This window comes from Channa argus, chromosome 5, assembly GCF_033026475.1.
Source record: "Channa argus isolate prfri chromosome 5, Channa argus male v1.0, whole genome shotgun sequence".
In the NCBI taxonomy this organism is placed as follows: Eukaryota; Metazoa; Chordata; class Actinopteri; order Anabantiformes; family Channidae; genus Channa; species Channa argus.
The window spans coordinates 20,650,437-20,938,794 of NC_090201.1; the positions used below are offsets into that span (position 1 = coordinate 20,650,437).

Here is a 288,358-nt window from a genome sequence, read left to right on the forward strand (position 1 = left end):
TTATGGTTCCATTGACATAAATGTGGGATAAATTGTGTATGTTTTGCTCTTTACATTTTCAGCTTTTAATAAAATTTAAGCTGTGGCTACAATAGAGAAAACTGTCACGACGAGATCATTCGAACTGACTCTCCCCTCCTCATCAAGTTTATCAGATTTGACATATTGTCCCTTTACTAACCTGCTCGATGCACTGTAGCTAATACAGGCTGTGATGCCAGTGCAGGTACCTCCGGTTTCTTTATGCACCCACCAGATGGCACTGTGCCCCTACCAAATAAATGTCTGTACCTCTGTGGACCCACAGTGTCTGTTGTGTTGGACACAGATCCCTGCAGGAAAGGAACTGTGAACTCTTACTGAGCAGAAAAAATCTTATATAAGACTGAGCTGACATCCAGAGAGACTGCTGCCACCTGGACAGAGAGTGGTGGTCCCGAGAGGCAGCAGGACGTTCTGCTCTAGCTTCACAGACGATGTTCTACTACTGTAGCTAACAAGAAGCATGCTTTAAACCGTGTTTCTCATCTACATACATTGTTTGTCTTGCTGTGCAAATATGAATCATATACATGTCTGGAAAGGCCATGTAGTTTACTGGATTGTGAGGCCATCTGGCCCCTTTTAATGATTAAAGAAAAAAATCTACTATCCATTGCCTCATTGATTATGTGGGTCTGGGAGGGAACAGATAGCGTGCCGATTGATGTTATGTTTTCTGAAATCATTCAATGCTTTTGACCATTTACTCTCAATAACCACCTTGTGTAAGCTCGGGGTTCATGTAGCCTTAAGGAAGACAGCTAGAGTGATTGCTTTTTAGTCACTTTCCAAAATAATGGCAGTCTGGGATCCAGCATTCTTCCCGGACAAAATAAATTGGCCCTCTTTATCACCGTGGCCAACAGACGGCGTACATTTGTAGATGGTTTGGACCTGTTGGCATTTAGGATGTTTAATTAGGCCATGACAAAAAGACAGGAAAGATTACCTTAATGAGTTAAGAGTTAGAATTGGAATAAAAGTTAGCTTTGTCATTTAGCTGGAGAGTGAGAAAAAACAAGGCTGAAAATACCCAAAGAGTAGATATAATTTATGTGGTTATGTTGGCTTTTGAAGATTGATGCTAATAGCAGTGAGGCTCTGTTAATGGCTATGTCTGCTGGTCAGTCAGTCCATCACTCAAGCTCACACTGAAATATTTTAAATGTTGGATGAGCTGCCCTGAAACGTTTTAGACATATTTATTTTCTTCCCTGCTGAATTGTAATAATGTTAATGGTAACCTAACTTTTCATCTCAGGCCAAAACATTGTGGTCTGTGCAAAACTATTGACACTGGAAATGAGTCTGAACACAAAGTAAACCTAATACACATTATACCTGCAAAACAACATTTGCATATTGGCGTGTTAGGTTAATGTTGGCATTACTGCTGTGCCTAAGAGCTACTTCAATGAGTTAGGTGCCTGGCCTTGTTATATAAAGTAGCTGATGCTTTCTGCTGGTAATGAAATTGACTATTTTCTATGAATAATTTACGGAAAGGTTTTTCTAAGAAATTTGAAGACCTCCACTTACTTGCCAATTACTGCAGGTAATCAACCAGGACATTTTCCAACAAAATGCCAGCTTCCCACCCTGGATGATTTAATCTGCTGCTTTGGAGGTGTGTACTGTCATTCAGCAGAGGTTTTTGAGAGACATAATCTTTGTGGGAATTTGTGGGCAAACCTGTGGAGATCCAAAGCTAAGCCTACTGTATTGTACCGGTATCACAATAAAGACATTTATGAGAGGACGTTTGACAATATTCAAAGTAACGTACCCCTCACAGTGTGTTAAATTGAGAGATGAACATTTTAATCACAAGAATATGATTAATCAGGGAGCAAAATGATGAATGGATTGTAATTAGTCCTACAAGTCAACTGTTTCTTATTAGAGTAGCGAACCAAGACATATTACGGATGCGCTGACCTTTAGATTTATTTCTACCAGCTGAGAAGGTAGTTAGAAATGTTGGTACCTATTTCGCGCTGATTAATTCATGTAATAACCAGTAATTTGTTTCACAGTCCTGACTGGATATCTCAAAATAATGTGCTGAGATGATTAAATGTTTGAAAATCTTTTGAAGGTTTACACATCTCTGACAACGGTTTTTTTAGACATTAGTTTTAAGACATGGTGTAGGCGGCTTAACTTGACTTATCAATATTTAAAATACAATGTAATTGTTGTGTTATTGCAGCTAAATACCAATCACTATTTTCTCTCTGAGCATTTCAATGCAATTTTGTGAAACAAAGCTTAGATTTTGCTCGATTATTATTAATTATTACTCAAACAGCTGTTTTGAGCAAACTACCTGCCCACTATCTTAAAACATTTTTTTTACTTATTCTCATCTTGTTACCCTGTTATTCCCCCTAATTTGCTTATTGTTATCAAGTAACAACAAATATGTATCCATAGGTTCTATGGACCTTCACCATGCGGTGGAATGATGGACCCTAAGACTATATTCACTCTCAGTCAGTATTTTTTTCTTTTTTTTTGTTTTATATACTGACTAGACACAAATAATTTGGAATGCTGTAGAATTTATGCATGCTTCATTGTAAGGCAGTGTAAAAACCTGTGCAGTGTTAAACTACTGGTTCACTACTAGCTGTTCTTTTCCCTACAGCCCAGATGTTTTCAATCTCACACTTATCTACCAGTCAAGGCTATAATTAGGCTTTCACAGGTCTTGAAAGTTTTTGTTTGTTTTTTCTTTTGACAAGTGTTTTACCATGTTTGACATCTATTTCCTACAGTTACCAGTGTGGTGAAATGTTTTTATAACTTCCAATGAACTAAAAAAATCACATTATTTGTAGCCCACTGATTTATGATCATTGATTACACATAAAGTACTGTAGTCTACGTCTAAGGCCACCATTAGATTTATCATTTTAGCAATGCTATGTTACCATATGTATTTATTTCACAATCTGTTGACTATAATACAACTAGAAAATATATGGAATATGTGCACAGTGTTAAAAGCACAAAAACAGCTTATATAGGCTAAACAAGTATTTAACAAGTATACAATGTGACCTTCCTTTAGTATGTTCTGAACTCTCTTGGTTCAGAAATAGAAGCTGGAGACCTAGAAGATTTCTTGGAGATTACTTCTGTGTGAGGCTGAAAGACATCCACAAAAGACGTGACTCGGCATCTGGCGCCTTCATCTGGACACCAAGTTGATCCTTCCACAGTCTGCAGAAGCTTGATCAGGTATGGCCTTTGTGGGACAGCAACCTAAAAATCACATTTTTAGAAGAGAAACAGGGTAAAACGATTGGAGTGAAGATCTGTGGAAAAGAGTATTACTGAGAGATCAATTATTGTTTGAAATGTTCAATCGCAATTTCAAATGTAGATGGAAGAGTGTTGCACCCTTTGGTGAAACACAATGGTCATGGTCTGTACAGACATGTTTTTAAAGAATTATGATATCATACCACTCTAGAAAGTGTTTGATTGGGAACAGTTCTATTTTTCATTATGGCAATCATCCCAAGCACAAACATTTAATAAAACACTGAAAGTCATGGAGCGCCTCCATACAGTCCAAAATTGAATACCATAGAGGCAGTATGGGAGCACCTGGACAGATAAAGACATTAAAGACAGCCTAAGTCTAAAGAAGAATTGTCAGTGCTGGAGGAAGCCAGAAGATTACTTTACAGAAGATGACCAAAAGAGAACTTCAAGAGACGCTCCTCAAAAGAATTCAAGATGTGCTGAAAGCAAAGGAAGGTCATAGAAATGAAAACGTTTTCCTGTAGAATGTGTTTTTTGGTTTATTTAGTATTCTGTTGGACTTCCTGTATTTCCTGGTTATATCTTAATGAATAGAGAATGAAAAATAAACATCAATTGTCATTGCCACCCTGCAAAAAAGGCCAAAGCTGACAGTGGCCTAAGACTTTTACACATAGGATAGTATTTGAGATATGCTGAGTTCTACAAATCGTCTGTTGGTATGTTTTTATGAGTTTTCCGAGGGCATTTTGAGTGTAACAAGAGAAGAGTTTCGTTTTCTGTGATCCTAGATAAGAGCATACAGATTGTAGAGCATAAAGAAAGAATGAGTAAAAAACACTTCAAGGAAAGTTAAGCATCTAACACCACAAATATTGTGCATTTTTGCAGGCAGTCAGCATTGGCCCAAAATGTCACAGAGAAAAGTGCAGTAATTAAATTCCAGTGTGACTTGTTTAAACCTAATAATTGTATGAGGGGTGTGGACCTGCTGAAACCTAACTTTATTATTAATGAACATATTTGTACAGTTATAGTGATATGGGACATTTTAAGGATATATAATTATTAAACTGATTTTGTTATGTGTGATTATGTTGTGATTCTATGATTTATTGCTAACACAGAATCATCAGACTTTTATTCTACTCCCTGGATTGTATTTTGACTCAATTTCAATCTTTTTTCCACATTGTAAAACATTTTTTAAATGTTAAATGCTAATGTACTCTGCTTAACGATTTTACACTCTTATTTTACCTTGAAAAACATTTGTCCCAGTGTAATCACATTTTTGCAAAACGGGCACTGCTTCACTGTAAGCTATATATACTAGTTCCTATTTGTGACAGTGTGTCAGTTTTGTAATGAGTTTACACAACTCCAGCTTCTTCAGCTGTTCTAAATCTGTTGTCTTATGATAAAATACAACGCAGAAAAATGAAGTGAGGCAAATGCACATTACAGAACTTTTTATTTTGATTTAGCTGCAACTGAGATGATCCAGAGCTGTCTCTCGTCTCCATGGAGATCAACCTTCTCAACCCATGATCTGGCAAAGCAAAGCGTCATTATGTGATTATCTCTGAGAATCTGAACAAAATACTGCAAAAATAGATGTAGCTAATGATGAGTCAATGCATACAGCTTGACTGATAAAGAAATCCTAAAAGTAATGAAAACTCATTCTGTAATTAAAATGATACAACAGCAACACTGATGAATTTTATCATGTGTGAATGTCTTTCAAACCACTCATACACTGATTCATATGGGTTAGAGGTAAATACTGACGCTGTTTAACCAGCTGATGTAGGCAGAGACACGGGTGAAGACGGTGGGCTTCCTGTAAGCGTTGCAGCCAGACGAAGACACAAAGCTGGTCACACCGTGGACAACCCACTGGCCGTTGACATTGCAGTTCAGGGGTCCGCCGGAGTCACCCTACATTCAGACAAAACACATCACAGACAAACCCCAGAGCCCTAAATTCATGACTGATGAACTTGTTTGCACATCTGAAATTTCCAGCAACTTCCTTCACATTTTTTATTTAAATTTATTATTTTTTTTGTCCTTTCGGCTTATCCCGTGAGTTCAATGTCGCCACAGCGGATCATTGTCCGCATGTTGATTTGGCAGTTTTCACACACTGGATGCCCTTCCTGACGCAACCCTCCCCAATTTCCACCGGGCTTGGACCGGCACTGTCCAGCTGGGGATGAGAAAGGGCTGTTGGGGGTTCAGTGTCTTGCCCAGAGACACTTTGACATTTAGCCAGGTCTGGGGATTGAACCACTGAGCCTGTGGTCCGTGACAACTGCCTTACAAACTGAGCTACAGCCGCCCCCTCAACTGATCTACAGCCGCCCCACCCGGCAACTTCCTTCACATGTCCCCTTATATTCTAAGACAACCCTTAAGCGAGACTGTGCAGAGCATGAGTTTGCAAGTCTCTGACACGTTGTGCAGTTTAAGCACTAGCCTGGATCACTGTATCTGACCTATGCCCCTGCTGATGCAGCAAGTAAACCTGCTTGTGTCCTTCAAAATATCTTGGTGAAAGGAAGGGGTCAGGCCTATGCTCAGTGGGAGACATTCAATTTCACTTAGTCACAGTGGAGTGGGGCTGAATTTTGACAAGTTCCCTTGAAGTGTTTCCCTCGTTGGTTTTACCCTAATTTCATACTTGTTATCTTAATAACAGAGGGACCTGTGTTTTTGGAGACAACTGGTCTCAACTGCCTTGAACAATCTCAGTTTCCTGCTCTCCTTAGATGCCATAGAGGCTCTTTACTGACCACCAGTTGTGATTAATAAGAAGACATTTTGAGTTGCCAGACAAAGTTGTTAAGAGAATGATTAGAGAGAGCATTGTCCCAACAATTATATGGTCTCAGGTTTGAGTAAAAAAACCACAGATAAAGTTTATTATAATGGCCATCTTTAAGAGTAGCGTATTGTTTGCTTCAAAGGGTTTGTATGTTGTAACTAATGCCTTTGTAAATGTTTTATAATTAAGTAGATAATGAAGAGTTGTTTGAATATAGCATTAACAACACAATAATTTGCTTTATATGTTCTAAAAATCACTTGTCTTTCTCTTTAGGTAATAATGCAAACACATTTATAATTGTTTAATATTTTGATGATAGGGCAAAACGGTGGTGCAATGGTTAGCCCTGCCACCTCACACCCTGCCTCTCACCCAGTGACAGCTGGGAAAAGCTCCAGGCCATGACCCTGAACAGGATAAATAGATAGATAATGTATGGATAGAAGTTGTTGTTGAGTTCTTTTCAATAAAGTAATTGGCCACAAAGTCTAATATGTCAAAAGGGTTTGTGGCTTATAATGGATCTATAATGCATTAGTAAATATTTTATTAACTAAAAATTAGCTTTTTTAAAAAGCAATATCCTATATACCCAGATCTCGTGAACCAGTACTAAAACTCCAGAGATGCTGTCTAAATGCTGGGAGATACTGGAAATAATTAGGAAGGCAGTTGGGTGCACTAATGCATATTGCATTGATGAAAATAGTTTATAAAGTGTGACTCAGCTGAAAATAAAAGAAATCTGGAGACATGAAGTTAGGGGATTTAAAAAGAGTGGATGTGAGTTGGACAGTGTTGGTTGTGCAATGGTGGAGACAAAATACTGAAGATGAGGGTAACTAAGACCTCACACACTCACCTGGCAGCCAGATTCATTGCCGCCACCACCACAGACCATGGTGTTCTTTACAGTACTGCCCCACCATCCAGCGCTGGAGCAGGTCTTGTAGTCAACAAGAGGCAGGTAGGCCTGCTTCAGCTGAGCCGACAGCTGACCTCCAGCTGGGAACAGCAGGAAATAGCTCAGGTAAAGCTTTTGTCAGCAGGCCCACCCACTGCTGTGATGTTGCTTACAGACAGTGTTACTGATACAGTTCACATTCAGCACATTCAGCTACTGCAAATGTTCTTTAATCAAGAGTTGATATTTAATTCATTTATTAAGAGGGGTGCAATGTCTTGCAGCAATCTTATTTTTATTATTTTGCAGTAACTTCTTTATACTTGACCAGTTTTGTTACTTGATGAAAGAATATTTGTTTACATCCCCTTAATCACAAACCTAACATACTGTAATCGTAGTGCACATTCAGCTGCTACAAATGTTCTTTTTCATTTTAAAATAAGGGGATGCACCCAACTGTATATATACTGTAAATACTGTTGTGAATGTGCAAATGAATCATTATGTCAGACTTACTCTGGGTGCGTCCCCATCCAGTGATGTAGCAGGGGTTGTTGTTGGGCAGGACCTGATTACCAGGAGGGATGGCACCGAGCTGGACGTAGGTGTTAAGAGAGGCATCGGAGGACAGACGCAGAAGAGCAATGTCATATCTGAGGGTCAGAAGACCATGACTTCAAGTTACAGACCACTAAGTCACTTTTCCTGTACTCATGAAAGCTTCTTGAAATGGAATTTATGGGTAAACTGTTTGTCATCCAGTGGAAGTTATTAATGGCTGTCACTAGCAATTATTCCATTAATAATTAATCTGCTGTTTATTTCCTCAATCTTTACCTCACTCCGAAAGTAAAAACAATGTTTTAGAGTGCAACAAAACGGCACATTTTCACAGTTGAATTGGTGGGTTTGCTGTTTGTAATATAACATGCAAAGTGAAATTGAAGAATAATAATGTTAATGATAATAAAGTTTTCATATTAAGAAATATATTCCAAAACCTGCCTTTTGTACTTTTTACCTTCTTTTAACTAGTTTACAAAAACTAAATACATTCATTCATACATTGATATGTGATATACATATATCAGTATTTGATGTTTTTTGTTCAGAAGTGGGTCAGATAAGGCCCAGTCGTCACTAACCCTGCAGCAACGTTGTTGCTGTTCCAGTTGGGGTGGACGTAGACTCGGCTCACACTCATGTACTGCTCCGTGCCCTCCTGGGTGTTGATGTTATGATCTCCAAGAACCACACGCCAAGTCCTGGGGCTGTGGATGTACAAAACATTTTTTTCCACGCATACTTGTTTTGTTTGGCAGTTAGCAATATCTGTAGCATAAGAATATTTGCTAAAAAAGTAATATATTATACTGCTGTTGCTTTCAGTTGATAATTAGTGGAAGGAGACAGCTGGAATGCGTTAAAACGTGAACCTGAGCTGTTTTAGCTACGAAGGATGACGTGATGAAGTGGAGTGTGGGACACTCCCTAATGCAGGATATCTAATCTGAAATGCATCGTTTCTTTTAACAAAAGTTAACCAAAGGACTGTGGTCAAATTATGGGGCCTTGTGTGATTGCAACCATAGGATTTGGACTGGGACTCTCTTTAAGGTAGAGCCTGGTGTGACGTTCAGTGAGATCAGTGACATTGAAGATTTACAATACTTGTTAAGGTTAGATATATAGTCATGAGCGAAAGCTACTATTATTATTCTTTTTTAGATACACTCCTTCACCATTTTTGTTACTTTTGGTGATAAAAGAACATTTGTACTAGCTGAATGTGCAATGTTAGTTTTTTGGGGGGAAAGTTCACATCTCCTCATATATTCAAGGAATGTATATAAAAAAGTTATAGTAAAATATTAAACATTTGAAAAGTGCAAGTTTGGATCTCCCTTCATAAATTAAATAAAAATAATGAAAATTAGTTTCTGATAAGGAAATGTGTGTAATAGCAAATTTTGCATTAAATATGATATTGATGAAAAAAATGGTCTGTTTGCTGTGTCTCAATAAGGGGATATTAATTTTTGCAAATGACTGGACATCATAATGAATCCACGTTACCAATTGGGCTAATGATGCATCATATGCATGTTATACATATTATGATGCATTAAAAATATGATGTTATATGGTGACAATATATTTTAAAAACAGAAGAAATATTGTTATATTGTAACTACTAAATTACTAAAGGTTATTAATTTTGACCTTGAGTGTTATTAACCCCAAATGTTTTCAAAGGATGAATTAAGATCATTTTGGGAATTTAGGTTTTTGGCGGCCTGATGAGTGTCCCACATAACAGCATGAATAGAAAGTTTAAAATTTTTTACACTTGTCATTTCTCCTCTGACATTATTAGAGAACAACTTTTTCAGAAATATATTTTGTGCCAAGTGCTGAACTGTATTTATATCCTAATAAATGAATGAAATTACATTTTCAAGAAGTTCCACATAACACTTAGTCACCCTACTTAAACAGCTAGGCAAATATAATGAAATACATTCATGTAAATGTTTAGCTGTCAGATTACACACAGGTTCTTGCTACTTCATTTGTATCTCTGTTAGTTTGAGGTTCAGCAGCTATTCTGTGATGCATGAAACTCCCACCTGTCCACACAGTGAGCAGCAGTCATGACCCATCCTCTCCTGATCAGGGTTCCTCCACAGGTGTGATAGTAGCTGTTGCCAGATTTGTACTGAAGAGAGATCTGATGAAATGACAATAAAGATCATTAAAACAGCAAAACACTGAAGCATTTACAAATTTGCTGAACGTGCAGTAAAGGCACATAGGGGTTTGGTGACAGCTCATATACAGTAGATACAATCAGCAAATACATTCTCTAGGCATACACTAAAGGGCTCTGTGAGGATTCCACTAAAGTAAACATTTAAATCCACACTGACCAAAAAAAAAGGTAAATATCACAAAGATTGATGCACAAAATGAATTTTGCTGAAAACAAAAATCATGGATGTATATTATATGCACACAAAACTCTATGTAAATATGTGTACCAATGATTTAGGGTCTAGTGTCTCTTTAATGCAACTTAATAGTATTTGCCACATTGTAGGTGGGTATATAAGAGGTTGTGACAATCTTGCCAGTCACATTCAGTTTCACAATCAGATTCAGATCCACTGCCTTGAAATTGCTATAAAAAAGGTCACCTGAGTATAGAAAGGCCTTCAGAACTTCAGACTGTCAGGAATTACCATGCACAGCCATTCACCTAGATACCAAACCAGCACAGGTGAGGAAGTAGACTCACTGCACTTTTGAGTTTTAGTTAAGGAGATTCATACTACAACAACCACTGCTGAGCACACTGTACCTGCCAGGGCCAGGAGTTTGGTCTGGCCACCTCACCTCCCACAACCTTTTCTCCAAAGGTGTCAGCCTCAAGGTACCTGGGCTCGGGCTCCAGGTCAGCCAGCACTAAGCAAAACAAAGGCACATGAAGCGTCACAGTCAGACATCAGGCAGTAAAGTGTACCAATAGTCATGTGTGTGCAGAATTTCATGTCAGGAGAGGGAGAATCTGACAGCTCTTACCCAGGGCTGCAAGAGAGGTCAACAAAAGATAATTGAGCATGTTTGCAATCTCCAGAAAGTTTCTGCACTGGAGACTTCTGTCCAAAGTTGTTTTATACCCTCAGGCCTCCATGTGCTGCTGATTGTGTGTGTATGTGTGCATGCATGTGTGTGTGACTTGTTCAATGTCAGCACATGTCCATCTGTGTCTTTCTCACGGTGGAGTCATTTGGGATATAGCTGACTCAGCTACTGAATCCATATTTTCCACTCTTATTGGCTTTACTGTCAGGTGTGCGTGTCTTACTGTCCTTCTACTGTTTTGTACAATTTGTTTTTCCTTTACAAGTTTTGACTGTAGATAATGTGACACATAAGCAACACATATGTGCCACATCCATTTTACTTTAAAGCTTTAGCTTTAAGTCTTGTACCACATCTAGACGTTCATATTTTGCCCTCATCAATTCAAATAAAATTTTAATTGCATAGCCGACTGTCATAAATCACGCATTTGCCTCAAGGGACTTTACAATCTGTACAGCATATGTCCCTCTCTTTCCTTGTACTCTCAAGTCATTGTTCACAGCACACTTACCTCCTGCCAAAGTTAGAGCACACAGACACACTCTGGCATTTTCTCCAAGTGCACCCCTGCTGTTAAAACCCATCTTCAGATGCATTTTCGTCTGCAGCGTGAGTGTGGATGACTTTGTTCTCTTTTTGGTCACCTGGAGCCAACTGGAGACAATCAACTACTGGGACAGGTTCCAGAAAGATCCATTTTATACCTACACAATAATGTAAGGCTCCATAGGGACTAGGCATATTTTCACTCAGTCGCTCGGTGTGATCAAGTACTTTGCATAGAACATATGCCACAAGCAACTTTCACTATACAGTACATTGGTTCAAAAGATTTATGTTTGATTAGAAAGCTCTTTTCATACAAGCGGGAGAGTCTGGCAACATAACCTTGGTGTAGTGAAGTAGTTTCACACAGTCACAGAGGTGACCATGTAGAGAAAAACCTGTATGTTACATGTTGTTTATTTGTCTTCAATAAAGGTCGCTGTTTAAAGCCTGAGAAGCCACAGGCTGCAGTGCAAAACTCCCCTTTTAGCCTTTGATACATGTTACCAAGGCCCTGTGTAAGTAATAATGCAATTATCTCTTCTGTAGAAATCGCTGTTGCAGACCTGTTTCAACAGAGACGGGTCATAGATGACGGATAATCTTGAATCTCTTGATTTAGATTTTACTCATAAACACACATGGGAAATTCTAGGATTCTCCAAAGTTTGGGATCTTTGTGTTACCCAACAGAGGCTCCCGGAACAAGGCTCAACCATTATCTCTACTGCTCTACTCTGAAGACCACAAATCCCACCTAGTGTCGAGGAGCTGCGGAGCGACACTTACAGAAAGCTCATATACTGTACGACATGCTGTGTGACCTGAGCTGTGTTATCTGCCCTTCTCTAACAGGACTACAGCAGGTGAGGATTATTTGTGATCTCATACTGTTGCCTCACAGTATAAAAATACAGTGTTTATCCATCTTCATCTTTAAAACACTATCATTTAAAAATTCTAAAATATCATTCAGCTGCAACCAGCAGCCAGTTCAGCGTGACAGGAAACTGGAGGAAACAGCCACAACAAAAACTATCTTATAATTAAAAAAACTGAAACTAAAAATGTGATAATGAGCTAATCTATTTAGTATGTGGAGAACAGAATTCTTTATTTCAACTTTAAAGATCCTGGTTCAAAATATCGACTTCAGCAATCTTGTAAAAAAGTAAAAGCATACTGTTGCTGGGGGCCATGCACAGTAGATATTACCCAATAAATCCAGCACAATTAAATGATACTTATAGCCTCTACGCAGGCCCTGCTTTTCATTTATTAATGGAAAATACTCTCTTCAGTAAAACAACCTTGCAATGTTAGCAAACATTTAAATTAGATAAACAGCATATGCCACTGTACATTTGTCCAGCCAAAGCAGTCTGTCTGTACTATGGTTAAAGTTAATTCCATTCTGAACGCTGCGACATTTCTGTAATTCCCACTATAGGCAGACTGTGCTGTATCCTCCATCAGAGCCTCAGTGCTCCCTGCAGCCTTTTCCATCTGAAGTGTCACAAAGCCCGCAGAGAGGCAACAGACAGGGTTACAAACATTATTTTTGTAAAGCACCTATCAGACCAATAATATCTATAACTGTAATGGGTTGAATTAAAAAACAAAAGTAATGTAAAAGGATGAGGCTATTTAAGGACAAACTATTATGAATGTTAGCATTTACACAGAACTGCTCAAAGAAATAGTATAATCATGTCCTTGGTACAGCCCTTAGTGCACTGTCTGTGTAGTATATTTGTCCTGTTTATGTCACAGTGTCACAGAATTGAACTTGGAGAGTACTGATAATGCTTAAAATGGGAAATGCAGAATATTAGATCATAGGATTGTTGAAGATACAGTGTTTTTGTGTGCGGGTGAGGTTTACATCATATGTCACACGATATGTGTGACAAATATTATGTAAAATGCAATGAGTGAGGGAATATTTAGGGAAAGCTTCAGATTTTCTCAGCATTGTGGACAAAAGTTTGACATGGAGACAAAATTGTCTAACACAGATTATGATTTTGAAAATGTTTAATAGTAAAAGATTTGAACAGGGTCATTCAATGTAGATGGAGAACAAGCTCACGTTAGAGTAGCAGCCTCTGCAGCAAAATCATCGGTTTTATGGACTGTTCATGACCTGGAAGATGAAATGTCCACATATTCAGTAAGTATTAATGTCCATCTTAATTTCAGTTTTTTTATTTTCAATATAGACAATTACAACTTTTAATGAATTCCATTAAACGAGTACAAGTAGCAGAAGATATGAGGAGTTTTTATAGGTTATTATGAGGTTAATTAAATGTTACATATAACTCTCATACTGACCGAGTTCATCCACTCGATGTAGGCAGAAACACGAGTGAAGACAGTGGGCTTCTGGGGAGTGTTGCATCCCATACCAGACACAAAGCTGGCAATGCCATGGACGTACCAACTGTTGTTGACCTTGCAACTAAGAGGACCACCAAAGTCACCCTGGAGTGAAAACAAGAAATGGTTGTATTGTGCAGAGATTAGCAAAGGTTTTATTAAATTAGGGATGAAACAGGTTCGTTGTCACCACTATGCATTAAATGATATACAGCATGCGTAACAGGTATACTTCATTTCTAATATTCTCAGACTTATAACATCAGCACACTCACGTTGCATCCTGACTGAGCACCTCCTCCCGCGCAGATCATTGTGGTCTTTACGGTGCTGCCCCACCAGCCCGAGCTCGTGCACGTTTGGTGGTCAACAATAGGAAGGGAGGCCTGCTTCATTCTGGAAGACATGCTTCCACCGGCTGAGGGTAGAGAGCCGAGAGATAAACTTGGGCCACTGCATGCGTGAGATACCGAGTCTCTTCACAGCGTAAGGGCCAGAAACATGAAACATGAAGATGTCATCAGACTTACTGGAGATGCGTCCGTATCCAGTGATGTAGCAGGGGTTGTTGTGGGGCAGGATCTCTCCAAAACGAGGAAGAGAGGCCAGCTTCACATAGGAGGTCAGGGACACCTCAGAAGACAGCCGCAACAGAGCGATGTCATTACTATTAGTCAAATGATGGGGATGCTTGAAACTTAGTAGACACTTAATCACAACACAACATGGTCCTATTGGAATGACATCACAACATACATGCTGATCAAATACATTAGATTAGCTTTTGTATTTGATATAAACAGAGAACAGTGCACAGTTAGAGTATATTCTATTCGAGGGCAGTGAAACCTATAAGACCTATTGAAATTAAAAAGACCAAGGACCCACCCAGAGGAGATGCTGTTACTGTTCCACTCCGGATGGACAACAAAACGGCTGACACTCTTGAATTGTTCAGTTCCGTGGCTGGAGTGCAGGACAAGGTCGCCGAGGACCACGCGGAACGAGCTGTAACTGTTTTAGCTGAAATTAGTTTGCTTCTATGTAAAACAGTAAAACACAACTACAAAAACAAATAGAACAAGGCTGTTCTGCAAAGTGGTGCTTTGTTATTGTTTTTGCTGTTTACCACTTTAGCTTATTTTATCATCCCAGTAGAGGCCAACTGGCAATAAAAGTACATCTCAGGATGATGGGTCAGGAAATGGTAATTCATCATAAACAAATGTACATTTTTATCGACAAGTTAAAGGATCAGCAACATTACAGTGCAACAGTTTTTCCTGGTGGTCTGTATTAAATTTGATGACATGTCAAAAAGTCAGTCTGATCAGAATCAGGATCAGCAGCATAAATAACTTTAGCTAATTCCGTGACAATCCATCCAATATATTCCAGTTTGGACCAAAATGGTGGACCAGCCAACAGACCACAATAACATTTGCGGATTAGCTTTATCAGATCAGGATAATGTGAGATGTAATAACAGTAACTGTGTGATACCTGTGTACGCATTGAGCAGCGGTCATAACCCATGCTTTTCTGATCAGTGTTCCTCCACAGAAGTGGTGATAGGACCCCCCTGAGTGGTGCTGGAGAGAGACCTGGAGCAGGACTCACAACATTTTATCAAGTCACACAAATCATTCAAGTCCACTCAAGGCCAGTGTTGACCTCTGTCTACCACATTATAACCACCGGACAGATTTATTGTTGTGGGTGATCTGTGTGTGTCATTACGATGTCCAATTCAAAAACCAAACAATTAAAAGATAAGATGCTTAACGTCTCTACAGTGCTGGCTGTTTTCTTCTACTCTTTGTGCTGAGCTTAGGGGCTGCTGGATGTGGCTTCATATTTAAAGATTGTCATATTAATTTGGTATCAGCGTTAACTCATGACATGTCAAAATGTTAAACTTTAAACTAAAAGACCAGCTTTGTTTGTCACTAATGTGAGTAAAGCAGGTCTGAGCTCCAACTTAGACATCTGCTCCCCATACTAAGTAGAAAAATCAATATCCTGAACTTACACAATTTTTTCATGATTTGTCTGGTCACGTTATACTGTACCTGCCAAGGCCAGGAGGTGTGATTCGGCACATCTTGACCTCCTACAACTCTTCCGGCAGGGCTGAGTTCTGTGTAGTTTGACTGAAGCTCCAACTCAGCCAGCACTGTAGCGCAGGCGAAGGCTCATCAAAACACTACTGAACACACTTTCATCTTGCCTTAATTGTGTCTATTTTTATCATAAGCAAGATAGTATTTTTCATCAGCAGAGTATTTACCGTACAGCCTTGGCATTTCTTACCCGTTGCTGTGAGAGCGGTGAACAGCAGGAACGGAAGCATGTTTGCAGCAACTTTTCACATTTCTAAAAGCATGTCTGGCTTTATACACTGAGCTGACCTTCACTTCTTGTGGACCATCTGCTGAGCTTAGCAGTGGTCAGAAATACACCTGTTGGCCATCTCACACATTATCGTCTTTGTGATAAGTGTGTGACAACATGTTGACACATCAAACTGAATTTACTGACACACGAAAAGCGTTTCCATATATGTTTAGACCTAAAGTGCTGAACATTTGTTTTCGCAACCTGTGGCTACACTTTGAATACGTGAAGTAAATTCATTTTTATGGATCCTTTGTGAATTATTTGTTGCAGATAGTTGGATGCTTAAACCAGTGCAAATGTTCCCCTGATGGCATTTAAATCGGTGGGTATGCATACATTTTCTGATGACAAATGAGTCTTGATGCCAAAAACAATTATCAAGTTTATTTTTGCAGAATGAGACCAACAAGTGAACGAGCACAGCAGATGGAACAGTGGTCAAATTTGGCAGATTCTTTGTGTCTCTTAACTGCTCATGATCTGGAAAAGAAAAGGAGCAAATAATGATTATTATGATGATCCCATTGTTGTATTCACTAAGTTATTCACACATTATAGATACACATGTAGTAACCTCCTACTGACCATGTCCAACCAGTCGATGTAGGCGGACACACGAGTGAAGACAGTGGGTTTCTTGGGAGTGTTGCATCCCATGCCAGACACGAAGCTGGCAATGCCATGGACGTAGTATTTGCCATTAACCAGGCAGTTCAGAGGTCCACCAGAGTCACCCTGAGAGGCAGTAGATCAAAGAGAGAATGTTCAGTACAAAAGAAAAATACCGCAAAGGCAGCAGCACTCCAATAAATGAGAAGCGATTAAGATGATGTGTGGACTGTTTTTTACAGGAATAATTTCTCTGCTTTGTGTTTTTATTTGTTAATATTTATTCACGTGCGAGTTAAATGAAGATGTAATAATTGATTTTTAGTAATAGCCTTGTTTTCTTTAGTACGGAGAAGGAGACTCACATTGCAACCAGCTTCAGCACCGCCGCCACCACACACCATGGTTGTCTTGACAGTGCTGCCCCACCAGTCAGGGCTGGAGCAGGTCTTGTGGTCAACCAGAGGAAGGTAGGCCTGCATGAGCTGTGAGGGCAGGGGACCACCAGCTGGAAAATGTTGACAAAGGAAAAGTAAGACGTTAAGTTTTACGAAAAGGCTACAACAACAGCTTTTAGAGCGGCAGGGGCCCTGCAGTAGCGTGCAGTCAACTCACTGGAGGTGCGTCCCCATCCGGTGATGTAGCAGGGGTTGTTGTTGGGCAAAATCTCGTTAGGGTTAGGCAGGGAGCCCAACTGCACATAGGAGTTCAGTGTGGCAGGAGTGGACAGACGCAGCAGGGCAACATCAAACCTGAGACAGAAGTCCGTGGGTCAAACAGAAGCAACCAAAAAAAGGATCATGGAAAAGGGTCAGAATGACACACCTACAGTACTGATACATTTACCCTGTGAAAGCTTACAGTATACGGATTTGTTCAAAAATACTTGAGAATTTAGAGAAATGGATTTCCTTTGAAAGAGAGGAGAAAATGTTTTTAAATCAACAAAACCATCGCAGATGAAAGATCATTCAAATTTATGAATCTCAGAAATCCTCACCCATTAGACACCCGATATGAGTCCCACTTGGGGTGGATGTAAACATTGCTGACTTCCTTAATCTGCTCTGTGCCACCGTTAACCTTCAGGTCATGGTCCCCGAGAATGACGCGCCATATCCTGTTGCTGTAATGATTTTATTAAAAAAGAAAAGATATTAATAATCACTGATCAGATATAGTTTGTAAAAAAAACAAAAACTTTTGAATTCTTTTGGATTTTGTTGATGTTTTAACTTCATTGTTTAGAGACTTCTCTTTCTTTCTAATCAAATAAACGAATCTCCTTTGGTTTGTGACAGTTATAAATGAGGCTATGAGAAGTGTCCTCATGCTGGTGACATTTAAAAACACTGAAATAAATCATAGCATGGGTCTCAAGATAAGAGTAAACAATGAATTGAACAAAGATTACTATTATTTTCTATTTAAGTCAAAATAATCAAAAGCCGTGCACAGATGCAGCTGAAACACAGCTAGTTAATCATCATGATACCTGTCCACACAGTGAGCAGCAGTCATGACCCAGCCTCTCTCAATCAGGGTTCCTCCACATGTGTGGTAGTAGCTGCTCCCAGATTTGTACTGAAGAGAGATCTAGGACAGAAGAATAGACCTGATATTAAAAATGAAAATAGGACCATCATACTTCAAATGGAATTCATGAATCTGATGACTTTTGTGTTGGCACGGTCTCTAAACATCAGTTTATTTTGCAGCTGAAACAATGCACGCATGAAATATGCATGGAAGTACTGACTCTGTGTTACAATAGGTTACCTGCCAGGGCCAGGAGTTGGGTTTGGCCACCTCACCACCTACCACCCTCCCGAAGATCTGCTCTATGTACCTGGGCTGGGGCTCAGCCAGCACTGGTTAAAAACACAGGAATCATGTTATACATCCTTTCCCAGAACACCTCAAACATAAATTGCTGAAATATAATTTCCTATAGAAACAGGAAATGCGATTTAAGTAGAGTGTATTGTTGTGCCAGATTATCTTGAGCTCCTGTGTGTTGACTAAACTAAAAATGACTGACTCGCTGGATGACGGAGAGGGTGACTGATATACAGACTGACTGATGACAGAGTGAGTGACTGAGTGATGTGCTGACTGACTGATAACAGATAGTAAGAGAGTGTATGAGACAGAATAAAATGAATAATGAATGGTTATACAGCGCAGTGTGTGCTGTCATTTTCTTACCCAAGGCTGCGAGAGTTGTCAACACCAGAAACCTAAGCATGTCTGCAGTGTGTCAGAATGTTTCTGCAAGGTACAAACGCTCCTGTCCTTCTTTTATACCTTAACTTGACCTTCAGCTGCTGCACAAGAGTGTGGCTGTTCTTTCCCCTGTGACAAAAGCCAGGTATGCACCTGTGGTCTGTCTCACACAGTGTTATCACAGTTGGTTACACCTCCTGCACGGACCAGTAGAAAGAAGTTCAGAATCAAAAATGACACGTAGACTGTCAAGGATATGTGTTTGACATGAGTCACAGTGATTCAAAGGTCTTATAAGATTTTCGTGATTTTTTGTTGGCTGATAAAGTCCACTAGATGTAATGATAATTTTCTGACCTTATGATTGTTGGAAACAATACATTAGACATGGATTTTTACATGTTAACAAGAGGTTTGACAGAAAGGTACAGTATATGTTAAAATGGAAAATCAATCCACCCTTTTCCTTCACTGAGCCTGTTTTTTGTGTGACTGTACAGTGGACATTATTCTGTTATTGCAGCATTTTTCAAGCATCTAAATTCTCCTCTGACTATCTAAGCCAAAAATAAAAAATAAAAACAGTACATAAATATGTAAAAACAGGAAACTGTGATTAGACCTAATCATGAAAATTCAAATATAAATACAAAAATTTCTGTGTGTTTGCTTTAGCAACTACTAGGCTATTAACGTTCTGAGAAAAGTAAAATACTGGACTAATAAAAATGGGAGCTGTGGTATTTGCAGCTGTGGAATTCAGTCTTAGTTAAGAAAGAAGTCTACATGAGTCTACTGAGTAGGTGACATTACTTGCCTTTTCTTTAAGTGATTATTTTAACTGGTGTATTTTCATTTAGCAAAGCAATTCTCTGCAAAATCCTCTCATATCGTAGTAAATTGAGCTAAAAGAACATGTGATAATTTCCCAGATCACAGGATCCATATCTCTTGTGTGTGTTGACAGAGGTGAACAGGCTCCTGTGGCCTGGAATGACCTGCAGGGGGAAATTGGGTTAAACGAAGTAATTTACAGATTGAATTTAAGAATTTAGGTAAAATATATGATTAAAACCTGAAGTAGGTGTATTTTATTTCTACAATACAGGCATTATTCTGCCTGTATTCTGTGCCTGTATGTGTTCAGAATTAAAAATAATTCTGAACACATATTCTGAGTCAGAGCAGTGATGGCAAACAGAACAGGATCACAGCCCAACACTAGAGGGGGCTAAAGTCTTACAAACGCAAAATCTCCCCTGATCACACATAGACACGTGCTGTAAACACATTTCAGATTTATTTAATATGAGACAGATGATGGACATAGGGCGGGTAGCCCTGGGAATTTCTTTTTTAACTTCTAAATCTTCATGCAAGTTCATTTTGTGTTTCAGATTTTGATGTTGTACTAAAATGAAGACAAAGTGAAACTCTATATTCTTTGCTTGCAAGATTTAAATCCAGTGTGAGAACTGAGTAAAAGAAGATTTCTCTCCTCTACTTCACTCAAACCTCTTTGACATTGAGCTGTAGAATAATTTGCTTGATGCTTTAAGCACGCAAAGTGAGTAAATTATTGTTATTAATAGTTTTTTAAAAGGCATTTAGTAGTTCTTAACTGGTCATGCTGATATTTCCAACAATAGTTTTCTGGACAATGGGAAGGTCTCTTGTGTGTCCTCCTTTTATAAAACAATTCTTAATTAGACAGGAAGTCATTAAAACTGTATGGATTTTGGATTATTGCCTTATCACACTATTAAAGAGATAGCGCTGACTGGTAATTGAGCAGGCCCCTTGACACACAGGGGAAAAGGTCCTGGTGCTGCAAGATTTCCTGATCAGCAGGGGTTCCACCATTTAGCTTTTTTCTCATACAGCATCTTCGTCCCCTCCGAACTCCTCGCATACCTCTCCGCCGCCCCAACCTTTTCTTGCAGAGGCATAAATCAAATAAGGAGATCAAAGACAGGAAGTGGGGATGTGTTAATTAAAGATGTTTGTTCTTGATACAGCTTCCCCTCGTTAATGAACAGTCGATTTGGTTCCCATAAAGATGTCTCTCACACACACACATAGAGGAAACTGAGGCTCCAGAAAAAATTAATGGGATGCACTGATTGGGTCTTTGATAGAAAGTCTGTGGTTATCACAGGCTAACTGTTGATTATGCCAATGTGACACTATTTGAAAATTTCTAACTGCATCCAGAGAAAGATTCAAACTCTACTGAAAGAAGTGAGTGCTGCCATTAGTGCACAGTCATTAATTTCAGTATGTTCTGCAATTAGTGCTGGCATGAAATGCTGTTTCCAACACAAATCCTGATTGAAATTCTCACAAATCCATAAGGCAACACTAAGATATGTATTAGTGAGAAAGGTCTTCTGATTTTCACCACACTGGCGGCAACCAGTAACTGATTTAAAGCTTCAGTGTGTAGCTTATTTCAATGATTTTTTTTACTAGAGATGTTCTCCTTATCTTAATGTGAAGGGCTGTCACAACAGAACAGCAATGACAGCAGTGCAGAAATCTTCCCTTATAATGTTTTTTGAGAGAGGCCTGGCCTTCTAACCAGGTTTAACCCTGCGCATCACATGCTGACATGCAAAGATACTCTGCTCAAATCCAAGGGACACTTTGACACAGCATAAATATGTGATGCCTGGATGGACTTAAGACAGCTTGATTCCCAAAAGTTGCATGTCGCACTGTAGTTTCTGTCTTTATTTTTAACCAGGTAAAAAACTGTTCTCCAAGGGTGACCTGACGACATCGTGGTCTGGATTACTGCTGGACATCATCTAGCACACAAAATAAATATATATTTGGGCAAAATGGGTTAATTAGAAAGTGAAAATAAGCTAAAAATAGATATTTTGCAAATTAATAATTTACCAGAGGTTTTATGATAGCCTTGATTTCAGTCTGGGATACCTACTTCTTTCATGTAATTTCTCTCTGAAAAACATTTTCAAGTAGCTGGAGCAGAGCACATAAAACCTTTTTCTCATCTCAGTCTTTACACTAGGGACAGACAGCAGATATGTGTCCTGTGATCTAAGATTATATTCTAAAATTAACTCTGTGAAATAAGTTTGCAAATGCATGAGGGATGATTTTCTATAATGGCGTTATAAATAAAAATGTACCAGTGATTGTGACAGCTCACGCAGAACTCTTTCATGGAGCCAGCTGTTTCTCATAAGACCCCATGTTATGTTGCAAACCTACAATGTAGCCTTTTCCTTTCCTCTGTTTTTTTGTGAGCCAACACCAAAAGTTTGCAAATGCATGAGGGAGGATTTTCTATAATGGCGTTATAAATAGAATTAAACCAGTGATTGTGACATCTCACGCAGAACTCTTTCATGGAGCCAGCTGTTTCTCATAAGACGCCATGTTATGTTGCAAACCTACAATGTAGCCTTTTCTTTTCCTCTCTTTTTTCATGAGCCAACACCAAAAGAATCCTATAGCTTAAAAATAAAGAAAGATATCTGGGAACTTCAACAAGAGACTCTTTTTTTATGTGTATTTGATCCCATATCAGGATCCCATATCAGGAAGTCAGTATTCATCTCACCTAAAAGTATAACAACTACTTACTGTTTGTACTGTTAGTTGTCATTGTGTTCATTGTTTTCAGTAAGATGCATTGTGTTTCCTGACGACTGCCAATCATAGCAGGATTATGAATTTTTCCCAAGCTTACCCCTATCCACCACACCATTAAAAGCCACCTGATGGTTTTAAAGTTTTTGAGGAGCTGAAGCACTAAATGCTGCGCACCGTGGCACTAATCTACACACACTCCACAGGGACTAACAGTGTATTAGCACGATTCCCTGCTGGCCAAAAAAATGTGAATGGATGCATCAAGGCTGTCATGCGTCCTGCTGGGTGACAGCAGAGAAACTGATCCACTGGGCTGTTCGCAAGTGTTAATTGCAATTATAGCACAGTAAAAACAATCGATACATCCTTATACAACCCCTAACCTCTCCCTCTCTCTGTCTCTCTCTCTCTCTCTCTCACTCTCTCTGAGGAAGTTAGCTCATGTTCCCTCTAATGAATCCTTCCTCTCTGTTTTTTTCCATCTGCCTCCTTCTTTATATGTCTGGCAAAAAGGTGCTGTATACAATAGGTGGTGAGGTGATGTGGTTTATGGGGGGCAATGATGAAGGCAGTGGTGGTAACGTGCTGCTCGAGAAAGATGATCCACTGTGGCTTCGAGTGCCTGATTGATCTTGTGGAGTACTGTTCATCCATCTCCATCCTCTCTACTTCCTTGACTGTTCCCTCTCCCCTGTTCCCAATCTACCATGGTCTCAGCTGCAGCCCTGCTGCTGGGTCCTGGCCCGCGGTTGCAGCAGTGATAGTGTCTAGTGGAGTGGAAAAGGAGGCTGCTGCTCTAAGCTTCCCTAAATGAGTGATAGAGGAAAGACGAGATGTGATTAAAAGCAGGTCTAGCATGTTGCTTCTTCCTTGTTGCTATGCGTGCCAGGAGTTGGGTCATTAAACAGGCTTTAATATGTTATACCCACACTTTAACTGAAAATGGTCATTAAAATTTCCAACAAAAAACTGATGAAGTATTACCTAATAGTACATAATAAAGATAACATAAGCTTTAGCATGAATTTTGCTCTTAAAAAGTTAGTACAGTATCGAGCAGCATGTACTGTGATATCAATGTGATATCCTAAATCTAATTAAAACAACCACATCCAACTCAAGGGAGCTTGTGCAGCTGTTTTGTAAAGCATGTTTTTGTTGCACTGCACATTCATACAGTACCTGTCACTGGCTGTCAAAATAATTATTCCTCAGGGAAAAAGGAAAAATGACTATATGTCAATTAGCACATATTAACAAAGGGAGCGTCAGTCAGTTTGAATAAGTGTGCTGTGATAACAGTGACTTCTTAATTTGCAGACTAATGTGTCACGGCATGAATTTTTGAGTTCTTTCTTACTATGAACACGTTTTTTTTCCACGACAGTTTGATAAACCATCAAAAGGCGGCAGACGTATCTGATCAGTTTTAGCAAGTGTTGTAATGTGGTGTTACAGTGTAATGTGGTGAAACTGGGCAGTTTGAGGTCTGAAGATAATGCAAGTTTAACAATACAGTTCTGATATTAAGCCAACGTCAGATTTTCTTAATCTCTTGTGTATTCTGTCAATCACATTTTACCACTGACAATAGGAAGTACAAAGAGACAGTGAACGCAATCTCAGAGCTTCACTGGCCTGTGCAATATTACTTTCATGCATGACTACTGTCTACATTATGAGCCAGAGTTAGAAATAAGAAAATTAACTTGGACCTGAGTAACTCTGAATAGTCAAAGGAAATAAATTTAGAATGGCAATGGTGTGGAATTGTCGAGTTGTCCATTTAATGTCTAAAAAACTCACCATTGTGATCAAAAGTGAATCTTGTCTCATTTCCAGACATTTGCATTTTAAAATACACAGATATTTCGAGCAGGATAAAAAGCCAGCTACCATTTAGTGGAAAGAATAAGGATGTAATGACATGTGTGTGGTGGTGTTTACCTGTTGCAATTCTACAAACTACATCCAAATCTAAATGGGCCGTAGTCACTGAAATTGCGCATAATGTTTTTAGGGGAATTATACAGTTGGCTTTCCTCTCCTGCTCTTCTTGACTGGTACACTCACATTACACTTACATATTTTACCTGGTTTCATTGAAAATAGATGCTCTATTCTTAAGAGTAGTGGAGGGCTTTACTCAGCCCCTGTCTCTGTATTTTATTCTGCCCTACAGAGCTAACAATTTGAGGTAAAGCTACTGAGTAGAGCCCATGTGGCCAACCAACTGCCTGGTCAATCATAAAAAGATAATCTCAGATTGTCTCAGGAATATTCCCCATGTCTCTATCCGAATTGTCTGTTCTCTTCAATGAAAATGAATTCCTTTCATGTCATGGTGCAATTATTAGTTGCCCATTTTGTTAAGCCCATATCTCGTACGTGCAGTAGCACAATATAATTTACTTTTGCCTTTTTCTCATGTGCAGCAGACTACTGTACAGCAGACCACCAATGAAATAAGAGACACAGACAAAAGAGGGGTGTGGGAGGATGGAGGGAGGCCTGCATGTGAATATTTAATTTGTTGTTAATGAATAGAAGTCATTAGGATTATTTCCTCCTTAAGGCTAATTTAAATGTCCTTTTGCATTCATCGTGAGAGTTGAAGTCTGTATGGAAGAGGCTGAGGTGGAGTTCTCATGCTGTCCCATAAAGGCGCTTAAGCTGTGGACAATAACCAATCACTTAAAACTGTGAGGCACTAACGAGCTCACAAGTCATCACGCAATTAGCAGTGATGAGTTGAGCAGCTTGTTTAAAAAATAAAAAATAAAAATAAATAGTTTTTTCCCTTTCAGCTTATCCTGTGAGTTCAGGGTCACCACAGCAGATCCTGACGCAACAGTCCCCAATTTCTACCGGGCTTGGACCGGAAATGCACAGCTGGGGATGGGAGAGGGCTGTTTGGGGTTCAGTGTCTTGCCCAGAGACACGTCAACATAAAGCCGGGACCAGGATCAAGCAACTGACCCTGTGGTCTGTGGACGACTGCCTTACCAACTGAGCAACAGCCACCCCCCAAAAATAAAAATAAAGAGTAATACGATTATTTGCTTACCTTTTAGAATATTAAATACAATCGTAGCTGTTTTTTGTGCACGTCAATGGTGAAAGAGAATCTGCCCCCGAGCAAAAATATTCACAACAGCACATTAACTGCAACATTTCACAGGGGTTGTCTGGTGCCTTGATTTGTTAAAATGTCAACAGAGTGAGTGTAAAATAAGCATAAAGGTCTCGCATTACCAGCTCTCCAAATATATCATGACACTGATCTTGGATCTGGCCTAAGGCTGCAAGCACACAAAGTTTGTGGATGATGATTCTCAAACTTCTCGTCCAAAGGCAGACAATTAATCTTACAGCAAAGAGACCTGGCGCTGTGTTGAACTAAAGACACAGATGAATAGCCCACGTTCAGACACAATCGACCACTCAAAGAGGTGCAGAAATAGCAGTAGTCAGACGACACTATGTCCTCATCCACAAATTGCATTCCACCATGTCTTTCACCTGTGCAAACCATGCATTGGTATCAAAGTGGCCAGAGATAAAATGGCTAGGCCTTTTAGCAGTAGCTCCAAATACCTACCATAGAATAAGTCCTTGAACAGGCGCGTGTCTAACTTGAGGATCAAAGTAAGAATAGCTATTTTCCACCTTCGTAACTACTGCTCTGTTATTTGGTGTGTGTGTTATTTTTGCAGGCAATTCCCCCAAGAGCCTGGAGGGGTTGTAAACACGCTGCTGAGCATTAGCCTGGAACAATTTGCTCCCGAATCACCTAACAAGAACATAATAACAGGTCAGGGAAGTAGGGAAGTATTAGCCTTTCAAAGTTGCACATGCCTAAGGATAACATCACTTGAGGGAGAAGACGTCTTGTTAAGCACCCTAACTGAAAGCTCAATTGGGGGTATCGAAGCTTTCTGTTGATGGATTCCCCTGCTGTCGATAACGGCGTCCTTGACTGATAATGATCATTGCACACTAGAGTAGGACACATTTGTCTGGACTGAAACCTGCAGCTACTCATTATTAGATCTACTGACCATCTGTCTATAAGGACCTTGTCTGTCACCCTTTGATGATGTCATCATCAGGACCAGTGCCAAGACATAATTTGCTTGGAAGCAGGTTCTGGGTGTGGGCGGGAAAAGGACCAAAAGATCATCAGGGTCAAGAGCCTCTTGCTCTCTCTTTTTTGTGTTTGCCCAATGATAACTGAAGAGACTTGTCAATGGGACCCCAGAGTGTATTCACATTCCCTGCCAGCTCCCTCTGAGATCATTGGCACATAATGTAGCCTTGGCCAAAGTAAAAGCCAGTCTGCATGGAGTGAGCTGAAAGGAAAGCTGGACACGAGGGGAAAGGAGAGGAGAGGATATTGGACAATGCTCACATGTGTAAACCTCTTCTATTCATTAGTGAAATCCAAATGATCTAATAAAGCCAACACAACCTTATAACATGTCAGTGGCGAACCTTGTTTCCCATGTGCCTACATGAACCAGGTCTCCTTACAAATGCATTAGTCTACCACATTTATAGTGTTCAACAATTCAGTATATGTAATATGCAAGGGAAGCATAATTTGGCACAATTATTTATTTATGTAAATTCGTATTTAACCCTTTGCTTAGCCCCATCTTTTATAGTTACTCTTGCTACAGCTAAGCTCAATCAGTGCACTTATGTTTATATTGATATCTTTGGCAAATTTAAAACTCAGCTTTGTTTAAAACACTTAGTTTTTCATTTTAGCAGGAAGGCTTTTAATCTGAAATGAGAATGGTCCTTAGCAGATAGTAAACTGCAATGAGAGACTCATTAGGAGGCTATAAATCCTATGATTAACAACCTAAATCACATTAGTTCTTAAACTGAACGTAATTAATACAATTAAAACATTAGGGATTATAATACGGTGCATCTCCATGTCATTTCGTATCACATAATACAAAGTCTGGTAGGCCTAGGTCAGCCAATATCACAAACAAATTGACAATAGTTTGTCTACAAAATAAATGTTTAAATAATTTATTATACATGAAAATGATAAAAATGTTTTACAAATCAAGAATATTACATTATGAAAAAGAAGTACTGTAGAATCCAACAAGGAGCAACATGTAGCCTTAAAATAGAATTTAATGGAACAACTTAAAAACATGTTAATTACATTACCTGACACACAAACACAAAATAAAATTCGCTTTCTGCCTAAACATAAAGTATTACAACAATAAGAACACTGGACCCAATTGCAAAATTGACTGAAATAAAACTATGAAAATATATAACATGTCACTATATCATTGCATATTTTGACAAATGCATTATGTCTTTAACAATCACACTACATTTTTGTCACTGAGGTCGAACAGATGGGGCGTTTGGAACATATAAATCAAAACTGAATGAGATTGAGAAACCCAAATAAGGTCAGTGCTTTACGGTTTTCTTGTTGATCATTTTGTGTAACATATTTAATAAAGCACTGCTATATTTACCATAAACTCTTTCCCACAGTACAGTGTATGCCCATTAAACAGGGATGTTTTACAGTCACTTTTGTTATTTCACAAAATACTGTTTTAGATTAGGTATGTAGTAACCTAGTTAACCAGGAACACTAAAATGGGAGGCTGCATTAGCACTTATCAGTATGCATATTTTTAAAGAACTGAGCACTTATACCAGAGTCTGCAGACATCATTGTTTGTTGGACATCAGACAAAATGGGGGAGAGAAGCAAATTAACACAGCAAAAACAAAAAAGAAGAGTATTTTATGGGAGGGCAGCGACTAAAAACTTCTTAAGTGTATGCTTTTTATGTTCATGTGTACGTGTAGAAGCATACAAACAAGGGCTTGCTGTCATTAATGCATTTTGTTCCCTCCTATTCCCTGTGCCTCTCAGTGCTTAGAGAAAACAACCCCATTCCTTTCTATTACCTAACTTGCATTTATAGGACCAGTCAGTGTGTGTTTCTGTTTTACAATAATTAGTTGCAAGTGTATTCACATTTAAAGAGCTTGAGTTAGAGTGGGAAAAAAAGCATTTTGTCTCTTTCACAACTGACGAAAAAGAGTTTTAACTCAGACTCTGTTATTAGTCTTACAACATCTTATTGTCAAACATCGTTTGATTACAGATTCTGATTCTGGATTTCAGTTTCTGTGGCGCTGATCATGTACCCATTGTACAAGTAAATAATGTCAAAAACAAAACAAATCTCATAGCTGTGATAAAATACTTTATAAACCGCAAAGACAAGTGATGAAATGCTAAAATACAGTAACTGCTTTACAGAGTAATTGGGCATGAGTAGTGGCTGCAATTTTACACCACCTCTTACTTCATAATCTGCGAGTATAATCAAGTCATTCACATTTCATGGAGCACCAGTAGTGCTATGTCTAACATTTCTTTTCAACTCCTGGGCTTTCAAAATGTCCTTTGTAAAATAAAAACCCACTTTCATGGTGCCAATAGAAATATTCATAAGTAGGTCTGGACAGCAGGAAAATCTATCCGGAATTGAACTAAAGAGCAGCCACCAAAGAAAGTTGCACTGAAAAATGACTTTGTGGAGAAAGGCTTATTCATTCGGGTATCTCTGAGGAGCATTTTACTATCATATTCTTGAGTGTAATGTAAAGGGACAGGAGGTATGCTCTCAGTAAGCTACTCCACCATCGCTGTGGCACAGACAACCATGATACAGCTAAATTTGTCCATTAAAGTGTCCAACCCAACGCCTGCAATCATGATGCACCTTGGTAATTTAATATATATACGGTGATATCAAACCCACATATGTCACTGCTGCACAGTGTTTAGCAAGAATCCACGTCTCCTTACTGGAAGAGAGCATGGCTCATCTTTCCAGCACTGTTGATCAATATAGGGCGCAGACTTTATAGATGACTGCCACATTGTCAAAGTCAATACTATGGCAAATGGCAATTATGGACGCATTATGAACAATTTCATGGGTGAGCTCCTCTCGCCTCATGGCAATACGGTTTCTATGACAGATTTGGCACTGGCAGTCTTGCGACACATCTGCCTTATTGCCTGTGTTTGGCTTACTCACTCACTCTGACATATTTGGATGTTACATTCAGTCAACTACAGAGAATTGGTCAGGGGAGAAAATAGATTTCTTCAGGGATTCGTGTTATCCTGTGTACAAACTGTGTCTATATCTATATGAAACACAGTATACAGTGAATTCATGTATACACACATGATTGCTTACGTTTATGCATGTGCATGTGAGTATACGACATGAGTGCAGTTGTGTGCATGTATCTGTGTTTTGTTTTTACTTACAAAATAAATGTATGCTTAAACCCACACACTCATGTTTATATTATAAGTGCACTTCTGCAGAAATGTGTGTCAGTAGCAGGTATGGATGGTTGTTTGGCAGCTAATGAATCCAAACCAGTAAAAGCTTGTAAACACTCATTTGGTTTTATGTCAAGTGAATTTAGTATACATAAAAAAAAAAAAAAAACACTTACAGGGCTTTAATACAATGTTTCAATTATCTTTTTCTGTAGCCTAATGCGAGAGTTTCTCTTCAAGTTGACCGAGTGGTTCCCTCAGGAGTCCCTGTATGGTTAGCTGAGGAACTATGGTGTTAGGACTAAAATGAAAATAACTCTTTATAGTGGATAATACCCCATTAATTTTCACTCCTGCCCCTTTGAGAATTATCTTGCTACCGTGCTGACTTTACTCTTTAGAATTCAGCCCTAGAGAGTGTGGTGTGTTGAGCTATCAGATGTATCTGGAAACCACATTTGCACTTGAAACTTGCATAGGAACACGCTCATAACTGTGTTCCCTGCTTCACCACCAGCACTTAAGACAAATTAATAAAATAAAATGTAATGTGCTAAGCCCAGAAACACACACACATAGACACGTAAACAATTATTCTAAACCAGGTCTTCTGATTAGCAAAACAAATACTAAAGGATTTATCTCTTGCTTTAGACAAGTGCTTTAAAATAACAAATAAAATTAAAGAATGCTGGGACGCTAAGTCACTCATAAAAGCAAAAGCAGCTTTGTCAATTAAATGTAAAAACATACATTATATCATACAGATGTAACATGTAAAAATAGTCTTGCCTAAAAATTCTGAAACAAGTGAAGGTAACGTGAGAAAGAAAGCATTGACCTGGGGTGAGCTCCCATGAACAGAAACTAAAGACAGAGGCCCAAAAACTCCTTTGTTTTGCCCTTCAGGGCCTCCATACCTTAGCCAACTTTTGGGACGTCCCTAGCCTTTAAGTTGCGTCTTAGCTAATGGTTGGAATTAGGAGCAAATTACCCCCAAATCCAACTTAATACTGTTTACTGATTTTAAAAGTTAAGGTTTTGCCACCAGGTCGCTTTATAAAAGGAAATAAACTTTTACCAGTATAAAGTAAAGGTTAATGGTAGCTACTTTGGTCATTAGTTAAGCTAGCATTAGCCTTAGCTCATAAGACCGAGCGGGGATAAGATTCAATGAAAATTGGGGGTCCTGCTTATTGTAGGATCACTACTTTAGCTCGCTCCGGGGTAAAGTATAGGTATTGCTTTAGTGTCACCGACGTTGGACTTCGTCACCCGGTGTAAAACACATGCCGTCCTATCCTCGCTCTCTCCTGTTTGGGGCGAATTTAATTGATCCGGGCAAACCGCGACCGCCTCCGAGTTGGCTTTCCTTTGGATTCACAGCGCTGAAAATTTCGGGCAGGAATTGTTTTGTTTTTTCTTCTTCTTTGGTTTTTTTTTTTTTTTTTTTTTTGGATAGGTGCATATTTTATCTCGCAGACCCTGCTATTCAAGGATAAACTAGTGAGAATCCAAATAGCACCAGTGTAAGTATCCCTGCATTGTTGTGGATGCAGCTCGGAGGAGGGAATGGATACGAGAGAGCAGAGGCGCACCGAGGCAGCTATATGACGGAGCAAGCTCCTCAGTGATGCAGCTGTTTATCCCGGTTGGGAAAAACCTTGGACATCCCAACGACTGCTTTTGAAAACGCTAACAGGCGAGAATTCGGTGGATTCGGATCGATCAGCACGTGTTGGGATTGCATATGAAGAGCCGGGAAATCCATGTAGTCAGTCCACTCTCTGCTTTTCACACTGAGAAAACACAGCACCGCTTAGATTTTCGAAATCAGATTTCCTTGTGTTTCTCGCCGAGGCGATTCGACAGTTTTCTCCTTCAAAGCCCCATTTTTGCAGTCCTCTCGTGTGTGTGCACATTTTTTATTTTTTACGAGCGTGGAAGCCGAACATCAACTCGGTAACATTACAGAAGTGAGGGCAGCGTTGGCATCTGTCCATGCGCGCTCCACACTGGGCTATTTATTATGGAACTGTGAACACAGCTGAGGTACAACGCGCGCTTTGCCTAGCTGCACTTTCTCCATGTGTTCGTGTAAGGACGAGGTATTCCGAGAATATCTTGGCTAAAATGCTGTGAATGTCTGGCTATTTTGCCGGCTGACGTCGACGCAACATCTCTCACTAGCTGCATGAGAAACACATGCGTAGAAGGGCGTGAACTTGCAGACACCAATCTCCCTCCCATTAATAAACCATCTCTACTCCTCTCTAAAGTCACTTTGCTTCTTTTGCAATCCGCTATCCTTCATTCATCAGAACTTATCCCGGGGACATAATGGATCTCAAAGCAGACTCGGAGGACATGGAGTACAAGCCGGCTCCTATTGAAGTTTTTGCCACCAGATCCACGCTGCATGGCATTTCGCACATGTTCACTTATGAGCGCATGTATATCAGGCGCAGCCTGTGGATTTTGTTCTTCCTGGGCTCCGTAAGTGTGCTGGTGATGGTGTGTGTCGACCGGGTGCAGCTGTACTTCCAGTACCCACATGTCACCAAGCTGGACGAGGTAGCGGCTTCTATGATGGCGTTCCCTGCAGTCACCTTCTGCAACCTGAACTCCTTCCGCTTCAGCCAGGTGACGCGCAACGACCTGTACCATGCTGGGGAGCTTCTTGCCTTGCTCAACGGCAGGTGTGTATGTGTCTGTGTGCCCCGTATCTATATACTTTACCTGTGCCTTTACCTGTAGGTTTAGGACTACAACAGGTCTACGTGTTGTATGCATAAGGTGAGAGGCAAGTCTGCCAAAAGTACTTTTATTGCAGAAATCTCTTTGATTTCCTCCCAGTCAGCAACCCACATCACCTACTACAATCATTTTTTTCTATCATGTAGGTTAAAACAAACCAGTATTCAGCACAGGGCCTCCAACTGGCTGCTTAGATGATGCGATTTGCCTCAGGGAAATCCATCTATGAGGATTTAGTATATGGTGATTCAGGCTTTGAGTGTGTCCACTGCACAGTATGAGATATGGTTGATGATTGAATCATTTGGCTGAAGCAGTATATTGTTTACTTTGACACTGTACTGGAGCTATCCAATCAAACAAATCAAGGACTATTAAATCACTAAATCCGTAAGCACATTGACTAAATCACATCTTCTGTTTCCATTCGAGTTTACATGTAGATGGTACTTGTGAACTTTTGGGAAATAGACACACACCCACACCCACACACACATATATACACTCACAGACACTCACACATTCTCTCTCTTTCTCTTTCTCTCTCTCTCTCTCTCTCTCTCTCTCCATATATATATATATATATATATATATATATATATATATATATATATAGTGGAAGTAGAACCTTAGTCTGAGACTTTAATAGCTGAATTGTTTCAGGTGAAATCATATGTCATATGGATGTGTGAAGCAGTGCTTTTCACCTGCCTCCTCGGAAAGCCACTGGACAATGTGCAACATGGATAGAACATACAGAGCCTTTGTGAATATGAACTTGGACTGACTTTAGCCTGAGGAAAAATATTTAAGGTATCTTTTGTGAAAGCAGGGAAAAGGCTTAGTGTTGTACTTGGTATTAAATAATCTAGTGACATTACAGAACACGTCAGCTGAAATCCACACTGCAAGATGCTGTATGTATGAAACCCTGTGTGACAACATGAATTACGTTCACATAATCAATTTGTTAAAACATGCTTATCCGGTGCTTGATTGAAACATTTAATGCAACTTTTTTTAAATCTCAAATCGGGATTTAACATTAACAGATAATGGATGGGCTGTTCCTAAGTGGTCAATATCAAATGATAAAGGAGAAAATTCTGCAGGTGGAGTTTTTTTTCTCTTATCATTTTACAGTTCATGTGATATGAATATCAGCATTGGATAAGTAAATGAGAAGATCTTTAAATCCCCTGCTGAGGAAGTGTGGGGAGAACTGTGTGTGTGATTCACAGCTGCCATTCCCTGTACACTTGTTGCTTTCTGCTCTGCTTTGATCATTCAGTCTTTCTGCAGCCATGACAGGCTCACTTTTCAATGTTAAAACTTTTGAATTTAGATTTCTTCATTTTCCTTCTCACTATTTGGCTTAATCTCATCACATTTACCTGTACAATACAGATGATCATCCTCTACTTTGTAACATGCACTTATGCAAATAGACAATGGCTGGGCTTACCTCTGCAATATTAAAGTCTCTTCTAAACATATCTAAATACCATCTTGCACACATTTGGTTACTCAGTCTATTTTTAGCATATTGATCCACACAGATCTGCAGCCCAAGTAACATTTGCAGAATCCTTTGTGGTACATGCTAGAATCACATAAATCCAATTTCTAGTGAATATTGTTGCCTTGTAACCTCTGTATATGATTCTATATTACAGGCTGTAATCTTACAGGAAGTTAATACATTCTGTGGTTCGATGCAGCTGTACTAGTGCTATGTATGTTATAGATTTCAACCAGTGTGCCTGTGTCTTACGTGGATTAGTTTCTCTGTGTTTCTACCATCAGCCATAATGGGAAACTATTACAATATCAATATAGGGTTCCACTTTGTTGATTTTCTTAGCACAGGTTCAGCACGATTTCATGGAAGCAGTGAGATGCATCTGGATAATAAGGGCAAAAGCACAGAGTAAATGAACAAGTAAGCTGAAAAATGAAAGCAGTGGCACTTGCTCCAAGTGACTTTGTAACTAGTTGACTTTAGATGGAAGGAGGGAACTACAAGCACAGGCAATTAACTTGTGTCTCGTAAGCTGTGTGATGAACAAGTCTTTATCCCTGTGTAATTAGTGCTGTTTGTTAAGCTACAGAGTTGTTCCGCTGATTAACACACTCTCATCTCTCTCAAACGTGTTTTCTTGTCCCCTCTATTCCATTTGGCCTTGGGGGAAACATCCCCTTGCTTTTAGCCCACTCAGAGTTTGGTACAGTAAGTGATGTTTTCATAAAGATGACAAGGACAGTTTTGTTAGGAGGTATTGCTCTCTGACAGTCTCACAGGGGTGGGAAAGGTAGTGTGTGATAAGGACTTAAGAGGATAAACAAAACCATTGAGAACAGGTTGACTCTAACTTTTAGATAAAAAGTTCTAAGGGTTTCCTCCAGACATTCCTGTTAAATTAAACATTGATTGGGTGGAAAACATTTTGGATGGTAAACTTCTTGATATCAAGCGACATGCTGTGGGTTTTGTTAGAAAACGGCAGAGGAAAAACAAAGTGTCATGTTGCTATGAGTCTGTGTCCATCACTGTCTCAGGAGGAAGCACCAGGCAATATCTATTCCTGAGGTGATGCCAGGCTGTCGTAGATGCTGTGAAGATTATAGCAGAACTACCCCAACTTACTTCACTCTGGCAAAAAGGAAAAAAAGAAAAATCAATCAAATTCTCATTGTGTTTATGCAGGTTGAAGTCACACTTGGTTGTGCAGAAGCTTATAAACAAATCGCTCTGTTTTATTTGTATTATTTCACAGAAGCAATTATATGATAATTAGCAAATGAAAGGTCATTTTAGAAAAGCTGTTGCTAATGTGCTGTGCTGTCACAAAATGTTGGATCAGCTCATAAAAGTCAGAGAAGCAAGACTTCTGCATGTTTCCCGAGCTTGGAAACATGCTCTAAATTCACCACAAAGTCTAATGCCTGACTCTCTGAACACATTATCAGTCTCTGCAAGATCACAGGACCTAATCAGGATTTGACTGGTGTAAAAAGTGCTTTGGAGAGGACATGTGGGGGCCAGATCATCATGTGAAAATTACAAAATCAAGGAGATGCGACTGAAGCTGATTTTTAAAATGTGAGTTCATTTGCATTTATATTGTGATTGTTCACTAGAGAGATTATTACTGCTGGAGAGAGACATAAGTAGACAATTTGGTGTTTAGGTGAGGTTTTTAAGATATCAAATGTGAGCCATTATAGCCAGGTGTTAAATTTCATTTTTGCTTCTTCACTTTGTTTCTGTTTTGTCCTCTGTACAATAGAGATGTATGTTTCGTTCACGTTACCTCTGTCCCTTATTTGATTTTAGAGCATGATCAAGACTTGCCAAAACTGTTATCAGGAGCCATTCCAACACCATTTTCCTATTCAGTGATAATTTTCAAGGACACTTTACAAACAATGTGATCCTCATTAGTGTTTGAGTTCTATTAGCACTAATTAGATAATTACCTGAGATTATATTGAGATGTGCTCATTGTTGCGTGACACAGCCTGAGGTAATAACATCAGCTTAATACAATGGGAGTATTAACTGCTGGATGAAGATTATTATTATTATTATTAATTATTTATAACTGTTGGCGTGACCTGAGAGCATACAGTTTTGTGACCAAAGTCAAAGTTCACAGCGGTGAAATAAACAGCGGTTGCTTATATTTACTCACTCCTCTTGAGGTGGCGAAGTGATGCAGATGCTTGATTCATTTTAGTCCCCACAAGAAAATTAAAGTGCTCGTGGCCCATAATCCAATTTAGGCTCCCCCGCCCCAACGCAGTGAGTTTGTTGTGATTGCTTTAGGGAGCAGTGGCAGGGCAATATTAAAGATCTAACCATATTATTGTGATTGTATGCGCTTCAACTAAAGCCTCTTGACTTGTGGATCGGAGCACAGCGTCTTAAGTGCTCTCCTGGCAGCTTTGTGTTGCTTATAAGACACTGGCTCAGGATACAATTCAATTAAGTTCAGAATATACCACAACAGGCTGTATTTTCTTATTAGAATAAAGCATGACAGTGAACTGATCTAGTCCCCACATTGGTGAAAGAACTGAAGCATTTTTGACCTGTGATAATTTTTTTCAAAGTTACAACTTTTATAGCCAGTAATTGGCCGATGTAATTTGACCTGTGTTTTTCAGGGTCCTACACATTATCTTTCTTATTAAATTATGCTCAACTCCCTGTATATTTGATGCGCTTAGTCAATTTAAATAGAAGTTGGTGAAACAGGAAAAACAACATTAGTAACAATATGTAAAAAATGTTGCTGTTATTATTATTGTTATATTAAAAACAATATGGGAATAGCCCAATAGTTATATCGTTTGAAGCTACAGTATTCAGCTTAAGCAAAAACCAGGATAGGGCTCAAGGTCAATCCACATTCCTCCACCCAGCCCTTCCTTTTCAGGGAGATTCATTTAAACATTGCTACAACTAAGCAAGTAATGCAGTGTATATAGTGCATATAGCATAAAGATAATTTGCTTCCCTGATTAGGATTTTACATGTAAACAAATAACAAAATAACAGAAAAGATAAAAAGAATTTTAAAATTCAGAACTGTTCGTTGTGGATCAGCTGCATGTGACCCTATTCGCTGTCATTCTGCTGTGACACGAACACACACACAAAAAAGAAAAGTAAGAAGGAAGCATTTTTTTTTTTGTCACTATACAGTTAAAATCTGTGAACAGGCTTCCAATGTCAGTCTGAGGTGGAGGAGAAACCAGATTACTTATTATATGTGGAATTTCCCTGGCCAGGTTTCTTACGTGTATTTAAACAACCTAGAAAGTAAGTAGTTAGCTATCCCACCTCATAGTTAGAAGTGCCAGCCAGCTGGGGTTTTTCTGAGTGGAGTTTGTGCTTGTATGGGTTTTTCTCTCCATGCTCCAATTTCCTACTAATTTCAAGTTTATTTCTTTTAATTCAAATGTATTTATATGGCACCAAATCACAAGAGTCATCTCAACACACTTTACAATGTAAGGTCAAAACCTTACAGAATTTTAGAGAAACCCAATAAATCCCCTTAGGCATGAAATAGGTGACAGTGAAGAAGAAAACCTCCCCCTTAATGGAGGAAACCTCTAAAAAAAAAAAAAAACATGATGGCTGTCTGCCTCTACCAGTTAGGGTGAATGAGATGTGCAGAGAGAGAAAAGAAAAGAAGAACAACAGGAAGTAATAAACAAAACTATAATCAGTGAGGTGATAAGCAACTCTCAGGTGCCATCCCCAGATATTGCCTGTAACACACAAACTCCTCTCCATCATACCTAAAAAGGACACAGAGCAAGTGTGTGGAAAGGAAAACAGCCTGGATGCTCATTTGCTTAGAAGAAGAAAATCTAACAGTTAAAAGAATCAGTGATTTTCAGTTACATATAGTAAACTTGTCTCATTCTTACCAGTTAATTAAATGCTGAACCCAAAACCAACACACCAGCTAGAAAATGGTAGCAGGTAAAACATCTGCAAGTACAGCACTAATTTCAGCCTAAGGCATATAAATGAGTTTAAAGTTTGGATTTGAAAGCCTCTATTGAGTCAGACTGCCTGAGGAGCAGGAAAGAGCCTTGTAGCCAGCTGACTTCTTTTTAAACCTGGGGACAGACAGGAGACCTGCACAGTGAGTGAAGGGCATGACATAGAATAAGGTTTAAGGAGATCAGACAAGTATGAAGGAGCACTTCCATTTGAGATTTTGTGCCGTTAAAAGAGAAAGTAGGATCAAATGTAATAATGTAACCCTACATAACCCTAATTTGCCCTGATATTTTTTCAACAATAGCCAGATGTGTTGAGGACAAAGTAGCAAATTATGAATAATCTTTCTTAGGTTATATATAATATATAATTTATGAACAAAGTGGTCCTCTGCATTGTAGAGTTTGTTGGCACGAGTCTGTTGTGCCATTTCAATGCTGCCTATGCAACATGACTTTTTTTTTTTTTTTTGCATTTTTTTAAATTGAAGACACTGTAAATAAAAAGACAGCTGCTGCTATTGCTAATGAAAATTGAAATTACAGCATCATGATTTGAAATGTTTGCCTTGTATTTGTGGAGAAACACAGTGGCACATATGTTACACACTACTACAATACAGCTGTTTCCCAGGTACATTGTCATAGTAATGGACTGGTGGATTATATTCTGTAAGCACATAGGTGCAACTTGATCTTGTTGTTCCAGTGTTCAATTAGATAGCAATGTTGTGTGTCAGTATATTCAACTTTTGGTCATAACTATAGTCCCAGACTTCTCTGTCACAGCACCATTAACTTCATTCAACATGAAGCATGAGGGATTCTCATCTCTTTTTAGTGTTATGAGCACAGTAGAGGGAAACAGCCCTCATTTCAAATTACAGCACATAGTGTCTCAGACGGTGAATATTTTATTTCATTCTGTTTGTAGCAGCTTAACAACACTGTAGCTTCAGTGGAACATTTTATATTTTGTGTAATTTGGTTGGAAAATTGAATTTTAAGAAAGTTCTCCCAAAAGAAATAATCAAATTCTTGATTTTTTTTAAATTCATAGATCATCTTCCGTTATCCCCATTACCAAGGGACATTGTGTTCATGAGCACAGACAAAACCTGACCTTGTGGAATTAAGAATATCCATAAAGTGTTACCTTCAATTACAGTTTAAAATACTTCCCATATTTATGATAAATAACACTGCTGTCAGTATCCACAAAGCCACTTACAGATTTTCCTGTCTGGTTCTTATGGTTTTCATATTCTGCTTTCTCCAACTCCATCCTGAAATAACACAATACATGAAGCCTGTTATAAGATGGCTAATGCTCTCTCACAGTAAACACAAATTCAGGACTTCGGATCAAAATGTGGATCTTCCTATTTTGCACCGCTTTAAATTGCAAGAAATGGCAGGAAACAGTGTCTTGTTTTTTAAGGCAATTCTACAAAACATTACACAGTCCTCTATAGTGCTATTCTCTCTGATAGGCTCTGTGTGTCCTATTCCTGTAAGTAGTGCTTAATCTTAGCACTCCATAATTTGGATGCTTGTACCACTGGTGGCCCATCACTCAGCAGGGGTCGTTGATGGGCTGTCCTTTCTCTGAGCAGGGTCACAATAGTTAATTGAGGTTAATTTATATCTGTAAATGACTGTGAGCAGGTGCTGAAGGCTGGTACTTGTTGTCAAGCATAGACACGGGATAAATTATTTTATGTCCATTGTAGTTGAGTTTAAGTTTTGTGCGTGTTAATACACACAGATTAATCATACTTTCATACTTTGTTTTTTTTGTGCTGTGTGGGAAAAAAACAAGGGAACCTTTTGGCTTTTCAACATGATACACCTGATTATGTTTTGTAAAAATTGCTGCAGATGCTATGTGAAGTGTTCTGCTCTGATTTAAATGCTAAATAGTCTGTGCACTGTATTATAAACATTGTTATGCTTACTATGTGAAAATGCTCAGCTACCACAGTTAATCCTTATTATCTGGCAGAATGATTAACATGATTGTGTGAAAAAGAAATACTTCCATCTTTTAAATAATGAGCCATTTTGTCCCACTCAGCGCTATTTGTGGCGGCTGGCAAGCTATAGCTAGGCTGCCAGTTGCAGACAACATGTGGATAACATTGTGAGGGCTTGACAACTGCAGAGCTTGGAAAGCTCATGTGCACATACTTACATTTCATTCAGTTAGAGTGAATGTGCCAATTTTTCTGATTCTTTGTTAATTATTTACATGTAAATCCCTATTGTCTTGCCAAAAATGTGTTTTTGCCTGCCAAACTCTTTTAATGCACATTTGAATATGAAACTGAGGTGAGGCTAAGGTTATGCCTTGCTCTGCTGTCTATGGAAATTCTTTGAACACATGTCAATGATTTGCTCTTTCATGGGTAGTTTCACATTTTGTGTTTCGAAAATGACTATGTTCGAAAAGGACCTTTAGGAACTCAGTTAAAATTTGTGTGACTTTTTGATGTCTACTCTGTTTGTTGTTCATATCTGACCAATAATTCATTCATGATTCATACTGGAAGAAAAGTTTGAAAAGATGTTTTGTGATCTTTTTTTTTCAGAAAACATATAATAGAACCACTATTACAAAAAAACATGATCTTTGTGATCATATAATTAGGGTTGTTATGTTTGGTTAATTAGGAAGATAAAGGGATAAGACAAGGAGGGGTTTTAAAGGATAATTTCCATCATTTTCAAAATTAATCCTATTCTCCCTACTCGGCAGACAAGAGCTAAAACCAGCATTGAATCTTCTCTATTCATATTCAGTTAATTGTCAGCCAGCAGCTTGTTTTAGCTTGTTTATCTTTGCCATAGACCTCCATTGTTAACCAGATCTATTAAAATACAAATCAGCCAGACCCTTGGCTCCACTAGGAGCAATATTTCTTCACTCAGAAAACCAAGACCCTTAGAAATTTTGTCCTCACTGAAAGGTGTCTTCGTAATTCCAACCTTAAATTTTAACCAGCCGCAGTACAAGGAGATGCTATATCTGAGCATGTGGGGTGGTGTTTGTTAAAAATAAAAAGTTCATTACTTTCAGAATGCACTAAGAGAAATGTTTTTATGTTGCTCTTAGTGTCTGTCTGATGACGAAAAAAACATTTGAAAGCACATTGTTCTATAAATGTGCTTCATCATGTTTGTGATAAGCTAAGTCCAGAACCTTTCTTTTCAGGTATGAGATCCGAGACCCACATCTGGTAGAGGAAAATGTCCTGCAGATCCTGAAGGAGAAGGCAGACTTTGACAAGTATAAACCTCGCCCATTCAACATGCGTGAGTTCTACGAACGAACAGGCCATGACCTCAAGGAAATGCTGCTTTCCTGCTCCTACCGAGGCACGGAATGCAGCTCTGAGAATTTCAAAGTGGTAAGTTAAGCATTTCAATAGTTAAATGCCCTCTACGTGGCCAGCTGACACCTACCAAGACCAGGGTCAGATGAGCATGTTTGCAGTACGGGGTCTATTATCTCAAATAGTAATAATCAAATAATTACAGACATCCAGTTATTGCCTGGAAGCCGTGTGACCTTTGCAACTGTTGTACAGTATACAGATTCATCAGATAAAGCTGCACTGATCTGACTTACAGTGTAGTTGTGGTTGTCATTAGTTTCTCTACATTGTCATGACATTCTAATGAAAGTCAAAATACCAGTTATACATAGATAGACAGATACTTTTGGGAAGGGACATTTTAGTGTTGCAGTAGCTGTAAAAATAATAACACTATTAATACACTGTACATTTAGCAATTTAGAGAGGTGGATCATCCTAAAAAGCCTTAGATATGTTCCTTTATTGTTCATGCCTTGGTGCATGCTGTTTTACTGCTGTTTTATACTAAAAGTGCATATATAGATACAGTGGATGTATGTTACAGTTGCAGTGTAATTATGTTGTTGCTATGAAGTGTGGAAGATCTGTCTATAGTCCTGAAACTGACTGCATGGTTGGCCTTATTCTGTAGGTGATAAACTCAATTAGATTACGTAATGGGATCATTAAAAACAATTTCAATATGCTACATTTACTTTGGTACCAGATCCTGATTCCATGGTCTCCTCTCTGATGTGATTCACTGCTGAACAGGTCCCACTGGCAGAGCGAGGGACTGGTGAGAGTGGGGAAGCTGGTATCTCTGAGTCCGCTAGAATGCGTTCCGTTTTAAGATATGATGTGTGAACGTGCAGCTTGTGTTCTTACGAGATGTGTTCGTGTTCTTTTATTGCTCTAGCTTATACTGCATGTACAGAGAACAGCATCACTGTTGTCTACCTGGGCATCTACATCAGCTTGGCTCCGTCTGTCCTCCTCCTGGTGTGTGTGTGTGTGTGTGTGTGTGTGTGTGTGTGTGTGTGTGTGTGTGTGAATGTATGAGTGCGCATTTGTGTGTGTGTGTGTGTGTGTGTGTGTGTTTGTTTGTTTGTTTGTTTGTTTGTTTGGGAAAACTAAGTCCCACCCTCAGCCACACAGGCACAGAGAGCAAAGACAAAGGGGACAGACTTTATCATTAGGATTAAGTTCCAAATTAAAGTAATGCCAATTCCCGGTTACCCCTAACAAAAACTGAACTTTGGTTCTGCTAATGCCTTTCAAACCTCTGCAAGCACGTACACATCTGTCGTCCAGGAGGACCTGTTGACTTAACAAGCAGCATGTTCATTTTATTAGATAGAAGTTAGCAAGTTGGATAATGTTACAGCCTACACCATGGTGTGGCAGCAATACACAGTCAAAAGTCTGGCTTCACTTTAGAAAGAGAATGCGGAGACGGAACGCAGGACTCCATAAGAATCATAATAGAAAATTCAAATGATAGGGCTTTGTGATATTTTTATATTTAACACATCAAGTTCAAATCTCTAACTTTTGCCTACAGAGTGGTCAGCTTAACTTAGTGTACCTAAACTCCCTCATCCAGATCTACATTCCCTCCTGCCAACTGCGCTCCACCAAGGAAAGAAGTCTGGTCTCCCTTCAATACACAGTGAAAGATCTCAAGCAAAACTCTTTAGGTCATTGGTCCCACAATGGTGGAACAAACTACAAAACTGAACTCTGAGCAACCTCACTCCTAGTATTCAAAAAACTGTTGATGAGAGAAATCTTCTGCAGCTTCCTATGCACTTAAATCCTAAAAGCTTTAAGATATCAATCCTATCTTGCACTTGCATCTCACTAAACGTTTCATCTCATAAAACTTTGCTTTAAAGTCTTCTCTTTGACTTAGATTTTTTTTCTTCTCTCTTCCACATGACGCAGATGTCACAGTGTATCAAAACAAACATTCACAGAGGAGAGTGAAGGTGACTGAATGCAAGTCCTTTGTGTTTTGAAAGACACTTTACTTACTTGTGCAAAACAAATGACGCAGCATTAAAAATCCTTCTGATGAAAAGTTGCAATGCAGGGATTATGCTCATCAACAGAGAAACTGTGTTGCTAACTACAAGCAACTTTTAAGTTGGAATGTTTTCTTACTCGTTGTTCAATGCATGAGTTCACATTCTGAATCAGTCAACCCGCCTTAAATTTAGAATTTTGTACAACTTTCATCATACGTTTCCATTGCTTCGCTTCCATTACGTTTTTCTGACGAATACATTTTCAAGCACTTTCAAAGATGTAAATGAATTTCAACTGGAAATTAGAATCTTTCTCATTTTGATCTCATTTGTACTATAGAGAACATCTATTGTGTAAGCAAAAGTCAATCATAAGATACACCATAAAAGAACGAGACACGGAAAGGACAAAGTGTGTTACATTGCAACTGATGGGGAGAGGGAGCTAATCCAGTGAGAGCACCTATCCAGAGCAGGTGATGAGTGATGATTGCACTGCATTGATAGGCTACATGTTTCTTGAGAATTATATCATAATTGTGATTATAATGCAGTTATACAAATTTCTCATAATAAGTCTATTTGTCGTGTACTGTATCACTGAATATCTCCATCTTTGGTACATTAATTAGTAGACGCTGTTTTGCTTTTAAATTAGCTCAGTGCGGCTCCACTTCATGCCATTTTGTGATGTGCTTCTTTTGTTGTTGCTGTCACCTCTAAAGTAAGCAAAGAGATTCTTATAAAGGTTCAGAAATTATTGACTTAAGTCAAAGAAATTTGTATTTATTTTGGGTTCGTTTCAGCAGAGAAGTAACTATAGCATTATAGTACTAATATAAATGTATGTATTTTGAAATGTAAATTAAACTACAAAAAAACCCCCACCTCCCACCTTTATTTATATCAGCATACAATGTAGAAATATGCATATGAAGGAAGGAAGAATTACATTGCCAGACTGCATCAGCTGAAACTACTCTTCCAGACCAGTGCAATAGTTTACTAAATAACTTTTCTTAAAGCAGAGGATGTGTTTAAAAAAGGCAAAACAAGGCTTGTAACCCAGCCATCCCCCACATCCATGTCCCACTCCTACTGCCTGTGTCCTTCGGTGGTCCTTTAAGGTAGAATATTTCATGCTCTGAGGGGTTTTCTCCCTGTATCCTGTAAAACCATGTAGTACAGCAGTGGGATGCAACACAGCCCACATGGTGTGGCTCCTGTAATGTGCTGATGTGTCCACATTTACTGTATTTAGTTGTGCTTTGGCAGATGGTACTGCACAGGGCACTACTGTATTAGTACAATTGTGAACCTTGAAGGAACAACTCAGCAAAGAACACTAATGGTGTGGAAAGAATCTTCAGTCTATTTTTTTTTTTAAATGCTGTTTTAAAGTTTAAATTTAAAAAGTACATTGAACACCCCACCTTCCTCTGTCCCCAAATGTCACTATGTGGAAGCAGTAAAAATGACATTAACAGTGTGATCGGCTTTGCTTGTTTACCCCTGGCTGTGGCGGCTTGGCTTGCTAGCAGCTCCCTGGCTTTAGAAGATATCCAGAAACAAATTATTTTACCTACTTGTAGCATCAGGGTGTCCCATTTGCATGAAATCATTTTATCAGTGCTCTGATAATGATGGGAAATAAAACAGTCAGACTGCAGCGATAACACTTAATGCAGGTTGTCTCAGATGAGACAGGAGGATTCAGTCATGTAATACTATCTAATCTCCTGACAGATGAATGCTCTTGGAAACCTTTTACCATGTAATTTCACACTGTTTTCAGGTTCAAACTCATCCATTTTAAAATTAGACGTACGGTATGTCCATGACAGAGTCCAGTATTGTCATCAATTAATGGTCACCCAGTGGGACACAGTGTCATGTAACCAATTTTCAGTCATTACTGCTGGAAGTATTACTGATCAGAATCTCTATCCCCAACCCCCTCAGATCCACTGATGTTGTCCCTGCCTCCTCTTTCTCCTTGGAAAGACTTTTGCTAATTAGGAATACAGACGGTTTGGTTGACGCCTTTTAGCTCAGTTGATATTAAAGAACAGCAGGAAAAAAAATTACCCTCAATTAATATTAATAGGTGGCCTACAGCTCATGAGCCATATCTGTTGGAGATAATAGTAAAACACAAAAAGATTGAAATACAAAGACCATAATTTGAATTTTTTTACTGCCTTCTGTTTAATTAAAGCTACCTATATGTCGACACACTGTGTGTGTGTGTGTGTGTGTATGTATATATATATATATATATGTGTGTGTGTGTATATGTATATATGTATATATATATATATATATATATATATATATATATATATACACACACACACACACACACACACTCAGTAAAAAAGATTATTGCGAACATATTCTGTCTTACTGCATCTGTAAGGAACAATCCAAAGATGATGATGAAGATGTTAGACGATGTTTGTCACAACGTCTGAGACCATGGATGACCATTTTAGGTCATGTCTGACTTCAATCACCATGAAAAACTCTTTCTGTGCAAGACTTAAGACTGATGCTCAGGGGGTTGGTAGAGACCATAAGAAAGATGGCACGAGAGAGAGGAAAAAACGAGCAGAAGAGAAAGTGGGACAGGCAGAAAGACTGACACCCCGGTAACAAAATCTTTGGCATGAACCTGAACATAATGCTCAAGTGCTGTAGAAAGGCAGAAGGACACAAAACAGAACCTGCCAAAGCAGTAGCCGCAATAGGAGGACTATCAGTAGACACCCAGGTTTGTGCTCATTTATGCCCCCAGAGCTTGCAGAGCTGCACGGTATCTCCCTTTCCCAGCTGCCCAATTGTTTGCCAAACACAGTGAAAAAGGGCAGCTCAACAGTTCTCTCCTTTCTACTCATATAGCTAATAACAAAAGGCCAGCTTTATCCGAATACTTTGCAAGAAATATTTTATGTAGATTATAGTAGTATTCGAACAGGCTGCCATTGTTAGTGTTCACCTTGTCCCTGATCTGAAATTTCACTTCACAACATTAAATTACTTTGAACACATACTGAAATTATTACAATACTTTAATTTCTCTCTTTATGTCAGTGATCTATAGCAATCTACACAATAGCTAGAAACAATAAAAGACAAAGGCTCGTTTAAACTACTTTCAACTCTTAACAGCCTCTACTTGTAATATGACAGCTCTTAATGTTAACCTGTCTTACATATAAGTTTTGCACACAGTTTGAAATATTTTACACAGAAATATTTTTGATCTTTAATACTGTTTATTACTGGCTTTTGTTTAGATTTATAGTAAAACATATTTTACTTCAATTTTTGTAGTTTGTATTAGTCTATTTAGCCTCCTTGACAGGCCATTCACAACTACTCTCTACTTGGGTTCAACCCAATTACCACAATCATTCTATTGAGCTATTGGATCCCTCTCAGCTGTCCAGTGACCCTAAGAGTCCAACCTTGGTGGTACTGAAAAGTATCACTAATGCAATGTGATCAATCAAGGAAGCCTTTTCAAGACCTCCTCCCCATGGATCACATGCCCCTTCAATCAATAACTTAGTTCAAAAGATGTCTTATTTTTTTCTCCACATTTGATAATTAAAGACTTTTTGGTCAATGTAAACATTTCCCTTCTACATGTAGAGCGTTTATCTGACAAATAAGGTGGGTGTTGTCCTTCTGCTTAGTCTGAGATTACTGGGACTATATGTTATTGGTTACACATGGAGGAAACATACTGGTAGTCAAGTGTAAGGTTTGAGTTGTGGCAACCAGCCCCTGATATAATTTAAATTAACTTTATTGACTTCTGGGGTTCAATGACTCTTTTGAGGCATCTGCCATTTGTAATAAAAGAAGTTTTAATCTTCCATTACTCATAATCTATTTTGACACATCTCACCTTTATTCCACTCTTTAATTTATTTATATTCTGGTCCTATCCATCAGCTCAAAGCCAATGATTCTGCTGTTCTTTTGGCTGGACAATTCCCACCACTTTCCCTCTTGAGGATAAGTAAATCAATTTGCTATTACTGTAGAAGTCAAAGACATGGATCAGTTAGGTTGTTGCTGAGTAATGGATGCATCTTTAATGAAAAAAAAACACATTCCCTTTGAATGTAAGAAGGCCAGTGGCTTTCCCTGACAGTGTTATATTTTTCTCACAAATTAAATGGCAAGTCAAATTGTAATTTTACAAGCATTCATATTGGGCTATTCAAAATATTTTCCAAGCAAAGATGCTAAATCAAATATGTGCCAATAAACCCACACAGGGGATAAGAATAGAAAAGGCTCTGGTTCCCGAACCACAGTCCTGTCAGATCACGACCCCCTCACGACCCCCTATCATACATCGATACCATATTCCTTTTTAGTTCTTTTTGAATAGAATTTTAACTGCAATACTGTTACCATTACTAGTCCAAAAGTGGAACATTTTTTTACTTACTTCTTATGTTTTATTGTTTTTATTTTGTACTTTTAGTTTTCAAGTTTTTGCTTTTTGGTCTCTTGCTAGCTAGTTTTCCCACCCAAATCCCACCCCACCATATGTGGCCCTGCCCTGCCTCCAACGGTGACCTTGGTGCTGGTTCCAGTCCAGATAACAAATTGGGAGGGTTGCGGGAAGGTCATCTGGTGTAAAATCACATGCTAAATCAGCATGTGCATGACACGAGCTGCTGTCTCAACCCCAAAGGGACAAGCCAAAAACTGTTGATTTTTGTACTGCACATTAAAAGATGTTCTACTACAGTACAATACATTGCCACAAGGACTCCATATCACATTAACAGACTTGTGTAATAAGTGAAGCCAGCTGATACCCATGTTGTGCAATATGTTTTTTTTTTTTTTTTTAAATGGTACTATTATGGTATTGTTATTATTTTGTTAATAAATTAAGTGGCAGAATGATTTTGCTCTAATTTGATTTACTGCCTCATTTTCTGTTAGCTTTCTCGGATGGGGGTTACATTACATTTTTGGTCACGCACTTTTTGAAAAATCCAAACTTTGTCATGACTGTTCCTTGTCCTGCCACACTGACCTAAACAGACCTGCGACTTTTACCTGCCCTCTTTGTTGTATTTTTAATTTGAAATTTGGAGAAGATAGTTTCCTGATGTGTAAGGTGCAGCATGGACAAAAGGCGAAAAGAGGAGGGAAAATCTAGTGAAGGAATATTCAAAGCAGAGAGAGATCTGAGAATCCACTTATTCCATGCAATCCTGTTACTGCTTCTGACCTAACAAAACGGAATTTTAATAATGAATTGGTTGGGGGAGATACTGTATGTAATATGGGAAGGTGAGAGAAAGAGGAGAGAACATATCCCTTAATGAATCGCTGATAAAAACTTTGGTTGAGATCAGAGGCTGTGCAGGCCTTTGTAGTGAGAGAAACAGAAAGGAAGAGAAAGTGGAAGGGGCAGGAAACTGTCCTGAAAGAAGAATGTTGGTGTGTGCAGTGGGGAGTCTCTGTTTGGCTCTGGGTTAGTGGTGCCAAGCAGCTAGTGGGAAAATAACAAAAGAGGAAAGAAGTAGGGATTGATAGACACTGAGGAAAACCAGCAAGGCCAGCAGTGCACATGCTGAATGAGAAACAGGGTATTCTGAGCCTTCTGTGCTGAGGACCTCACTGCATGCATACTGTGTGTGTAAAGCTCTCAGCAACTCCACTCCACTGCACAAACAGCGGATGCATGGTTCAGCTTCTTTAGACAGTCTAAGCGATAATTCACATGGCACTAGCAGGTGGCACACTGCTGCGTTAGTCAACTAATTACCATCCAGAGTAATTTTTTTTTCTTTCTCTCTTTTTTCTGTTTCCATCATTTTAGTAATTGAGCAATATTGTATGGGATACCTGTTACATTTGCTTTGGTACATTACATTTTGTGTATTTTGTTCTTTCCTCTAGTTCATTAACACCTTTGAATTCATTAAAGAAATGTGACTGGTAAACAAGATTAATGGTTTTGGCATTTAAAGTTGACTCTGTTAATTATAGCAGCTGATTTATGGCTGTAAGTATGCACATGTGCTGTTTCCTGTGATTGCCTGTTATAGATTTTGTCTTAACTGTATTATTAAATGGGACAATTGGGAAGGTGAGCAACAGACAGGATAAAAATATAATTCTTTACTAGACAGACAAAAGTGTACAAATGCTGTCAGTTTGTGTTTCAGCATATGGGGATAGATTGGATGACAAAAGCAGTTGGAGGATTTTTTAATTTAGTTGGAAAGCTAATCAATCAGTTGTGTACCTGTTACACGTTTTTATTGTTAATATACGGCTGTCATTTTCTAATCAGGTGGATCCCATAACAGCAGGGTGGTGGAGTGGTTAGTGCTGCCGCTTCACAGGTAGAAGGTTGTGCATTCGTGTGGGATAAGGCCGATGATAAGAGCAGCCATACTCAAAGTCCCTGAATAGCAGAAATAAACATAAGGTTTGAGTTTGTCACACCACAGGGAAATCTGTTATTAATCTTCCAGTCAGGTTTCAAAGATTAAAAAAGTCACCAAGTATATAAAAATAGGTTTGAAAGCAATAATCTCTGCTCTGAGACACTGGGGGTATGTTGGGTGAAGTGAGAGTGGGTACTCAAGTCACTGTAACATATTGTCCACATCCTTAAAATTCACAAACACAACATTCAGGTCTCTCTGGCCTGCAGATATTCCAAATATGCCTGAACTTACTGCAACCCAGATTGGGTCTCTCACTGAGAGAGACAGGTTTTTAAATATTGTCATCGCAGCAGTTCCGAATTAAAACAGACACACAGCTGGCCTGCCTTCCTGTGTTTTGTTAGATATACATGGTGAAAGCTCCAATAGGAAACTGGTGTGACTGTTGCCTGCCCTCTCACCTATTGTCCTGCACTGGCTAAGATGAACCTCAGACAGGACTACCAGCAGGAAGGCAGGACTGGGGAAGATGTGTTAAGGTTTTCACCTCAGGTGACTAGAAAGAGTATGCATTTTGACAGTGCTCTGGGCCAAGGAACCTGGTTTGTGAGTCTATGCCAGAGGATACCAGTGCCTTGAAAAGGTATTCATACCCCTTGATATTTTCCACATCTTCCATGTTACAAACACAAATGTAAATGTATTGTATTGGGATTTTATGTAATAGACCAACACAAAGTGGTACATAATTATGAAGTGAAAGAAAAATGACAAATGGTTTTCAAATGTTTTACAAAAAAATATCTGAAAAGTGTGGCGTGCATTTGTGATTAGCCCCCTTTACTTTGACACCGCTAACTAAAATCCAGTGGAACCAATTGCCTTCAGAAGTCACTTAATTAGTAAACAGAGTCCAACCGAGTATAATTTAATCTTAGTATAAATACAGCATCAGTGTTTGTAACATGACAAAATGTGTAAAATTCGGAACAAAGTTGCAATTTTGATATATTTAGTTGAATATACTTGGACTTCCTAATATGATGTGGTTTTGATTTGATTGCAACACCTGCACTTAGCTGACCTAGTTTGTCCTCCAGTGAGTGAATTCATCCGTTAGTCAATAGTTGTCAACTAAAATAATAAAATATGCCTTGGATTCCTTCCTGATGGAAATAGAGATTTGTTGCTAAATGTTAAAGCAACCGTTGCTTTTCCTTGTTATCATCTGTTCACCCACCAAGGGCTGAGGGTAACTGCTTATTCAGTGTTTTTTGCATTTGTTTTGAGTTTTATTGTCGCAACCTTGTGAAAGTAGGGCTTTGGGAATGTCAGTCTCATTCATCTGTCAGTAACTGAGGGCAAAGGCAAGTATCAAAAATAGACTAAATTGAGAAATTCTCCAAAACTAGTACAAAGATGGTTTTGAATTTCCCAAACATTACGTTTAAATAACATGAATATTTTTGTTTGTAGATCTTCAGAGCAGGTTTTTGTGTTGCCTCTTTATGGCAGCTCTTTTCTTTGGTATTAAAAGTCTTTTTATCTGCTGTGCCCTGTCTGGGTTGACCTAGACTAAATAAACACTGATCTAATTAAGATTTGTGCCAAAAATTATTTGTTATGTCAAAATATGTCATTCAGTAAGTTAGCACATACACAATACTTGTTTAACTTTGCTGAATTCACCAGAGCAAACCTGCATAACTTCCAGTAGTGTTTTGATACCAATGTCTTCCTGCGAGACTTCAAGCAGTGCTGTCCTTTAACTTGTTTGGTGTTGCAGCATTTAGTTTTCCTTCCTCACCTTTTTCGTTGTACCTGAGAAGAACTGTCAGTCATTATATTTTCATGTCAAGTTTCCTAAACTCGGAGTCTCTTCATCTCACTATTCCCTTGTGATGTTTTTTTTTTTTTATCTTTTTATAACCACCAGTGGGGGTTGGTGAGGGAATTTAAAAGCATCAGAAATCACTTACAGATTGCTGAGTATACAGTTCACACCAGCCCAGTTCAATGTGTACAGGCAGCATATTCATGCAGTACATTTAATTTATAGCTCCATTCAGAATTAAATATATAAGTGAGAGAGAGAGGGAGAGAGAGAGAGAGAGAGAGAGAGAGAGAGAGATCACACTGAGTAAAAGCCTCAAATTAAGTGTCCAGGTTCAAGAGCTTTACCTATATAGTAAGATGCTGACCTGCAACTTTATTGGTTAAATCTCCCAAAAGCAACATTTTTATCTGTCTTGGCTGTACAGTTACCGAAAGCTTGCCATTTTTTTCAACTTTGCAATTTGCTTTTCTGGCTTTCCTGCTGGTTCCCAAGTGAGAGAGTGTGTGTGTGTAAGTAAGTCATTCTGTGTTTGTGAAGTTGTGTTTGATGTTTAACACTGCACACAGTATTAGCAAGCATTACGCATTTCAACATTTGTATTTGTTACTGTATACAAGCAAAGAAAGGACATTTATGTAATGCTGCAATTGGGCCACTGCAGCATTTCTCTTATTATAGAAAAGTAATTTTTCCCTAATGCAAGACTGACATTTACAATGAATGTGCCAAGTCTAGGTTGCAAATCAGTAGATGAGAGGTGACAGCAGAGTGGACGCAGATGAAACACTGCAGCTGCACCCTTACTTTGTCCCTGAGTTCATGCTTCCGCTTGCACACGGAGCAAACAGCTGGGCACATAAGTACTTCAATTAATGTTTTATGGAAGAGGAATGAAACTACATACATCACCTAAACATCATAAACTGGATCCAACAAGTGGCTTACTCCACTAAGTGGAGTGGCTCACAAACTTGAATTCTTTTTATCTTTGTTCAGGGTTTTTAAAAGGCACGCGAGCGTTCAGCCACTGTCCAACAGCATAGTTTTTGCAGTGTGTCCCGTACCATCAGTGCTAGCTGGAACACCGGCTGTGGCTTTTTAACCACTTTGACATGTTAAATTAGAATCTGCCCATTGGTGAAAGATGTCAGCCTGATTTGTTGTTGCCAGCACAATTTGTAACTTCCTTTAGAAACTCCTCCTCTTTATCTTCCTCTTACGCAGACTATGTAGCACTGCATGCTCATTGGCTGTCGTCTTTGCAGTGCTTTCTAGTACCACTTGTTGCCTTGACAAGCCAACATGAGCCAACACAACATTTGGTCTTCGTTAGTATTAGTACTTTGACATTGGTTTGCTGTGTCACGGCCCTTAGTCATGTTTGCTGTCGCCAAGTTGTCTGACCTTGTGCTCTCTCCTCTTCATTCCACCTCCATAGATAGTTGTTTGTTTGACTGAGAAAGGTCTTGTACTTTGGTTAAACTGGGTTAAAGAGCAGGAAGTGTTTTGATTTACTAAGCTGACAAAAAATGTGTGCCTGTTTAGCTCTTTATCTTACTTGTTTAACTGTTTCCGGTGTTTGGAGCCGAAGATTGAATTTCAGTGTGATTGGGCCACTGATGCCACTTGAATGAAAGGTTAAAACTTGCAGTTTGAAAAGGCCTTATTACTTCTTTTGTTTAATGCTAAGAAAAACTAGAATACAAATTATGCACTTCATTACTGCATATCCCAAATGGTAGGGCTATGGCTTCAAACCCTTTCAGTAAACTCCCTGGACAGAATTCTAGTCTATTAGATTTTGATCTGTTAACAAATAATGTTATAAATTATGAATTCATGTGGTTCTACTAATACAGAGATCAGTTTAGTTTTGGCACCAATACCAATGCGAAATATTGGCTTAGTATTACTTCTAAACTTACAATGGAGTAATTGTGTTTTGAAGAAAATACGATTCCTTTCAGTTGTAGTAGGCTATTGTTTGACAGCATGTGTCGTGTCGGATTAATGCATGTCCTTTCTTGATTGGTACGCGTTTTGTAAAGCCTAATTCATGATTGATACTCGGTTTATTAAAACCTATTGTGTGCTACTGAGTGTTACTATGATTCAAACTATGTGTGTCAAGGGGTAAACTGTGTGATAGAATAGAATAAACTTATTGGATTCAATATCTGTGCAACCTAAACCTAAAAATAATAGGTTAAGTCACTTGGAAGATTTAATTAGATCACTGTAAAGGGGCAAATAAATTTGCTGGTCATTTTGTCCATGCTAAACGACTGGCAGGTTTCCTAGATGGTTTATTTTTTTTTATAGTCAGGTTTTTGTCGTGTCTGGGTCTTTGAGACACAAAATGCAGACAGCCTTTGTTTTATGGTTCAAAGCCTAGTAGAGTTGAGGAGCAGAGCGTCACTTCACATGTCAAAAAAAAAAAAGGCCTCCGTTTAACGCTGTTTTGCGTGACTTAATTCTATAGATTTGTTCAACCGACTGGAGGGGGAAGGCAAGGGTTGGTTTGTCAAAGCAAATGGTGGGTGATGCATGTGAGTGTGTGTTGACTCTGGATAAATTCACAACTACATAAATATGTCTAGAAGCAGTTGTGTAATATATTGTCAATTCTGAAAGTCAGTGGTGAAACTGCTATCCAAAAAACCTAAACATACCTGATGCAATAAAATCTACTACAAACTACTGTTTGTAATAACACTGTTTTTACAAAGTGGTTTGACCTTAAAGGTCTCTGTTATTGATTCCTTGTATGGCCTTTTTATTTATCACCAACTATAGAGCTAGATTTTAAATAGTAGAAATAGTGTGGCACAAATAGTTTAAATTAGTTTAAATAACCTTTTAAATCAGAATGAAAAAAGGAGCCCGACACATGGGTGTGATTCTTATGCCACATAGCCCGCCTACATGCTTGAGTAGCTCTCAAAGTGAGTGTATAATGTGTATATTGTGTGACCTCATATGTAGAATCACATGTATGCATATACCAAAAGGTCTCCGTAGAGCCACAGGTCAGTGACTCTAACCTGAATTTTCTAGAAGAGACAAGACCTCGCACATTTATCAGGACCGAAGAAAGCTGCGGTAAACAGCTATTAGTATGCATCATCACAGTCTGGACTCACACAATTACTGCCTGTCTTTTGGTCCAAGTGGATCTGCTTGCCCATTAGTGTCATATATTAAATGTAGGATACCAAAAAGGCATAATTTTTTTGCTGTTAAATGGGTCTTAATGAACCGCTTGTGTAATGAGCCATGAGGCAGACAGGAACAATGGAAAACATGGCAATTGGCACCGCCTGGTGAGTTCGCTATGTCATCAACCTGCCCTTGAATGTCACTGGGAATAGGCCTTATTTACTGGCAATATTGTAGATATTATTCCCTTCCTCTGTTCTTGCACATCAATATTAAATAGGGTCACAACAAGCATGATACGTGCATGTCAGAGTGCAGGCCTGAGAACTGTTCTCCGCAGGGTCAGCTGATGCCTGCCAAGAATAGAGTCAGACAAGCATGTTTGTGATACAATATCAGTGTAGTTCATTATAGTATCTGTACGACCTCGATTGTGAAATTGTCACTGCAGTTTGCTCTTTGGAAATGGCATGGGAGGCTATCAGTTAAATATGTGTGAATTGTAAGGACTGATTTTGATCATCAGTCCAAACCCCTTTGTTCACACTAACGACTGGACTGGACCTTACTGTAACTGACTCACAGGCCAGTGGCCTCTGCAGTCACGTCCAAGATAAACACCATGTACAAGTCTACTGCTGGAACTTGCAAACAGGCCTGATAGTGTTTGTTTTGAAAGGTTGAGCAATGCTCTTATTAAAGAGGTGAAACGTGTTTTTTGCTGAACCTTGGTTCAATTCAACACTTGCTTTATAAATAAGATGTTAAAAATGCTCTAAGAGGCTTTGTGGGAATGTTTGCTTTGCTCATGTATTGCATCATTACAGACATCCAATAATTACCAGGAACCCATGTGACCTTTGCATCTGCTGTACATTATGCAGATTCATTTTATACATGTGCATTTTAAAAACAAATGTGTCTTTGTTACATGGAGATAACCTAGACTGGTAGTGCAGCAGTGGTTGTCAATCAGTTAATCGACTTTTTTTGTCATGTCAAAAATGTGAAAATAAAATGTTACACATTGCAGTGTGAAAAAGAGCTAATCCAGACAGATCCCCCTATCCAGCAGATAGCAGGTGGTGAGTGATGATATCTCTTAAGAATCCTATGGAAATTATGATGTAATGCGCATATACAATGATAGTGATAATGACTGTAGTTGCCGTATACAGTTTTGCTGGATATTATTTTTCTGAGAAAGTGATCTGTTTTGCTTTAACTTGAAGCTCCTCTTCATGCCATTTTGTGATGTGTTTGCTCTGTTGTTGCTGTGATTTCTAAACTAAACTATCCTCAACACAAAGAGATAAACTGGTTCTAAATGTTCACCAATTATTGACTGAAGTCATAGATATTAGTATTTAGTTTGGTGTGGTTCTCGGTGTATGTTCTTCTTTTGAGCAGAGCAGTAACCTTGTAATAATAATATTTTCTGAAACTTGAATTGCATAGCAAACTACAAAAATAATATCTGCCACATTTATTCATCTCTGCATACAAAGTAGAAAGATTTACTGCACATATGAATAAAAAAAAGAAAGTCATTTTAATGACTGATGAATCATTACTGAAAGGGGTACTACTCTTCTAGACCAGCTCCACATTTTAATCAATAAATAGTTTTTCTGTAATCAGAGAATGTGTTTAAAACAAGGCAAGAAAAGGTTTAAATATGGCCCTCTGTCCCAGTCTTACTGCTTGTGTCCTTCAGTAGTCCTTTGAGGTAGAATATCTCATGCTCGAAGGGTTTTTTCCCCCCCTTGAATCCTGTAAAACGATGTAATACAGCAGTGGGCTGCAACATGTCCACATGGTGCAGCTACTCTAATGTGCTGATGTGTCCACATTTAGTGTAGTGAGTTGTGCTCTTGGCCAGTGGAGGATGAAGTACTCAGAACTGTGCTAAACTAAAAGGACTAAGACACAAAGTAAAATTAGAACAATCTGACAATTTTATTGAAATTAAAGTAAATACATGATTAATAATTCTAATTATAAATTATATCATTAAGGAGCGACTCCACCGATTTTCAACTTGCTTTGTGTTGCTTTAGGTTAGGGTGTAAATGTACGTGAATGCTTTTAAACTTCCCTCTGACTTATATAAATCAAAATATATCAAAATATTTGTCTGCTTCTAGATGAAAAAACTCCTCCAGATGAGATCGCCCATATAGGAGTCTTTCATCATTAGGAGTTCAGATGATGTCATCTGGAGGAGCTCTGGTTAACTATAATTACAAACTACATAGTCTGAGCAACATAATCTCAACTGAAGTTTCCTTCAAGTGATGAAGTAAAGAGATCTTTTAATATAGGGAAGTCAAAGGGAAATTTATTGGCAGTTATTTACATAAACTGCCCCAACTAGAACCAAAAGAAGACGTCCTTTAAAGAATTAAAAGTAAAAGTACTTGATATTTTCTTCCTTTCTCTTTCCGTACACTAGCGCTGTTTAAATCATTGTGCTATTTTAAAGATTATATTCATTCTACTAAAAACCATTGACTATTTAACATTAACAATTTAAAGCCATTGTATCCCCTACTGTGTTATTCCCATGTGTGTTTCATACTTTTGATTAGTGTCAGCCTGATTTTTTTTAAAGTTATATTCAAAATGAAACACCCTGATAATACCCAACCAATAAAGATGACCAATTAGACCTCACACTGAGAATAGAAAATAACTGAGTGTTAAGATAAATTAATTATTACAATATTAAACTTGCCCGGGCACTCATGTTAGTGGCTATATTGGTTTAGGGCATTAGGCAAGTGCAACCAAATGATGGCATTATCTACCATAATAAGATTGATACATTTTTCATGGGCACCCATCAGTTTGCCGAGCAGTATGAGCCAGTCTCAGTTGGCATGTTTAGCTGATGGAAACGGAAGCTTTATCATATCACGAATACCACTGTGGAATGTATAAACCATGCTACTCGATTCCTGTTTTATCTCTGTGAAGCATTTACTAGAAATGGATTGAAAAATTAGCGAAGTTGGCCAGCAAACAGAAAACAGGCAACTTAATGAATGAGATGATGAAAATGTTTTATCATTGTATTATGAATGTCATCAGTGATGGCAGGATGTCATCACCTCAAGGCTGTTTTAAAGTGCATATTTTTCGTTTAAATAAGGGCTCACGTGGATTTTTTTCCTTTTTCTAGTATATGTTTTATCTATGTTTTTTTTTTTTTTTTTAATGTGGTTGTCGACATTTGGTTGTTGTGATGGGTCTGTTTCCTGCTAACTGCATGAACACCATGACCAACACTTGGTAAACAGTTATTTAAGTACTTTTTTTTTCTACGGGACATTTAAGAAAAACACTGAGTTTTGGAGTTTAATTTCTTTTTTTGCTCTTTTTTTCAGTTGGAACTGTAGTGACTTACCACCCGACAGGCTCTGGATTCAAATCCCAAGTGTCGCAATTTAATAGCAATCACTTTGCATCTTTTTTCAAATTATGTGCTTGTTTTTCTTTACATTATTAAGCCAATTTTACATTGGCTTTAAATTTACATTTCCTAAACAAATGCCCTCTCCTAGGTTTCCAGAAGCTCCCTAGCACCTTTTTCAACATTTAATGTGCCAGACATTTCAAACTATTATATTGCTTTGTTTTGTATTAGCAGTCAAATGATAATTATGACTATATAATAAATGCCAGGTGTTAACTATCAGAGTAATACACACTGAATCTGGGGAATAGATGTCAGGACTTTTCACTTTGCATCTCCATAAAAATGCATGAACTGGTCTATTTTAAGAATTTGAAAATACCTTTCAACAGTAAAGTTACTATGCCCTGTAGTCACTTACTGCGTCATGGAAGATTTTACACATTGTTCAGTGCTTCATCCTAAACAGCTCCCCCCGCCAAAAATGCTATTTTATTAGATGAGAAATATCAGTATTGTCAGGTCAACTTTGATCTGATGCCAAAGAGGGAGTATAAGGAAAACAGATCAACAATGGCAGAGCTGCATGATACTTTTCTTTGGAAGAGATGACACTTGTCTGACAGGACACAGCAGAAATTCAGTTGGGAGCAGCCAAAAAGCTCTGATGTAAGAAGAGGGGCTGAGAATAAAGGAAAGGAGAGGGTGATTGAAAAGAGATTGTGCTGCCAAAGGAGTGCAGAAGTCCAGAGCCAGATGCATATAACTATCACTTCACTTTATCAAGTTAAAACTGTGAGTAAATCTGCCTTATGTGAATTTGGATTGGCAGTGTGTGCTGTGGTGGAGACATTGTTGCTGTCTGGATAATATTTACTGACAATGTTTTGTGTCAGTGTACGAAATGTGAGTCTTATATCTAAAAGAAAATCATAGATAGGATTTAGAGCACTTCATTTAGAGAACTTCATGGGGGCAGCACAGTGGTGGAGGGGTAGCACTGCTGCCTCATACATAGCTAAAAGGTCCCCAGCTCCACCCTACCAGATGGCTGCGGCCTTTCTTTTTGCAGTGTGCATGTTGTACTCTGGTGTCCTCCCTCCGGCGGGATACATATATTGGTAATGTTAAACCGTCTTCCCACACTTGCTCTTATTTCTTTTGAACCAGGTGACACGAAAAATAAACAACAGCATTTAAGCTTCAATGTTCTGCAGACCACAGACAGTTGCTGATTGTTGAATATATATTCACAAGGTACGTAAAAGGCATCATTGCACCTTTGCTGCACCAAGACAGCAAAGACCACATGGACGGACCTGTGTCCTGACTGAAGAACCCATGTGTCAGACACTGTGGTGCATAATGGTACCATTAATACCCTAGTGTGTGCGGAAACTATTGAGCGTCAGGCAATGAAAATGTGATCCAGCACTCTCACACCCAGTGCCCACATCAATAGTACTTCCCCCAATACACTTGGGGGAAATACAAGTACCCCCTTCTCTACAAAGACGCCATAATAGGCAATTAAACAGCTCATCCGGTAAAAACAAAATAAGGTTGTTTAAAAGGATAGAGCATTTAGAGGTTGACTAATTAACACTAGATCTGGAATGGCGCCAACGTCATGTTTCTCTTTCTTGTGTATTGAACTCTGGCAACTGATGAGTGGGTATAAGAATGGCAAATTATAACTCTGACAAAGTGGCTTGTATTACATTTCACTGAACCATCTTCCACTATGGTTGTTAATCGTGTTGTGTTTGAGCAGGTAATGAAGTTTCTACGGATGAAGAGTGCAGTCATCCATCCTAATAATGGCGTTCTTGGTGTGCTTTACATGTTATTGTCTCTCACTTAGCCGAGGGAAATAAGTTTCCCAATAGGTCAGTAGAAACAGTGTTATGGGCAAACACTGTGTGTATGTGTGCGTGTGTCTCTGTGTATTTGGAAAGGCTGGGGGCATATGACAGCGTGATCAGTGTGATTATATTTAATAATAATAACACTTAACCCACGTGTTGCCATAACAAAAGAACGGAGCTCCTGAAATGAGTTGCACATCTTCAAAAACATGACCATAAACATGCTTTAACCCACAACACCACAAATAAATATTGCATATCCAACACAAAATAAAGCCTGAAACAAAATCCTGCACTAAAGTGGTGATTCATCAGGCTTTGTGTGCCCTCAAACATGCACATGAAAAGAACTATGGCTAACCCATCCAGCCTCCCTCCAGGGTTACCTGTTCCTGAGCTGATCTGAGCCAAGAGCCTTACACTATTTGAAACCCTGCTCCAGGTTTATACCTCAATCCTGTAATTAGAATCTTGCTTCTGCATGTGAAATACAACCAGGAGCTCAGTCTATTTGGATATTTAATGGATTTACAGCTGCATCTCCTACGTGCTCTCATAGAGTACTTAAGGGCAGACTTTCTGATGTGAATCACTAAGGCCTTTTTTTCGTTTCCCACATGAGGTGAACAAAGATGGCACAAAATACAAGAGACAGTCCTCCATTGTAAATCGGCCTGTTGACATGAGTTATGTAGAAAAAGTATATCTGTTGCAAGTTGTCTTATTGGTGCATGGAGTCCTAGTGTTTGGCAGATGATGAGATATACTTCATCCCCTCAAAGCCAGTGCATTTTGACCCTCTGGAGTTTTGATTTGCTGCAGTGTTACAATAGTCTCAAAATTGATGTGGCAAGAGGTGATGCAGGTTGGGTTGTACATTATGTAGCATTATGAGCACCACTTCCTAGACCAGACATTAAAGAAAGGTACTCAGCCTCTTGTTTCTATTTATTTATAAATTAGCCAATGCATATGTGAATGCTCAAATTCCACTAGGTAGTATTTTCTACTTATTTCAACACGGTCTGGAGCTGTTTTGAACTCCGGACAGTTTATGGGGAAACAGGTCGAGATTCTGCCCAACTCACATAGGTACCATACAATAGAAAATACTACCTACTACGTAATCAGAGCATTTATAAAACGAACATTGGTCTAGAGGAAATAATAATGTTTGGGTTAGGCAGGGTGTTGTACCTGGGGAAAACGTGCAATAGGTAGGATATGATCCAAAAAATATACCATAGAAATTGTAGTGTTTATGACCTGCTCTAATCACACATGGGCTCTTGGGGACATTACAGAGACTTTGTACTAGGGAGCTGGCAGGGCATAGGTTTACTATCTGGTCCAACTAATTGCTTTCTCACATACAGTTACTTTGAGTAATGTCTAGATAAGGTCAGGGTTCCATTGAATAGCTGAAAACAGATAAAGAGAGGGATGGCCAAACCCACATGAGTATGTTTTCAACTCAGTCCTCAATTAAATTGAATCTGCTTGAAAATATATTATATATACACGGCTTACTCAGAGTGGATCATTGCATTATGTTTTTTGTTACATTTTCAGTGACTATACCATTAATTTTTAGCACCATTAGGGTAGCAAAAATATTATATATTTGCTTACTAATTTGCTGTCATGTTATTTTGTGCTGGAAGAAGGGAACTTATACAAATGTGGGGTTTTTTTTTGTGTGACAAAATTTTGTGGTGCATCAAATGTGTAGCAAACGCGAAAGTAATATTTGTTTGCACATTTACCATTGCATGGGGAAACTGAAAGGAACAACATCGCAGATAAAAATCATAATCCCTCCCCCCAAAAAAGTATTATAATTTTCCTTGGACAGTTGGATTTTGCATTGTTTTCTACATTATAGTTAATACACTATTTTGCAAATGAACAATCAATAAACATAGGTCAAACAATAGGCCTATTGTGAGAATGTGTTAATTCTGTACTCTGCCCCAAGGACAGAATTGTATGCCACATCATCTCACATACAGTACAATTTATTTTCCATGTTTTCAGCATTTATCATCCAACAACACTGAGGCCTTTGCATTCCAATTAGATGATTACATCACTATATAGCCACAGTGGATGGATTAGAAAGAGAGCGAGGGAGATGATTGGTGTGTATACTGCGTGTAACACAGTGGGCTGCAACTGTTCTATATAGATGGCAATACAAAAATACAAATGTGTGTCAAAAAAGCAAACTAAAAAACAAAGTTTTTTACTCGCAGTGGGATATACAAATACTATTATTTATTATATCTATCTATCTATCTATCCATCTATTAAAATGCATACACACACACACACAAACACAGTGGTTTATTATAATGCAGTTGGTCTGCCTGTAGCCTTGGCAGGGATGATGATGATGAGGTGCAAATCTAAAAGCCATTACACCTCCCTATGAGTTCTATTATCACTGCTGACTGATAATTGCATTGGGCTGTGGTGCTACGAGAGCGACAGCCTGGTGCTGGCGCCTTTCTTTATGGTGCGGCCCGATATGATCTTTGAGCGCACTGGTGCGAACACTCTGGACTTTTTATGGTGTCCTTTTGTGTCACACAGGCCAGACGGAGCCGGCACTATGAGATAGGAATAGGAAGAAAAAGGAGAACAACTCAATGTTAATTAACAGAGAAGAATAAATGAGAAGAGAGTAAAATCAAATCTCATTTATGAGAATATTTACTGGTTCTCTGCTCTCATTTTTATTCCTCCTTTTCTTTCAGAGAGGATAATTATGAGGCTGGTTTTACTATTAAAAGGGTGATGGTTCATGCAAGGACAGCTGAGTGGACAAAGGTGAAATGTAACGACATCTCTCTCACGCCATCACTAATTTAATGCTATTATTACTGGTGTAAGTGGATTTTCATCTTTATGTGCATTCTAATATTCAGTCATTGATATTTAACTTCAGATGAGCTTGGCTAAAAGGCTCCCCAAGGAGAAGTCTGTTGGTTTCAATGGGGATTTGTATTCTCGAACAAAAATAATGAGGCAGCAGCAGCTAAGAGGTGAAGATAATAACTTTGTGGTCACTGTTGAGATGGTCTGGCTGAGAAACTCCTAGCTGGAGAGTTAGAGAGAACACGCCATTTACTGATCAACTACCACTGTGATGCCTTAGAGCAAGACAGCAAACCTAATTAATCCAACAGAGTTGCCCAACAGCATAAGGTTCTTGTTTTTGTATTAGCAAGCTCCTGTGTATGTGTGTTATGATGGAGCATTTAAAAAAACAAGGGAGTGTACTAAGCTTTTCTTGTTAATGAATACAGAAAAAAAGCAATTGAAACGGGGGCAGCCAGGGCATACTTAGATCCATCACTATTGGATCATGGCAGTCAGTGCAGTTGAGTAATTTACTGCTAAAGAGACATCACACACTGATCATGCAATAGATCAGACATTTATTTGCATGTGCACTTTCTCAGTAGTATTATCTTTCACATTAACATGTATTGGGTGAAACAGTCAGAAGGTTGCTCATCGCCCTCTCCCTTGATCTTTGAAAAAGCATACATCTGCAATTATTTTCCCTCTCTTCTGCCTCATCATTACCTCAGAGATCTCTCTCTACGTCTCCTCCTCTTTTCGTCCTACTTGTCCATCAAGAGCTGTGCTTTGATATTCATGTAGCAGCATGATTGAGATGCAAAAGAGATAGTTTTGAGGTCCTAGGTCATCATCTTCTCCTCCTGTGTTTTCTTCTCACCTTTTGCAAGATTTTATCCTCCCCTCCTTCCCTCTCCTTCCTTGCCCTGGTTTTATGCTGTCTGCCTCATCTTTGATACTAAGTTTGTGCCCATATAACATGTTTTCTTTTAAGTGATCCGCACAATTATCAATTTTTAACCACAGCGTACACCTTGACATGGCATCAGGTCAGCTTGAACTTAGCGCAGGAAGAAAAGAAAGGGCATGTTATTATTTTATTTTTACACACATTGCATGTAAAGTGTGACCTAGAGACACAATCTTGCTCTCTGGTTAGTTTTTTGAAGAGTTAATTCAAAGCCCCACTGTCACATAAGGAAAACATTCTGCCTGTTAGCCTGTAGCCACTGCTGGTCGTGTGGAAAGAGGTAATTTTGCCTTAAGGTTGAATTAAACCTGCTTCTAATTCTTAAACTTGTTTAAGGCTAAAAGAAAGTTTTGACCCTCTGAGAAAAGAACACATTTGAGAAAGAATTCAGGCAGAGCCACTTGATCTGGCTTTGCTGTGGATTTGTGATTTCTTCCTGCAGACTAAACTGAACCTTTACCCTTTTGCCTCCTAGTGTCTCTGAAGGAGTTCTGTCATACACCTTTTGTTCACTTTGTCACATAGTTGTACCTCTTTAGTATAACATTGGCATACGACTGGGATCATGCATCTAAAAAGTAGGTCCTGTTAGTTTTTACCCTCACCGTGAGGATTACATCTGAGACACATGTGCCACTTCATCTATTCACACACATTAAAACAGATAGTCGCATCATGCAGTGTTACTAAGCTGTGATGCAGCCACGGCCTTTTGATCCTGAGGTCTTCAGAGTTGTAGGGGGGGGACAAGCTGTGCAGACCTCTGAAACGTGTTAGCCCCCCACCCCCCAGCCACAGCATTTGCACCACTGACCTTTTCAAACAGGGAAGCTTGTGCTCAGCCCAGGCTATGTCTGTAAAGCCGAAGCCAATATCCAGTGATTTATTTTATTTGGCTGCCCGAGTACATCCTCCCGGCTGAATCGCTCTGCCTTAGGCTAAGATAAAGCTGCAGCCCGAACCCTAGGGGGATGCTGTGGATGTCCCCCCTCGTCAGCTCTCAGCTGCTGTCACATCCCCACCCTGCACACAGAAACACCACAAATACAACAGCACAGGACAGGGATACGCATTAAGATGTTACTTGTGGCTTGTGCCCTTTCTACACTTCATATTAGGGATCTGGAGTACAGCCAAACACATTGACTAAGCCACTTAAAAAGGTAAATCGGGCAATAACTGAAGCTACATAGTGGTCAGTAGGCTGTTGTTTGACAACCAGGCTGTATCCTGGGGGCTAAAATCCTCCTGTCTTTGTGTAACAGTGAAACAGACTGGCAGGGGAAAAGGAAGAAGGGGATAGAGGAGGCTGGTAATAGGGTTTACAGGATGTGGACCTATACAGGCTTGCCTGCAGCAAGAGCATTTGATATTCACCCTTTGAGGGTTGTCTCAGCAACCTCTTAGAGGTCAGCGCAAGAAAACACATCCCTCCTACACACTCCTACTCATTGAGATTGGATAAATATCACTACATTTTTCAAAGGAAGGGCTTTGGTGCGTCATCTTATAAGCATGTTAAATGTCATCTTCTGTTCTCAGTTCTGAGGCTTGTTCACTACACATTTGTATTTAATTTTTATACATTGAGTTTAATGTGAGACAGACAGAAGGAGTTAGATTACAGTTCATGCTTACACATAAATGTTTATGGCTATACATAAACAGTGATGAGTGATTATATCTCAGTTTCAGTAGCCGTACTTGCAAAGAGAACCTTAATTCATGTTTTACTATATCCAAATATTAAAATAAGTTTGTTACTGTTAACTCCCTGTCTGCTTCCCACCTGCTCACTAAATTGCCCAAAGAAATTTTAATGCATTTACTGTTTTGCCTCTCAAAACAAAAGGAAGAATCTATGGTCAGTTAAAAGTCTGAGCTTTCCTTTGAAAGAATGTCTCAAACACATAAAATGATAGATAAAGAGATGGAGAGATAGATACTTTATTGTGCCTGTGGAGAAATTTGATTCCTGCATAGTTACGATGCAGTGTCACATTTAAAAAGTTACAGTGGACATTTAAAGAGAAAAAAAATTGAATGGCTTAAAAAAATGAATGGCTTGTAAGAAAAATAAAAATTATGATCTATTTTCAAGAAATCAAGCTGAGCAATATCATCACCTAGATAGCAGCAAGTGGGTGTCCATCATCTCCCCCCCCCAACACTAGTTCTGTTAGCCCTAGATAAAATTCTTTCTCAATAGATGCCTTTCACTCTTGGCTTGTGGTACCTAACAGTACATAACTAGCTGTTGTTACAGTTTTTCTGAATCATTTTCTGTGCCTCAGTGGTATTACCAAACCAGCAAACAATACAACATAACAAAGCACTTTCAATAACAGCACAGCAAAATATGTGGACATTTTGTTTGTCACATTAAATGACAATAGATGCTTTAAGAACTGTAAAAGTCAGTGTGTGAGCCAATAAGTTAAGTTTTATTTGCTCCCCATTTATGAGGGTAGTTAGTCAGAACTGGGTAACTGCTTTTTGGACTCAATGGACATTTTTATTTATTTATTTATTGGTGTTTTAGAAACTATGTCTTTTCGTACAAGTTTCAAAAGAAATTAAGTGCTGGCAGTTGCTCTTCCTCCCTTTTATATAAAAAGACTGATTAACACAGTATCACATGCTCACTAAGGTTCCTGTGAGATGTTAGTCTCCTCCTCCTCCTCCAAAAACTTGGTAGTTAGGTGGTAGGCAGTGCTTCCATTAGCTGGTTTTACACAAACATTTGTTCAATCAGTAATGTAAAAAAAAAAAAAACAGTGTTATCTGTTTCATATTTCTGCATCATGTTAAAAAAGGAACTCACCTTGATAGATGGCTTTTGGCTACCTTTTATTCAAGAGAAAGTAGCAAACTTCCTCTTCTAGTTGGGTGCTAGAGACATTTCCATTCTTACTTTTACATAAGGCCCTAAGGCAGCAGATATGACACTAGAGAAATGCCAGGGAGCTGCTACCATGCTACTCTTCTGTTCCCCACTCTGCTGCTCTCACACTGTTGTCATCATTCATAGTTTTTCTCCAGCCTGATATTTAATCAGTTTTTTTTTCCTCTTTTTCTTCAAATCAAATCTTACGTGCTTTTACATCTTTTTTTTTCATGGATTGCTAGTCCACTAAAACTAAAAGAGGTCGCCAAAGACCGGATATTACTAAAGCAACATTTTGACTTTTCCATTTTTCCAATAGCACCATGTCTGTGAAAATTAAATGGTATTTGGACGCTCCAACAAATGGTTGCACAATATCTCAACATCTCAGTTCATTGTCACAGTAAAGATTCAAAAGATTCATATAGATAGGAGATGTGGTTACATCAAACTACACTTTGAAAGCTTTTAAATAAAACCTGCTAAAGGACAAATGACCTACACTCTCTGTAGTGTCCCTGACCTCCTCTTATGCAGCTGCTGCCACGAGGCAGCTAACACTACACAATGTTAATTCAATTTAAAGGCCACACACAGAGGCAAGTGATATTTTAATTTCGACAATCTGAGGACAAATGTTCACCCAAACTACCATCCCTAGTTGCTAATACAGAGAAAAATCTCGGGTTGGGATTAGGCCATCTGTTGTAGTGGGGTTTTAATTGGTCGTACCAGAAGACTATTAGCCAAGTGCCAGAGTTTTAACATGAACCAGCATAACTGAGAACATAACTTTACACTGGTAGATCTTTACAACTAAACATCTACAGCTAGTTTACAGACTGTGTTTAGTTAAATTTCTACATTTTTGATTGGCAGCATGGTGGAAGAGTGGTTAGGATCCTTGCCTCTCAGCAGGAGATCCTGGTTTCAATTCCTGGACCAGGTGGACAGGGACCTTTCTGTGTCGAGTTTGCATGTTCTCCCTGTGCTTGCGTAGATTTCCTCTGCTTAACACTAAAAACGTGTATTAGGGACCAGGTCATGTTGGCGTGCTCAGTTGCAGCGACTCAGGACCAAACCTCCATCTGATGAAATTTGACGCCTTATACCTTATTTGTCCTCCACAATTTGAATTATTTTAGAAGCCTGGCTCACAGATTTTCACCATGTATTGAGAGAAAATGCTTCTTTTTTATTAAATGGTTTTTTTTGGGTTGTTATCAAATTGCACTAGAGTGACAGTGTACGGGGAGAGAAAAAGAGAGACACACAGCTGATCCACAGTGTTAGTTAAATTTTCTGTCATCACCCCATTAATGATATCTCCTTATTCTGTCTTAAACTCAGCTGTTGGTTTCTGTCTGCAGCCTTTTGTTTTGCACATTACTATTGGAGAAAGCGGATTCGAAACCTGGCTATGCCCGTACATGACAGTGGAATTGGTGTCAGGTTTCTCTAATCCCCTGCGCCCACTTTTAAAAACCAGCTTTCGCCTTTTGGGTTAGGGTTATGGTCAAAGACCTGGTAAATGGAGCTGATAAATAGGACTGGGCAGTATGTTTGCATCAATTAATTGGATTAATCTGTTCTGTTAATCACATCTGTTGGTGGGAGAGTGTTGAAATAAAACATTTTATTCACATGGTACCGACAGCCCCATCATTAGTTGCATTTGATGCTGTAGGAGCCAAAGTCTAAATAAAAGAGATCATTAATGGAGTAATGCCACCTCATTTTTTTAATCAATCCACATAATGTCAGAGTGAAAATGAAATTAACACACAGTGTCCAGTAGCAGGCTAAATACGTCCCTTCTAGCTTGTGCTGTGTCTCTCTCCTCCCTTCTCTGTCCTTACCACAGCTGTCACTCTACAGCAACATAAACCCAGAATAAAAGACAGAAAGCAGCGTTTTTTGTCACTATACAGTTAGAATTGGTGAGCCGAGCTTCCGACATTGAGTAATGAGTTAAATAGGTTATATTAAGAAATATTTATTGGTCAGTTGCTCGGTCCTCACCAACTCGGTGAATGAGACAGAGAAAGAGAGTGTAGTTGAGTGGGGTAGAGAATAAATAAAGAGACGGAGGGTGGTAATAAGAACAAAGCAGGAAATCTGAGAAATTAAACAGATTTTCTGCTGGTTTCCATACACAATTTTTAAAACTTTGAATCTTAAAGGCCACTTGGCTAGTTTCAGTTTTATTCAGATGTGGGCAGACTTTGACTTAAAAACAAAAAGGCATCACTCCATGGCGATTGTGGCTCTGGTCATCCGGCCACTCATTGCACTCTTGCAAAAAGCTGATCGGTTTCTTTATAACAAAGTCTACACACAGTTGTCACAATCTCAGCTGTGGACTCTTTTATTTTTTGCCCCTTGACCACCTCTGTCTCCTGATCAATTTGTACACAAACCCAGCCCTCAGGCAGTAAGCATACATACACTCCTTACCTGTTTCCTGTCTGGCCCCTCTCTCTTGTCCACTCCTTTTGTTCTTTCTCTCCCTCTCTGTTTCTCCATCTCGTTCTCGCTCTCTCACAGCTTTTGTTCTTGTTTGTTCTCTTGCTCTGGTTTTGCTCTCTTTCTATTACCTGACGATTGCATCCAGGTGCTCCTACCTACCTGATTAGGACCCGACACACTCACACACACACACACACACACTTTCATTTAGCTCCACCTACCCTAACCTGAAATAATTTCTGTTAATCAGTCACTCCAATATCAACCCACACTCAACACTCACTCCTCGCTGGTTCGTTGCTCATTATCCTCAGATACTCCACTCGTCTGGCTCAGCTTTCCACATCACCTGTATCCCAGCCCGTTTCTCATTTGTCTGCCTGCTGTTCTGCTTACTACTCACTGTGTCATTCACTCGCCTGAGTCTTGCCAGTTCCTGGATGCTGTCCCTCTATCACTTGCTGGCTCACTTACCAGCCTTTGCCTCACCACTTCCCACATCCTGTATCCTGTCCCTGGAGTCTTAGCTCACTTCTGTCCTATTTTCCTGAATCACGCCCTCCTTCTAACTAATTTGCCCCGTCTTCTTAAACTGTTGTTACCCAGCGGTTTTTATAGACTACTTTTTTTCCCTTAACACTGTATGAATTTATTTTGGTTTTTTCACTGTGTTAATTTACACATCGTGACATCTTAATCAATTTTATAAATCTGGTTAAACTGATCACATCTTCTAAATCTAAATGGGGACTTTTTTGCACAAGACGTATAAAAAAACTTAACAAAGGAGCAGTCCTGAAAATCTAACAAGCCATTGGCGAGCTATAGGCCTGTGGTTGCAACTAGACGAGCAGAGGAGAACTAATCATATAAATAATGAAAAAATGATCACTATTTATAATTTAGTAGCAAAAAACTTCACAACTTCAAAGTTTGAAGTTGAGGCCACCACCACTCTACTACTGTGATACACCTCTGTATATAATTTTAGGTAAATACATTGCTTCATTCGTTTCAAAAACAAGTGTCAGTCTGCTGCAATGCAATACATCAAATGTTCCCTGCAAACTGATTTTACCTTTTCAGTTTAGTTGCTTAGGAACCTTTTAGGAGATGGTGACAGAACATGTGTGAAAAAGTAATGTAATCTCGGCCCACGTTAGAGAGACAGAGACACAGAGGAAATCTCATCTCATAATGTCAACGTAAATATAAGGTTATGACAGGAGCTGTGTAATACATCGGATTTACAGTAAAACAAGTGTTCACGAAGAAGCTGTTAATGCATTTCCAGTGGGCAGGATTCATTAATGTGGACTTGGAATGAGGACGCAACTTTGCAACACCTGGTGGCTGAAACTAGAACTGCAGGTCAACACTGACCCTGATCCAACGCCACGAGTACTGCAAACACACCGCACTGAAAAGGACAACACTTTACAAGCCTAAATCTGTACATATTACAATAAAAATCACAGCACTCAAGCACTGCAGCCTCAGTGTATAAGCCAGGTCCTTGAGAAAAGTTTTAAAGATCATCCCAAGCTCTGCTTGATCTGCTTTCCCTAAGGCCCTTGTTTCAGTAATACCTTTAGTGAATGACGTCTCAGTAGTTCAAAACACATTCATAATACACAGTTTGTTGTGATCTGACTACAGGGGTGTGACTCTCAATCTGAACTGCTGTTGTGCTACTACTGCTCTCATTGCACGGAATTTAAAGCAGGGGCGCTCTCTGGCAGACCCTCTGGAGAGTGTTAAAAGGCAAACAATTTACTTCTATTTCAGTAACTAAATGGATGAAGAGTAAAACAAGAAAAGTTATTTTCAAGAGTTCAATTATATTGTTTTTATCTGTGAAAGAGGCAATGTTGGTACACTGCTACATTGTCTTTTTATTTATCCCCCAATGGAAGACAAGTTCCCAATTCTCATAGACTAAGTAACGATTAGAAGGTCATAACAGTTGGTGCCTAAAAGTGCTTTGACAGATGTATGGTTACACGTGCAAGCAATGTGAATTAGATTAAATAAATGTCAGAGCTTAAAGGGCCTTTACATTTATTTGACATTAAGTGGTACACACTGAATGTATCCTTTGATTAAGTGCTGAAGATCTGAAGAAATTGAAAAGAGCTGAGCCCCAAATAGTCTGTCAAGGTTTAAAGGATCTAGGTAATTATCCCATATAATTTTTTTCTGAGCACATTCATCTTGAAAATGTGTTCATAAATTCAATAATTCTTTTCCGTCAGCTCATTCATTGCTTCATTTATTTACAGCCATAGGTCATCAGTTGAATTTTAGTAACCGAAAGGACTACTTCCTCCAGCGCTATTAGTATTTATGAACATTTTATGATAATCAGTACAGAATTTAAGTTTTTTTTGTTTTTTTTTTACCAATGCTGGTGAAAACTTACAAAGTCCAGATAGAAAAAGTAGAAGAAAGGGATGTAGTTGATTTGTACTACAGTAGTACAACAGTAGTTGAGTATGTGATACTTTAACAAAGTGCAAGTTACTACACTGAAGTGATACATTTTTTAAATTCTTTATACAGTAAAAAGGCGTTGAGCAACAACAATGACTAGTGTAGAGGGACACTGCATAGGTGATGCAGTGGACCTTATGCATATTCTGCATATGTTTTTTTCTTACAGAAAGTACAGCTGCAGCCATTCATGTCACTAAAGTTGTGATTAACTACCTGTCTCTGTTTGTGTTCAACTCGGAGAGCGAGTTCACCTTTAAAGACGTACTGTGTTTGATCACACAAAAGAATTTTTAACAAGTTGCCTCTCTTTCATGTCTGTACAGTTGAAATGTTTCAAAGGCATCAGGCTCTCTCAATTCATCCGCCAGTGGAGCTATTCCCTTATTATGTGTGTCTCTGTCGCAGACAGCCCATGATCGCCTTAGGGTACGCGACCACAGTGTGTTCACAGATTGGACTTCATTAAAGCGCAGAAGATTGCACCAGACAGGGATCACTGAACCCCTCTCTGTATCCCCTCTTTCTTTCTCTTCCTCACTCTGTCTCACACGACAGACCGGACTAGTGTCCCGATGGCAGAGATTAAATATAAAATAAAAAAATAAATAAATGATGTGAGTGGGGAAAATGGTGAAAGTTATCTTAATAAAACTTGAAAGCAGGATGCAAAAGAGGGGGAGGTGCTGAACAGCTGAGATGGGGGATGTATCCAGCTGAACTTCCACTTGGCCAGATGGCCACTAAGTATGAGAGGGTTTGTGTGTGTGTACAGTAGGTATGTGGTGGAGGTTATCATAAGCCTGGGGTTTCATGTATTTGTGTCAAATCATCTCTGCAAGCTGAGTTGTGAAACAACCTGTATCCTATTCTACCCACACTCCAACTTCAGTTATAGTGACTTTCAAACTGTGAACAATTTCCGCATTACTGCTCAGTTATGACATTTCACACCTTCTATGTGCCATTAGAAGTGCAAGGTGAATTCCTCTTCTTCATAAAGTGATTGGTCTTTTGTAAGAGCTGACATTGTACTCCTTTTTTTTCTTGGTCAGATGACAATATTTTGGTGAAAGTAGTAAAAACTTATTCACGAGAACTAAAAGGGCTTATTTCCAACAGCAAGTTCCATTCTGGGTCTGAGTCCAAGTTAGTAAAATGTTTGTAATTCATATTTAGGGATTTGCTGCCAATACTGTACGTCCCTTATTGAGTTTTTCATTAATGTTTTGTGTTTAGTTAATCTCTGAGGGTCTCTCTGAGACTACAGTAGGGGTTTACAATATTGCGAAAAACTGACACAGCAATATTTGTCATTCTGCACTTTTGGGGAAAAAACCATCTCTTCATCAGATGAATTTGATAGTGTTGTTTTATCAGAATGAGGAATTCCGGTACGGTAAATTTGTTAGATCCTCTATCTAGAGAGTTTGTCGATCTGCTGTAACTAATTTGTCATGTTAGAAGTAAAGGCAGAGTCTTAAAAACAGTAAGAAATACTTTTATGCTAACTTATTATTTGCCAAAGAGGTAGCATGTAAAAAAAAAAAAAAAGATCAGACCCAAGACAGAGCTCTGGGGGACACCACCAGACAAAGTTTGAGTTGAAGAAACATAGTTTTGAAATGCCACTGTAAAACATCTGAGATGTAAGATAAGAACCCTTCAGGGCCAGACCAGAGTTGCCAACCCTCTGTCTGAGTCTGTGAAATTCTGCCTGCTTTATTTATATATTTATTTATACGTTGACCTGACTGCTCAAAGTTATCAGTAGCACTTGTTCACTTTACTTTCCCCTTGACTAGTAATAGACTGACAGACTACACAGCACCGGGCTTAACCTCTAGTATAATAAGTGGGTGCTTATAAAAATGAAGAACATCTTCCTACCAAATGTAATTGTAGTCCCGTTCTGACAAAAAGGATGAACGGCGGATTTAGTTTGTGTGAGAGTGAGTAAACCCTGGCCCACTACATTTTACTGCAAGGAGTTTAATTTCAATTTGTGCTTAGTGTGTAAAACCACCTTCTCCATCCAGAGAGTTGTCTTTCCAGCAACCCTATACATAATGGATTAGTTATTTGAAATCCTGAATGTCCCAGTTAAGTTTGTGTCAGTTTTATTCATGAATAATTTTCTGCCTTGTTTTCCTTGGGCTTGTTACCCCTTCTCTCCCCACAGATCCTCTTTCCTTCCTCTTTGCTTGAATCTCGCCTCCTCAGGCATTGTCTGTTCTTGAAAAAATGATACACCTTCTCAAGCGCTCTCTTTAACTCTGCTCCAAACAAAGTTTTTCCTGTTTAGCTTTTGGCTGAATCTCAGTCCTTCTTTGTGTCAGTAATAGCCTCCAGATGTTGCCTTTGCAAAAGACTGTTTTGAAGCCTCTCCCAGTGACCCAAAGACCATAACTTAGATGTTGAAACAGATTTCACCTGATATGACACATAGAGAAGAGGATAGGTGAAGATAAAACGTAAAAAGATTTGGAGAAAACAATTTGGAGACATTGCCTCTGTCACAGCATGCCCTTCAGAAGTGACTCATTTGTTTGTGACCGTTTCTGGTGAGCACCATAGTGTCTTTTCAGCACTCTGTCCTGAGTCCAGTGTTAACTCTTGTTCTCAATACTGATGGTTATGAGCTTTTCAGCAGGTTTGGTCAGCCTGTCACACAGACAGGATTAAAAAGTGGTAACAGTAACTACAGGTGGTCAATCCTTAATTTACTTCACCTTCTTGCTCCTCACGACTCTACTCTTTCTCTGTTGTTTAGTTCCAGTTTAGTGTTAATCTTAGCTCAGCTGTCACTGGCCTATTAAATCTGGCCCTTTTTCAGACTTGGTGGGCTGAACATCAAGTTTTGGGGGAGGGAGACTGCGAATCTGGAGGAAAATACAGTATCAGGAACACTGAGTAGTTTAAAGTCAGTGTGCCATTGGCTTAGCATGTTTGGTCATGTAGAAGTCATACCACAAGCAACTGTCAGACATGCACTGGAATTCTCCGGACTTTTTTCAGGAGGGGGTGTATGTGTGAACGCAAATGTCAGAGGGAAACGCTCCCGTCTTTATCCAGACTTCATTCTTCAGCTTTATCCTGATGGAAATTGAGCAGATTTTCACACATGAAGACACTTCTTACTCGGGCATCCTCCCACTGTGCCTTACGTGTCTGAAACGGCACTTCGAGGCTGAATTCTCCTAACATTGTTAGGAGTTCATATGTGAAACAGGCTTCTATTACACTTTGACACAAAACTGGTCTATGTGTCAGTGATGTTTTGTGAGGGACCCAGTAAAAACACAGGAAGCAACTGAATGGAAATGCAGTTTATTATGTAGGGTATGTGGTGGAGATGGCGAGGGCAGCAGGTGGAAACTCTTTGGGGACTCTCGGAATTGGGGAATGACCGGGAAGTCTGGGGAGGACAAAAGAGGTGAGCTATGGAGAAAACACACAGAAAGAAACTAATAGAACTGGCTAGGATCTTCCTGTGAGGAAGTGGAGATGGGAGACTGATGGGTATCGAAGACCAGAAGGAAGAAACTGAGGGGAGAAAATGGGAAAACTAAAGGCGGCTAAAACTATCAGGTTAGGCAACACAAAAAACAAAGTAACAAATGAACAGAAAGTAGCAACTAAAAGTGTCCGTAATGAGAAACGTCCACATGATAATTAACTTGAAGTTCCATAAACACACAAAGAAACAAATTAACTGAATGCAATATGCAAGAGTTTGAGAGCAGAAAACATCCAGGTAGCGTTTAACTGGAGACTTGCATAAAAACTAGTCAGTAGAATTCATAACAGAGAGATCAATCTGAGATAATAGTCCAAATAAAAGTCACTTACTGCCTGTAAAGCAGATTCTTCTGTGGGAGCGTTCAGGATCCAGAGGCCAGAGAATAAAACAAAAGAAAAGGCTCCAGGGGTAAGCTGGGAACAAAATAACCAGGCAGGCGAAGACTCAGGAGGGGTAAATGAGACAGGAGGATAAGCACAACACAGGGACAAACAGATAGCGAGATTCTCGATAGACGATCTGGTAGAGAGAAGTCGGTGAGAGTGGCATATAAAGGGAGCGGGACAGGTGAGGCGAGTGATAGAGAAGGTTACCAGGGCAACACAGATTCGCGTCAGTGTCAGGACACTGTGTGCTCCTGTGTACATCTGGCTTTATGTTCATGGAAATGGGCAAATATGTGGGGGTACTCGGAAGGTTGTGGTTAGGTTTGCCAAGCTTTCTTTCAAACTCTCTTCTTTCCGTTCCCCTCTTTTCATCTCCTTCTACTCAAATGTTCCTTTTTTCTTTTTCCTTCATTGTCTCCTTCTTACTGTTTCTCCCTGAGGACCTAAGGCCATCCTGCATCAATGGACACTACAATGATTCTGCCACTTAGGAGGCTCCAGCTGTGGAAATTGGAGCCATGCATCACCCTTGTGTAGAATGACAATAGAAAAATTCCATTACATTCTGTCGGATGTCTCTGGAAGTGATGTCCAAAAAGAGGAGAGAGGGAAGCTGGAGTGTGTTTGTGGGAATGTATAAAGAAAGATAGAGAACAAGGGAGTACTTTGATAAAGAATGTCCAGCTTAGGGACAGCGAGGATAAAAGCGTAATGGCTGGAAAGTATCACCATTACAATGTATCACTGTCATAACAGTGGAACCAGAGCAGCAGTGAAACCACTTGAACCTCTTCAGCTCTGCTGTCCAAGGAGCTGTGACAATGGGACTGTAAGTCACACCTAGAGATAGATTTCATACATTTGTTTGGGATAATTTCACAGTAAACAGAATCATGTAGATTTTGAGTGACTTCAGTTATGATGTCATTGGGAAACAGGGCCTAGTCAGACGCAATGATCTATATTGTTTTTTTCTACTTTGAATTACACAAATTACAAGGCTAATCAAACACTCAGATAGTGACAACTGAAAAATGTAATTGACATGTTCCTACAAGAGAGTTGGAGATGTTCTGATGCGAATTCAGTTTCCAGAACTGTGGTGAGCTGATAAGATTTTACTGACACTACCATCAACAAGCTGCCCCCCATCTCTCATTCACTGCCACAGAAATACTGAGGTGAAAGACAGCTGAGAAAGATGGAAGGAAAGAAAGAGAAAACAGATGAGATTAGGTGGACAGGGAAAGAGATGATGATGAAATGGAATGACAGTGGATGGATGGAAGAAATAGTAAAGAGAAGAAAAGACTGAGAGACGGAACTGTGACATAAAGGGAGCTGACAAAGAAGAGAATGCAACATCAATGTGAAGAAGAAAGAGGGGGTTCAGTGGAAGGTGATCATTCTTCAAAGCTTTTTCCTCAGAATGAAAACCTAAGCTGTTTTTCTAGTGCTGAGAGATATTGATTGTAAATATCAACTTTCCTTGTAGTGCGGTGTTTCTTGTAGAAATTAATTATGTTTGTAACAAAGAGGTTCAGGTTTAAATTATTTATATGAATTGTCCTACATGTAGCATCATTCCCATATTCATCCATGTATAGGCAAAAATGTAAAGAACATTTAAAAACACCTGTAATAATAAGATTTATTAAAAGAAAATACAAATTAAAAGAGAGAATTAAATTCAAATTCAGAGTTACAATTAAGAATGCAGGTATGCATGATGTGTCTTTAAGGTCGATTATATAAAATCTTGAAAATAAAGTGATGGAACATTTCTGCATGAAAATTTAAGATAGGAAAAAAATCACTGTCTCATAATATTTTTCACATTGTTGTGGAGAAAAACAAGCACCATCCATGCATTATCCTAACCGCCTATCCTATTCAGGGTCACTGGGAGCTTGAGCCTATCCTCGTTGTCATTGGGCGAGAGGCGGGCTACACCGTGGACAGGTCCAGTTTATCTCACGGCCAACACAAAGAGACATACACAGACAACCATTCATACTTACATTCACACCTACGGGCAATATAGAGTCACTAAGTAACCGAACATGCATTTCTTTGGACTGTGGAAGGAAACCAGAGTACTTGGAGGAAACCCATGCAAGCACAGGGAGATAATGCCAACTCCACACAGTAAGACCCCAGCCGTCTCGAAATTCGAAGTAGAGACCTTTTAGCTTTGAGGCAGCAGTGTTAACAACTCTACCACCGTGCCCAAGTTGCCCAGTCCTTTTAGTCTGCTCACTCGTCGGTCGGCAGGTGTGCACCGTTCAAGACTGTCTGTTACAGTTGGTGCAAACAATTTTGAGGTGCAAAGAGTCACAGTTTTTAGGTTTGTCCCTGAATTACATTTTATTTTGCTTAACAAGAACTGTGAACAGCTTATTCTTGTAATCTTTCATTCACTGTATTTTAATGACGACTAAATTCAGCAACATTTTCCACTTTTCGAGAAGACAAAGAATAGTTGTTATATTTCACTCAAACCTCTACAAACATCTTCTAGGTTAGCTTTCACCCAAGGTAACTTATACTATCATACTCATTTCAAGTCAACACGAACTCTTAAAATCGGCCACAAAAAACAAATATACTTTGTGTGTGTGTATATATGTGTATGTGTGCGTTTGTGTGTGTGTGTTTATATATATATATATGTATATGTGTATATATAAAACTGTTGTCTTACTGTTGTGTTACTGTTGTCTGCTGATAAGCCAATTACCAACATATAAAGTAATACACAGAGACATGAAACTTTATTTGATTTGATTCAATTATTTCTCTCTCATCAGGCCAAAAATTATGTGTGACATTGCATGTCACCTGTCCAAAGCAATAGCATATTTATTAGTAGTATTAACCACTGGATGCTTTTTGCAAACAATCATAAGTTAGAATATATGTTTCACTTCCAAGCAGTTGATTATCCTCCCCAAAAATCATAACCAGTGCTATCATTTTCAAAACTCTGTTGCCTGTGGCTCCCCTGTGACATCCGCTATGCCTCTGTCTCTTGTTATCAGTTTGTGTGTTTTAGGCAGGCAACAGTTTCCTGCTTTGTTGTTTCAAATAAAGTATTATAGACCGTTTATCAGGCAGCCAACAGTCAGACTGGAACAATCCGGGTTTGAAGCGCTGATAACAATAACAACTGAATATGACTTTGGAAGCATATACACGTTTACAGGCACCAATAAAGCCAGCAGGCTTGTTTGATAGTAGTTTCAGAGCCTTTGATGTGACTGTGTGTGTAGGAGAAAAAGATGTCACCTTACTCCCAAATTGTGTGTTTGTGTGTGTCTTTCAGCACTGAAGGGGTTTTTAGTGTGATGATGTGGCAGATTACTTTCAAACAAGAGAACATGTTGGACGACTAATGACCTTATACGCAACTGGGGCCAGTGTGTGAACAAAACTGACTGGAGACAGAAATGACAGGTATTTAGCCAAGAAGCCAAGAGGAGAGACAGACAGAGGAGAAAGAAAGTAATGTCGGTGGGCTGGAGAAGAAACAAATAATGACTGCAGAGAAAATGGGTGGGAGGCAGGAACGGTGGCAGACAGAGAAGAGATGGGCCAAATAAACACATGTACAGCAAGGAAGACACACAGTTACTCAATCTGTTGTCCTAGGATCTTTTATGTTGCATCTCCATTTAAGGTCACCATTTGAATAAATGGGTTTAATCTTCTTGTTTGTTTCTAAATTTGCAGTACCATGTGTTCTAAATATATCTCGGTCCCAAGTGAATTGGGATCATGTCAGCTGTCGAATACAGTACAACAATGGGGCTCTTTTTCTCCCAGATATCTTCTGTGTGCAGAGGGCTCACATGTAAGCATGCAGACAGGCACAAAGACAGATTTAGATGTGACAGAAAATGTGGGGGGGAGATCAGGAGAGGGAATGATACAGATGGGTTGAAAGAAATCAGACAAGAAAGTAGGAAGACAGACATGGGGGCAGAGAGGAAATCAGATGGGCTGGGACCAGACAGGATGCTGCAGAGGGACTGGTTGGCAGACACAGGGAGGCGTTCCACCTGCTGTGGTCCTACGTGAAGGACATCTCCTCTGTGTGTGTATACGTGTGTTTGTGCGTGCGAATTGGTATTGATGTACTGTGTCTTCTTTGGATGTGGCCCCCGTCGTGTTTGCATTCTGATGTTTGTTTATCTGTGCTTGTGGGTGTCTCACGATGTCTCTCTGTGTGAGAGTGTGAGCGTCTGAGTGTGTGTGTGTACTGGCTTATCTTTGCAGCGTGAACTGATTTTGTGTACACCAGATGCAGAACATGCTGTTAGTTACACTAAGAGAATAAACAATGAAAGGTACTTATGGCTACATCTGTTACTGTTATCCATTGCAGTCACCTGAGCAATACTTTATTTTTTCCCCATTTCTGCAACCTTTTCCTTTTCCATCTCAAAATATTGTGAGCACATTTTCTGTTTTTATATGATAATGAAAGATAGTAATATAATCACACATATGGTACTGTAATGGAATAAGATAAGTGGGTTGACATTTAAAAAAAAGTTAAACAATATGTAGTATATATAATATATAGTTTATAGTATATACATTTACTAATGTGTTATATACTTGCACATCTTCTTGCACTTGGATTTGCACATGCATGAGAAGTACCTTCAGTGAATTAAGCTTTTTTGATCACTGATGTCATTCTGTGGTGGTTCCTTACTGGGGGGTTTGAGTCGCTGCAGCAACAATATAAAAATTGCTGCAACAGAGCCATTATTATTGTTATTAGTTCCACCTGTGCTTTTCCAGCTATGACAAGTCAAAATGTCTGCAGTGAAAAAGGTCTATGAATCTGATTCCTAATAAAAGTTAAAGAAACATTTGTGCTCTGATGTGTGAGTGCTCATACAAGGCTATCAACATAGGGTTAGCCGGATTTATTCAGAAAGGAATATGACATGACAGTGACTGGGATGGAAAGACCTGTGATGGGAATAAAAGAACAACTAGTGATGCTCATCCAGATACATATAAAATCTAACATGATATACTCAAATATAAAAACATTATTTCATGAGTTTAGTGCATAAGAGTCTTGTGTCTTCTTTCTATAAGGCAGATTCTTCAAAGGAAAATTTAATTATTGTCTTAATTTGCCCGGTAATATACCCAAAGTTCCATATTTATGTCCATCTTATTTTTCTCCATTGCCCCTCTGCATCCATTTGCATTTATTGCACACCGACTCGTATTTATCCTCTTAATACTGGATTTGATCCAGAAACTTAGATGATATCGAAGGCCACTTTTTCATGGCTCCAATCATTCATCTGTGTCAGGTATGAGGCATGAGATTATAATTAAACAACACTTTTTAAATATGAGTAAAGATGTTCATACACTTTACAAATCTAAATCCTATTGGTTTTAGAGGGTTTGTCAGTTTTGTCAGTCCAGCTTCACAATATAACAACTTTAAGGCAAAACACATGTTTTCAGTGTGAACTGGTCACAGAAGAATACCCAGTGTCTTCTGCAGGGTCTGTATTGGCAGACAATGCAATCCAGGATCCCAATTAATGCATCACTGGATGTGTTTTTTATTGTGACAGTGTTTAACCACTATCCTGAAGATACCACTTTTACTCAGCCGCTGCTTACCTACATGTTAGGAAGTGGCTTTTTTAGTCCCATGAGGTAGAAAAGGGAAACACCCAACAAGAAATTGCACTTCTACAATAAAAAGTCACTTCCCTGTTACTCTGCTGTAAGTCTATCAACAATACACTTTTAGGTTATTGTGAAGCACCAATCTTGTCCCCAGTTGCTTTTAGTGGTAGAGTAATATGTCAGGAAGATGGTGGCTCTGCCTGAACAGACCTCCAAGGAAGGTCTTTATTGACTCACCACGAAGTCCAGCAAATTTGGACTTTTAAAGGCCCAGCTCTCCTACGCACCTTAGGAGTTATTTGGGCTGATTAGACCTCTGGTGGAAGTTGGATGGATTTATACTAGGAACTAGTCTAACTTTTATATTATTGTCTTGATGGATGTCTCAGCTAACCTCGGAAGAAAGACATTTCCTGAGATCATATGTTCTAGTTGTTACTAGACCTAGTAGAAGTGTACATGATAGATTAGCATAGGTCTAATATTTGGCAAAACTAGAGTTTTCACGATGTTCTAAAATGCACAAAAGTTCTCACGTTCATTGTAGAGGCTCCAGTGCATGACTGCATTTATCCAAGTAGGCCAAGTATTAGGAGAATCAGTTTGTGGATTGGGTCAGTTTTCCAGAAATGGGATTTGTACAGCCATGTTATGTTTTAGCTAAATAAGTAGAAATTATCTACACACTTTAGGATACAGTGTGCAACATTTCTATCAGTAGAAATAAGCTCGAGCATTTATCTTAACGTAGAGAGGTGCAGTGGAAGCTTCTGCTGACACAGACCTGTTAAACAGCACTGTCAACGGTGTAGACATATTTGCTTCAAAAAGCGTTTTGAGTGAGGCTCGCTCTACTGATCAATAAAGAGAAAACAACAATTTTGTATCGATTAGTAAGTTTTGCAGTTTATTATTTATTGTTTGATAACTGAAATTACCTGAAGTGCTTCTGTGGAGCGTAGCAGAGTGGAGAGGGCCGAGATGACTGATTTAGAGTCTGACTTAGCGCTAGCTCACTACCTTCTTGGCCTTTCAGGCAGTTATTCATATATGTCAGATCTCCTTGTGTGCACACATTTGCTGTGCATCACAACAATTTCTGATGTTCTGTAGAGCAGGCTTTTTCCTGTCTATCAAAGCTAAATTGTGCTTATACATCAAAAGAAAACCGGTTCCATTATGCTGTAAAAATGAAAGCAGGGCAAAATGTTAGATTTAATGCAAACTAAACAAAGAAAAAACTGTAAAATCTTTTAGAACTTAGATGTTGTTGTTTAGTTTGTATAAAAGCTTTCCATTCACATCACTAATGTGTTCCGACCAATAGCTGAGAAAGAGACTGGACATTAAGCCTAATAATAACCATTAGCTTGTTTCTGCGTTGTCCGCTTTTCCGGTTATTTACTCTAATACCAATTTGTCTCACCACTATTTCTGTGAAAGATTGGCATTAACATCACATAAAGTCTAATGGCGCCATTCATCGGAAGCCTGAAGCTAGGAAGCCTACCCGCCTCCAGCCACGGTGTATCGTCTGCACATTGGCCTACTGCTGGGTATTAACTTCCATCACTGCCATATGCCTCCGTGTGGGGCTGTCTCTGGGCTGTGTGTCTGCTTTTCCCTTTACTCTATGTCCTCCCGATTTCTCCCTACATATATCTTCCCCTTGTCTCTCTTTGTCCCCGTCTTAGACTCTCTCTCTATCTCGGTCTCACACACACATACAAACAAGGCCCAGTGACAGCACACTCAGCAGTTATCTGTCTCTCTCCTTCTTTCATTCTCTGTTTTACACTTTCACACACAGGGTAACAACACACAGCACAGTGGTCCCCCCCAAACATCATCCCTCATGATTGTGAAAATCTGTTACCAACCTGGGGCCTGTTTAGGGGAATGATTTGAAAACTGGTGCTGGAACTATTGTGAATTTTTCAAAACAATGTCTTAGGGACGACAAAAATTTTGGATGAACATTATCACAAAACACCCAGTTAAAAGATATGGGTGTGGATATTTTTTTTATTATTGGCAAATCATCTAAAAAAGGCCGAAACCAATATTACATTTCTCCTGGAAATTGTTTCTGCATAGCCAAAGCCTATAGCATTAACACAAATGGTGCAGGCAGCTCTTGCGAGGTGGGAAGTTCCACATGCAGTGACCTATATGCATCCCTGACTGCTAAAATAACATGCAGATAATTTGACACAGAAAGCGGTGGGAAACAGTGTTTTGTTTACAGCACAAAGCCGCGCATTTTAAAAAGAAAGAATGACTAATATAAATGTTGTCAACACGCCCATTGGCTCACTTTAAATCATCCTGTAGACTATAGGCAATTTGGCACAGACCAGCGGGCTCCACGCATGGGCTCATGGATGTTATCCTTATTTTGTACTAGGGGGGTCACAGGATGAACTGTGGGAATCTCACTTGGAAGTTTGCACTCACACATACACCGTCTCTGGGCAAAGTGCTGAGAAGATCAGGATTCCAGCTCATATGTTAAAAAAGTTATATAATCAAAACCTGCATTCTGTTCTCTGGTGCCACAGTTCTGCATTTTTTGCATTCATGTAGTGACTCACTGAGAGACAGTGTTGCATTTGAACAATACCCAGACAGCAATTACATTTCAGCAAAGAGAGGCCACTAGAATTTGTATCGGAATATAAATTTGGTGACCACAAAAAAGAACTTTGGCAATTAGACCTCAATTAAGAGCGCAGCCATTGAAGACAGGAAATATGATGAAGCTCCCAGAGTGGTGGAATCAGACAGGAGAGGAAGATGGATCTGGAATGGCCTTTGGGAAAAGGTGGCAAAAAGGAGGAGAAGGGTTGTGTAAACGCACATGCCAAAGGGAAAGTAACAGAAACAAAGTGATATTTAAATGGTCTCAGCTAACTGATTGGCTCCAGGTGGTGAGAATAGAATTTAATGAAAAGACATTCTGACAGCTTGGAAAATCAAATGTGATGGAGTAGTTTTTGCAGGGAATCCCAACATAGAGTGAAAGGTAAATGATCTTTGTTGTTGCAGTTTGGCCAAAGGTTCATTTGTTTTTTGCTATAACTGGGAAAACCATTTAATAATAGTATGTTATAAAAACATGTACACAGTCACTGGACAGTTTATAAATAATTTGCAGACTTTTAAATGCATTCACAAGCAGTAAGATGGAGTTTGTATAGTATCTCACAGTATACCTCTTTGTATCTTGTATTTGCCTGCTAAGTCCCGCTATACCCATGTGTACTGCAGTTGATGTTTGGACAGTCAGTCCTCTTCTTAGAAACCAACTAGGAGACATGAGCAAATATGCCCGAGATATAGTGCCTCAGTCTTTGTGGGTGTCTGTGAGTATGTGTCCGTGTGTGAGTGTGTGTCTGTGTTTCTATGACCATGTCACAGATGGTGATGATTGATATGCTACCTGGTTGTCCTGATAGATTATGATGTCACGACACATACCCCAACAGAATACATAAATGCATGCACATGGATGATGTAGGTGTTTACTCCACAACTGCAAACACATGTGGTACATAAACAGCCCACGATTTGGTTGTTATGAATTCAAAAATATATGCTTTTACTGGCCACTTAATTAGATGTATCTTTACAATCTAATACAATCCAACAGTTCAGCCAAAAAACTTGACTTTTACAAGGTTATAATTTCTTAGTTCTTAAGTCGAAACTGTCAGAAAGTGATAATTCTAGCATGTGTTTAATACACGTCAGGTCATAGTGGGTGGTGAGCTGTAGGGAAGTCTATTATATTAAGAGGTTGTTCTAATATTTCGGGCCGCCCAGTTAAAATGAACGAGAGGGCCAAAACATTAAAACTGAGAAATTATAACCCTGTAAAATTAGAGTTCTTGGCAGAGCTGCTGTATTGGTAAATATTAAATCGCCACTTATATAGCGCTTTTGTCCAAAGCGCTTTACAATGTTGCTTCTCATTCATTTTCACAGACACTCACACACTAATGGCAGTGGCTGCCATGCATGGTGCTCACCTGATCCACACTTCAACACATAGCCAGGAGGAACCGGGAATTGAACCACTGACCCTGCGGTCCGAGGAAAACTGCCTTAACAACTGAGCAAAACTGCCCCCCCCCCCGTATTGCATTTTTTTATTTCTACCCCCCCTCCAATATGTATTTTTAGCAGCCTACCATACAATATAATCCATATGCAAATAAATATACAATGTGAAGTACAATTTATATTTATTGATCAAAAATTACAAATATTAAACTTTACGTTTGTACAGCAATAAAGAGCTGCCACTTTTGACTCAGTTTGTTGGTTTGCTTCCCTCCAGCTCTTCTTCTCATCCCCTGCACTGGCAACACAGCTATCGTAAGTGAAAAATAGGCTTCAATTAAGGCCCTGCTTTGTAGACCGCAATGTGTCATCTGTGCCTAGGTCGCCCTAACATTTATTCAATAAGGATTCAGCAGTAAGCAAGAGAGAGGGAGAAAAGACAAATGTATCCCAGAGATTCCAGGTCATGTTCATCTGCTGTGTGCGAAAGAGCTCCCTGATGATTATTGCATTGGCGTCACCACTGTGCTTTAGCATTAGTGTTGTATTCATCAAAACAGACTTGACGGCAGCTCAGTGTGATGAAGTAACTAATCACTATTATTTTTTATGAAGGTAGAGTCACTATGTGTCTGGGTTTAGTCGGTAAACAACCTCGGGTTAGTTCCAGTTTGGGAGTTTTGGTGCTTTTCCTGTCGGCCTCCTATGAACAGGAAGAAGACAATTGCATGTTGTATGAATTGAGATTTGGTGTATGAATTTCCATATTCATTGGGTTTTATATTATTTTACACTGTGCATCAGCTTTACAGTATGTATTAGGTAGGAGCCAAGAGAAATGTTTACAAGTAAAGAGACTGCTAAAGGGAAACCGCCAGAGCAAAGCATAATTGAAGCTAGATCTAATCAGGGACCTAAACCTAGTGTAAGTTACGTTTAAGTTAATATCTATAGGCCTGGGAATGGAGCATACAAATTTAAATACATACCAGCATTGATTGAGAGCTTATAAAGTGTTGATGATTCCTTTACATTTAAAATTCTACTAAATAGACCAAAGGTATTTCCATTGTTCCTTGTCGAACTGGGTTTGTCTATGATGAAGCCAGGTCTGACTGGATCCAAAGAAAGGCCCTGAAATGAAATCCTCCTTGTCCTGACTTTGTTGCAATCTTTAGTTCTGCATTTGAAGACATTCCCGATTCCAATGCCTGTGTTCGTTAACACACCTCAGAGTGTACACCTTAATTAGGGATTTAGGGAAGATTGCTTTGTTTCTTTTGGTCATGCTCAGAAGAATGTTGTTGTTGTTGATGGATACAGAGCCGAAGAGAAGAACGGGGGTTTACCTGTCTCTGCTTTACCTCTAAAATGCTCATTACTGTGACTTGGTGCAAAGCAACGCAGGTCACCTTGGAGAGAATTGCTTTTCTGTAACATTTGATTAAGAAGCCACTATGTCTTGTGCCATTTTGAATACCATGAAACTCTGTATCAACCAAGCCCAAACTGACATTTCAGGAAAAAAAAGCGCTGTCATACATCTATGGTCTTGTAAATATTAAGAGAGAGAGATGGAGGAGGACATTTGGGGAAGGAGGCAATAACTATTTCTTAAGTTTTATGAGAGACTTCATGAGGCTGGTTATCAGCAGTGTTCACAATCTGCCTTCATAACAGTGAAATGGTCTGATGTTTTAATTGGAAGAAGCCAAGTGCGTTGGGACCATCTTTTTTAATCAGGAGAAATGTGATTTAATGAGCTAATTCCAGCTGATTTTTTGGCATGCATGCAAACTTGAATGTGTGTCTGTAGGTATGAAAGTGTGTATGCAAGTGACTATCCCACCGATAGATTCATTACATGAGGGGCCTTGGTAAATTGTTTCCTGCCAAGGTAATGAATGATTTGTTTTCTGTAGAGAACGTCAGAGGCAAAAAGGTAGAGAAGGATTAGTAGGAACAGAAGAAAGTTACTGAGTAGGTTGTGAATTTTAAGGAGAGGGGATGGAAAAGGGATTAGAGAGAACAGTTGGTGAGAGTGAACCAACTGAGGTTCTTGGTCAGAGAAAACTTTGATTGGCTAATTTTGCATCTTACTTGATTTTTGTCAGTACTCCTTGTTCCCAGAAGTTGGGAGAAATTAGCTTTGAGTTCTGAAACATTTATATGGATGGTTATTGATATGACTCGAATTGAAAGCACTGTGACTGTATGTATTTGTGTGTGTGCATTGACGCACACTTTTTGAAATATTATGCAGCCTCCCTGTTCTCCCTGCCCATCTGTTCTCAGCGTGTTCCACTTGCATCTCAGCTTGGCTTGTTTTTGGTTTCGTGTCCCCCCTGCAGGCAGTCATTTAAAGACATGCATCCATGTGTCTCTGGCTCACCTCTGCTGGTTCTGCTCAGGGTGGTTCAGCTCTGTAAGTGAATTGACCTATGAGCTCCCTCTGTGTGGGCGGATTTCCCAATATGATAGGTTTGGAGGCAGTGTTCACTGGGCGCCTCATTATGTTGGAAGAGGGGACTCGAGGGAGGAAGACAGGTTTTGGGAGCAACATCCCTTCTGGCTGTGCTTCATAGAAATTTCTTGGCAGATAAATTTGTGTTTTTCATAGTGTTTGTTTTTCTTTCCTCTCACTCTCGATTGCATTGTTCCATTACAATGAATGAAGTCACTGTGCTGAATACAAATGTAGAATTTAATAGAGGCTTGTGCCTCTAAGGTACGTTTCTCCCAGTTTTAACTGGTTTGTTAGGCAACCCTGAGGTCTGTGCTCAGTGTTAATTATCTGAAGTTCAACAAACAATTAAATGCATGCATGTCTGGTGTTGAATGTGTTGAAAAGGGCAAAGTGAGGACAAGGCTTGAAAACAATGTACCATGTTGGTGAGCCTTTGTAAAGCACCATACAGTCGGATTAGAAAATCGGAACAATTTCAGTCCTGATAATTAGAAAATGTGATTGATGTTTTAGTAGCTAGAGAAGCCCATAACTGTCATTTCTGGTGCATTTTAAGCATTAAGCACAAGTTTATAGGTATCTTGCCTATGGTTGTGTTTATAGGAAAATAAATGGATTAATGGCTTGTTTGAATGCTTATCTTACTTATGATAGTACCGTGTAATCATGGGGCATCTTAAAACACAATCTGTCATTGCCAGGAGACAATGCACATACATAAGAGACAAAAGAGATTCCATTTCATAGATGCTGCAGTTTTGCTATTTAATTAGATTCAACTGGTTTACTCTATTCAGCTCCACTCCCAGAACTGCAGAAGTTCCAGTTTGACACTGTTTACAGGTTCTACAGACCATCCGGTTTGGCCCACGCCTCAGTTCAAAATTTTGCAGTTTATAGAAAGCACGAGGCACTATGCGGTATTGAGAATGAAGACAACCTGTTGACAGTGCTTCACAGCTTCTTATTTGCCACCTGTTATCACTGTGCTTCTTTTTTTCCTGCAAATTGTCAGAATTGAATCAATTTGTTTTCATGGCGCCTTTTTTCATGCTCTTAGGATGTTAGCTCAGAGGCTTTTTCTTCTGCTAGAGAGAAGGTTACATCTCAATAATATGAAGGAGAGACACGGCATCAAATAAAAAGTACCTTGAAGATACTAATAGTACACATAGCAACCCATAGAAAGTAGAGAATGCGCTGCCAAAGGTGATAGATGGTTTATTGTTTCTTCATACAGTTATTGCCATTGGCCAGTGTGATGAACAGTCAGTGTTAGAGGCCAGGGAGACCCATCCAGCTGAGACCATGATTCATCACAACTTTTACAGTCACTCCCAGTTCTGATATTGAGCAAGTGGCAGGCTGCTTTCGTATTTGCCAATAGTAGGTGTCTGGCCGTGTTTGGCACATGTGGCCCTGAGATACAAATCAAAGGTAAGAAATGTCACCTTAAATGGCAGCACACTACACTAAGGCACTTTCTACAGAGGTGTTGCTTTTTGATACTGTCTAGACAATGTGATAGTGTGTAAAATGTCTCTGCACAATTATTACCAACTACAGATAGTAGTACAGATATGTGTGATATCATGGTTCATTACAGGTGTTTTTTGTGTGTTTGGATGCTCTAGTGAGTGTGGTATTGTGCTGCTGCTACAGACATATTCCTCTTATATTTCCTGGTTGCATTTGTGACCTTTTGAAACTCAAACCTATCCAGCAGCCAGTCATGACCTCAGAAACATGATATACCAATGAGTACACCTACTGAGCTGTTGTTTGGATACACAAGATCTGATAATGCTGGTGTAAATGCCTACAGCAGCAATGTCAGCGATTACTCATACATAACGGTTCTGTCGGGCTATTGATTGCATATATTCTTTGAGAAGAAGGTGCTAACATAGGTTTCTTTGTGTCTCTTATTTCAAATTCTTACTTTCTAAATGTGTTTGGTTTTTGAATGCGGTAGCTGAATCAAATTTGTTGTGTTTTTGTTTAGTGAGTTCGGATAGCACACAACAAACTTTTTTGTAAAAAAAAAAAAACTCAACCACAAACGTAGTAGAACAGACAGCCTTCTATGGCAATTTTAGGGGCACTGATTATGTAATGATAAATATCATTGGCGTGCAGCTCCTCATCAACAAATGTCACTAATCAGTCTATGAATATGATTTAGGTTCATATGAGCAAGACTGTAAACATTTAAACCAGGCCACAATTATTCCCCAATGTTAGCCATGCATTTAATGCCTAAACATTACCATACAAATATGTAACAATTTGTTTTAAAGAGTCTATTGGAAGGTAGTTTGGAAATTGTAAGAAATCAGGTTCCCGTACAGATCGTGACCTCCCCATCCCACAATACATTTGTGATTAAAAAGGTTTGATCGACTCGGTTGTTTTTCCAGCCTTCTTCCAGCACAACAGCAGATTGAAGCAGGCAACACCAGAATCACTGAAAAGCTCAAGATGTGAGCTGCAATTCAAAAGGTATGCAACCAGGGTAGACTGTGATTGCACACTACCTGGAAAAAACATGCTCACTTTAAGTGTAGATTGCAGTTGTCAGTCAGTGACCTGTGAATGAAAGTAACAAGTTTCAACACTCCCACGAGATATGGGAACCATTTTTAGCTTCGTTGTGAACATTGTCAGTGTCTCATCAGCTTTTAGCAGCTTGTAGCATCGGTGCTATGGCAACAGCACAGAGTTTAGGACGCAGGCATGCCAAATAAACAGCATGCAGAGATTTATGTGAGTAACACTGAAATACAGGTGACAGATAGATAGAGGCTTGTGGTTGAGATTATGGTGTTTAGCCTTATTTAACGACTAGGTTTTAGACCCAGTTTCTGAACTTGTGTAGTTACCCAGTCACTGCCAAGTTCAATAAAACCTTCAGAAAGTACTTTGGTGCTTAACACCAATATTCAGTGTAGTTATGTAGCTGGAAATATACCATAGCATATTTTCTTTTATCTTCAACTTTTGTTTATATATTATAATATTCATATTATTAAAATATGTATAAAAATTGTGGATGAATAAATTTGTGTTGATTTGTTTATTTATTCTACCATATCACTCTCACGGATCCAGAGATAGCGATATTAGCTATTTAAAAAATACAGGTAAATTGGCGCCAAATGTATGCAGTCATTCATGGGGGGCATAGTTTGCTGTGAAATTTAGTCATGGACCCCTGAGAATAAATGGAAATGCCTTTTGGTGTTTGCAAATTTGCTAATAGGCTAAACTAAGATGGTGAACATAGTTAATATTATACCTGCTAAACATCAGCATATTAACATATTGACACTCTGCACGGACCATAAGTAAAACCTCATTCTTGTGTTATTTCAGTAGTACTTAAAGAATGACACTCATACCAGTCAACGTAAATAGATCCTGGATGCTGCTAATCCCTTTGTGAATGCAAAGAACGAGTCACTTTTAGTTTGCTTAAAATACAAAACAAATCTACAACCCCAATTCCCAAAAAGTTGGGAAGATTTGCAAAACGTAAATAAAAACAGAATGCAATGATTTGCAAATTTAATCAACCATTATTTTATTCACAATAGAATATAAACAACATATCAGATGTTGAAAGTGAGAAATTTTAACATTTCATGGAAAATATTAGTAAATTTTAATTTTTATTTCAGAAAAAACATCTAAAAAAAAAAGTGGGAACAGGGTGATGTTCACCATTGTGTAGCATCCCCTCTTCTCTTAACAACTGTCTGTAAATGTCGGGGAGGTGAGGAGGCCCGGTTGCTGGAGTTTTAGGAGAGTAATGTTGTCCCATTCTTGTATGATTCTAGGATTCTTGCTGCTCAACAATCCTGGGCCTTTGTTGCCGTTTTTTTTGTTTTATGATGCACCAAATGTTTTCTGTTGCTGAAAGATCTGGACTGCAGGCAGACCAGTTCAGCACCTGGACTCTTGTGAAGCCACACTGTTGTGGTGGATACAGTATGTGGTTTAGCATTGTCTTGTTGAAATATGCAAGGCCTTTCCTGTAAGAAATGTTTTCTGGATGGGACCAGATGCTCCTCTGAAACCTGCTGTGCAGCTGGCCAACACTCACTGAGAGCAACTAAGTTGGGGTTAAGTCCACAGGACACCTCCACCTCCTACGCCAAGGTCACCCTTCCAGAAACACTTCCAGAAATCACTTTCTCCGATCACAGTTTGCTGTGCAATCCACAAATGTTAGTTAAGGCAGTATCATGCAAAGAAGAAGCCATACGTGAACACGATCCAGAAACGCCACATTCTCTGGGCCAAAGCTCATTTGAAATGGTCTAAACCAAATCAAAATGTGAAATTTTACATTGAGGAACATTTTTCAGAAATTGTTCCACACTTTGTAGATACAGTCTATCACAGATTGGTGAACCTCTGCCCAACTTTACATTTGAGGGGCTCTGTCTCTCTAAAATGCACCTTTTATACCCATTTATGTTACCCAGTCACTACTGACCTGCTACCAATTAACCTAATTAGTTGTCATAGGCTTGGATGGTTTCATCCTTTAAACAGTTCAAAGTGGTTAACTTCCCCTTTTGTGTTTAGTTATGGTCAATCTATATGTGTATTTCTATCCAGATCTTTTTTGGGCATTCTGGGATGGATGTCAATAAAATTCTACATCGCATTTAATGGAAACAGTTTCACTGTCCTTTCATCAAAGAAAATAAACATTTTTTTTACCACTTTTTTTACCCTCTTGCAAGCTCTTGATGGTGGAACTCCGGACTCAGCAAAGCTGTCAAATGTGTTCACCTGGGCTGATCGCCGTACTTGTTTCTGATGCTTCTGTTGAATAAAAAAACCTCAGGGGAGAAGGTCTTATATCTTAAGGTACATAGTGGGTGTAAATACACGTGAGCGTATATGTACTTTACATACAGTAAATTAGCTACAGAAATAGGTGAACTATTTAGTTTTCCAGTTGAAAACACTCCAAAATCTCTCACTCCCACGTTCTGTAAGGCTGAACATCACTTTAGGCCATCAAGCTGTATTTATGATTATATTTATTAGTCTCTCTATTCATGTTATACTACTCATTCCCTCATCCACCTTCACTGATTGCACTTATTTTAATTGAAATGCCATCATCAGTAATGCCAAATGGCTGTGGTAGAGGGACGTTTGGCTCACCTTGCATATGAATGTCCTCAAATGAATGAGTGGCAGCTGTGTGGATCAGATGGTTATTTATAGAGGACATTGGCAAGTATCTTCAAAAAAGCATTTCCCATGAAAAAGGCAACAGCTTTGGAAGAAGGGGGCTGAGACATGTTTGGAGTAGCAATGACTATCTAAGTGATAGAGGAGGAGGGGAGGGGATAGTGCTACTGGATAGCTCCCACTCCAGACTGCCTCCTCAACACAATTTATTTCTAAGTTTGATTCAATCTAGCAGGATCCAGGCAGGCCATTTTGCTGGAGCCTGGTGCACATTCCCTTACCCTTTAGTCAGCCCATTAATCTAGATTTCTCTGTAATTTATTTGTTGGTTTCCCAGTGTTTAGAGACCACTTGTTAGCAAGACATTTTCTCGTCTTTCTATGGTGGAAAACAGCATTTGCCGGGCAGCAAGGCTTTCTCGTGTAGGGAAATGAGAAAAACATGCCCAGCTTTATCTTACAAACGCAGAGCCATGCAGACTCTTATCACAGAGAATAACACTTTGGCACATGGTTACAGATCAGCCCAGCTTATCTATTTTTTTTTTCCATTCTCTGATTTCATCTATAAAGCTATGCAGTCAGGCACTACAGCCAGCCACCAGAGGGCCACTTTGCCAAGTATTATAGGGCAATAAAGTAAATCAGGTTAGTTAAACAGTCAGCCTGTCAGCTATCCAGTAATCCTACGCACAATGCACCAATTCTGCTTTCTGATTTACTGAGTTGTACAATTTAGTTTTTCAAAAAGTCAGTCAAGTTTGTACACATGAAGGCAAATAGGTTCAAATGAATCAGTTCTAGTTGAGTAGGCTAAAATACTCTCTTGTTGTCATGGTATTCTTACAGCTAGCAGCAAAAGCCTCACATGTAACCAGAATTTTTCCACCATTAGTGTTGAGTATTTCTCATATTGATTTTGGCTATACCGATCATACCAAAGTCCTCTCTGGTTTTTATTATAAATCAAGTTTTTATTTTGTTTTCCCATTTCTGAACAGCAATTTGAATTAGACTAAACATGACACATTTTGGATTTTACGGATAAATTTTAAATACAGTCAGACAATATGATGTAACAGTATACTGTGGAATACTACATACGCTTTTTACTGGTTTGCATTAAGTGCCTAGACTTAAGACTATTGTCATTTTTAAATCAGCAGTGTAAGCTATAAATTCATACCTTTCTCATGATTCTTATGGCAAAAACATTTGATTACAATTTGGCAAATTGGAGAAGAGTTATGCAACATATTTTGATTTTGGTGTAATGTCAAGACAAATACTCCCCAGCCCAATGGCATTGGCTTTCTAAATATATAGATGTTAATATGATTATGTTTCTGATGATTGACTAATTTATTGACTAATCAACAAAGTTCTTGGTATAGACTATTGTGAACAGTGTAAAAAATGGCAGAATTCAAGAATACACATGTATATATTAATGTATCAATATTTTAATATGCTTAATGACTTTTCCCCCCATAACGCCCACAGTACTTATAGTGAAGGGAGTTATACATTTTGGCAGTGGAGAATGACAGCTATTGTTATAGGTAGATAAATGAAAGGAAATAAATATTGAGGCGACGCTTCCTCTGGATCTGTTATCCATTATGACATTCATGCAGATTCGGCCACACTCACACAAGCATGGACAATGGACCCCACCATTAGACACACACAAAAATGTGTATACACACATCCAAGCCTTCATTAGCTGTCCTCACATCATTGTTTACCCTATGCAAAAGCCTGGGATGCTCCATTGCTTTTCACATCAATCTGCCACAGCAGTAGCATCACACACCCTGCCTCTTCTCCCACTCCCGCCTCCTCTCACTCTCCCTCCTCCTCTCTTCCTTTTATAAACACACACACACACTTTAAACACTGCATGTTGCATCATCTAAGTTCCCTCTCCAGCACCAGCAGGAAAGCACATACAGTGCATAAATACAAACAAGTTATTGAATTCACACTTTACACCAGTCTCATTACTCACTGCAGAGGTGGTCTTTCATACCAACACACACCAACACAGCAGCGGTGGGATTTCACACTCACACACCCGCGCGGACACACACACACACACACACACACACAAATGCTGCCCAGATGATGGTGGACCTACAGCTTTTGGCACCACTCTGAACTTGCTGGGAGGTAGAAACCAGATAAATGAGCAGGTGAACCTGCGTGGAGAGAAAAACTGTTTATGAAATGGAATTTAAATGGATACACACACAACAGAAGCCCTCAATCTAGAATAACACAACTGAAGCTGAAGTTAAGTGTCCTCATGAAAGTAAAGCATTTAAGAGAAGTTAACAATAAAAAAGAAACTCTGATCTGTTTACAGATTTTAATTTACTTAATTGTATATCTCTTTTTTTAATTACTTTTTTAAGGACAAAAAGGATTATTTTTTGAAAAGCAATTCATCAAACATGATATTACCTGATAGCATACAGTCATGACTTATTAAGCTAATCTCCACTGTACACCTTTTGTCCTCCATACTCATTATCCTTTTATATACATTTTTAGTTTTTTTTTTCACTTTCCATGTTTGAACATTAGATGCATTTGCCAAAGATGCAAATCTCTGTTAGGGTTCCTCCATTCTTTCAGTGTTTCTGTGCCTGTCTCTCATCTACCCCCCTGTACCTCTCATGAACCCTTGAATCGTGTTATATATAAAAGTCAGAAAGTCAGTCTGGCTCAGAGATCTTAATGGTTTTCATGAAAACAAATTAAAGTTTATTAGGAAAGTTTTAAAATGCCCACACTGCTATTCCTAAATTTAGTTTATTTTTTATTTTTTTGTTGAACTGTATAATGGGCCTGTTTTCTCCAATGAAAGCTGTGGTGCACAATTAGCATAACCCACTGTAAGCATTAAGACCCACGTTGAAAACTAATGCGATTAATAATATTTATGTTGCTATTTATTACTTGTAACAGCTTTGCAACATTTTGATGTTTTAGACTTATCACATCTGCACTACTAACAGTAAAATCTGTGTCTCATAATGAGACAATCTGACACAGGAAATTAAGACAAAAAGACGACTATACAGTATGTATGAGCTTTATACTGCAGACTGTTTGAGTAATAATAAATTATCTTTGTTAATTATCATGCAGACATGTTGGACATCTTGATGACATTTGTTTCTGTGTAGTAAGGAATCATGAAAAAATGTGCTGGTAGATTATTTGCATTTGCTTAAATGTCCTGAACTAGCACTGGCATTAAAACTCAAAATCTAATTAAATTTTGCAGTAAGTGCAGAAACAAGCATTTATCATCATTTGGTTCTTTGTTTTAATGTATTTCATCTTGAACAGCCCAAATTCATTTGGTGTTTTGATATAGTAAAGTACGCCGTGCTGTTAAGGGAAACTACTTACTTTGAATTCAGGGAGTATTAATATGGAATGGCACACACCATAGGTAAGCCCAGGTTGACCTTATGAAATGGAGTTGTCACTGGGGACAGATGATCTTTATTTGTTTATGAAAAGGCCACCTTGAGAGCAGCAATGATAGCTCTCCTGTTGATTCAATAATGACAAAACAACACATCTGTAAAAAGTCAAGCTGCTGTGTTCTTCCAGATGAACAGTTACCAAGCCCATGAACCATGAAGAGCATGCTGCTTTCATTTTCACATACGTATGAATTTGTTTACTACTGTAATTAATATGCAATGTTTTGACACCACCCACGCGTACACTCAAATCATATTTATAAACCACCTTCTCATTTAGTCAGAATAGGAAAGATAATTCTGCACTTGTCAGTGCAGCTGAGGGTTCAAGTAGCCTGTTTAAAAAATTGGACTGTAAGGGAATATGAGCTGGAAATATAAATGACTTGTGCTCCCTAGCAATAAGTGCCGTATACAAGGCAGTTGGATGAAGATTTTTTAAGTGGAAATATTTACAAGCCAACAACAGGATGATTGCAGTTGATAATGTATAGTATATGTGAATGTGACATTTCTAAACTCCTAGATAAACCTTATGTAAAATAGAAAACACATTTTTTTAAAACAGTAACTAATAGTAAACTTTTATTCTACTCATGACATTCAGGCAACTCCAAATATGTCATTTTGTCTCTGCTAAATTAAGAAATAAATATATATCCTGAGTTACTGTCTCTAACTGCTGTACTCAATTTACCAACCAACTCTGTACATTAACTTGCAACATTTAATACATTAAAGGATTCAAGAAGATGATAGATCATAGCACAGATTCGGCATTTTGCCTTAGTTATAAGAAGCTTTTGTGTTTTTTTGGTTTTTTTTTTTTTATTTATAACATTGTCAATTCTATTTCTTTTATAGTGGACATTTAAAAAAAATAACCATTAACAAAACAATAATTTATAAAATTAAATAATTAAAATGTGTGCTAGCCACACTATGTCATAACATCTGCACCTGTCAAAAGCTGCAGGGCCTGCTGTGTCTTGCAACAAAGGTGCCTTCAGGGACACTACAAAACGTAGTTCATCTGTTTTTCATCAGAAAACGGCTCAGTGTGAGGCATTCAGGGCGATCGGGGACAGTGCAGACTGTAGAATGTGATTTAAAAGGGGAAAAAAGAAGCAGAGGGACCCGGCACTGAAGGGTACATTGTTCCACAGCCTGGGAGAAGCAATGGAAAAGCTTCCATTAACTTGATATTTAGACTGTAAGTGTTGAAACCCAGAGTAACTGATCCGAGTTTCTGAGTGGTCTAGGTGTACTGTAGGACTTCAGATAATGCCAGCTAATGCCAAGTCATGCAGTGACTTAAAATCAAATGAGAGAATCTTTGAATGAGAATGACTATATTTACCTGGAAGCCAGTGGCCAGCACAAGAAAAGTAAAAGGTCTCTCTGCTGCATTTTGAATTAGCTGCAGGTCAGCCAGGGATGACTGATTTGATCTTCCATAAAGAAAGTTGCAATATTGCTGTTGCAGCTCAGATAAATTGTTTAGCTATTGTTATACACCTAATGATGTTACGTTTTCCAAAATCAGACTGTATTGGTAAAACAGTGAGAAGAGTACTTGGGTCTATGATTCACCCTTGTGCTACACTCCATTGGAGTATAATATAGTCTATTTTAAACGATACCGATGTATGTTTCAGATAAGATGTAAACCCGTCAATGGCCTTGCCCTGGGTGCAGCAACATCTTTGAGAGTATGGGACGTTCACCGTTATCAAATGCAGAGGAACGTTCATGGAACAGGATTATCATGGCATAGTGTCCAGGGTTCAATGACAGCAGTGCAGGTAGTTATTTGCTACCTTAACACGAGCCAAAACTTTAATGTGGTGCATCCAGAAACCTGATTGGTATTCATCCAGGATATGTTGTTTTAAGAAAGGGGCATGTTATGAGAGGACTACAGTGTCTACACCACGCGGTCTCATTAAAGAAATGACACAACATATGGTACAATCACTCTTGCATTCTTTCCTCTCTCCTGGCATGGTGTCGTTTTGCATCAAAGTGCAAATAGCAGGCCTTGATTTATAGGCAACCATTTTAAGCAATAAGTGCAAATAATTTTTAGCTTTGAGGGCATATAAAAAATTAAAGAATGTTATGAATACATATGTGGTAAAAAAATAAATAAATGCATTGATTAATTGATTAGTGGGGATTCATCCATTTACTTTTATGATTTACTAAGAAGATTTGTATTGTAAACAATCCAATTGTCAGTGTCATTCCCCACGCCACTCCCCGATGCAGTCATTATGATCTTTATATCGGTGCGTAGTACAGTGGGTGCTGTCCGGCAGGCAATCAGTCCTTGGGCCCTGCTGTTATAGCTGTGTTTTGATGTATTATTCTGTGACCCCTCCACTCTGGCTGGCTCTGCTTAGCCTTCATATATCACTGATACTGCACTAATACTGCTGGACATGGGGACTTGGCAGTACATCACGCTGGGTTCAGACACTGCACTGACTGACAGTGAATGACTAAATGGCTCAAAGGAATGACCTGGGTCTGTGGTTAACAGCTGCTAGAAGCAACACAAGTGCAGGGAAAGCTACAAGACACACAAGGTTGTCGAGCAGGTTGTTGGCCCAGTGGAACTTTATTGCTTTAAATATGTACACATTGTTTATCACAGATTACATGTGCTTACATTCGTGATGACACTGACCTGACAGTTGCGTTGACTTTTTAGGAGGCAAGTTGACAGATGTGACCATATATTGCATTGGATTTGTGTGAGAGACTGTACACATTGAAGCTGGTTGTTTGCAACATGAACTTGCATCTATTTAAATTTTTACTTTGGCAGATTAAGTCAAACTTTCTTTTTGCCCAGTACTTGCAAAGTGTATAACATTAATACTTCTTGTATCTAGTGTTAACATTGTCACCGCGAGCTTGTTTGCATTCTGATCAAAGCATTTAGTTGAAAGCACTCGCTTTGCCTTTCAGAGCTGCAAGCAGTGCCATATTCTTAGTCTAGTTAATACCACAGTCTTAGACTGTAATAAAGACTATAATTAGGTACGATTTTAATAAACGGCCATAGAGTAAACCAAAGCTAATGATCAAACTTACATTTAGTTGAAGCACCAGCTGGATGTCTTTGAACAATCGTCTTCTGTTCCACAAGGTATTCTTGACCTTTCTGTTACATATAGTATGAGCATAAGAAAACTATACCTTAATACACGCTATAAATATGAGTATTGCAAAACTCTGAATATTAACTCAATGAAAAGGCTCCTTCTTTAACAGGGTGCATGGTATATGAACTATATGTAGTGGTAAAATTCTCTGTATTACAGTTGGCCTCCCATAACAGCAGCTTGAATCCCCTCTGGAAAGATGCCTCGAACTCCTACTCTCTAATGGCAGGATGCTGGGTGTTTCCTTATGTAATTCCTTAGAAAATGTTTTTAGATTTGAGGTGTGTAATGCCCCTTTTGGTATCTCTCTCTCTCTCTTATTCGTTTACTGCAGCTACAGACAGACAGTCGGTCGCCAACCCCCTTTTGAAAATGTCCTCAACACTTAGAGATTTTAGTAAGTGTGTACTTTGAGTGTCGGTGTTGTGGCCATGATTGACAACATAGCACATCACAGCTTTGAACTAAAACAATCTTTGTCACACACCTTGAAGTTGCAGCAGTCAGACAGACACCAGATTACTTACTACACTGGCAGTCACAGTCTGTCAACTCAGCTTAAAGTAAAATATAATGTCTCAACACAAGGTCTTTTCCCTACTGGCTGTTTTCTTGATGACTTTTGTTCCAGTGCTTTTACTCAAGTTTCTTGTTTTTTTATACTAGAAATTTGGAGGTATTGGTTATTTCACAGGCCTACTGCACTTATGCATATGTGCTATACTGTAGGTCATTTTTTGGCAGCTGAAAGAACTTGTTAAAGTGAAGGTTTGCAAAATGCAACTTAGGAATGGTATTACATTTGGATGACATTTTTATATCACTATTGACAATGTCAGTCTGTTGGTCTGTATCTCACTTTAGTGTAGAGCAGCCACAGAATTCCATTAAGTTTTGTCCTGAGCATTAATGCCAGTGGTTTTGTGGTACTTTGTTTTTACAGATAAGCTGAAATTGCCTGTGACTGCAAACAACTTTACAGAGCCACGAGTGCAGATGTGCACTTTTTCTTTTAGTTGTTAGTGGGTTTCTCATTTCGACAAGAATATTGTGACATTGATAGAAGCTTAATGGATGGCACTGTGGGGCAATCAGACTGAAGCTTTGGTCCACACTGAAATGTCACATGAACCACAAAACTGCGAGGCTGAATGCTACAAACTTTTTTTCTGGCACCACCTGTAGTGTTTAGTTATTCAGTTAATATCTCACACAATTGCTGTGTTTAATGGCAATGATTCTGCACAGACATTCATGCAGATGATAAATCCTACAGTAACCTTTGTCAACCTACTCTTTGTTTTTAATAAAATCACATAAACATCATATTTCCTGGACATTGGTTTGTGTTGAATGCTGTCTGTACTGAAACCAGTGTGACTTGTCTTTACAACAGAAAGGTCACTGTTAGATCGCTGCAGTGATTTACAGTTCAATCAAATGACAAAACTGATTAGATGAATTTTAATTTGTCAAATAAAGCCTCCAAACTGCTCACTGAAAAGCAGGTCTCTCATTCCTCACAAAGCTGGGATACGATTAATATTGTCACTTTAGTGATGAATGAGACATTCTGTTTTTAAAGATGATTGAAAATTGAAGAGAGGCAGTGAGATGCAGCACTGTATACACAGGTGGTGATAACATGCATGAGTAAGATTTAGTGCAAAACTTAATTTTAATTTAATAGCCAGTGAGTACTGCTGTTTAATTTGTTGCACCAGCTTACCTTAGGATAAGTGAAATTAATTTTGCAAGACAGTCTGTTGCGAAGGTTTTTGGTTTACCTCAATTTGTAAGTGTTTTTACTATTGTGAAACTATTTAGTGCTTTACTGCCCTCAGTAATGGACTCATGTTGCAATATAACTGTACATATATCGCTGAGTGTGTTGTGAACACAAGCATACATTTTTGAAGGACATGTAAAGTATCATGTACTGAGCTAATGGATATGTTATCTCCATGGTGGTCATTTAATTTCAGCTTTCAGTGTTTGTACATTTTGTACATCCTTTGCTTTTAAAAGCCTGTCTTCAGTGTTGTAAAAGTCCCACAAGTACTTTAAATGAAGGACATGAAACATGTTTACTACAGCAGTGCTGTAAACATGGCTGTAGCACAGTCATTTTTTCAAAGTTTCAAAATAACAGGTTTTAGGTGTAGCTGATATCGGTACTATTATTCCCTGTAGCATTCAGAGGAATTATTTTCAAGAAAATGGGTTTTGTCTACAGTATACTTGATCACTTAACCTCCACTCCCTTCACTCTGGTAACTGTTTCCAGTGAATAAGTAACAACACTTCTACTGTTTGTTTACCTGTTTGTTGGTTTAGACAGAAATCTGTGAAACGCCAAAGCTGCATTTATATCTGTCTTTGAATAATCAGTTTTATGTGATCAATTAAATCTTCCTTTGAATTTACACTGGAGGCATCATTTTATTCCCTCATACAGTAATTAGCATATATTTACACTGATATATGTGAGTAAATCATTAACATTAGAGAAAACTATCAAGCTGATGGTGGTTTATTGGTACAGTACTTTAATTATCATAATACTAGAGATATTAATAGCCAAAACCATGGATGATGGTTGTGTTGTTGCAAGACATTGTGATGTAACACAGTCTGTGAAATTACACTTCCTATTTGCATTTCTTTTCACTGACAGGTTTGGTGAAGCAGACACAAATATTCCGTGTAAACAGCACTGTTTCTGCGTGTCCATCCAGTTTAGCAATTAACGAGAAATGTACATAATACTAAAGTGTGTTTCTTTGTTAAAGTTAGAGTCTTAGGCATAACGCCAAAAACAAAAAGCTATATAAAAAAATGCTAAAAATTTACACAGCAGTGCATCTAAATTCTATTAATTTTAAGTTGAGCTTAAACAGGCTTGATTGTAATAACTGCCCTGATTGACTCAAAAGAAGTCCTAGTTATTTCACTGGTATCAGTGTAGACAACTGACCACAGCTGAAGCTCAGGAGCTGTGCTGCTGACAGGACAGCTGGTTTTGACATCTGTAGTGTACAGAGTCGCTGTGCATTGGTCGGATGGATGCTTCCATACACTTACGCCCCACTGATGTGTCCCTTCTGGTATAAATTTCATGTGAGATTTATAACACACTATATTTGAAACAGCATTAACTTCATTGTTAGTATGGAAGAAAAAGCTATGTAAAATCAGAAATGGGCGTATAATATCTTTTTTCCATTTGTAAAGGGGTAAACGTTTACTGTGGATTGTGTCACAGTAAATAATGAATATTAGAGGGCTCAAACACTGTCCTGTCTTCTAGTGTAATTATGTCTCTCTTGCTCATCTCATTATCTAAGGAGTTGTCATTATTGAAAAAATTCCCTACACTGCCTGGTATGAGATAAAAGCAATATTTGTCCTGATTTCCATTAGGAGCAGTTGAGCTCCAACACAGTGTAATTAATGACAGAGGGGAAAACACACAAATACTGTAGAGTGATGGTCTGTCGGGAAAGTGATGATGTTTTGTTATTATCTCTTCTATATTTAGGCCCTGTGTATAATGCACACATTTATAAATCTAGCCAGTAGATAGCTGTTGTTTCCCTCAACTCAAGATCCAAACTAAAAGTTCCCACTGTGTGCAAAATGACAAGAATCTAAATGTCAAATAGAAATGAGGCAAAGAGAAATCAAAAGAAATGTGGTAAAAAAAGAAAGAAAGAAAGGTGAATAAAATCCTGGAGTTGCTAGTCACTGCTGGCTTGAAGTTGCTAGAGAGTGCATGATCGGATCTGGAGTGTGCGGCCCAGTGACCTGCCATGAAGAAGTAGGGGCTGAGGAAACTTGCCAGTAAGTACTTTGAAACCTTCAGCATTTGTGAGTGAGCATGTGTATTTGTGCGTGATAATGTGCTCTGTTAGCTCAGTGTTTTTAATGTGTGTTACACTATCAATTTGTTAGACAGTTTTATTTTTTCATTGGCAAACCATGTGCTTCCTCTGACCTAACTCCGAGTACAAGCTCCCAAGCTGACATCCGTCCACCGGAGCGTGAAAAAGCTGTGGCAGCTAGTGACTTAACCCAAGGTGTAAAAACACGCGCACCATCACAGCCTCTTCAGAAAGCAAATTCACTGTACTCTCGTTCCTTGTGCATTGAATTCTCCTTGAAACCACTCTCACCTAGTGGGGCGACTGTGGCGCAGGAAGATAGAACGGTTGTCCACCAATCTAGCAGTTGTCGTCTCAATCCCTGGCTCCTCCGTTCACATGTCAGTGTCCTTGAGCAAGACACTGATCCCCAACTTAGTTGCGGTGAGCATTGGCCAGCTGCATAGCAGCATTGTGTGTGTGAATGGGTGAATGAGAAGCAGTGTAAAGCGCTTTGAGTGGCAACAGGTAGAAAAGCGATATATAAGTGCAGACCATTTACCTATATAAAATACAAAAACGTTTTTATTGTAAAATATTTAGAATTAAATGAATTAAAAAACAACACAAGGACAAAATGACAAACACACCAGATAGGTTAGATCAAGCCCTAGTGTGTGGGGTGGGGGTGGGGGTCTTCAGACACATGTAACTGAGCAAAAAACGCTCATCTAAACAAATGTGACTCAAAGGGTGGTCCAATCAATAGGGAGACAGAGGACCAAAGGGCAAGGACTCCTCTTCCCACTCTAATCACCGACTTAACCTTCAGCATATTTGCAGGCCTGACAGGCTCACCTGGATACCTGACAGGCTGCTAACTCCATCTCATAAGCTTGTTGTGGTGCTCCACGCAGGCTCTCGCCGAGATGTTAAAACAGTACCAAAACTGTAAATAAACACATAGCTTACTGAAAAATGGGCACAAATCCGTAGAGAGAGGGAGTCTATACAGTAGAATGTTATTTCCATTTTTGGTACTGGATATAAAAATGCTTTCATGCAATGTATTATACAGACAAAGTGGGAAGCTGGAGCTGTAGATTTTGCTGCCTCTTCGATCAGATTGCAGAATCAGTGCATGGCCCCATAGTTTTCAGGTGTAACCGACTACTGGAAGTGAATGTATAGGGACACAGTGTCACCCACACTTGTGGTCACACTGATTCATATCTTTGAGTAACACACAATAACACATTTTTTCTTGGGTCTTTTCCTTCCTACGGTACCTCTTTTTCTTCCTTTGCTTTTCAGAGTAAAGAAATTGCATCCACGCTTTTCTTCCGTCTTTGTGTGTCTGCTCCACACTCTCCATTTATCTTCGTCACTCTGTTGTTGTTTTGTCTGCTTCCTTTACCATCCTTCCTCTTCCCAGAAAATACTAGCGCCACTGGGTTTCTCTCGGTTCATATTGTCCTCCTCCTCAGAAAAGTCGGTCTGTTTTTAATGAGCTCTGCGTCTGTGGCTCTCAGCCCGAGGCTGTCCACCAATGACCTGTTGGCATTTGCTTCTCTCTGCCTTCTCCTGGCTCTCTCCTCCTCCTCCTCCTCCTCTCAAATCCCTTTTTCTCTTTCTCCCTATAACGCTCTTTTTTCTCTTATATTAAAAATTAAATGATGGAGATGCTTTGGTGTTCATTCCACCTAACCATCTTCTGCTGGGCACTTTAACTGAAAGCTATTACTTACCAACCATCTTGGTAGCAGCTTCTGGGAGTATAGACTTACAAGCAGCAACTTTCTACCCACAAACAGTTTAGTTCAGACACACCAACACATCTCCCTTCAGCTGAACTGAACTCAGTCATTTCATACAATACATAGACGCTTTCATTGCGTGATTGAATAACAGCAAACCCCAACCAATCTTGGCACCTTTCAAATAGCAATTTGAACACACTTCGAACAGTGGGGCTGAGGAGGTTTGAACAGTCGGCCTAACAGCTAGACATTTGATCTTTAGGCTTCTCTCCATCAAACTGGGAGACAGTGGGAAGTTGATGAGTACAATGACCTTTAGCAGCATATCTGCCACAGCAGCCTTCAATCACAACTTGCTGGGAGACAGGACTCAGTCACCAGCCAGGCTGGAGGTGGTGTACTGCTACATGACTGGATGCAACTGCTCATTTCACTGATCTCAACAGCAGTCTGCAATTACAGAGACATGTTGTATTTGTACCCAAGACAGACTTCACACAAACACACACACCTTTGCACAGCAACGTGTGAACGTAATTAGGGCTGAGCAATAGCTGTAGTCTACCATAATATTTAAACAGTTGTTTTAACAGTGTGCCATCTGACATTATCAAGAATGCCAGTCACTTTGCAGCACCTTTGAGTAATGCTCTTGTAGCTTGGTAGAATAGACAGTTGCATGTGAAGCCTTGGGAGAGCATGTTGCGTGTCACTGCAGCACAAGTTAAGCTTGCATAGCTGCACCAATGCCTCAAGTTAAAGTGGGTGAACAATCAGTGACAGATGACAAAATGTAGACGACACCATCTTCACAATCTACATTGTTATTTTATATTGCTGGACGTGTATCACACTCACTCAATGGAAGGTGAATGGCTTTGCAAAGATGACCATCTGCAAGCTATGTCAGAAATTGGTTGCTGTTAAAAAAAAAAAAAGCTACTACGACAACTAATTATTATTTTTTTTTTTTTGCCATCTGCGAACCAACACGTGGAAAAAGAGGAGTATAAGAAAAAGTTGTGAGTCAGTTCTTTACTGCGGGTTAAAACACCTGAAGCAGCAGCACAAAAACACACACAATTTCAACAAAATCATTCTGCCAAAAATCCTTACGATACAAAATCAACAGATGGACAGACAAAACAAACACTATCTAAGTACATCGCAAACGACATGGTGCCAATTCAAGCAGTTGGAAAAGATGGTTTCAATCTGCTTTTAAATAAAGTCACTTTGGACCCAAGATGCACATTACCTGGTTAAAAATATGCCTTTTTCTCCATCACACAAACACACATTGTTGTACTTAGCGACTTCTTAGCCTTAAAGAGTACATTTTGACCTTAAAGCTTAGCCCCTTTTTCGTTTTACACTGCTCTCTGCTAGACATTAGAGAAAGGAATGTGATTTTACTTTTTCTTTGCACAAACTACACTACAAGTGTGTATCGCTTTGAACTGAAACTTGATAAATAGACAGACCGAGCACCGATGGCATCACGGATATCATTGATTTGCAATATCCCTCCCTTTAGTTTTCCTAAAGTTGATCTGCTCTGAAAGCTCTTTGAACTGGCACAAAAAAGTCCTAAGTGTTTATTATTGAATGTATGTGTTTTATTGACATCACATTGTGACTGAGTGATGGATCAGCATATGCTGCAGCTGGTGTTTGTCGCCTCCTCTGTATGTCTATGCAACACGAGCCGCCCACAGATCCACCGGCATCTCTGCTCCTCCTCGTTTCATATGTCGGCTCCCTTTTATCCCACGTCACACCAGCTCCCACTCCCTGGCTGCTACAGATGCTTTGAAAAGAGCGACACACAAACAAAAATACCAATGCACATTTACACAGACTGATATGTGTACAGATACACACAGACATGCCATAAACATAACGATCCCATGTGTATAAAGATAAGAGGGAATGATTCTGGTCCCTCTAAATGTCTGTTGAAACTATGTAATTTAGATATGATCATTTTTTAAATATATAATTCTATAACATGGGGCAGCACTATGGTATAGTGGTTAGTGCTTCCACCTAACAAAACATTTTCTTGCTTGTTTGAAATGTTTTACTACCGGTAGCTTCTTCATTCACCCTGTAGGATAAATTTGGTGACTCCTATTAACTTTCGTCAGCCTGAAAGAGCCCCTGTAATGAGCAGTGAAACTGTTTGGTTGTCCATGATTTCTAGAAAAACACAAAAAGGTGTTATACTAAGGTAAGACAATTGTTGGCTTGTTTTAAAAGGAATAAATTGTTAAGGTTAGGGGACCTCAGAAGCAAACATACTAAGGTCAAAAAAGACATGAACAATGCAGCATAAATTCACACATTTTTGTGACTGCTGCACGGGAGAAAGAAAAAAACAAGCCTAATTGCTAAATTCACAAATTGAGAACCAAAGCACTTCAGTTCTGTGATGCTTTACCAGATGAGCCCCAGGTTTTGTTCTCTATTTATTACAATGGTTCAAATACTAAAAGTTTACTAAATATTTAATATAGTTAAAATGTCTGTTATATTTCTATGAAAGATATAGCCAAAGCAGAAACAGACCAGATGTTTGACTTAACTTTATTTATTTTGGTCTCTTTTTACACAGCTTGAATCTGAGCTCTGGGCTTAGGTACAGTATCTTCATAAAAAATGGAAATCTATGTAATCTTATCTAGACACATTTTAATCTTATCTAAGTTTATTTATTTTATTTGTTTATGTATTGTTCCAGTTATCAAAATTTTCACTTTATGTTTCTGTCCACTAAGAACAGAATGCAGGTGTTGATGCTGATGTTCCTAGACAATACATGTGTAAATAGTTATAAAAGGCAGAGTTCACCAATTTTTAACTGTATTTCTATGGCTTTAGTTTAGAGTGTAAATGAACATTATGCTTTCAAATTTTGCTGTGACTTCCCTATTTTACAATATTTCTCTGCTTCTAGCTGAAAAACGCCTACAGGTGACATCACCCAAAGGAGCTTTTCTTTATTAAGAGTTCAGATGATGTCACCTGGAGGCATTTTTCAGCTAGAAGTACAGGGATATTTTTCTAGTGTAGTAAGTAACTAAGATGTTTCTGCAGGTCCATCACTGGTCCTGTGTGAGGTTTTCTTTTTAATTTAAATCACAACATATCCTCACCATTGTGCTTTTAAATTGAGTTGTGAAGTTGCTCTGAAGAGACACAGTGGTCAAGGTAATGAATTTCCACTCACCGTGTTTAGAGAGATAATGCCGTGCTGTGGTTTGCATAACCTACAAGCCTGACAGGACTCTAAGCCACTTTCACGCATAGACTGCAGCTGCCCAAATAGGAGGTTTAAGGCTTTGGTGAAGCTTATAGAAGCAAAAGGGATTGAGACTTAGTCCTGCTCACAGGAATACTCCTTAGCTTGTATATTTGTCTGCAGACATACACAGGAAATGAGTTATGCTTCCCCAGTTAAATGTGACTGTTGATCACAGTGAAAATGGTGTAAGAAGAATACAAATTACAACATGATGAACTACACAGTGATATTTATTGTGTTTCTCTCTGGCCTCTTTTTGCCTTACTCTCTCTTGATCTCCTTCTCGCAATCAGATGCTATCTGTCTAGGAGATTTGGTTACCAAGGACATATGCAGGATCAGCATTTTTCCCTTTTTTTTTTTTTACATTAATAGTCTCTGGCATGCTGAGGTAGTCAGTGGTGGCTCTAGTCAATGAGGACATACAGAGGTTGTTGTTCTTTGGTGTTTGCTTCGCCGTCAGAACAGAAAAGCTGCGTTTAAAATTCAGAAAGCAGTTCTATGGAAATGTTTTTGTGACAACACGTGATATAGATATACAGCTATTAACTGTCTCACAACGTCTTGTAATTTCTGATTTGAGAAAAGTGCTTAAGGCCAGTTTGCGTCTGAAAAGGTGGATTTTTGTGGCCACGGGCTGTCCTGCTATAAAGCATGCATGAATTATTTTTGTATTATGTATGTGCATTATCCTTCTCCCTCATGAAGGACATAAAGAAGCCATAAATGCAAAAAGCTTATCAGATAGGTTACACTGTGCTCAGCAACCCAAGAAAGACATAGATACCCCCTCCCTTGCTCTCTTTCTGTGTGCCAGCTGCAATAAAACACGGGCAAACCTGTTTGTGATATCACACATCAAAGGCTGAGTGAGTAAAGTAGCACAGGGGCTCATTTCCATACCCTTCTAAAGCAATCTGGAGAATCTATCCTGCTAATGTAACAGCCGTCATTACAGCATTGCAAAGGTGGGAACAAGTCAGAGGTTTTTTTCAGGGGTGGTGCTCTGGAGCCTCATTAAGAAGCTGATTTTTAATTCCTTTGCTGCATAATGAGGTTAATGCACGTCAAACTAGGAACTCAATAGGGAAATCCCAGAAATTAATAAAACATTATTTGTACCTCTAAAATGTATTACACTTTGGTGACAATGGGAGACCTATAAGAGAAGTGCTGATCATTGCTAACTGACAGCAAATGATCCATTTAAGCATGACTCAGATTTCAAAATAACAGTGCAGTGAGTCACACACCTGTGTCATGTATTGAAAGATGTTATTGGCATGACCACAGAGGCCTGGAAGTATTTGTTTGTGTGCTGTGTTGGCGAGGGGGGGATCGTAACGGCAAATGAAAAACTTTTACGACTCATTACATCATATTGTATAATAGAGTGCAAATTGCCTGCAGCTTGTCACCTAATGGTTTATTTAATGTCTACTTTCATCAATTCTGACAAAAGGAAAGATGCTCTGGAATGTTTTATTTTGTATTTTGAAAAATCTATCAATTTGCCAAGACAAATAAAAGAATAGGGTTAGTTATTTTCATAATTTCATTCATTATCAATTTCATTCATCATTAATGTTTTTGAGCTGCACCTAAATAAAAAGAACAAACACATCTTGGAGACACTGAAACAAGTTCAGTGTTTCTGCTCAAACATTAGTTAAAAAAATTCAGATTTAGAATAAACAAGATTGTGCATGTTAGTAGAAATTTTGCATTTTGTGAAACCTCTGTACATTTGAATAAGCTGTTTCCAGTTTAACTTAATCCACTGGGGTTTTTGTTAGCTAGTAGCTTTTCATAGTACACCAATGAAAATGAGGTGAAGTAACTAAACATCTCTGGATACTTCATGATCTTTGCTGCTGTATAGTCTGAACACGTGGTTTCTTCAAATCTTCTTCAATGAACTGTACTAAACTATACACTAGTTTTATAAAACTTTTAGGGCTTGATTATAAAAATGTTCAACAACTTCATGATCGACTGAACTGTTCTCTGAGGATACCTTTATTTAATTCAGGCTGTCAGATAAAGACTGTAGAGAGCTGTGAACTGGCTTCATACCTATTTTGTATTATGTGCTTTTCTTAATTGCAACAATCAAGTAGAGGATTTTATAGCTCACCATTGCTAGATGAGTCTCAGTTAAAAACACTGTCAACCATACACTCAGTTCAGCTGAAATCAGTTATTTTGGTCATGGAGCTTTTTTTTGACTTGTCGATCACGTTGGGTACAGTGTTAACATGGATTAAGTTTATCTTGTTTTCAGGTGAGCCATAAGTTATTCTGCTAAAAGTGCATCTGCACATTCTGATTACTATCCTGCTCATGTCACTATCTTGCAACAATGCTGTAAGGGTGTCTAGATTTGTTTGGTTGTGCTCGCTGGAAAAGCTGCAGTTCAATCATGCTTAGAATGTCAACTTCATATATTAACTTTTGGGGGGTTTTTGGGATGCATCACGACTTTATGTATGAACTGTTGTGGATTTGTATATCTGTTATGGATTGTATATACATATGCAAGCTAGCACAAGTGCACAAAATATAGTTGTGTTCCAGTACCTGTGGTCAGTGAGGTGAGACAAAGCAATCAGTTAGCTGTAAGGCTTGCAGGCAGGGAGAGGACTAAATGGAGACATATTGGTGGAGGTACAGTTGTGCTGCACTACTCCACAGGACAGCTAATGAGGAAGTGTAGCCAAAGGGGTCTTTCTATTAAAAACAACAACTACAAGAGATGGAAGAAAAAACAATCACAATCTCTGCTAGAAAAAAACTGTAGCGAATGTCCAGTTCTCAATCAAGTTGGACAGCTGTGTCCCTGGGACGTGGCTCCAAACAGAGATAGGAGTGTATAGGACATCAGAGGAAAGAGTAGGTGGAGGTAGAAGAAACAGCTGTGAAGTCTGGAAGTATAGCTGTGTTAGGAAGAAGATGTGCTGTAGAAAAGTGCAGAAACAGGGAAAAAGCCAATGAGCAAATGCGTAAATAAGGGAGTGAGAAAACAATTTGGAGCAAAATGAAAGAAAATACACAGGAGAGTGATAATGAAAGAATAAGACATTTCCTCCTGGAGAATTTTCTTTAAAAGATTTCCTGAAGGAAGAGCTGCACTCTGGCTGAAATTATTGACGGCTTGGTAGAAAAATATACTTACTGCTCAACCCTGATTTGCTGTCAGGTCCAATACATCAAGGCCATATAAAATTATGGTGTCAGTGTTGTGAATAACAGTCATGCTTTTTTACTGTAGTGTCTACAATGTTTTACTTCAGCTTGCTGTCTATCCAGTTGCAGGGAAATGAATTTCGTTCATAAAAGCAGAATCAGTCAACTCGATTCTTCTGAGACCAAAGCCAAAGCAGTGGGCTAATTTTGAGAAAACGTTGCCATGACGCTTAGAGGAATCTGGCACCCAGACAAGTGAAAAAACTATGAACAAATGCATATGGTCTACTAATAATTGTTTTTGATATTTTGTGGCACATTAGTAGTACTGGCCTCCGGCAGATGTATGAGACTCAGCAGGAAATTGAATTAGGTGGGTGTCTGAGATAAAAACAAGCATTAACTGTTGCCTGAAAGATTAAAATCAAGGTCAAGATATAAAAGACGATATAAACAGCTACTCTGAAATTATTTCTACATATGTGCTGTGGAACGATAGTTAAGGTGTAAATATTTAAAGAGTTTGAAATCCTTGCCTTTACATATCTATTTAATACTTGGTGATGCTTAGGGTTGTAACGATAGAGCCAGCTCACAATTTGGTTTGATACACAATGCGGAACTCACAGTTCAATGTGTTCACAATGAAGTTAAGAAGTTACGAATAAAATTAAATAGGTTTAAATTGCAATACCTTCTTTCTTAGGTATGTAAAATGTTTTTGTGGCTTACGTATAATATACGTATATAAATTATAAAAATCCACGTCCATATTTTCAGGCACATTAGAAAAGAAGCAGCTGTAAACCTGCCAACTATATAATAAAATAAGAACAGTAAATATCAATGGGGTCCATTGGAAGAAAAGCACAGTGAGCTGGTTTCCTAGAATATGTGTGGGTCACCATGTTTGAAAGTGACAGCCTAATACTGTACATTTATGAATGACAGCTGACAAAGCTAAAACTGTATATCTAATGCACACTTCGCAATATGGCCGTCTATTTAAGCCTGTTCTGATTATTTGCAAACTGTCTGTCTGTGTCATTGCTGTAACAAAGCCCTGCTTTCACAGTCCTGTTTTGTCAGCCACTTGTCACATCAGTTGTCCAACTCAAATGAGTCCTTCAAGCCAGAAGCAGTTTTTTTTTTTTTTCTGTCTTGCTGGTGGCATTTTTCATCATCCGTGGAGGCTCTTTTTTAAAGTTAAAGTTTTTTTTTTTTTTTTTTACTTTTTAAAGTTTTAAAACACCACTGAGATGCCTTATATCACTGCTTTGCTTCTCTTAGCTACAAAGTTGTTGCTTGTGGTAACATATAATAAGTTTCTGAAAGCCTAAGTTGACTGTAGAGAGCAACCTGAATAAAGATCCTTGTCTGTGATAGTATTAAACCAGTGGTTCACTAAAAACCTTTGCCTTTTTGACACCTGAGGTACCGTGTAAGACTGTTGGTGTGTGTGTCCTTGTTTTCTCATGTGGATCAAGACAAAGTCAAACTGGTCATTAACTCCATTGATCTTTTTTTAAGCTAGGTAATCATGATTGATTTACTGCTGGTCTGCTGATTGGCTCCATTGACTTCAGTAGGTGTGAACTGTCCAACTGGTCTTTCCTATTTGATAATGACATGCAAGGTTGGCCACAGGACTCTTAAATGGTTTGACTCCTATTGAATCTTCTTGGGTGTGTCCTGCACTGGCCTCACTGCACCTGTAAAAAAAAAAAAAAGTATTTTTTCAGAACCCTCTTTATGTCCAACATTTGGACTGGAGTCAGCCAGTTGATGGCCACTAGTTGAGTTTCTGCTCGTACTGTAGCATGCCCAGGGATTAATAATATCATGCATCAAGCGTTGATTATCGAGCCATGAGTGGTGACGTAACACTCTGCACCACAGTGTTGTTTGAGCCTGCGAGTTCCCCTCATTTCCTCACTTCTTCCCCTTTCCTTCATGCCTCATGTGCTCCCTTCAACCTTCACCCTCGTAGCAGTGCCTGATTCATTTTCCCAGTAACAGCCTCAGTTCCCTGTGATTTATATGTTTATGGTCATTACTGACGTTGAGTAATACATTTCCGTTTTTCCCCTCTTCTCCGTCTTCCTCCATCTCTCTTTTGGCAGAGCCCTGGGCTCCTGCGAGGAATATCAATTACTTTGTTCCTGTATAATCACAGTCTTTCACTCTCTCTCACGGCACCACTTTTAGACCGGAGCAACAAAGTTTTCCTTTTGAGGTGTCTGTTGCTTTGTTGTCTCTACCAAAACTACCGTTAACTAGCAAATGCCAACAGATTTCACACCCTTTTCATCTGAAAAGTGCAGTTTGCTCTCATTAGCAATACATTGTCCTTTTAAGCCCTTAAGTATTTCTAACTAGTCTTTTTTGAGCAATCCTTACCGGCACAGTTGCAATAGAGAAGGGGCAATGGTGTCATGACACATTGTATTCTGAGTAGTAGTGGCCATATTTTAGAATGCACTTCCAGTTAACACGAACAGACCCTGTGAATATATGTTCAATATTAGTTTCGATGCTAAACAAGAAAGCAAATGAGCCATACTTAAGGAAAATAAATGAAATTGATAGTCTGCTTTTTGATTATAACTGTAAAAACGGATATATCATGAAGGTGGCGCTTATTAACCAGCCACTATTCATGCCATTACGTACCTCTGTGTTCACTGTAAAACCCGATTTCATGCTCAATCCTGACATTGGCTGGGGATGGGAATGGACTGTTAGGGATTCAGTGTCTGTCTGGATGGGAGCACATGTTGCTCTAAAACCTCTCTGTACTTTTCAGCATTTACTGTGCCTTTCCAGATGTGTAAGCTGCCCACACCATAGGTACTAATGCAGCCCCATACCAGCAGAGATGCAGGTTTTTGAACTGTCAGCTGACAACAAGCGGTTGCCACCTAAGGACCCAAAGATCACACACATCCAGTTTTGACCTTCAGCTTTGTCCCTTGTGCGCAGAGATTCCTCCTGATTCTCTGAATCTTTGGATGACATCATATACGGTAGATAGTAAGATCTTCAAAGTCTTTGAAATTTTATGTTAAGGAAAATGCTTCTGAAATTATTCCACAATTTTAAGACCCAGTTTGTCACAGATTGGTGAACGTCTGCCCATCTTTTCATTGGAGAAGTTCTGCCTCTCTGAAGCGCTTCCTTTTATACCCAGTCATGTTACTGACATGTTGCCCATTAAGCTAATTAGTTGCCAAAGGCTCCATTAAATTCAAAATGAGCTAATATTTTCCGTGAAATGGTAAAATTTCTCAGTCTCAACATCTGATATGTTGCTTAGGTTCTATTGTAAACTTTTTTGAATTGGGGTTGTAAAAATCCATATGATAACATTATGTTTTCCACACCAATTGTCAGAATGAATATACCATTGATAATAGACCAAGTGTTCACCCTTTTACCATGTTGTTTACCAGGTTTGATAATGTAAATACCACCATAACTTCAACATTTCTGCTATTACACTTTGATGTCTACAATGTCACATTCTCATTCTCTATACAAACTAGGAGCAAGATGTTATCTTTATTAATAGCTGTAAAAGTTGTATTCACACTGTAGATGTTGATGCTCAAATCTGAATTGCTTGTGTTTGCCTCTTTGGATGACCGATTTTATCTATTCCAGTAGTCAGATGCAAATAAATCTGTGTAAATTCATGACAAAAACTGTGTCAGAAATATGCATATGCATTTTCTTTGGTCTAGATCTATAACACATAAAAGATTCCTTGTTCTGCTTTATAAATCTCAGTCACTGTGGAAATGGGTGCACATGCATGAACTTTATTTATACCCCCACAGTTTGCTGAATGGAACTAGAAATGGCCTTAAACAGCAGTTTGCATATTGCTACTTGTGCCCACTCCACAAAATAAGAAGAAAATTAAGAAGAAATATAATTATAATACACTGGGGAAGTTTTATCACAGATGACTGTAATGCACAACTGTGGCCCTCTGTACCACCAATACCACATCACATAAACAATTATTTATTTATTCGGTTTTTTTTGTCCATTCGCCTTATTCCGTGGGTTTAGGGTCGCCACAGCGGATCACTGTCTGCATGTAGATTTGTTTTTACGCCGGATCCCCTTACTGACGCAACCCTCCCCAATTTCTACCGAGCTTAGACCGGCACTGCACAGCTGGGGATGGGAATGGACTGGGGGTTCAGTGTCTTGTCTTCAGTGTCCTAGAGACACTTCGACATATAGCCGGGCCCGGGGATCGAACCACTGACCCTTTGGACCCTTTTACCTTTTCCATTATACATCTACATATACTGTACGTATAGCACTCATGTTTAAACTAACTTCACAAAGTGATCAGTTCACAGTTGTGAAGGGTAACATTAAATGAAAAACACAGAGGGGGAAACAATTTCAGCAAATAAACAGAAGCAATGATTTAAAATTAAGCCTTTACATGTGCATTTAATAGTAGGGAATACAAAACAACTAAACAAGCAATGTTCTCATAAATTGATTGTGTTTTACCTTAGTTTTTATTTTCCTGATTTATTCATTAATCCTGCCACTAGAAAACTGTATGTACGCATGGTCTGAAGTATGTGCAGTGTGCACACATCTGGCCCCGGGATGTGACCCATATCTGATACCATATAAACTGACGGTGGAGTTAAAAAAGAAAGAAACAAAGAAATAAAAAAGGAAAATGTCATAATCTTTTTCTTACCCTTTGTGCTATTCCCACTTGTTTCGAACACATTTCAGTTACAGTGCATGTTCATTTTAGTCTTGAATTGAGGCATCATAACCAAAATCAAATGTGCTATTTTCTTCCTCTTTTCACTTTGCTGCGTTTTGAAGTCAGTGCTAAAGCGGACTCCGTTAAGCTGCCAGACTGGTGGCATATACAAAAGAATTGCACACTACTTTTATAGCACAGATACATTTTGTTTTGAGCAAGAAATCCAAGTCTGTACTGGAGCTCATTAGATCAGAAATCTAATTATATCTACATATTTGCTGTTTTGCATTTACTAGAAAACTTCCCAAATGTAAAGTTAACAGCAATATCAGGCGTAACACCAACAGTGTGAAAACAGAGATGAAACTGTTATTGGATTTATCACTTAGTTGTTTGAGAGGAAAATAATCTGCAATAGTTCTAATATTAATTATTAGATGTTGTCTTTTTTTAGGAAAAATGGCAAACATTTCCTCTAGGCACAGAATCTCATCCTGTTGTCTTGGTGCCTAGCCCCAACCAACCCGCTGTGTTTGCACAGTTGTAATGCATTGTAATTGACTGTTAAGGTGAAGAATAGTGTTACACCAACTGAGAGGCCAAAAGTGTGTGGGTTCAACTGATGCTTGCCTCCTTACATGGAGCAGCTTTTTCAACCAAGGTAGGGACAAGCAACCATTGTAGGAGTGAAGGTTGGGAGACTTGTTTTTTATATATATATATATATATATATATATATATATATATATATATATATATATATATATAAAAATGCTCTCACAGTATAGAACAACCATGCCATATCCATCAATTTTCCTAATCATAAAACTAATCTGCAAGTCATTTAATAATTAGTTACTGTAATAACAGTCCTTCAAAGTAGAGCATGATTTGTTTTTAAGTTTATGTGCTTACCCCTGTGCATTTACAATTGAAAGGAAAGCAGTCTGACACTCAACAGCTCAACCTGAGCAGCGCAGGTTTAAGTGCCTAGCTCAACATTATGTGTTAGGTTAGTTGAGCTCTTATTTACTTAAGTTGTAGAGATTCTCCCAAATGGTGGAGGGTTTCAGTCTTGAACAGGAGGGTTACAGTGACCAAGCCAAGTTCAAATAGTGGCAGTTGGTGTTTGTCTGTGAAGACAAGTGTGAGCAGTATCAACAAATGGACAGAGAGTCATCCTTTTCAGCATTCTGGCTTGCAATCATGGGACTAAAAGAGAAGAGGTTTAGGGAGGTGGGGGCGCGCTCCAGTGAGTGCAAAGACAACCTACTCATTCCTGCCTCTGTGTCAAAACATCAAAGTAGCTTCCCAGAGTCATTGACTTAAAAGTTCCTGGTTAGTTCCAGCTTTACTTTACCTGCTGGCGAGCATGCTTGCATTTTTATTCGGGTGTCTTTATATTTCAGCCAGCTGCAGCTAACTTCCCACCATAATATCCAGCTTTCTCAGCACAGAGCGCTAATGAACCGAGACTACCTGTAAAGCACAGCCCTTTTTTTTTTTTCTTTGAATTTAAATCATGCAGCCAGGTACCTGCCTGCAGCATTTATCAAAGAGAAGTGAGGCACCGTCCCTTATAGGCAGGATTTCATTCCTTCAAGTGAAGTGTCTCAAAGTTACATGCAAAGCAAGCGTGGAGCAGTTCATGGCCCTACATAAGTAACATTATGTGGAAAAATATTAACAAATAGTTCTATTAAAGCAAAGCTTGGTAGGTTAAATGTAAAGCTACGTAAGCTCTGAATCAGTGCAAACAGTTAAATAAAGCATAGGCATATGATGAATTTTAGACGCTCCAGTATTCATTTGGAGGAAAACATACTTTATAAGGAGCTTATTCGAGCAGCAGAAGAAAAAAAAATAACGAAGATACGAGTAGCTGTCCTTATCAGTCAGATAACAGAAGATGCTTTTCTTCCCTAAGCTGTGTTTTCACTGAGGAATTTTCCTGCCTCTGATGCAAATATCATCTGGCTTGTAAATTGGGTATGGTGGTATAATACCAAACTACTTGTTTGCTGTCACTGCACCTCCTCGGGACATAGTTTAATGACTGCCTCTTGTTGATGTAGACACCGTGTGGGTTTACTCTGCAAGTACTGCCGTTTCTAATGCACAAATTTGATTGTGTTCCCACCTTCCTGTATAAATCCTATCAGCTTTTCCATTGTGTATGTGCCTTAAGAGCTTGGACATTAGTGAGTAAAACAGAAAGTTACATATTTGATAAATTTGCAGCCAAGTACGTGATGAGAAAATGTAGCAAAAAAAGAAATGGCTTCATCCAAATTAATAATGATATTTACAACTTTGCCTGAAGGAAAGGAGCAGAGCGAGAGGGCAAAGGAACAAAACTAAAAGTGAAGGGATCCAGAACCGTGTACTCTGCCATAACGAAATGGAAGTGACCTTCCATCTCTCTGTGTTAGCTATCTCAGCAGGCTGAATTAACTTTCCCCATCATTTTCACCTCTCTGATGTGAACGGCATGCATGCCACAGCACAACCCCAGACTTTCATGTTTATTAATTTCCTTCAGTGAGCGATGCACTAAATCATTGACCCTCTTTTAGTGCTTGTGCTCCAACTGAGCATGGGAACGAGAAGGATGTATTGATTTTGCCCCCTTCTCATCAGCAGCCAGGCCCTTATTTTGGATGAGGAAATGGTAAATCTCATATAGTGAGCCCTTGTCAGGGCCTGTCCAGACCCTAATCTTCACTAGTTGATGGCTCTCTAATCTTTTTACCATCTACAACTCATTAGAGGCTTAGGAGGTGAAAGTAAAGTGTTAAACATCACATTAATTCTCGGGACATTCTCTGGCACTTCATAAAAGCTTTTTTTTTTATCACAGTTAGGATATGACATAATAGCAAAAACAATCTTTGAATATGACTTTGGTTTCATTTTAGATAGTGAAGGACAGGTGCACACAATGACAACATGACTCATTTTTCTGTTAATAACAGATACCTCAACAACAGAACAAAGGGACTGTGAGGACGGATACATTTTTTATTAAACTGTAAGTCAAAGTGGAACACGTTTCCCTATTTTTTTTCATTGGTTGTTTTTTATGGGTTGCTCATTTTTATTCTGTATTTAGTCACCATTGTGAACGTGAAAGTAAAAAAAAATAAAATAAATAATTTGCTATCCTGTGTCTTGCAGCTACATTTCCATTTTACTGTTCACCGTCGTGTCGAGTCTGAGCCCAGGGGTTAAACACAGGGACACATTCATTATAAACCCATTGGACGCGAAGACTTTGCTGACCGAAGTGTGACTTAAACTTTCCACCCACTTCAAGTTATGCTCCACTGTGTAATGCAGGCGGCAAGTGCATAAAATGTAGCAGACTGATTAGTGATCATACCAAAAGATGGATGAAAGAGGATAGAGAGCAAGCCTTGACGACTAAGGTTATTAAGCAGCCCTCTCAGTGAAAATCGAGTGATCAACAACCGTGGCTGATGCTTTCCCAATTTGCCAAGCTATCCACGTCTTTGACAAATTTGTAGTTTTATTCAAAGATACAATATAATCTGCTTAGCAAATGAACAAAATCAAATCTTGTTTTTAAAAGTGATGAGTGCGTCAGGCTGGTGTGAGTGTTGGCTCTCTTAGTCCTGCAAATAAATCGAGGTACTCTCAATAATCTAGTTATAAACTCCCCATTGGAGCGCCTGTCATATTAACTGACATGACAAATAGATCCAAGCTTATGCATCTGGCTTCCTCTCTCCCTCTCTTCCACCGATTTTGCTCTCTCTTGTCTTTTCATACCACTCCTTCTTCACTCCTTTTCACTTTCTCTCTCTTTCTCTCTCTCTTTAACCCCTTTCCTTTTTTTCTTGAGGATTCCTTGGAGGGAGCACTGCTCAATACTGAAGTGAGAGCCGAGATGTACCAGGTGCTTTGGCCCAGAGATTCATTTGTGATGAGACTGGTGAATGTGTCCTCAGCTGACCATCCATCAGCTGTCGAGGAATGGCGGTGGGGCAAGGGAAAATGTTTGTTTGCCACCAGAAAGCGTCCAGCACATTTTGTGGCAGTGATGGAGGAGTTGTCAAACATTGGGTATATGTCTGAGTGTGTCTGCAAGAATGACTGAAGGATGAAGAGACAGAAAAAAAAACAGACTGTGCTTTTACTACATGCATGCAGCCGCTACCAGCTGTGCTTTGACATGTACTGTATGTAAACAACTCCCACAGAACCAGTGTCCTGGCTTGTTAGTCCACTGGTAAAGCAGTGAGATGTGTTCTAGCTCAGGACTGATAGGACAGAGTGCCGGTGTATGTTGGTGACTGCCAAGCTCTGACTCATCATGGCATGATCATTTCAACAGCGGACATTATAGTGTTGCTTTGTAATCTAAGAGTCAGCAGTCAAAGTTGCCTCCTAGAAACGACTTTTACAAACAACTAATTTGCAACAGGAATAAACTCTAGCCTCTGGTGATACTGTCAGACCAGTATAAGCCAAAATTATAATAGTAGCCCAGAGAAAGTGTTACAATTGTGTTGAATATAAGGCTCCACCTTGAAATAATTTTAATTTTTTTATTTTAATATTTTCAGCACAGAAAGCACATAAATACCTGCACACCAATGCTTTTGCTCCTTATGTTTGTATTTTCTGACATTAGTCTGCAGATAGCTGCTCGGTAGCAAAGGAGAATTTGCACATGGTTTAGTTGAATCCCGTGGATTTAGGTCTGGTAACTAGAGACAACGTCTCCTCACCTAATACATTCTGTCCCTTTTATACTGAAGATATAACAGTTATACGGTAACAGACACTACAAGATTGTCAGAGAAGCCAGCCACCTGGAGTCATGACAATCCTGCAAACTGGCATTACTCAATGTTGATAATGCAGCCAATATCATCTGAGTCACTTTTCACTAAAGGGGGCTTTTGTGCACATTTCAAAATCATGCAAAACCAAATTACAAATTAAGATATTTAATTGCCCATATGTAGTGGATACTTTCCCTTTTCTGTTTGACAGCGCTTTTCTATAATTTAGTTGTCATAACAAATATAAAACTTCAAACGATTTAGAATTTGCAAAAACATGTGAAGCTTGCAAATTCCCTGCTATCTTATGAGAGCTTCAGTCCTTCAAATCTGAAGAAAACCATGAGTGCTCATGCTGTGTGACTAGAAGGAAAGTTCAGTCACAATTCACAGAGTTTTGAGCAACTCGAGTCTTATTTTAGAGCAGTGCAAAATTAATGACATTTGTTCAGCAACCATAATGAAAATGATACATTGAGTGCAGAGTTTCTTGCAGAATATATAACAACGCTTTGACAGCCAGAAAAGTGCAGAATAATATATCTGGAAAAAGGAGCAATACAGCAAATGTCATGATTGTCACGTAATTCCTTGTCGTTATTTGCATTGGCGTGAGACAGAAATAATGACAAGATGCAGACAAAAACACATTATGTCTGAGCCAATGAAAAGAATCTGGACTTTCAAAACACAGCCACAGCATGTCCATTTTTTTATAATGCATACGCAAGATGCCTGCAAAAAAAATAAGCCTTATTGTGTATATAAAGGCTTTAGCCTGAATGAATGAATGCACATCGAGGGAGTCAGCTGAGCGTTTATTGGTATGTGTGAAATGATGCAGATGGCGGCGCTGAAAGCAGAATAAGTAATCACTGATATTAGTGCAGAGATCCCCAAGCTGTGTGACTCCGGGCCTGCCCTCATGAATTGGCTTTATGAAAATGCCACAGAGTGACATATTTAAACTATTCAGCTTGATAACTGTGTACCTCTTTACCCTTAAATCAGTCAGTCTGCTGTCCCACTGATACTCATCTCTGTAACAGAAGGAGAGGGTAAGGTAGAGAGAGGAGAAATTGTTAGAGATACAGTCAGAGTGAATCAAACAGAGTTGGAATTAGTAGAGGCTGATGTGAAATTGGTGAAAGGGAAGACGGGAGAAAGAGGGGACATCCCCGTGCAGGTAATGGGTTGGACTCAGTGATAATCACGTTCAGAGGGGAGCCAATGTCACCGTGTAATGCAGCAGGACAGCAAGCCAACCACATAGCGGCTACTGTTTGCCCCTGACCCAGCTCTGTTCACTTTTGACATGTCAATCAGAGCCCAAGAGCTGATGAAGCTCTGATGTTTCTGCCTCTGATCCGAACATACTGGCGTTTCCATGGAGTCTATTGATTTCAGAAGCAGACACACGATATCTCTATTGATTTCATCAGTCTTCTTCTGCTATAAATCCCATCTGGCATCCATTTCCAACTTCAATGCAGTGCTAATTACAGTGACCTTAACAACATCGCTCTATCTCCATCTCTGTTTGAGTCTAGTCCTTTGTTCTTGTTTTTCTTTTAAACTGACAGCATTTGGCGACCTGAACTGCCACCAGCCGCATTCAGTATGATCATTAGATACCCATCACTACATAGTGTGAATTTCAAGCATGTCATAAATATCAACCTCACTACTTGAGATGCAGCGTACTTACACGCCTCCTGTAGCCCTCCTACCCTCATATGAACAAATATTTGTTGCTGTCTTTGACTTCAGTCTGCATTACAATGAAGTCCCTAACAATACTGGCCACTATCCACTGAGCAGCAGAGTTTTCTTGTGTTATCTGCAGCCAAATTCTGGTTCATTACTAACTGTGGTGTAATAAGTAATTCTATGTTTTGTTCTCAAGTTTTTTCTCTGGCATTTTAGCCATTTTTCAGCAAAACAATTGGTGAGTGGGGATAAAATAGGTGGTTTCAACAGAATGTGCTGGTCTCAGCTGTCAAATGACATGATTACATGCTTTTCTGTCTTGCCTTATGCTGAGTTGAATATTTCTTTGTTGAACAAACAAGGTGTCTAAATTTGGTATCTGGGTTTAATTAACAGTTAATGGACACCGTATTCAGCAGATTGGGCATAACTGATGAGTTAGTTGGTTGCAGCTCTAGAAGAGATGCCTTTGCTCCGTTGCGCTGCTTCATCCATATGGACATGCTTTTGTTGTTTTGCTTTGAGCAGATAAAATGTCAGGGAGCAAACTCATGTTCAAGTGTAAAATCGTTTCCAAGCATTTTGAAACAGCTGTTGGTGAAGATAAAGAATGTCCAATCAAAGCTGCAGTTGTTGCTTTGGCATGCATTATGGTGGTATATACCTCATGATGCAGCTTAGGCGCTAGAGCGAGTCATCCACTAAACATGGGGTCAACGGTTTAATGTTCCGTTCCTTCAGAATGTGTGTGTCTATGGTTCCTGGCGTGTGTCTTTGTATGTTTCCTCATTTGCAAGTCACTTTAGATTAAAGCGTCTGCCATTTAAATTATGTGAGATTGGACATCTACATGCTCAATATGCTTCAGAATCACATGACAGAAGCCTCTGATGAAGAAACCCTGACTGTGAGCGTACCACAGCAATTCACTGGTTTTATCTGTGTCCACGAATCTGCTATTAGACAAGGTCAGGTTTATAGGAGCAGGTTTCATGCTTCCCTCATATTTCTTTTGAGTGCACAGGGAGCATTACTTTAAATGTCTCGGTTAGTGCTTTGAGTGTGTGTATTTTGACCTTTATATTACCTTTGATAGCTGTATCACCGCCTCATGTTCTCAATTTTTTGTTTTCCATTTACATTGTGGGAAAGCTGACACTAGAAAGACCATTTTAACAGATTCCATAAACAAACATCTGTGTGTTTTAGTTTTACAGTGCACCCTGGAATAACGATTAATTATGAAAAAGTAGAATCAAAAAAGAATCTTTCTTAGGCTTCCTGCTGATAAGAAGAGATATGACATTCTTGTGATTAAATGTGTTCTGCAGTTAGGCAGTCAGGCAAGCAGAGCCTTTTTGTCGACAGAAGACACCAAAATGTGAAACAATGCTTAAATATCAGTCGCTTGTTTTTTTTTTTTTTTGTTTGTTTTTTTGCCTCAATCTAAGGATTTGTCTGTCACAAGCCTATTGTAGCGAGAGCCTCCTGAGAATAGTGTGTCAAAACCTTTCTTCCTAAAATCATGACTCACCTGTATTACAGTCCTTTACCAGGCAAACGCTGTGAAAATCTGTGTGTTATTATCACAGAACTGTTTTTCTTACTATCAACCATATCTTAGAGCCAGTTGTTATGCTTTTTTTGTCACCTCTGCAGTGCTCGAGATGAGATATGTGTTGTTTGGTCACAGCAACTCACTTAAAAAAAAATAGGTCATTGTTCTTTCCATATTGTTTCCTCCCAGCAGGTAGGTGTGTGCTGGTGACACTGTATCAGATAGCAATGGCCTCTGCTGAAAGGTGAAGACAGAATATTGTGTTTTGGAGAACAGCATCATTTTCTTTAGCCTCTGCCTCATTGTCCCAAAGCATCGTCTGGGAATGTAACAAGCTCAGTTCTTTGTTTACTGGCTCTTTGTTTTTCCTTCGCAAGACAAATCCATTCAATCCTATAATAACCTAAAAATATGAATGTTAGACTATTGATTGGACACTGCCTCTAAGCAAGTAATATTATTGCCTTGGTGTGTCAATTCTTTTTTGTGTTATCTTTATTTTGTCATCTTGACTGTCCTTCTCTCTTCGCTACAAATCCTGACTCAAAACAGATTTATGATGTATAATTACGCTGACGCATCAAGCGTCCATTAAGTGTGTGTGTGTGTGTGTGTGTGCGTGTGTTTGTGTGTGTGTGTGTGTGTGTGTGTGTGTGTGTGTGTGTGTGTGTGTGTGTGTGTGTAAACAGGAAAGGCACTGCCATGTGGCCACCTTTTTACTGTTTCTGGTGTTTGTGTATGTGTGTTTCCATGTGTGACTATATGCATGTTGGAAGTAATGGGCTTTGTGCATCCTCTCTTGCTGACAGCCAGTATGTATCCATGGCAACGCCAGGTCGATCCTAGCTGTAAGCGAAGCTGGTGAGAGGGACTTGAAAGGGAGCGTTAAACCGCTCCTCTCATCTGCCCTGCGCTCTTCTCACTCTGACCATGGCGAAATGCGTGGCCTTGTTGAAATCCCAGCCCCAGGGTTAGAGACTGTAACTGTGACCATGAACACTCACATCACAACAGTGCCACCTTTTGACCTTATTTGAAAATCTACCCTTAAAACACGGTCAAATTGTTTTTATGTCCTTTTTTTTCCTGTGAATTCAGGCCTCATCAATAGACAAACAAGTGTATGTTTTTTCCTGAAAGCTAAAAGCCCAGCACCAGTACATGGTCCCTTCAGCATGATGTTCGTTCCGATATTGGCGGTAGAGAGATGACAGGAAATGAAGGGATAAGGGGATGAGGAATTATAATCTACAGAGCTCCCCAGCTGGATTTGAATGAGTTAATGGCTCCAAGGCCACCAGAGTGCCCCTTTTAGGATGATTTTACCAAGACAATATTCCTGGAGCTGTTTAATTCAAGCAAGGTAATTTTATGGGAGTCATATCTTTAATTCAAAAGGTGTTATTATGAAACGTGGTTTTAGGACAATTTGCTGTTGGTTTTAAAGCCCAAAGTCCTTTTTGTAAGTCTAAAAATTGATAGCTCTTTCGCTGTCTGTGATTTATAGATTTTTACACCCTTTTATTCCATTATAAAGTTGCTTCGTTGAGTTTAATGCTTACCAGTAGCAACTCGTGTGAAAAAGTCAACATATTGTGATAACAAAAGACAATATTGGGACAGCGTTTACATTAATTAGATAGTGTAACATACAAAAAAAAGACAAAGGGTGCTTCTCGTATTACCGCTTGTCATCTTGGGTTTTAAAAATGTTGTAGATCATGTGGTTTGATGCTTTGTCAAGGCAGTTTCAGCCTCAGGAGAGACTACAGAATTGTATGGGATGCTGCTGCCCCCTAGTGGATAGCAGATGACTCGTTAAAGCAAGATGCTCATGATTTGAAAACAATGAATGATGACAAGGGAGGAAAAGACATAAAAAGATAAATAAATGGGCAAGAAATGTGCAAGAAAATCGTGTTTATTTTGGGATTTATCTGCCAAAACAGATTTATTTCAACCCTGTGTGCATCAATAAATCTGCACTGATACTATAATTAAGAGTTTTTGGCAGAAAGGACATGAACCTAAAAACCTTCATATATTCAGAGGGTCAGTGAACTGCTTTGCACAGCTTAATTTCCTCCAAAGCAGTTACACAACTTGCCATCTTGTGCCAAATCTGAGATGTTAACATGTCTGAATATTCATGCAGCTGTACCTCTCAGAAGGCCTAGGGACTACAGCCGAGGGAGCACTGTGACCTTCTTGTTGGGTCAGGCTGGATGCTGGAGGCTGGATGCTGGAGGCTATCTAGTGATCACTAATACATATTCAAGAAGCAGGGGCTATCAGGCGCTGCTGTTAAACAGGCTTCAAGATAGAGCTGGATCAAGGCCAAGTCTTAACTCTTTTGTTTGCTCCCTTATCATCAATAGCTTTTTTCGGTAATGGACAATCTCCACAGCTGCGGCTAAACACATATTGACTAAGTCTGCTGCCTTTCTCACCCTCTCACCTGATGTTAGGGTTTTTCCCCTGATGAAAACATGCTGATGGGTTGTTATGGTTTACAAAGCCCAACTCATTGGATTGACCTAGGTAATGTGTTTTTTATGTGGCTGTTTCTTAGCGGTATTATAACGGTATCATTGGATGTTGGTTCTTCTTGTATAGAGTGCTGTAATGCCTCTAAATGTGTCTATGGTTTCATTTTCTGGCACTGTCTTGTTTTCGGAAAATAATCTCAGCAGTCTAATGGAGGTGGATCGATACAGATGGATTGGTCTCTTACATTTCCTTTTCATATCACAACCAACACCACCTTTGGGATTCTGCATTCATCTCCATATTCAATAATGAAGGGATCTGTTTAAGATGCTCTCTCTCTCTCTCTCTCTCTCTTTCTCTCAAATACTAGTAGTTATTTGCTTTTAGTTAATCTGCTTTCCACAGAACTGCTCGAAGGTATGTGTTGGTTTGTAATTTGAAAGAGATCTGCTAGTAAAAGTGGCATTAGATTGAAACAACAGCACTGAACAATGAACAAGTGGAAGTCTTGATTAAATTCCTTGACTTCACTCCTTGGTGGTTGTTCTGTTTCTTGATTAGACATCATGGACGAACTTAGCACTCTTTAAGGAATCCTCTTATTTTGTGTTGCTACTCGGCTTCTCTGTGAATTAAAACCTATTTTAAGATCTGACCTTATTATAAAACCATTGCACCTAAGGTTGTGCTGTTTTTTCCAGTGTTTGAATCTTTTGCAGTTGCTTCTGTGTAGTCATTTCGATAACACCTAAGTGTCATTTGCATTAGATTATACAGCTGTGCTGAGATCATATTTCTTTATAGGGGAGCATTGAGGTCATGCCAAACAGTAAATTCAGCAGAAATAAAAAGCCTGCTTAGTGCTTTTGCTACTGTACCTTAGCTGCTGGTCTCATTCATTTTCTCTCTTTTGCTGCATGAAGCCTCTATTTTTCCTGTAAATGTTGAAACCCTGCCCCACCACTGTGACCTGAAGCCGGGCCCTGTGGGAGTATCCCATATCCCATACTCCTTATGGCCTCACCTTCTTTCCGTTCCGCCTCCTCCTCCTCCTTTTCTTATGTTTCTTCTTCTACATCTTTGTTTTCTTTTTTTTTTGTTTCTGTATTGCTCTGAGGGATCTGCCCCCGAGACAAAAGGACGAACCCAGGCAAGGCATCTCAGTTTAGCAGAGTAGATTTGAATGGTGGCGAGCGGAGTGTCTGGCTTGATTTTCAGCTTGTGCTAATAGCTTCCGATGACGTTCTGACTTGTGTGTGGTTGATTGGGTGTGTATTTTGACTAAAACCTCACTTTAGGCGCCGACTTGATTTGTTGCACAATAAAAATTGGTGGAACATAGGTAGAATTATTTCAACTGTGCCTTACCACTATTCCTCTGCTTTAATGATGCATCGCTGAGAGATTTAGGACTCTTTGATCCTTTGGACCTTTGGTCTTAGACTGCTATTTTAATAATAAGCATTATTAGCTCATTCATCCTGCCACAATGCCAGTCCGGATTGTGTGCACCATCTCCTTTTCGGCAGATGATGAGCCCAGCAGGGGATATGCTAGCGACTGTTTTGATGAGCACTACAAGCGTGTAAAGAGGAATTATAGCGAAGGGGGCTCGCAGGACTACCTGGATAGGTGTAGTCAGGTGGATTACTGCAACGAAGAGGAAGGCAATGACAATGACGTGCCAGATTTGGCCGGTTTCTTTGGCGGTTGCTCACTTCACGGTGCCAACCATGTGTTTGTGGAGGAGAAGAAGTTTGGTATTCGCCAGGGTTTGTGGGCGGTGGTCTTCACTACGGCCTTGTCTGCATTCTTGTACCAGGTTGCTGATAGGGTAATATACTATCTCCAATATAATCACATCACCTTGCTGGATGAAAACGCGGCCAATAACATGACCTTTCCTGCTGTCACCTTCTGTAACTACAACTTTATTCGGAAGTCTCAGCTGAGTTTCAGTGACTTGATTTTTATGGGCCCTCTGCTGGGCTTCGAAGAAGGCATGGCGCCGGGTTTTCAGCTAGCCCCGGAGCCAGACCGCCCACCAGGTTCTCGTTTCAGCCTTGATGAGTTCTACAACCGTACTCGACACCGTATAGAGGACATACTGCTGGAGTGTAAATTCAGTGGCATAGATTGTGGTCCTGAAAACTTCAGGGAGGTAAGTTTCACCAAGACGCCACATGGAAGTAATATATTTAAATGTATGATCTTTTTTAGATCTAGCAGACTCTAAATTTGACATGATCAGTGCAGTTTAACTCTTCATATATTCAGGTTTCAGCTTCAGTTAAACCTCTGAATTCTAAGTGAAACTGTGAAGTGAACATAGTAAAACATTAGGGATTTCTGATACAGAAAAAATAAAGAGTGTATTTATTGCTATAACTTATACCAAGTCATAAGTGTAAATAAAAATGTTTTTCTAAGTCAGCATAAGGGTTTCAAATGAAACTCCATGAAGTAGTCATAATAAAAGCAGGTCCCATTACTTAAAGTGGAAGCTGATTACTGAATTAAACTGGCTCTAAAGGAATAGTTGTGCCGTTTGATCAAACTTAAGGGGTCCTGTCCTGCTAGACACACATTGCCCTCGAATTTCTAGTATTATTCCTGTGCACCCTCAGGAGGGATACTGACTTACCAAGTAGTGTTGACAAAATCCAGCTATTGGTCTATTGATTTGCTCGACCTTTGCACAGTTGTTTGGACTGCCAATGGATGTGCTAGAGTTACACGAGCTGCAAATACATCTGTGTACGTGACACGCTATGTCCTTTTTAGACCCGATAATGACAAGGAGCCTATGTTAATGTACAATTTATTTCAGCATGAATTGTTCCAATGTATGTAGTAGCACAATATCAACAGCAGCAGTGGAAGTTTTTGTGTTCAAATGATTAGTTATTTAATTAGTCAGGTCATTCTCCTTCTTTTTGGTTATCGGTTAATTGTTTAAGTCATTTCTGAGAAGATTTACTGATTGTGGCTTCATAATTGTGATTATTACTGTGTTTTATGATGCTTTTTATTTGCAGTTTTTTGGCTTTGCCAAATCAATGAGTTTGATGTGTCAGTTTCAGTAATGGTTATTTAAAGTAATGAATAGAGTCAGCCCTAATTATTTCTTCAGGTATGAATTCATCATTAAAATCAATGTCGTGAGTCTCACTGAGACTGAAGTGCTGTATGAAGCTATTTGTATAGACCACTGTGATAAACTCATTTAATCACATTTCACAGGGAAGATTGAAATGCAAACACAAGCAGAGTGACATGACATTAAACATTAAAAGCCTGTCTTACCAGGTGATTTTTCATTAGGGATTTCACAGCATCAACACTGTAAGCGGCTTTGACATTTAGAGGTTTGGAGCTACAGAAGTGAAGAGCTGTACGGGATTCCATCCTTAACAACTAGAATACAAACTCTTAATGTAAGGAAAACAAGAGCGTCGATATGACATTGAGGTTTTAAATGTTATGATGTGGGAGTGTGGAAGAGTGTGTACATGCAAAGGTGGGCAAAATTGGAGACTTTTTATTTAAAAATATAGAGTATATGGCCAATGTCCTTGGGGTGAAATTGGGCCAGCAGTCATCCTCTGCTGATATGCCTTTTATCAGACAAAGTACTGTGACTGCAGTGCAGTCTGTCATTTTCTATGTATGAGAGGGAGGTAGTGACCAAGCTTCATTCAATGACAGACATTACTGCCATGGTGCAGTTTAAAATTCATTCCTGCCTTCATAATATCTTACTTTGAATTGGATGGGATGCTTCCTAGATTACATCATCATCCTCTATACCTTGGTAAAGCTGTGACAGATTCATCCATTCAAACCAGCAGAGCCTTTGTCCTTGTCCAGCGGCACAGTTTGTGAATCTTTGGGAGTTTTTCCTCATTCTGCAAACAATGACCTAAAATGTGGAAAGTTTGTCATGCGAGACTTGATAAAGGTGACCCCCAAAAAATTAGACAAAAAAATTGCACTTATTCATATATTTATTGCAGAAAATTATACCATCATCACTATTTCTGTTTTGCAAAGCTATAAAATGCCTGTAATCTTCCTTGGCAGTATTCATTTAAACATTTTCAGTAAATGTTTATTGGTCTTGAGGGATTTTTAGTCTACTACTCCTTACACAACAGGTTTACAGTCAGGAATTTGATTTGGCCATTTTTAAAATATTAGAGTTTCTTATGCCTAATCATTATTTGCTAGAACCATTCTAGCGTTGTTGTCTTGCCACATGATTCACTCTGTGTTGAGTTTCAGTTCATGGATCGATAACATGACATGTTTTTGAATTTGCTTTTCAAAAATCAGACCTTATAACTCTGTCAGTGATGGCAAGATGTTCAAGTCCAGAGGCAGCAAATCAAGCCCAGATCATGATACAACCACCACACCTGTTATAAAGATGGTATAAGGTTCTCATGTTGAAAAGCAGTCTTTTTCAAATAAGGCAGGGCTTCCCAGACTCATCTGACTCCTATTCCATTGATTAAAACATGTGATTCTAATATTGCACTAAAATGAACTGATAAATAACACGTAGAGGTTCAAATACTTTAACATACACAGATATGGAACATTGGATCAAATTATTTTCCTTAGACCATGAACAAACAAGATTTCTTTAGTTCATTTCTTAAATTAGGTTTTTATGTAGTTTTAGGAATGATGACAATTTATGTCATATTTGTGCAGTATATTAAAAATCTAATAGGGTATGTGCCACTCAACATTTTTGCCTTATCTTCATTCACGGGTCTGAATTGTGCATTATATGTTATTAGAGAACTTGTTGCAAATTTAAATATACAGTGAAAGATAACACAGCATGGACCCGTGAGAGGGTAGTATTACAGGTTTGGGTTGTTGTATACAGAGCATGTGAGTCTTGTTTGTAGATCGGTTTTGAGGGAAATAGCTTATGCCTTCCTGCAGGTTTCGTGTAGTGTTCTTACCGCAGCAAGGCTAAAGACCTGACTAACACGAGTGACAAGTAATCATTCCTTTGTCAGGTCTAATGGGATTAATTATAGCTGTTGTCAATTTAACTTGTAGTACAGCATCCCACTAATATAATTATTGATTGTTCCTTCCAGCTCATGTACCTCAATGCAGTGATGATCAACCCGTGTTTTCTTCCTGTTTTGTCGCTCTGTGTCCAAACCAGTTTTAAAAATGTTCTGCGGTGCTTTGACATGAACAGGTTTGAAAAACAACTGTTTATGCAAGCTGCTTGGAAACAGCTATTGTGCTTTCTGGGCCCATTGTATTACTTGGTGAAATTAACTGCTTTTCTTATATTTGTGTAGTTAGCAGGGTAAGCATTTGTTATGCAATAGCATACGGATATATTTAAGTGATGTTACCCTATTGTGTGTGTGTGTATATACACATATATATGTGTGTGTGTGTGTGTATACACATATGTGTGTGTGTGTGTGTGTATATACACATATATATGTGTATGTGTGTGTGTGTGATATATATAGTAGAAAATGCAATGTAGACACAAAGAATTTAGTCCAGGACATAGAGCAGTAATGACTATACAGTAGATATACCTCATATTAAGGAAGGCATGAACTAGCTTTTTAAATTAGTGTTCATAATATGAACATCAAATATGAATACAAACCAGAGTAAGCCTTTTCCATGGGAAGTACATTATTAAATAATCCGGAAAAAACCATACAGAGGAAAGAGGCAGATGATGTAATGAATAAATTGGGGTTCTGCTTTATTATACATTTAATAAAGGATTTCATGCAGTTAATAATTGATTTATTAATGTTTACATTGTTAACTAATGCTGTATAGCTCAGCCATAAAAAATGTATGGGAACAATTTACAGGTTGTCACATTGTGGAAAATCGTCCAGCATTTAACTTTGCTTGTCTATTCAGATCTTTCATTTATTTATGTACTTGATTAGTGGGAGAGCCCTGCAATAGTCTGATCATCTACCCTCTCTAAAATTAATCCATAAAAACAGATTCCAGCCGTAACCCTTTTATAATCAATGTCTTAGCAGAAAATGTTGCTGAAAAGTGACATTTAAAAATCACATTAGCAAAATGAATAATTAGCAGTATCGCTAACGAGTTAGTGATAATGCCCTTGTGGCATATAGGAGTGACTTGTATCTATGGAGCTGGCTATCTCACTTATCAGTATTCATTATGCATTGCTATTATCCTTTTCCTCTGAACAGCAAATCAATATAGTGTAGTTATTTTTCTGCAAATTTGCTGTTGAAAGTGCCATTTCCTACTAAAGCCTGTTCATTTTATGTGCTGAAGAGACATTAATGGCCTTGCAGACTGCATTGTTGGTGAACTACGGAGGGGTGGGAAAGGGAAATGAGCAGATTGATTGCTTTCTGTCTTAATGGTTGGAGTTCGCTGTCCAATTCTCCTCACGTTCTGAGTCTCTCTCCACCGTCCCAGTACGTGTGCATGGTGGGTGTTCCTGTGTGTCTCGTTGTGTAAGTGCACACTCTGTGATGAGCCCTGGCTCAGTAGTGAAGTTTTGCTAACACCATTCAGAAAGACGGTTCAGGTTGCAGTAGTTCGGTCCCAGAGCAAAATGTGAGCCCCCCTCAGAGCAGTGATCCAAATCCCTTCTTCCTGCTCAAGCCCCAGCCCATTAGAAACAGATTGCCTTTCTCCTAAGCTCAGCATTGTCTACAGAATCAGCCAGTGGCTCCTGTTACGCCCTTCTCCTGTCTCCTCAAGAGCATCAGTCTGTATGCCCCAGGCTTATACAATCAGACAAATAGGCAGACAGACTGTGAGAGATTTTTTTCAGACAAGGGAAAGTGTTATGCCAGAGCTGGACTCGCCATCTGGCTCCGAGCTGCAATTACGGTTATGGTTCAGTACTTCTTTTAAGCAGACACTGGAAAAGCGTGTATCGGGGAAAGTGTAATTTAATCATCTTCAGGCATATGCCATGATAAATTAGATGTTAGTAAATTATCAAAGTAGATCATAACATGTGTTCCACCAACACGGGATACAGCACTGCTTACATCGAGTGTGTGCTAATCTCAATTTGTTCTTGTCACTTGTGAAGTAACACTTACTCTACACCTTGTGTAATTAGGCTAATTAAACTGTCACTTCTTCATATAGAAATCGATTTTTTCCGCCTCTATTCGTAATATGCATTACATTGTCGATAGCTTGATTTATCCCGTATTTTTGCAGTTTCATTAGTTTGTGTCAAAGTCAGATCCTGATGCAATGCCTGACTTTGTGTGAGAAAACTGAACCAAAATATTGGATTTTAAATTTAAGGTTGTGGAAATGAGCTAAAATAAGCACCGACTCCCTCAGAAAGTGGCCGTTACAGTCTTTGAGTTTGAAAAACCACTTCCTGATGTGAAATGCCTCCTACCCCTTGAGAGGTGACCGTGCAAGACCATTAAATATGTATGGTAACGCTGAAGTTCAGACAGCTGTTTGTGACTTTGTCTACCATTGTTGGTTGTTTTTGGATCAAAGGTTCATAGGTGCTCACTGTCGTACACAGCTAAAGGTGATCACAATTACATTTCGTTGTGACCCTTAATAAAAGTAATTTTGGAATTTTATGTCCTCTCAAATATATTTAAATATCAGTGTCATATGCACTCTCCTCTTGTTTCTGATTTATGACTGTCTGATCCAAATAATAAAACTAATGCCTCTGATATTCCTCTTATTTCCACTGTGTTTTTAAGGTTTTCCAGCAACTCGTTTTGCTTGCCAACATTTTCAGTTCTACTTTTGTTGGGATGCACCTATATCAAACCGTTATCACAAGGGGGCAGTGTTTCACAATTATTTTACAGCCCTAACTGGCTTTCATGGAGTTGTTGGCACTGAGATGCTACATGATGGTCTTTTTTTCTTCTTGTTTACAAGAAATCCCTCACAAATATACTTAATCCCATCACTAAAGAACCCTTTGATTCCCACTACAGTAGAACATCAGAGTCTCTGGGCTGCAGTGACCGCTATCCAGTTAAAGCATGTAAAAGCAGAGCTGCTGCCAGTGAAAACCCAGTGGTTGCATTTTTATTTTTTTTAATTTTTTTGAAAGAACTGTTTTCACAAGGGATTAAACTCTATTTGTGTGTTGTGCGGATTGAAAAATAAATATTTCAAATCAAACATAAGATGAGCTTTGTTCGCTGTGTACGGCCTTGGCAAAAACCCATCCCTCACTCAATCCCTAACACTCTTTTCTCTTCGTCTCTCTGTCTCTTTTCATGTGCCACACTATTTTTGTAAGTGAAGGACTTAAGTCCAGAAAAGACACTGTGGCACTCTGTCACTGTGTCCTATCTCTCTCACTCTATTCAAGCGATTGATCAGTGTTTGCAAATACACCCAGTTTAATTAAATCGCTCATCAGTCTTCTTTGCAGACTGGTGACAAGTGCAGCAACTCTCACTCCCTTTTAAGACTAATCCAACAGCATATTAAGCCAGGGTTATTTAAACTGGACAGATACATTGCTACCTCTCTCCAATATCAGCTAACTCTTCATAACGCAAAAGCTAATTAATCTTTAAAGTGGCATAAATGAAAGGACAGAACTTTGACTTTATCACTCGACTAAGATAAATGACTCCTAATAATGTGAAAATGAGGGATACTGTCATCTTGTTGGAGCAATTATATATGAATAAGACATATGACAAGTGTCCTTTATGGGGCCAATAGCCACTTGCTAGTTGCTAATTAGGGTGATGAGAGGGCCTTAATTGCTTCCTACTGGATTGTTCCCCTGTACTTTCATCAGTGCTGAAATAAAACATTTGGCTCCAAATGACAGAATGGGTGGCAGAGATGGAAAAAGGTCCCTACAGAGCACTGGTCTCAGTGTTTACTCTCTTCGTGTGCCTTTTTTGTCTCTCTGTCCTTTTTGTGGTGTCTTTCTGCAAGTGTCCTCGTGTGTGGGCGAATCTACTACTTACTGCATCTGCTGTAAAAAAACAAATTTTTATCAGAGTTTGTATCAAGTACGTGAACAGAAAACGGACAGAAGTGTGTGACAAGTGTGTTTTTCCATACAGGCTAGTGCTGTACAGTTTGTGTTTGTGGTCAAACTATTCATTTTCATAAATGAGCACATCTAAGTGTGTAACAGCGAGGCCTTACTTCACCCTAGTCCTGTGTGTTTCCGTAAACGTGTATTTTCTCGTGTGTGTGTGTGTGTGTGTGTGTGTGTGTGTGTGTGTGTGTGTGCAAAATAGAAAGAGGCACGGGAAGAAAGATTAAGACAAAGGTATTGATTTTTGTCTGTCTACTGTATGTTTGACTAATCAGTGCTAACACCTTTCAGTATTCTTTACCTACAATATGCTACACACTGTACATCCCCCGTTAGCAAAAACTGTGTGATGACCAGTGGCTTTGAAAATTCCAAATATACCTGAAAAATGGATGTTATAGTTAAACCCTAAAGAAATTCACATTTTCCATCTCATGTATTATCATTCCAGTAGACTCATGTTTCTGGCCACTTGACAAATGAAGTACACTTTGCTGCTGGGTCGGCACAATAGGTTACAATGTGTTTATCAAAGCTTGTTTGTTAAAATAGGGCAATGAGATCCATGACTGAACCTCTCAGTAAAACCACAACAAGCGTGTAGAAGACAAATTTTTCAAAAATGTATTTTGTTAGACTGTGCAGACAGTCACTTTCAATGACCACTTTGTCATTACATGTAGTTCTTTAAAGATGACTACATGTTATGTGTCTGTACGTTAAAAGTTATTGTTCATAAACAATGAATCGCTACAGTCCACTATTTTCAAACTAGCAGCTGTGTCAAAGTGTGTGGTTGTGAAACAAACTAAAAAGTTTGAGCATGATATACCCTGAGTAGTGGCTTCATTAGCTACACCTGTGCAACCTAAGCAAATAGAATGATCTTATCTTGGAGTTTTCCTACGTTGCCACTGCACAGACGAAGAACCTCACAGCCCAAAATACCTCGAGCTACACGGATCAAACTGTCTCTATTCACCTGGCTGTTTCTTCAGTGACCCAGGACCCTGATATCACGCTGCCCTGGTCTCGCTCTGTAAACTCTGTTGGAGACACAGTGCCAACCCGCGGTCTTCCGGTCCTGTTGGACGACCAGTGGACGGCCCTGACACGGGCCTGCTCCTTAACGCTCACACAGGAGGCCTGGTTCCGGCTTAAAGAAGACATCAGACGACACCCACCGCATCTCATCGGGTCAACAGATCCAGAGTGCTGAACCTTCTCCTGTCCAGGTGGATAGCCGGTTCACTGTGCTTGAGGAGCTGGACAGGGCGATGTCCCCAGCACCGGTTCCCTCCCTGACTGCCTCCTGAGATGCCAGACGGCTTGGCCCCCAGAGGTGGCCGCTTCCCTTCCACATTCAGCGCACCTCACTGCACCAAAGGCAGCTCGGTCGCCCTCTCAGCATCTCAGTCTCCGGTGACTGACTGTCCATTTGAAATACCTGTGGCCCTGATGTGCTCACCTCTCCTGCATCCTCTGCTCCAACCCCGACAACATCCACAGGTATTAACAGTGTGAGATGTTCATAGAATCTGACGTTACCCTGCTTTTTTGGATTAAAATTTTTCACCAAAGGAAATTCACGATTTTAACTACACTGCTCTTTGCCCAATAGACTACGTCTGCTCCCCAACCACCTAAATTAAAACAAAAAATGAACACAAGGGGAGTTAATCATAATAACCTATTAAAAGTTAAGACTACTTCTCATACAGAACCGAAACCCAAAGGAAATGAACGTTATTAAATATCACATCTCTCTCGTCTAAATCCTTGTTAGTAAATGACTTGATAAATGATCATTAAATTGATTTGTTTAGTTTTACTAAAACTTGGTTGCAGCAGGAAGAATATATCAGTCTCAATGAGTCCACCCCCCCAAGTCATAGTAAATATCACATTCCTAGAAGCACAGGCCGAGGTGGAGAAGTAGCAGCAGCAATCTTTTCTCCTTCTCTGTCTCCCTCTCTCTGTCCCATTCTGCAGGTGTCCCCAGATTTGAAGCTGGGTGTTTTCCAATGTGCAGCTACTGGTCCTTCCAACCTGCCAAATGTTTTGTTGTTGCATTTTTTTGCTCTTTTCTTTTCTCTCTCCACTTGCCACTCACCCCAACCGGTCAAGGCAGATGGCCGCCCACCCTGAGCCTGGTTCAGCTGGAGGGTTCTTCCATTAAAGGGAGTTTTTCCTCTCCACTGTTGCCTATGGCTGCTCAAGGTTTCTCAATTTGTTGGGTTTCCTCTACATACTTGTATAGTCTTGAGTTTATTATGTAAAGTGCGTTAAGATTACTTTGTTTTCAATTGGCGCTATATAAATAAAGTTGTATATATTATTATATTGTATATATAGAAATATGCTGTAAATTTGACCTTATTGTGGAGATTGACACCTCCAGTGAATTCAGTGTCATAGAACGGTAGCGGCAGCAGCGCAGATATATTTTCTTAACAATTTTAGGAAGGCTTGGCCTTCTACCCAATCGGAGAATTTCATGATTTCTGCTCATTTTTACAGCATTGTCATGACTATACATTATGTGGAGTGTAGCAGACGGTATAGGAGCATATCAGAGCAAACAGAGCAGGTTGTCATGATACTGCTAGTCTTACTGTAGCTTCAGGGAGGTATCTTTACATGAAAACTTTGGATTTTGTGTCTTGTCCTATAGAGGATGAGGATCTCCTCATTGTCAGTAGTAACAGATTTATTGCATCTGTCAACGTATACAGTATATACACTCATTTTCAGCATCTTTTTTAATGGTTTAAAGTTAATTTTGGTGAGTGTCTCAAGATTTGTGTCTCACACTATAATATCAGAGGTTTTATGCTTTTTACCACTGATGCAATAGTGTCCTCTAAAAACACTTGAGACTCTAAACACATATCTGCTCAGTCACTGTGAAACACTCTGGATAAGAGCAGAGGCAAACTGCCTTAAATGTAAATGAGCTTAAAATTGTAAACAAGCCTGTCCTGAGCTAATGTTGGATGGTCTATTGATTAAGTGGTTGTTGTTTCATCCCAGTATCTACGAGTCAGTCTCTGCAGGTCTGAGCTGCTGCCTCTGGGCAGTACTAGAGAATGGGCTGATTATATTATTTAGCACCATGACTTAATAAGGACAGCTGATGCAAATCTTCACACCAATAACGCCTGCCTAAGCAAGCACACAGTGAAAGAATTACCAGCATCAGCAAGGAGGTGCACCCTCTTGATTCAAACCCCAACCTCCCTGTTAAGACATTTATTTTGGGACATCACAGCCTCAGACCAGGAGTTAATAGGAGGCGAGCGCAAAGAGATACATCATGCCAGCAATTAGTGATGGTGTTTGCTAGATATTTTGCACACAAACACACACCTACACACATACATATTAGCCATCATATTGCTTTCACTAAATGCATCTCCAGAGGGACCATTTATACTGCAGACTAAAATGAAATCAAATTGAAAGATCCATTTAGGTGCAACCCACTATGCAGCTGGCTTTCGACTGTCAGTTTCATCCTTCCTGCCAGTGTGATCTTTCCCTGTGTGTGTGCGTGCGTATGTTTGTGAGTTTTCTTCAGGAGTTGTCAGCCAGCTGGACTACTATCAACCATCCTTCGTTAGTCCTGCTTTCACTGCGTGTCTGACATTCTCTCCCCCCCTCGACATAAGATGTAACACACAAACACATGGACAACATCACCTTTTGTCAGCAGTTTAACAAGCTGCCAGTGTATTTGGTGCAAAACAAGCTTCTGAATAAGGACAACAAACACAGTATTTGGATATATATAAATTCTGGTGAAGGAGCTTTAATAAAAGCAATGCATCCTGGCAAGAAATCGAAGAGGTGTTTTGTTTCTCTGTTTTCCATCTGTTGGAATATGCTGGTTAACAGCAGCTGATAAGTCTAGGATTGTAAGATGTTCCTAAGCAGGTTAGGGACTGAAATTAATAAGATGTGACGGAGTATCTCCTGAGGATCTCACTGGTTGAGAAATTCTTGATCATACTTATGCTGAAAAAGTGAACTCAGTGTAATATTTCAAAAGGGTAAAACTTTTATTATACAACTTGTCTCTTGGGGCGAAATGAGGTGAAGCTGGGGGCTTTTTCCGGTCTTTTAGAATAAACCATATTGAAGGATATGTATTTGCAAAGGGAGCGGGAAACCTTGTTCTTACTGTTGCCTTTTGAGCTTGATGTTGATTTAAAAGCATGTGCACCGGAGAACATGTGCAATATGTCAGTGGCAAAGCACAAAGAGTGGCCTTTACCTGTGATATGCACCCCGAAGTTGTTATTCCTCAGGATTGGAGAAAACAACATATTGCAGAAGTCACTATGAGAATAGTTGATATACCGACCTTTATTAACATATTTTTACATTTTACTGTATTTTCACATTTTATTTTGCATTATGCCTTAAATCTATCCACTCATCTGTGCTGTACACACAAACATAACATACTAATAATAAATCCTCCATGAAGGTGATAATGTTCAGTTTATTTGTAGAGAGGTCTTGATTCAACTGTGTGATAATTTGCTCTGGTTTGTGCCGCTGTTGAGCAGTGCTGCATTATACAGAGAAATGTTTTTGCTATTTATCCTAGCAACATTGATATAAAGGGAGCAGACGAAATAATAGACACATCCAGCACAGTCAATTGCAATTTTGTATAATAGCAAAAATGATGGTCACACCATTTATAAATTTCTTAAACCCACACTGGTGGGTGTCCTTTTAACAACAGCAGAGTTTCGAGCGCCAGAAAAAGAAATTCACCTCCACAACTAATAATAAAACAAATGGATGGATTTAGTTTTACAAGAGGGATTCATTTGTAAATGTCAGACAGAAAGGGACCATTTATTTCACAAAGGGCCATTCATTCATTTCTCCCTGAGGAGCAAATAGGAGGCATCAGGCCTGTGGGGAGTGGGAGACTGTTTGCTATAGCTAGCGGCCGTACTCTGAAAGTCATTCATCAGAACCATTTCCCCTTCCCTAAACTCTTACCAGCCCAGCTGTCGTGATGCTGCCGAGATGAATTAGCAGTGTCACCCTGTGTTTCCCTTGCAGGCAGGGATACTCTTTCTTCCCTTTGGGCTATAAATATAAATCTTCTCCACCCAGCCACACTACTTATACAGTAAGACTCCTAAATCCATTCTCAGATTAATGCATCGGTGTACCACAGGTCGCTTTACATGGTGGTGCTGCCACACTCACATTTTTAAAATAGAGGCTTTTGAGATCCCCCTGTCCTGAGAACAGTGGCGTTAGAATAACAGAGCTTGCTGTCCGATGATTTGTGGTCCCAAAGCAGCTTTCAGTATTTAAACTTCTGGTCTGAAGCTGCGAACACTGTGGTAATATTACTGTAGCTTATTTTTGAGGTGTTTCCACGGCAGCGAAATGATTCCCATGCTTTACATGCTAGTTTTAACACCGCTAAAAGGCTTCACACTGTGCTTAAAACCACCCTATAGCTCATCCAGTGTATAATCACTGTGAAGTGGGTCAACATGAGCTTTTAAAGACCCACAGCAATTTTAATATTTTTAGACTGAATTCACCCATGCCTGATACATTTGTGCCAAGTTTGGTTGTTTTACATCCGGCCATATTCGTGCCTAAATCATATCAGTTTTTGGTTTTCTGAAACTTTGTTGCAGTCCTGTCAGAAGCCTCTGAAAAAATCCTCTTAAGCCACTGTGGCCTGTGTGGAATATTAAAGGAAACTAAAGCATAATACACTATACGTTAAAAATGTTCATTTATATATTAAAACATGAATGAACATTAAATAATAGACTTTATGCTTTAAATTACAGTTAAATTGCATGAATGTTTCATGTTTTTACTAAAACAGAGTGATTTATTTGTCCAATCAAGCTTTTGCAACGTGTGTTCCATACTGGATTTGTACTATTTAATTACTAGAAGGCTTCATCAAGTTAATTAAGGTGGTATAGCACTTTCTGCTTACTCACAACGCTGACTACACTGGGTTCACAGCAACTGAAATTAAGTTTAATGGTACTGGTTTTCACAGCGTGATGTTGCTCCTAATACTTTTCATGCACTGAGTGCATTTCAAAGCATCACACAATATTTAGCTTTGTTTCACTGTCTCTGTTCACAACCTTACAGTGAACTTTTGAGCCTGACTCTTGCCTCTCATGCATGAGAGACATGTTGTTTTTACAGTAGAGCACTTACTGTGCATAATGCAGTATTTTATGTTTTATATATGTTATATACTATAGCCCAGGAGATTGAGAGGCTATTAGAAATGTGGCCTTTGTGACATTTGTACCTTTGTCCCATCAAAATTGTCTCCGTAAATCAGCAGCTGCTCCTCTGTCAGCCCCTGCAGCTACAGGACCCTGACTGTTGCTGCTCCCCATACCTCCAACCCATTTCTCTTCCTTTGCTCTGTCCTTGCCCTCCCTCCTCCTCCCCTCTTCTCCGGCTCCCTTGTGGGTGCCTTGGCGCCAAACATTCCCAGCGGGAGACAGAGAAGAGACAGAAGCAAGCAAAAGAAGCCGAGAGAATATTGAGATCACAGTAAGAGAGGAGGAAAGAAAGGAGGGGGGAGTAAAGAACAAAGGTGTGTGTGAGGAGGGTCGATTTATAATGTAAAGAGATGGAGCAGAGAATGGTACAGTGAGGGGGCAATGCATTGTGTTTATGCCTTATGGAGGGGTTCTTCTATAAGTATTGATACATGGAAAGCAGGGGTAATGACAGAGGCAGAGTTTGTAGAGCCAAATAAATTTAAAACATAGCTGTGGCGAAACAGGTTGGGAGGGGGAGTTGGACAGTGTTGTTTGCCTTTTGGCATGTTGTTTTATTCTACACATGTCAAGGTCCAGACTGGCCAGCCCCACCCTGATGTGGACCCAGCCTGACAGTTTGATTAACTGCTGAGTGCTTCTACATCGCAGACCTCTCGCAAACAAACCTTCTGCCATCAGCACATGCAGCAAGATAGATTTATTTAGTCCTCAGTGTCCACACGCCACAGAGGATATTCATGTTGTTCCTGTCATTCCCTTACCCTAATGTTTACATTACATTTCATTGACTTTATATTGATATTATCAACAGATTTAGACACAGACAGAAATTTCACACATATTTCACACACATTCACACATGCATGCACCAGTGCATCCAGACTCTGCAGAAAAAACATTTCAGTACAACTGACATTATGCAGTGTCAGGATATAGAATATAGAATATAGTCCATACTGTAGCTATTCAAGAATGTATGCATCATCTACTGTATACCTGAAGACCTCAGGAAAGCGGAAAATTGAGGCTAGTGAAATAGAAGAAAAGGAAATAAAAAAGTACACGAATACATTCAGCAAGAAAGCAATACAACTTCGAAATGAGACTGAAATGCCTTGCATAAGTATGTAGCTATATATAAAAACATTGAAAGTGAGAACTATTCAATGAGTAGCGCTGGTGACGTGCATCATCTTTAAATGTTCTGCCAAAGTTTGAATACTAATGGTGGTACTTTGAAAAAACAAATACTTCAGGTATTGTTCCGTTTTGAGCACAACACATGCTGAATGCCCAAAGGTGTGTTCCTGGCTAGCTTGCTAAAACGACTGGTAAGATATGGCGTCAAGTGGCAGTTATTAAATTTCTGTGCTTGTCGGTGCCTCTTTCATTCATTTACTGTTAGCTTCTAAGTATTCACTGCTTCACTGGCCTTGCTGATTGATATCAAAGTCTTTTTCTCATTTAGAGAAACCATCAAAGTCAAAGCGCACCCTAAAAACAACCATCTACTTATTACACTCATTCACATTAACTCTTAGTGATCAAGCAACTAATATTGTGTGGTGTTTAATAGCCTGTGATGGAAATTCACGACATTGATTTACAATGGATACTGACATTTGTGGCCTGAGAATGTCTCTATAATTGCATCCCTTTTTTGTTTCATTGTAGTGTTGCTGACAATTCTGAACTCCAAATCTCACCATAAATTTACTCTGGAATGAAAATTTACACTGAAATGACTTTGCAAGAGAAGTATTCACTCTCACAAATGAAGATTGAACTGACTATGATTGCTGTATAGTAGCGCCATATGTGTATTATCCTTTAAAGTGAAAGCCTTGGGATGCATTGTTCTTTGAATAAATAAATGTGCAGGCATTTTTATAGACTCAAAACTTCTGCTAGTGGAGGATACACATTGAAAAATCAATAGTCTTTCAGCCAAAGTCTGCATTTTTCTGAACAATACTAATCAAGGAAACAGCTTTTTATGGGATTTATTTTTATTTCCTTTTATAAATCAGTGAAAGTTGTGTTTGAAACTGTTTTTCCCCTTTTTGGGGTTTCTGGGTTATTTTAAGATCCTGCCAATGCAACAGAATATGCATTTATCTCAGATGCTCAGGTATTAATAAACAAAAAATACGTGCCCAGGGTCCCCTAACGAATGTGCCTGTGTGTTTTCATAATGTGTTCATTAGTGAAACTCTTTAACTGCAGTTCCACAGCAGCCTGCATTTGTTATTCTCTTGTTGTTACATTTGCTTCGGGATTGCGTTTCTCTGTCAAGCAAGTACATCATTATCCCTTCACCCAGACGGATTAGCTTGTCGCACTTGGGCTCCTCCAATATGTCTTTCTTGATTAGCTGGCTGAGGAAACACGGTTGAAGAAATGCTGTTAAATAGTATAAGTGTCAGGATCCTTCTCCACTGAATTCCGATTCACATGCTAGGTATAAATACTCCTACTCCAAGTAACTTAAGTTACTCTCATTTGCAACAACAAATCATGTTTGTCTCATTATCTGACTCTCCTTCTCACAGGCATGCAGTGTTCTGCATGTGGCCCGCACTGCATTCAATCAAGCATATTTTAATTGCTGTGTACCACTCTTGAATATGTGATGCAGAGGTGTCGCTCAGCTGCCATCGTGGCCCACGATTGAGCAGCCATTCGCCTTGGCACCCGTACTCGTTAAAATCCGAATAATCACCGGGAGTAGACGAGTTGATTGTCCTCAGAAGGGACATTACAGTGGGTGCCACACTAGATCGCCAATAGAATATGAGTAAGCAGATTGTGTTCTGTACAAACCCAGAAACAAGGAAACAAGGGGAATTACATCTACGCAGGATGTAGTGGGCCCTTTATGTAACGGGGCACAACAATAAGTGTAAAAATCAGCATGTTTGTCTTTAAATGAAGGGCACTGGAGTTTGCAATTAACAACTGCTTCACTGCAGTCCCTAACTGTCATCATACTAAAGTTGCCATATGAAGAATATGTATCTTAAAAAAATGTTGGCATCATACAGATCTCTTACTGTATTGCAGAATCTACTAACAATGTTCAAATTTGCAAAAATGTTCACACACTCGCAGCAAATGGACAACTTACATCTTCTGATGTCTTTTTCATTTCGCTTTTTTTTTCTCTTGTTTTTTGTAATTAGTTAGTGTAAAAAAAAAATGTACACAGCATGTAAATTACTAAGATCTGTAAACACAGTCTCACTGTCTGATGAGCCAAAAACACAAGTAATAGAATACGGTTTTTAAACAGATCTCTTGGGATGGCTACATTAACCTGCCAGAGGGCAAATGCAAATTGCACATGCGTATATACACAAAACGGAAATATAAAAGTCAAAATGATCCTATATATATCAGAACCCACCATAAAATCTTTATCAGTTCATCTCATGTTTTATGGTGTATATTCCCAAACAATTAAATGAAGTGAGGAAATACTGTCACACCAGAAAGTGTCACACAGTAAACTTACCACACACACACACACACACACATACACAGGGAGAGAAGGGGGGGCAAAGTTAGGAGCCTAGAGTGAGAATCAGTCCTGCATGGCGTCCAGCTTCTACTCTGGATTGGAACAGTGTAATAGTGACCAACCAAGCGAGAGCGACCACTTAACCAACACCCCATGAAACGCTTCGTCAGTGGTGCATTCAAGCCTCTGTCACTCGCTTCAAACTGTTTTCCCACATCACACTCGCACTGGGGCATCAAAGGGCAAAATAAACATTACATCTAAAATAAGAAATAACACTATTATATTTATAACATGTGTTAATTTACCAGCTACAACTTGACCTTTTTCTTTTCCCCCTAACATTGTAAATGCTTGACTCAAACACATTGATAATTGAGTCAGGAATGCCAACCAACGTGGCATTTCATAGTGGATGTTTTATTTTATTTGTCTCCAGCTTACTACCTGTAATATTTAAAACTCACCTGGAGCAAAAATGAAGGAGTTGTCAGGCTCTAAAGTATTGTCTTCTATAATGCATGGTTCAATTTTAAAGAAGAACACAAATGGTGACCCAGAAGGGATCGGGATTCATGTGTGTGGTGTGGACGATGAGAGGATATGTGTGGGTGTGGGTGGGTGTGAGAGAGAGAGAGACAGAGAGCGAAACCACAGGTGTGTGTGTGTGATGGACTTGAAAAGGAAGACAAATGGTCTGTAGCTACTGAAGCCAATGATTTAATTCACCAAACAGCCCTCTGTGTGTGTGTGTGTGTGTGTGTGTGTGTGTGTGTGTGTGTGTGTGTGTGTGTGTGTGTGTGTGTGTGTTAACAATAAGAGTGAGGGGAGAAGCTGAGATAGAAAACTGACACTCAAGGAAGGCAAAGAATGAACGTGTAATTACAATATGCCTGTGATTTTTACAAAATCCATTGTCTCTGGGGTATTTCTTCATATTTTCTGAGAATAACGGCCTGTAATTTTAATGAAATTATCACTTGGACTCCTGTTGCGGCACAGTAGCGCACTAAATCATTCTTTGCTTCCCCGCGGACAAGCTCGGGGAGCGCTCTGCGACTGACAAAATACTCCCCCATTACCGCCACAAGCTGCTGCTGCTCAGCGCCTGAGAGAGGACCCCCCCCTCCCACCCCCACCACACACACACACACACACACACACACACACACACACACACACACACACACACACACACACACACACACTATTTCTCTCTCTCTCTCCAACCTCTCTGAACAACAGCAGCCATCTGAGAGCGCAGAGGCGAGTTTAGGCTCATTCACTGTGACCACAGCGGCACCGATGTTGAAAGCGCGCACCAGCAGTCCCCCAAAATGTGCCAGAGCGATTCGTCTGGATCAAAACCGAGACCTGGATCCCTCGCCGAAGCTGGGAAGCTTTTTTTGAAACATACCACCTTGCACGGCTTGAGGCACATCTTCCTCAGCGGCTCCTACCCCCGGAGAGTTGCGTGGCTGCTGGCTTTCCTGGCAGCTCTGGCTCTCTTCTTCACCTGGTCCTCTAACAGAGTACGGTACCTGCTCTCTTCGCCCATGTACACAAAGGCGCACATGGTTTACGCCAAGCGACTCGTTTTCCCAGCTGTCACCATCTGTAACCAGAACCTCCTGCTGCCGCGGCGCATGAAGAAGACGGACATATTCAGTGCGGGGAGGTGGCTGGGACTTTTGGGGAGAAACTGGCAGGTGTCGCAAGCTGCAAGAGAGGCGCTCATACCCATGCCGGGGGACAGTGGCGGGAGCGCAGGGGGCGAGCCGCCCTGGTCGCCGCTATCTCGGATTTTGGACTTCAACCACTTTCTTCCTCCTCCCCGGGAGTCCCAGCCGTCCATGAGACAGCTGCTGGACCGGCTGGGCCACCAGCTGGAGGAGATGCTGTTGTACTGTCGGTACCAGGGAGAGCTCTGTGGGCCGCGCAATTTCAGCACCGTGAGTGTGTCGCCAAAGTTCAGATCTCTGTTTCAACTCCCCACCCCCTCCCAACAGGTTGATGTAGCTTTTAGAGAGGAATGGAGTTTATCTAATACGTCTGAGTCAGAAGGTAAAAGTAATGAATGGTCAGTGTCTCTTATGAAACGCTGATGGACTGTAACAATGCGCATTCCTCTGTTGCTTGGTGATGCGCCTCAGTAGTTAAAATAACTCTCTCTCTTCCTCACAAGCCACATAAATGCCACTATAATATTTATATACGTGCACCGTAGTGCGTTTAAAGTGATTTGCCTTACTTAATTTTAATTTCAGCTCTAAATATACTTCCATTATATTTCTATTATATCCCTTTAGTTAATTGACTGACTTAACAACCATCAAGTTGCTCATTTTTAAATTAATTACAAGATGTTTTTTTTTCTTAAGCATCCCTTTCTGTCTCTCTCTTGTTGTCTACAGAAGTAGACACTGTGACAATTTCCCATTGTAAATTACACAGCAAATAATATTAAAAGCTGAAGAATCGTTTTTGGAGATGTTCATAAAGCAGCGTTTGACTGGCGTCTGACTGGGTCCCACTTCTGTCATCCATCACTGCTGGATCAATGTGTGTACAATCCTATGCTCACAAGAGACCAATCTGCCCCTAATGAAGACTTTTGATTCATTTAGCACAGCTTTAACAACACTGCCCAACACTGTGATAAAGAGTGGTTAGTGTTGGCCTCATTGGTAAACTGCAGCCCCCATTGATTGCACTCTACCATTGCATGTAGAATGATGTAAAGTTGGCGTTGCTCTCTCCCACCTCATTACCCAAATTTGTTTTCAATTACATAGATTTCTTCTGGTGTTTCAAACTGTTAGCTTTTTCAAATTATTCTGTGTTGAGGGAAATGTATCACCTGAAGCTGCTTGCCTTGATGGCAGCCCTCAGTCTCTGCGTCTATAAACTGTAAAAGCATCAGAAGGCTCCCTTTTCTTCACAAATGTAAATGCGTTGCGTGTGGAACCACAAAAAAAAAGTTATCACAGTTTAACACATTTCTCCGCATCTTAAGGAACACTTTATGTTGTGCAGAGTGTTTTCAAGGCTGACCAAGCAACGGCAACCTGTTTCAGAGATAAAATGGAATGCCGAGGTCTGAGTTTTTTGGGATTATGTGTTATGTGTTAGTGCATGGATAATCGATGATTCCCTGCTTGGCCTTAGGGCAGGAAAGACAAGATTGTTGACATGACTCAGACCAATAGAGTCAGTCACACTTGAGAGGTGAGGTGTGGAGGAGGAAGACAAGTCTTTCCACATGCAGTAGGTTTCAGGATGTATTGATTTTTTTGCCGGAAGCCCCCCCCCCCCACACACACCAATGTTGCTGTGTCTTTCTTGAAACTCTATAAATATGATTGACTAGCTTCATCAATCCATCCTTTCTTCCCTGTAGCTGCATCGTCTGTCTTTATCCATGCTTTAACTTCACATGTTTAATTCAAATCAGGCAGGCTTCTCCTCGCTCGCAGGTCTTAGCATTGATTTCAGTGATGAGCTCTATCCGAGAACAGTCACTCCAAGTCAGCTTCTGTCCTTCCTGTGCATCCTATTGATCAGCTGCTTTCCACATAGTTCTCATACTGGAATGTCCAACAAATATGCTTTTGCTCTGCATATTTACACTCTGCATAATTGGTGTAATAAGTACTCTCATTATTGTTGAATATGTAGAGGACATTTAGAAATAAAAATGCCCCCAAACTCTCCAGCATTACATGAAAACTACAATACTACACATATTTGTTCTGTAACTGATTTAAGTAACTGACTGACCACACATTTATTCTTGACAGTTTCCTCTTGACTAGCAAGTTTGCAAAGTTGCTTGGACCTGCATTGATTGAGCAAAATTAGCATTCGTCTGGAGTCATGTCTGGGTCCACCTGATGAATTTAGGTCCAATATTTACTCTAGTTTTAGCTCGGGTCTTTAGCTGCCAAAGCCTCCACTATGTTCACGTATACTAGTTCCTAACTTTGTCTACCTTTTGTGTGGTGCTGAGTAGATGGTGTAGAGTGGGATTCTTTAGGTTTTTGTTGTTTTTTGAAAACTAGTGCAGCTGAATAAAAAACATTATAATCCAACACAATAAAAAAATGCTGTGTGCTGTGAAACCAAAACAAGGAGCTGAAAGACACTAAAAGACTTCACAGAGCTGTGGCAGAGTTGATTCATCACCTGCCTCCATGTTGCCTCTACAGTCCTTGCCTGCACGTCACCAACCAGGTCCCACACTAAATGTGTTTTGTTCATCCCTTTTATGTTGTTGTTCTTTACATGCATTTTGCTTTGCTAAACGACATGGTACTGACATGGTTTGTGTTTGACTACAAGAACACATGAGAATTTCTGTTCTTGCAGGATACGCAGGTTTGTCTGCCAGTTGTCCTCACACTCTACTCAGTTGTCAGTTGCGTGCTCTTCCAGACTGTCATAGATTAGAAATCTGTGACAGTTGGTGGAAAGTCATTAGGTGTGAACTGTCCAGTGTTTGAAAGGCTTAGCTAGTCTTCAGTTTGTCCCCAGTTTACAGTTCCAGCAAGTTACCGCCAAGTTTTCAAATGTAGTAAGGTCCAAAAACTGAGCTTGTGAAAAAACGTTTTACCTGATCTGCATATGTACTTTTCGAGAGTTTTGGGTTGCAATAATTGGCAAACAATAGCTTTAAAAACCATGTCAGTGGGCAATAACACACGTTACTGTTTATGTAAAGCAGCAATTCATTAGAAATTTGTTAAGTGTTTAAATGTTTCCTTAAATATAACACAGAATCTTCTTCCTCTCCCTTAACTCTTCTTGTCTCTTTATCTTCCACATTACAACCTTTCTGTTTATGTTTTATACTGTTTTCAGATTATGTGATTATAATAGCTTTACAGTATGTCTGTGGTAATCAGGGGAACATACTGTGATCATGATCAGATCAGTGAGTTTGTGTTTATGGTGAACAGCACAGAGACATAATGTCAGTCCTCTTCTGGGCACAGTGGACTGAACCTACTGTTACTCTCTCATCTCATCACCTGATCCAGATCTTTTCCCTTCCCAAAGCTAAGCTTTGATTAAGTGACTTGATCTTTTTGATTTCATCTGTAGGCCTAGTGAACACAGGGCTAGTTAAGATATTAAAAAGCTTACTGGCCTATGCCAGGATGGTCTTGCAATAGAAATAAAATAGGAACGCGTCATTTGAACATGGGTTTCAACCCCCTACACAAACCTGAAATATTAACAAAAGCATTTGAATTTACATTTAAGTTTGAAATTGGATATCATGACACTGTATTTGTTAGATGATGTCTGAGGATGATAATACATCGATGGAGTGGTTAATGCTGTCGCCTCACAGCTAAAATGGCCCCAGTTTGAATCTGCCTGCGTACTGAGGCCTTTCTGAATGAAGTTTGCATGTTCTCCCCGTGCTGGCGTGGGTTTTCTTCCAGGTACTGTTAGGTTAATTGGTGATTCTAGGGTATCCATAGGTGTGAAAGTGAGTGCGAATGGTTGTCTGTCTGTATGTGTCTCTCTGTGTTGGGCCCAAGTTACCTGGTTTAGGTTTAGGGAACTGTCCGCCTGATTTGATTACAGAATCGCAGAATTGTTGCTATGAGCAACGATTCTGTTTAAAGGGCGAAATTGACAGTTCATTATCTTGGTGTTCTACAATATCGTTTTAGCACCAAAGTAGAGTTATTTTAGAGACTTTAATTATGGTTACCTCAGAAAATATACAGAGCCGTATCTTCCTGAGCAGTAGATAGAGTTGAAGATGGTAAAACTTCCCTTGATATTGAAAACCTAATGACTTCCCATTTATGTTAATTCAAAAGTTCATTCATGACTTTGCAAACAGCAGTTGACAAAACAATCTCACCTCAAGGTCCATTTAGTAGCTGCTCTGAATTCTCATCTCATATGTCTGATACGCATGAAAGCTCCAAAATAGCTACTCAATGGACCCTGAGGTGAGATTGTTTTTGAGAGATTTGTGATGCTTATGGTAATGTTTGGCTTTTGTTGAAGCCGGTTTAGAAGTGTTGATTCAAATCTGTGCCATATTTGTTTGAGATGTTGTCTTGGATTATGTTATAGTGTAAGATTCTTCACTCCCCTTAAAAATTAAAAGCACAATGTGGATACAGCAGAAACGTTATCTGCCACAATTTTATCTATACAGTTTTCTACCCATTATTTGCTGCATTTCCGCAAATCCTTTTGATGCTGAGTTGATTCAGTGCCAAGTTACAGAACAGACAATCTCTCATAGGTGTGTTTATGTATTTGTCATAACACATTGCACCTTTGTGCTCAGCGCTGATCTTGAAAGCAGTGGAGAGGAGGGAAAGTGGCTCCCTGGCAACTTTAAGGAACATCTTGTGCATCCTTGTCACATTGTCATGTGAAGGATAGCCGAGGGCCAACTCGACAGTCTCGGGCTGTCTGTCTGTGAATTATTTATCGTAGAGAGAGGCAGTGACATTTCTACGCCCTGTAAGAACGAGAGAGGGTGATGTCTCTCTCTGTTTTCCCTTGTAGGTGGGGCAGATTTAAATATTTAATTTAAGTGTTTAGAAGTTAGGAAGATATGGTGGTTCTCATTCTAAATGTAATGTGTAGGGCTCAGTGGTTAGTCCTGCAACATGGGATTTACACCCTCAGGAACAGCCGCATATGCATCACAAATATTGAATCACTCTTATTGCTAAATGCATTTGATTTGGGTTCACAGCAACACGTTTCAAATGTTTACCATCAATAAATATGACCCTATTCTCTGACTTCATCTAGAATTACTTACTTTAGAGGTGCAATGGTGGGATTTTTCTCTCAGGAAAAAAGTCGCACTTTTCCGAAAATAATGCAAACCTTCCTTGTTAGGATATATTTTGGGGCATTTTGCTTTGGACAGACACTGAAAATAATGCTGAATAAGAAAGATGGGCTGTTTGATAGACACATAGACACAAAGAAGCATGTTGAGACAGCACAATCCTCAAAGCAACATCGAAGATCCTAACTCCCCAAGGTCATCAATGGCACCCACTGCTGCTGCTCTTCGCTCAGTGCAGCCAGCACAATCTCCTGGTTACCACAGCAACTCTGACTACACGGCCTCCTGTAGTCAGTCGGCACATTATTATCAACGCACACATGCAGATGGCATGCAGGGGTGGCTGTACACATCCACGCAAAAACTGAACACTCACTCACCCATGTGAGCATGCTCATTTTGTATTCTTGCGTATGCACCCTACATACTACATGCACAATGAGAAACAGATGTGCACACTTCACAGTCACAAACAATCTTATCATTGCTTTATCAAGCTGCCAAGTGATTTCCTCTGTTCAGTGTTAGCCACAGTGCCTCTTCCTTTGAATGCTCAAACTTGTCTCCTAGAAGAAATTGGTCTTAGTGAGCTGTAAGTGGGCAAAGCCTTGGCAGGAAATCATCCTATGAAATTGGTCAGTTTAAATTTTAAAGTAAAATCTTTCTTTGATTGTCGCAGTGTGTCATGGACAACGATTTCAGACTAGAAGTCCCAAATGTTTTTCAGCAGGTTTAGCCATTGTTGTTGTGATGCAGGTGCCACTGTGATATAATAAGATTCCCCTGCCTTTATATTCCAAAGAGTAATGATATACGGTGATCAGATTATAGTGAGAGGCAACTCCAGGACTAAGATGGATTTCAGGGGCATTTTATTGATGTACGTATCCTGCTCCACAGTCACCACACATAGTTTGGTGTTGCAGCTGCTGCTTTTGACTCAGTTTTGCCACTTATGCTCTCAAAAGGTCACATTTCATATTGTGTCCAACTATCAGAAGGTTTTTTTATTACATTTCACCACTTTGTGACTTAAAAGCTCCTATATGAGCAAACCCTGGGAGGAAATCCATCATGATTCCTGCACCATTCTGAACAGGACTCACAATATACTAACTTTTCCTTTTTGCGACATTTTTTTTCCTATGCTTTGTGCATCTGGTGTTTATGACATTTGAGTCATTTGTTATGAAGCGCTAATGTGTGACTCATAAGTGGCTCCTGTGATAAATGTGTCCTTATGTGTTCCCAAGGTCCTCCAAATACATTCACAAGAAAATAAGGTCTAATATTTTTAGGCAGCCTCAGCAAAAAAGCGATTGTGTACAAACTGTGTCATGACGTGGGTATTTGTACCCCTATCTTACACTGAAGCCTTATCTCCATTTGTATGTGTGTATATTGTATTTAAACAGAGACATGTGGACTTATATGTCAGTCTACTTCTCCTATTTTTTTCTCTTTATGCAAACTCCTCATCCGTGCTTTTACTATTTCCGCATCTGAATGTCAAAAAGTTAAAGGTTAATAAAAAGTTAATTGTGTGCTTGGATGTTTTCATACAGGGCTTCCAATCATGCAGCTCAACAACAAAGTAGATGATTTGGATGGTGGCCATGGTTTTCCATTTCCTAATGTCTGAGATTCGATTAGTCATCCATTAGTTCACTGGCTATCTTTCCCAATACTGTAGGTCACAGTTCCCTGCTGTAGTCTGTAGTATCTCCCCAGTAAATGTTACTATACAGTATATACCAGATCAATTAATATGATTTTTTAATAAGATGTTATTTAAGAATGTAGAGTAGGTATAGTTAGATTTTGACTGTGCCATGTTCACTGAACTCAAAGTTGCAACTGTAGGTGTGTGTCAGAGAGATAAAAGAAGACCTGGAGCATTTTGAGCTCACTTCATCTGGCTCCCTTTTTCTAACAGGCTTTGAATCCAGTTATGGGAGAGAAATAGTGCACTCAGTGGCCATTTGATTAAAGTTCAAACCAGTAGTTGATTTTTGGCAGAAATGCCAAAAATTCCACCCTCTCACAACAGCTGGTTTTGTTTGCTACTATTTTGACCTAAATATTTTTGGATTTGAGAATTTAGGCAAAATTCTTATTTGTGTCAATTTATGTACGTTGTGGGCTTTATGTTCAGATTTTTATGGACCACTCAATTAATCCTGAACTTAATTAATAAATTAATCAGTAATGTGAATTATAGTTAGTTGCATCCCTAGATCTGATTTATCAGGCTGTAGTTTATTAAAATGTCTTTTGTATGTTGGCTGTGTTTAATTTCCTACAGCCCTGTTGAAATACTTTGGCTATGGGAAATATTTTTATATCTAACTATTCGAGAACACTAAAATATGTTTACAGTCATATGATGAAAAATTACAAGAAATCATTTAAGATGTTGAACTATGAATGTTGAGAAACTGAAATACGAAAATAGTCGCTTTTTAATTTTGTGTCGGCCGACTCTTTTAGCTCTAATAGCGATCAAGTATAAATCATTACATTAAGACATTATTACTTTCATTGACATTTAGAAGAGTTACTTTTATGCCAGCAGTCCTTGTGGGAGTTTCTCAATCAGAGGATATCCCATGTCATAGTCAATCAAGCACATACCATACCGTTCAGGACACAGAGAGGTGAGGGTTCAGCTTGTCTCCAGCATCTCAATGCCACGACCTCTGGTGTCTGCTGCTGACAGCATAACAAGTACAGGTCACTGTAGGTGCTTCTGAACCAATCCTCTGCTAAGCACGACCTTTATCTCTACTTCTAAAGGATTAAACACATTCAGCTGGAACCAGGACTTTTGTTCAATATCAGATATGAGATATGGCAGTTTACGTTCTTCTCGCATCATCCGTTGTGTCTAAAATCTTTAAATCCTTTTTTTTCTTTGTGTATTTCAGATATTCACACGTTATGGAAAGTGCTATACCTTCAATTCGGGCCAAGATGGACGACCCCTGCTGGTGACGATGAAAGGTGGGATGGGAAACGGACTTGAGCTGATGCTGGATATCCAGCAGGATGAATACTTGCCTGTTTGGGGAGAGACTGGTAAGCTTACGTGGAGGATATAGCACTTGAAACACCCCATTCCCACTTCTGAAGACTTCAGCTAAAACTACAAGATTAGTGTTTATGTTTGCCCTGAAGCGAAGACTAGAGTTAAAAAGAGATTTTCTTTAATCAATTAAACACCATAGTAGTCATTTTCAGTGTTTGTGCTCTGGGAAATTCTCAAGGGGGAAAAACTATCACACAGATTCCCCTCTCATCTCGGAGACAGAGACCTGCCTTAGCTATAATGCACTCATTTGTGTAGCTAAAATGTGAAACTCTATGACACTGAATTCTAAGTGATGAGCCTGAAAAATATACCCTCTGATTATTTGAAATGCCCCTGCTGTGCCCACAAGATATTATCGACTACTTTGTTTCAAGACAGATATTGATCAGGAGAATTTAATTTCATTGTAATCTAATTGTATCACTTGTCACTTAGGCTTTAAGTCTACATGAATCAAAAAAGAGTAGAAGGGTTTACATTTGATGTAAAATCAATGGAGGCTAGAGGCTCTTCCATTTAGGGTCACCCCCCCCCTTTATCAACACAGTTCAGACTCCTCTGTTCAGCTCCAGAAGATCCTGCAGCTCTGATTCAAATGCGGCCACATGTGTTGTTGTTTGTGTCAGTGGTTTTTATGAATGCAAAGAGTCGGTTCAGTGTGTTCACAGAAACGCGAAGCTCACAGTCAACATCACACAGGAAGCACAAAGACCGTAATATTTAAACATAAAGCTTTCCTGATTCAATTATATTGATATGCCACGCTTTTTATGTAATATTTTTAAATAATTTAGGGATTTGAGAAGGGAGAAAGAAACTTAAGGATGCAATTGCTGCATTACACATATAGTGTACTTTCCACATCATTAAAGATCACTTGCTTTGTCTAAAGTAGCAGAAATTAACAAGACAAGATACTGTTGTTTCCGTTTCCATTACTAAAAATTTACTCCACTGATATCATATTCCATTGACTTGAAGCTCAGTAATGCCAAAATGATGCAGATTGGTCAGTATTTAATTCTAGCATAACAGCATTTATCACCTGTGTGTTTATTTTTGCTGGATGCAGCACATGATGTGCCAGTTCAAACACCTGGAGCCTTATTTATCAAAGCATGCGTAAGACAAATTCTAAATGTGATTGTAGGAACTGTCTGCATGAACAAAAAAATGGCATTAATCAAACATGTTAATGCACAAGTTCAGTGAACTGTGCTGAATCCCACCTGTTCTGCATCCATCTGCTCATACACACACAGTATATTTACATACCTAAACACCCACACAATGCCAAAGATTATAATCTCAACCAAGCTTTTGTAGTTTTAGTATCTTTTTTATATACTGTATGTCCCTGCATTGTTAAAGGTGTAGTTTTGTTCAATTCTATACAGACAATTCTTTTAAGTAAATGCAGTAAGACCACGAGAGAGCTGGTGTGCACAGTTTGTTATGGTCTCCATACAGTACATTATCAGGTGTTTAAATAGGCTCAGCTGTTAATGTCAGACATTCATAGCTAAGAACCTGAGATCACCACGGTTAGAAAATAAAGCATTTTGCAAAATCCAACAGTTTTGTCTGGAGTGGAATTAAATATTTTTTACCTATTCTCATGAAATTATTGTTGTGACAATGTAATTTATTCTTGATAGGTAAGAGTGTATGTTCTCAAACCTTTATTAATCAAACATATCACAGTGAAAATGAAAACACCATTAAGCTTTGCAAAAAAGGGAGATGGGTTTAAAAACAAAATGATTCTAATTTTATGGACAACAGTGTACGTTGATTGCAATTAAAAGCCATAAAGAGATATTTTAGCTTTTAGCTTGTGACGCTACAGGAGCTCAGAGATGCTGTTTAAGAGAAAGCACCGAGAGACACCACTGAGTCATTAATGCTAGAACTTCATTTTGAAAAAAGCCATGACCTTGTCTTTGTGCACGATAGTTTGCAGTCTGTCCACAGTTACAGGCAGTCAGTAGAGTTGGGGTTTGTATGTAATTGAGGAATCTGTTTTCCCCTTAATTATACCTATGGGCCACTGGGTGTCAGGCTATTGAAGTCAGGCCATCAGTCGTACACTTATCTGTACTCAGTTTGGTAGCATGTGGAGCTGGTACCTACATCAATTGCTTGCTTAAAAATGAGCGTACATATGGTTATAAGGCCAAAACTAAGCATATATACAAAAGATCAACGGCTTGTCCCTTCTGGGGTTGCAACAGCAGAACACGTTCAACACATTGATTTTGCAGGAGTTCTTAGGACACATGCCCTTCCTGCTGCAACCCTCCCATTTTATCCAGGCTCAGGACAAGCACCAGGGTGGCCCTTCGTGGCTGAGCGATGCCACGCCTAGTGGGAGGGGGGGGCGGATTCGATCCCACAACCTTCTGCATCCCAACCCAATTCTCTACCACTAAGCAACCAGGCCCCCTTCAAAGCTAAGCATATACATAGTTGATAAATAAGGCCACAGGTCTAAAGTGGTAGCTACTGGTGAAAGAAATCTGACTATCCAGTAAAATCTGCCTGCTAATTTTTAAAGCTGCTTATCCTCTTCTGGTTTGCAGAGAGCGGGAGCTTAGGTGAAAAGCAGGTTAGGGAGGGAACACCAATCATCAAAAGTGTCAGTGTAACACTTTTAGACTTTCACACTTACAGATAGTTCAGAGTCTCGACTTCACTGGAGCTTCCCGTCTTTGGACCATGACAAGAAATGAGAGAGCCTACATGAAAACCAAGCAGACACAGAGAGAACATACTAACTCCACATAGCAACAACACTGGTGGAAGTGTCAGTCAAAACCCTTCCTGTTGTGAGACAACCACTGAGCTCACATCCTGCATTAGTGACAATCAAAAAGTCACAAAGAGTGCACAGTGGGATACGGCAAAAAAGAAATCAATGAAAATGTGTGTTAGTGTGTTGGTGGGTGTGAAAATTACTTTCAGAGGCAAATTCAATCTTTTCCTAATTGACAAAGTTAGGATTTTCTTGTAACAACCACTCTTGGTTGTATCATCTTCTCTGGTAGTAATTATTTCACAACACAGGCAATCAAACTAACTTTGAGAAGGCTGAATGTGCTTGTAAAGTGTCAAATATGATCAAGTTTCAATTTTGTTCCAGTGTTGGCCCTAAATTTCATTATGCCACTTGTGTAAGGATGACAGATGGCCATGACTTAAAGATGACAAGGGAATACTTATGTATATGTGCTCCTCCAAGCCTCGAGCATTTGTCTTGGCAGCAGCAGAAAATGTCTTTGTAGCCAGTCTCAGAAGAGCTGTGTGCTAAAGTTAAAATCTGTCACTCCGGCCGCATCCCTGAGCTCTTTAATTGAAAATACTGAGAAAGCCTGGCACTTGTAAGACGATACCAAGTGACAACCAGGGAGGAAAAGCAGCGAGAAACAGACATGCTACTTTATCCCCAAGCCAGTCCTCAGGAGAAGTAAATCTTTTAAATACAGCCTGCCATCACCGCGATAAGCAGTTCTAGGTCTCTGCAAATGTGATACAAATACAGTATAGGTTTGAGCCACAGTGTCATTGTGATGTTCTCCCGACCTCAGTATCAAAGAGGCCCATCTGCTTGGTTTAAAATCTGCACAGTAGAGTGCTGTAGCGAGAGAAGCTGTCAGCAATAATGATTTTCTTCTTCTCTTTTATTTTTTAATTTATACTTTGACTCTTGTTTCCCCTCACAATAAATGAAACTCCTGTGGGGCACATATTGTCATCAACCATTCAATTAAGTCTATCTCCTTTATCTTTTTACTCCACATTCCCAGCTGTTGTTACCTCCTAAAAGACCTTAACGTGTTTTCCATCCATGCAAAATAAATAATTCTAACTAATGAATAAGCAATTACTCCCCATAAATGGATCTTTCTAGCTCATAAGACCACTGCTGCAGCTTAGATCAGCAGACCAAGGTGTGCATACAAATCATCATCATCCCAGTTGTAAATGTCCTGACCTCTTTTTGTCAACAGACGAGACTTCGTTTGAAGCAGGGATCAAAGTTCAGATCCATTCGCAGGACGAGCCGCCGTTCATAGACCAGCTGGGCTTCGGAGTGGCACCGGGGTTTCAGACCTTTGTCTCCTGTCAAGAGCAACGGGTACGTCTTGGTAGAGATGACAGACAAGAAATACAGGAAATCAATATACTAAGTAATATACTGTATTTCGGCATCGTATTAGAATTCTAATCTGGTGTTTGAGATATTCTGTTTATAAATCAAATAATATTGTGCGCCTTGGGATGATGCAAACAGAAAATAAGCCACTTTAACTTTAATAATAATGTTTATTTGTGTTGCTTTCTACAGACAATACTATGATTCACAAAAAATAGACATATATTAATATAACAAAATGAAATGTGAGCTTTAATTAGTGATTTACAACAAGTCACTGAGGTAACTTGGGGTATTAAACAACTTAACAATGCCAATACTTTTGTCTGTACTTGCAATATCATCATCTACTGTCACCAAGTGTTGTTGCCATAGAAAGTTTTTTCACCAGTTGTTAAGAATATGATAAAACGAGAGCTATCTGTCCGCTGATGTTCAGCCTAATCCGCCATTAGTGTCTTAAAACTGAACAAGTTCTGGTGGTCTGAGACTCCTAAACAGCAGGACCTGCTCAGCAGTGAATCTCATTAAAGACCGGAGGATCAGTGAGGGAGGGACTGGTTTCTACATTCTCCATTCTACTTAAACTGCGCCCAGTGATTAATAGGAGGACTGTTTATTTTACATGACATTTGGATTGAAGGAGATATTAAGCCCATGTTGCTTTCCTGTTGCAGAAATAAATGACAGAGTGATCTCAGTTGTCAGTTTATTAGATACGCCAAGCCAAAATGAGAGAGACGATCTAAGTTAAACCACAATTTGGCTTTCAGTGCATGAACAAAGTATACGGTATGTAAAGTATGTAATTTTATTTTTGGTAAAACTGATTTTATAAAATTGCTATTTTAAAAAAGGATTGTTCAGGAATTGACATTGAATGATGCCCAGCTCTGCAGGTGACCAGGCTATTAGTGATTGAGCCCTGGCCTGTGTCCCAGTAGCACTCCCACTCTACTGCTCAATCTACCTGATCCATAACCATCTAGAGGATCTTCCTGCTTTTGAGGTACTCCTGATGACTCTGCCCTCGTCTGCCCTCATCACTCCCAGCAGACAGACTCAGAGCTTTACTGAACTTTCCCAAGCCGCTCAGTAGCTCACTTATTTTAAATTTAAACATGGGCTGCGAGCTTTTGCGAGCTTATCAGAAACCCTTCTCTGTGGATTTAACAGTGTCAAGGCAAATGTTACACATTTTGAATACATTTAAAGCTCCATTAGGTATCATATGAAAATTGAATCCAGTGACTTTATGTAATGTGGAAAAGGTGATAAAAGCCACTGAGAACACCAACTCTTTGCTCTGCAGCTCACAGTTCTGTTCCAATACAGATTGGTTTTTAACCGGTTTTCTCCAACTGCGCATGTGCGTAACAAAAGAGAACTAATGGCTGAGTGAAAGAATAAATGAAATGAGAGGTCATTAACAGGGCAATGTCATCTCATTTTATTAAAAAAAGTCTACCTAAAGTCAGAGAGGAAATGTAATAAAAAGTCCCTCGTAAAAGTCTATATACATCACTTTCCCCTTAAAATGTTCGTAAAGTCAGACAGTTCCAATTGTGGATCTGTTGCATGTTTCTACCCTTTTCTTCTTTTGTCTCCCTCTGTGCTGTCACTCTGCTGTGACATGAACACACACACAAAATGAAAAGTCAGAAAGTCAGAAATTTTCCTTCACTATACAGTTAACGTCTATGCGCCGGGCTTTTAAAATAAGTCAGAGGTGGAGGAGAAAGCCAGTTACTCTTCTGCTGCATGCATACACAGATGTTCAGTAACCAGGTTCCTTAAGTGCATGTAAGGACAGTCTGTGTTGGCCCTGAGATAGACTAGCAGCATGTTTAGGATGTACCTCAATTCTCACCCAATGACCGATGGGATAGGCTGCTGGATAGACAGAGATGATGGATGGAAGATAGAAATATTTTCAATATTCATTTGCTTCCATTAGTCAAGGTAATGAATAACACTAACATTAAAAGAACTGTGAAAGAGGTCTCTCTTGAAAATGAGACCTTGTATATCAGTGATACTAACCTGTATAAATAAAGAAACAATAATAAAAAAATGTTGCTACTGTAAAGTTTTCAGGAATTCAAAGTATTTCCATTTTATGAGGGTCTAAGCCAACTAGTTAGAAATTAGTTTAAGCTTAATACAAAAAAATTATTGTGCATCAGAGCATTATTATACAGAGTTTTTCCCTCTCCTCTTTCCCCTCTCAATAAACATCATAGGAGCGCTCAGGTTTTCTTGTGACCCTTTTAAGGATCTACAATCCAGGGTTGGAAACCACTGGACTAAACGGACAGTGTTATGTAACCATCTACAGCAGTAAAATTCTTCTTACACATTATTGCATCACTATTACCAACTATCAGTCCAGTAATATATAATATTTTATCACGTAATCGAGAAGATCTAGAAAAACGCCTTTTTATACTTAAAACACTTTGTACCTGTTGCAGTACTTTTTTCAAATAAAGAATCTGAACAATTCTTTTCCCTTCAAGCATTTCTGAATGTGCCTTAGGGATTGAGCCATCCAGCAGGGAAACATGTTTGTCACTGGGTGTGTTCAAGGCTTTTTCCCGACCCCAGGAAATTAATATAAGGCATCCCACATGGTGTAAGTGCAGCTCAACGCTGTGTTTTGAAGGATGAATGCTACTGGTCCTTCACACAGAGGTTAAAAACATCATCTTGACTGGGAATCAATCACGTGTATCACACGGAACATGTAGACCCAAGGATAACCTGACAGCTGTAAAGTTGGTTCATTTCCATTCTCCTTTAATGTGATGGAGTTTGAAATGGCTGTTTTGTTAGCTGGAAATCAAACTATGAGCCTCCAATGTTAGGACTTTTGCCAATTATCTTCCAGTCCCACGGTGCAATTGAAGGGGCTGTTTATGCCTACGGGCATCTTGGAGAACTGGGGGCCTCGCACAGTCCTCACAGCTACACACTTGGAGCCTTAAAATTCTTAAAGAACACAAACTTCCCACCATCAGCTTGTAAACATCTGCCTTAATCTGTTAAACAAAGTTATTCCTCTGAACTGCAAATTCTGCAGGCGAACACGCAGCCAGTCAGATCACACACTCTGGCCTCTAATATGCAACAGAACCATACATAATGAATAGTGGAGTGAAAGGGATGGATTTGGGAGTGATCTCAGTCCTTCCACGTCCACACTACTGGTGAGCTTGTTCCAGTGTCAGCGGGCTGCAGCAGGATTTTGCATGCTGCTAATGTCGCGTCTGCAGGAGACTGTCCCTCTTTGTTTTTCTGTTTCTCACTTAGCTCCGTTATTTTTTCCCCTCCAACAGTCATTACAATTCATCTAATACAATTCTCTTCTCTGTAATATGATTTTCCTCTTTCTCTCTGTTTGTTTAGTTATTTCAGTGGCTGGCAGGCTCACTCTTCATTTATCTAATGCGGTTTGCTCACATTCATTCAACTCCCTGCTTCAGCAGTCTCGTAGTGTAAAGCTGTTGGGTTTTTCTCAGCATTCCAAACTGTCACTCAAAGTGATCTCACAAAAGAGGAATCTGCAATTTCCCCCTAAATACCATCAAAAACATAAACGCCACAATATTTCTTAACCCAGCTTTTCTTGGTTCTCTTTTGCTGTCCATTGAGTCCTGCTGGCCTTCCCCTTTGCACTTTTTACCTTTTCATTTGTTCTCTCTGACTCATTTAATGAAGGAGGGAATTAAGGTCACAGTCTTAACATGATTTGTTTTCTTCTTCATCGTCGTTAAACACCTTTAGCCCACCAAAATGTCCTGAAATCTCTGACGTCAGATTCACTTGTGTCCACGCTTGCAGAATTAAGCTTGTGCAGACGTTTAACAAATGGGAAGTAATGTAGGCAGAAGGTGCTTCAGGATGGCTGAGCAGAGCTTTTAAAAATAAAATGAAATCTAAATAGCAGACCTCTGAGCATAAGAGAGCCATTATCAAGTCATATGGCTCCTCCAATAGCTCTAGACCACATGATGAGGTGAATAAATACACAAGCACCTAGTATTGATTATCACATTTTACCCAGGCCTGATGGATTTTATGTTCTCTTTGACTTTGTGAAACGTCCTTGATGTGAAAATAAACTGAGGAATCCTCATAGTCTCCTGATTACATTTTAGTTGCAGCTGTCTAGTTTTCATCAGTGCACTGTACCTGCGTGTATATGTGTGAAAATGGCATGCGCACCTTATAGCTATTACTGCCCAAATCTAGGAAGCAACACACCTGGTTGCATCTTGCGCTCCAGTGCAAACTGTAAAATACAGGTCCCTAAATCACAAAAGTGACCTTTATCCATTGCAATGTGAGCACTCAATGATGCACTGTTTGAACGGATGAGACAAAAACACACAGGGCCTGTTTTATAGCTTCCCACTTCATTTAATGCATCTAATACATTAATATATATATTTCTTTTTCTCTCATTTGGGATCTATAATGATTTGGTAGGAACTTGTGCCACTTAAAATTGCCATAATATAATCATTATCTTATTAGAATTGCACTGGTTTCTGTCCTATACTTCTGTTATTTGTTGTTAAATCTTCCTTTTTAATTTGTTTACTGCTAACAGGATATTATTATTCTATTTCACAATGATGGCACATGGTCGAAAGAGAAGCTATTAAGTTGATATTTTTAACAAATGAACATTGCTTGTTTTTAAAGCAAATGTAGTTTTAGTGTGATAAAAGCAAGCTGTATATATAGGACACATTTAGACTTTACACTGGCACTATATATATATATATATATATATATATATATATATATATATATATATATATATATATATATATATATATATATATATATATATATATATATATATATATATATATATATATATATATATATATATATGAAGTAAATAATAGTGGAAAATGATTCAGATGAATCAACAATGGTTGCTGCAGGCCAAGTTGCAAGGTTTACACAACAAATGAAGTGAAATGCAGGGTGGCTTATTCTTAAGTAAAAATTATTAGTTATTATAAGTAATTATTTTAAGTAATATAAAATAAATTAATTTAAATGAATATTAAAAATGGTACTGTACATTGTTTAATTATTTAAAATCTAAACTGTGAATATGTGCCATGAGACAAAAAAAGCAAAAGTACACTAAAATTGCAGTACACAGAGTGCAGATATGTAAACGTGTAGATTTACATTATTTCGGACAGTGTGCAAGCCAAAGCTGTGCATACACAGAGATTAGAGTTCATCTTGATGGTGTGAAGGAAGATGCTTTTTCTGAGTTTTCCAGGGTCTGTTTTGGGCTGTTGGCCAAAGAAACATCATCCACGAATGCACCAAGTGCATGTTTTAACAAGAATTGTACATTTGTGCATAAAAACACAAGGATCACCACACTTGCAACAAAGCTGTTTAGTGTGAAACTCTGGCAACATTACAAATCTACCACACAGCTGATACTATTCAGTTCCTGCATTAAATGTGGGCAGTGCAATAAAGGCACAGAGGGAGACTAGAATAGGAAAAGCGTAGGAGAGAGGCTCCCACAATAAGCACCACTACACACATAGTCACAATGGAGTAAGAACAAGATTCATTTTCTGTGCCAAATGCAATAATAATGTAATGGATTCTCATATAGACAGAGTAACAAGTTTATTATCATATTGATAGAAAGTACAAGGTCAAATGGTTACAATACCGGGGCACAGGATAGACAGTTCAGCACAGAAAATGCTTTATAACTGAAGTGGTTCTGCACTGTTGCATCTCACTCTCTCAGCTGACGTATCTTCCTCCACCGTGGGGCGACTGCAAGGCCGCGGCGATGGACTCAGACTTCTTCAACAGTTACAGCATCACGGCCTGCCGGATCGACTGTGAGACCCGATACCTGGTGGAGAACTGTAACTGCAGAATGGTCCACATGCCTGGTAGGGACCAAGAGGAGACAGATATTTCTGTGTTTGCCTCTGAAAGTCTAGAGTGATATAGTGTCTGTCGTTGTGGTTTGAAGAACTTTCATTTGAAACCATGGTGACAAAAAAACAACTCTTTAGGAACAAACAACTTTTTGCTGGCAACGGCGGAAAATCAAATACTTTCACACTCCAGTGGATTGGAAAACTCAACTATTTTCACTTTCTGTTTGTGTGGTAATTACAGGTGGCCTTTGCTGTCTACCCCTAGATTTAATCACTGTGTGACATCTCAGAGGACAAATTGAAAAGGAGTTTGGCACACTGGGAAACATTTGGATTTGGCTTCCTTTAACCCTCACTCACCTGTCCAATAAATGTTAATGCTTCTCTCTCTTCAATCAAGGTCACTTTCACAGCTGGCTTTGCATATAGACAGCCAGACAATGTGCCTGTATGATAATCAGGATTAGCTGTGATCTCACAGTGATTGTGCAGTTGATTAATGTAAGTCTACTCCAGTTAGAAATCTCAGCTGTCTCCATGTTGTTAGTGTGAGTTTTAGAAGCGAGTGAATAATAGAAGCTGGGAAATAATTTCCTCTATATTTAGGACATGTATTTTTTTCCTGTGTTGTGCTGATAGAAGGAGACGGATGGTTCAAATGCTAGGGAGTGAAAAATGGAGAAAGTGACATGGGTTGAAAGTCGTAATGAGAGGTAGCAAATGTACCAAAGTTGAAATCGATTACAAGAGAAGATCAAGTTTGCAATGACCATCCAGTCATGATTAGGACAGGAAGGAGACCAAATGAATTACAGTGTAATTTCTGGGCTTTTTTGAAACAATCTCAAATCCCTTGCTTGCTTTTGTTCACACTAAGAAGAGTGTGTTTTTGCTGCTTGTCTTTAGGAGATGCTCCCTACTGCACCGCCGAGCAGTACAAGGATTGTGCAGATCCTGCCTTGGGTAAGGAGATAACCCAATGTGCTGCTTGTTTGTGTGCGTGCATGCGTGTGTGTTTGTGTGTTTGTGTGTTTGCATGTGTGCGTATGAACACTTTTTAGTCTCACTCTTCAGAGCCACTGATTCCCACTGATAACAGATAATAGTGTTCCTTCAGCCTGATGGTAAGCCTTCTCAAATAGTAAACCTCCGGCTTGGCACGGAGGCTCTCCTTTTCACCCTCTCCTGTCTCTCTATCTACCGATACCTTTAAGGCCTTTCATATCTGTAGCCTGTTTTCTTTTTGACTTTTAATCTCCTGCTCTTTCATGACACCGTTCTACGCCTTTGGCTGCTGCTGCTGTCTGTTGGCGTGTGCCCTATGTCCTGTGTGTTTCCTATAAGGGTCTCTGGGGTGTCTCCTGCCAGCATCTTTTCACAAGTTTCCTTTGGCTAGCCTTTGGTTGTCATCCTGGGGTGCGAATAAATATGTCTGTCCCTGTGTCTTCTCTCTTTCTCTGTTTCTGGGTAACCCCAACCCCCCTCCTTCCCTCCCTCATTCTCTCTCTCTCTACATATATTTCATTTTTCAGATTTTCTTGTCGAGAGAGACAATGACTTCTGTGTTTGCGAGACGCCATGTAACTTGACGCGCTATGGTAAAGAGTTGTCCTTTGTAAAGATACCCAGCAAAGCATCAGCCAAGTACCTTGCCAAGAAATATAACAAGACAGAACAGTATATAGCGTAAGTCGAAATTCTATGTTTGTTTTTGAAAAAATGCATGATTTTAAGAAAACAAATGTTTTGTGCATTGTGTAATGAATTTGATTATTCATAAGTTATTTTAAATATATTTGCTACTTATACAGTATAGTTGGCCTGGGTGATCCGTCATATCTTTATTTCTAATTGTGATCCACAGTCTTAATTAGTCAGCCATGCTAGTAGCCAGTAGCATCTAGTGAAGAAGGCAATATATCCAATCAGCAAAGCAGGTGCCAGTCAAGCAAAGGCTGCTATAACTCACATTATGCAGATCTGCATTTTAAAGGTGCTTTGAAGGTTTAGTCTTAGGCTTGCAATCTTTGAAGTTGCCTGAAATGACACATTGTGGACATATCTGAAGCCAATCACAATAAAATCAGTGTTGGGCACTGACTGCCTGAAGAAGGTAAGAGAAGCGAGGTTGTCCCCAGACCAACAGTCCTGCTTAGGACAAGTGAAAAAACTGTTCTTGTCACTCCTGTGTGTGTGTGTGTGTGTTTGTGTACATAAAGATTTCAAATATAAATGGTCTGATTGTCCACCCCTAAAGTGTACTGTAAGGATTTCGGCCATGTCACTGAACAGTATTATACAAATACATCTGCCACACATTCAAGGCTACAACACCTACTGCATTTGTTACTAGTAAGATGCATAAGATAAACTACAATCAAACAAGCGACAGTGTCTGTTCCCTTTTCTTTATTACAAGATTTATTGGTTGCCTTTTCCCTTTAGCTAACATGTCTAATGACTCCTCACTTACTGCTGTAATCAGTTAATTCTTTCATCCATGATGTATGAATTGAGGTGAGAAAATAGAATAGGGAGCTTAAAGTCACAGACTAACTTGACTAATCAGCCAAATAGAAGTGTTTTCTTTGCCAAATATACTGAAAAGATCAGAAGTAGTTCAAGAAAATGAGATGAGGGTGCAATAATAGTTGAATCTATCATTCCCGGCAGAGCTGTTGAGGACAAAGTAATTACACCATATGTAGTCAGAGTGCTGTAAAAACCTTTCACTTTTCTCCACAGAAAGTTCTTTTTTATTCCCTGTGGATCGATGTGAATCCATCTAGTTCATTTTTTGACTGGCCATATTTCCAAGTGATGTCAATCTGATGAGCATTAGTTGGAAGTGTTCTGGTTTCTGGGCTCTACAATGTTTAGTGGTGTGAAACTGAAGTCTGTGACAGTGGACTGTCTTTTTACCGAGAACCACACAGACACACACACACACACAGCTTCATGAAAACAGTTCTGGTCAGATGTACTGCAGGTTACGTATTCACAGTGAGAACACCTGACAGTGAGAAAGCATCACTTAAACCACAGACTGACACCTCATATAGGTGGGCCTATAAATCAGGAGGAAATACCTGGAAACGTCAGTAATAATAAGACACAAACCATCTAGATCAGTGATTCCTAACCAAGGGTACTTATATCCCAGAGGGTAAGTTGCTCTGCAGTTTCCAGAGCGGTTTCCTCTGCGGTGTAAAAAAATTGTAGAGAAGCTCAACTTGATTTAATAAAAGCAGAAAGTGCAATTTGATGTGTGAAATATTATCCACATATTGAGTTGGCTGTGACACGTTTAACAAAATTAAGTGGCAAGTAAACAGAGTCTGAACAGTGAAACTCAAACCAATAATCAGTCGCTTTGAAGTAATTAATAAATTGCTGAGTGTTAAGTTAGTCAGCTAAACAGTTGAACGTGGTGGTCCAAAAAACTGGTGAAATATGGTAAAAATGATGGATAAACAGTTGAAATTGTTATAGGAAGGAAACTGATAATAAATAATATACACTTTAGCTAAAGGTACCAGATAAGCATGTCACAAAAATGGTTAAAATGCCCGATAACACTTTAATATAATAAATAGGTTTAAACAGTGTCAAATCAGTCTTATCACACATTTTTGTAAAAGGACAAGTGATGTTAATGAGCAGATACCTGAGCTCATTTGACAGAGCTGTGAACCCATGCCCTCAGATTATTTATAACTGAATAGGAAATGAATGCATGTTGTTTACTAGAGCTGTTTTGTGATTTTGTCTTTAATAAAGTCAATGTAGTCAAGCTGCAGGAGCTGGAGGAAGATTGTGTCTCTCATACCAAACATGAAACAAGCTGATGTTCTCTCCTCATTTTGTGTCAGTATATCTCCATCTCAACATTATCAATTGCAATTTGCATGTAGTCGTTTCGATTCAGCCCTCAGCTTCAAACGCAGAATAACAGATCCCCAGATCATCACACTTTAATGTAAGTGATAAAACAGTGTGGTAAGAAAAGAAAAAAAAAAACTACAAAATCAAGCTGCAGTCTGATCTCAACTCCCGTGGGGCATGAAGCCCAACTCGGCCCACAGAGAGGATATTCAGGAATCAAAATAATAGCGTCTTTTGCCCTGGGCCTTTAAATTAATTCCCACTCTTTTTCTTTCTGCTGAAGTCATGCGTTTTTGACATTCAGCGCAGTATGAAATCAAACAGCCGTCATCATTTCCCATCTATTCCTCAATGGCCAGCCCCACCTAGGGGAAATTAGTGACAGCAGGTTATTTGCTAAACTTATCTGCATCTGCTCTGTTATCTCCAGGAAGTGGCAGACTCACCAGCCATCTTCTCCGCCTGAGGACAATTTCATGGAAGAAAAGTGTATAAAATATAAACTGAGACATTCAAATAAGTGACTGTGTGCTTCCTTCTCTGGTTACAGGGATAACATTCTGGTTCTGGATATCTACTTTGAAGCGCTGAACTACGAAACCATTGAACAAAAGAAAGCCTACGAATTGGCAGGTCTTCTGGGTAAGGAAGTGGCTGTCAAGCTTTTTCTTGGGAATAGATAAAAAAAGAATTGTGTGCAAAATGACGGATGCTTGTTATCCAAAGTGACACTAACACAAGTGCCTGCATTCTGTTGTAATAAGTGTTCAGGTCACAAGAGACAAACACATGTCTCTTTAATCTGTCGTGCTTTTCTGCAAACATTAATGGTTTCGGTACATTTCTCACCTTTCAGACAGAAATAAAGGTAAAAGTGTGTTTCAGAGCTGACCTTTGTTTCCTGCACAGTGATGAGTTCTATCTCTGTTACACACTAATGTGCAGTCTCCTGTCTGCTTTTTCAGGTGACATTGGAGGTCAGATGGGCCTTTTCATTGGAGCCAGCATCCTCACCATTCTTGAACTCTTTGACTATCTATATGAGGTAAAATAATTTTTGTGAAATACTGTGTCGCCCAGCGTCTCTCCAGTTGCATTGTTTGTAGAAATTTGTGCTGCTCCAACTTTATGGATTCATTTCCTCACTTATTCACACAATCAAGTTTCTCACACAAAGTTGCCCTCCGCACAAGGACGTGTTGTAGCAAGCGTGACAAACGCCCTCTTCCTCACACCGCAGCTCATCTCTGTGCAACACACACACATCTTTGCAACAGCAACGCTGAATACATTAACATTTTGGATGTATTATATTTTAGATTAGTCAGGATGTCTCTGTCCGTCCTCATTAGAGTAACCCTGTGTTGCATGCGTTTTTTTTCTCTCCCACCAACAAAGAGTTTGTGTTTGTGTGCGTGTGTGTGTTAGTCCTTGATTTGAGATGTGAGTATGTGTGAGACAGACAAAGCAATATGCAGCGCCTGCTCATGTGCAGAATTAATGGCCGAACTTATTAATAAATGCATAAAATTAATCTAATTTGAATGTCAGTTTGCCTGATACAAACGCTAAACTGTGTGGGCTTAAACTACAAAGAGCCAGAAACAAAAGGAGAAAGTGTGCATGCTCTCTAACAATATTCTGTTTATAACCTAAAAGGTCAGTAATGGGTGTCGTCGTGTACTTTCAGGTGATCAAGTACAAGATATGTCGATGCTTAAAGAAGAAACACAAAAGCCACAAAAACAATGATCGTGGAGCTGTGCTGAGCCTGGATGATGTGAAACGCCATGTCAGTAGGCTGCTGCTAAGTACTAAGTACTCACTAGTTCAGACTGCATTGCTTTGACAGGGGCACACACTCTTTATGTCTTCACTGGTCTCAACTGCAGCCAGAATGAAGGAGGAGGACCAAACGATGGCGGCGGCGGTGGTGGGAGAACAGTAAATGGAGATTGAGGAAGCTAGGGGTGGGAAAAACTTGAGGGACACGAAAGGGAGTGAAAAAGCGATTGGGATGAAAGGGGTGAAAATTGAGAGAGGGAAGTGGGAGAGTGGCTTGAATTTAATCAAAGCCGGGTGACAGGACCAGCAGGGACAGGCCAGAATTAGAGCTTTGGACGGTGTGACAGCTCACTTATTTCCAAGTGTAAATGACGCTAGTCCACTTTAATTGTAAGTCAGAGCCCTGGCAGGGAGATTGGGAAAGAGTAGCTCCTCCTCTGACCTGCTTTCCTGAGTTACTTTGTAGTCTTTACTTTCCATCCACCTTCCTTATTTTCATCACTTTTCAGTGTATTTCTTAGCAATCTCTCTCTCCGCTCGCCCCCCTGGCACCAAGTTGTTGCTTATCTTGTTTGTTGTGAGTATGCTTATGACTTCTCTCTTCACATTTCTGTCTCAGGCCCCTTGTGAGAATCTGCGTACACCATCAACATATCCTGGCAACATGCTACCTCTTCACTCGGGCCAGGGTAACTTTGAAGACTTCACTTGCTGAGCCGACCCGGGTGAAGCATCAAAGTGCGTGTTATGCAACCAAAGTCAACCATACCACAAGAACTATCCAACACGGGGAGTGCAAGGAACTGAGACAAAGTCTAATGGAGGCACTTTTTACATAGACACAGAGGAAAACAGACAAATCAAATATGATTAAGAACTTCCACCTAAAGTCATGTGGAGAGGATATCCCAAATATAAAAAATATCTCAATTTCCTGCTGATATTTGATGCAGCAACTCTTCGATCTCTGTGTTTTCCTCTGGAATACTGCCGCAAAAGGATGCTCACGGACAAACCTTGCCAATATGGATGTTTCTTTCAAAAGACAAATGTAATAAATCAAAGTAAAAAAAGGGAAAATGTACAGTTATCACACCATAGACCGCAGATCAGAAAAAAAGCCCCCCATGCCTTTATATAACACAGCAACACACAATGGTTTCACACAACACTGGCCTGCTAGTGGAACAAATGTCCATACTGCTTACTTCACTGTACATGTAGCAACATCTGTAACTGTTGCAGCATTTCATAAAACAGCTGGACTCTGTGTAATTTGTTTGAGAATGTATCTATGTTCACAGTGAGTATAGTCAGGTGTGCAGGGACATGTTCTAGGGGTCCTGGTGGCAGTGGTAGTGGTAGAGGTGCATAATCTACCATTTAAAACGTACTGGTGAAGATTTCAGGTCTCATCATGTAAATGCATGCTTGTATTTGTCCAGTGCATGTTTTCATTACATTTTAAACTTTCATTTTTTTTATATATATATACATATATATATATATATAAATATTATAATTACCACGTTTGCCTCAATGATATACTGGAAAAAGAAGATGATACATCCCATATATTTCTGAGTATGTGTGTAGCTATGCAGTGTGTGGGGGTGGGGCTCACATGAGTTCATGGGGGCCCACATCAGTACCCAAGCAGGTACAGCAAGTGTTTGTTTGTATAAATGGATGAGCTGCACCTCATTTCTTTTCTCATCCATTTGTATTTTTTTTTTTAATTTCACATGTGCCCAATGAGTCGAGTCTCTATTCAACTTTATTTACTCTTATCTCGACTGAGGGCTGAGGTGGGGGACTCTTTTTAATTTTTTTTAGCAGAGTTGATTGCCGAAATCCTTGGAGTTTTGTGGGGCTGTTAAAAATTTCTGAATCTGTGTTCTAGTTGCAAAAGTCTTATCAAAGCACAATACCGCCAGTATGTAGAGGTGATGTTACAGAAAATGTACTATTCTTCTTGATATATTGTCATTTTATTGTTGTTGTTTTCTTTTTCTTTCATGTAGAACATACTTGATATTGCCTGATAACTCCATCTCTGCCATCCAGGTAATAGGTTGGTCTATTTAGTTATTGAAGTAGTATTATAATGTAAATATCCTTTTAGGAAATTCTTATTTTTCTGAGGTTTTGTTATTAACGGTGAATTTTCTCCCTGAAGTCTTTATTTGTCCATTTGGTTGAATGGGTAAACAGGCAAAGCACTCCCGAGACAGCTCCAGATACTGTGCAAATGTTCATTTTTAATCACGAGTAGCTCTCAGAAAATCTGATTAAGCATTCTGTGCTTCATCTTAGGCATTTTGCTATCTCTATTTTCTCCAATGGACATGTTATCTTGCGTTTTGCTTCATACAACATTTCCTTGGAATTAAATCAGCATTAAATGAAAGTCTTTGGGGGCACGAGTGCGGGCATTAAACGAGATATTGCTTATCTTCTTTGACCATTCATTTGTGCTGCAGTTTAACAGCTGCAAGCAACAACGTTGGCATTTTGGAGCTCAATACTCTTGAAATGTAATTACAGTTTCAGCTGCTCTATGACAAAAGGATGGATGAGAAATATCCCGGCCATCCAATACAAGTTTTATCAAGATTGTCAGTCAGCCAGCAGCCGCACACTCCGACAAGTTCTCTTCTTATATTCTACTGTACATCTGGTGCTGCCAACTGCCACACTTGTATTAGAAGAGCCGTTCGGTGACGCATGACTCTGTGAATATTAGAGCCCAGTTATACGCCCTTAAACCGGGTCTGCCTCGAAATTCTGTTGCTAACACACATTAAGGGTTAACCCAGGACAAGAAGTTTACTTTTCCCCTCTTAATTTTTCATGATTTCTTTTAGTGTGAAACCGAACATCAGCATTGTTCATCAAATGTGAGCGTGCATTCATTTTTTATTGTTCTGAAGAGAACCCTCAGCTGGTAACCACACATACACAAGTGTTAAAGCTCCCGGGAACCAGATTCCAACATCTGATGATGATTTTTTTTTTCCTGTTTTGAATGTCTGTAACATGATTTTTCTCCCTTATGATTTATAATCTTCTGTTGTACCTGCCAAGAAGACAAATTAATCAAGAAATAAAAGATTATACCATTCATTACCCGCTGGCATTTGTGTCTTTGTCTGAGCAACATTCTCTGATTCCGAAAATTGCAGGGACGGTCAGAATACAGGAGAGCTGCCTGCCAGTGACAGAAATCCTGCAGAAGATGCTTGCTGCATCCTGATAAGGCTTCAGAGCAAACCATGTGGGGTTGTGTGCGAGGTGGCAATATCAGCAGGGGTTCAAACAAACTTGAAATCTTTCAAAAAAATCTGGACCGGCAAAGATTTCCTGCGGTGGCTTTAATTGTTCAGTGTTTCAAATGTTGTTAGCAAAATCAGAAATCTTGGCATCCCAGTCTCTCCTCACTGAATGGGGTATAATAATCACGTGCTTTCATTCAGCTCTCCGATAAAAAAATCAGGAGACGTGCTTCTTCCTTGCTTTCACCTTGATGTTTGACACACAGCCAATCTGTGGATGGTATAAGAGCGAGATGTGGCTGTAATGGTATTCATCCTAAACTGGCTGCCCTCCTTAAAAGGCTGTAACACACTCAGCTAATCACCCCAGGCAGCTGGACGGGATTTACAGAGGGGCTGTTTTTATGCAGATGACTTCTAATATTTGCTGCCATGTTTTAATGAGACTTGTGCACATGTTTTCCGCCCCATTTGTCACTTTCATCATACCTTCTGCTGTTGCTGACACACAAAAGCTTTTCAAAGCAGAGGTAACTTCCTTCTAATGTTATTATGACATCTTATTATCTGCATTATCAAGGTATCAGTGCACATGGTTTGTCATTTTTAATCACAAAATCATAAATAACATACTGACAAAACTGACCCATTTTAACTACTTGCCACAATAATGGGTTAATTTTGTGAATGAGGTTTTTTTTGACTCAGTCTTATTTGTGTTATTTGTATTGTTGGATTGACAAACCCTTTGTAAAGAGTACATGTTCTGTACATGCTCTGCGGTTAAGGGTCACAGGGGGCTGGAGCCCATCCCAGTTGTTATTGGCCAAAAGTCAGGGTCCAACCTGGGCAGGCTGACGGAAACAGATGTGCAGAGAGAGAGAAAACCTTCGCACCTATGTGCATTTTAGAGTCACCAATTAGACAATTGACAAACTGCATGTCTTCATACTGTGCGATGAAACCAGTGACGTTAGTTCCATGAGATCTCTAGAAGATTTGAACAGGTCCACTCAGTAAAGAAACCACCGGCAGTGGTGGAAAGCAACTACGTTGTCAGTACATTTACTGAACTACTGTACAACTGTAAGAGTGTTTTAGTTATAGGTAAATAATATATATTGTACATAATCATTTATTTGTTTATTTTATTTTTCATTATAAAAACAAACAAACGAATGGTTAATACTGCGTTGCAATGCTTGCAGTAGTGCAAATTTGCTCTTCCTGCATGATTCTTACACATTAGTTACTTTAAAAAATATTAAAAGTGGCCTCTCTTATAACGACAGGTGGGGTAGCCTCAAGCACTCCCACGACCATAAATATGATAAGTGATTAAAGATAATGGATGGACAGTTGGACAGTTGTTTAACAATTAATTCAACCTTTGATGAAATCTGTGGTGATGGTCTTCTTGACATACGATTAAAGCAATATATAACAGCTAATCAAAATACCAATCAGCAGATTGCTTGGGTGTTTAGTATAAACAGGGCTCAGCATGGACACTCTGACTAGTCTGCAGCAGCAAGCTCCATACATAGACAGCTGAGACGAACTGTGTTCTGACAACTGTCCATCATGACCAGCCTTTCTGAACCCTGTCAACTATAACATTAAAAGCATCAGGTCACGTTAATTTTTTACCGATCTTCGTATAAAGACATTAAAAACTGATCAGGAGAATCGTTTTATGTGTGATTTTCAAACCGTGGGTGCTGGGTAAATGTATCCAGATATTGAAACACTATTTTGATTTTTTGGTGAGCATTAGATTACTGGATGTTTCTGGATCAAAACGTCACACAAATACATTATGGAAGAAGTATTGATACTCGCTCATCTCCTTTCTCCTTCCCCTGCCAACATATCAGATGAGTCACGTGTCCGGCGTAAATTTATCCCGTCAGATCTTTCAGGGGCAATTAGGATGTTCAGCAGTTTGTCATAGATAAAGCTGCGCCCGGGCTCCTCTGGGCTCCACTTCACACTTTGCTCATTAGGAGGATTAATAATTATAGCGGTTTCTGGGCAGTGAAAGACAGGCAACCCCAAGTCTGAGAGATGTCAGACTTGGGTTCGCCTGATTGGTCTTTTCATTTGTGTAAAGTATGAACCCTGATTCTTCTTTTTATTATCAGTCAAGAACCCTGTAAAGGATAAATCTAGTGAGCTGCCGTCTTGCACATACAGAAGATGTAAAATCTTCTCTGGAGTTACGAAGGACAATGCAGCCAATCAGATACTGTTCAGTCATTTAAATGAGCGATTGGCTACATGTTGTTCCAAAACTCATTATGTATCCCCTCTCCTCCCTTATTTGCATTCACACATGCACACCCTGATCAAACGCAAACAGGCTACGCAAACAGATGGGGTGCCATGTTTTTGTACTGTTGTAGCTCCATACTAATTGGAGGGAAGTGTAATGATATCAAAGTTTGGAAACAAGAAAGTGTTTGATTTTGGGGCTGACTTATAGGACCCCAGCCACTCCGATCTTAACTTGTTGTTTACTCGTTAATACAGAAACCACTTTAAAGGTTCAACGCCTTCTCCCACACTCTGTCTCTCTCTCTCTGTCTCTCTCTCTCTCTCTTTCTCTTCATAGATGAAACACAATAATTACTATATACATTCACACAGAAGGTAAAAAGTTTTCAAATACAAAAGCCAACCTCTCGAGATAGTGAAACTCAACAAGGTAGGAGCTGACTTATTAATGTAGAAGCCCCTGCTGTGAAGAGGCAACATGATTTTCATTTGAATTTGCCAATATCTGTGATTTCTATGATAACTCAATCTTAGCACATTGTGACTTTGCATTCAGGTTAGCCATTAGAGAACAACAATGCTACACTAAAAGCTCCAATGTCTTTTTTGTCAGGTGTAATGATTGTGTGTGTTTACTATTGTATAATAAAAAAAAGAGTTACTATGATTTTTTTTGTTTGTATGTACTTTTAATGGCTAGAACTGTGAGAGCACCAGATGTGGTTTGGTTTGGTTTGATTTTTATCCAGTCTCTGGCACACAGGTGCAGAGGCTGACAGCACAAACAAAAGGATGTTAACTTTCTTGTTACCCTCTGACAAACCCAGATAGGGTTATCAGGTCTGGGTTTCCTGCACGTCCAGACATCTAATGTTTAGCAGAGAGCAAACAAACTGGCTTACAGAAGCTGAATGGAGTTTCCATATTTCAGAAGACAACAAGTTTTGTGAAGTCACATGTGTAGCAAACCTGTCACTATATCATTTATTGGCAAAAAAACTGAATTAAAAATTAACTAAAATTAGTATAATGGAACCAGACAGTGGAAAAGATTTAAGAAGGTAATAGTCCAGTTAAGTATTACAACCCCAATTTATTTATTTTATTTCATTTGTTCACAATAGAAAAGATGTTGAAACTGAGACATTGTCATTTTTAGGAGAGGAATCTTCGTCCCATTCTTGCCTGATGCAGGATTCTAGCTGCTCAACAGTCCTGGCTCTTTTTGCCAGATTTTTTGTTTTATGATGCACCAAATGTTTTCTATTGGTGAAAGGTCTGGGCTGCAGACAGACCAGTTCAGCACCCGGACTATTGTGAAGACATGCTGTTGGGGTGGATGCAGCATGTGGTTTAGCACTGTCTTGCTGAAATATGCAAGGCCTTCCCTGAGGAGATGTTTGGATGGGAACATACTGTATGTAGCTCTAAAACCTGCTCTGTACTTTTCAGCATTGATGGTGTCTTTCCAGATGTGTAATCTTCCCACGCCATAGGCACCAATGCAGCCCCATACTATCAGAAATGCAGGCTTTTGAACTGTCTGCTGATACCAAGTTGGATGGTCCGTCTCCTCTTTAGTCCGCAGGACATGGTGTCCATTGTTTCCAAAACGAAATTCACATTTTGATTCATCTGACCATAGAACAGTTTTCTATTTTCGCTTCAAACCATTTTAAATGAGCTTTGGCCCAGAGAACATGGCAGCATCTTCTTTGCATGATAAAGGTTTAACTTACATTTGTAAATTACACAGCAAACTGTGTTCACAGACAGTGATTTCTGGAAGTGTTCCTGAGCCCATGCTGTGATGTCCAGTATCATGCCTGTTTTTAATGCAGTGCTACCTGAGAGCCCGAAGATTACATGCATCCAGTTTTGACCTTCAGCCTTGTACCTTGTGCAGAGAGATTCCTCCTGCTTCTCTGATTCTTTTTATAATATATACTGTAGATGGTGTGATCTTCAAAGTCTTCACAATATTACATTGAGGAACAATTTCAGAAAAATGTTCCTCAACAATCTTTAGATGCAGTTTTTAGCAGATTGGTGAACCTCTGTCAATCTTTACATTGGAGAGGCTCTGCCTCTCTGAAATGTTCCTTTTATACACAGTCTTGTTACTGACGTGTTGCCAATTAACCTAATTCGTTGCCAAATGTTCCTCCATTTGTTTTTGTTTTTATTTTCCTGCCTTTTGTTCCCTCTGTTCTAACTTTTTTTAAGGGTCTTGCTGCCATCAAAATCAAAATGTGCGATTTTCCATGAAATGGTAAAATATCTAAAATTCCACATCTGATATGTTGTTTATGTTCTATTGTGAATAAAATATGGGTTGATGACATTTGCAAATCATTGCATTCAGTTTTTATTTCCATTTTACACATCATCTCAACTTTTTTTTGAATTGGGGTTGTAGATTGGTTTTACTTTTGCTTCTTCTGTTTTTACTTACTTAAAGTTTGTTGATGATCATTATGTTTTTCATAATAATCTTCATAATAATCAGGTTTTACATTGCTAATGAAACTGTGATCTTGTTACACACAACACTATTTTTATAGAATTTCAACTTAGCATTTATTCATGGGTTGTATACAGTTTCTACAACAATATAAGGTGCATACAGTCACAATGCAATGAAAAATAAAAATACAGTACTTATACACAGATTTGTAAAGTAGCAGCACCAATGTATGATGACTGTTTAAACATATTATGGATTTTGATTATTCAATTGTAACAATTCAGTACAAAAATTTGATGACATAACTTATTACAAATTGGCTGTGGTTTATATTAAGTACCATGTCAGTTTATGAAGCCTTGTTTTTGTAAAACCACTTTAGTGGTGGTAGAAAGTATTTGATTAAAATGTTGAGGTTCTTGTACTTTATTAGAGAATTTCATGCTTTTGTTACATTGCAGATTCACAAAGAAAGGATGATGATGTATTATTATAGGAAGAGAAGACTTCTGATAAGATCTCTACCGAAAATTAATGTGCCTGCCAGTGTAAACAGAATTAATAATTAAAAATATCTCTGCCTTTAGCTGCAACATGGTTATTTGCAAGTAATGTTAAGTTACAGTGAAACTTATTTGAAATGGTCCATTCTGCATTATGAACATTGTTTTTGAATTTGTATCATAAATAATAATCAATGATATTTATTACATTAGGTGCTGTTACTTAAAATAGAATATTTTATTTCAGATTTTCCTAAAATCAACTTATGGTTTATGACTTCTTAAGATATAACATTCTTTTTCCACACCTTCATGATCATCATCATCATCATCATCATCATCATCATCATCATAGCCATAGGTTACCTGCAGTACCACACTCCCCCAACGGGAGTCGCTTCAGGACCACCACACGAAACTCTCTTCTCGCTCTCGCGGTAGCTTCGCTCTTCTACCGGCGGCGACATTCAGAAAGGAGATGGCGGCCAGAGGGGGGTTTCAGACGGCACCGACGGGTGGAGGTGGCGGAGCAATGGGACCTGGACCTCCAGTACCTGGTGCAGGACCGGGCATGGGGCCCGGAACTCCTTCTGGAAGGATGGGACCGTCCTCGGCCGCTCAAAACCACATGTATCGCTCCCCGATGCCCGGGCCTGGCTACCCGGTGAGCTATCGCTCCATCTTTGCTGCTGACGCGTTAGCCAGTCCGCTAGAACAAAGCCTCTTACTACTGCTTTGTCAGTGGTAGTAACGTTAACCAGTGGCACCGGTGCGGGCTACATCCTAGATTAACTGACACCACCGCTGAAATGTAGTTACTCGCTGGGACGGTTTTAACCGGCTGCTTTGTCTGACTGTGAGAGTTTGTTAGTTGTTTGAATTTGCGAACCCTCCCGCCCGCTAACGTTAGCTTAGCATGCTAACATAACTAGCTTTCAGTTAATTGTGTTTCGCTCAGATTTCTCAATGAAAACACACTATGAGCGCTTCGACGTGCTTACGCAAGGCGTAATAAAGTTATATCAATAGTTATATTTTACATTGGAGAATTCACGGTTTTGCTAATCTGAAAAGTTGAAAAGCCGTACGGTTAGCGTTAATATTTATTCTCTACTTTGGAGATCGGTGCAGCCTCTTCATTCAGTCATTAGCAGTGCAAATGAGGAGAGGTTTAAACCGGGACCGGACTTCACTCCGTGTGTAGTAGGTGGGTTTGTTAAACATGCACGTGTTTAGAGGCACCGTCCATCCCTGTGTTTTGAAGAACCTTCAGTCATCGCGTTTGACCAAATGTATTACCGCAACCAAATGGATCAAGATGGAAAATTCAGAGATTCTAGAGATGTGCTCTAATTGCACATCCAAGCTACCAGGAACCAAATTTGAGTATAAGTATTTTAAAACATTATTGGATATAATTCGTTATATGATAAAAATTGTGTTTATTGTTGTTTTAAATGGTGTTTACAATGCAGTGGTCAGATTAAGCAATATTGGAAGTAATTGGTTGTAACTATTAGTGATCTGGGATTTAAATATTGTGAAGTAGTACAGTTATTGAAGTCCCAGGTTTACCAAAAAAATATCTAACAGTCTCTACACAAGTAAAACTTGCAGTTTTGCTTGTCCATTCAGGGTTTCAAGATATCAGCAACGGCTCGCTCTTTTGGAGTGAAGCTTAGTGGGATCTGGGTGCGTAATATTACACTTCCAATGTGCAAAAGCAACAAGGGAGTGAAGAAACTCTGGTGTGAAAACATGGATTCTCTGTTCATCTGTCTATACCAGGTTTCTGAAGCTCATAGTAGCCATTAGAAGAATTAAATTCCTTCAATATAAAATGTCAATACTTTTGTATGTAATGACTGCAGAATGCATACTGCAGTCAAACGTGTTAATTCATTCGAAATTATGACCTGCAAAATCATGGGGGCTGCAGGTCATGGTTATTTTTATTATAGATTATTCTACTGGAATAACTTGTTGATAAGGTTTCATAGGACTGACTAGCGTCTTTCCAGCTAATCTACTGTTTATTAGAACGTCAGGTTTGTATTTTAAATCATGGTAGTTTTTATAAATCACTTATCACTGAACTAGGCCAGTTGAAGTACCTGCTGCTTAGCTACAGCAACACAGTTCACTGAAAGGATGTTAAATCTTTTTTCCTTTGGCGTCCTTGACTGCTTTCACTCATACGAGCAGCCTTTCACTATCTAGTCAAAGAGAATTCATACTCTGAATACTGCAGAGCTTCAGTTGTTCTCAGATAAAACCAAGGTTGTGCTGATGTATAGTGTAAAAAGCACCAAATGATCGACATGTAGTCCCTTTTTCTACCCACACGGGCTTTCTGGGAAAAGCAGAGTGCATTAATATGGCCAGTATTGTTCACAAGCCATCGTCTGTTATTTTTTCTCCGTACATCCTCTCACCATAGGCTGAGGAAAGTGTTTTACCTTCATTTCTTCATTTATTGCACTGACTGCTGGAGCGAAAGCTGGAATCAGTGACTTGATACTATCTGCGGTTCTCACCTGCACTCATGCAATCAGATACAAGAAGTCGCCTGTTTGAGTTCTTAGCACATGGTTTGGTGAGTTGGCAGCAGTGATTGTTCTGTATTTACTTGTTTGAAGGAGCTGGAATGCGGGTTGTTGCTTCCTCTTCATATAGGACCAGGTGTGCCAGGCAGACACCTGAAATAGGAAAGCATTTGGACTTGGTGATAAAAAGCATGTGTTTGTATAGTCTGTAAAGAGCTGTAATGTGCTGCTGATACTGAGCTTATTTGTTTTTATTGGAGTAACGGGTTTTAATTAGTTTAGGTGGAATGCCCTTGCTTTAGGCAATGTTCTGCTGTATTAATGCCATATTGATGCTAGCATTCTTGCCATGTTCTGCTTGTTAGCTATATAATTTTATATCTTGGCAAACATAAACATCACAAGTAAACAGCTTTTACCCTCACAAGCCATTTAAAGCTTTTGTTGCACAAATTGAGGTTTGGTATACACTAAGCATTTCGAATAAAGTAAAATAAAAACAGAAATTAATGAGTTTGATTTCCAGCTATATTTTGTCTTTCTGATACCCAGTATCCTTTAAAAGGCATGATGTCAAGAGTTCACTAAATTCATTTTTAATTGCTTATTCTTGATTGTGCAACCTGATGTGCAGCTTCACTATCTGACTCATTATGCTCATAGACTGTGCAGTTTTTTATTTTAGAACTCAATGTTTCATTTAGTTTTAGTAATTTTGTAATGCACATTCAGTGAAAAGATTAACATTGCAGTGCATTTTTATCTCCACCACAGCACACGATTTGTCATTGGAGCTGCAAAAAATATCTTCTGTGGCTGCACCAGCGGTACAAGGATTAAATTCCTACCCCACTAGTATTCACTTTTCTACTGTTTAGAACAAGCTTGGAAATCACAATTTGCTATGGACAGGGTGATTTCAGATCTTTTCAGTCCAAAACTCCCCACAAATACAGAATATTAGAGATTTATTGATTGATTGATTGCATATGTTATAGAAAAAATCCTGTACTTTTAATTGCATTACACCAATAAATCCTGGTTTACATCTGTAAAACATGAGTTCTCTCGTAGAAAAGTAAAACCCGGGAACATACTTCTTACCTTTTCTAGGATTGCAGCACGAAAGGCATCCGGCGTAATAACACAAGCCAAAATCAATGTGGGGAACATATTCCGCTGTGGCGACCCCTGAAGGCACAATCCGACAGCTGTTGATCTTATTCTTCTTACCGTTTCTTTGCAGAGACCAGGCATGCCACCATCCAGCCGTATGACCCCACAGGGACCAGCAATGGGCCCCCCAGGATACGGCAGCAGCCCGGTTTCCCGCCCTGGGATGCCTGGTGTGATGGACCCATCTCGTAAGCGGCCGGCTCCTCAACAGATTCAGCAGGTTCAGCAGCAGCAGAACCGCAACCAGCAGTAAGTCTCCCACAACCCAATGCAACTCACTTAGGTGAAGATCATCTAAACCCTATATATAACGTATTTCCCGTGTTTTTTAAATGTTTCGTTTTCTGTGGGGGGTGTCAGTGTATAAAGGCCTTTTTAAAGGAATAGTTAAGAATTTTTAAGGGTGGTAATTTGCATAACATTTATGCCTCTGACGGAGCCTCTTGGTCACTAAAACCTATCATGCTTTCTCCAGTGTCCTTAAGGGTTTTCTAATAGAATGTGACTGCACTGGTAGAATTTAGGGCCACACGTTTACAGTCCTCATTCTGTCTTAAAAAAAAAGCACTTCAAACTCCACCTGAGACTCCTTGCAGTGATTTCGCTGAGCAACATAGAATCTCAATGTATCAAAAATTATAACAGTTTAAAGAGAAATTCCATCATTGTCTTTTCCCCTGGGGTGCAGCGGACTGATATGATCTACCTGCATTTTACTTGTGGTTAGAGAGTCAATTAGAAACCTAGTACAAGCCAGTAGTTGTCACACTAAATTTAGGAGTGTTTGTTGTCATATGACAAAGCACACATGTATGAACATATGGTTTCCATTATGTCCACTCAGCTGCCATATGCTAAGATTTGTTTCTACAAAGCTGAGGGAAATCAATTTACCACTCATCAGCTGTTGTTAAGGTTTGAATTTTATAAAATCACTGATGAACTCTTTCAGAAACACTTAAGTTTCTATTAAGACCAACCTGAAAAATCCCAACTAGTTTTTTATTATTTCTCATCATAGACTGAATGAATGGAAACATTTAATATATTTTACGTTAAAAAGCCTTTTAGAATTATTACATTTATTCAGCTGTTAGTCGATATGCACACACTATTCCAGTTAAATGTCTCTAAGCTTAAAGAAACCCCTTTAGCTTAAGGCAATGGGATACTAAAAGCAGATTAAAAATTATTGACCAGGTAGACCGTACTGTTTTTTTCGTTGACAACAAAGACCTTAAATGACGTTTTATTAATACATACAGATTTACTCTGGTTTTAATTTACCTTGTATTAATTGCTTTGTTTTACAGCACAAAGAAGAAGAAGATGGCTGATAAAATTCTACCTCAGAGGGTGAGTGTTAATCAAAATTCATTCATTCTTAATAGTACTAAAGAGATTACATTTGCATGTTAGTAAAAATTGTATTTTTGAGGGCTCTATTTAAAATAAAGGTGGTCTTTTAAAGGAAGTAGTAAGATTTATGCAGTCTCATTCTTGCCCAGAGTGGTGAACCTGAAAAAACCCTCTAGCTCTAGTTTATTAACAAGTTGAAAAAGAGTTGATTTAAGTCTGCTACAAGACATGGCTCAGAAGCCATTTTAAACATTAAAAATGTAATTTAATTTTAGATGTTCATCTTACTAAGGGAAATTACTCAACAAACCTGTCTTAAAAATCGCTTAACTAAATTAGTAGTTTTTCATAAATTTATCAGTTTTCTTCTGCTAATCCAGAATTTGTCATGTATTATTCTTGTATACTTCCATAAAGTGTTGGCAAAAATACACTGATTGTCCCCCCCTGCTTTTCATACTGTGGTCTGAAAATCACACACTTACAGATTTTATTAAATTAATGTTTGTTGGGTCAATTTAAGATTATCCAGTAGGTTTTATTCTGCTTTAATTCATTCTGATTTTATTGCGGTTTTATTTCTGTGATTCCTGTTATTCATTGAAAACAAATGTATTCTGACAGTATCCTGACACATAGATATTTGTGCATTTCATAAGTCCACCTGAAACAGGGGCTTTGTTGGCTCATAATAGTTGGCTGTATAAATATTGCTGGAGCAGTTACAAAGGCTTGTTGACATATTTTTGTCCTTGCAGCTTTTTAAGCATTTGTGCTTGAGACCCATTAGCTGGACATGAATGGTGTTCTGTTCTGTTTATTGAAAAGTAGTGTAAGGGGAACAGGTTGACACCCGTTAATTTGTTCCTCCTTGTGTACTCTGTTGTGAATACCAGCATATTTTTTTTTCCCTGACCAGATCAGGGAACTGGTCCCAGAGTCTCAGGCATACATGGACCTGCTAGCTTTTGAGAGAAAGCTGGACCAGACCATCATGCGCAAGAGGCTGGACATTCAAGAGGCCCTCAAAAGGCCCATTAAAGTATGGTTTCATTTAACTCTTATCTCCTTTGCCCCCTAAATCTGTGCCTTCTTGCATGATAAATACCACATAAAGTGAGTCCCATTTCACTTTTTATTTTCTTTTAAGCAAAAGAGAAAGCTTCGGATCTTCATTTCAAACACCTTCAACCCTGCAAAGCCTGATGCTGAGGATGGAGAAGGCACAGTTGCATCGTGGGAGTTGCGTGTTGAGGGGCGTCTGCTAGAAGATGTAAGCTTAATGAGTGAAATACAGTGGTTTAACTTGCTAAAATATGAATGTTTTATGTGCATTAAGCATTTATTTCTGGCTTCCCAGTCTGACCACAGTTTTCTTTTTTTTTTAAATCCAAAGCACTAAAATGACTAAACAATGGAACAACTTTGAAATGTCTTTTGTTGGGAAACTGTTTATCTTGGCTTTACATTTAAGTTTTGATTTCATATTTATAATAATAGCCATATTTACTTTGCAGACAGCTGTGTCTAAATATGAAGCCACCAAACAGAAAAGGAAGTTCTCCTCATTCTTCAAGTCTCTGGTGATTGAGTTAGACAAGGACCTGTACGGTCCAGATAACCACCTTGTGGAAGTAAGATCATTTGTTTTATGCATCTGTATGTTTTCATTTGCAGATATTTACATAATGTTGTGACTTTGAAAGTACGTTCTTTTTAAATGTATTTATTTGTAATTTGTCATTTCTTTACATTATTACTATATTAAAGATTTTACAGTTTTCACTCAGGAGCCCATTTGTTGGGTACATCTGTACATAAACTGGGCAGCACAGTTTTGCAAAGATAGAACTGTCACCTTGCAGCAAGAAGGTCCTCAGTTCTTATTATTGCACATAGGGTTTTAATGGTTTAACTATTAAATTATTAACTAATAGTCATACTATTTTGGAATCATGTTGGAATCATGTTTCTTTGTTGTGTTCATGTACATATAAAAAGGATAATCTTATAAATTGTCGAATGCTTAAGAACTAAATACCATACAAACAAGTGTAACTAATAAACTGGACACTGACTACCTTTTCAGTCCAGAAATGCTAAGAATTAGGTGTATGTGGCTGTACTGACAATTTGACAATTATCTTGACATGTAAACATTACCTGTTTTTAGAAGGATCACTAAATGGATACTTGTTAATAAAATGTGTTATTATTTCAGTGGCATAGGACTGCCACCACCCAGGAGACAGATGGTTTCCAGGTGAAGAGGCCAGGTGACGTGGGTGTTCGTTGCACTGTCCTGCTCATGCTTGACTACCAGGTAAATACCCTTGCAGCGTGATCTTTCTCTTAATAGGCCTTTCTGTCATGTTGCCTTCAAGTGTAACAATTAGTAGTTTCCCTTATTTCACTTTACCCTCAATTTTCATCATTGATGCTATGTACAAAATAGCCTCCTCAGTTCAAGCTGGACCCCCGGTTGGCTCGTATGCTGGGAATCCACACCCAGACCCGACCTGTCATCATTCAGGCCCTATGGCAGTACGTTAAGACCCATAAGCTTCAAGACCCTCATGAGCGCGAGTTCATCAACTGTGACAAGTACCTGCAGCAGGTCAGTAGAATTCCTTTGTAACGTAAACCACTTTTGAATTTTTAAAAAACTAATGGCACATTTTGGTAATACCCAAAGGCCTTTCCTTCTGTAAACCCATTGAATATTTGTAGCTGTTGCATGAAGCCTAAAAAGATGGACAGTCTCATAGTTTTCCTGTTCAGTTCTGCTGTTGATATTGTACAGTCACTTTCCCTTCCTGTGTCCTTTTATGGGGACACTCTCTTTCTGAGTCACTGACTGGTTTCCCAGTGAGTTCTTTTCTTCTCTGCCAATATAAACAGAGGAATGTAGAAACTAATGTTGAATTTCTACAGAGTTGATGAGGATAATGCATTAGTCTTAAATGTTACCTAGAATGTTTAGGCCTTCCTGTACATGTACCACTATGGAGTGAAAAGGTAAAATGGTAATTTCATTATATTTACTATATGAGTCATACAATGAATATCTGCATTAGAATAGTAAGCAATAAATGCAGGCTGCAGGTGATTAAAGGGTAAAGTAGCAACTAGTTGTACAGCAGCAATATCTACAAAAGTACATAAGTGTCACCTTCATTGGTTGGGCTTCATTAAAGCTGGAAAACATTGCTGGAATCATAGTTTTAATAAGGAATTTGATGTCTGTCTAAAGGAAATGATCCACGTGCATAATTCTGTAAGTCAATTAAGATGTTTGCTACAGTGTATTTGATTTCAACCCCCTTACAAAACTTTATGTAACCATTAATAACAGCATATTATGGTAAAACATTTCCCACATTACTGTGATACTGTTTCACTGAAACAAATACAATGAACTATTTCTTAGCCTTAATTGAAACCAACCAAAAACTCCGTGTGTTTAGTGTACTGCTCAAATAAATGTTAACATACTATCTTCGTGTTGATATTTGTTGCATGCTTTTGCCTTAGTTATTAAGTCTTTTTTCTTGTAAATACCTTCCAACAAAAGACAGTGATTTGATCCTACAAATATTTTGTGTACATAAAACCTTATTTCGTTTATTACTTTTATGCTCACATCAATGATGGATAGACAAACACAATATTGGTTTAGGTCCTTTGGTTGGATTTGCTGACAGTGACTAGAACAAAGAATTTCTCAAGGCTTGTCTTAAGAGTTATGTTAAAAGAGTGACCAGTTTAAGTTCAAACTTCAGAAACTAATCTTTCAGTTCCCCTTAGTTTTTCACTGATTAACCAAACTTTGTCCATGTTTTGCAGATCTTTGAGACCCAGCGAATGAAGTTCTCTGAGATCCCACAGCGCTTGCATGCACTCCTAATGCCTCCAGAGCCCATTATCATTAACCATGTGATCAGGTAACAGCCAAGATTGCTAGAGTAGTAGTTAGGTTTTTATTTAAAGGTAGGGTAGAGTCTGCCCAAATGCTGTGAAGGTCTGGAGAAGAAAATGCAAAAATTACCTTTAGCCACCAATGTAATGTGAATATTAGGAGTTGGTACATTGACATAAACAGCTAGTGGGCACAGTGTTTGAATTCAGATGCCATTTTACAAGTACAAGGCACAATGAATAAAATGGCAATGGTCAAATGCAATGTAGAAAGCCTGTATAATATATTGTCTAAACGTTTTTGAAGTGTGGACCCCAATGACCAAAAGAAGACTGCTTGCTATGACATTGATGTGGAGGTGGACGACACACTGAAAACCCAGATGAACTCTTTCCTGCTCTCCACAGCCAGTCAGCAGGAAATAGCTGGCCTGGACAACAAGGTGCAGACCCCACCCAAACAACCACCAGCTGTTGTTTTGTTGTTTTTTTTTTTTTTTTTTTGTTATGTAGTTATGCACAGTTATTTCACGGTTGTCACATTGACATGCAACATCTTCCACCTGATATAATTGCTAAGGCCATTTAAAGCACAGTCAACAACCATTCAACAAGCCCACTATGTCAAATTTTTTTCACATGAGCACATGCTGAGGGTAATTTTACTCACATCTGCTCTCTCTCATATTGCCTCTGCATTATTGCCTTATTTTAAGCCAATATTGAGGGAGGTCCCTTCTACTTGACCTCCTACTAGCAGCCAGTAGCAGGGCCTGGCTTGGCTATAATTCCATTTATAAGGCAGAGTGCCCTTCCCCCAAAAGAAGTCCTCCTGTGTAGTCTTTGTTCTGTGACAAGTCAAACCCACCCATAACTGTTAGGTAGTTAGTATCTTTTTTTTTTTTTTTTTTTTCTTTCTTTCCTTTTTTCCAAACTTTATTCTGTGTTTGGATACAGTTGCTGATTACACCCTGTTTACTGACAACAGAGCCTGCCTTTGACTTCTGGGCATAATTTTATGCTTATGCTTAACCAACATTTCTCAGTAAATCTTTACTAGATATAACAATCTGCATAATTCCAGTATGATGTTTCTAATAGTCCCAATAGCATATTTCTGGAATAAAACATCCTTAATACTTTCCAATCAACTTAAACTTATCAAAACAGTATTTATTCAAAACAGGAAATAGTTTACAGCTCTTGACTGACAAACAATAATGGCTTAGACATACAAACTTGGATCAGGATTTCCTCCAACATATAAGCAAAGTACCAACAAGTAGGCCTGTGCTAGGGGGAGGCAGTGCTTCAAATAATTAGCGGCATGTGCCATGCCCATGCAGAGCCCTCACTCTGGAGCTAGAAGATATAAGCTACTAAAAACATCGTTTTTCAAGCCGTGTTAAATCTGTACAATAGCTGCATATTTAAAACTGCTGACAACTCCAAGGTGCTGGTTGTCAGAGCAAGCAGTTGAATTGCCACTTAAAATAGATCTCTAACAAGTGATTATCATATGTTTGATTTCCTTGAAATTTTTAACTGGTCTAAATGTACAATATGATCAAAATGTACTATATGATCTGAAATATAAAAACGGAAACGTCTACCCACAGCTCACTTATTCAATGTCTGATACTATTTGACATATTGGCCTTAACTAATAATTGATAGCTCACTCATTTCTTTAGGTTGATGGTTCTTCTCTGATTCTCCTCAGATCCACGAAACCATTGAGACCATTAACCAGCTGAAGACCCAGAGAGAGTTCATGCTGAGCTTTGCCAGAGATCCTCAGGGCTTTATCAACGACTGGCTGCAGTCACAATGCAGAGACCTCAAGGTGAATCTATCTGCCGTGATCTCATACTGAGCTAGTTGGGCTTTTTCTGCATTTTTTTCCATCACTGTACATATTGTTATTAATGAGGTTTGATTTATTTTTTTACATTTTTATTATTTTAATCCAGTCTCTATAAATTCATTATTGAAACCTTATGCATGTCATAGCTGTCGTCAGTGTCTCATGCATCCTTAAATGTCTATGCTGTGGTTTAATGGTAAAAAAACTTTCGATTCCAGCAATAATATCTATATAAATATTACATTTTATAGACATATTATAGATGGTTTAAACTATTATTCAGAAAGACATTTTGTAGAAATGAAGCAGTACCAGTTTCCCCACTGACTGTAGCCACAGCAGATCAAAAGGGAGTAGCAACAGTGACTCATCATTTCCAGTTAGTTGTTTTTGTCATTACTGGTACCACCTTTCTAGAAGCATATTGTTCATCCATTGTATATTTTAATTTGGTAGACTTATCTACTTTGTATATGTAAAAGTTCAGTCTTTTGAACAGACAACATCTGCAAGCAGTGGAGGCTTGTAAGCATTTATATTTAAGAAATAGAACTGCTTAGTAAACGCAAAATTTACATTCGGTAATCAATTTATGCATACATTGATTTAATTTAATACAGAGTTTAGTAAGAGTAAGAAGTCATAGATTTCAAACAACTATTTCATATTTTCTATAGTTTGGCATAAATAGTATTGCCTTGGAGCTTTTGTTTTGTATGTGATATTTCAGTTTCCTAATGTATTGTTCTAAACCAGTGATGCTAGTTTATAAATAAGCTTTCTATCTGTTCAATCAGCTAGGTTGTGTTCGATGATTTCTTAATGCGGTTTTACAGAATTATTGTATAATTTCATGCACTTGGTAATATTTGAGTCCTTGTCTGTCTTGGATTCCATTGATTTCGTCCGTTCTATCTATGTGGTTTAAGATATTTTTTGATTAACTTGGTGAACCCTGCAGAAACTCCAAAGGCATTACATATATATTATGCAAGCGATATGACGAAGCTCATGCTGCTCACAGTGCTGAAACACACTGAAGAGGCCAGAGTTAAAACTGAGTGTGAAATATTTAATAACATACCCAACTGGGTGCATGCTGGGCTCCTGTCTGTCCCATAAGTGTGCTAATTAACTGCTGACCAGATATCACCCACCTGCAGTGTTTGTTCAGCTGAATATCTGTGAAACTGAACAAACTCAGTCCAAGGCTCACTGGCTGCCCCCACAGCAACAGCTCAGTCGACCTTATCAAAAAAAAAAAAAAAAGTTAATCATAGCTGTGCTTGTTGTTTAATTCAGTCACTTGCTGGCGGTGGTTCATTCTTTTTCCAAGGTCCTTTGGGCTTTCATTTCTCAGCCATGGGAATAGTTTGAGATCAAGTTTTCTTTGTTGTCTTTCAACAGACAATGACCGATGTGGTAGGAAACCCAGAAGAAGAGCGAAGAGCAGAGTTTTACTACCAGCCGTGGGCTCAGGAGGCAGTCTGTCGCTACTTCTATTCCAAGGTAATTTGTTTTTTCTCTGTTTACCTCTACCTCTCAGATCCAAACTTAGTTATCTCAAGAACAATTTAATGGATTGTCGTGATATTTCAACATTCATGGACGATGGCAGATACATGTATTGCACGCTTGTCATGGAATTAATAAGAGAAGTAATAATTACGCCTGCTGCAGATGAACTTACCTGTACTTTATTGTTATTGTTTTTCTTTAACAATTAACTTCATTATGAATTAACTTGCTTATTCTTTTTAAACATTTATTTATTAAATGCGAAAAATCTGCATCAAAAATTGAGGCAGATATCATTTTATTTATTTATTTTCCAAAACGCAATCCGAATTTAAAAACTGGATTGAATTCAGAAACTGGTCCATCAAAAAGTTAATTACATCAGTAGTGCTGCAGTATTGTCATGTAGCCTTAATGAGCTGATAGCATGGCTGTTATTTTTGGTCATCCCCATTGTTGACTTTTATCACAGCTTTGTCTTCTGGTGATTGAATCTTTGTGAAATGGTTTTCAGGTGCAGCAGAGGCGACAGGAGCTGGAGCAGGCACTTGGCATCAGGAACACCTAAAGAAATGTGTTCACAGGCTGCAAATGACAAGACCAACGTGTGTGAACGGAATTTGCTCCCAGAGTTATCTTACCAACTTAGAGAGACATAGATGCTAGATGGCTTTACCGTTATGTAGGATGTCAACTTTTTTTTCTATCCTCACCTCCTGTTGCTATTTGGTTGCATCTTAAACAAGTTTGTATGGTTTTGTTTTGTTTTTGTTGTTTGTTTTTATTTCCCTCTCACCAAAAGCATTCCTTTTTTTTTTTTTTTTTTTTCCTCTTTTTTTTTAAATGCTTTGTGCCCAAACAAAATGGGAATTGTAGACAAATCAAGGCAGATGGCAAATTGTACCTGGCAACATATATAATGTGATTTATCCCTGGATCTAAATCTATCTTAAATCGACGAGAATGTGTTTATTCTCTTTGTTCCCATTTTGGGAAGTAGATTTTCATTTCACACTCCTGGCTCATCCCCAGGCACCTGTCTGTTCAGTTAGATTTTCATCGTGGTTGTGTTTGTAATCAATCGAGCAGCACATTGGCTAGTTCTGATTGCTTTGCATTGACAGTTTGTGCCACGGCCCATTGTACTGATAAGTTGGAGACTCCATCACAGCAGAATATGCATTGTTTTATTATTTTTTCCCTTGTGCCATTTAGTATGAAGTTTACTTTATCAGTGATCCTTGTTTTTAAGAATATGTATTATATCAGTACTTGTCTTGTTAACTAGTACAGATCAAGGAAGTAGCTAGTATGAGTACCTCTAGTCTATATAGTTTTGTAAATGCTGAGCAGAAAAATTGAAGATGGATGTGAAGTAAATTGTATCTTATTCTGACAGATTTTTTTGTCTACGCTCAGATAGTTGAACCAGTATTTATATTCATCAGTTCTTGCTCACAGAGCCCTGTTATTTAGCGCTATACAACATAAAGTCACATATGATGAACTGCTGCTCTGTTGGGCAAAAGCATTCATATCACCTGCAAGTTGAGGAGAGCAGAACCTTTCTGCTTTTAGTTTTGTGTGTCGTAATCAATAGAAGCCATAAACACTTGAAAAGCTTGGTCTTACATGTCCCAGCGGATTTAAAGAGTTGTAGCTTCTTTGTACACTGGCTGAAGACTGACACCTTTTGAATTTAATGGTTGTTTCCCTGTTGAAGTATAGACAGGCGTGCATTTCATTAATAAATTTCAAGAATACACTAACGTGGGTTTGGGCTGGTACATAATTTAGAACCAGTATTGGGAACACTTTAGGGGATTTTAGTCTTATTAAAATCTGCAGACTTTTTCATGGACCAAACCTATTTTTCTGTATGTTATGTTATAATAAAGCATATGTAAAATGTACCATTATGTGGTAGTTTCTATAGTGTTTTAACCTCTGCAAAAAGAAAAATGGCCTCAATACATTTCTATAGAAAAAAAAATCACGTGTAAAGCCCAAAATGAGCTTTTCAGATGTCTCCCTTAGTCACAGCACTGTTCCAGTACCTTATAAATAAAGTTGGCTTGGCTTGATGAGCCAGTTTGACTTAGTCATATAAGAAAGACAAAATTTACCAATACAGTACAATATGCATACATTTGAGGTAATCAAGATGCATGTATTGTATTGAGTAATTTTAGTAAGTATATTTTGTATCGCCCATTGTACTTTTTTCTTTTTTTGTTTTTTTGGTAAAATTTCAGCATTAGTGTGTGTGTAGGGCTAGATGAGTAGATGTGTGTGTGATCTTATTTAAAGTCTATAGAACAATACATCCGACTAGCTGGGTTAAATCTCATCACTTAGTTACTGACTCAAGTTTGTAAAATATCATCTTGCAGGGGAAAAAAAACCCCCACTGAGCACTTTGAAATAAATGTGAATGAGTGTGCCACTTTCTTAAGGCAAAGTATGAATCTAAGTGTGAACTGGCCTTTGGAGGGACAGAGTTTGTCCGTGAGAGGCGACGGAGTAGACCAACCATGAGGGGAGGGTGTTGCCAGAGCCTCGGTGAGTCTGGTATAAATACACTTAACTTCGGATTCAGTCCCGTCTTCGCACCGGCAGCAGCTCCGTCTGGGAGGAGAAACACGTGATGGCGGCACCAAAGAAAGTCTGCGTAGTTGGCTCTGGTAACTGGTGAGTGGTGTTTTAAATGCGATTTACTGCACTTTCTGGTGTATTTCAGTGCAGTTCATTTTAAACTGGGGGCATCAACAGCTCAGTCGCTATGTCGTTATTCAATTCTCTGTGTAAGAGTTGACAAGCACTTACAGCGGTTTGTGAATGTTGACCAAAACTTAGAAACTTTGGAGGCCAGAAAGCAGCTTTTAAAGGCGATAAATGATTCATGACGTCCCGAAAGTCGCTTGCAGTTTTGCGAGCGCACAGTGGATTTTGCTCTGCCTCTGCAGGAGGTCTTCTGAGACTGTCTGACCTTTGGTTCCCCCACACCCCCAAAAAGAAGCCGCTCCTGACATTTATTATTCAGCAGCATAAGTGCTGACTCGGCGTTGATGCGGTGTTGATGTCCGTCACTCAGCATGACATTTAGATGAGTCACCGGTGGAAGATGTACTCACAAACTTAACTAGAGGTAGCAATACAAATACTCAATTACACGTGTTAAACGACCTGCTTTCAAATGTTACTGAAGTATAAGTAAGGAAAATAAGGTTTAAAGTAATTAGTTGTCATACTGCCGTTGCAGTGTAGTGGTGTAAAATACACATTTTCCCTTATTACGTACACTATCACTATTACTAATGAAGTTTTGTTCTATGACTTATATATGTAATGAAAGAGCAGCTTATTGATACATTATATTCATAGCCAGTTTTATGTGGATTCACACAATGGTTCATACAGTATCATAATAAAATGCAAGACTCCCTAAATGCCAACATAAAGATCTGCTGATATTATTTTTGTCTGAAAAAAGCCGCTTTCTTAAGTTGTGCAAGTCTCCATTGCAATACAAGATTAACAGAGGTTCGTGTGCCAGCCTACAGTGGGGTTCACTAGTGGGGAATCTGAGATGCATTACAGTAACTATAAGAAGTGAACTGTTAATAACAAGGTGAACAGAAAAGTGTGTTGTGTTGTGTACTGCTTTTGATGCAACGATGGTCAATGTACAACCGCTTTAATAACAGCAGTAGCTGATGCTGAAACATCTTAACATAAATCTACACAAAACAAAATTCATGATCAGCAGAGCAGTAATGCAAGAGACTAAATTTGTCTGTCTAAACAACAACTAGGGCTTCAACTTAAGAAACATAGCACTTTGGCATCACATCGAAGCTTAGAAACTGCTACAGCCCAGTGTAAAATCCATTCACATTTGTTCAATCGCTCAAACTTTTTTGGGGGTCGAGACAATATCTTCATTCAGCTGATGTCCTGACCCCAGAATGATTGTATCTCCATGTCACCAGGGGCTCTGCCATTGCCAAGATTGTGGGTGCCAATGCAGCTCAGTATGACAAGTTTGACACCACCGTGAACATGTGGGTGTTCGAGGAGATGGTGAACAACCGTAAGCTGACAGAAATCATCAATACGGACCACGAAAATGTGAAGTATCTGCCTGGTCACAAGCTGCCCCCCAATGTGGTAAGCACTAAACCTACACTTACAGTATCAACTCCATATCAGGAAAAATGGCAGGCTTCTTTTGGATCCTGTGTGGGATCCAACTTGTTTTTTTTTTTTTTTTTTTTGTTTACATTTTCGTTGTTGGCTTTCGTTTCTGTATCATTATTTCTCTGTCGTTATCAGTTGGCTGTTCCAGACATGGTTGAGTCTGTGAAGGGAGCCGATATCCTGATCTTTGTGGTCCCTCACCAGTTCATTGGCAAAGTGTGTGACACCATCAAAGGCCACATCAAGAAGGATGCTGTGGGAATGTCTCTCATCAAGGTCAAAGCCTTCCTTTATTACAATGTTTTATGTTCATACAGTGCCATAATACAAGTCAAAGTGTCCAGTCCTTTAAGGTACTATCACAGCGCACCAAAGATAGGGACGTCTGATCTAATTTTGTTTTTATCGGTCATTAAAGGGTGTTGATGCAGGTCCAGAAGGCCTTAAGCTGATCTCAGAAGTCATCCGAGGGAAACTGGGCATCACCATGGCGGTACTCATGGGAGCAAACATCGCCAACGAGGTTGCTGATGAGAAGTTCTGTGAAACAACCATCGGTATGAAGTTTAGTTCTTGCATAAGATATCCAAAATGGCAGTTTCATATTAAAGTAAGCAGAGTCATATCATGTGAATTCAGCAGTGATTTATTCTGAATGCATATACGTGGTAAGTGGAGGTGGGACAACATGACTGGATCATTTTGGACATGTAATTAAGTAACAATTGATCCAAAGTATCAATAAGCCAGTGTCCAGACAGAACACCACCATTTTTTTCAATACTTGTTCTTGTTTACAGTCATTTAATTTGAACATTATGAAGCATATAAACAACATTTTCATGACAGGGGATGCAAGACATGGCAGCAGTACATTTTAAGTTGATTGGAATAGCTTTCAAAGACAGCATTGTTTCTGTATATTGTGCTGTCGGTGTGCATTTCTGGATTTTTCTGTTATGTCAGGGTGCAAAGACAAAACAATCTGGCCCATGCTGAAGGAGCTGATGCAGACTACCAACTTCCGCGTCACTGTGGTGGAGGAGTCAGATGTAGTGGAGATCTGTGGAGCTCTCAAGGTCAGATTTTGTCCTCCGCAAAATGAATCCGTTGCTTGGATTTGACAACCACCCGAGCACTGCCATAGTTAATAATGTTACATCTGTGCTTGAGCACTTAAAAATACACATGCGAGTTTTACAGAGGAATGCATGTCTGAAGGATCCTTTGTAGATTGATATTTGTAGACATTTCCTTTTAAATTCAGTATTAGGCGTCTGTATAATTCAGATATAGTTTAGAAGTAGAAGATGAGAAAAACTGTGGAAAGTATTACGAGGCCCATCTGCTCTTTTTAAAGGTGCAGTATTAATTCAAAATATCCATTGTTATTGGTACTAACTAATAATCAACAATCTCCTGTTTTATTTTGTTTTAAATAATTTGGCAAAAAAATGGCATCAGATTCTCCTCCTTGTTGCTGCTGCAGAACATCGTAGCAGTAGGAGCTGGTTTCTGTGATGGCCTGGGCTTTGGCGACAACACCAAAGCAGCAGTGATTCGTCTCGGCCTCATGGAGATGATTGCCTTCGCCAAGGTCTTCTGCACAAACTGCCCTGTCTCCCCCGCCACCTTCCTGGAGAGCTGCGGTGTCGCCGACCTCATCACCACCTGCTACGGCGGACGCAACCGCAAGATAGGAGAAGCTTTTGCTAAAACAAACAAAGTGAGGAATAGCTTTTGTCTCATTTTGTGTTTCTTCTTTATCATCTCTGACTCTGTCTTACCTTAAAAAAAAAAAACATTTTAACGTAACACCAGACATATCTCTGTGTAGAGCATTGAGCAGTTAGAGAATGAGCTGCTGAACGGTCAAAAGCTACAAGGTCCAGCAACTGCAACTGAGGTCCACCAAGTCTTGAAACAGAAAAGTATGGTTGAAAAGTAAGTTTCTCTCATATTTTATTAAGGTCTTTACCAAATGTGGCTTGTTGAAACAATCACTAATGAATGTGAGTTGGGCTTTTACTTGCATATTTGCACATTATGCAAATGTGTACTCTGTTTAAAGGAATAGTTTTGGGAAATGTATTTATTTGTTTTTGTGGAGAAGCTAATGACTTTATTTTTGGTCCCATTAATGCATCACTTGTTCTTTGAACCCTTAGTACTGATAGGCAGATTACTTCTTTTTGGGCAGAGCCAGTTGTCCAGAGTTTCCAGTCTTCACTTCAATCTAACTCTGCAAGAAAACAAAGATGCATATTTCTCACATCTTAATCTTAAACCATTTTATTGTTTCTCCAGGTTTCCTCTTTTTACTGCTGTTTACCAGATCTGCTTCAATGGCCACCCAGTCACAGAGTTCATCAAGTGTTTGCAGAACCATCCAGAGCACGTGTGAAGGACCGAAACGAGACCTGATGGGTGGCTGGAAGTTAAGAAAGGACTTTTACATTAGTATTCACAGAGGATTTTATAGCAGAGCGAGTCAGGTGAAGTTTGTGCCTAATCCTGACTGCTCTCGTGTTTGATTTTTGAACAAAGACAATAAAAAAATGGAGCGTAGTTGTTCTCCATCTACCTAAACTTCTGTTATTGCAATACTGACAGAGGCATAACACCTGTTCTCGCCTCTGTGTATTTTCTATTGTAAACATACATGTCACTAATAATTGTGGAAATTTGCCAAGTGTTAAAAAATGCTAAGAATTTAAATGACACAATACATCAACTTCAACTTAATGTTATGAAATGTTACATAACATCTTGGGTAAAAGTGCCTTGACTTGCCTTTATACTGACATGTATGGTCAACAAAGCACTGAGCACACAACAGCCACCACTCCTACTCCGTTACTTTTATTCGTCTACATCTGAAGGTGCAATCGATTGCTTAAGACTTATTTTTTGGAATAAATTCTTAAACTTCTTTCCTTCTCGCCTGTGTAGATGTGCCGTATTTTAGTTTTAACTTTGCTGGTGTCTTTAATGAAGGTTACACTCTTACACATCAGCCTCACTGTAACCTGACCTAAGCTCAAGTCAGGCTGCCACACTAAACGCTTCACCTTTACCATTTTCTACAGCGTCTACTTCAACCTGTCTTTTAGTTGCACGTCCTGCCGCCTCAGTCACAGCCCTCAGGAGTGACAGCTGTGTGAGTTAGTATGAATTATCAGACTGTGAATGTAAACATTTTCCAGTGTTTTTCATTTCCATAAGTTCTGTACTCTGCGGATTCATTCACAAACACCTCTGTTTACATGATAAGCAGGTAGCAAGAGCACCTTCATCAACTGCCATCTGTCTGTCACCATACGCCAGTGAATCCCATCAGTCCCTGTGGGGAAAAGTGCCAGCTTGCACCAGACAAGAGCCTGTGTCTCCCGGCCTTGATTTTGCAGTCTGCAGTACAATAGCTGACACTTGCGTGTCTATTAAATCACACCCATGAATTCCAGTAAATTTTTCATGATGTGGAGCGTGAAGTTACATCATTTGCCACTTGTTTAAAATCTGATTCCCTTTCCAAAATCCTTTGCATAGTTATTGAGTCGACTGCCCTGTGAGAGTTCTAATATTAACACACTCCAAAGGAGCAAATGTACATCTATAATTAGACTGTAGACAGCACTGCAGCTGCCTCATCCCTGCTTAAGTACACCAATGAAAGGAGGATGCCCTTTTATTTGAAATGCTACTCCACTGTGATGCCAGTCATATTACAATGGGACATATTGGATCTAATTTGAGTTACAGTTTAAAATGTGCATGTTTTACATTAACAAATGCATGACTTTTACTAGAACTGTGTATATGCAAATATTTTATTCCTGCTTTTTAATAGGTCAGATGTTACATACTGTTCCTTAAGCCTTTTTAATTTGTGATACACGCACTGACCACGTGAGTGCGCCATCACACCAGTCACAAGCCCCTCACTCACCATCTGCTTTCTAAGACTTTTTCAGTCAGGTCTTTTTGAAAACAAAATCTATTTATCTGAGGGTGTATATTGCCACAATCCAAATATGAAAGTATCTGACATCAGCCTGGCTGTGACTGTGAAACAGCGGACAGATGGGTGTCATTGATCTCTTCGCTGAAGGAGGAGGGACTCGCTTCACTTCCTCAATCCAGTCCTCATCTGAGGGCGGCAGCCGGGCTGGTATGTGGGAGACATAAATCACAGGAAGCTGATGCGTTTGACAATAAGAATGTAAAAGTAAAAGTGGCAGCAGGGCCAAGCGAACAAGCAGAGCGTGGGCAGGCTTAAGTTGAAATTCATCTCATTTAACTTGCAAGTCAAAGAGACATAACTGAATCGAAAGCAAATGTGACTAAATAAATCGTTTTTGATTAGGTTCGTTGCATTGTCAGGGCTCAAAAGCACCGGATTTACGTCATAATATCTGCGTAATTAGACTGATGCCAAACGAGTTAGTAACTACCAGTAAAACGTTCATCCTGTGCCCCTGTGATTGTTATAGGTTGTGTTGTCATTATGTTTGCCGCTTTTTTTTTTCTTGTGGCAAAATATTGAAACACACACACAACACACACTGTGGCAATGCAGAAAAATGAAAGTCTGCGTTTTGCACTTAGCTGCCGTATAAAGGAATTAGATAATTGTGTTGTTAATACCTATGAAATTGGCACCGTGGCCTAAACCCATATTGTACTCAAGACAGAATTGCCCGTTTTACTGAACTAATTTAAGGTTTTAACTAGATATTTATATACATTTTATTTATGTTCTTTTATTTTGTATTTGCAAAGTAACTAAATGCGTCAAATAAACGCAGTGGCGTAAAAAGTACATTTCTCTCTAACTAAATGTAGTAAGCTTGTTATGTTACTGCTGACATTGAGAAATTTCCCGACAGTCTATGAACACAACTCGGCAATGGGTCGCTAAGAATTTGTATTTTGAAAGTCTGAGGCGGAAGTGTAGCTCCAGCTCCAGTTTGCTTTACGCTGTGCGGCAAAGTTGAGTGAAGCGAGTCATCATACAAGTGGCACAGGGGAAGGAGCGGTGCTGAACAAGTTTTACACGTCCATCCAAACGGATTAAAATTACTTTATTCGCGACTGGCGCTCAGTGAAAGATGGCCTCTCTTTCAGCCTGGTTTTGGAACGAGCGGTTCTGGCTGCCGCACAACGTAACCTGGGCGGATCTGGCAGACCCAGCGCCCGGGGTGGAGTATCCCAAAGCTGGACACTTGATTACTGTTTTCCCGCTCGCTTTGGGGATTTTCGCCGTCAGGATCCTTTTCGAGAGGTTCGTATTTGCCGCTCACGTCGGGTGTTTCTCGTAAGTGGGGATGGGGGTGGGGGTGAGGGGGGTATCATAAACGCGCGTCCAACTGACGCTTTTGTTTTTCGCGAAAGCGGAATGATGGGTTCACGAGCGGCGGAGGCACCAGCGCTTCTAAATGTGTGCTAACCCAGGGTTTCACAGACTTTCCTCGTCATTTCCTCATTGATAGTGGTTTTGCAACAACATTGCTTTCTAATTTTTTCCTCTTAGACAATTTTTTTTGTACCACAAACGAGTCCTCGAAATCTGCCAAGCAAGCATCCTTTTAAAGCATCATTAAACTAAAGTGATAGCTGTTTATTTTCTCTGGGATCCACATCCTAAACCCCTTCTTATAAAGTTTAGATAATTTGGTTACTTCAGGCGCGTTTGTGTTTATGTGTCTTTAGTTGTCCTTCACTGATGCATACATGCATGTCGGTGAGTGCTGCCATAGCGCTGCTGCTTCAGCCAGAGGGATTAGTCTATAGGGTCATCTTTCCTGTTCTTTGTGAAGGTTAATTTGGGCTTTTGCTCTGGCCACAAACAAGAAGACAACACTCAACAACGACAACAAACACACACACACAAACAAATATATGCACAGTGAATTAGTGCACATTTGGATTCAGGCCTTGCTACATAAACCAAGTGGAGATGTCCTGGAGGCTTGCGCCCTTGGCCAAACAGAGTAATGTGCTGCGGGTTCTCTACATTCATGTGTCTGTTGCTGCATAGTTGAGATAAGTTATAATATTGCTGATTCAAATCTCTTCCTCAAATAAAGATAAGGCTGGTTCATGTTTACTAGTATGATACTGATAACACGGGAAGTAGTGTAAGCCCATGTTTCTGCATTTTCAATGTGGGTGTCGCGGTCGTAGGTGGGCCAGTCTAGTGTCATTGGGGTGGTGGGATGCGTTGGGTTGCCCCACCAGTAATTCTTTTATTTCCACTTGCTCCCTCAAAACAGATACCTGTTAGGAAGTGTTGATGTCTTTCCTAGCGTGTCGGTCTAGGAAAGCAAGGGGTGAGGGGAGTTCATTTTTCTTTGTCCATTTTCTTTATTACCATTTGTCCAGTGTAGCTAAAAGCAGAAACAGGAAAACCACAACCACTCGTTCACTGACTGAAATTTTCGGTAATATACCACATGCCTTTCAGCTGATGACCATGACCATTCGTCATTCAGGGTTTCAATGCCGTATGACTGGTTGATGTGTTGAGGGAGGTTTCACCTTTTTTATGATCTGTTTCTTGTGTATAAATGCTAAATCAAACGCCTGTATTGTGCACTTGGTTTCAGGGGATGAAAGCAAGCGTGCAGAGGCAGGCTTTCTTCTGTCTTTGCTCGTGTTAGCTCCATTTGCTGCAAACAAACATCTTTCCCTGACAACTGGTTAGGCTAACATCTAGACAAAAAACTTCACAGGCAGTTATGTGATCTCACTGATGACCTCATCGGTGCGCACACTTCCGAATCTACCAACCCCCGAAGACACAATGACCGCAGGAAAAAAAACCCGAACAAAGACAGAGAATACCTCCGTTGGTCCATATAAAGTGAAAGTGTAAAGTTTAAATTGGTGAATTAGTTGGTATAACATTGTAGTTAGTAGTAGGTATTAGTACATGATTTTCTGCGTGTGATACAAGAGGTTATGCCTAATTTTAGTAATTTTCTGATTGTATATATAAATAGACTCTTAACATTAATAGAAAGTGTTTGTTCTTTAATTTAAGAAACAGTTCCCTTTCATCTTGGTAAGATCTTTGGTAACTGATCTTTCTAGACTGACTGCTTTTGGGATTCCCTGTTATGTGCTCTCTTGTAGCATTAACAAAAGGCAGGTGTTGTTGCTGACATATTTTGGTGTTTCTATTGTTGGCCGACCGCTTGGCCATAAAAACTTATCTGATCAAGGTTCACATGATTATAAAAGATCCCCGGGGCCACTATTAACCATTTGTGTGACGTGTCTATGCTTACAAAGTTTCACACCATATAGACTAACAAGAGCAACAAGCTTGTCTTCTTTGTCTTCTTTTCTGGTCTTCTTTCTGTGACACCCTGTGTGATACTCTGATCAAGTGGCAGTACTCAAAAATAAGAGGGGGTTGTTGAGGTCTTTGATAAGATACACACAGCAGTGATCCACCTTGTCTCAGGTGCCAAAGCTTACTGACTGTCCCTCTTAAATGTGAGGCTGTCCTCAAGTGGAGACTGAGCCCAGCCTGATCCAGGGTGATGTTATCAGGGAGTGTTTAGTCTTCGTAACACCCCAACTGGCTGACTGGCTCATTTATTTATTTATCATTTCCTACTGGTCTTTCTGCACAACCTAAACCCAGGCTGTGCTGTTTGGCACACACTCGTAGCCCACTTATAATCCCGGAAAGCATGCACATACACACACTGGGCTGTACGTCCGCAGTAACAGGGTCACAGACACATGCAGTGATGACACGTCTTGCCTCAAACTGCTTTAGATACATGGCCTTATGCCAGTTATGTTCTCTGTTGTTTCCTTTATTTTTTACATCCAGTTGTGAAGTGGAAGTGGTCTTTGATTGTTTTTGTCTACTCCATTTAAAAAAAATTCCAGTTTCTGTATGTTCTTCAAATGATATTCAGTCTTTCATTTCTTAACAGAAAAACTTTGGGATTACAAGGCACACGTCAAAGTCAAGTCAGAGGTCTGAATCAAAGTACATGTAAAATGATACAGTTCAAAACAAAACACTGCACCAAACTTTACTTGCTGAATTAATTCACAATTGACATAGACTTTAAAACTTTAAATTTCTGAAATGTATCTTTGTCTCACCTTTAACAGTACATTTTTGATTGTCTTAGAAACTGCAATGGTTTGTTTCTGTGCTAGTGTAAAATCGATTTCCTTTACTAGTCCTATTATATGTCTTATTATGCGGTTTAGCAAAACAGGACACTGTCCCCTTTGGACAATAAATTGGACAAACAATAACAAGACATCTTTCAAAGTAACATATCTGAAAAGTTCTGCTTATGTGCAGCAGACCCTAAATTGGATAGGTGGTTACAGACGATGGATGGATGAATCTCTTTGTCTTCGGCTATTTAAATTCTTTTCTCTTCAAATGACAGTTGGCCTTCTTTCAGTGTTTATATGTCAACTGACATTTGAGCTGCATTCATCTCATCAGCTGATGTTTCTGCTTTAAATAAACTAACAAAAAATAAAACACTTCAGCTCTTCTGACTTCAGCCACATTCACTGTTAGGCTTGTTTCATCCTTGTTGCAGAGCCCAGTGTAGCTGTGTGCCTCCGTGTAACAGAGTGGAGTGGTGTGTCTTGCTGATGTCTTATTATTATTATTATTATTAACAATAATAATAATAATAATAATAAGCACACCAGTGACCATCACCTGTTTTTAATTAATAGTTGAGAGCACCTTGTGCATGTGTGTAGAAGCATGTTCGAGCATTACACATTTGACACATCTGCTGACAGTATTTCCATTTAAAGTCAAACTGTCGCTGGATAATCTCCTTTCAGCACTTGAGTTATGCCTGATGTCATATTGGAGTTTTAACCGTATTTAACTGTCTATTCAACTTCAACTGGTTCAGTTTGTTTTTTTTCCCCGTAGCAAACACCTGTGAATTTCTTCAGAACATTTTGCCTTGTCTACTTCTCGTTATGCTCCCTTAAGAAACACAGAACCTGATTTTGCATCTAGTCTTTGACGATTTTATCTCAGACTACAGATGAGATAGCATGCCCTAAAGATGAGATAATTCACTTTTGTTAGTTAGTTAGGTGGAAAAGTTACAGGCACCTGCCTTTGTTCTCAAAAGGCAGCATTTCTGCATGTCATCATAAAGCGTAGGATTACTCTTTTTACCTGCAGGCAGTTCCTCTCTGTGAGCAGTGTGACAGCTGTCCTTGGCCCAACCAACTCTCCCTCCCTCTTCTAGACCAGTTTCTTCTTGTTTGATCATAATCATTGCTGTGCTGCCAGCAGTGTAGATTTCAGCATTCAAGCCCTTTTACGTGTGCAAGCCTATACCATTGTAAACTGTGTTACATGTTGAAGTCTTAATACTACAAATCTGTAAGAGATGTGTATGAGATTATGAGCAGCACCACTTTGGCTTTTGATCTGGCCTGTTTCTGATTGATTACCTGACAGGTAGTTTATGGGGAAGCTACTAGGTGGTCTTTCTGTCAAGACCCAAAAGGAATTGAGGGTAGACACTGAAATGAAATGTTGAACTGATGTGTTAAACATCCTCCTTGTGCAGCCTTCTGTTTACTGCCTAAAAAGGTCTTGTGCTGTCTGTCCCTAAAAGTTAAATTTCTTAGTTGTTACATCTGTTTAGAAACATGTTGTAACCCCACAAGTCAACTGAAGGCCACAATTACATCTAGTACTATGCTATGAATAGAGCTAAGAATGTCTCTCACTCTTGGGCTTGGAACTGAGAGGTTTTCTCAGTGTCAGGGTTGTTTGGAGCCAGACGCTAGGGCTGCTAGTGTCCATGTAACAGACCACACAGAGCCTGGTGTCTTGGTAACAGGCTTTGTGTATGTCGAAGTTGTCTGGTTCTGAGGAGGAACAGGGATGTTTCGACGTTTGTACAAAAATGTATTTATTACTTACGCCTCTCGCTTTTTTTCCCCCCTCCTGTAGCTGCTGTCCACCAATTAACACTGCAGGCTCAGGCTTGTGCAGGCTGTTTGTGTCGACTCAGCCTCCTGTTTGTCATAAATTTTAAAAGGCCTGTGCTTACAAGAGAACCTAGACTGCTGCTTTTATCAGCGCCACATCAGCTCATCTTCTAACAACCTATATATAACGAAGAGATTGTTAGAGAACAAATGTAGCCACTTAACCACTGAGTCAGTTCAGTGTGAATCAGATTTACAGCAGCTGCATCACATTTAGCACTGTGCCACCCTTGAGCTTTTAAGTGATCACTGTGTGTAACTGCACGTTGGCTTCGCTCATTAGAATTGTTTTATGCTCCAGGCGCACTTAGACAGACTGTGGATTGCCGTGAGTAATGTTTAAGAATTTAACATGAAACTGATCAATCCAGTCTAACTCCTCTGCAAATTGTGCTGTTTGTTTGTGTTTGCATCTCGGAATCATCGTTCCACTACAGTTTAGGACTAGTTTCCTCTCAATGCATTTTTTTCTTGATGTGCAGTGAAAGTGCTGCAAAGGTCTTTTTTTTTTTTTTTAAGCGACCATTTTTTTGGATGTTGTGAAAGCTTTACAACCAAGGCACTTATAGCTGTACACCTGTCATTGCTCTTAATGTCACCTTAAGAGAAGGAGAAGCCAGTGCTGAGAGACAATTCTGCTTCTTGCAGAGTTAAGAAAGAACAAGGAGAGAAGTGTGAGGAGCTTTTATGTCAGGCAAATGTCAGGATTGCTTTTTGTTTTTTAGATTTAAATTTTCTGCTTCATTTTGTGACAGTTTCACCACATCCCCTCTTTGTACACTGCTCAGACAGTAGAGGTTTTATCATATATATAGTAGATGATTTTGCTACACTTCAATAAACTTCCCTGAACCAATACCCCATTTAATCAGGCTGTGCAGCTTAGAGAAGCATTAAGTGAGATTTAGGTGAGAAATCATCAGTACAACATTTGCTCTTACCAGGATTATTTTGACATGTACAACGTGTCACATTGTCACACATTTTCCATCTCTGTCACCTTAGTCCTTGTTATATGTTGGTGCTACATAAATGATATTGAATTGAACATGTCAATGAGCCTTAAAGACCGATGGCCGCCCACCCTGAGCCTGGTTCTGTTGGAAGTCTTCATCTGGTAAAAGATGTTTTTTCTCTCCAAAGTTGCCTTTGGTGCTTGCTCAAGAGGGATTTATTTGATTTTCTCATTATTATGCAAAGTACCGTAAAGTACCGTAAGATGATTTTGTTGTGATTTTGTGTGTGCATCTTATGTTTAGATGAGGTAAGAAAAACCAGGTATTCACTAAAAGCAGAAGCTGAATTAGAATTCCCAGCTCCTCTTATTCAGCCTGAATGAGATAACGTGTGTGTGTGTGTGTGTGTGTGTGTGTATCTACGGAGAAAAATAGAATAGGTTTTGAAAGCTTTGCCATGCAGAACGTATGTTACCTCTTCTGTTTAAGACCTTGTGCTTTCAGTAAGCATTCAGTACATTCCCCATTTCCAAAGTCCTGGTAACTTAAAACAGAAAAGATGAAAAGAAGCAACTGGGGGCTTAAAACCGGGTCCTGTGCAACCAAGTGGGTAACAGTAGGCTTGGCTGCATCCACACTCTTGAGCAGAGGGAGAAACTACTGTGTCTGTAAGCTTAGCTCGATTAAAGCTGCCCTTTTTTTGCTCTTGTACATATTTGTTCACAAATTTTCACAGTAGATTACACAGGTTAAGTGCACAGGAATTTTTTCTTTTAAGAGGTTTTATGTAAGTTATTGGAACAACTCTGAAAAAACATTGTAAATCATTTATTGGACCTTTTTTGGCTTGGAGATGCTTTTACAAATTTCCAGCAAGCAGACCATTTGATAAAACTGAGCTAAAGCATACAGGAGTATAAAACTGAAACATCTCGTGCAACAACACAACATGCATTAATACAAGAGGGTTTTCTTATTTATGGTCATAAAATGTGTTAAACCTACACAGTGATCCACCAATGTAAAACACAAGCATCCTAATTTAGGGAATATGCCATTTGTTTTGTCATAGGATGTCAGAGTTCAGTCAACACAGAAAATAACTACGGAAAAGGGGTCTTACGAGGTCATAATGTTCCCAAGATATCCCATAGTCACTGGGGATTTTCAGAAGCTCCCCATCAGCACGTTTTTGCTTTATTTCTAACGGTTGGCTTATTGGGCTGATGCAACACATTAACCGCACTGTCTGTCATGTTTTCCTGTTGTAAACATGCAAACGGAGACTGAGACAATTTCAGCTATAGAAAGAAAGAGGAAGAAATAAATTATGAATTGTATTTGTAAATGACTAAATCAGACCAGACACATTAACCTTAAGCTGTAGATGTTGAACGGTAACCTAGACTCAGCACTCTAGACCTTTTTAGTAAAAAAAAACATGATTGCAGTTGAAAACTGTTAGGTGCTGTGATTCTACTAGGTCTTTTAGTAGTATTAACCATCTTTTTTGAAAAATATATTCATATGTATGTTCAGAAAAGTAATGTTATTACAATGCCTGTGCATTTTGAATGTGCGTAAGAACCGTGTTCACCAGCTGATCGCTAACTGACTATAAATCAGGTTCTGGAGGTTTTTCTTTCAGAGCTAGTGTGTGCTGAGCAACCCTCCATCTCTTACACCTCTATCTTTTTCACAGATTTATTGCCAGTACCTGTGCCCACCGTCTTCACATTCAGGCAGGTGTAGTAAGAAGAGCTCAGCCCAACACAGTGCTGGAGAAAGTGTTTACATCCATCACAAAGGTTAGATCTCTCTCTTTTTTTTTTTTTTTTTTTGTATTTTTAATGGCTGATATTCATGTTGTTAGATGACTCAAGAAGGTCATGTGCAGGTTAAAAATACAGTGCTATTAACCATGTAATAAATCAGTTTAATTAGGCCTACATCGTGTGAGGCTGCATGTGTGCCTGGTTCTCCACTGTATTGGTATTCACACCATATAATAGTCTGATTTGATCCTTTTTTCTGCAGACATTTCAAGATGTTAACTCTGCTATGCATTCCCAAATGAGAAATAACTTGCTATTAAAACAAAGATCATTGATATTATAGAATGAATATAGACATATGCCAAATAATCAGCAGGACTAAAATATTTAACTGACACTGCTTATGTGTAATACTCTAATCCATGGACTGGATACTGTATTTATATTAAGTATTATAATCCAGCCTTTTCTCTCTATGAAGCTCATTGTTGGAAACTTAAAATGTTTGTTTTCCTTTCCTTCTGTGTACAGAATCCAGACTCTCGCCATCTCGATGGCTTATCCAAGCAGCTGGACTGGGAGGTGCGAAAGGTCCAGCGTTGGTTCAGAGACCGCAGGAACCAAGATAAACCCAGCACCCACACAAAGTTCTGCGAGAGCATGTATGTTTATGTCTGCTGCGCTTTCAACCTCTCTACAGGCTTAAATAGACAGTGGTTGTGCCTCAATGCTGGTGTTGTATCATAGAGTGTAAATGTAAGTTCCAATACTTGTGTCTTTCTGAGGACACGATTATATGTCAGACTATCACACTGTGAACATTGTCGCTGGTCATTTAAGGCCATTTTTTATGACTTGTACCATTTAGGTTATAAATGATAGACTTTAGAGATTATGAGGTTATACACATGTGCACTGGTAGAGTAGAGGATTTGTTATTGTTTCCTGAATTATTATTTCTGCTGTTTTTCTTCCAGGTGGAGGTTTACATTTTATTTGTGCATATTTATCTATGGCTTCCGGTTTCTGTGGCAGGTGAGCACATCCACATATCAAGTTTTGGAAATGGTGACAAATTTTTATACGTTTAATTGACTGGTTGTAAAATAATGATAACTTCATGGATGGTACACTCAACTAATACATGTTTCTTTTTAGTCCCCCTGGTTGTGGGATACAAGGCACTGCTGGTACGGTTACCCCTATCAGGTATGATGGCAGTTCTACTCTCTGTCCTTAAAAACTATATATACTTCAGTCCAAAAACAACCTCACTACAGGTTAACATCTGAACATTTACTACAGGGCTATTGGGTTGTTTGACTTTGTACCTAATAAACTAGTACACAGATCAGAACGTGCTACTTATTGCAGATAAAACTGTTATAGAGTTACAGTTTGTCCATCAGAGATATTTTCATCTGTAAAAATACTGTTCAGTGTGAGTCTTGATTACAATAATAAAACGTAGGACATCAGGCTTCCTAGTGGTCAAGGCACATATTGTGTGTACCATAAGTGCAGCATCCACTGTTTTCCGAGTTTGGGATATTTTAGATTTTAAACCTCTAGCTAACTAGTCTGTTAACTGTCAAGTTAAGGCAAAATGCCAGAATCTGTTTTATGATTATTTTTTTACATTTCATGTACAGTTGTTTAACAAAATGATTAGCTTCAAATTCAGATTTGTGCCACTTACAGAAATTAAAATATCATGTCATAAAGCCTTTATCTAGTAGAACAGCAATTTAAACCCTCAAAAACCACAATATGTGGCCTATTTATGGCTGCCTGTCTTTATTCTGTAATACGAGTAGACCAGGATGTGTGTTAACATTGATACACAGTAGTGGTCCAATGACATCCATTTACTCACAGCACTATTTGATATATTTAGTAAAGTTTGTTTATGAAAATGTCCTTCCCCCTTTGTTCAGGTCATCACCCCAGGTCTTTATCGCTACTATGTGGCAGAACTGGCTTTCTACTGGTCACTCATGTTCTCCCAGTTCACTGACATAAAAAGGAAGGTGAGAGAAATAACACTGACTCTGTTGGGTTAGACCACACTGGATACCTCATAGCTGCCACTCCCTATTAAACATTTGTTAATAAGTCTATTGTTCCTCATTTGGCAGTTGCGGAAAGATTTTCAAACAAATGGCCACAAGTCTTTGTGCATTCAATCTGACGTGTATTTATCGAAAGGCCGTTCACTTCAGTGTTCATTTCAGAGGGTCACATGTTTTGGTAGAGGGTGGGGTGCAGCTGGTGCTGCTCAGTCTGTGAAGGCCTTGTAGTTCCAGCACGAGGGCACGCACTGTCATGTGATTGCAGGACAGAGCAGGGCTAACTCTATTAGAATTACAGGCATTCCACAGAAAACCAGCCTATTAGAGCTGGAGTTATAGACACTTGGCTTTTAATGTTTTCGAGGTTTTCTAAGCAAATGTCTGGAATGTGAAATGGGGAAAGTAGGCCAGTGCTGCTTGTTTTAATTTAGCTGTAGGAGGAGTTGTGGTATATGATAAGAGGTAGCTGGCATGGTTTCAGATTCTGCTTAATTGAATGTTTTTATTTATAATAGGATGTTTAAATGAGGCTTATGAAACCCCTGCTTAACTGGTTGCTGCAGTAAACATGTGTTTTGAAGCTTGATGGCCTTTCTCACAGTTTACCCTTTGCTCTCAGTCACAGTTGTGATTTGCACAACAAAAGCTTTGCCCAAACAGCCAGAAGAGACCGTGCTCATGTGAGCAATAGTGTTTTCAAATTTGAACTGGTTAGCAGGGAAGAGGCCATGTGGGAGACAATCTATAGAAAAGAATGCTGCACTTTGCTGACTTAAGGAACTGTGTTTTCATGGTTACAAGTTTAGATTTAATATCTCACAATCACGGTGGACACTGGCTTGGACACTAGCCAAAAAATGTAACAAATTCAATCCACAATTATTCAGTTGCTGTCGGCCCAGATGCACATGTCTCCTGTCCTAAACATTGCTCTTATGCTTGTTTGTGTTAGCTTGTTCTGCAGTGGTAATCTTTCGCCGGTGTCTTCCCTGTGTGTCCAAGTGTGGCAGCATACGTCCATGATTGCTACCACTGAGGGAGATTTTAGTTCAGTGTTAGCTGCCTGTTTCCTGTAAGAGGGAACATTGAACATGGTATTAGGAAATAGGTGATGAAATTTGGTCTGCATTAGAAGTTTTGTTCCTGTAGCTACAAAGTGTGATCCAATTATTATTGACACATATTCAAAAAATGTTTCCACAGTGTGCATGTGTTGTATGTTTTGCAATATTTATTATATATTTTGTAATTTCTTTTAATTTGATTTTATTTTTTATTTGTGGTGATGCTAACAGGAGAAGTGTTTTACTTTGAGTTGCCATCTGCAGCTCATATTACATACACCAGATCTCATATAAGATACCTTTGATGCTTTAGTATATATTTGATCTTAGTGTTGATTTCACTTCTTACTTATAAACTATTAATGGTCCATTGCCAGTAAATGTTTACAGGCTTTATGTCCACGTGTTTACTTTGGATTCTGTGACAAATTTTAGCAAGCAGACGCCTGTGTGAGAGTAAATAAGATTTTCTTTGTTGTCACAGCTACTAAACTGTAATCAGCATACTTTAATTTGTAAGTAATCATATTCCTTTATAAATTTACATACCTACTGTATTTTGAAAATGCTCTATTGTCATATATGGTATATACACTGCTGTATGAACTTCTAATGTGATCTGTTGATCAATTTACATAGAGATCTATTTAATCTTTTAACTATTGCAAGTCCATGGTTATAGCCTTCAATGACAGAACAAAGTGTTGGATATTTGTTTTACTTTATTTACCGTCAGAGGTGCCATCATGCAAAAAGTTTTAAATGATCATAGTCTTTGTTTATGAGGAATGTTGGAATCTTAATATTTCTTAATTAGCACCAACACAAATGCAGCTGAGAAAGAAACATCATATCCATTAACCAAAGTATGGAGAATGGTACAATGTTCATTTATTGGCACTATAAGAAAAGTTAAGATAGCACATTAATGATGGACAGACTGGTACAATCATCCATTAAGCAGTGCTGCTAATGTGGCTGCTAAACACACACAATGATTATTCAGTGTACACATACAGTATGGTAACCATATCTGTCTCTTTTTGATTTCAGGACTTCCTGATCATGTTTATCCATCACTTGGTTACAGTCGGTCTGATTAGCTTTTCCTACGTCAACAACATGGCGCGAGTAGGCACCCTTGTGATGTGTGTCCACGACACATCGGACTTCTTGCTAGAGGTGAGGTAGAAACAATGATTTTTGGTGCTCAGAGAATTGTCGTACAAGAGCCAAAGTGTTGGTTTGGCATTTTCAAAGCTAATAATTACAAATAACTTTGATTGTACTTAATTTTTTTTTCCTGATCAGTGGTGGGAGAAGTGCTCTCATGTGTTAGTGAAAGTAGCAGTATCAAAGTGTAGAAATACTATGTTACAAGTAAAAGTCCTTTATTGAAAATGTTAAATAAGAGCAAAATGTATAGAAAGTACAAAAAGTAAAAGTACTCATTATGCAGTTTGACCCATTTCCATTGTTTTTTCATCTTTAATTTTGCAGCCAGCAAAAGTGGAGCTAATTGTAATTATTCTATGCATTATGAATTGTCCCCAGATCAAACATTCTTATGTTATTTTAGCCTGCAAAAATATGCTTATTTGTTCATTATTTTTTTGTATTAATAATCCAAAGTAGTTATAGCTTGTTGTTAAATAAAAATATACCAGAAGCAGTTTAAAATATTATATTCAGGTACAGTACTTACTTAAATGTACCTAATTAATTTCCACTTTTTCTAGACATTTTTTTTATTATAGCTTACCCTGATATTTTATATTGGCGTTTTACTGCCATTTTCTGAAGTGTGTTTGATGATTTCAAGCACATATGACATTGAACAGGACTCTTAATGTTGTATGTTGATGAACTAATACTAAACAAATTTAGCTGTTGGTAATTGTGCAGCCTCAGCTTTTTCACGGCATAGCTTCCTTGTAGGATATATATATTATTCAGTAGCATTTTTGCTTGGTTTGTGAAATGGTGGCAATGAACTGTGATTGTTGTGTCATATTTCCAGTTATTTCCACTTGGCTGATTTCCAAATACCTAAGGGGCATGAGCTTAGAAGTTTGATAATGTCTGTGTGAGCAGGGTAGTTTTTACCTAAATGACATTTTTGTTTTGTTTTACTTTTTGATTTCTTTTGCCAACAGGCAGCCAAGCTGGCCAACTATGCCAAATACCAGCGCCTGTGTGACTTCCTTTTCATTGTGTTTAGTGTGGTTTTCTTTATCACCCGACTTGTCATATATCCAGTATGGTGAGTACGCTGACACCTGCAACCTATTGTTTTAATGAAACGTAAAATTCATTTTTCAACAGCATGATGATCTCTAGTGTTTGTCTCTGGGCATTTTCAAAGTATATATCCTGCCTACTAATGTGCAGGCAGGATATATACATTATTCTCATAGTGAAATTTGTACTTTCATTGATAGTCAGCTGAGCAGTTCCCTCATTCAAAAAGTAAAAGCGCCAAGACCTGGTCTTTTTTCCAAGACCAGGTCTTTTCACATCAATTAATATAATATTATTGTATTATAATTACGGATGCATCAATTTCTCTGGTCAAGACACTGAACCACCAATAGCCCACCCTCGTCCCCAGATGTGCAATGCCGGTCCCAAACCCGGTAGAGATAGGGGAGGGTTGTGCCAGGAAGGGCATCCGGTGTTAAAACTGTGCCAAATCAACATGCGGACAAATGATCTGCTGTGGTGAACCTGAACTCACAGGATAAGCTGAAAGGACAAAAAAATTATATATATATAATACAGTATGTCTTTTAAAATCCTTTTTTTAAATGCATTATGTAATTCATATTAAAGATAGCTTTGATCATGGCTGCAAATTTTTTTACTTGTTTTTTCTGGGCTGTTTCTAAACAGCTTGCATAATGATACTTTAAGTTCTTAATTGTATTGTCGATCTATGTTCTATAGATGTAAATGGTAACAGTGGTCTTTGCACTCATAATGTCTTTGAAGTGACCCAAGAATAAAAAACTACCGTGCTGTCGTTTAGAAAAAGCACCACCCTTTGTAATTCTGGTGCTGATTCATCATTATAGAGCACCACTGAGATGTGTGGCAGTGTTTAGGCTTAGGGAGCCATTTAACTAGCTACTATTCCTTGACGGAGACCTGGATGTTGAAGCTCAACTTCCAGAGAGACAGACAATAGGGAACCTATCATTGGCGATGGTAACCTGAGCGGCTATATTCAGTGTCTTGGTGTGGATGAGTGATAAAGCTAATGTTGCTGTGCAGTTCCCTGGACTGAAATCCATACCTGTGCTGGGGGATGTGAGTCTGTTGACAACCTCCTGTCACTCAGCTGGATTTAGAGGAAACCATGACCTCACCTGACATTACAGTAGAGCTGTGTCATTGACCTGCTTCTAAATCAGAATTACAATCCGTACATCTGTGTGGGCCTCTTTAAAATAGTCATTTTAGTTGCCATTGGAATAAATTAGATGTATGTACGAGACTGTCAAGTACATGTGTGCCTTCAGACATAGATCTATTTGTTTTCTTTCTTTAGGGTCTTGAACTCCACTATGTTTGAGAGCTGGGAGATAGTGGGACCATTCCCTTCCTGGTGGTTCTTCAACATCTCACTGGTGGTTCTCCAAGTGTTGCATATCATCTGGTCCTACCTCATAGCCCGTATAGCTGTCAAAGCCATACTGCACGGCAAGGTCGGTCATTGAGAAATCCTGTAGTGTAGAGCTCAAACAATTATTCCTGTACCCCACAGCCATTTAACCAGCAACAACTTCATTATTTTATACTAACTTTAAATAGAAAAATGGCAATTGTTTTATGTAACAGTAAATTAAAATGGTTTTGGACCCTTGAACATAACAAGATGTTTACGGGTTACCTTGGGCTGTAATTAGTATTTTGCACTGTTTCTTGACATTTTGCAGAACAAATGTCAATCAAAAAGGTTTAACATTAAAGAGTAACAAAAGAAAGTCCAAAAATATACTGACCCTGAAATATTAACTCTAAATCTAGCAGGGACATACCAAGGTAAATGATTTATGGATAAATGTGTGATAACGCTGTTAACAGAGACAGTGAAACAAAACAAATCTGTGACTACAGAGTGTTTATTACAGCATAACAACATAACTTGTTTGATGATTAATTTTCTGCCTCTCCACTTTTTCCTAGTCTGTCCATGACTGTGTCTCATCTCTCTGCAGACGCAGTTTGTTTCCTCTCCCTCTGGAATGAGAGAGAGAGATCCTGTCTTTCTGTCTATCTTTGTCCAATGAGTCCTCCTCTGCTACTCTGTCACTTCTCTCCATTCGCTTTGTCTGCTTGACAACTTTACCTTCTCTATTTTTGACTGTAAGTTTCTGCTCACTCTCCTCTGTTGTGATTTCTTTCAAACTTCTTAAATTCCTTCTGTCCCAGTTCATTTCCAGTTAGAAGTTGTTGCACTGTGGTTACACTGCATTTAATTGGGTAGCTGTTTGAGTGGAGCGAGACTTAAGAGTCAACCCCAGCCTAAGAGTCAGCAATAGGAAGAGTTGTAGTGATGAGTAATGTGGTTTTAGTGTCATGAATGTCAGGTATGTTCAACTGTTTCTCATTAGTGAGGAGCTTGTTGGAATTGTCCCACACCACCACCTTGTGGTAATAAAGAACACTGGTTATATGCAAGATATATGTGTTTCATTGTAAATGTGCAGTCATTAGTCACAAGCAGTTTTGCTTGTGCAATATCTCCATGCAACTCCCCATCACTGGTTGAATTTCTACATGTTGTGACCAGTTGAATTACGAGGTGATTTCATAAGCAAGGATTGTACAGAAAAATCCCCAAAACTATTTTGTGTATCAGAATGGGTTCTTTTTTAATTGCCCTTCCAGGCAAACATCCCAGAAGAAGAGAATCTAGACTCTTGTAATGTAGATTTCCTAATACTTTTTTTTTTTTGCATCAGTACAGACCTTTGCTCCCAAGACCGGTTAAAAAACTTGTCCCCCTCAGTATCTTGGCAACAAATATTTCCCTCCATTGTTACATTGGAATGAAGTGATCACAGACCAGCTGAGCTTATACTCACAATCAGACTCAGTACACAGCTGAAGTTAGAATGCATGATCTCTGTGGTGTTTAGTTTAAAAATATATTTTACAGCTGTTTAACCACAAGCATTTAAAATTTATATTTCTACAGTTAAAAAAAATATCGGACTGGCTCCAGATACAGTATATCGCTTCCCACTAAATTACCCACAGAGAATAACAATAATGGTTGATTGAAAGGAAGTTTTACCTGATTGAAATCCCATTAGCTACATTTGTCAGCTGAAAGAAGGGTCTACAAAATCAGCACTTTGACACATGGTGTAAAAAAAAAAAAGGCTCCAAGATGATTACTTTGCATCTATGAAACAAACAACAAAAAATAGAAAATTATTCACATTTGCTTCGTCTAAAGGATCTTTGGGGAAAGTATCTCCCTAAAAAATACTTCCTAGTGTCAACCTAATGTAAATAATGAGGTTTAAAATACAGAAAAAAAAAAAACTCAATGTGCGTAAGGAGCATGTGAGTATTATATTAGCCTTCACAAAATATGCAACTTTAGTGTCCAACAATAACGGCAATTAAAGTCTGATTACTAGTTTGTGTATTTTTCATGTTGGTCTTTCTAGTTTTTTGTAGTGTGTAGATACTGCTTTTTGCTTCTTAAAAAGAATCTTTATATTTCCTGTCTTTCAGGTGTGCAATGATGTCCGTAGTGACATTGAGAGCAGCTCAGAAGAAGAGGCTAACAAGACCAAGACTTCACCTTATTCACCCAAGGGAGAAAACGGCGTTAACGGCCACTGCGCTGCTGCCAAAGCTCGAGCTCAGAACCACAGCAGCTGGTGACATGGAGTATGAACCCGAATCCCCTTGTAGTTTGTCCCCTCACATCCCCAAGAGCTTTGGTTATGACATTCCTCTGTCGAGCAAGGCTCACGGCCACATTCACACATGGTTTACTATCGCATTTTACACAGCGAGCACGCAGATTCCAATCTTGGTGAACTGATGACGGATATGCAGAAACTGACAGTTTTAAAGAGCCCTGCAATGAAATGTTCAACATGCTCGAGAGGTGATCTGTAAGACCTGAAATATGGAAATCAATTGAAGTGATTTTCGTAGCCTTATTTTTCAATTGATGGGATTTTTTGATGAGCTTTTTCTGTGGATGTTGGTTTCAATGTTCTCTCCCAGTTTTATTGGTCAGATGAACATGAATATTTTTCTTTCTAATGGTTAATTCACACTGGATCACACAGGGTAGAAAGCTGCTGCTGGGGTGGGCTGGAACTTTTCAAGCATGTCAAAGCAGGTCTTAAACATAGAAATAATATTGTTATGGCTGTGGTTTTAATCAGCTCTTTGAATCAGGACCAGCAGTCTAAAAGCAGCTGTTATTGACCCTTTGTGATTTTTTTTTTTTAACGTGTATTTACTCTCACATTGTTTGGCTGCTTTGTGACTTGTGTTTTACCATTTACATTTTTTTTTTCCTGAGACCAAATGTTTGTGTCAGTGCCCATAGAAGAATCCAGGTTTGAGAATACTGAATTTCTTGTACATGTTGTCACTTGAGTGCCTTGTGAAAATGTATTTCCAAATATATTGTTGAAAGATGTCTTTCTTTTTGCATTACTGTTTAGAAATATAACTACAGTGTGCATATTTTAAGGCATTTAATATAATATTATACAAATATACCATCTTCACAACTGAAACTGTGTCACCCACAACATGGATTTAACACAGCCCATCAATGACTTTAATATGTTCTTGGTGATTTAATAAAACCTTTTGTTGTGATGGCACAATAACCTTACAATCAAATCAGCCTGATAAGATTAAACATCTTCATGATTTAACAATTGACCAAGAGAAATGGTAACTGTTCCATGCAAAAAACCAAAACAAAAACAAAAACAGTCCATCTGACTTCAGTCTTTAATGGCTTCAGGATCCTGGTTTTCTGCTGCCAGTTTCAGCTGTTTCTGCCTCTGCATGAAGCGGTATCCTCGCATCGCACACAGGTAGCCTCCGTAGACTGTCAGGAGCATCATTGAGGCAGAAAAAGTGCGATAGCCAATGTCAGCCAGGCGCTTTCCAGACACCATAATGGAGATCTTAAAGGAACCAGGAACATGACATTAAAACAGGTTCAACAGCAAAATAGGACAGCAGTTATATGTAGTACATAATCAAGAACTACAAACAGGAGAACTTGCATGTACTTGTCAACCATTATGAATTCTGTGACTACTGTCCCTTTGGCTGTATTACACCGCTGCAGGCAAAGTTGCAAATCAATGAGCAGGACTGTTTTACCATGTTTTGAGTTTCAGATTTTATTAATGAATAGCTTCTCGTCTTCCTTTATTGTGGATATAATAAGATCATCTACCCTCTTGACTATATTTCGGTTACTTGTACTTTAAATATTTCCACCTTAACTTTATTCTCCACTACTATTGTTACTAAATGTTGTACATATTCATAATTTACATACACAGAAAATGCTTAAATGAATACTTCAGGTCTATGACTAACAGTGTTCATTATTAATTCGTCTGCTAATATACAAGTTTATAAAGTGTTTAAAAAGTTGAAGAAAATAGAAAATCTTAATTGGACAAGCATACCGAAGACGTGACGGTCCAAAATCATAGCATTCGCTTTTCATTGTGTGTTGACAGAGGAAAGCGCATAAAAACTGACTTAATTAGAATGAAACAATTATGAATGAAAAACCAAATCGTTACAGATGGTTTTTGTTTTGTTTTTTTGACTGGTGGCTGCAGGTCCAGATACAGTCAAAGTCGTGTGCATATATCGATATTTAAATAAACAATTGTCGTTTGAGGCATTTTTCTTACTAATTGCAAACGTGACATTATAATGATTAGCAATGCTAAGTGACAGTGCTTGTTAATGTTGCATTAAGTTTGAAATCTGAATAATCCCTCCACAGTCCTTCCATACAAATAATGACAGCACATATTTCCATTACCTTCATCCACAACTCATAGGACAAGTGTTCCAACTCTCCCAAGACGAACAGAGACTAACAAACGCTGCAATGTTTATGGAAACACGCTTACGGTTAAGATTCAGCTGTGGGACTGTTCTGAGACAGCAGCGACAAGCGACTGCTGATGCAAAAGCAAGCTGAGTGTCATTCGCTATAATGTGCATGGACGTTAACTAGTTACTCCTGTCTCTACGTGACCAAAAACGTGTTAATCACTCCGTTACGTGACAAGCTAGCGAGCAGTCACTCGGGTATATAGAATTAGAAAAGTAGCTTTTATTTTATCAGCTTAAAAACACGTCATTTGGATGTCAACCCATTAAGTGAATACTTTGGTTCTCTATACCTACCTACTACTTTCAAAGGTGACAAAAAGCGTAGACAATCACTGCCTTCAATGTCAACGCAGCAACATGCACAAAGAATAGGTTTAACTACCGATTCTGAACTTCCGTGTCGTACGGAAACACCGAAGGGACATTTCACGTCAGCGGCGGACCTGAAAAAACAAAACGTCATGCGGATGATATAGTAAGTTTATTTAAAACCCAATAGGTTTTACTACAGTGTCACTGTTTATCACCGGTTTGACTAACGTTTGATACCCCGTTTCCCGAAAAAGCACATTATCTACACATTACACATCATGTTGAATCGTTCGATTCAGTGGTTTTTACACTTGTATTGCAAAACATTTTAGATAAGACTTCGCTTCTCTCAGGATTAAAAACCTACCAAAAATTCCTCCAACGAAGAAATTAAAAACTAACCCAAATAGCAACCCAGAAACGAACCCCGATCATTAAAAAATAAAACAAATCTGAACTCGACGGGAGTTTGTTTACACCCGGACGCAGTTTAAAGGCGCACACAGTAATATGGCAACAAGTTCGAGAAATGGCGATTCATTAAACGAAATAAACGATCCAGGGGCAGCGCCGTATGGCAATTTTATAAATTACTACACCTTTAATCCCCCGGAGAACCGTCTGAGTCTGATTCCAGCCACTCTCCTTCATGATTTGGGTTACAGCGATGCTCATCACACCACACTGATGCTCGACGTGGGATGTAATTCAGGGGTATGTGAATCTTGCACATGCCTTTTTTGTGTGTGAAAATGTTATTTATGTTAAGGATGCGATAGGAGCTTCCTGTAATGCATTTGGGAATGACTCTTTAATACAACACAATAGTAAAAGCTGTCCTCTTTTTTTTGTGAATGGCAGGAACTGAGTATAGCCTTTTATAAGCATCTGGTGCAGACGCCTGTATGTGAAGGACAACCAGGTGTGAACAGAGTTTATCTCCTGGGCTTTGACTTGGATGAGTCCCTCATTCAGCGGGCTCAGCAGACCAATCCTTTGTCCAGCAGGATCTCCTTTATACCTCTGGACATCACTAGAGACACTCATGAGCTGCAGGATTACCTCAACCAGCACAACTGCTCCCACTTCCACTTGTGCCTGTGCCTAGCTGTTACCATGTGGGTCCATTTAAACCATGGAGATTCTGGGCTTCTGCAGCTCCTGTCTTGCTTGGCCTCTATCAGCCAGCACTTCCTGCTGGAGGCCCAGCCCTGGAAGTGCTACCGCTCTGCGGCACGGCGGCTGAGAAAGCTGGGTCGCTCAGACTTTGACCACTTCAAAACCCTGAAGATTCGTGGAGATATAGCAGAACATGTCAGAGAGCACCTGGAGCGGAACTGTGGCATGGAGCTTGTCCAGAGTTTTGGCAGTACTGCATGGGACCGAAAACTACTGCTCTTCAAAAGAAGATGAGGGACTACATTTCATCTGCTGTACAAGAGCTGCAGGGAGATGATTGTAATCTTGGTTTAACAAAAGCATTTTAAAGATTTTTTTTGTTGGCCTTTGGAAATTGACATTTTTACTATTTTGTGATTTTGTAGAGACTCCTATAATTCTATAAAGTGGAATAATAATCTATTATACAGTTAAGGCAATATAGATCTATTACTTTTACAACCCAAATTCAAGAAACGTTAGGATGATGTGTAAAACAAATAAAAACAGAATTCAATGATTTGCAAATCTCATGAACTCATGAGACATTTGGAACAGGTCTGGACTGCAGGTAGGCCAGTTGAGCCCAAGTACTATTCTCCTGTGAAGCCATGCTGTTGTGATGGATGCACAGTGATTTCTGGAAGTGTTCCTGAGCCTGTGCAGTGATGTCCAGTAGAGAATCATGCCCATTTTTAAGTGCCACCCATCCAGTTTTAATCTTCGGCCTTGTCCCTTGTGCACAGCGATTCCTCCTGATTCTCTTGATATTATATTTTCACAATGTTAGATTAAGGAACGTTTTTCTGAAATTGTTTCAAAATGTTTAGATGCAGTTTGTCACAGATTGATAAAGCTTTGTCCATCTTTACAGTCCAGAGGCTCTGCCTCTCTGAAATGCTCCTTTTATACCCAGCCATGTTACTGCCCTGTTGGCAATTTGTCAAATCCTCCTTTTTTTAATTGCTTCAATTACTTGCATGAAGCCCAGGACTGTTGAGCAGCTAGAATCCTGCGTCAGACAAGAATGGGACATTTGTCTCCTAAAACTCCAGCAACTGCTCTTTTCACTTCCCAGATATTTACAGGACGCTACACAATGGTAAACATCGCCCTGTTCCACCTTTTGAGATTTGTTGCTGCCATCAAAATGAGCAAATATTTTCCATGAAATGGTAAAATATCTGTTTCAACATCTGATATGTTGTGTATGTTCTGTTGTGAATAAAATATGAGTTGATGAGACTAGCAAATCATTGCATTCTGTTTTTATTTAGGTTTTACATATCATCCAAACTTTTTTTGAACTGGGGTTGTAGCTTGGTGTTCTATATACAATTCTCTTATTTGTCTTGTTTTTATATAAAACAGAAGGACAGCAAATTCTCACAGTGAAGAAGATGGAAATAAAACCATGGAAGATATTTTAAAATAAATTATGTGATCAGATACTCAGTTATTAAATAACTACCAATAAACTAGAAGTTGGAATTAAAGAGTTTGCATTTAAAACCTTGAATGTTTCACTTCTTTCAAAGACATGTTTACTTGAATTTATGTCTCAGCAATGATGTTTTATTATTGAAAAACTGTTCACTTTATCTATGTATGTATATATGCAATAGGTACAATGGCAATTAGTTGATGAGAATGTTATTATCAAGATCCTAATGGCCGACTGATCAAAGTGGTAAATAATGCAAAACGAAATCATTCTAATTTGCATCATTTTAATTACAGAATACTAAAAATAACATTACATAAAATGTATTTTTAAAAGAAACCATTGAATATTACAAAGATTGTAAATTTTGTAAAGTTAGGATATAAAATCTTTGAACAGTGGTGCATAATTGAAAAGAAAAATAATTTTCATAAAATGTATATATTAACTGTTCTACTACATAAAAAAAAAAAAAAAAAAAAAAAAGGTGGACACATATTGCAGACAGACAAGATGAGTGGACACCACCATTACCGCAGTAAGCTCTCCTTTCGAAGGAAGAAAGACTTGAGATGCACAGCACACAACACAATCAGCTCATTTCTCAAGTTATGTCTAAGTTTTAAAAAAAAAGGGAAGGTGGGTCAAATGTTTGTTACCATTTACAACAGGAAATCAAGAAACTACAAAAAGTGACTTGGTGACTGCTCCCAGCATTAACACCTCAATGGGTGAATACCCGACTAGACTGGCCTTGGTTCCATAAAAACATAATCTTTCCACAGGTTTAAGCTGTACAAAGAGTTGCAACATATTGAGAAAGCTTATACCTATATCATTCCACCAAGACAGGAAATAATAAACAGTCATCTCTCAGTCTTGTAACATAGCCATTCCTATACCCTACTGTACAACTGGTCAGTCAGATCTACTGAACGCTACCATGGTCACATAATTCATATCAGGTCAACCTCAAGGAACCGGAAACAACTATACAAAAGTAGGGGGTGGGGGAAATAAAAGGGGAACATGTAATTCAATGATGTGCTTGCTTTCTTCCTCTTCTGAGTTTTGTATCACACCCTGTGTCACATCATCATGAGCCCTTGTTAAGATGTCTGAAGTCAACACCGAAGACAGAGGACATTCAGAACCTGTTTGAACTGCAGATGTCCCTCTACATGTGCGACACACTGGCCAGTCACGTCCAAACAGAGGTATTTCATTAGGTCTCCTGCCGTTTGAGAGACGCATTGTGTCACATTATTTGGTAAGCAGACACAGGTGGAGAGGGGGGAAGTGATCAACAGTTCACGAAGATGTTCCAAAAAATGTCGAAAGATATGGTCGTAATTAAGAGCCACGCTGAGTGGCAGGGTCACTGTTGCTTCTGTGCAGTCGTAGTGGTTTCAGTGGCCTAGAACAACAGGGTGTAGAAATGCCAAAAGATAAAACTGAGTAAATAGAAGAGGAGAAACAGACATAACCCAGAGAACATCTAAGAAGACAAGATATCTGAGGCAATAGAGACATTTTATGGAGTACATGAGGCAAGAAACACTAGCAGAGCTACTGAGTTTGGCTGGTCTGTTGCTCAGACAGCTGGTGTCCCCCCAATCAGGCATTCAGAAGCTTCTGCTTATCATTAAGCTAATAATGCTGTTTAGGTACAGATAAGTCCCCCTGAGTTAGTGCACACGTCAGAGTCAGGCAGGCTTTGCCCACTTGTTCGTTAAGAAATCCACAAAAAGTAGTAGTAAGAGAAAAAAAAAAAAAATTCAATTCAGCAATTTTATACTGAGCTTACAATTAGCTTTGGAGAGAGAAGAGTCTGTCGTAGTTTTACAAAGCTGACTGAGGAAGGATCAAGTCAATGTTGTTAGTGTGGAGGAGGGCTGGAAAGTGTTCCGATCAAATACAGCAGCTCCCACAAAGTGAAGCTCACCCGAGTCCTGCTCATGTTCTGAAAACTCTGAGAAGTACTGTAATCTAAACAACTGACATAATTTCAAGTGGTTGTTGGTGCAGATCTGCCCAGCAGGTGAGTGGTTGGGGTTCTGATGAGGTGCTGGTGTTGCAGAGCATGGTGACTGTGCATCAGTCAGACAGACAGGTAATTAGACAGGCAGGTGGGCTGTAACGGGACGTGAGAACTGAGGCTAGATCAAGGGAGCCGTGTCTATCAAGCCTTTGCTGGGGTCCAGGGTGGCAAAGAAGCGCACGTCCCGGTCCTTGTCGGACTGCAGAGCCATTACAGTCTCCTCCAGCTCGTCTGAGTAGGGGCAACCTGGCTCCTTGAAATACGCTGTAAACCAAGAACAAGGGTTAGTTACTGAATGTGAGAAACCCATCTGCCAAAAGCTGTAGGGCAACATTTGAAAGAAGAGACAACACAACTCTCCGCTTCAAAATTGAAGCAGTGAGTGGGACAGAACCATAATTGACCCTATAAATTAATAACTAAGGGCTTTTTTGTAGGTTGTTCCTTGAGTCTATCTTGTACTACACATACTATTATACCCTAGTGTGTCTAGTTCCTTTAGTGGACATCGTTTTCTTGGTGAGTGGTATGAGTGGAATTGATGAGAAAGACTGGGGGGGGGATACAGCTTGCCTATCTCTGTCCAAAGCTCAAATCTGCATACAATAATTAGTTATTGGATATCAGTTATTAGCACATTTTTTATTTGAATCTACTTATTCACAAATTGAAAATAAACTGACTTAGTTTGCATTTTACCTTTTTCCATGACGCTCTGCCGTAGAGCTTTGGCCACCAGTACCCGAACATTGGCCACTGGGTCTGAGGAAAGGCTGAGCAGGCTGGGCAAGAGGTGCTGGCTGAACTGTTCCATGGGCATACAATCCTCCTCCACTATGGCCTAAAATGAACACGAAAAACCTGCAAAGTCACTCAACAAGCCAGTTTGACATTTAGCCAAATATAGAAAAGAGTGAGTCACCAGTCATTTATGAAAATACAGAAAATGCACCTTAATATTAACAAGAAGCTGACAAACATACTCATTTACAAAATATGGAATCACCATGATACATTTCCAATGTTATTCACATTATTTTCTGTCATCAGGCTGTCAAACAGAAAACCAGCCAGCGATTTTTCTGCATATATTACATATCAGTGAAAATATGGCTCCTGAGACAGAGACAGAAACTTAAGCCTACAAGTTCAAAAGGAAATTGCAAGAGTTTTTTTTTCCAAAACCATAAATTCATTTCTGTTTGCCAATAGTAACAAAGATATCAAAAGTGTAAGCAGCTATCTACCGAGATAAAAAACAGAGACACAATGCGAAAGCTGCGGTGTCTGTATTATGTCCATTACGTCTGTATTATGTCCACACTACACACCTGGCAGATGAAGGCGAAGGCCTGTCGCCCCACCCACTTGGGACAATGGCAGAACCTGACTGTGAGCTCATTAATGAAGTTCAGGCCCAAATCATCAGCACCACATGCGTACAACTTCTGGAGTATCTCTACAACCTGTGAACACAGGAGGTAACAACAGAGTTTAAAAATCTTTCTTTTTGGAATTTTCTACCTGGGTTCAAGTAGTGGTATTAGTATTGGAAATTCAGTTTATCCACCATTTATTCTGATAGGTACAATGTCTTTCAGTGTAAAGGATTAGCTACTTCAAGTGTTAACAGTACTTTGATTTACTCTTTGATTCTTTTTAACATTACCTCTTCAAATAGAGGAAAAGCATTATGTTTGGTGTCTTCGTAGGCACAGATCACCTGCACGTTCTACAGAGGATATTGCTCTGTTGCTTATGCAGCTTTTCACATTTAAAACATCTCTAAACAGATGTGTTTTCTCTGCCACAATATCATCATCCATTGCAGCCTGAATCTCTTCAGGGTTGTTAATTTTATTGTTTCAGACTAAGTGTTTTTCCCCTTTGTGATTGTGCTGGTGATGGCTGACACAAATGCAAAACACATCAGAAATGTGTTTACAATCATTAAATTCATCATTATTTTTGTAATTTCATCAATGACCAAGTGCAACAGCCAGTCAGTGCATTACTTCATCTCATAACAACACGTAGGGAACCAAGTACATATGCATGACTCATTTCCCTTTTGAATTACATTTTCCATCTTTAATGACCCAACCATCAGCCACAGCTCTTCCCCACCAGATGTTCCTACACCAGCAAATACACCCCAAATTCAATACTGTGAACTCACCAGCTTGTACGAGATCCACCTGACCTCTGAGACTTTGTCAGAGCAAAGTGTGAGTGCTATCTGTCTGAGGTAGTCATACACATCATAATGGCTGTACAACTCTATGATCAAGATCAACTGCCTGAAAGAAGACATAGAGCAGTTTTAGTCAGAAACACTTCACATAGAAGAGACAAATAACCAGAATTAATGTGTGTGTGTTTGTCTGCTTAATTGTAACTGTAATTATTTCCCAAATATCTTCCTAACTGGAAATGGAAAAGGAGACGTACTCTGCCAGCTCATATCTGAATCTCCAGTTGCGGCTGTTGTCTGTCACCATGAACTCCTGCAGCTGGTACAGATATTCTCTCCTCTTGTCTGCGTGCAGCAGCTGCAGCCAGAAGATGCACAAGAGCCAACTTAGTTATTGATTTCCTAGTTTTACCTTTGATTTTGTACATTACAACAGCTGTTAGTTTAGCTGAGTCCTTTGTCATAACACAACACTATTGCTCACGTAGTGTAATATGGCAGAAACGTACTAGCTTTGTGCTGTCAAATCTTGAAACAGAATGAGACAAAACCAATCTAATATTGCTCTTACAAAGCTTTATCACATTTGGACCAGCAGCAATCTATAACCTTACCTTGAGGAAGTCGTACAGGTGTTTGAGCACACCAATGCGGACTTCATCTAAGTCTTTGAGGAAACCATTGAAGATGGGCACGAGATCAGCTGCTGTCAGCTGGTCTCCTAGAATAACTGCCAGCTCATGTATGGAGAACGCCAGTGTACGGCGCACCTTCCACTGAGAAGATGAATATATGTGAGAATGAGGATGATAGTAACAGCCACAAACAGGAAATGGTTTAATAGGAAAGAATATAGTAGACACATTTGAAATACACAAACAAGAATGTATTAACGTGTTTATAATCGCTGAAAGCTTATTAAACAACTTATTGAATTTAGAATCACTCAGTGACTCATGTGGTCCACCTTAGTGTTATTAGGATTACTATGAACGTCAGTGCTGTGATGAGGCAAATGACTGCTGCAATTTGAAATGAAGAAACATTTCCCTTTCTGCAGTTCCCTTTCTTGCTCATATCTTCAACTGATGAATTTGCACATCAATTGTAGATGTTCAAATCAGAATTACTAATGAGAAATGTAGAGAATTTCTTTGTTGACCAAAATTGGTTATAGGTAGCACTCTGAAGATTCTGACGATCCAATTCTACAACACAACATTTTTATTGTAGGACACTTAAAAGAGCACAAAGCTTTGAAAACAGTTCACTTGTTCAGTTTACAGCAAAACAAAAAAAACCCCAGAATGTCTACATCCCAAATTCATTTTGTAATGGGGTTGTGTTGTATATCCTCGTGTGAAGTATCTCATTTGGGACCCAAACACCAAATTCAGTGCAACATTACTCATTGTTGTGCTTACCTGCACATCAGTAGCAAGGGTTTCATATGTGTCCTTGAGGCAGTGCCAGTTCTGTCGTCCCAGGGTAAGAGCCACCCCTGGCAGGCTAAAGGCACAGTGTTTGGCTATCTCTGTATCCACCGTCTGGGCCCGGGCCGGGTCTGTCATAGAGAGGTACTGATCCAAAAGCTGCTGGGGAATGACATTCTGGAGACACAACGAGAGATGAAAGAGTTTGATAATCAAAAAGAACTGGGGATGCATGTAAGGAGATATTGAATAATCAATGTCTGCTTTTATTCACCCTGAAACTATTGATCTGCTCTCTACTGTTGGTATTGATTAGCAACAGTGCTGACTGACCTGGATCTTAGGCTTATCCTCACACCCTGGGCTGTGAGCCAAATCTTCCTTTTCCTCCTCCTCCACACTCTCAATCAGTTCAGACTCCTGAGAAAAAGACACAGAGAGATCTAAATGTTATTCTGTGTCTACACAAGACCTGCCCTAATGCTGGATTTATAGGGGATACAGTGTAGCCATACAGTCTACATGCATGCATACATCTACTGCTGTGTTAGTGCTTTAAACAGGAGAAATCTGATCAGGTGGTCCATTGCAGAGCTCCCATTAAGCTCTTACATCCACTATAAACCCAGCTGAATATGTATGTATTTACTAAGTTTGTTCAGCTATATACAATATACAACAAGAAACTTAACACACTGTAATTATCTGAAAAGTCTCATACTAGAACAGGGGATTGGGGAGGAGAATCTTCCTGGTCCTCCAGGGGGTCTGTCTGAGTCTCTTCGTCTCCTTGCTCCTGAACTGGGCTTGATTCTGAGGCTTGAGGAAATTCAATCATTTGCACCTCCTCTATGGGACTCTCCTTGCTCTCTGACGGAACCTCCACAAAGGGGTTCTCAGTGGTACTCTCAGGCTGCACCTCTGGCAGGGTTTCGGTTGGGCTGTTATCCACTGGACTGTCGAGCTGGGCTGCTTTCAGAGCTGCCGACAACACCTGGACTTGAGCTGGAGGTAAATTACACATGCACAGCTGTATTGAGATGGTAATGTATTACCAAAAAACGTGTATAGTGACAGCAGATAATCAAAAATAATGGTGCCAAAGTGCTGCATGTCTACAGCTAATCAAACTCACATTGGCACTGCATACTCACCTTGTACATCAGGATCATCCATGTGCGGTTGCAAACGGTCCAAAAACATCTGGATCTGGTCACTGGTAGCTTTTCCATGGCTGGATTTTGTATCAGGACAAATATCTTCAGGTTGCTCCTCCTCTTTCTTTTCCTCCTTTATAATGTTTTCTGATGTTTGACTACTTATCATTTCTAGTTCGCTGCTGATGTCTGGTAAAGGAGACCTCCAGTAGTGGAAAGAATTAAAACTCTCATCTGTCTGCTCGGTTTCTTTTGTGTTCTTAGCGTTATTTGTACTTGCAAATCTGTTATTGCTGTCTGAGATGATCTGAGGGAAGCAGTTATTCACATCTTCAGAAACAGAAATGTGGTTTTCATCAAAGTTGTGTGAGTCCTCACTGTCGGCTGTCGACACATGCTCGGGAGAGGGCGTGGCACGGCCATCCTGGTTAGGTGTGTAAGTGATGCTTCTTTCTGTGTGGCAGCTGCTAATGCTGGAGCTGCTTAGGGAGTTTAGGGAGCAGTTGCTGAAATGACAGGAACAAAATTTATAGGAACACTGAGATAAAGGTTTAAAACTAACTACTATGTGTCATCATAAGCCTTTTTCTCAATGATAACAACTAGATGTGCTATGAAAAGCCAAACTAATCTAAACCCAAACATCATTAAAGTACATTAAGGCAATAAGGAGTCAACTTCAAAGTTTACTAAGTACATCTTTATAGTCTTGACTTTACAGAATAAAGTGCCTTGAGATGACTTTGTTGTAAATTGGTGCTATATTAATAAAGTTGAACTGAATTGTATTAACAATATCTGCCGATAATTAACCCACAAAGAGACACAAAGAGCACAGAACACAGGGTCCAGTTTGATCTGACAAACTAAAAGAAGATATAATTTGTATGAGCAAACCAATAGCTCTAAAGATAAAGGATCATAGTGGTCATGCCTGTCTGTACACTTGGGGACATCTAATAAGGTGCCATCCTCTCTGAAATGAAGTCCTGTGCTGGATGGATTAGCAAAGGTGGAGATGAACCGTCCCAGAGACTGAAAAGCAGCCTGCCGCACCTAAAAGTGGAGCAAAGAGGAATCACATTTATTGCGATAGGATTTTCAGGCACTAGATCAAAAGTCTTTTGTTTAAGATCTTAAAGCATAAATGTTCAGTGTATGCATTTATACTGTATGCATGAGGCATTATTTTGATTTCTGGATATAGTGTAAAAAAGCAGATGCATGGACAGAACACACTTCTTTTTATATTGTTGTGTGTTCTGAACACACAGGCTCATCTTGCTCATCTGAGCAAGTTGTCAATGTGGTAATACATTTTGGCCTGGACATGGAACACTGTAGACATGAGTAGTTGACAACATTTATGGGAGATTGGTAGGTTTTAGTCATTTTTAATGCAAATTTCAAAGTACACAGCTTGTAGATTTATTCAGCTTACTACCATTTGTTTTATTCAAAGTAAGTACGATCCAGAAATGCTGCCATGTTCTCTGGGCCAAAGCTCATTTAAAATAGTCTGAGGCAAAATGAAAAACTGTAATGTGGTCAGATTAATCAAAATTTTAAATTCTTTATCGAAACCATAGATGCTGTGTCCTTGCAGACTAAAGAGGAGAAGGACCAACCAGCTTGGTCATCAATGCTGAAAAGTACATAGAGGTTTTAGAGCAACATATGCTCCCATCCAAACATCTCTTCAGGGAAGGCCTTGCATATTTCAGCAGGACAATGCTAAACCACATACTGTATACATCACAACAGCGTGGTTTCATAGAAGCCTCCCGGCGCTGAACTGGTCTGTCTGCAGTCCAGGCCTTTCACCAACAGAAAACATTTGGTGCATCATAATACACAAAAATCTGGCAACAAGGGCCCAGGACTGTTGAGCAGCTAGAATCCTGCATCAGACAAGAATGGGACAAAATTCCTCTCCTAAAACTCCAGCAACTGCTCTCCTGACTTCGCAGACATTTACAGACAGTTGTTAAAGGAAGAGGGGATGCTACACAATGGTGAACATCACCCTGTGCCAACTTTTTTCAAATGTTTTGCTGAAATCAAATTCAATATGAGCTAATATTTTTCATGAAATAGTAAAATGTCTCAGTTTCAACACCTGATATGTTTTTTATGTTCTACTGTGAATAAAATATGGGTTGATGAAATTGGCAATTGTTGGCATTAAGCAACAACGCCTCAGTTTTAGTTTTTTGAAACAGGAAGATACACTTATTTTTTTTCTAATTTTATGCAATTGGATTGTTTGTGTTCTTACCCATCGGGACTGGTCACTGATGAGGCTGATAAACAGGGGGGACAGTTTTGTGCGTCGCACCTCAGGAGAGGTGGAATTGGACACCATCATGAAGCATTCAGCACAGGCTTTTCTGATGCCCCACAGACTGTCTGAGCACAGGTCGAAGAACTTGGGCATCTATGTTAAAAGGAAACCAAAATCAGTACAACTCTGACGGAGTGCAGTTGAATCTAACACATAACTTGACACACTAGACACGATGGCATACATGTTAAGAGTTAAATCTGGAAACATTTATGTTACATAATGACATAATGTCTGAAGTCACTCACCAGTAGCTTTTCTGTGGCCTCCTGACCCACAATAGAACAAAACTCTCCAAAATTGGCTGCACAGACCTGTCATAGATAATAACATAACCAACAGCACCACAAACTTTTTAGTAATATTGTATTTCAGTAAGGGTTTTTTTTACTGTCATACTGCTGTACTCTGTGGTTAACTTGCCCAAAACCTTGCAACATCAGACACACACACATTTTTGTGTAATGTCCTGGAGCTGTGATTTTTAAACATGTATCATATACATGGCCTTTGAGAAGAGAAAAAAAAAAAACACCCCACCCATCAGCAATCAGCTGTTTGATCACATGTGTTACTTGGTTTTTCAAGATTTATACATTTGTGTTTAATTTAAGCATATATTAATACAAAGAATTCTGGATATAACATATAAATGCATACGCAGGTGATCATATCATGTAATTATTTTTTTTTTCTAAAAACCATCCTAATCTATCTGCAATGTTGTCATCTGTAGTAACTGTACCGCAAATTCTTGACGAAGTTTTAAAACTATCTGATAGCTCACTGAATGAAATGATTTGGTCAAGAATGCAGCCCTGTTCCTACATATGCTCACGTAAGGGGTCTGGATTTAACAATCAAATAAATACGGAACTTAAACGTAACCTTTGTAGAAAATGAGAGAGGTGCCAGAAAATGACATTCACACCGTTGGCCACCCTTGCAACTGTTACATATCTGCACATTGTACCAGTTAAACCAGAGAATTGTAATTTGTCACAATAAAAAACAGCCCACTGAGAACAAAGTTGAATTAAAAAAAAAAAAAAAAAAAAAAAAAAAAAAAACAGAATTAATGCTGTTAAGATTATTAAATTATTCTTAATGAACACAAACTCTGGCTAAAACATGTGCTGTCTCAGGTGTGACTGTAGTCTAAACAAGCATATCTTGTAGTTTTAAATCACACGGTGGTGGTAGAAGAGAACAGGGTTTTAAGGTTTGTTACCTTGCGGACTTGGAAAAGTCTGGCATCACTGCACAGGTCACAGAAACGTGGCAGCAGTAGGTGCTCCACTGTGTCTTTGCTCAACATGGTGACAACTTTGCACATGATCTGTAAGAGGAGGCCCATGAAGAGCTTTTAGAGCCATCACAATTAAGACTGAGCTTTAACTGCATTAAATGCATAGATGAATAAAAACTAGCTAAAGATTTGCACTAAAAGCACAGTATTTTTCTTTATGAAGCAAACAACAGTGCTATCTATCTAAAATCAATATTTTACTTAGTGAATATCAGACACTCAACAGATTTAATTTAAATTGCATTTGAAAAACATGAACTATTAAAACAAAGGAAGTTTCATACAGCAACTGCTTCTATTTTGTAGTCGTCATCACTGCTGGGTTCTGTGAGATCCAGCAGAACTGGACAAACTTTGGACTCCATGTCAGCTTTAGAGATGAGGCCCTGCTCTAACAGAACAAGAAGTGCAGCCTGGCTCGTCTTCCGCACCTGTGTGAGTAGAGGCAAGATTTAAATATTTATAAAAGGTTTAAGAATATGATTTCATCTTTTCAATTATATATGTATTACTGCCATTATTATTTGATTCATGATACTCTAAAGAAAACTATGAAACTTCTGGTTGTGTGTGCACCTCCCTCGCACCCTTATAGAATATACATAAAAATATAAAATGTATTAATACATTTTAAAACACAAAAGCATATTTGACGCTCTTAAGCAATTGTCCTTTAAATAGTATAAGTCAGCTACAGAACTGGTGGCTTTGTAACCTACCTGGTTATTTGGATCAGTGAGATACCGGACTACAATTGGCACCAAGTATCTTGAAAAAGCAGCTGGGAAGTTGGGACGACTCTCATGTAAAAACATGGCAATGTTGGGGACCTGCTCCATCAGTTCAGCTCGCACTGTGGGTTCTGAGTATACACATTACATTAGATTGTGAACACAAATATGTGTGTTAATTTATGTATTTGCAAACTTAAATTGGGTTTAGTAACCAATAAATAAATAATAAATAACACATCAAAACTTTTTATCACTGGACAAAACAACTAAAACAAACAAAAAGAAAAACAAATCTACCTCCATCCTCTGACATTCTGGCGACTGTCTCCATGACACTGATAAAGTCATTTTCATTGTCACTGAATTCTCTAAGCACATCAAGCAGGCCACGAGCCACGATCTGTCTATAAAGCAACAGAAGTGACAAGTTAGCAGACTGCTTGCCAATCCCTACAAATGCTGAAGGCACACAGACCACACCACACTGTAAAATTGGCGCTCACACTCTCCCACACATGCGGGCTTGAACCCTTCAAGGCAGAGCATAAAAAGAATGAAGAACGTAACAAAACTGAGCAGTATTAAATGTTAGCAGTGGCAAGGCAATTTAACTTACATACTGAAGAGTTGAAATGCACTATATACACAGGTTTTCACTAGCAGTTGACTCATTGAAAAATTGAGCATGCAAATGTGTAAACATATTTGGGTGCATCAAAATCAATGGCTTAGAGATTTGCAGACCTGACAATATAGTTGTTGCTCTATGTGACTGAGGGTAGAGGACAGTTAATCTTCGTGAACAGAGCAGACAGGAGGTAGAACAGAGGCAGTGCAGGTGACACTTCATTAATGTTAATTTATGACTGCACATTGCTACACTTGATTTGTTACTGTATCCACAATAAACGGGAGTAAATAGTGTATCAATACACAGAAAAAGAAAAGATCCTGAAAAGGAAAAAAAATCTCTATTATTAACAGTAATATTAGCTCTGCCCACTTTCTTCTATTCACCATCATGTTAATAACAGCAAGCTTGTCTGCCAATTGTTAATTTGTCACAAATCCTAAAGACGAGAGAGTCGTGGTAAACTTTGTAAAAGTCTATACAACTAAACCCTCATTTTCTTCTGCCGGGGGTAGACTACCTGCTCAGCAGTAAATTACATGACAGAGTGAGAGGGGGACAAACGATCAGTGACAATGAAACTTATCGTTTATTGTCAGGACTACTATTTGTTTTATGCAGAGGACAGTTAATTTAATTTCGATATTTTTGTGACTTTATTCTTGAAGAAATTATTTAATTATCATGTAGTTTTCATTTACATTTAGTCATTTAGCAGACGCTTTTATCCAAAGCGACTTACAAGTGAGGTACAAGGCAAGCAAGAATCTAAGTCAAGGAGAAAACATCAAAGCAAAGTCCTATCAGAAAAGTGTTCACAGTTTGCGAGGTGCAAGTGCGAGAAAGAGCAGAAAGGTTTCAGCTTATTAGAGTTTAATCCAACAGACTTCCTCCTAAGTATCCTATTTTTTTTTTTTTTTTTTTTTTTTTTTAGGAGGAGTTGATTCAGCTTGACCAGGGTTGTGGAAGATGCTGCAGTTAAATAGTATTGTCTTATATAGAGAGGTTTTTGCAATTTTAAATAAAATGAAATATTTCAGTTTAAATAATTTTAATATTCATCAAATATTAAGCATATTTCTATCTCTCTTATTTGTTATTAATAAATTGTATATAACAAAATATAACATTACTATTTTCAACTTATTGCCGTGTACAGACAGATACCACCCACTTTAAGTCTCATTGGCATTAATGCACCTAACAAAGGCATGTGATTGGTAAACACATAGGAATGCAGACAGTCATCCAAATGACAATGAAAGAACAAGTCTAGAGATGACTTGAGAGATGACAGTAATGATACGTTAATGTCATATTTCCAATTCTACCATGTAGGTAATTATTAATAAATCAATGCATTTAAGTCAATATAGAAAATGAACAGTCAGTTTTATAAATATTGGAACAATGATCACTTTGTACATCACCACAGTGAATCTGAAATGAAACACTTAATATGTAATTAATGGAACAAACTAATGTAATTGAAATCTTAAGGATATTCTTCAATACTTATATGAAGATATGATGAAAATCCTTTGCGGTCAATGACTGCCTGTGTGAGTGTGAAACCCATGGACACAACCAAATGCTGAGTTTTCTCCCTTGAGATGCTATGAACTATATAATACTAACTAACTACTACTAACTATATGAATTATAGTCAACCGGCTTTTCAACATCTCCCCCAGATGATATAATCTGAACTCCTAATGATGAAACACTCCTTTTTCCGCTAGAAGCAAATACATATTTTAATACGGGGAAGCCAGACTGAAGTTTAAAAGCATTAATGTACATTTTCATCCTAAACTAAGGCTATAGAAAGCAAGTTGACACTTGACACAAGTTGACAAACTTCTAGGTAGCTTTTATGTTTTGCATCATTAATCATCAGCAATATGAAGGAGCATCCTATCGGTTTTGCACAATTTGCCTGAATCTGAGTACAGAGTATAGCAGTTTCTTTTTCCATACTTTCCACTTCCTATTACTTTGATACAAGTTATTCTTGGTTTTATCAGTCTAAATAATCTTATCATAGAACTGGGTGTGTTTAGGCCTTTCTGGCAAAGTCTAATCTGGCCTTTCTGTTCTTGAGAATTACCCATGGTTTGCACCTTGTTCTGAAGCATCTCCATTTGTCCTTGAAGTAGTTTTGAATGTAGACCTTGACAAAACCTCCTCAAGAGTATTCTTGACTTGGCTAGATGTTGCAAAACGGTTCTTCTTACAAATGGACAGAATTCTGTGTGGTCATCCACTTTAGTTGTCTTCTGTGGCCTTCCAGGCCTTTTGCAGTTACTGCTGAGCTTGCCAATCAATTCCTTGGTTTTTTTTTTTTTGTCAGCCTCTTTCACTTACATAGACACCTCCTTCACACTCATGTCAAGAGTTCCAGTGAATGGCTACCAAATGCAAATGTTAAACTCAGAACCACCTCAAGGTCTTTTATCTGCTTGATTAGTCATGGAGTAAAAGGGGAACAGGTCACACCTGGCCATGGAACTACTTGTCATGCATTTGTTACATAATTTATACACCACTGAATATAGGTTTGTGTGTGCATATAAAAATAACTTTAATTCCTGAATGGTTAATGCCACGCTTTTGTCAAACTATTTTGAATTACAGCTAAAAATCTTGAGTGTTTCTTTTGAAATATATTGTGGTGATGTACAGAGGACAAATGCCAAAAAAAACCCCATCATTGTTGCAATATTTATGAACCTGTCTGTAAATAACAGGGTATTATTATGCAATTGTTTAAAAATGCAGCAATGACAGCAAAGAGCTTTTGTAATCAGTAAACACTGGGGGGCTGATTGTTTTAGCAGTCCAACTAGCATAGATAAAAAGATCATCTGAATATCTGACTCCAAAAGTGACACGTCTGAGACCATTTATTAGATGCTTTATAGTTACTAAGTTTCACAAGGTTGTAAAGGAGTTTCCTCATTGCCAAGATTGACTAGAGGCAGCAAAAAAAAAAAATGTCAACACGATGCCACATGTACACTACTGCAGGTTCATTTGGCATCAAACTTTATTTCAAACAGGGCTCTGTTATTGAAATACCAAAATGGGATTAATTCTGTCTGGCAGCAAACATGCCAATATGATACATTTACTGTGTGTAAAAGACTAGGCTTGAAGTCAAATATGACTGGGGACACCTGAGACGTATAAGGGGCTGTTTTTTTATTGGATCCTGCCTGAAAGCACTTGCAAACCAACACACCCCGCACATGCAAAGCCTGATACCAGAACCCACCCATTAAAAAAGGGCCCACCCACATAGGCTATGATAACTAATTTAAAAACTCAACCAGATTGACATGTCCCATTCAGATGTTCAAAAAAAACTTGCTAGTTGTTGTTGATGCAAAGTAACAAAAAGGCAACCGATTTTGCACTAATCATCTGTTCAAATGCAATTCTGGAATGACAATGAAATGTGAGAAAACAGTTTCCAAGTAAAAACAAAGAAAAATAAAGAAATACATTTTAATTTTCCTTTGTTGAAAACTGTTCTCATGTTTGGATAATGAACAATTTATGAGATATGAAAAGGTGAGGAAATTCTAGTATAGCCAGAAAAGAAAGTGATATTCAATGTACTGATAAAATCAGAAAATTTAAAACTGCAATTAATTTCTAAATATTTAAAAGGAACAATATTGAATTTTTCTAGGTTGTCTTAATAGAAACTTAAATGCTATTTATACACCCAACTTAGACTGTTGATCACTAAAATATTCCTGCATTTCACAGTATACGCAAGAAATGAGGCCCAGGCTGTAGACACTTGTGACAGGAAAAGTTTTACAGATTTCTGTATAATAACGAGGAATGGACTGTGTAAAAGCAAGCGAGACAACACAGTCAGAAAACTTAAGGAAAGTGACCTAGTTCCATTTAAAGGTCACTATGTGTGCAATATAAAAATATTCTGCCTTAGAATAAGTCTCCACTTACCTATTGAAGACATTCTCACTGAAGGCATATTTCTCTAGCCTCCCAAGAGGAGTTAGGTTGTCTTGTCCTGCATCTAGGAAGGCTGTGATGCGGATGCCGTCACACTCTGAACCATAGTCATCAAATCCAACTTTGGGAGGAGAGAGAAACATTTTATACCGTCACAAAGTTGGGATATGTCTAAAACACATATACAGTATATTACTTATTAAAATAAACCACTTAAATGGTGATACTGACAGATATTTCAAAGTACAGTGCCACTGTAAGCACAAGTTAGGCTAAATGCCAGGAATGAGGAACCTTCAGTGTAAATAAAGCGGAGATGCTTGAGTCTAACCAATTATTTCAGTTTGTGTTTTAAGCATAAATACACACTGGCTGTGCAAGTTAATCTAAATCCTGGTTTATAGCCATTGTTATAGCAAACAAGTGGGACAGTTGGTGTATACAGCTTTATACAGCTTCAAATTTAACATGGCTGAGTGGAGTTGCCCAGGCAGACTTCTTTACACCTCCCTGATGAAGGAAGGGAAATCAATGCCCCACAGTATATGAAAACGAATGAATCCATCTATCCAGCTACTGTTTAGTGTGTTTGTAAAAATTCAAATACAAATAAGGGGAGTACTCACAGTCATCCAAATCATCATGGCCATCTTCAAAGTATAAAGACAGACCTGCAAGAATAAGGTAAATAGGTAAGGAGAACTTCTAGTGTCAAACTCAGCATCTAAAAAGCATCACTGTCCTCATACCCCACCCCATCCCATCCAAGCCAGTACAAAATGAAATGAAATCTCGGCGAGTGTATTAATGGACCTTGCAACACCACAAAAAGTGTCTCACACCATTTTCTGTAAATACATGAGATTCCTCCTGTCAATATGTTGTAATAATCAATGGCACATCCACAACTCTCAATGAGAAAGTTGCTGGATGCCACACGGAATTAAGTCATTAATATGTTACTAACCCTTCTATTATTTACTGCAAATATTCAATTGCCAGGTTTTTTTTTTTTGGTACAACTAGAAAACTAACAAACAGTAATAAAACAGTCCGGCAATATATCCTAACTCCATGAAGGTTAAACGTTCACTATACAGAGAAGTGTTTTAGTCAACCTACTCTTCACTGATGTAAACAGGATGGACAAACAAATAACTGAAGGAAAAAATATCAAAATGTGTGACAGGATAATGCAATATAATTAAAAACTACCACTGCAGCCTCCAAAATGACAATACAGTTAAATCAACACATCTGTAATTAGTGGGAAAAAATATTAACAATATAACTTTTCTGAAGATAGAATACATTGCAGGACTGTAGTTATAAACTACCTCAATTTTACCTTGAGGTATCCACTAAACTGGCAACTGTGTTTAGAGTATTTCTTAAACTTTTAAAAGCTTGTAGGAGTTGTGTTCCTCACGTATATATATGTATATAGAAACGAAGTACCACCTCTATGCAGTCACAAGACAGTTGTCCCCACCATCTCATACAGATTCAGTATTACGCTACCATTCTTATTTATTTGGTGTCTGTAATATATATTTTTTTTAATTTTATCTTTATTTTTTGTTTCTCATACTTCATTTTGAATGCTATACATTATCAGTCAAAATGTATGCAGTATCTCATTTGTATTTATTTATTGTATCTAGGTTATAGTATCGTGCACTTCTGCAGTGGTCAGATTTCGATGCATGGGATCAATACAGATTGTCTTATCTTATTTTTCTACGTTTACAAATATAAAGCTTCTCAGAAATTGGGAGACAAGTATGTTGCCCAACTTAAAAATACAAATGGTACCAAATGTAAATTCTCTAATAGGCATTTCTGAACTATTTTCCAGCTTGGCTTTCTGTAAAATGCAGTCCAGTGTGATAATTCATCTATCAAAGATACAACCGATGATCATGCATTATCAATTAAGCTGCTAGTTATTTTCAATTCAAGAAAATTATATTTTCAGCTTTCCATTACCCTATTGTCTAATGAAAATCAACATTTAGACATGTGCACAGATGACATTTGTGTTATAGCTACCATAACATTACAACAAATTTCTTAATATCACCCTGCTATGGATACGGGACAATAGTAGGGGCAGGTTAGTCAAAAGAAGAGCCCAGAAAGAACTCTCGGAAGGAGAAGCATGTGGTGGGACGGCTAATGCCCGTGTTTACAGCTGGGCAAGCAAGGGAATGTGCTCCAAATAAAAACAACTCCTATGTCAAAAAGAAAAAAATAAATGTGGTGTTTCGTGAGTGGAATAAACATCGTAACCACTAGACAAACATCCTCAAAAGCAAGTTAGCAAAGAACACCATCTCTCTATTGTGATTGTATAAAGCAGGATTTGGTCAGCTTAACGCTGAATATGACTTTAGCAACTGTGCTAACACTTTCTAGGTCAACACGCCAGCCTTTACTATGACAACAGCTCGATAATAAGCACAGTTGAATGTATGCAACAGTGTCTAACCACACAAGACAATGCTGATTTCGAAAAATGTCTATACAAACTGTGTGCTTATGCGTTTAGATGGGGCCTCAAAGTCAACCATTTCGAAAACCAGGAGTAGCATTTGTTAGCCTACTGGCTAGTAGTGCTAAGTTTGCTAACACGGCTTGTCCAGCCCTTTCCATTAGCTACGTTAGCATTTCACCCGAGAATAGCACATATGTAGTAGAATGTGACACACTATCTTAACAACTTCAAGTGTGAAGACTATAATACCACATTTAGCCACAAATAGCCTCGAAGAAAAGAAAACCAGCATTTAAAAAGTACCATTACCTGCCATCTTGAGAGTCGGCTCGGCTCGGCTCTGCGGGCTGCCGTCCCGGTATGGGCTGTCACCACCACACAGCTGTCACTCAAACAAGGGAGAAACTACTTCCTGAAAGTACTTCCTGATGTTGATATTCGCCGGTCGAATATAATTTAAACACTTGAACCGATTCCCGTTTCCGATGCGGGGCAAAAATTCGGCATAACGGCGCATGAATAAAAGCCTGGAGGCTCCGGGTATCGCCAAACAAAAAAAACAACAAAAAAAAAAGAACATTGCAGTCACGTGACCGCACGGCGTAGTTCAAGATGGAGACGGAGCGAGCTGTTGACTTAGCTGGCTAGCTGTTTACAAAAATCACAATATGGGAAACACAACGCGATTTGGCATATTGTAACGCGCATAGGAAGAATTGCTATTCAACCTGATATGTGTATGTGGCAGCTTTGTACCACCATGATGTAAAGTTGTATCTAAACACAGAGCAGCTGAAGGATATTGAAGCTGAAAAGCAGCCAGAGAAGTAAACTGTCAATGGTCTTCATTATACGCTCGTTTTGAGAGTGAGGAGGTCGATATGGCGCTGAGAGAATTAAAAGTTTGTCTTCTGGGGGTAAGTCAACATCGAAATTTCTTTTTAACATAACTGGGACTGCTCCATACTTTACCTCTGGCATTCTATGAGTCACAGTACTCTTCCATCATCAGGCTGTTGATGACCACCACACCAACGGGCAGGTCTGTTTATATAAGTGAAATAATTTGTTTTGCATGCAAGTAAGTGGGTGACATGACATATATTCTCAGATACTACAGCATTTTATATTTAAATGCAGTATATTATCATCCATGCAGGCGTCATTTACTAGCATGCCTTTAACACATTCCTGATAAACCATCCTCTCCATCATCTGCTTATAAAAATATCAGAGTTGATGAAATCAATACATTATCTAAGAACCGTTTTTATTACGAGTTTATTCATAATCCAGAAAAGTCTTTTTGTAAAACTTTCACACTTTTAATTTTTCTATCATTGTAAGTGACAGATTGACAAAAATGGTAGATATTTTAAATAATAGTTCAATAATCAATTATTAAATAACCCTAATTTTAATGAAGCATAAAGCATTCATGCAAATCAAGAAGTCTTAACTACAAACACCAACATAAGGCAATTATTTTCTGCCAACATCTCCTGATACATACTTCACCTCTCTTTCCATCCATCATCTGCTTATGATGCTAAAATATTGTAATAATAAATAATGTATTCATTATGCAAAACATTTTTGTAGCAGATTAGTTAATTAAGAATTTACTTTGGAATGTTTGTCTGACAAATAAAGACATTTAAAATGGTTTTCTGAAAGTCTGGGAAACTTCCCAAGGACACTTCGACATGTACCCGTGAGCGGGGATCGAGCCACTGACCCTGTAGTCCGTGGACGACTGCCTCACCAACTGAGCTACAGCCGCCCCAATTACTTGTCAAGTGTGGTAGTTCAAAGCTTTATGTAGTTGTTATATATTTAGGCTTTGGGTTGTTTATCAGATTTCGGGCTTTTCGAAGCTAGTGGTGGCCATTTTCTTTTTAAATTTTTTTTACATTTCAGAGACCACAAGTATTCAAATGATTATAATTGGTCTTTGCTGCCCTCAATATTTTTAAAAATGAATGCTGGAAAAAACATTTATAAAAAAAAAAAACATTTAGTTTACTAGAATCCCGTCAATATATTCCTGAAGTCAAATTTTCAAACTCTTCAAATCAAATAACTCAAAAAATACATTTCATTTACAGTGTCCTCTTAACTTAATACAATGGGAACTGGAAGAAAGATGAGGCCTTAAAACATTTATCAACACCTGCTTTATATAGTTGTGATTAAATTTCTAGTAACTGTTTCTGACTGTGTTTTTAGGCATTGTCTTTATTTTGTCTCTGCAGGATACTGGTGTTGGGAAGTCAAGCATTGTTTGGAGATTTGTGGAGGACAGCTTTGACCCGAACATCAACCCAACAATTGGGCAAGTTTCAGCTGTTTCCCACATTAGAGACTTATCGTCTATATATTTGTTTAAATTTACTATAATGTTGTTGGTTATTTTTTTGATGGTCATTTTATAGATCAACTGATTCCAGTTAGAAAGTATGAGTTGATTGGTGGTTTGACACAAAATTAAATAGTTACTCTTTTCATAATTAAATTATCAACATTTTAGCAAATTATTTTCTGGTTTAAGCATCTGAATGTGAGAGTTGCTGCTTCTCTCATATGACAGTTAAGCAAATACCTAAAAAAAAAAAGTGATTGAATGTTTCAATGTTTTATGACACTAAGACAACTGCTGAGAAAATAAGTATAATAGTCTGATAATGATAATAAACCCCCTTCCAGTTCTTATTTAAGTTATGGTAGTCATTTTAGTTATTATTCAGAATACATAATTATTGCTTTCTGTCGTCATAAATATGCAAAAAGTTGCTCCATTTTCTATTTTTCACAACTGCATAAATGAAATGCCTCTGTTTTGTGGCTTGGGCTTTGTGGCCTGCTTCTTCAAATTGTCACAAGCTTGCTCAGTCAGTTATGGAGCAAAACTGATAGATTGGCTGGGCAAATGTTACTGAACATTTATTTATTTTATTTTTTTTACAGATACATCCATGTGGGTATATGTCCACAAATGAATAAAAAGAAACTACAGTACCAAAATCCCAAATATTTGTGTAAATTAATAAAGGAATTGTATTTACATTCCATATTTTTCTAAGTCAAAATCTAAAACCGATATTGAAACCAACTGTATATATTTACAATTCTTAAACACAATATCTGTCAAAAAGGCATTGTCGATCAGATCTTTGATTTAGGGCTGTTGTTGCATATTAAACTAGCTTAACGTATAATTAAATTAAATTATTAAAATCAAATAAATTGGGGAGGCTTGCGTCAGAAAGGGCATCTGACGTAAAAACTGTGCCAAATCAACATGCGGGAAAAATGATCCACTGTGGCGACGCTGAACTCGCATACGCCGAAAGTACAAAAAATTAATAATAATAATAATAAGTTAGAATAAAAGCGGTCACCTTCAGTTTCAGTTCTCAAATTTCTCTGTACTTTTTAAACTAGAGAAATCTAATTAAGATTTGTGTAATTTCACATAGCATATCAATAATGAAGTGCTTCTTCTCTTAACCAGGGCATCTTTCATGACCAAGACAGTGCAATACCAAAATGAACTACACAAGTTTCTGATCTGGGACACTGCAGGACAGGAGCGGGTTAGTAATGTCCACTGAGGTATTGTCTTTTGGGATTCAGTTTCTATTTTTTTTATGTCTTTTGACTAGTGGGTAATAAACCTGAGCAGGATTTACGTGTGTTTGGTATAGTGTCAAACATTTCTCATAATATATATATATATATATATATATATGGTTTATTCAGAAATTCAGATTTTCTTGAAACAGCTTGAGAACATGAGTAGTGCAGTTATCCATTATTTGTGATAGGGGGCAACATTTACCTGTCTGTTGGTACGTATTGGCCCCTTAACCAAAATCATACTCCAGTGCTTTTGTTTTAGGAGTCCCTCTATTTTATAGTTTGAAATGCCATGTGTTGAAGTGGATTTTCCTTCTTTAAATCAGTGGAGTCCGTTTGCCTCAGTAGAACAAGCAATTCTGCCAGGATCTATCTCTCCTGTCACCTTTAATCTTTGTCCTCCCTCTTCTTACTGTCTCACTACACTCTTATATTGAAGCAAATAAAGGAGTGCTGTTGCATTCCTTTGATTTGAATATATTGTACTTCACATGAATGATGTTCAAGTGTTGCTTCTAAATGTAATCTGCATTCCTGAAAAGCCCTGACACCCACATAAACTTTAAGACCAGTACAACACTCACAGATGAGATATCAAACGGGAAGCATGATACATTTTGGTGTTGGAGAACAGTTTTAGCATTTAAGCCTGTGAAATCTTTTCCAAGCTCCAGAAAGTTGTAGTGTAAGGAACTACTTTCCCTATTGTCTCACAGCCTGCCTCCTGCATTTCTCTGTATCGGCTGTCTGCATTACTTCCCCTTTTCTGCCCTAAGGCTTCTCTTTTTCTTATGTGTCTTCCCTGTGCTGTTGTAATGGTTTATCCCTGTGGCTGTCCCCTTTCTCTTGAGATGTCAGATAAGATGCTAAGATGCGTCTTTTCCCCTCACACTAGTGTGTTTAAGATACGATGAGGAAATGAAACCCAAGCTGTCTCAGCCTATTGGCCTGTGTTGCTACTGGGTCTTATCTAGAAGTCACTGTCAGAATGTCCTTTTTTGTATGTGTTTATTGCTAATATAACAAGAACAATCTTATTTTCCTGTGATTCTTTTTAGTCACAAATTATTATTTTTTTCACTCCCATGTGGCCTCTCAGCCTCCTAAGCAGTTCACATCTGTGTGTGGAAAAAGTTGCAACTTTCCTTTGGTCGGTTTTGCATGTGTCTGCGTGTGTTTCATACAAAGCTGCTGTGGTATTTTGAAGCCTTTCATGGCTTGTTTTCTAACCTCCGTGGAGCTTTGGCCTATCAAAATCTGTCTAGTTGAGAAAGGGGAACACAAATTCAGCCAATTCACGTGGATGGAATGAGAGACTAGGGCAGAAGAAAAAGCTCTGTGATTTCCATACCCTACAATCCATATCTCGAGACCAGATGAGGCCTTACGAGTACATCTGAGCCTGACTGTCAACAGCCCATCCGGACCCTCCCCATTTGACTGCTGCACTCAAAACAAGCAAAGGGAACCTTGCATCCTACTGGAATAGGAGGGTTTCTTTCATTATGCACCCAGCTTGTGGTTTCAGCAATTAATCAGCACTCACAGGGCATCACAGGGGCTGTTTTCTCGGCTGCTGTGTGGCCAGACATCTGGCCTCGCTGTGATTACTCTTTGGGTTAAGGTACAGATAGACCACACAGGACTGGCGGTGGTGCAGCCCGACACAGGCCAATAAAACAGACAGTGCTCTCCTCAGTGCCTCTGCCAAATATCCCAAGTTGGATTCTCACTGTTGGACTTGGGGCCAGTAACAACTATAATTATGTGGAATGTCTGTTTTCCTGAGGTAACAGTGTCACTCCAAGATGGATAGTTTATTCCATCACATTGTGAAGGAAAATAGAATTGGCGGGAAGTCAGGGTCATTCCAAGTGAAGGTCTTTTTGAGACATGGGTTATTTCTTTTAAAATAAATATCATCAGTTAATACATGACATATGGTTTTATTAGCCTGTTAAAGGCCCCAGTCCAGTGCACATTGCAAGAAGCCATAAAGGGATTTTCTATGCTTAGGATGGGGGGGTGGAAAGTAATCATTTTATAAATTGATACACTTGATGTAACTGTCTGAGAAAGATGTTTTATTGAGATTTCATTTGCACGCGTTATAAGTTCATTTATACTTTACAAGTAATAATACATCTTAATATACCATCTTAAAGCATGTTTTGATATAACTATGTAAGTAAAAAGCTCCATGCAAAGGTTTTATTTTAAAATATGGGTCACATGACCAGTGTTTACTAAGGGATGTACCTGTGGTATTATGGGTAGGAAACACCAAGGGTGCAGGGGAAGGAAACGTAGTCCTAAAATAATCTCAAACAATTAATACTCCCTTGAACAAGGCTCTTAGTTTTTGTTGAAAGTATTTTAGAAAAGTGTTAGTGTCAGCAAGGATAGGACATATTTCTAAAAGGGTAACAGGCTTAACATCCTTTAAAACATTTCTCATTTTCACAATATTTATTAATAATTATTATATTTGCTTCAGCACCAGAAACAAAACAAATGACCTCATATGCTACTGTTAGAAGTGTTAAAAAACATTTATACGTAGTAATCATATTGTTTAATCTTTAATCTGTTTAATCTTAATACTCCATTAGAAGTGAACATGATCTGTGTATTGTTTTGTTGCAAATGTCTTACAATACTATAACAGAACACTGAATATTGAAGCCAGCATCCACTGGAAAGTAGTTTACTAGAAAAATATCAAAAGTTGGCACAAAAAAAAACACCTCCAGCTTCTCTGGCCTCTATGGATTTAAAAATTTTGCACATATTGCTTTGATTATACAGAGCTCTGTGATGTACTGGGTTGAGATAAAATGTATAGTCTACCATAAACATCAAAACGCAAACAGCTTTTGACACATTCTGCTCATCTTTCTCTTGATAGCTCCCACATGTGTTAGGTCTTGGTGAAACACTTACCAAACTTCCATCTTAAATAAAGCCCATTGGCTTATAGGCTAAGAACACCAGGCCTTTGGTTTCTTTCTTTTCTTTTTTTTGCTTATTTTTATACTCTGTTTTGAGTTTGTTACAGTTCATATTATTGAGTAAAATGAAACTCAGTAATCACTCTATGCTTATGTAATGGATTAGCTATGGTTTCTAACAAGCTCAGACACTGTTGCTTGATCTCAGAGGTGTTTAAATACACTAAATAATAATGCTGTATACTGAAATGATATTTATATTCTTTTCATATCCAAAAATGTTCACCGAGTTATAATTCCTCATCTCTGAATCCAATCTTTACAATAATCATGTTCGGCTCCACATGTCTAATGTTAACTTAGTCTAATGTAGTCAGAGATGAATGTGATTGGGAGGATTTAGAAAGAAGCTTCTTCCCTGTTCAGCAGCAGACATCCCCTTTCCTTTTGAAGAGCTTCTTTAGTGCATTATTCATCACTGCTCTATCTGTCTCTCTTCCAACAGTTTCGTGCTCTGGCACCAATGTACTACAGAGGTTCGGCAGCAGCCATCATTGTTTATGACATCACAAAAGAGGTATTGTTTACTTTTTCTTCTCAGCCAATAATCCACTAACTATTTATGTGTGGGGATATTGTCACATATGTGACATATGTTTTTTATCTTTCTAGCGTTAAATTGATTTAATTGTCATTTGGGAAATGCGTATCTACTGTAAAGAGCTTAGCTTACAACTGAAAACAGGGAAACAACTAGACTGGCTAAACTTTACAAATTTCTGAAGTTTACAAATTAAAAAGTTGTCTAATTTTTATATTTGTACAAAACCTAAGGTATAAAAGCGGCAATTGTGGTTTTACAGGAAGTTATGTGGCAGATTTATTTTTGTGATTGGAAAAGTATCTTCCCAAAGTCTGGTGTTGTTTTTAGACATCTGTCTTTGCACATATAAAAAAATACAGATATAATGTGTGAATAAATAAGCATTAGAAGTGATAAACATATTCCTCCAAATGTACAAATAATATAATGGGTTGTTTAAGACTATTGTTTAATTCACTCAAACATGTTGTTAACTTGTATCATCAGGAATCATTCCAAACATTAAAGAACTGGGTGAAGGAGCTGCGCCAGCATGGTCCGCCTAATATAGTGGTCGCCATCGCTGGCAACAAATGTGACTTGTCAGATGCCAGGTGAACCTGAAATGAATTGGTCTGTTGTGAAATATAAAGTAATCATCTTGTGGTCTTGTTTTTTTGTTCACTTTGAGATGTTGTAGATTTTATACAACCCAAATTCCAAAAAATGTTGGGAGAAAGTGTAAACATTAACTAGATTGGGCATTTCCTAAAGAGAATGCCTGTGATTGCTGAAAGCCAGCTGCTACAGCTGCTCGCAGCCTTCGCCGCTGCGAGATAAGAACCCTTGAAAAAAATCTTACCTAAACAACCTCAACTCCGCAATTTGGAGGACTAAAGCGAGGAGGTCTAAAGGCATTGAACAATTTAGAATTCAAAAAAGATACAAAATAAATAATGTTACAATTGCAGCACCATAACTCTCCAGCAGGTGGCGCTATGATATGCTGGATGAACTGAAACACAGAATAATGTAGAAATTAAACTAATGCAAAAGAAAGCACATTTTTTGCACAATTGCAGTTCCACAAACATAGGCAGCTAAAAGCACTAAACAATTTAAAAGTCAAAACACATAAAAGAAAATATTCTTTTATAATTTTAATTTTGTGATGTCCCAGCAGGGTGCAACATGCTTCTATAGTTGCTTGAGGCTTTCACCCCTGGAAAAAAAAAAAACACATATTTTTATTTGCAGTTCCATTTATGGCCAGCTGGTGGTGCAGCGACTCCAAACATGTGAAACAGGACATCATTATGCAGTTGTGTACCAACTTTCATTACAGTAACATTATAGTTATAGTGTCTGAGATATAAGACCTTAACTTCAGCCAGTAGCCCCCCTCGTAGCAAACTTAATGTTATTGCACAGGCGTGTGCAGAGTGGCATCCTGCATGTATGACCAGAGTTTTATGTTTTGTTAAAGTATTATGCTCCAATTTTTATCATTAGCCACACGTTGGCTGAATACAGGCCATACTGTAATGTGAGAAGCATTTTATCATTGGGCAGCTGTACACAAAGCTTTATAACCTTACCATGTGTAGTTTTGGAGATATTGCCATATGAAGATGGCTTTCATACACGGCGATTCAAAACAAAATATATAAAAATTAATAATAATGGCATAACAGTTGTCGGCACGTTGAGCATTAGCAGCCCTCTCCTCACTGTGCTTAACATGTAAGAGTTGGAACCATGTTTCTAGCCGTCAGTGTGTAGGAGTAGTAGAATGTCAAAAAATGTACAGAAGAATACTTATTACTCACCAGATGGTGGCACTTTAGAGACCATGGTGTAATATGTGAAGCCTTTCATCAGAGGACAACTGTCCACAAAGTTTCATCATGTTACCATGTGTACTTTTTGAGATGTTGCTGTTTAAACATGGGTCCAAAAGACTTTCATGTTAAGTCTGTCAGTTGTCAGCATGCAAGGTACATTTCGAACTAGTAGCAATCCAAAAAACTTATAAAGGAATACAGAATAATAAAAAATAATAAATATATAGATATAATAAAAACTGAATGCAATGATCTGCAGATCTCATCAACTCATATTTTATTCAGAATAGATCATAAACATCCTATTAGATACAATTTCATGGAAAATATTAGCTCATTTTAAATTTGATGGCAGCAACCCATCTCAAAAAAGTTGGAACAGGGTAATGTTCACCATTGTGTAGCATCCCCTCTTCTCCTAACAACTGTCTGTAAACGTCTGGGAAGTGAGGAGACCAGTTGCTGGAGTTTTAGGAGAGGAATGTTGTCCCATTCTTGTCTGATGGAGGATTCTAGCAGCTCAGCAGTCCTGGGCCTTTGTTGCCAGATTATTTGGTTTATGATGCACCAAATGTTTTCTATTGGCGAAAGGTCTGGTGATTTCCAGTTGAGAATCATGCCTGTATTTAATTCAGTGCCACCTGAGGGCCCAGAGATCATGTGCATCCAGTTTTGGCCTTCAGCCTTATCCCTTCTGCACAGAGATTCCTCCTGATTCTCTTACTGATATTATACTGTAGAGATTTTCAAAGTCTTTGCAATTTTATGTTGAGGAACTTTTTTTAAAATTGTTCCCCAATTTTTAGACAGTTTGTCACAGATTGGTGAACCTCTGTCCATCTTTATATTCCAGAGGCTCTGCTTTCTGAAATGCTCCCTTTATACCCAGTCATGTTACTGACCTGTTACCAATTAACCTAATTAGTTTTCAAATGCTCCTCCATTTGGTTTTGATTTGTGGAAATTACTTTTGTTGCCCCTCGTCCCACTTTTTTGAGATGTGTTACTGCCATCAAATTAAAATATGTTGTTTATGTTCTATTGTGAATAAAATATAGGTTTATAAGATTTGCAAATCATTGCATTCCTTTTTTTCTTAGTTTTACACATCGTCCCATAAAGTTTTGGAATTGGGTTGGTAGATTAATAGGAAACTCCAGGTTATTTACAATAAAGGTTATTATCTTTCATATTTTAAATGTATAGTAGTAGTTGAAAATGCATTGTTGAGGTGTTCTGTTTCTTGTTTCATGCAGAGATCATCTGTGAAATTGAGAAGATTTCGGCAAAGTAGCTGTACATGTACATTTGATGGGTATTAGGTTGTGCAAAAAAATGGAAAATCTGTGCAAATATTGCAACAAAATAGTTTTGACACTTCTCTTTACAGGGAAGTGCAAGAGAAGGATGCTAAGGACTATGCTGACTCCATCCATGCCATATTTGTGGAAACCAGTGCCAAGAATGCTATTAACATCAACGAGGTGTTTATAGAGATAAGTGAGTGTGATTCTTGAGCCTTTGGTGCCATTGAATGTACATTCTCAAGTTCCCACTGAGTTGTGTAATACTTTGACAAGTTCAGCGTCACACATCAGTAACATATACATTTACATTTAGTCATTTGGCAGATGCTTTTATCCAAAGCAACTTACAAGGCAAAATCTAAGTCAAGGAGAAATCTGTAAACCAAAGTGCTATGAGAAGAAGTACTTTTGTTTCAAGAGCATACAGCATATTTTTTGTTTTCTTCTCTTTGTTTTTATAAGATTTTAGTGACAGGATGTTGTGGAAGAGTTCTGTTTACTGCATTTTTTTTTTTTATATTGGCAGTGGGGCTGCTGATTATGCAATTAGGTAGCTTGATCCATCATCATGGGACTGCTGAGCTGAACAGTTTTGCTTGGTATCGCTCTGTGGTAATGGGTCTAACAAGACACCGTTCATTGGCAGAGCACAGTGGGTGGGACAGATTGTAGACCTGAATGAAGGAGTTGAGGTTAGTAGGAGCTGTTAACTGAACCACTCTGTAGGCAAGAGACAGAGCTTTACCTGATCCGGGCAGCTACGGGAAGCCAGTGCAGAGATATGCAAAGTGGTGTGAGATGTGTCTCCTTTTTGGCTGATTAAGAATGAGACATTATGCTGCATTTGGGATCATTTGGAAGGGTTTAATTGTGCATGCTGGTAGCCCCGTCAACAGGGCATAGCACTAATCGAGACAAGATACTGTATGACCAGCTCCACCACAATGAGTTGGGTTACATATTCGGAGAAGTAGGTTCTGAACTTTTTGACGTTGTAGAGGGCAAATCTACTTTATTACATGAAGTGTATAAATTACATTTGCTTGATGTAAGCAACTGTGGTTAAAACTGGCACCTTGTGTGTCTTATCCCAGGTAAACGCATCCCTGTTGCAGACGCAGCAGGAGGAACTTCAGGAAAAGGTTTCAAACTGGGACGCCAGGCCTCCGAGTCCCGCAGGACGTGCTGCTGATGAAACTGGTGACTTTCCTCACATGACCTTTCTTCACTCTTAGTCCCTGCCCTGGTTCAGCTTACAACTTTACTTCACCTGCATACAGAAACATCACTCTTTACCATTGTAGCAAGTCCACTTTAAAGGCACTCAGCAGTAACTAATATTCATATATCATCTGAAAATTGTTTACAGGAGAAATACTTATAGTGGGCAATGACACAGCCCTTTCATTTATACATTTTATACATTTCAATGAAAGACCCCCCCCCCCCCCCCCCCCCCCCATACATGCAAAATTTTCTAACTTCTGTAATGGACTTCAGTCTCTGTCTGTGATGCAATAAATCCCTATATTGTTCAGTCGAACTCTACAACTGCAAATGGACTCAGAAGTTGCACTTGTAAATTTGTACAAATCTATCTCTCAACCAAAAAAAATATTGAAAATGTTCACAATTCACAATTGTTTTTAAAGCACCTAAGTTATTGCCTTATTTGCAATCTGTTACATCTTGAAGGATCCATCTTTACAGTTAATGTGTATAATCACTAATTTATCATGAGATTTTAAAGAGATTATCTACGTGATCAATGTTTACCAATTTGTTAGTGTTTGCTTGAAAGATATTTGGAGAGTGTTTATTGTGGCAGTCAAACTCAAGAAAGTTTGTGCATGCTTGATTGATGTTTTCATCGATGCGAAATACCAAGTGGGTGTTTTGGTTTAAACCACAATTACACCCTGTCAAACATGCAGAAATGAAAGGTGTTGGGAAATATACTTCCTTTACACCAAAGTAATAGGTCAACATTTTGGGAAATAAACTTATTCATATTGTTGCTGAGATCGAAAAGAAAATATTGATACCTCTCTCATATCGGTAAATATGTAGTCACAGTCATCAGCCATTAAGCATAGTTTAACATAATGACAGGTCAGCCAAGCCAGCTGTTTCCACCTGGTTTTCATTTTTTATGCTAAGCTTAACAGTTTCTTTCTTCTGCTTTGCATTGAATGGACACATATAAAGGTGGTCTTGTTCTTCTTAACTAACTGTCCACAAGAAAGCAAATAAGTAAATTTCCCAAAAGTATTATTTTACTCGTGAAATTCTCTTGTTGGCTTGAAGTATATTTTGATTGTAACTTGTCTTGAATGATGAGAATGACATAGCATGTGGGAAAATCTCATCTCTTTGATGAGATTAACTCACTCTACATCTCTCAGTGACAGTGCTTTCATCAGGGCTAAAAATGCTGACTCCATTGGTCTTGAAGTTGATTACATGATAACAGTTCCAGCAGCTGGTATGTGTTCCACATTTCCACATGTATGTAGTGAAGACCTTTAAACTGAACCGTGTATATGAAGTACTCCATAGTATGCAGAGTATGCTTTTTTTCACCCAAATATTACTTGAGCTTTGTTTTTCTCTAATATCTTTAGGACGTTTGCCTGTGTTTACAGTGGGGTGGGGGGGGGTATACTTTGTTTTGTAAATATTTTCCATCTTCCATTTTGTTCCCCACATCATCAGCACTGGCTCACACACCCAAAGTTGTTTTACTAGCTGGCCAACGATAAAAACACTGAGATTTGGAAATGAGACAGCATTCAGGTGAAGCTCATGTTAAAAAACTCAGTTGTTCCCGTGGCAGAACATTGTTGATGTTGAATCAGACATTGCACTGTGTTGACATGCTGACCCCTTAATCAACTGTAGTTTTCAATCTGCTCCGATTTACTGCGTTTGCTTTGTTTCAAGAGTCTTTTTTTTTTCACTCATTTCTTCTGCCTTATTCCTGTAAATTCCAGGCTGTTACTGTAAGCTGTAACAGCCTGTAACATTTCTCTATGATCCTTATGCTATGTTAAAATATTATAATTTACCTGTTACATTGGCTTTATTGAACTTCAGTAGCACAATGACCAGTGACCAAAAAACAAATTAATAATTGTGTCATTTCATTTCTGTCTATATCTTATGAGCCCTTTTAGCCTCAGTTGCCAAAAAATACAGATGTGTCCAGATTATAACTGGTGCATGTCTCCATCAGCACAAGCAAACAATTTTAATTGCCTTTAAGTATGGTCAATGTATCTGTTATTGATGAGTTGTGGGCTGTCTGTTTGCAGGATTTTTTCCTAAGGAGTGCAATACTTGTTATCATGACAAATGTAAAATGTGACTTTATCCAAGAAGTCAATTAGAGAGTGATGTGTTCATGCAGTGTAGCTCATGCAAAAAAATGTGATCCCTTCAGAATGTAACATCTGATGATTTAGACTGATCTCATTTTACACTTAGTATTAGATGACACTGTTGCTCATGCATAGTTGATCAAATGAAGTCTGTGGTGGGGCAGCCTAAACTTTCAAAAACTAGGATGGGGCACCAAGTCAAAATGAAGACATTTCATTCCCTCCACTGTCTTTGATAACTTTCCCAGCCCTACATAGTCATGCCAAATCGGGGTAGTACTTTCTAGGTCTTCAGAAGTTTAAAAAAATAAAATTTTATATATATATATATATATATATATATATATATATAAAAAAAACACAAAGGGAATCACTCTGGTACTTTGAGAGCTGCACTTCTGATTGGCTGTTTGTAATAATTGGCTCTTATTGCTAACAAACATTCTCTCTGCAGCCTATTACTACATCTGTGAAATTATTTGATGAAATATTCTAGTAAAAAGTCTTAGACTTTTTTAATGTCTCATGATGTTGTTTTAGGCTTTGACTATTTGCTCAGTTCTTATTGCTATGAAGGACATGGTGCCAAATAATGTCAAAGCCATTTTACTATACACCACGCATAATTAACCATTTTATTGTTGATGTAATATAATGATTTAAAGTACTAATCACGTAAAATCCTTAAATATATTTGAAGTTTGACAATGTTGACATGTTTTCCCTTTTTTGGAAACATCAGGTATGAACAGTGTGTGCCAGTTATGCATTGAAAAATACTAATAGTCTTGGGCTGGCCCTGGGAATGTGATTAATCTATAATGTGTATATTTTACAGTGTAGGTACACAGTATACCATCAAACTGCACACAAACCAATAAATATATTCTAAGCCAGTTGTGTGACCACAATAGACTTGTACACCATTTGCAGTAAAACCATCAGCACTGTAGTTACTATATTTAGCTTTGTATTACAGTTCTTATTGATTGTAACAAAATGCCTGAAAATGCCTGTTTGCAGTGTAGTGTAAAAAAAAAGGGAATTGTCCATTGTTTATTAATTAAAGACTGACAAAAATGTCTTCTCTCCTTCAAAGTTTCTAACTACCTTGTGTTATAAGAGATCTGGGCACTAGCTTGCTCCTTGGAGACTCTGTGACAATATCTGGCTGTAATGCTCAGTTTGCAGCTGGCTGCCAGGCTATGTGTGTGTGTGTGTGTGTGTGTGTGTGTGTGTGTGTGTGTGTGTGTGTGAATATAATACTTGAGGTGCATGTTTGACTGGCAGAGGGTGTTTCACTACATTTTTAATACTACTGTGAGTGTAGGGCACAACAACTTAACAATCTCTAAGCCCTTCTAAATCCTTGTGAGGTTGCATATCGTGTGTATTAAGGTTGTGGCTGGTCGGTGTATAATTAATATATCTTGCAGTTCAGCAATTAGATTTTTTGCCAAGTAAAAACCCAAGTCACATTCTTTATAAAATATATTTGAAAAGTGTACTTGATTGGTAGTATTAAAATATAGGTGTAACTAAACTACTGCTTAACACCTGTATTAAAATGAGCGTGTATCTTTATTTGAAGTAAAACATGATATGACTGCAACATTTTGAGAGTAAAATAGCAAATTATAAACTGTCTGAAATTATAGTTAAACCTGCTAAAATACTTGCGCAATTGTGACTTTGTCAATCCGAAAACATGGGAGTGGTTTGCAATGTATTCATGGTGTTGTCAAATAATTATTTCCATCATTATTATATAATTAATTACAATTTCATTAAAAATGGGTTAAAATAAATCTAATAAGATTCATTATTGCTGCCTAGTCCAGTTAAATGCTCAGGTGTGCCAAGCCCCCCCATTGTCTCTACAATACTACACAATGTATATAATCACAGAGTTTCTAAAATATTTCTAAGTGTAAGAATAAGTTTGAATTAGACTTAAGACTGTTATCATTTAACTTTTCAGTGACAAGTCATCCACAACATTTTAGAAATAAAATAAAGATAACCTCTTAAGACGGAGTACTTTTTGTTTGCTTGTTTAAACTTTAAAGTGCTTTTTATTGTCTCTTAACATTAAACAAAAATACCTTCATGATCTTGTAAAAAATTCACAGCAGCCTACTTATTTTGAGCACACTTATATTTTAAAACTGCTCTGAAGTTAACAAGCGGCTTCAGTAACCTGAGTTACATAAAGTAAATGGGTATCTTTGCAAGTTTCAATCTCTTTAGTTCCAAATTCCCTGTTTTGGCTATTAATGGTCCTGAGAAAGAGACAATTTTGTACTACATAGAGTGTAATGTACCTCCTTGAATCTAGAATATGTTGTTAATAAACAATAAATATAAAAAGACTTATTTCTTAAAAACAGTGGTAATGGCCCCACCAGTGGAGCCTAGCATCCCCTGGCCTCCCCCCTTTACCGGGCGGCTCTGCAGAGGCTGTGACGTCACCGGTCTGCCTCTCACTCCCTTCCTGCTGCATCACAACAGCCGCTAGCAGCTCGAGTAACACCGGAGAGCAGGGAGATAGGATATCCACCGTTTATTCACGAAGAAAATAACGTGTGTGGACGGTGCAGCTCTCAGCAACATCTTAACACGGGGGTGACCGACAGGAACTGGTTGCAGTGAGACAACCCCGCTCCAGCTGTTGGGACATGGCCAGGCCGGAACAGGTTCTGCTCTTGGAGCCTCAGCACGAACTGAAATTCAGAGGTAGGAGAGGGGAGGGCCCGGCTTTGGACGGCAGGGCGAGCCGCCTCTGCCATCAGGGTTAGGAGCGGTGGGCAGGACGATGTTACCGTAACTAAACTGGGAGAAACTGCAACTCACATATTGGCAATATTGGGACTGAAAAGAATAAGACTGATCCGAATGCACGGCGGGTCAAATGGCAGCCAACGCTAGCTAGGAAGGTAGCTGGATTTGCTTCGGATGGCTAAGCTAGCCAGGCCCTGTGACACATATGTGCGACAATGACAACTGCAAGAAGTGAAACATATGTCCACTGGGAATTAGCAATCATAATAAACACGTGACAACATATCTTTGCTTTTTTGAATGTACAACCTTGCATTGCTCATAAGCTTCAACATCCTTAGCAGGTCTGCTTACTAGCATTAGCTCTCTCTCTGATTGGCTGTGTAGCTCTGTTGGCCAGCCAGCTGTCATTTAAGAACTTGACAGCTCACAGATCAGAATAACTGCAACCCATGCTACTTTGGACCTTTTGGCATGCCGATCATCAGCATGCCCACCGTCCTTATCATTATTTTTTCACAATCAATAATAGAAATGTTAGTAAAACCCGCTATTTTGCAGCAAGATGGCACTGTGTTTTAGGCCCAAATTATGTTACATAAACGCGAATGGTACTGCTGTATCCGTCTTGCAACAGATTAGAGATCCTGACACAATTTAAATATTGCACATTGTATTTATGAGTAAGGAGCTAAATGGTGTTGTAGTAGTGTCAGCTCAGTTCAAATAAAGGATAGCTAGCCCCACAGTCAGGCATTAGGGGAGACATCTAAAAAACTAATCAGTACTGAGTCTTCCTTGGTGATTAATATGGCAATTATTTGTTTAATTAATCAGTTGATCGTTTATAAAATGCCAGAGAATTTTTAACAAATCCTGTTATAGTTTTCATTATCAGTGAAATGCAGAAGCAATAACAAGGTGAAATTTGTAGTCTTCACCATGTTGTTATTATTATCATTGAGTGTCAAAGTGGAACTTTTTTTAAAGTATTGAAAAAGTATTAATATTGAGATATAATTATCATGGTCATCTTTTGATACAGCAACATTAATTTTATTAGGAGTTGGGAAGGTTCTCTCACTCTCACAGTTGCTCCGGGGTCTATTCTCTCATCTTAAATCTCAGTGATTGTTGTGTCACTGACTGCTTCGTATGCCATAGCAAGTTTTTTCATAGATAATTATATTGATCCTGAACATTTTCTTTTTATTTCGGTGACAGTCCAGCCCTGTTCTCTTGACCCACAGATGTGCTCCTATTAACATTGCCTAATTGTTTTGGGTCCTCTGCTATTGCTAGATGCTTTCAAATTTGTTTGTTTGCATTATGTTTGTTATTTCTGACTGCTGACATTAGGCTTTGCAGTGTGAAAATGTGTTTAATTTCTTTCACTTTTATATGCCATCTTTGGAATTAAACTTTTCCACAAATTAAGCACATGTGGCATTATATAGCAAGGAGGTCAGTTTTACTAAGGGCTGGTATTTAGTGTGAGATTAGATTTTTCTCACAAGTTTCTTAATTTAAGAGAGTTTGGTGCATCCATCTTCAACTCATACAAACTATATAAAGAAACGTAGAAAAATGTAGTCAGAATGTATAACAACATATAAAAATGCTCTTTTATGAGGCCCTATGTGTTTGTATCTCTCTGTTTAACAGGTCATGCTCATTCCTGAAGAATCTCCTTTATTTTCCATACTTTTTGGAAAACAAGATTATTACGAACACTTGTTTAAAATTTCAATATGCAACTGAATCTAACACTAGCATAAGACTCAACATTAATCCACTATGTTTCAGTAGGTCTCTGCTAAGTACCAGCTGCTATGCTCCACCACACTTTGGAGATGCACCTAGATACAGAGAAAGATCAGAGACTGCAGACAAGATGGTGGAATTTTAACAATGCCCAGAAGATGTCAAATTTTTATTGAACTTGGTGTTTTTAGATGTTTTCAGGTCTTGTCCTAAAACAGGAATTTCCAAACCCTGGCTCTCAAGCACACTTACCCTGCTTGTATTTTAACTGGATCAGTTGTTAGCAGTCAGTCAGAATCTGGAAGATGCCATCTTAGATGGGTTGGGGAAGACAAAGCAGATTGGTATCTTCCAACTGATTGACTGAACACACCTGAACCAGGTAATCAGCAGGTGAGGCACTAGTTGGGTAGGGGATGTTGGGAAAACAAGCATTGCAGGGCACTTTGAGGACCAGGGTTGGGAACCAGGGGTGTAGACCAATGACTTTTCCTAACTAACCCCTAACCATCTTCATCCTAAAGGACACGTTCACTCATATTCAACTTGCTTCTTTTAGTTTTTTTTTTTTTTTTTTGTCCTTTCGGCTTATCTTGTGAGTTTAGGGTCGCCACAGCGGATCATTGTCTGCATGTTGATTTGGCACAGTTTTTACGCTGGATGCCCTTCCTGATGCAACCCTCCCCAATTTCTACCGGGCTTAGACCGGCACTGCACAGCTGGGCTGTTAGCGGTTCAGTGTCTTGCCCAGAGACACTTCGACATATAGCCAGGGCTAGGGATCGGACCACTGACCCTGTGATCCGTAGACAACTGCCTTCGGTAAAGTGCCCTGAGATGACTTTGTTGTGAATTGGCGCTATATAAATAAAGTTGAATTGAATTGAACTTTACCAACTTTACCAAGTCCTGAGATGACTTTGTTGTGAATTGGCGCTATATAAATAAAGTTGAATTGAATTGAACTTTACCAACTGAGTTTTAGTTTTAGTAGTGTATATAAATGAATGCCATTAAAGCTATATTAAAATATCTCTCTACATGTAGCTGAAAAATGACTCCAGATGACAACACTTAGAGGACCCTTCAGTTTAGATTTTGTTTTCTTGTTGCTCACACCATGGAGTTTGTAATCAGGGTCAACCTGCCTTCCCAGAGCTCCTCCAGATGAAATCATCTGAACTCCTAATGATGAAAAAAATTCCTTCGGGTGACGTCATCTGCGGCTGAGTTTTTTCAGCTAGAAGCATTAGTATAAGTATTTTAATATAGGGAAGCCAGAGGGACGTTTGAAAGCATTAATGTAAATTTACACCCTAAACTAAAGCCATATAAAGCAAGTTGAAAGTTGGTGAAGTTGCACTTTAAGGTCACTCTTCTACTGTAAATAAAAACGTTCAGCTATTATCTACTACTTCCTGCTGAAGTTGGTAGTGTGTCATCTTTGTTTGCAACCAGACATTCCTGATACTTTGCAGGGCCTTTCCAGGTAGCTAGTGCTATTCTGTGAGTCTGACTTCATAGAACGTGTCAACAACACCTCTTCACAATAGGATTGTTGGTCTCGGGGCATATTCTCAGGAAAACTATATAAATTAAAGTCACATGCTGTAGCTTACAAACTGTTGCAATTAACAGTTCTTTTATTTCCCTAATATTAATACCAAATTCCAACGCCCTTTGCAGGAAATATCCATGTAAATTACAGCTAATTTATAGGAATTTATGTGAAAGTTTCTATCTATTAGTATTCTGTACAGACATACTTAAAGTGTAAAACAGACTTTTGTTTTCCTCAGTTTTCTAGACAATATTTCAATTTGCATGTCTATACTCTAAGTAAAACTTCAGGAATCAGTGTCTAGCAACGTGTTAGACCTTAGTTCAGAACATCTTTGGACCAAATACTCTCAACTGAAGTTTTTTGTATTCAATTTTAGCTTTTATCAGGGGTATTATTAGCAAATCTTTACAAAAATCTCCCAGCTCCCCACTTTTTATCTTCTTTTTAGTAAAATCCGACCTTGAAAGTTGACAACTTCAACTATCAGCTCTTCGTAATTGTTTTTCTACTACCATTTGTGGTTTTCATGCATTAGACTATATGCTGGGAAACTTTCAGGAAGTAGTAGATCAGGTGTACAGTAGTTGGTGGAGTGAGTCCCTTTCATTATAAGCCTTTAGATGTTAAGCCAAGTTGTGAGGCTCTGAATTTCCTCTCTGTTTTTGCTCAACAGAGAAGGGAAGTGTCAGTTGCTCTGGGTGTTTGCTGAGCTGAAACTTTATCTGCAATCTGGTGTATGTGCTAATTCTGAAATACATCCCTGTTTTCATGCAGATGGAGAGTGCTGTAGCACCCTGCAGATTGTATTTTGTATTATTTGTACAAAATAGCTACTGTAGTGGTCAACTTTGTTTTATCATTATACAACGATACTTGATTTAAAAAGTTGGCTTGACCATGTCTACATTAGGGTTAGTTAATCTGTAACTGCACCTCTTTCTCTCTGCTTTGGCTAGCCGTCCAGACTGAACCACTCCCAGCTTGATCTTACACAGTGTACTGTAGTTTCTGGTAGAAACACTGCTTTATCAGTATTTAAACTGGAAGTCTGTCAACAAATGCTGGATTGATGGTCAAAGCTTCTTGGAATTTATGAGTTGTGAATTTTCTAAAAATATTTTCATTGCTTCCACTTCATTGCCTTAATGTTCTACAGTGAAACCAGATTTCCTTAAGTAATATATAACTTGTAAAGTGATAACACAGCCATCTTGAAAGATTTCCCTAATTTCCCACACAACAAAGAAGGGCTTTCTGGTTGCCAAAGTCACATGTTTTTTCTGCTGTGCATTTGCAGCCTCAGTAAAGTTCACCAATAAAACAACACCCCGCACCCTTCTGAGACGTAGTGAAATACTCAACTTACCTCAATTTTATTCATACTCTACAAAAAAGTTGAAAATTTTGGCCTTATTAAAGAGCTGAATCAGGCATTCTTCCTCTTGTTGGAGGAAGTGTACTGCAAAGCATGTGCTTCATCTTTCATCAACTCAAAGATGTGTATTTTGTGTGTATTCTGTTTTTTTTTTTTTTTTCCTATTTTGTTTGAGTGTGCTACCTTAACAAAGGCTATTGTAAGTTCAGATTTAACTCCATCTTTAAGATCAAATTTTTGAAAGGACGGAATTCCTGTCTCACCTTCTTTTTAATAACAAGTGTACACCTGTTTGAGGTTAACGATTTGATTGGTTTGCTTTGTACTGTATGTTTTATTACATTCTGATGACACTAGAGTAGTAGTCAAAACATTAGATTTCTAGCTAAATTTAAGGCTGACAGTCAGTCTGTGTGCCCCAGTCTTTTCTCTCTGAAGTTTGAGGTTATTGAACTAAAAGAATCCAAATTTAGCTGCATAGTATTGCTGCATCTTGTAAAATGTGCAGAAGTAGCGCTGAAGCAAAGTTTGGGAAGTTGTACAATAATTCATAATTACCTCTGTCTTGACTTTGTATTAACTCCTATTGGAAGTACTGGAAAAACACAAATGTGACTAATGCTTGCCAGATAGTTGTCTGGATACATTTTACTGTGCAATTTCTGGAGTGTCCTGTCAATAAAGAAGCAGTTGCCAGAAATAATAGGAATAAATACATTTGACACTGTGGTTTTGAGAGGCAGCACTTAAAGTATATATAGAATGAGGTATGTTGAAATTAAATTTGAACTTGTGTGCATTTTTCACCAGTGGAAATGCACACCCTTTAATATGTTTAATGTGCTGATGATGTCAAAGAAGTCCCATTAGACTTTAGGCTTTCTCCAGAGTCAAGCTTGAGTCAGATAAGGTTCACGTTTCTTTACCTCTCTGGCTGTACTCATACTAAAGCTTTCATATCTATCACATTTTACTTTTCTTTTAATGGCACTGCCAGTAAAGACAAAAGAGACTTTTTACTATTCAGTGCGCTGCTGCAGTTTTTGAATGTGAGTGTATCGGTTTGGGTACTCTGGAGCTGTGAATTGCTATTATTTTTCAGCAATTGAAATTAAATAGTACATTTCAGAACTTTTTTCTCTTTTTCATGTTTACATAAAAAAAAAACCCCACCAGCCCCAAATTCAGCATGTCAACACTAAACATTTGTCCAAAGTCATAAAGAACTAGCTTATCTCAGCATCTGACTAAGTGTGAATAAATAAAGTGACAGAAGGAATTAAAACTGCCTTAATCTACAATAGAACTGTGGCAAACTCTCAAAAATGTTTGGAAAAACCTACCTGCTAAGTACTTTAAAAACACAGAAGTGTATGCAGACGTATTGGTGCGGTTTTATACTGTAGGCAAAGAGCAGTTACATTACATATTGATTATATTTAGTTTTATGAGGCTAATTGATAAATATAAACTATTCATGACATAGCTTTTGAAAGTGTCCCTTTTACTGCCTAAAATCGTTATGAAGTACTGTAGCTCTGGTGCATCACTTAATGACTCTGTCTAGGGTTAAGAATGGGTCAGTTGTGTTTCTTTGTTTTGTCACCAATAGTCGAGCATTGCATTGTGGATGGAGGAGTCACTTAACCTTTGCGTACCTTTTTAGAAGTGGCACAGTGCTATTTGGTGGTGGCTTTTGTTGTAAAGGTTTTCTGCATTATTGACAAGTCTGCAGCTTAATGCATCTGACCCAGCGAGAGCCTCTGAGAGATGAGGTCTGCATTAACAATGATAGATGTAATTACCTGAAGCCAGTTTGCCCCAGCTATTGTGTTTATGGCAGTGCAGCAGGATTAGTGCAGAAAAGCCTATGATATATAGACCTGTATACATAGTTGTTTTTTTAAAGGTTTGTGTAAATTGATCCTTAAAGTGTTCTTTCTCATCAAGAGGAGGGAGTAGACACCAGTAACTAGTGTGAACACTAATGCTAGAAGACATACAATATTTATAATCGTCAAGTCTGAAACACACTTAACTTTATGTATCTAGTGGATAACGTACACCTTTACATAATTCATTTAATTCAAATGCCAGGCCCAATAAAGAAAAGATGTTACTAATATCCAAATAGTTTGTAGTAGCCTAAAAGTCCAATCCAGTTAGACTTAGGTAGACAAAATTTAAAAGTGTTAGCATACATGTCACTTTTTTAATAGGATATTTACTGGTATTTCAGTCAGCTACTTTATTTTAATAATTAAAAAAATAGCTCTGATTAACCTGTTTACTTTGTCTGTACAGTCTATCAGTGTGGTAAAGGTCATATCAGTGTAAATTGTTGAAGTACTTGATAAGCAGACAATGAATATTCTGAAATGTAAAACATTTAATTTAAGACATTTAAAGAAATTTTCTTGAGTAATATATAAAATAACTGACAGATTAATTGATAATTAAAAAAATTAGCAGTCCACATGTTTTACAAATAATTGACGCTGTCACTCTGCCTTCATTTTTGTTATGTTAGTGTAAATACGTGACATTTAAAATTTTTTTATTTTCTTCCATATTAGTTATTTTATGTGCTCTAAACTAGCTGTTTTCATTTTTCCATTTGTTTCCATTTGCTCTTTTTCTAGCAGCACATAATGGATTTGCATTTTTCATCTATCAGTTGACTAATAGACACTCAATTGCTTTGATTAGCAAATCACTGCACAGCTCAGACAGAAAGGGCTTTTTTGAGTTTGCATGCCAGTGGTAGTTTTAATACGGTAATATTCTCTTACTGTACCAAAATTAAAATCAGTTAAATCATTAAAAAAATGGATCTCTGTCCATTTTTTTATTGGTATAACTGATAATTTTAGCCTTTTTGTATTCTTCGACTTAAGGCTCTGTTTAGCTTTTTAAAAAATGTTTTATTCTGCTAAATTTAACATCATTGTCTCTGTATTATTATTCGAACAAAATCTACAGCTGTTTTTCCCAAGATACCCAACGACTGACTTCAAACACAATTTTTAAGTGTCTACTCTGTTTTTTTTTTTTTTTTCCCAGGTCCATTCTCAGATGTGGTCACTACAAATCTCAAGCTTTCCAACCCTACAGACCGGAATGTGTGTTTCAAGGTGAAGACGACAGCACCCCGCCGGTACTGTGTGCGGCCAAACAGTGGAATCATTGAAGCAGGCACCTCAATCAATGTCTCGGGTAATAAATATGAAAGCACAGTAGGGTAATGTAACCTATAAGTTGTGTTTTTATTTTATTTTGATTCCATTAAACAATTGTGAGAATGTTAACTGCAATCTATTACTGTAGCACAAAAGGTACATTGATGTGGACCAGGGCAAGAGAGTCCGTCTGCCACAAGATACCCACAAACCTGTGATGTGTCATTTGCTGGCTTAGCTGAGGATACACAACGTGCCTCTGAAGCTCAACAAAGCTGTAGCCTTGACCACAGGAATGTTGCTGAGCTTGATTGCTGTGATTCAGCAGCATTCAGTGGAAAAATATGTGCTATGAATGTTTCAAAAATCCTTGTGTCCACAAATACTGAGGTTTTTCTGGCTTTAAGTCAGATGTTTCTCTGACATATTCAAAACAAAAGGCAAAAGCAAAATAACATACTAAAATTAAAAAAAATTACCATTAAAATATAACATGTTAAAATATTACTTAACACATATTATTAAAACTACTTAAGTTGTGATTACAAAATATTTGATAAACTAACAAACATATCAACCTCATTCCTTGTAAATAGGGTGGCCAAACCATTAAAACCACCTTTTAATATAACCCACTCCAGTACAACTCCTCCATCCACTATGACCTAAATGAAAAACACATAGTAAAATTAACACCTTTCTTACCGTTTCAACTTAAAAACTAAAATAATATAATCTTGTAAAAGTAAAATAAATGTCAGAGCTGCTGTATTGGATTTTATTAGATTCACACAGCCAGTTAGTATATATGGCGAGTGTTTTTTTTTTTTTTTTTTTTTTCCTTTGCAGGCAGGTTTATGGTGTAACCCACATGTTTTCTGGGGTGCAAGAATTAAGTGTTTCCTGCTGCACCACTGCTGCTATAGCACTACCAAACCATCTGCACACACGTTACTACTAACAAATAAATAAAAAATTTGCTTTCAACAAAAAGGGTTTTCTCTTTTATGCAAAAAAGTTAAATATATTGTATTACAATTGATAACAATTGATCCAAGAGAGCACAGTCAGGATTGAAAGATCTGATTTTCTGAGTGTTAATCTAATATCTTGATGAGTTGTCCTTCTGGGGCTGTATCGATAGCTCTGGGTGGTGTTGCTCTCTTCCCTCTCCCACACTGTTTGTCTGAGGAGCTTTGCTGATCTTTGACCGTGTTTTTGTGTTGAGTAATATTGGACAAAGTGGATAGGGAGCCCCTTTGTACATTTAAGGCTTCTCTCAATCAAACGGTGTGACGCTGGGTCTTTTGATATTGTGTATCATATCACATTTCATATCATGTGCCCTACGGTTCAAAGTAAACAGGTGTTGAATGTATTTTCTTTATTATTTTTATGCCTGATACTTTTTTGTTATATTGTCAAACCCAGTTTTTGTGTTTTTGTAACAAGGTGCTGAGAATTCACTTTAAATGGGTCAAGGAAAAGCTGCAGTATCAGTGAGTGATACTGAGTGATATAATAGTTTCCAAAATGGTAATGAAAGACAAGGTTAAGTGCGGGTTATTTGTTGTGTTCTGATGGCAAGTTAGTTCATCAAAGCAAGTGAGCAAGTTTTCCAGTTTGAGGATTTGCTGTTTCTTTCATAATGTTGTAAACTGGACACCTCACATACACTAAGGAATCAATTGATAATTTGAAAATAAAAGAGAATTGAAAGTATTAATTAGTTGCAAACCCTACATGGCCCTGTTTTTGTGTTTTGTTTTGTTTTTTGCATTGAATTGAGCCATACATTTTGCCAAGCATTAAACAATGACCTGAATCAATTTGTAAAAATATTCAATATCCCTTTTGAATATTCATTGTTTTTTTAAGCCAAAATGCCAAACGTGGTTCTAGCATCTTATAGCAAATTTTTTTGTCCTTTTACCCCCTCTGATAGATAGAACTGGATATTTGTATTTGACTCCACCATGGGCTTTTGGAAATTTGCACTTTATTTTGAGCATCTTCAGTGATAATATAAACCATACTACAGATGGTCTTCTGTCAGCACTGTAATAATTATTTTCTCTATGTGTGGTCATTATGGAGAAACAGAAACCATTGGTGGACCTTTTCTAAGCACTCGAAGTTAAATAGTTTGTGGTAATTCTGTTGTGAGCATCTTATCCGATGGGACACTATTAGAGTAATTAGTGGCAGGAAGGTTTTCTTACCTCCCTTGCTCACCCCCTTAATGGTACCATTCATCATCAACAAGCATGCAGGCAATTACCATCCTGCTTGACCATCTTGACTACAATTAGCCTCTGTGACATTTCTAAATGATCATCCAGGGTGAAAAAAAGAATATGCAATCATTAGCAGAAGTAGGTTTTTGTAAAGTTGTTCTTCTAAGAGTTTAGATCAAAGAGGGTTAAAATCAGTTTTCTTCTACTGTTGCTGTGTGCTTTCCATCGCAGGCCTTGGCTTGGGATGTTTTTATGTTATGCAGTGTTGCTGAAAGAACTTGCATGTTTTCCTGTCTCCATCCTCCAGTGTTGTCCCCTTGGACCCAAGGTAGATGGTTGTGCAAATTGAGTCTGACTGAAACAGGACGTTCTCAATCTGTTAGTGCGTCTGTTTCTGTTTTGTAATATTGAACTGCTCTGATTGCTGCAATAGTGCACTACATCTCGGAGGTTTTCCACTCTAGGGAGAATTGGCATGTGCCATATATGAAAGCCATTCTGATAGCTATGCTGGCTTTGAATTCAGGAGGTAATTTGTTTTTTGTGCAACCTGAAGAATCTTTCAAGCATTGCAGACATAGTTTGTAGTGATGTCAAAATATTCCTTTATTATTAAAGAGTACAAAAACAGAATCACGCACAAATAGCACATTTTTATCTCCTGTGCACTTTTAGCCCTCTAACATAAGAAAAAGAATTATTGAAATCATTTAAATAATTGTTGCAGCTCCAAAGTACCTTCTCAGTCACCCCTAAACCAGGCCCCCCATGTCACTGGAATGACATCAAATAAAACACCATAGATTAGATGTGTTGATGGAGTTAAGTAGTATTCCAACACAACACTTGCTTTTTGTCAGTGATTTGTAATGTTAAGTATGAAAAAGGCAGAGTTCAAAGCTGTTGGAAAGATTACCCCCTGGGGTATCTGTCAGTTTCTCCATCATGTTTTCACGAACATAAAAATAAAGGAATCTTCACCACCTTTTTCCAGCAGAACAGGCAAGTCAAGAGGCTTGAATATGTGTAGTCCTTAAATTACTGTTTGATGAATAATATGTGCGTATTTAATACTCACTAATTTAATCTGAGTAGTGAACTCAGAAGTTGAGAGATTTAAAAAAAAAAGAGGTGAAAAGTCACTCACAAAGAAGAATGAAAGGCCTAATTGCTGCCATTTATATTTGAGCTTCACCCACAAATCATGACTGTCTGCTGTCTGCTACAGTTTGGATGAAATTAGCAAGCCACTTTGTTTGACATGTAGTCTTCGAGTCTCCTGAGAGTATGGTTTAAAAACAGGCAAATAACAAAACTGGTGGATTCATAACAGAACAAAATAATAATACTAAGCATACCCAAGATAATATGGGGACTTCCTGTCCATGCATAATTATTATTATAATTATTTTTTTTCAAGCCGTTAACTCAAGGAACCACATTATCTGCTTCGAATTTCGTGATCTGTTCATTTATAAATTCATTTTCAAGTTTAAAAAAAAAACAAAAAAAACATTTTGGTTAGAGTTTCTTAATATGAAGTTTTTGTTTTCTTGGATCACCCCATTTCCTGAAAAGTTGGGACACTGTGTGAAATCTAAATAAAAAGAGCGTGCAAAGTGAAAACATCTTATAGATGTATAGGATCTGTGTTTTCCTTCCTATGCTGACACAGTCTGTCATCTTCTATTTCAGTTATGCTGCAGCCTTTTGACTATGACCCCAATGAGAAGAGCAAACACAAGTTCATGGTTCAGTCCATGCTAGCACCTCCGGACATGACCGACATGGAGGGAGTGGTAAGTGTATCACGTCATGTTTACCTGCAGGGTATCTGCAAAACTGAAACACGTAAAAAGAAGATAAATTCAGTTCTTTCAAAAAACAATCTCCCCTAGATAAATGCCATAAGTTCATGTACTCAATTGAATGTTTTTTGTTTTAGGTTTTTTTTTTTACATTAAAAGTTGCACCAGACATGGTTAAACATAGGAAGATAAAATGAAAATAAAATTCTTATTCTATATTGTTCTGGGACCTTTGCCCTGTCCTTTGGTTAAATGACGTGATACTGTGTTGATGGTCCTTTATTTTGGTTCTGTGCGTATCCAGTGGAAGGAGGCTAAGCCAGAGGAGCTAATGGACTCCAAGTTGAGGTGTGTTTTTGAGATGCCAGTGGAGAATGAAAAAACGGTAAGCACCTGATATTTCTCCTCTACTTGTCTCCTTGTGTACATTATTGTTGTCGCTATATATTGGATATCAAAGACATTATAAGGAATCAAACATCTCACTGCTTCCTTCCAGCATTTTTAAAATCACAATAATTGGCTTCAGCAGGGTGTCAAAATGTACTTTTATTTATCAGTGCTGTAGGTTTAAAAAAAACATGACAAATGTGGCTTTTTATTGCTTCTTTCTGCACAGCACAGCATGAATTAACATGTGTCCTAGTAGGGGCTGCAGTATTTATGGAGCAATGATGTTTATTGTTATTTTGCAGCCTTCCACTACTGCTCTGCAGCTGCTTTCTCTTTGTCTGCCTTTACATTTCATCCGACCCATCTCACTCTTCATCTGTTCTAGTTTTTCTCAACTTTTCTGTCTTTTTCTATCTACTGAAGTTAGTAATGCTGTCTCCCTCTTTCATCCTCCACCTGCATCCCTTTTTTTCTTTCCTCGCCCACATTCTCAGGTATTAGTATCTTTTCAGAAAGCCAATTTGTTCATTCCTACTTTAACTTTATTATTGCTGTGACTTCTTTCACACCCCACATAGTTTTAGACACATTGACCCATTATAATATGAGCCAAGTGCATCGGCATAATGCACATTTAAGGGGAAGACCCTGTAGTAGTTGTGTTTTGTTCATTATGAACTGTGAGACAAACACACATGGCTTCAGTCAGCTCTCTGTACCACAGAGTTCATCTGTCAGTGATGGCGCTGATAAAAAAAATCAGCTTGATCCACATATGAAAACGACCCCTGGTTGAACTTCCACAAACCTAGAGGCACTAAACAAACACTGAAATTTGCAAAGAGACACATTTATTGGTTACACAGCACAGACTGTATTTTATTTTAAGATATTCCAGATTTTATTCCATAAATAACATTTTGGCACAAATGGGACTGCCTCAACAAAAACCGTTCACATCATATGTAAAACTTTCTGACCACCAGCATGTGCCAGCAGCTCTGTGTAAAAAATATAGGTGAAATACATAAAATCTGACCATATACAGAGCTCACATATCCTCCAACCCTGCATGCATGCAGTTTAAAGTTAATAGTATAATCCAGGGTTCTTGCGGGTTTGTGTTTGCATACTGTTTATTGCATATAAAAGTCTCCAGATGTCAACTGCTTATGTGTACCAGCCAAGCCATTGCTCATGATTCCCATAGAAACCTTTTAGCATCGATCGATACATATTACCCTATAACTTGTCCCCTTGTCACACTTTTGCAGCATGACATGGAGTCCAACAAGATGATGTCATCCAGCTTGCTGAAGTCAGAGTCCTCCACATTGCCTGCAAAGTCACTGAGCTCTACACTTGACGATGGAGAGGTAAAGAAAATCATGGAGGAGTGTAAGAGGCTGCAGATGGAGGCTCAGAGGCTACGGGAAGAAAACAAACAAATCAGGGTGAGTAAGATGACTCAACAACCAGAGTGCATTATTTGTTTCTATTTTGGTGCGTTTCCTAGATGGTGAAGACCAAGGTATACCAGTTACCTGGTAAATGCAAATTTCAGTTTTAACTGAAAATGGATGTAGGTGCTTTCAAAATAATTTACTGTTAGTTTAGCTGGTGATTATCAAATCAACCTTTTCATTCCCAACACTGAAACGTGCTGCTCTGATTAATTGCTGCAAAGAAAATGTGTGTCAGAATCAGACAGATCCTGTTTCACCTCATCTCGTTATCTGTTTTACATGAAAGTTTAAGCGATGTCCTCAGTCTCCTTTGCTGTGGGATGAGCCACTGCTGCCCATTTTCCTCAAAGCTTTAGAATACTATATTTCATAAAATCCCAGTAATTATGGTTGTGGTTCAGTATCCCGAGCAGGTTTGGTGGTTTGATCCCTAGCTCCTCCTGGGCACATGGTGTTTGTCGGTGGTCTCGGGGGGATTGTTGCAACCAGGAGTCAAGTATAAATTGCAAAAATAGTTACAAAACTCTTTTTATAATTCATTGAAACGCAAAGGCAACTTGTTCCAGTTGCAATAAATGTTACTGTTCTTAGTGTTCAATGTAACACACACAGAGTTTGTCATGTGTACAGACAGGGACACGCCCATCACTGTGTGATTTAGACTAAATCTAACATAAACACTAACCATGCTTTTTTTTTAATCTCACACGCCATGATTCTTTTGGCACTTCTAACAGATCTAGATTCAAAAGCCTGTTGCGATCACAACATTGCAAATTCCATGAGAGACTTATTATAATGGTTGTGTGTTTAGCCTCACTATCTAAATTTAGACTATTTTAAACCTAGTTGGTCAGTTTTGACCTTTTTCCTCCAAGAAATGAAAATCCAAATCAAAATGATTGTACATGAATTTTCCTTGTCTGTCACCTGTTATATGCACTGTAAAGTAAATCCCAGAACATATTAAACTTCAGCTTCAAAGGAAAGTATTACTGCCCTCTGAACAAAGAAAACCTCCCTTGATTATAGTCTTTTTATAGTCTAGACTATTAAGTTAGCCCATGACATCACCCAACATCCAGAGTCATATTTGTGTCATATTTAACTTATTTGATAATAAGCTAAATTAAGTGGAAGTTCCAAATGGTTCAGTAGTGCCCTCTTTGCTGGCTTCAAGAATGAGGTTTGCAATAAGTGAAACTCCTCGTGTCTGTAATCAGTGGCAGATGTCAGTGTTTGACGAGCATCTGTCACGGTGATAAATGAAATAAGATTTAGTTTGTGAATCTCACACACAAACTTATGTTTGTACTTTTATCTTTGTGAGGAAACCCTTATCTTAACCTCAACCATCACAACTAACTGCTTACTCCAGTTATTTCCTCAAAGCGTTAAATTCTAAACAAGTTGTGTCAGACGCTGAGGGTCTAATTTCAAAATGTCCTCACTCACAAGATGTAAAACTCACATTGGTCTCCACCAAGATAGCATAAAAGCACACATACACACACAGACACCACAAATGGCCAAGAAAGAGTCATCGTCCCCTTAAACTCTACCACCACCTCCCCTTTAAGTTATTGCCAGAGGCAGAGCGACTGTTGGCTGCTCCTGCGGCTGAGATTAAACTAACAGACGACGACCCCCCCCCCCCCCCGCTGCTGGGAAATGAAGTGTGTTAAATCCTGGCGCCTTCTGCAGTCCTGAGGGGGATTGGGTCGGATGAAGATTTAAACAGATCCTGTTACTTTAAGTTAATAAATAAATCTGCCTTATCTCAGTGACTGATTGACAAACTGACTTTTCCACATGTTGTCTTTGTCTTTTGTTTCTCTTTCTTCCACTTTCCCTCCTTTTATTTCCTCCTTTCAACATCACCACCCTTCTCCCTCTTCCCATGCATTTCCTCATTTCTTAATCCTTACCCCTCCTCTCCATTATTCAGGAAGATGATGGTCTGCGTATGAGGAAGAGTAACATGATGTCATCCCAGCACCCATCGGTCGGTATGAAAAAGGAGGAGGGCTTGAGTGCCCGCATGGTGGCCCTCATTGTGCTCTTCTTTGTGGTTGGCATCATCGTGGGCAAGTTGGTCTTGTAAAGCGCATAGCAGTTCAGTCGGCCGCAGCATGCTTTCGGAGGATGAAAACAAAACACAGGATCTGGGATTTTTGGATCAGGAAATGCCATATCCTCTGGGTGGGGGGTGGTACTAGTTTTGATGCAGTCTCATTTATGTAGAAAAAAAATTCAAAGATAATGTATGAGGAAAAAAATCATCTTATGAACAAACCCACTGTTACAGGTCTTGCCTCTGCGTATCATCACATAATTATTCTGGCCCTACTCCAAATGTTTCATGTATACAGATGGCTGGTTCTATGGGTGGGTGGGGAGGTAATGGAAGTATTATTTAATACTAATGATTCAGACCAATGGATTTTCTAACACTGGCAAGGTAGAGTTTGTGTGGCTGAGTCAGTTTGCAATTGTGTGAATGTCATTTTAGTGTTGTTATTTCTTTTTTCTAAATGACAAAGACTAGAGCCTATGTATATTTAAACGTAATTTCCCCACTGTACAGGTTATTCAGGTGTTCTTTCCAGATAAATCCCCTTTAAAGAAGGGATTTACTAGAGAGATGATCCACACAGTCGGGGTTAAAGAGAGGGCTATCAAACTGACTCCTCCAAACAGAGGCTTTGTACAATTGGCTTTTCTTTAAATGTAAAACAACTTTGATCAGTGTAGAAAACACTATACCATAGGTATTCACGTTGCTCATGTCCCTTTTATGTTCACGCTACCTTATGCCCCTCCCCCCTTACTCACCACATGCCCAGTTTGTGGAGGGGGATATTTGATTGCATGTGTTCACACAGGTGTTGCATCTGGACTTTGAATCTAATTTAATTGCTTTTATAATGGTGATAATAATAATAATAATAATAATATTTCATTTGGTTGTAGGTTTGCACATTTACATTTTCTAACTTTTCTCTCTTGTGTTTTGTTGTGTTTTTAAGATTTTAATTTTAAATTTTTATTTTTTCTGTTGAAGTATTTAAAAAATAATGCAGCTAGCTGAAATACGATTTGCCGGATTCAGTCATTTCAGTGAGGTTTCTCCAGAAGAAAGCGTTGCCTTGTGACCTGTTTGGGCAAGTTATTCTCAGGCCTAGAAGGAAGTACAGTATATATACAGTACATTATCTCTCTCACACACACACACACACACATATATATATGGAAGCATGCATACATATAGTGAGTATCACAAATTGAACAGAAGGTGTAGGTAGAAGTGATTGGTTTTGTGTTTTCCCTAACATCAGTGACACCACCACTGTGTCTGTTCCACCTTTTTTTTTTTTTTTTCCTCAAGCCATACATTTGTTTAAATTCTGTTTTGTTTAAGGCAAATGTATGTGAGAGATTGCGTGTTTCAAGCTGCCTCCTCTTTTTTTTCACTCCACTGCAGCCCTGTGTTCAGTTTTTGGTGTTTTATTAAGCATTTATCGGTTTACTTAATAATAATTATTATTACATCCTCACTGCATTAGAACACATGCTTATTTTTAATGCACCAGGTGTAACAGTGTCTCTTGTGTTCTTCCTGCCGAATCCTTTTGTTTTTCAAATGAGAGGGAGGGAAGAATACAACTTAGCTTTAGCCTTTGTGGGACCACACGGTGACACCATTTCAGAACTTATTATTGTTATTCTTTGTCAAAAATAAACAACAAAAAACATAATAAAAAATTTGTCAGCCCCAAATTTACATGTTAAAGGAAATAATCGATGGAGGGTATATAACTATACTATTTGTATTTGACATTATTTGAAGCAAAAAGACCATCTGGTGACATTTTTATCCCACAGTATTCTCATAAGTTGAGGAACCTGGAGTGTATTCCATTTTTCTTAACTGAAAGAAGGAAGAAAAACAACATATCCACCCTCTTTTTATGTTAAGCAAAGTGGAAGAATGGATTAGACTGACGGGTAAGAGATGAAATTAAACATGAGCGTGTGCTTCTACTGTAACTCTGTCAGTTGTTGGTTGAGGATGACTTGCTGCTTAGAGGGAGGGCAGAGCAGATCTGAGCTACAGTCCTGTCTTGGTTTATCAGACCTGGGTCATTTAGTACTTACTGAAAACAATTGTGAATCCTGGTTGGAGTATTTATGCAAGTATATGAGTACATCATTATATCAGAATTTACCACTGTACTGAGCTGATGAAGTAAACCCAATCAATGTCGGTACTCCAAGTAGGATTAAACAAACAAAAATCAATTACTTGTAAATACTAACTGATCCAGGCCCAGGGTTAAAACACACTACACTGACCTGTCCTGGGGTCTTTGACCATCACCGTGATCAATGTAAGCAGTCGGGAAACTGTTTTGTATGTATATAAATAAATAAATAAGTCTATCTGAGAAGAAGATTAATATTCCTAGTCAGTAGTCTCTCTGGTGTATACAAACAAGCCAACCTGGTTGGACTATGTAGCATCTTATTAAATTAAATGAATAAAGCCCCTGCCCAAATGTGTGAAGTTATTTTGTGGTATGTACAAAGATGCTTAACATCAGAAATCAGAACTTTTATGTGAGAAAATATCTCCAACAAAAATGCAATTACATTAAACCTTCAATCATAAAAATAACTGATTCTTATTTTTACAAAAAAAAGTAGTAAGTTCAGTTTAGCTTAACTCACTCAGAAGCAAACATATAAATACCAAACACTGACCACAAAACTGATACAGCAGAAAGTTTTTGTATTTATTTCATGCAGACTTTATTCTTGTCAACATATATCACCTACTTTGCTCACAATGCAACTTCAGTACGATCACAGATTCACGTATGTTACAATAGTAGGAGCTAAAGTAGCATGTTTTTAGTCTGAGGCTAAAAAAGTTGAGCAGAAAGCTTCGCTTCTCTCTAACTTAACACTTCTACATGTGTTTCATTTTCAAACTTGTAGTCCTCACACCCAGTTGATGCCGGGCCAACTCACATCCTTTGTAACAATTTAACAGACCATATAGCCAATGCTGGTTTGCCAGCAACCTGTCAAGTTGCAAGTGTTTTCCATCCAGGTAGTCACCCGCTAACACCTCTGTTTGGAGTCCCACGGTCGGAGAAATGGGTCAAAGTCTTATATTGTGAAGGGACAGTGAAAGTACTAAAATTTGTCTACTGCATGTTTAGAAGTGGGCAGGTTGCAGGTTCGCATCTGGCTTTGGCCTTTCTGTGTGGAGCATGTTCTCCCCGTGCTTGCGTGGGTTTCCTCCGGGTACTTAAGTTTCCTCCCACGGTCCAAAGACATGCGTGCTAGGTTAATTGGTGATTGTAAATTGTGTAGGTTTGAATGGTTGTCTGAAAGATAAAAGCAAACTAACCTAACATGCTGTTTAATGTTTATGCTCCTCTCAGTGAGACTCGCTGCCATTGACAACCAAAGCCATGCTGTCTTGTTAGTTGTCACCACCTAGATTGGTTTAGCAGGAGCACAATTTGAATTGAGATCAGAGTGTTAAAATATATATCTGTTAGAAAAGGAATTACCCAATGAAATTTCTACATCTGCACTTGTGGTTGTAAATAAAATAAAATTTGTTCAACTATCGAATTCTATCCATTGTAATGGTATCAGTTGAGATCAGACAGTGTTTCTGTCTGCACCCTGTGGTCAGAGGCAGCAGAGTAAGGCACCTGGACCTAGTAGCTCCTTACTGTTAGGCTTGGCCACAGCAAGATACAGCTGTGAATTCAATGTTGAGGTCAAAGAGATTCCAAGTATTAGGGATCGTGAGGTTAACAGGCGCTGAGACTCACAGCACCACAGCCATAAAACCACAACTTGTCAACATTTCAAATTTGTCCAGAGTTAATAAATGATATCTTAAGATATGCTATAATGACAATTTTGTTATCCCTGAACAGATCCAGTGTAGATGCTCTGGGAAATGTGTTGCTTTAAAATGACAAATGCAAACTGATGTTTGCCTGTTTGTTTTTTTTTTACCTTTATGCTTTGTATGTTTAAAAAGAAACAATAGAAACCTGATAAAATAAATTATTTTTAATAACTTTACAAAACTTTACAAACTGTCATAAATGTATTTGGATATTTGCATCAAAAATATAGACAATAATGGGGAAATTCAGGGCATTTAACTAAATTTTGGACCTGGATTGTCTGAGACCTCTGGTTAAAAGAGACCCAATTAGAGTTAATGATATCATCTACTGATGACTTTTCTTTGACTTCACTGTGCACTATTTTACACTGGTGGTTCTTATTATCCAGCCTGACCACAAGGAAACCACATCACATGTTGATCTCTGACCCTCAGACTGGATGTCTTCTAGGGGCCGCAGATTTTCTGGAGCCTGTGACTGATCTCTAACCATTGTGCCTCACTCCCACTCTGTTTCAGAGAGTCTGGTCTTCATTGAGGCCTGTGCAATAAAAACGAATGTCTGGCTGCACTTCCAAGTTGGAAAGTGTATAAAACATTCAATTATGCATCACATGCACTGCTATACTTGGTGTAAACTGTGTGCCATAATTACTCTTGGCGACGTGATGAATATTGTTTTACAACAAGCTTTATCAACAAGCTTTACATATTTGGCATATTTATATATACCCTTAATAGATTTTATTTCTTAGAGTTGCAAATGTGAAAAAGAATCCTCCTCAGGGCACTGTAGTTTGGCACGTACCGTAAATAAGGCAAATTTCATGCAAATTTTCTACTTGCTAGAAGTCTCTGTAAACGTTTTGGAGCCTTAACAGCAAGGCTGGAGGCAGGACAACTGGCAACAAGTGATGGAGTCTGGAAGAGTCGCCCATGTGGCAGATCTTTCCAGCAATAACCTTTTCAATCATTTGTGTGATCTTAACCTTAGAGCAGAAACATGAGCTGATTTAACAAGCCACCAGAACTGACAGATAGCTCCAAGGGGAATGTTTCCCGAAGGCAACACGTGTATTAGAAAGGTTGTTTTATACTTGATGTTTGTAAGTTACTGTCCATCTGTCATGTTTTTATGTGACACCAAAAGAGAATGAGTAAGTGCACCACACCATGACATCAACCGTGTCCTGGACTGGGCTAAACTGACTACATTTACTTAGGTACTGTACTTAAGTACAGATTCAATGCTTTACTTCTAGTTTTTTCCTTCACTAAACCCAAATCACTCACAAACTGCCAGATTCATCCTGTGATCTCTTATAGGCTGGGAAAGTCTGAACTAAAATACTGAACTGTCAATTAAGCAATTACAACTAGAACCACCTTAACGATCTTTTTTGCATTTTGTATGTTTATTTCTATTGGGCGGTGCAAATTATTCAACATTGAAGCTGTTTACATCCCTTTAAATGTGCAGCTCAGAAACTAATTTGCACCTGTGGTCCCAACAGCACAATGCGCAACATTGATCTTGTGGACCTGTGGAGGGGGCCTGTATTTGAGCTTTGAATCCAGCAGACTGGAAATAACAGTAAATCAAATTATTAAAGCGGGCTTCATCAATCTCATGCATAAAAAAAGGAAAAAAAGGTTTTCACACACACATTCATCTACTTGCACTTAACATAATGGTATTAAGGTTTTGATGCTCATGAGAGTTTAACCTTTATAGCAGTAGGTTTACATGGTTGTATTTATCATTCAAGTTAAGTAAAACTTCCTTAACTTGAATGATACATATTTCTTCTACTGCTGATGTCCTGATAGACGAGGAGTTTCTTTTAAGAAAGCAGAAAAAGAAAGTTCTGGGCTGGTATGTGGTGTTGGATCTGTTCAGTAGTTGGTTAAGAATATGAGCATGAGGTCATGACACAAAAGAGCCCGCTTTTTGTTTGGCATGAGTTAAAGCAGGAAAGTGCAGTTGGTGCCTGGTTCTTTAGCTCTGTGGGCAAAACACAAAGCTTTGTTCATTTGTCCCAAAGCCAAGAAGACACATTTTTCAATAGAAACTCATTCATTTTAATTGAGCCAGTAAATTTATGGCTGATTTTTGTTTTATGGTCTCATATTCTTATAGATATACAGTAATGGGTTTTTCTTAACAATGACTAAAAGTTGAATGACCAAGAGAGGCTCAAATTTACCCATATTAATGCAGTGATGTCATCTCAGTGACAGTCTGTGTGTGTGTGTGTGTGAGTGCATTAACTGCATATACAAGATTTTATGGGAAGGCAGGAGATGGAGAAAAAAAAAAAAAACACACCTCTGCTGTATTTTCTATTGAGTCTTTGTCCAAAGGCAGCATTGTGTCTTTTACCAGAACATTTGTCAGACTAAACCACCAAACTGTTTGTGGTTTGGAAACTTGGTTTAACTGAAAGGAAACTCCTAGAAGCTTGTTTTGTTTCCTTTTTTCTGTCTATAGGAGCATTCTTCCTGAAGTTAAATTCAAAGGTGGCTCCCATGTGGTCCTAGTTCAGAGAAGCCCACAGAAAATCAAATATCAACTAAACCTTACGTGTTGCAAAAACCTATGTGAGCAATGTGAGATGTACACAGGACAACATGGCAATTTGTGTTTTTCTTGTAGCCTATTTTATGTGGCCCTGAAGAGTTTCCTCATTACATTTGTTGCTTCAGTGACAGAACTTTGGACATAGTCTGGAGGATTTTCAAATGTTCAGTGAAGGGATTTTTGCCCGTTTGTTTATTTCTTACTATCAACATTTGTAATAATTTTAAGTTTCATCCCATGCAACAGCATCATTTAAATGTAAGTTTATATATTCACTTTTTGTGGAGATTTTTATGAGAAGCTCAATAGTGTTTTTTGGTAAATCGCTACTATTATTAGATGATTGGCATAGCTTAGCATAAAGACTGGAAACATATAAATTGTGACATTTTTATACTTTTATGTATATGTTGGTGTAGTTCAGTAAGAGATTGCCAACCCTGCTCCACGAGGAAAACTGTTCTGATAGTTCTAGCTGTCCCTGCACTACCCCACTGCTGATTATCTGGATCAGGTGCATTCATTAACTTAGAAGCTGGAAGATACCTTCGTAGATGAGTGTGGGTTGGAGAAAGACAAAGCAAATAGGTTTCTTCTAACTTCTTATTGAACACAACTGATTCAGGTATTCAGCAGTGGGTAGGTTGAAAACCAAGCAGGGCAGTGTTCCCTGAGGGCCAGGGTTGGGAATCTCTGACTTAGGCCACTGTACATGCTTAAGTTACTCTACTACTTGAATCCAAAACATTTACTTGTAATGGGTAAAAACCATTACAATTTTACTTATTTACTTATGTAAATGTCAATCTACCTATCTAACTTAAGAAATTAAATAAATTTAAAACATTTAATACACATATGTAGTACAAGATAACTTGTGTGGACATGCACAAACTAACCCAGCAGCTTGCTTTTTACTTTACTAACAACACTGTGTCTGTGTTTCATCAATTGTTTTTCAATGGATGCAATATAAAAGTCACTGAGCCTGATTGCTAACAGGTTGGCCCTGCACTTCTCTCTGCCTCGACAGTCTTCTTACTTCATGGCTCACAACAGAAACCACAAACAGACTAAGAAAAACTGTGCTGCCCCCAGACCTCCTCAGTCATCACCAGCACCACCACCCAGCTATCTCCAGTGCACAATAAACTGGGTGGATGTGTGTGGTTACTGCTAGACTAACTTTGATCCAGGTTGAGAATCCACTCAATAACAGACTCACTACACTATATTGTAGATGTAAATGCCACTCATCAACCCTCAGTTTTTCTTTTAATCAATGTCTCTTTTTCTTTTTTGGCTTATGGAGGTTACAGACCTACATTTTGCATCCAAGCTTGAAGGATGACCTCATGGGGCAAGCAGCTGCCATCGCCATTCTCGCAGGAGTTAATAGGAACAGTATGTAGCGTCTGGAAAGGACTACTCTCTTTCTTTATTTCTTTCTCTGTCCCCATTGGTTTAACACTAAAGATTAAAGTAACTATAACCAACATTTGTTATTGACAATGCAATATGGAATCGGGTTTGGTCCTCCCATTCTCCGCACACATGAAATGGCACACAGACAAAGTTTGAATGGGGTCCTTAACAAAGGTACAATGAGGGTGAAAAATGTACCATGTGCCAATCATGTCTCTAGAAATTCTCTTTAGTAACTATAAGTGTTCTAAAAGTATTTTTCCATTTGGGTTTTATTCAAATGTAGTTGCTGACAACTCAGCTAACATATTTGGTACAGTTGCAGCTGAATCCTGATTGGTCCACGGAAGTATGTGACATCATGAGGTTTTAATGGAACTCCACCCTCTGCAAACAAGTGAAATGACCTCAGAAAAAATGTACATGTGGAAAATCAAAAGCCTTTCATTTTGGCAGATAACCATGTGTTCATGTAATATCCCATCACTCACAGTCATAAGCTAATTGAGAAAATATGTTTTCAAGGGCCCTAAAAAATGCGTTCCAAACTGCTACATGTGTTTTTAAAACAGGAAGTGTCGTTTTTATTTCTCATTTGCTGTCATTACTCCTTAGAATATTATATTATATTATGCGGCTCAATTTTTGCAACATCCTGCAAAGACTTTTGCTGAAAAGCCTGTAGGTATTGTGTACAGGCAGGTGTTAGGTGTTACAAATGGTTTACAATCTCTCTATGCAGCGAGAAACTAAGTTGTTTTAGTCATAACACAAACATTCTGAAGCTATATATACAGTTTGATATATATATATATATATATATATATATATATATATATATATATATATATATATATATATATATATATATATATATATATATATATATATATATATATATATATATATATATATATATATATATACACACACACACACATACACACACAAAGTGCTTCTCTGTTGTCTCCCAACTGCTGCTTTGCTGGACTAATTTTTTTGTAAGAGTTAGGGCAAGATCTATTTTGTTGGCTGAGGTCTGTGCATTCTCATGATGCATTGTGCAACCAATCTGATATCCTCCTGTGTACTTTTAGCAGTTGGACCTGTGCTGGAATGTCTTGTGCAATGTGTGAGCCATATGACAGTTGTTAATCAAATGACAGTATACACTCACCCGCTATTCGGCTTTGAATCAGACCACAGTACAAACACTAAAGAGAAGACAAAATCCAGCTTTAATTTTGGAAAAAATGTTGAGCAACTGTGGTCCAGTCTAGTGGACAACTTACTGGCTGGATCAGAGTAAAGCAAAGTACAGAGATTTATGTCCTGCTCAGATTAAATGCGGTGATGACTTAACTTATCATCTAAAGTTATCATCTGATAAAAATTGCAATTTGTTTAATATGCTGTTATTTTAGTGCTAATAAGATGGGTATCAGATGGAAATTTAGGATATTTAAATGACAGCAAGACTACCAGAGAGGAATGTTGACTGGGCCTTAAAGAGTCGATATTATCTTTTTTGTATCTTTAGCTGTTCACATTATCACATTAAATCACATTAAAACAAAATCTTGTGTCTACTCTGTCGACTCCATAGTGAGACTTTACTAACCAAAACAAAAGCCATTTTTATTATGTGTGTTAAATTAAGTCACATTGATGATGTTAGACAGCTAGCTGCTAGCCCAGACATTTAGCTGTCCACATTCAACAGGGAACAGCTGCTTATGAAACTAGGAAATCATCCCATCTTTAAAAAGTTGTAGCCCTTGATTTAAACAGTAGCTTAAGAATAGACTTTTGATTTAGGTCTGCACTCCCAGATCATAATCAATCATAATCAGTCATTTCCACTCATTCTTATATTACATCTAACCAAGAAAACTAGAAATAAGCAGTTTCAATATAATGCAGGAATTACTCATAATATGATCCCCCTAACCTTTTTTGTGATCACTCTCCAAATGCAGTTTTCAATAAATATGATGTTATATGATTGTTATAAAAACATCTTAGCACACTTATTAGTATTTAGCTAATTTAGGTCCTGTTGTGCCAAAACCAAACAGCACCACTGAGCCTGCAAAGCCTGTAGATTGTTTTAAAGAGCAAAAATTAAAAAAGCCATATTAAAAGCCATTTTATTACACATAGAAAACAACAATTTTTTTAAATGGCTAAATATCTAAAACATTAGATCATCTTTTATTTTTTAACAAAAAGTACTGTGTAAATGGTTAAAATAAATATTCTTTTGATTAGTTTAGATTGCCTAGGGGAAAGTCAAACCAATGCACAAGATTTGAAAGAAGACAGAACACAGTGGCATTAGACCAATGAAGATGGAAACTGTGAAAGTACTGATCAACATTTTCGTCTTTTTGGCTTCTTGTATTTCCAGTATGTTGAGTAAAAAAAATGATCTTTAGGAAGTGCATTAGTTCTACTGCATATGAAAAGTCCGCTGGAATTGTCCATGCCTTTAATTTTGATGTCAAAATAGCTGTTTCACATTACACTATTATATTACTTTGTAGTGAGTCTCATGGGAAAACAACATTTACACAGAAATGTGAAAAGGAACTGATCCATGAAGTGAGAACATGTGTTTGATGATTATACAAAATGCATGTTTTAAAGAATTATATTTTTACATACTGAAATCATGGGACTTGTATGTGTTGATGGTTTATATACAGGTTAGTTTTAGGTAGAAACAAAGTTAAAAGTCATTAAAGTGAACCTAAAGGCAGCATCTGAAAGCCAAATATCAACCAATATTAAACTCTCCTGAATGTCTTGTGATTTTTCCTTGACCATCACACATGTGGTCATCATCACACAGGGAAGAGCGAAGGAAAGCTGCCAGAAAACAGTGCCCACCAATGACTTCAGCTGTGTAACAGATTTGAGAACAGTGTCTCTAATAAACACAGAACAGGCTGCCCAACGCAAATCCAAACACCAGTAGCACCAGCTGTGTCAGTCTCAATGTCCCACTGGCTGCCAACTGGACTTGCTTGCTATTAAAACCTGATTCAAATCGACGCAAAGGGTGTATCTCCCCCCCACTGCAAAGCACCATGGGAGCTTGAAAAGAAGTGGGTCTCCTCAGAGGTCGGTCTGGACTGGTCCCGTCAGTTGGCCTCTCTCCGATGAACAGCAGTGGGTGTTTCCGGTGGTCAAGCTCAATCTTAAAGAGCTCATACTCCTTGTGTGGCAGTTTGATGCCCAACACCGTGCACCCATCTGTGGGCGTCAAGTCCTGCTCCACCGCAACCTCCCAGCCTCCTGCCCGACCACACTTTCCTGGCCTCGTCCCATTTAGCAGCTTTGCTGTGGGTTCCTCCACAGCTGTGACTTTCACCTGGGTGACCTTGAAGACAAACTCAGAGGCTCCTGAGACTTTGGCAGATGGGTTTCCCTGAGCATAGTGGCCAGAGGCTCTCAGGGTGAATGTGGGTTGAGAGCAGGCAGGGTCCGAGTAGTGACGGTAGACACCCTCCCATGCATGCTGGTCTGGATCAAAGGTGAAGTCTCGGGTGAGAAAGAGGATGGCGGGACGGGTTTCACAACCTTGGCTGACCCAGCGGCCACGCAAAGACAGAGGAGCTGGGGGGCTGCGGGGCAACACTGGGGGGCGCTGCTCTGTGGAGCGGTACACCAGAGCGCACACTGGGCAAGGGTGAATATGATGCTGCAATAAGTGAGGGAGAGATGAGACAATGGGTTTTAATAATTAGTTTCAATAACGATCATTGTCAGTGGTTTGTTTAGTTATTTGCTTAACATTCATCTTTTACAAAACTAATTTCTATAATGAAATATCTTCAAATGGCTTATTTTTGCTTATTTTTGTTTTGTTGGTAGTTTAAGCTTTTCAGCTCAGGGCTAGCTGCTTTCATTTGTAATTATTACAAAGACATAAAACAGAAAACAACAGTAACAACAGAAAAAAAATTTGTTTGTCCATCATTATCAGAATAATGGACCTTCTCTGAATGCAAATAATTGTTTTGAAAATGTAGAATTATGAGGATATAAAAGATGTTTTCTTTTACAGAGTAATAAAAAAATGTATCAAAAGTAAATGAGAAGAGAAACAAACTGATAATTCTTCCTTCCATGGGGCACAAGGGGTCACTGAATGGTTTAATAAGTATGGAAATGAGGTGCATCAATGCCTTTGCAGTTAGCAGCACTCTCCATCATCAAAACATCACCGAAGTGCACTGAAGCTGTTCTGTTTGCACATGGTCCCTGATCTGTAGATACAGTGTTTTAGGCTGTCTGATCACTAAGGACAAACAAACAAACATCTCTCACCATGGCGTTCTGCAGTGGCTGCTGGTACCCTGTTGGTCTGTACTGAGTTCTCTGTGTCCAGTCAGTGTGGATATCCCCTAGGAAGAGCTCCTGGATCTTCCCCCCATTGTTGTGGTGTTGTGTTTCCACTCGTATCAAACCCATTTCCATCATGGAGAAGCCCAGTGCTGTCAGACATCCCCTCCCTGCTCGGGTGTTGTACAGCTCAAACAGCTTCCCTGGCACCACTCGACCCACGCTCAGACCCACGCACGTCGTAGGCAGCCTGGAAGCGAGTCTCTGCTTGGCTGCAAGGCTGTGGACCACAATGCCCACTTTGCTGAGATGGTGTTCAGTTTCTGTGCCTCCAAGGGTGATCCAGGAGGCCTGGCGCAGACGGAACTTCCCCCTGATCATCAGCGTGTATACTGGGCTCTCACAGCTGCTGTCGCTGTAGTAGTGCTGCAGGGCCTGGAAGTGACGGCCGGGGTGAAACGTATAGGAGCGGGTGAGGAACTCTGGACCAGGCCGAATTTCACATCTGAACACAGGGAGAGGATAGAGATGTGTTAGTCCCAAACTGAGGTATGATGTTTGGAAGCCAGTGGAAGAGTTTAGTTTCCTGCAGTAGGGTGACGGAGTTGTTGGCAGTTCTGCCTCACAGCTAGATGGTCCCTAGTTTGAATCCCTGGCCAGTGGCGGCCTTTTGTGTGGAGTTCTCCATGCATATTCTCCCTGTTCTTGCCTGGATTTAACTGCAGGTTAATTGGTGACTCTAAATTATTGCCGGTTGCCTGAGTTAAAGTGGCAGCCTGTCCAGTAGTACCCCACCTATCACCTATTGCCAGCTGGGATAGACTCCAGCTCCACAGTGACCTTCAGCAGGTTAAGAGGTAGACACTTTGCTTATATTATACATGAATGTACCTTAAGCACAAAAACAACGGACCAAATCGGAGGCTGAAATAAATTAATATTATTAAAAGTAATTCATATTTATAAAAACACTTAGATAAATAATGCATATTATGTTTATATGATATAAGGTGTTTTCATACTTTTGTTCCACTACAATTTTATAGCTGTTACGATCCCTGCAGATGATCCCTGCAATGAATATAATTTTACCTGTAAAAACTGCAGTTGTTCTTATTCTATATTAGATAAACTTGCATATTTGGCATTTCTGATGGCGATCAACTCCTTATTATATCTAAAGAAAATATATATGGTGCACTATATTCAGAAAGGTTTAAAATTATGAGAGACTAATGATTTAACTAATTTACTTTATTCCAAATGAGCCACCCTTCTTTGACCATGCACCTTAGTCTGGCCAACCCATTAAAAAATTCTAACCCTGATGAGAAACCCCTGTGGTATTGGAAACATTTCTATGAAGGCTGACCCTTATTTCTCCATTTGTCCAAAATATCAAATTTAGCTTGACATCTGTTGTCAATTATGAAGGTCA

At 38.8% G+C, this 288,358-nt stretch overlaps 13 protein-coding genes across 18 annotated transcripts in view; 7 read left to right on the plus strand and 6 right to left on the minus strand.

Moving 5' to 3' along the window:
- Positions 1 to 4,775: 4,775 nt before the first annotated feature.
- On the minus strand, positions 4,776 to 10,788 carry LOC137128183 (elastase-1-like). The gene is made up of 8 exons (XM_067505982.1): positions 10,644 to 10,788; positions 10,423 to 10,526; positions 9,692 to 9,792; positions 8,207 to 8,332; positions 7,578 to 7,714; positions 7,017 to 7,159; positions 5,113 to 5,262; positions 4,776 to 4,870 (listed from the first exon to the last, which is right to left on the minus strand). The coding sequence occupies exons 1-8, from the start codon at positions 10,681 to 10,683 to the stop codon at positions 4,859 to 4,861; spliced, it is 813 nt and encodes a 270-aa protein (XP_067362083.1). The 5' UTR covers positions 10,684 to 10,788; the 3' UTR covers positions 4,776 to 4,858.
- Positions 10,789 to 13,277: 2,489 nt separating this feature from the next.
- On the minus strand, positions 13,278 to 16,077 carry LOC137128112 (elastase-1-like). Its single transcript, XM_067505836.1, has 8 exons — positions 15,951 to 16,077; positions 15,710 to 15,813; positions 15,141 to 15,241; positions 14,526 to 14,651; positions 14,168 to 14,304; positions 13,913 to 14,055; positions 13,593 to 13,742; positions 13,278 to 13,401 (listed from the first exon to the last, which is right to left on the minus strand). Exons 1-8 carry the CDS (start codon positions 15,988 to 15,990, stop codon positions 13,384 to 13,386), a joined length of 819 nt encoding a protein of 272 aa, XP_067361937.1. The 5' UTR covers positions 15,991 to 16,077; the 3' UTR covers positions 13,278 to 13,383.
- A 329-nt stretch (positions 16,078 to 16,406) lies between these two features.
- Positions 16,407 to 19,013, minus strand: LOC137128113 (elastase-1-like). The gene is made up of 8 exons (XM_067505837.1): positions 18,855 to 19,013; positions 18,426 to 18,517; positions 18,142 to 18,242; positions 17,647 to 17,772; positions 17,262 to 17,398; positions 17,012 to 17,154; positions 16,623 to 16,772; positions 16,407 to 16,517 (listed from the first exon to the last, which is right to left on the minus strand). The coding sequence occupies exons 1-8, from the start codon at positions 18,892 to 18,894 to the stop codon at positions 16,503 to 16,505; spliced, it is 804 nt and encodes a 267-aa protein (XP_067361938.1). The 5' UTR covers positions 18,895 to 19,013; the 3' UTR covers positions 16,407 to 16,502.
- A 12,003-nt stretch (positions 19,014 to 31,016) lies between these two features.
- On the plus strand, positions 31,017 to 175,097 carry asic1b (acid-sensing (proton-gated) ion channel 1b). 3 transcript variants are annotated; one of them, XM_067505001.1, is made up of 11 exons: positions 31,017 to 32,564; positions 41,360 to 41,555; positions 156,039 to 156,189; positions 160,213 to 160,340; positions 166,162 to 166,312; positions 167,210 to 167,266; positions 167,836 to 167,989; positions 170,739 to 170,830; positions 171,154 to 171,233; positions 171,879 to 171,980; positions 172,593 to 175,097. In XM_067505001.1, the coding sequence occupies exons 1-11, from the start codon at positions 32,206 to 32,208 to the stop codon at positions 172,686 to 172,688; spliced, it is 1,566 nt and encodes a 521-aa protein (XP_067361102.1). In that variant the 5' UTR covers positions 31,017 to 32,205; the 3' UTR covers positions 172,689 to 175,097. The 3 variants fall into 3 exon arrangements, with proteins under 3 accessions (XP_067361102.1, XP_067361100.1, XP_067361101.1); XM_067504999.1 differs by lacking the exons at positions 31,017 to 32,564; positions 41,360 to 41,555 and adding an exon at positions 128,541 to 129,539; XM_067505000.1 differs by lacking the exons at positions 31,017 to 32,564; positions 41,360 to 41,555 and adding an exon at positions 147,490 to 148,225.
- A 5,837-nt stretch (positions 175,098 to 180,934) lies between these two features.
- smarcd1 (SWI/SNF related, matrix associated, actin dependent regulator of chromatin, subfamily d, member 1) lies at positions 180,935 to 194,792 on the plus strand. The gene is made up of 13 exons (XM_067505378.1): positions 180,935 to 181,159; positions 184,288 to 184,466; positions 185,531 to 185,573; positions 186,496 to 186,618; positions 186,727 to 186,849; positions 187,094 to 187,210; positions 187,798 to 187,899; positions 188,032 to 188,193; positions 189,423 to 189,520; positions 189,802 to 189,937; positions 191,218 to 191,340; positions 192,769 to 192,870; positions 193,394 to 194,792. Exons 1-13 carry the CDS (start codon positions 180,974 to 180,976, stop codon positions 193,445 to 193,447), a joined length of 1,548 nt encoding a protein of 515 aa, XP_067361479.1. The 5' UTR covers positions 180,935 to 180,973; the 3' UTR covers positions 193,448 to 194,792.
- A 635-nt stretch (positions 194,793 to 195,427) lies between these two features.
- Positions 195,428 to 200,011, plus strand: gpd1b (glycerol-3-phosphate dehydrogenase 1b). Its single transcript, XM_067505948.1, has 8 exons — positions 195,428 to 195,570; positions 196,872 to 197,049; positions 197,215 to 197,355; positions 197,498 to 197,636; positions 198,046 to 198,158; positions 198,569 to 198,805; positions 198,917 to 199,023; positions 199,387 to 200,011. The coding sequence occupies exons 1-8, from the start codon at positions 195,527 to 195,529 to the stop codon at positions 199,481 to 199,483; spliced, it is 1,056 nt and encodes a 351-aa protein (XP_067362049.1). The 5' UTR covers positions 195,428 to 195,526; the 3' UTR covers positions 199,484 to 200,011.
- Positions 200,012 to 202,042: 2,031 nt separating this feature from the next.
- cers5 (ceramide synthase 5) lies at positions 202,043 to 219,949 on the plus strand. Of its 2 annotated transcripts, XM_067506085.1 has the most exons (10): positions 202,044 to 202,363; positions 209,758 to 209,863; positions 210,362 to 210,492; positions 210,808 to 210,865; positions 210,989 to 211,039; positions 211,768 to 211,860; positions 214,020 to 214,148; positions 215,123 to 215,229; positions 216,517 to 216,673; positions 218,718 to 219,011. In XM_067506085.1, exons 1-10 carry the CDS (start codon positions 202,191 to 202,193, stop codon positions 218,868 to 218,870), a joined length of 1,158 nt encoding a protein of 385 aa, XP_067362186.1. In that variant the 5' UTR covers positions 202,044 to 202,190; the 3' UTR covers positions 218,871 to 219,011. The 2 variants fall into 2 exon arrangements, with proteins under 2 accessions (XP_067362185.1, XP_067362186.1); XM_067506084.1 differs by lacking the exon at positions 216,517 to 216,673 and having other exon boundaries at positions 202,043 to 202,363; positions 218,718 to 219,949.
- Positions 219,689 to 221,551, minus strand: cox14 (cytochrome c oxidase assembly factor COX14). 2 transcript variants are annotated; one of them, XM_067506089.1, is made up of 3 exons: positions 221,403 to 221,513; positions 221,032 to 221,095; positions 219,689 to 220,147 (listed from the first exon to the last, which is right to left on the minus strand). In XM_067506089.1, the coding sequence occupies exons 2-3, from the start codon at positions 221,035 to 221,037 to the stop codon at positions 219,962 to 219,964; spliced, it is 192 nt and encodes a 63-aa protein (XP_067362190.1). In that variant the 5' UTR covers positions 221,038 to 221,095; positions 221,403 to 221,513; the 3' UTR covers positions 219,689 to 219,961. The 2 variants fall into 2 exon arrangements, with proteins under 2 accessions (XP_067362190.1, XP_067362191.1); XM_067506090.1 differs by lacking the exon at positions 221,032 to 221,095 and having other exon boundaries at positions 221,403 to 221,551.
- A 58-nt stretch (positions 221,552 to 221,609) lies between these two features.
- On the plus strand, positions 221,610 to 223,632 carry bcdin3d (BCDIN3 domain containing). The gene is made up of 2 exons (XM_067506086.1): positions 221,610 to 222,134; positions 222,282 to 223,632. Exons 1-2 carry the CDS (start codon positions 221,931 to 221,933, stop codon positions 222,831 to 222,833), a joined length of 756 nt encoding a protein of 251 aa, XP_067362187.1. The 5' UTR covers positions 221,610 to 221,930; the 3' UTR covers positions 222,834 to 223,632.
- A 386-nt stretch (positions 223,633 to 224,018) lies between these two features.
- On the minus strand, positions 224,019 to 242,816 carry ppp4r1l (protein phosphatase 4, regulatory subunit 1-like). Of its 2 annotated transcripts, XM_067506082.1 has the most exons (20): positions 242,662 to 242,816; positions 240,482 to 240,526; positions 239,847 to 239,976; positions 235,532 to 235,638; positions 235,220 to 235,362; positions 234,785 to 234,931; positions 234,423 to 234,530; positions 233,440 to 233,505; positions 233,126 to 233,284; positions 231,782 to 231,903; positions 230,845 to 231,353; positions 230,412 to 230,695; positions 230,024 to 230,110; positions 229,682 to 229,867; positions 228,872 to 229,033; positions 228,515 to 228,615; positions 228,243 to 228,363; positions 227,395 to 227,529; positions 226,763 to 226,904; positions 224,019 to 226,327 (listed from the first exon to the last, which is right to left on the minus strand). In XM_067506082.1, the coding sequence occupies exons 1-20, from the start codon at positions 242,666 to 242,668 to the stop codon at positions 226,182 to 226,184; spliced, it is 2,907 nt and encodes a 968-aa protein (XP_067362183.1). In that variant the 5' UTR covers positions 242,669 to 242,816; the 3' UTR covers positions 224,019 to 226,181. The 2 variants fall into 2 exon arrangements, with proteins under 2 accessions (XP_067362183.1, XP_067362184.1); XM_067506083.1 differs by lacking the exon at positions 230,024 to 230,110.
- A 136-nt stretch (positions 242,817 to 242,952) lies between these two features.
- Positions 242,953 to 257,138, plus strand: rab22a (RAB22A, member RAS oncogene family). Its single transcript, XM_067506087.1, has 7 exons — positions 242,953 to 243,269; positions 244,608 to 244,687; positions 245,867 to 245,948; positions 249,448 to 249,519; positions 250,033 to 250,139; positions 252,760 to 252,869; positions 253,771 to 257,138. Exons 1-7 carry the CDS (start codon positions 243,234 to 243,236, stop codon positions 253,866 to 253,868), a joined length of 585 nt encoding a protein of 194 aa, XP_067362188.1. The 5' UTR covers positions 242,953 to 243,233; the 3' UTR covers positions 253,869 to 257,138.
- Positions 257,139 to 258,530: 1,392 nt separating this feature from the next.
- On the plus strand, positions 258,531 to 277,176 carry vapb (VAMP (vesicle-associated membrane protein)-associated protein B and C). Its single transcript, XM_067504602.1, has 6 exons — positions 258,531 to 258,792; positions 266,604 to 266,756; positions 270,652 to 270,755; positions 271,069 to 271,149; positions 272,432 to 272,611; positions 274,572 to 277,176. Exons 1-6 carry the CDS (start codon positions 258,735 to 258,737, stop codon positions 274,725 to 274,727), a joined length of 732 nt encoding a protein of 243 aa, XP_067360703.1. The 5' UTR covers positions 258,531 to 258,734; the 3' UTR covers positions 274,728 to 277,176.
- Positions 277,177 to 283,785: 6,609 nt separating this feature from the next.
- The window catches only part of apcdd1l (adenomatosis polyposis coli down-regulated 1-like), a 12,872-nt gene continuing 8,299 nt past the window's right edge, over positions 283,786 to 288,358 (minus strand). The window contains exons 3-4 of the mRNA XM_067505728.1: positions 286,906 to 287,425; positions 283,786 to 286,276 (exon numbers count right to left, since the gene is read on the minus strand). Coding sequence (XP_067361829.1) covers positions 285,503 to 286,276; positions 286,906 to 287,425 — 1,294 coding nt within the window. The 3' untranslated portion in view covers positions 283,786 to 285,502. The remainder of the gene's footprint in view (positions 286,277 to 286,905; positions 287,426 to 288,358) is intronic.

Coding starts and splice junctions, on each gene's coding strand:
- smarcd1 (XM_067505378.1), top strand. CDS start 180,974: ATGGCGGCCAGAGGGGGGTTTCAGACGGCACCGACGGGTGGAGGTGGC. Junction 181,160..184,287: donor TGCCCGGGCCTGGCTACCCG/GTGAGCTATCGC, acceptor GTTTCTTTGCAG/AGACCAGGCATGCCACCATC. Junction 192,871..193,393: donor GTCGCTACTTCTATTCCAAG/GTAATTTGTTTT, acceptor AATGGTTTTCAG/GTGCAGCAGAGGCGACAGGA.
- LOC137128112 (XM_067505836.1), bottom strand. CDS start 15,990: ATGCTTCCGTTCCTGCTGTTCACCGCTCTCACAGCAACGG. Junction 14,652..15,140: donor GCTGCTCAATGCGTACACAG/GTATCACACAGT, acceptor CAGCTAAAACAG/TTACAGCTCGTTCCGCGTGG. Junction 14,056..14,167: donor TGGATACGGACGCATCTCCA/GTAAGTCTGATG, acceptor CTCTACCCTCAG/CCGGTGGAAGCATGTCTTCC.
- cers5 (XM_067506084.1), top strand. CDS start 202,191: ATGGCCTCTCTTTCAGCCTGGTTTTGGAACGAGCGGTTCTGGCTGCCG. Junction 209,864..210,361: donor TGTTTACATCCATCACAAAG/GTTAGATCTCTC, acceptor TTCTGTGTACAG/AATCCAGACTCTCGCCATCT. Junction 211,861..214,019: donor TCACTGACATAAAAAGGAAG/GTGAGAGAAATA, acceptor TTTTGATTTCAG/GACTTCCTGATCATGTTTAT.
- gpd1b (XM_067505948.1), top strand. CDS start 195,527: ATGGCGGCACCAAAGAAAGTCTGCGTAGTTGGCTCTGGTAACTG. Junction 197,050..197,214: donor ACAAGCTGCCCCCCAATGTG/GTAAGCACTAAA, acceptor TGTCGTTATCAG/TTGGCTGTTCCAGACATGGT. Junction 197,356..197,497: donor TGGGAATGTCTCTCATCAAG/GTCAAAGCCTTC, acceptor CGGTCATTAAAG/GGTGTTGATGCAGGTCCAGA.
- LOC137128113 (XM_067505837.1), bottom strand. CDS start 18,894: ATGCTTAGGTTTCTGGTGTTGACAACTCTCGCAGCCTTGG. Junction 18,518..18,854: donor GACAACTCTCGCAGCCTTGG/GTAAGAAAATGA, acceptor GTTTTTAACCAG/TGCTGGCTGAGCCCCAGCCC. Junction 17,155..17,261: donor CGGATGGGGACGCACCTCCA/GTGAGTTGACTG, acceptor AACATTTTCCAG/CTGGTGGTCCCCTGCCCTCA.
- bcdin3d (XM_067506086.1), top strand. CDS start 221,931: ATGGCAACAAGTTCGAGAAATGGCGATTCATTAAACGAAATAAACGAT. Junction 222,135..222,281: donor ACGTGGGATGTAATTCAGGG/GTATGTGAATCT, acceptor TGTGAATGGCAG/GAACTGAGTATAGCCTTTTA.
- vapb (XM_067504602.1), top strand. CDS start 258,735: ATGGCCAGGCCGGAACAGGTTCTGCTCTTGGAGCCTCAGCACGAACTG. Junction 258,793..266,603: donor GCACGAACTGAAATTCAGAG/GTAGGAGAGGGG, acceptor TTTTTTTCCCAG/GTCCATTCTCAGATGTGGTC. Junction 271,150..272,431: donor CAGTGGAGAATGAAAAAACG/GTAAGCACCTGA, acceptor ACACTTTTGCAG/CATGACATGGAGTCCAACAA.
- ppp4r1l (XM_067506082.1), bottom strand. Junction 229,034..229,681: donor CCCTTGCTACTGATGTGCAG/GTAAGCACAACA, acceptor TCATCTTCTCAG/TGGAAGGTGCGCCGTACACT. Junction 228,364..228,514: donor TTCAGATATGAGCTGGCAGA/GTACGTCTCCTT, acceptor GTCTTCTTTCAG/GCAGTTGATCTTGATCATAG.
- asic1b (XM_067504999.1), top strand. CDS start 128,868: ATGCCAGTCCGGATTGTGTGCACCATCTCCTTTTCGGCAGATGATGAG. Junction 156,190..160,212: donor GCCTGTTTGGGGAGAGACTG/GTAAGCTTACGT, acceptor TTTTGTCAACAG/ACGAGACTTCGTTTGAAGCA. Junction 167,267..167,835: donor TTGTGCAGATCCTGCCTTGG/GTAAGGAGATAA, acceptor TTCATTTTTCAG/ATTTTCTTGTCGAGAGAGAC.
- rab22a (XM_067506087.1), top strand. CDS start 243,234: ATGGCGCTGAGAGAATTAAAAGTTTGTCTTCTGGGG. Junction 243,270..244,607: donor TAAAAGTTTGTCTTCTGGGG/GTAAGTCAACAT, acceptor TTGTCTCTGCAG/GATACTGGTGTTGGGAAGTC. Junction 245,949..249,447: donor ACACTGCAGGACAGGAGCGG/GTTAGTAATGTC, acceptor CTCTTCCAACAG/TTTCGTGCTCTGGCACCAAT.
- LOC137128183 (XM_067505982.1), bottom strand. CDS start 10,683: ATGCTCAATTATCTTTTGTTGACCTCTCTTGCAGCCCTGG. Junction 9,793..10,422: donor CAAACTCCTGGCCCTGGCAG/GTACAGTGTGCT, acceptor TCATTTCATCAG/ATCTCTCTTCAGTACAAATC. Junction 7,160..7,577: donor TGGATGGGGACGCACCCAGA/GTAAGTCTGACA, acceptor TGCTGTTCCCAG/CTGGAGGTCAGCTGTCGGCT.